Here is a 280,157-nt window from a genome sequence, read left to right as displayed (position 1 = left end):
CGGCTGCCAGCATGGTGGAGCATGAGCAGCCGGCTCCCAGGCCAAATGGCCCAAAGAAATGGTGGCAAGGGGCGGTGCTGAGAACTGCAGAGGAAGGCAAAAAACCGCCGGGGACCAGTGCCACTGTGCCCCGGGGGAAAAAGTGCCTTGCTGAGCCCAGTGCTGGCCATGGGCTGTTCCCTGAGCATGTGAGCCAGACCTGGCTCCTTGTCCCACAGGCTGCTCATGCTTCCCAGGAGCTGCCCAAGCCCTATCCTCCCTTGAGCTGGAGCTATGTCGCGGACTTGCCAGAGTGCCCAAGTGCCTCTGAGCTGATAGACCTTGTGGGCAAGAATCCTTGCTGTCCCTGTGTAGGACACCAGTGGGTGTTCCAAAGCACTGCAAGCCCTTGCAAGCCCTTGCAAGCCCTCAACATCCTATCTCTTACGGCTCCTGAGCGTTGCTCTGTAGGAGATGAGGATGGTGAGCTGTGCAGTGCTCCTCAAGAAGGAATTGCCTTGGTCTTGCCACTGCTATCCAGTTGAAAAGGATTTGTATCCATGAGCCGAGCTTGGAAGGTGGCCCTGCCAGCACATTGTCTTGCAGCGGAGAACCTCCAGCAGCCTCATGCAAGGTTTTCTTCCCTCAGCCCCTGGCCTGTGATTCCAGCAGCTCCTCAAGTGCTTCCTGTCAGATGTGCTGGGGCTGCCCCCGGGCCAGCTCTGGCAGTGGACACGGGAGGCTGCTCCTCTGGATCGTGCGTGGGGCCTGGTGACCAGTGCGTTGCCGGGTGCTGGCATTGTGACATGGGGGTGACACAGCCGCATATGTGCAGCCCTTTGGAGGAAGCCTTTGGGGTGCTGGCTCCAAATCAGTCCCTGTACCTACAAAATAGGGGAGTAAGCAACCTAATAGAGTCCCTTTTTTGCAAAAAGACAGTGTGGATTTGTTGCCAGTGCAGCCTTACTTCCAGTAGCAATACTGCCTGTAGTCTCATGTATGGAGGCCTCAGGGCTCGCTCAGGGCTTGTCACGCAGAACTGCAGGCCTGACAGAGCAGAACTGCTCTCCTCTCCTCTCCTCTCCTCTCCTCTCCTCTCCTCTTCTCTCCTGTCCGCCAGTCCAATATCTAAGAGACTGTTTGCCTGAAAGGACAGAGGGTTTTCAGTTCCAAAATCAATGTCAAGGACACAGAACACAATGAATTTTATTTTATTTTGTTGTTAATTTATTAATTTTCTTGATTTTATGTTAATTCATGTTATGTTTCTTCGTGTCATTTTTTTTCCCTTTGTGACTCTGTTTCAGAACCCAGGCTCACAAGCATTAGCTCAAGCCCAAGTGTAGCCAGGAGTAGGCTGAGGCATTCTTCAGTTTAGCCTGAGAAAAGATCCCTTGCAGGCTGGCAAAGGCAAGTCCCAGAGCTGCAGAGAGCAGCAGCAGGAATAGAGGCCAAGCTGTGCGCGGTTCCTGCAGAGGGCGAACCTTGACAAGGACTTGTGGGACTGACCATGCACAAAAGAGGAGGAAGAAGAAGAAGAAGAAGAAGAAGAAGAAGAAGAAGAAGAGGTAGAAGAGGAAGAAGAGGAAGAAGGGGTGAGTGGTACCGTGGCATCTCTTCCAAAGCGTGACATGTAGAGATGACGAGCAGACTTTTTGCCTTCCACAACTTGTTTGGCTGCTGTACTTCTTGGGCAGGGATGCATGAGAAGCGCTCTGGTCCCTGCCAGGCGCTTGTGTTACCTGCAGGGAGAGCTGAGAAGTGGCAGCTGAGGCTGCCAGCATGGTGGAGCATGAGCAGCCGGCTCCCAGGCCAAATGGCCCAAAGAAATGGTGGCAAGGGGCGGTGCTGAGAACTGCAGAGGAAGGCAAAAAACCGTCGGGGACCAGTGCCAATGTGCCCCGGGGGAAAAAGTGCCTTGCTGAGCCCAGTGCTGGCCATGGGCTGTTCCCTGAGCATGTGAGCCAGACCTGGCTCCTTGTCCCACAGGCTTGCTCATGCTTCCCAGGAGCTGCCCAAGCCCTATCCTCCCTTGAGCTGGAGCTATGTCGCGGACTTGCCAGAGTGCCCAAGTGCCTCTGAGCTGATAGACCTTGTGGGCAAGAATCCTTGCTGTCCCTGTGTAGGACACCAGTGGGTGTTCCAAAGCACTGCAAGCCCTTGCAAGCCCTTGCAAGCCCTCAACATCCTATCTCTTACGGCTCCTGAGCGTTGCTCTGTAGGAGATGAGGATGGTGAGCTGTGCAGTGCTCCTCAAGAAGGAATTGCCTTGGTCTTGCCACTGCTATCCAGTTGAAAAGGATTTGTATCCATGAGCCGAGCTTGGAAGGTGGCCCTGCCAGCACATTGTCTTGCAGCGGAGAACCTCCAGCAGCCTCATGCAAGGTTTTCTTCCCTCAGCCCCTGGCCTGTGATTCCAGCAGCTCCTCAAGTGCTTCCTGTCAGATGTGCTGGGGCTGCCCCCGGGCCAGCTCTGGCAGTGGACACGGGAGGCTGCTCCTCTGGATCCTGCGTGGGGCCTGGTGACCACTGCGTTGCCGGGTGCTGGCATTGTGACATGGGGGTGACACAGCCGCATATGTGCAGCCCTTTGGAGGAAGCCTTTGGGGTGCTGGCTCCAAATCAGTCCCTGTACCTACAAAATAGGGGAGTAAGCAACCTAATAGAGTCCCTTTTTTGCAAAAAGACAGTGTGGATTTGTTGCCAGTGCAGCCTTACTTCCAGTAGCAATACTGCCTGTAGTCTCATGTATGGAGGCCTCAGGGCTCGCTCAGGGCTTGTCACGCAGAACTGCAGGCCTGACAGAGCAGAACTGCTCTCCTCTCCTCTCCTCTCCTCTCCTCTTCTCTCTTCTCCTCTCCTCTCCTCTTCTCTCCTGTCCGCCAGTCCAATATCTAAGAGACTGTTTGCCTGAAAGGACAGAGGGTTTTCAGTTCCAAAATCAATGTCAAGGACACAGAACACAATGAATTTTATTTTATTTTGTTGTTAATTTAGTAATTTTCTTGATTTTATGTTAATTCATGTTATGTTTCTTCGTGTCATTTTTTTTCCCTTTGTGACTCTGTTTCAGAACCCAGGCTCACAAGCATTAGCTCAAGCCCAAGTGTAGCCAGGAGTAGGCTGAGGCATTCTTCAGTTTAGCCTGAGAAAAGATCCCTTGCAGGCTGGCAAAGGCAAGTCCCAGAGCTGCAGAGAGCAGCAGCAGGAATAGAGGCCAAGCTGTGCGCGGTTCCTGCAGAGGGAGAACCTTGACAAGGACTTGTGGGACTGACCATGCACAAAAGAGGAGGGAGAAGAAGAAGAAGAAGAAGAAGAAGAAGAAGAAGAAGAAGAGGTAGAAGAGGAAGAAGAGGAAGAAGGGGTGAGTGGTACCGTGGCATCTCTTCCAAAGCGTGACATGTAGCGATGACGAGCAGACTTTTTGCCTTCCACAACTTGTTTGGCTGCTGTGCTTCTTGGGCAGGGATGCATGAGAAGCGCTCTGGTCCCTGCCAGGCGCTTGTGTTAGCTGCAGGGAGAGCTGAGAAGTGGCAGCTGAGGCTGCCAGCATGGTGGAGCATGAGCAGCCGGCTCCCAGGCCAAATGGCCCAAAGAAATGGTGGCAAGGGGCGGTGCTGAGAACTGCAGAGGAAGGCAAAAAACCGTCGGGGACCAGTGCCAATGTGCCCCGGGGGAAAAAGTGCCTTGCTGAGCCCAGTGCTGGCCATGGGCTGTTCCCTGAGCATGTGAGCCAGACCTGGCTCCTTGTCCCACAGGCTGCTCATGCTTCCCAGGAGCTGCCCAAGCCCTATCCTCCCTTGAGCTGGAGCTATGTCGCGGACTTGCCAGAGTGCCCAAGTGCCTCTGAGCTGATAGACCTTGTGGGCAAGAATCCTTGCTGTCCCTGTGTAGGACACCAGTGGGTGTTCCAAAGCACTGCAAGGCCTTGCAAGCCCTTGCAAGCCCTCGACATCCTATCTCTTACGGCTCCTGAGCGTTGCTCTGTAGGAGATGAGGATGGTGAGCTGTGCAGTGCTCCTCAAGAAGGAATTGCCTTGGTCTTGCCACTGCTATCCAGTTGAAAAGGATTTGTATCCATGAGCCGAGCTTGGAAGGTGGCCCTGCCAGCACATTGTCTTGCAGCGGAGAACCTCCAGCAGCCTCATGCAAGGTTTTCTTCCCTCAGCCCCTGGCCTGTGATTCCAGCAGCTCCTCAAGTGCTTCCTGTCAGATGTGCTGGGGCTGCCCCCGGGCCAGCTCTGGCAGTGGACACGGGAGGCTGCTCCTCTGGATCCTGCGTGGGGCCTGGTGACCACTGCGTTGCCGGGTGCTGGCATTGTGACATGGGGGTGACACAGTCGCATATGTGCAGCCCTTTGGAGGAAGCCTTTGGGGTGCTGGCTCCAAATCAGTCCCTGTACCTACAAAATAGGGGAGTAAGCAACCTAATAGAGTCCCTTTTTTGCAAAAAGACAGTGTGGATTTGTTGCCAGTGCAGCCTTACTTCCAGTAGCAATACTGCCTGTAGTCTCATGTATGGAGGCCTCAGGGCTCGCTCAGGGCTTGTCACGCAGAACTGCAGGCCTGACAGAGCAGAACTGCTCTCCTCTCCTCTCCTCTCCTCTCCTCTCCTCTTCTCTCTTCTCCTCTCCTCTCCTCTTCTCTCCTGTCCGCCAGTCCAATATCTAAGAGACTGTTTGCCTGAAAGGACAGAGGGTTTTCAGTTCCAAAATCAATGTCAAGGACACAGAACACAATGAATTTTATTTTATTTTGTTGTTAATTTAGTAATTTTCTTGATTTTATGTTAATTCATGTTATGTTTCTTCGTGTCATTTTTTTTCCCTTTGTGACTCTGTTTCAGAACCCAGGCTCACAAGCATTAGCTCAAGCCCAAGTGTAGCCAGGAGTAGGCTGAGGCATTCTTCAGTTTAGCCTGAGAAAAGATCCCTTGCAGGCTGGCAAAGGCAAGTCCCAGAGCTGCAGAGAGCAGCAGCAGGAATAGAGGCCAAGCTGTGCGCGGTTCCTGCAGAGGGAGAACCTTGACAAGGACTTGTGGGACTGACCATGCACAAAAGAGGAGGAAGAAGAAGAAGAAGAAGAAGAAGAAGAAGAAGAAGAGGTAGAAGAGGAAGAAGAGGAAGAAGGGGTGAGTGGTACCGTGGCATCTCTTCCAAAGCGTGACATGTAGAGATGACGAGCAGACTTTTTGCCTTCCACAACTTGTTTGGCTGCTGTGCTTCTTGGGCAGGGATGCATGAGAAGCGCTCTGGTCCCTGCCAGGCGCTTGTGTTACCTGCAGGGAGAGCTGAGAAGTGGCAGCTGAGGCTGCCAGCATGGTGGAGCATGAGCAGCCGGCTCCCAGGCCAAATGGCCCAAAGAAATGGTGGCAAGGGGCGGTGCTGAGAACTGCAGAGGAAGGCAAAAAACCGTCGGGGACCAGTGCCAATGTGCCCCGGGGGAAAAAGTGCCTTGCTGAGCCCAGTGCTGGCCATGGGCTGTTCCCTGAGCATGTGAGCCAGACCTGGCTCCTTGTCCCACAGGCTGCTCATGCTTCCCAGGAGCTGCCCAAGCCCTATCCTCCCTTGAGCTGGAGCTATGTCGCGGACTTGCCAGAGTGCCCAAGTGCCTCTGAGCTGATAGACCTTGTGGGCAAGAATCCTTGCTGTCCCTGTGTAGGACACCAGGGGGTGTTCCAAAGCACTGCAAGCCCTTGCAAGCCCTTGCAAGCCCTCGACATCCTATCTCTTACGGCTCCTGAGCGTTGCTCTGTAGGAGATGAGGATGGTGAGCTGTGCAGTGCTCCTCAAGAAGGAATTGCCTTGGTCTTGCCACTGCTATCCAGTTGAAAAGGATTTGTATCCATGAGCCGAGCTTGGAAGGTGGCCCTGCCAGCACATTGTCTTGCAGCGGAGAACCTCCAGCAGCCTCATGCAAGGTTTTCTTCCCTCAGCCCCTGGCCTGTGATTCCAGCAGCTCCTCAAGTGCTTCCTGTCAGATGTGCTGGGGCTGCCCCCGGGCCAGCTCTGGCAGTGGACACGGGAGGCTGCTCCTCTGGATCCTGCGTGGGGCCTGGTGACCACTGCGTTGCCGGGTGCTGGCATTGTGACATGGGGGTGACACAGCCGCATATGTGCAGCCCTTTGGAGGAAGCCTTTGGGGTGCTGGCTCCAAATCAGTCCCTGTACCTACAAAATAGGGGAGTAAGCAACCTAATAGAGTCCCTTTTTTGCAAAAAGACAGTGTGGATTTGTTGCCAGTGCAGCCTTACTTCCAGTAGCAATACTGCCTGTAGTCTCATGTATGGAGGCCTCAGGGCTCGCTCAGGGCTTGTCACGCAGAACTGCAGGCCTGACAGAGCAGAACTGCTCTCCTCTCCTCTCCTCTCCTCTCCTCTTCTCTCCTGTCCGCCAGTCCAATATCTAAGAGACTGTTTGCCTGAAAGGACAGAGGGTTTTCAGTTCCAAAATCAATGTCAAGGACACAGAACACAATGAATTTTATTTTATTTTGTTGTTAATTTATTAATTTTCTTGATTTTATGTTAATTCATGTTATGTTTCTTCGTGTCATTTTTTTTCCCTTTGTGACTCTGTTTCAGAACCCAGGCTCACAAGCATTAGCTCAAGCCCAAGTGTAGCCAGGAGTAGGCTGAGGCATTCTTCAGTTTAGCCTGAGAAAAGATCCCTTGCAGGCTGGCAAAGGCAAGTCCCAGAGCTGCAGAGAGCAGCAGCAGGAATAGAGGCCAAGCTGTGCGCGGTTCCTGCAGAGGGAGAACCTTGACAAGGACTTGTGGGACTGACCATGCACAAAAGAGGAGGAAGAAGAAGAAGAAGAAGAAGAAGAAGAAGAGGTAGAAGAGGAAGAAGAGGAAGAAGGGGTGAGTGGTACCGTGGCATCTCTTCCAAAGCGTGACATGTAGAGATGACGAGCAGACTTTTTGCCTTCCACAACTTGTTTGGCTGCTGTGCTTCTTGGGCAGGGATGCATGAGAAGCGCTCTGGTCCCTGCCAGGCGCTTGTGTTACCTGCAGGGAGAGCTGAGAAGTGGCAGCTGAGGCTGCCAGCATGGTGGAGCATGAGCAGCCGGCTCCCAGGCCAAATGGCCCAAAGAAATGGTGGCAAGGGGCAGTGCTGAGAACTGCAGAGGAAGGCAAAAAACCGTCGGGGACCAGTGCCAATGTGCCCCGGGGGAAAAAGTGCCTTGCTGAGCCCAGTGCTGGCCATGGGCTGTTCCCTGAGCATGTGAGCCAGACCTGGCTCCTTGTCCCACAGGCTTGCTCATGCTTCCCAGGAGCTGCCCAAGCCCTATCCTCCCTTGAGCTGGAGCTATGTCGCGGACTTGCCAGAGTGCCCAAGTGCCTCTGAGCTGATAGACCTTGTGGGCAAGAATCCTTGCTGTCCCTGTGTAGGACACCAGTGGGTGTTCCAAAGCACTGCAAGCCCTTGCAAGCCCTTGCAAGCCCTCGACATCCTATCTCTTACGGCTCCTGAGCGTTGCTCTGTAGGAGATGAGGATGGTGAGCTGTGCAGTGCTCCTCAAGAAGGAATTGCCTTGGTCTTGCCACTGCTATCCAGTTGAAAAGGATTTGTATCCATGAGCCGAGCTTGGAAGGTGGCCCTGCCAGCACATTGTCTTGCAGCGGAGAACCTCCAGCAGCCTCATGCAAGGTTTTCTTCCCTCAGCCCCTGGCCTGTGATTCCAGCAGCTCCTCAAGTGCTTCCTGTCAGATGTGCTGGGGCTGCCCCCGGGCCAGCTCTGGCAGTGGACACGGGAGGCTGCTCCTCTGGATCCTGCGTGGGGCCTGGTGACCACTGCGTTGCCGGGTGCTGGCATTGTGACATGGGGGTGACACAGCCGCATATGTGCAGCCCTTTGGAGGAAGCCTTTGGGGTGCTGGCTCCAAATCAGTCCCTGTACCTACAAAATAGGGGAGTAAGCAACCTAATAGAGTCCCTTTTTTGCAAAAAGACAGTGTGGATTTGTTGCCAGTGCAGCCTTACTTCCAGTAGCAATACTGCCTGTAGTCTCATGTATGGAGGCCTCAGGGCTCGCTCAGGGCTTGTCACGCAGAACTGCAGGCCTGACAGAGCAGAACTGCTCTCCTCTCCTCTCCTCTCCTCTCCTCTCCTCTTCTCTCTTCTCCTCTCCTCTCCTCTTCTCTCCTGTCCGCCAGTCCAATATCTAAGAGACTGTTTGCCTGAAAGGACAGAGGGTTTTCAGTTCCAAAATCAATGTCAAGGACACAGAACACAATGAATTTTATTTTATTTTGTTGTTAATTTATTAATTTTCTTGATTTTATGTTAATTCATGTTATGTTTCTTCGTGTCATTTTTTTTCCCTTTGTGACTCTGTTTCAGAACCCAGGCTCACAAGCATTAGCTCAAGCCCAAGTGTAGCCAGGAGTAGGCTGAGGCATTCTTCAGTTTAGCCTGAGAAAAGATCCCTTGCAGGCTGGCAAAGGCAAGTCCCAGAGCTGCAGAGAGCAGCAGCAGGAATAGAGGCCAAGCTGTGCGCGGTTCCTGCAGAGGGAGAACCTTGACAAGGACTTGTGGGACTGACCATGCACAAAAGAGGAGGAAGAAGAAGAAGAAGAAGAAGAAGAAGAAGAAGAAGAGGTAGAAGAGGAAGAAGAGGAAGAAGGGGTGAGTGGTACCGTGGCATCTCTTCCAAAGCGTGACATGTAGAGATGACGAGCAGACTTTTTGCCTTCCACAACTTGTTTGGCTGCTGTGCTTCTTGGGCAGGGATGCATGAGAAGCGCTCTGGTCCCTGCCAGGCGCTTGTGTTACCTGCAGGGAGAGCTGAGAAGTGGCAGCTGAGGCTGCCAGCATGGTGGAGCATGAGCAGCCGGCTCCCAGGCCAAATGGCCCAAAGAAATGGTGGCAAGGGGCGGTGCTGAGAACTGCAGAGGAAGGCAAAAAACCGTCGGGGACCAGTGCCAATGTGCCCCGGGGGAAAAAGTGCCTTGCTGAGCCCAGTGCTGGCCATGGGCTGTTCCCTGAGCATGTGAGCCAGACCTGGCTCCTTGTCCCACAGGCTTGCTCATGCTTCCCAGGAGCTGCCCAAGCCCTATCCTCCCTTGAGCTGGAGCTATGTCGCGGACTTGCCAGAGTGCCCAAGTGCCTCTGAGCTGATAGACCTTGTGGGCAAGAATCCTTGCTGTCCCTGTGTAGGACACCAGTGGGTGTTCCAAAGCACTGCAAGCCCTTGCAAGCCCTTGCAAGCCCTCGACATCCTATCTCTTACGGCTCCTGAGCGTTGCTCTGTAGGAGATGAGGATGGTGAGCTGTGCAGTGCTCCTCAAGAAGGAATTGCCTTGGTCTTGCCACTGCTATCCAGTTGAAAAGGATTTGTATCCATGAGCCGAGCTTGGAAGGTGGCCCTGCCAGCACATTGTCTTGCAGCGGAGAACCTCCAGCAGCCTCATGCAAGGTTTTCTTCCCTCAGCCCCTGGCCTGTGATTCCAGCAGCTCCTCAAGTGCTTCCTGTCAGATGTGCTGGGGCTGCCCCCGGGCCAGCTCTGGCAGTGGACACGGGAGGCTGCTCCTCTGGATCCTGCGTGGGGCCTGGTGACCACTGCGTTGCCGGGTGCTGGCATTGTGACATGGGGGTGACACAGCCGCATATGTGCAGCCCTTTGGAGGAAGCCTTTGGGGTGCTGGCTCCAAATCAGTCCCTGTACCTACAAAATAGGGGAGTAAGCAACCTAATAGAGTCCCTTTTTTGCAAAAAGACAGTGTGGATTTGTTGCCAGTGCAGCCTTACTTCCAGTAGCAATACTGCCTGTAGTCTCATGTATGGAGGCCTCAGGGCTCGCTCAGGGCTTGTCACGCAGAACTGCAGGCCTGACAGAGCAGAACTGCTCTCCTCTCCTCTCCTCTCCTCTCCTCTCCTCTTCTCTCTTCTCCTCTCCTCTCCTCTTCTCTCCTGTCCGCCAGTCCAATATCTAAGAGACTGTTTGCCTGAAAGGACAGAGGGTTTTCAGTTCCAAAATCAATGTCAAGGACACAGAACACAATGAATTTTATTTTATTTTGTTGTTAATTTATTAATTTTCTTGATTTTATGTTAATTCATGTTATGTTTCTTCGTGTCATTTTTTTTCCCTTTGTGACTCTGTTTCAGAACCCAGGCTCACAAGCATTAGCTCAAGCCCAAGTGTAGCCAGGAGTAGGCTGAGGCATTCTTCAGTTTAGCCTGAGAAAAGATCCCTTGCAGGCTGGCAAAGGCAAGTCCCAGAGCTGCAGAGAGCAGCAGCAGGAATAGAGGCCAAGCTGTGCGCGGTTCCTGCAGAGGGAGAACCTTGACAAGGACTTGTGGGACTGACCATGCACAAAAGAGGAGGAAGAAGAAGAAGAAGAAGAAGAAGAAGAAGAAGAAGAGGTAGAAGAGGAAGAAGAGGAAGAAGGGGTGAGTGGTACCGTGGCATCTCTTCCAAAGCGTGACATGTAGAGATGACGAGCAGACTTTTTGCCTTCCACAACTTGTTTGGCTGCTGTGCTTCTTGGGCAGGGATGCATGAGAAGCGCTCTGGTCCCTGCCAGGCGCTTGTGTTACCTGCAGGGAGAGCTGAGAAGTGGCAGCTGAGGCTGCCAGCATGGTGGAGCATGAGCAGCCGGCTCCCAGGCCAAATGGCCCAAAGAAATGGTGGCAAGGGGCGGTGCTGAGAACTGCAGAGGAAGGCAAAAAACCGTCGGGGACCAGTGCCAATGTGCCCCGGGGGAAAAAGTGCCTTGCTGAGCCCAGTGCTGGCCATGGGCTGTTCCCTGAGCATGTGAGCCAGACCTGGCTCCTTGTCCCACAGGCTTGCTCATGCTTCCCAGGAGCTGCCCAAGCCCTATCCTCCCTTGAGCTGGAGCTATGTCGCGGACTTGCCAGAGTGCCCAAGTGCCTCTGAGCTGATAGACCTTGTGGGCAAGAATCCTTGCTGTCCCTGTGTAGGACACCAGTGGGTGTTCCAAAGCACTGCAAGCCCTTGCAAGCCCTTGCAAGCCCTCGACATCCTATCTCTTACGGCTCCTGAGCGTTGCTCTGTAGGAGATGAGGATGGTGAGCTGTGCAGTGCTCCTCAAGAAGGAATTGCCTTGGTCTTGCCACTGCTATCCAGTTGAAAAGGATTTGTATCCATGAGCCGAGCTTGGAAGGTGGCCCTGCCAGCACATTGTCTTGCAGCGGAGAACCTCCAGCAGCCTCATGCAAGGTTTTCTTCCCTCAGCCCCTGGCCTGTGATTCCAGCAGCTCCTCAAGTGCTTCCTGTCAGATGTGCTGGGGCTGCCCCCGGGCCAGCTCTGGCAGTGGACACGGGAGGCTGCTCCTCTGGATCCTGCGTGGGGCCTGGTGACCACTGCGTTGCCGGGTGCTGGCATTGTGACATGGGGGTGACACAGCCGCATATGTGCAGCCCTTTGGAGGAAGCCTTTGGGGTGCTGGCTCCAAATCAGTCCCTGTACCTACAAAATAGGGGAGTAAGCAACCTAATAGAGTCCCTTTTTTGCAAAAAGACAGTGTGGATTTGTTGCCAGTGCAGCCTTACTTCCAGTAGCAATACTGCCTGTAGTCTCATGTATGGAGGCCTCAGGGCTCGCTCAGGGCTTGTCACGCAGAACTGCAGGCCTGACAGAGCAGAACTGCTCTCCTCTCCTCTCCTCTCCTCTCCTCTCCTCTTCTCTCTTCTCCTCTCCTCTCCTCTTCTCTCCTGTCCGCCAGTCCAATATCTAAGAGACTGTTTGCCTGAAAGGACAGAGGGTTTTCAGTTCCAAAATCAATGTCAAGGACACAGAACACAATGAATTTTATTTTATTTTGTTGTTAATTTATTAATTTTCTTGATTTTATGTTAATTCATGTTATGTTTCTTCGTGTCATTTTTTTTCCCTTTGTGACTCTGTTTCAGAACCCAGGCTCACAAGCATTAGCTCAAGCCCAAGTGTAGCCAGGAGTAGGCTGAGGCATTCTTCAGTTTAGCCTGAGAAAAGATCCCTTGCAGGCTGGCAAAGGCAAGTCCCAGAGCTGCAGAGAGCAGCAGCAGGAATAGAGGCCAAGCTGTGCGCGGTTCCTGCAGAGGGAGAACCTTGACAAGGACTTGTGGGACTGACCATGCACAAAAGAGGAGGAAGAAGAAGAAGAAGAAGAAGAAGAAGAAGAAGAAGAGGTAGAAGAGGAAGAAGAGGAAGAAGGGGTGAGTGGTACCGTGGCATCTCTTCCAAAGCGTGACATGTAGAGATGACGAGCAGACTTTTTGCCTTCCACAACTTGTTTGGCTGCTGTGCTTCTTGGGCAGGGATGCATGAGAAGCGCTCTGGTCCCTGCCAGGCGCTTGTGTTACCTGCAGGGAGAGCTGAGAAGTGGCAGCTGAGGCTGCCAGCATGGTGGAGCATGAGCAGCCGGCTCCCAGGCCAAATGGCCCAAAGAAATGGTGGCAAGGGGCGGTGCTGAGAACTGCAGAGGAAGGCAAAAAACCGTCGGGGACCAGTGCCAATGTGCCCCGGGGGAAAAAGTGCCTTGCTGAGCCCAGTGCTGGCCATGGGCTGTTCCCTGAGCATGTGAGCCAGACCTGGCTCCTTGTCCCACAGGCTTGCTCATGCTTCCCAGGAGCTGCCCAAGCCCTATCCTCCCTTGAGCTGGAGCTATGTCGCGGACTTGCCAGAGTGCCCAAGTGCCTCTGAGCTGATAGACCTTGTGGGCAAGAATCCTTGCTGTCCCTGTGTAGGACACCAGTGGGTGTTCCAAAGCACTGCAAGCCCTTGCAAGCCCTTGCAAGCCCTCGACATCCTATCTCTTACGGCTCCTGAGCGTTGCTCTGTAGGAGATGAGGATGGTGAGCTGTGCAGTGCTCCTCAAGAAGGAATTGCCTTGGTCTTGCCACTGCTATCCAGTTGAAAAGGATTTGTATCCATGAGCCGAGCTTGGAAGGTGGCCCTGCCAGCACATTGTCTTGCAGCGGAGAACCTCCAGCAGCCTCATGCAAGGTTTTCTTCCCTCAGCCCCTGGCCTGTGATTCCAGCAGCTCCTCAAGTGCTTCCTGTCAGATGTGCTGGGGCTGCCCCCGGGCCAGCTCTGGCAGTGGACACGGGAGGCTGCTCCTCTGGATCCTGCGTGGGGCCTGGTGACCACTGCGTTGCCGGGTGCTGGCATTGTGACATGGGGGTGACACAGCCGCATATGTGCAGCCCTTTGGAGGAAGCCTTTGGGGTGCTGGCTCCAAATCAGTCCCTGTACCTACAAAATAGGGGAGTAAGCAACCTAATAGAGTCCCTTTTTTGCAAAAAGACAGTGTGGATTTGTTGCCAGTGCAGCCTTACTTCCAGTAGCAATACTGCCTGTAGTCTCATGTATGGAGGCCTCAGGGCTCGCTCAGGGCTTGTCACGCAGAACTGCAGGCCTGACAGAGCAGAACTGCTCTCCTCTCCTCTCCTCTCCTCTCCTCTCCTCTCCTCTTCTCTCCTGTCCGCCAGTCCAATATCTAAGAGACTGTTTGCCTGAAAGGACAGAGGGTTTTCAGTTCCAAAATCAATGTCAAGGACACAGAACACAATGAATTGTATTTTATTTTGTTGTTAATTTATTAATTTTCTTGATTTTATGTTAATTCATGTTATGTTTCTTCGTGTCATTTTTTTTCCCTTTGTGACTCTGTTTCAGAACCCAGGCTCACAAGCATTAGCTCAAGCCCAAGTGTAGCCAGGAGTAGGCTGAGGCATTCTTCAGTTTAGCCTGAGAAAAGATCCCTTGCAGGCTGGCAAAGGCAAGTCCCAGAGCTGCAGAGAGCAGCAGCAGGAATAGAGGCCAAGCTGTGCGCGGTTCCTGCAGAGGGAGAACCTTGACAAGGACTTGTGGGACTGACCATGCACAAAAGAGGAGGAAGAAGAAGAAGAAGAAGAAGAAGAAGAAGAAGAAGAGGTAGAAGAGGAAGAAGAGGAAGAAGGGGTGAGTGGTACCGTGGCATCTCTTCCAAAGCGTGACATGTAGAGATGACGAGCAGACTTTTTGCCTTCCACAACTTGTTTGGCTGCTGTGCTTCTTGGGCAGGGATGCATGAGAAGCGCTCTGGTCCCTGCCAGGCGCTTGTGTTACCTGCAGGGAGAGCTGAGAAGTGGCAGCTGAGGCTGCCAGCATGGTGGAGCATGAGCAGCCGGCTCCCAGGCCAAATGGCCCAAAGAAATGGTGGCAAGGGGCGGTGCTGAGAACTGCAGAGGAAGGCAAAAAACCGTCGGGGACCAGTGCCAATGTGCCCCGGGGGAAAAAGTGCCTTGCTGAGCCCAGTGCTGGCCATGGGCTGTTCCCTGAGCATGTGAGCCAGACCTGGCTCCTTGTCCCACAGGCTGCTCATGCTTCCCAGGAGCTGCCCAAGCCCTATCCTCCCTTGAGCTGGAGCTATGTCGCGGACTTGCCAGAGTGCCCAAGTGCCTCTGAGCTGATAGACCTTGTGGGCAAGAATCCTTGCTGTCCCTGTGTAGGACACCAGTGGGTGTTCCAAAGCACTGCAAGCCCTTGCAAGCCCTTGCAAGCCCTCGACATCCTATCTCTTATGGCTCCTGAGCGTTGCTCTGTAGGAGATGAGGATGGTGAGCTGTGCAGTGCTCCTCAAGAAGGAATTGCCTTGGTCTTGCCACTGCTATCCAGTTGAAAAGGATGTGTATCCATGAGCCGAGCTTGGAAGGTGGCCCTGCCAGCACATTGTCTTGCAGCGGAGAACCTCCAGCAGCCTCATGCAAGGTTTTCTTCCCTCAGCCCCTGGCCTGTGATTCCAGCAGCTCCTCAAGTGCTTCCTGTCAGATGTGCTGGGGCTGCCCCCGGGCCAGCTCTGGCAGTGGACACGGGAGGCTGCTCCTCTGGATCCTGCGTGGGGCCTGGTGACCACTGCGTTGCCGGGTGCTGGCATTGTGACATGGGGGTGACACAGCCGCATATGTGCAGCCCTTTGGAGGAAGCCTTTGGGGTGCTGGCTCCAAATCAGTCCCTGTACCTACAAAATAGGGGAGTAAGCAACCTAATAGAGTCCCTTTTTTGCAAAAAGACAGTGTGGATTTGTTGCCAGTGCAGCCTTACTTCCAGTAGCAATACTGACTGTAGTCTCATGTATGGAGGCCTCAGGGCTCGCTCAGGGCTTGTCACGCAGAACTGCAGGCCTGACAGAGCAGAACTGCTCTCCTCTCCTCTCCTCTCCTCTCCTCTCCTCTCCTCTCCTCTCCTCTTCTCTCCTGTCCGCCAGTCCAATATCTAAGAGACTGTTTGCCTGAAAGGACAGAGGGTTTTCAGTTCCAAAATCAATGTCAAGGACACAGAACACAATGAATTTTATTTTATTTTGTTGTTAATTTATTAATTTTCTTGATTTTATGTTAATTCATGTTATGTTTCTTCGTGTCATTTTTTTTCCCTTTGTGACTCTGTTTCAGAACCCAGGCTCACAAGCATTAGCTCAAGCCCAAGTGTAGCCAGGAGTAGGCTGAGGCATTCTTCAGTTTAGCCTGAGAAAAGATCCCTTGCAGGCTGGCAAAGGCAAGTCCCAGAGCTGCAGAGAGCAGCAGCAGGAATAGAGGCCAAGCTGTGCGCGGTTCCTGCAGAGGGAGAACCTTGACAAGGACTTGTGGGACTGACCATGCACAAAAGAGGAGGAAGAAGAAGAAGAAGAAGAAGAAGAAGAAGAAGAAGAGGTAGAAGAGGAAGAAGAGGAATAAGGGGTGAGTGGTACCGTGGCATCTCTTCCAAAGCGTGACATGTAGAGATGACGAGCAGACTTTTTGCCTTCCACAACTTGTTTGGCTGCTGTGCTTCTTGGGCAGGGATGCATGAGAAGCGCTCTGGTCCCTGCCAGGCGCTTGTGTTACCTGCAGGGAGAGCTGAGAAGTGGCAGCTGAGGCTGCCAGCATGGTGGAGCATGAGCAGCCGGCTCCCAGGCCAAATGGCCCAAAGAAATGGTGGCAAGGGGCGGTGCTGAGAACTGCAGAGGAAGGCAAAAAACCGTCGGGGACCAGTGCCAATGTGCCCCAGGGGAAAAAGTGCCTTGCTGAGCCCAGTGCTGGCCATGGGCTGTTCCCTGAGCATGTGAGCCAGACCTGGCTCCTTGTCCCACAGGCTTGCTCATGCTTCCCAGGAGCTGCCCAAGCCCTATCCTCCCTTGAGCTGGAGCTATGTCGCGGACTTGCCAGCGTGCCCAAGTGCCTCTGAGCTGATAGACCTTGTGGGCAAGAATCCTTGCTGTCCCTGTGTAGGACACCAGTGGGTGTTCCAAAGCACTGCAAGCCCTTGCAAGCCCTTGCAAGCCCTCGACATCCTATCTCTTACGGCTCCTGAGCGTTGCTCTGTAGGAGATGAGGATGGTGAGCTGTGCAGTGCTCCTCAAGAAGGAATTGCCTTGGTCTTGCCACTGCTATCCAGTTGAAAAGGATTTGTATCCATGAGCCGAGCTTGGAAGGTGGCCCTGCCAGCACATTGTCTTGCAGCGGAGAACCTCCAGCAGCCTCATGCAAGGTTTTCTTCCCTCAGCCCCTGGCCTGTGATTCCAGCAGCTCCTCAAGTGCTTCCTGTCAGATGTGCTGGGGCTGCCCCCGGGCCAGCTCTGGCAGTGGACACGGGAGGCTGCTCCTCTGGATCCTGCGTGGGGCCTGGTGACCACTGCGTTGCCGGGTGCTGGCATTGTGACATGGGGGTGACACAGCCGCATATGTGCAGCCCTTTGGAGGAAGCCTTTGGGGTGCTGGCTCCAAATCAGTCCCTGTAGCTACAAAATAGGGGAGTAAGCAACCTAATAGAGTCCCTTTTTTGCAAAAAGACAGTGTGGATTTGTTGCCAGTGCAGCCTTACTTCCAGTAGCAATACTGCCTGTAGTCTCATGTATGGAGGCCTCAGGGCTCGCTCAGGGCTTGTCACGCAGAACTGCAGGCCTGACAGAGCAGAACTGCTCTCCTCTCCTCTCCTCTCCTCTCCTCTCCTCTTCTCTCCTGTCCGCCAGTCCAATATCTAAGAGACTGTTTGCCTGAAAGGACAGAGGGTTTTCAGTTCCAAAATCAATGTCAAGGACACAGAACACAATGAATTGTATTTTATTTTGTTGTTAATTTATTAATTTTCTTGATTTTATGTTAATTCATGTTATGTTTCTTCGTGTCATTTTTTTTCCCTTTGTGACTCTGTTTCAGAACCCAGGCTCACAAGCATTAGCTCAAGCCCAAGTGTAGCCAGGAGTAGGCTGAGGCATTCTTCAGTTTAGCCTGAGAAAAGATCCCTTGCAGGCTGGCAAAGGCAAGTCCCAGAGCTGCAGAGAGCAGCAGCAGGAATAGAGGCCAAGCTGTGCGCGGTTCCTGCAGAGGGAGAACCTTGACAAGGACTTGTGGGACTGACCATGCACAAAAGAGGAGGAAGAAGAAGAAGAAGAAGAAGAAGAAGAAGAAGAAGAAGAGGTAGAAGAGGAAGAAGAGGAAGAAGGGGTGAGTGGTACCGTGGCATCTCTTCCAAAGCGTGACATGTAGCGATGACGAGCAGACTTTTTGCCTTCCACAACTTGTTTGGCTGCTGTGCTTCTTGGGCAGGGATGCATGAGAAGCGCTCTGGTCCCTGCCAGGCGCTTGTGTTAGCTGCAGGGAGAGCTGAGAAGTGGCAGCTGAGGCTGCCAGCATGGTGGAGCATGAGCAGCCGGCTCCCAGGCCAAATGGCCCAAAGAAATGGTGGCAAGGGGCGGTGCTGAGAACTGCAGAGGAAGGCAAAAAACCGTTGGGGACCAGTGCCAATGTGCCCCGGGGGAAAAAGTGCCTTGCTGAGCCCAGTGCTGGCCATGGGCTGTTCCCTGAGCATGTGAGCCAGACCTGGCTCCTTGTCCCACAGGCTGCTCATGCTTCCCAGGAGCTGCCCAAGCCCTATCCTCCCTTGAGCTGGAGCTATGTCGCGGACTTGCCAGAGTGCCCAAGTGCCTCTGAGCTGATAGACCTTGTGGGCAAGAATCCTTGCTGTCCCTGTGTAGGACACCAGTGGGTGTTCCAAAGCACTGCAAGCCCTTGCAAGCCCTTGCAAGCCCTCGACATCCTATCTCTTACGGCTCCTGAGCGTTGCTCTGTAGGAGATGAGGATGGTGAGCTGTGCAGTGCTCCTCAAGAAGGAATTGCCTTGGTCTTGCCACTGCTATCCAGTTGAAAAGGATTTGTATCCATGAGCCGAGCTTGGAAGGTGGCCCTGCCAGCACATTGTCTTGCAGCGGAGAACCTCCAGCAGCCTCATGCAAGGTTTTCTTCCCTCAGCCCCTGGCCTGTGATTCCAGCAGCTCCTCAAGTGCTTCCTGTCAGATGTGCTGGGGCTGCCCCCGGGCCAGCTCTGGCAGTGGACACGGGAGGCTGCTCCTCTGGATCCTGCGTGGGGCCTGGTGACCACTGCGTTGCCGGGTGCTGGCATTGTGACATGGGGGTGACACAGCCGCATATGTGCAGCCCTTTGGAGGAAGCCTTTGGGGTGCTGGCTCCAAATCAGTCCCTGTACCTACAAAATAGGGGAGTAAGCAACCTAATAGAGTCCCTTTTTTGCAAAAAGACAGTGTGGATTTGTTGCCAGTGCAGCCTTACTTCCAGTAGCAATACTGCCTGTAGTCTCATGTATGGAGGCCTCAGGGCTCGCTCAGGGCTTGTCACGCAGAACTGCAGGCCTGACAGAGCAGAACTGCTCTCCTCTCCTCTCCTCTCCTCTCCTCTCCTCTCCTCTCCTCTCCTCTCCTCTCCTCTTCTCTCCTGTCCGCCAGTCCAATATCTAAGAGACTGTTTGCCTGAAAGGACAGAGGGTTTTCAGTTCCAAAATCAATGTCAAGGACACAGAACACAATGAATTGTATTTTATTTTGTTGTTAATTTATTAATTTTCTTGATTTTATGTTAATTCATGTTATGTTTCTTCGTGTCATTTTTTTTCCCTTTGTGACTCTGTTTCAGAACCCAGGCTCACAAGCATTAGCTCAAGCCCAAGTGTAGCCAGGAGTAGGCTGAGGCATTCTTCAGTTTAGCCTGAGAAAAGATCCCTTGCAGGCTGGCAAAGGCAAGTCCCAGAGCTGCAGAGAGCAGCAGCAGGAATAGAGGCCAAGCTGTGCGCGGTTCCTGCAGAGGGAGAACCTTGACAAGGACTTGTGGGACTGACCATGCACAAAAGAGGAGGAAGAAGAAGAAGAAGAAGAAGAAGAAGAAGAAGAAGAAGAAGAAGAGGAAGAAGAGGAAGAAGAGGTGACTGGTACCGTGGCATCTCTTCCACTCTTCCAAAACGTGACATGTAGCACTGACGAGCAGACTTTTTGCCTTCCACAACTTGTTTGGCTGCTGTGCTTCTTGGGCAGGGATGCATGAGAAGTGCTCTGGTCCCTGCCAGGCGCTTGTGTTACCTGCAGGGAGAGCTGAGAAGTGGCAGCTGCGGCTGCCAGCATGGTGGAGCATGAGCAGCCGGCTCCCAGGCCAAATGGCCCAAAGAAATGGTGGCAAGGGGCGGTGCTGAGAACTGCAGAGGAAGGCAAAAAAACCGTCGGGGACCAGTGCCAATGTGGCCCGGGGGAAAAAGTGCCTTGCTGAGCCCAGTGCTGGCCATGGGCTGTTCCCTGAGCATGTGAGCCAGACCTGGCTCCTTGTCCCACAGGCTGCTCATGCTTCCCAGGAGCTGCCCAAGCCCTATCCTCCCTTGAGCTGGAGCTATGTCGTGGACTTGCCAGAGTGCCCAAGTGCCTCTGAGCTGATAGACCTTGTGGGCAAGAATCCTTGCTGTCCCTGTGTAGGACACCAGTGGGTGTTCCAAAGCACTGCAAGCCCTTGCAAGCCCTTGCAAGCCCTCGACATCCTATCTCTTACGGCTCCTGAGCGTTGCTCTGTAGGAGATGAGGATGGTGAGCTGTGCAGTGCTCCTCAAGAAGGAATTGCCTTGGTCTTGCCACTGCTATCCAGTTGAAAAGGATTTGCATCCATGAGCCGAGCTTGGAAGGTGGCCCTGCCTGCAGATTGTCTTGCAGCGGAGAACCTCCAGCAGCCTCATGCAATGTTTTCTTCCCTCAGCCCCTGGCCTGTGATTCCAGCAGCTCCTCAAGTGCTTCCTGTCAGATGTGCTGGGGCTGCCCCCAGGCCAGCTCTGGCAGTGGACACGGGAGGCTGCTCCTCTGGATCCTGCGTGGGGCCTGGTGACCACTGCGTTGCCGGGTGCTGGCATTGTGACATGGGGGTGACACAGCCGCATATGTGCAGCCCTTTGGAGGAAGCCTTTGGGGTGCTGGCTCCAAATCAGTCCCTGTACCTACAAAATAGGGGAGTAAGCAACCTAATAGAGTCCCTTTTTTGCAAAAAGACAGTGTGGATTTGTTGCCAGTGCAGCCTTACTTCCAGTAGCAATACTGCCTGTAGTCTCATGTATGGAGGCCTCAGGGCTCGCTCAGGGCTTGTCACGCAGAACTGCAGGCCTGACAGAGCAGAACTGCTCTCCTCTCCTCTCCTCTCCTCTCCTCTCCTCTCCTCTCCTCTCCTCTCCTCTCCTCTCCTCTCCTCTTCTCTCCTGTCCGCCAGTCCAATATCTAAGAGACTGTTTGCCTGAAAGGACAGAGGGTTTTCAGTTCCAAAATCAATGTCAAGGACACAGAACACAATGAATTGTATTTTATTTTGTTGTTAATTTATTAATTTTCTTGATTTTATGTTAATTCATGTTATGTTTCTTCGTGTCATTTTTTTTCCCTTTGTGACTCTGTTTCAGAACCCAGGCTCACAAGCATTAGCTCAAGCCCAAGTGTAGCCAGGAGTAGGCTGAGGCATTCTTCAGTTTAGCCTGAGAAAAGATCCCTTGCAGGCTGGCAAAGGCAAGTCCCAGAGCTGCAGAGAGCAGCAGCAGGAATAGAGGCCAAGCTGTGCGCGGTTCCTGCAGAGGGAGAACCTTGACAAGGACTTGTGGGACTGACCATGCACAAAAGAGGAGGAAGAAGAAGAAGAAGAAGAAGAAGAAGAAGAAGAAGAAGAAGAAGAGGAAGAAGAGGAAGAAGAGGTGACTGGTACCGTGGCATCTCTTCCACTCTTCCAAAACGTGACATGTAGCACTGACGAGCAGACTTTTTGCCTTCCACAACTTGTTTGGCTGCTGTGCTTCTTGGGCAGGGATGCATGAGAAGTGCTCTGGTCCCTGCCAGGCGCTTGTGTTACCTGCAGGGAGAGCTGAGAAGTGGCAGCTGCGGCTGCCAGCATGGTGGAGCATGAGCAGCCGGCTCCCAGGCCAAATGGCCCAAAGAAATGGTGGCAAGGGGCGGTGCTGAGAACTGCAGAGGAAGGCAAAAAAACCGTCGGGGACCAGTGCCAATGTGGCCCGGGGGAAAAAGTGCCTTGCTGAGCCCAGTGCTGGCCATGGGCTGTTCCCTGAGCATGTGAGCCAGACCTGGCTCCTTGTCCCACAGGCTGCTCATGCTTCCCAGGAGCTGCCCAAGCCCTATCCTCCCTTGAGCTGGAGCTATGTCGTGGACTTGCCAGAGTGCCCAAGTGCCTCTGAGCTGATAGACCTTGTGGGCAAGAATCCTTGCTGTCCCTGTGTAGGACACCAGTGGGTGTTCCAAAGCACTGCAAGCCCTTGCAAGCCCTTGCAAGCCCTCGACATCCTATCTCTTACGGCTCCTGAGCGTTGCTCTGTAGGAGATGAGGATGGTGAGCTGTGCAGTGCTCCTCAAGAAGGAATTGCCTTGGTCTTGCCACTGCTATCCAGTTGAAAAGGATTTGCATCCATGAGCCGAGCTTGGAAGGTGGCCCTGCCTGCAGATTGTCTTGCAGCGGAGAACCTCCAGCAGCCTCATGCAATGTTTTCTTCCCTCAGCCCCTGGCCTGTGATTCCAGCAGCTCCTCAAGTGCTTCCTGTCAGATGTGCTGGGGCTGCCCCCAGGCCAGCTCTGGCAGTGGACACGGGAGGCTGCTCCTCTGGATCCTGCGTGGGGCCTCGTGACCACTGCGTTGCCGGGTGCTGGCATTGTGACATGGGGGTGACACAGCCGCATATGTGCAGCCCTTTGGAGGAAGCCTTTGGGGTGCTGGCTCCAAATCAGTCCCTGTACCTACAAAATAGGGGAGTAAGCAACCTAATAGAGTCACTTTTTTGCAAAAAGACAGTGTGGATTTGTTGCCAGTGCAGCCTTACTTCCAGTAGCAATACTGCCTGTAGTATCATGTATGGAGGCCTCAGGGCTCGCTCAGGGCTTGTCACGCAGAACTGCAGGCCTGACAGAGCAGAACTGCTCTCCTCTCCTCTCCTCTCCTCTCCTCTCCTCTCCTCTCCTCTCCTCTCCTGTCCGCCAGTCCAATACCTAAGAGACTGTTTGCCTGAAAGGACAGAGGGTTTTCAGTTCCAAAATCAATGTCAAGGACACAGAACACAATGAATTTTATTTTATTTTGTTGTTAATTTATTAATTTTCTTGATTTGATGTTAATTCATGTTATGTTATTTCATGTCATTTTTTTTCCCTTTGTGACTCTGTTTCAGAACCCAGGCTCACAAGCATTAGCTCAAGCCCAAGTGTAGCCAGGAGTACGCTGAGGCATTCTTCAGTTTAGCCTGAGAAAAGATCCCTTGCAGGCTGGCAAAGGCAAGTCCCAGAGCTGCAGAGAGCAGCAGCAGGAATAGAGGCCAAGCTGTGCGCGGTTCCTGCAGAGGGAGAATCTTGACAAGGACTTGTGGGACTGACCATGCACAAAAGAGGAGGAAGAAGAAGAAGAAGAAGAAGAAGAAGAAGAAGAAGAGGTAGAAGAGGAAGAAGAGGAAGAAGGGGTGAGTGGTACCGTGGCATCTCTTCCAAAGCGTGACATGTAGAGATGACGAGCAGACTTTTTGCCTTCCACAACTTGTTTGGCTGCTGTGCTTCTTGGGCAGGGATGCATGAGAAGCGCTCTGGTCCCTGCCAGGCGCTTGTGTTACCTGCAGGGAGAGCTGAGAAGTGGCAGCTGAGGCTGCCAGCATGGTGGAGCATGAGCAGCCGGCTCCCAGGCCAAATGGCCCAAAGAAATGGTGGCAAGGGGCGGTGCTGAGAACTGCAGAGGAAGGCAAAAAACCGTCGGGGACCAGTGCCAATGTGCCCCGGGGGAAAAAGTGCCTTGCTGAGCCCAGTGCTGGCCATGGGCTGTTCCCTGAGCATGTGAGCCAGACCTGGCTCCTTGTCCCACAGGCTGCTCATGCTTCCCAGGAGCTGCCCAAGCCCTATCCTCCCTTGAGCTGGAGCTATGTCGCGGACTTGCCAGAGTGCCCAAGTGCCTCTGAGCTGATAGACCTTGTGGGCAAGAATCCTTGCTGTCCCTGTGTAGGACACCAGTGGGTGTTCCAAAGCACTGCAAGCCCTTGCAAGCCCTTGCAAGCCCTCGACATCCTATCTCTTACGGCTCCTGAGCGTTGCTCTGTAGGAGATGAGGATGGTGAGCTGTGCAGTGCTCCTCAAGAAGGAATTGCCTTGGTCTTGCCACTGCTATCCAGTTGAAAAGGATTTGCATCCATGAGCCGAGCTTGGAAGGTGGCCCTGCCAGCACATTGTCTTGCAGCGGAGAACCTCTAGCAGCCTCATGCAAGGTTTTCTTCCCTCAGCCCCTGGCCTGTGATTCCAGCAGCTCCTCAAGTGCTTCCTGTCAGATGTGCTGGGGCTGCCCCCGGGCCAGCTCTGGCAGTGGACACGGGAGGCTGCTCCTCTGGATCCTGCGTGGGGCCTGGTGACCACTGCGTTGCCGGGTGCTGGCATTGTGACATGGGGGTGACACAGCCGCATATGTGCAGCCCTTTGGAGGAAGCCTTTGGGGTGCTGGCTCCAAATCAGTCCCTGTACCTACAAAATAGGGGAGTAAGCAACCTAATAGAGTCCCTTTTTTGCAAAAAGACAGTGTGGATTTGTTGCCAGTGCAGCCTTACTTCCAGTAGCAATACTGCCTGTAGTATCATGTATGGAGGCCTCAGGGCTCGCTCAGGGCTTGTCACGCAGAACTGCAGGCCTGACAGAGCAGAACTGCTCTCCTCTCCTCTCCTCTCCTCTCCTCTCCTCTCCTCTCCTCTCCTCTCCTCTCCTCTCCTCTTCTCTCCTGTCCGCCAGTCCAATATCTAAGAGACTGTTTGGCTGAAAGGACAGAGGGTTTTCAGTTCCAAAATCAATGTCAAGGACACAGAACACAATGAATTTTATTTTATTTTGTTGTTAATTTATTAATTTTCTTGATTTTATGTTAATTCATGTTATGTTTCTTCGTGTCATTTTTTTTCCCTTTGTGACTCTGTTTCAGAACCCAGGCTCACAAGCATTAGCTCAAGCCCAAGTGTAGCCAGGAGTAGGCTGAGGCATTCTTCAGTTTAGCCTGAGAAAAGATCCCTTGCAGGCTGGCAAAGGCAAGTCCCAGAGCTGCAGAGAGCAGCAGCAGGAATAGAGGCCAAGCTGTGCGCGGTTCCTGCAGAGGGAGAACCTTGACAAGGACTTGTGGGACTGACCATGCACAAAAGAGGAGGAAGAAGAAGAAGAAGAAGAAGAAGAAGAAGAGGTAGAAGAGGAAGAAGAGGATTAAGGGGTGAGTGGTACCGTGGCATCTCTTCCAAAGCGTGACATGTAGAGATGACGAGCAGACTTTTTGCCTTCCACAACTTGTTTGGCTGCTGTGCTTCTTGGGCAGGGATGCATGAGAAGCGCTCTGGTCCCTGCCAGGCGCTTGTGTTACCTGCAGGGAGAGCTGAGAAGTGGCAGCTGAGGCTGCCAGCATGGTGGAGCATGAGCAGCCGGCTCCCAGGCCAAATGGCCCAAAGAAATGGTGGCAAGGGGCGGTGCTGAGAACTGCAGAGGAAGGCAAAAAACCGTCGGGGACCAGTGCCAATGTGCCCCGGGGGAAAAAGTGCCTTGCTGAGCCCAGTGCTGGCCATGGGCTGTTCCCTGAGCATGTGAGCCAGACCTGGCTCCTTGTCCCACAGGCTGCTCATGCTTCCCAGGAGCTGCCCAAGCCCTATCCTCCCTTGAGCTGGAGCTATGTCGCAGACTTGCCAGAGTGCCCAAGTGCCTCTGAGCTGATAGACCTTGTGGGCAAGAATCCTTGCTGTCCCTGTGTAGGACACCAGTGGGTGTTCCAAAGCACTGCAAGGCCTTGCAAGGCCTTGCAAGCCCTCGACATCCTATCTCTTACGGCTCCTGAGCGTTGCTCTGTAGGAGATGAGGATGGTGAGCTGTGCAGTGCTCCTCAAGAAGGAATTGCCTTGGTCTTGCCACTGCTATCCAGTTGAAAAGGATGTGTATCCATGAGCCGAGCTTGGAAGGTGGCCCTGCCAGCACATTGTCTTGCAGCGGAGAACCTCCAGCAGCCTCATGCAAGGTTTTCTTCCCTCAGCCCCTGGCCTGTGATTCCAGCAGCTCCTCAAGTGCTTCCTGTCAGATGTGCTGGGGCTGCCCCCGGGCCAGCTCTGGCAGTGGACACGGGAGGCTGCTCCTCTGGATCCTGCGTGGGGCCTGGTGACCACTGCGTTGCCGGGTGCTGGCATTGTGACATGGGGGTGACACAGCCGCATATGTGCAGCCCTTTGGAGGAAGCCTTTGGGGTGCTGGCTCCAAATCAGTCCCTGTACCTACAAAATAGGGGAGTAAGCAACCTAATAGAGTCCCTTTTTTGCAAAAAGACAGTGTGGATTTGTTGCCAGTGCAGCCTTATTTCCAGTAGCAATACTGCCTGTAGTATCATGTATGGAGGCCTCAGGGCTCGCTCAGGGCTTGTCACGCAGAACTGCAGGCCTGACAGAGCAGAACTGCTCTCCTCTCCTCTCCTCTCCTCTCCTCTCCTCTCCTCTCCTCTTCTCTCCTGTCCGCCAGTCCAATATCTAAGAGACTGTTTGCCTGAAAGGACAGAGGGTTTTCAGTTCCAAAATCAATGTCAAGGACACAGAACACAATGAATTGTATTTTATTTTGTTGTTAATTTATTGATTTTCTTGATTTTATGTTAATTCATGTTATGTTTCTTCGTGTCATTTTTTTTCCCTTTGTGACTCTGTTTCAGAACCCAGGCTCACAAGCATTAGCTCAAGCCCAAGTGTAGCCAGGAGTAGGCTGAGGCATTCTTCAGTTTAGCCTGAGAAAAGATCCCTTGCAGGCTGGCAAAGGCAAGTCCCAGAGCTGCAGAGAGCAGCAGCAGGAATAGAGGCCAAGCTGTGCGCGGTTCCTGCAGAGGGCGAACCTTGACAAGGACTTGTGGGACTGACCATGCACAAAAGAGGAGGAAGAAGAAGAAGAAGAAGAAGAAGAAGAAGAAGAAGAAGAGGTAGAAGAGGAAGAAGAGGAAGAAGGGGTGAGTGGTACCGTGGCATCTCTTCCAAAGCGTGACATGTAGAGATGACGAGCAGACTTTTTGCCTTCCACAACTTGTTTGGCTGCTGTGCTTCTTGGGCAGGGATGCATGAGAAGCACTCTGGTCCCTGCCAGGCGCTTGTGTTAGCTGCAGGGAGAGCTGAGAAGTGGCAGCTGAGGCTGCCAGCATGGTGGAGCATGAGCAGCCGGCTCCCAGGCCAAATGGCCCAAAGAAATGGTGGCAAGGGACGGTGCTGAGAACTGCAGAGGAAGGCAAAAAACCGTCGGGGACCAGTGCCAATGTGCCCCGGGGGAAAAAGTGCCTTGCTGAGCCCAGTGCTGGCCATGGGCTGTTCCCTGAGCATGAGAGCCAGACCTGGCTCCTTGTCCCACAGGCTGCTCATGCTTCCCAGGAGCTGCCCAAGCCCTATCCTCCCTTGAGCTGGAGCTATGTCACAGACTTGCCAGAGTGCCCAAGTGCCTCTGAGCTGATAGACCTTGTGGGCAAGAATCCTTGCTGTCCCTGTGTAGGACACCAGGGGGTGTTCCAAAGCACTGCAAGGCCTTGCAAGCCCTTGCAAGCCCTCGACATCCTATCTCTTACGGCTCCTGAGCGTTGCTCTGTAGGAGATGAGGATGGTGAGCTGTGCAGTGCTCCTCAAGAGGGAATTGCCTTGGTCTTGCCACTGCTATCCAGTTGAAAAGGATTTGTATCCATGAGCCGAGCTTGGAAGGTGGCCCTGCCAGCACATTGTCTTGCAGCGGAGAACCTCCAGCAGCCTCATGCAAGGTTTTCTTCCCTCAGCCCCTGGCCTGTGATTCCAGCAGCTCCTCAAGTGCTTCCTGTCAGATGTGCTGGGGCTGCCCCCGGGCCAGCTCTGGCAGTGGACACGGGAGGCTGCTCCTCTGGATCCTGCGTGGGGCCTGGTGACCACTGCGTTGCCGGGTGCTGGCATTGTGACGTGGGGGTGACACAGCCGCATATGTGCAGCCCTTTGGAGGAAGCCTTTGGGGTGCTGGCTCCAAATCAGTCCCTGTACCTACAAAATAGGGGAGTAAGCAACCTAATAGAGTCCCTTTTTTGCAAAAAGACAGTGTGGATTTGTTGCCAGTGCAGCCTTACTTCCAGTAGCAATACTGCCTGTAGTATCATGTATGGAGGCCTCAGGGCTCGCTCAGGGCTTGTCACGCAGAACTGCAGGCCTGACAGAGCAGAACTGCTCTCCTCTCCTCTCCTCTCCTCTCCTCTCCTCTCCTCTCCTCTTCTCTCCTGTCCGCCAGTCCAATATCTAAGAGACTGTTTGCCTGAAAGGACAGAGGGTTTTCAGTTCCAAAATCAATGTCAAGGACACAGAACACAATGAATTTTATTTTATTTTGTTGTTAATTTATTAATTTTCTTGATTTTATGTTAATTCATGTTATGTTTCTTCGTGTCATTTTTTTTCCCTTTGTGACTCTGTTTCAGAACCCAGGCTCACAAGCATTAGCTCAAGCCCAAGTGTAGCCAGGAGTAGGCTGAGGCATTCTTCAGTTTAGCCTGAGAAAAGATCCCTTGCAGGCTGGCAAAGGCAAGTCCCAGAGCTGCAGAGAGCAGCAGCAGGAATAGAGGCCAAGCTGTGCGCGGTTCCTGCAGAGGGAGAACCTTGACAAGGACTTGTGGGACTGACCATGCACAAAAGAGGAGGAAGAAGAAGAAGAAGAAGAAGAAGAAGAAGAGGTAGAAGAGGAAGAAGAGGATTAAGGGGTGAGTGGTACCGTGGCATCTCTTCCAAAGCGTGACATGTAGAGATGACGAGCAGACTTTTTGCCTTCCACAACTTGTTTGGCTGCTGTGCTTCTTGGGCAGGGATGCATGAGAAGCGCTCTGGTCCCTGCCAGGCGCTTGTGTTACCTGCAGGGAGAGCTGAGAAGTGGCAGCTGAGGCTGCCAGCATGGTGGAGCATGAGCAGCCGGCTCCCAGGCCAAATGGCCCAAAGAAATGGTGGCAAGGGGCGGTGCTGAGAACTGCAGAGGAAGGCAAAAAACCGTCGGGGACCAGTGCCAATGTGCCCCGGGGGAAAAAGTGCCTTGCTGAGCCCAGTGCTGGCCATGGGCTGTTCCCTGAGCATGTGAGCCAGACCTGGCTCCTTGTCCCACAGGCTGCTCATGCTTCCCAGGAGCTGCCCAAGCCCTATCCTCCCTTGAGCTGGAGCTATGTCGCAGACTTGCCAGAGTGCCCAAGTGCCTCTGAGCTGATAGACCTTGTGGGCAAGAATCCTTGCTGTCCCTGTGTAGGACACCAGTGGGTGTTCCAAAGCACTGCAAGGCCTTGCAAGGCCTTGCAAGCCCTCGACATCCTATCTCTTACGGCTCCTGAGCGTTGCTCTGTAGGAGATGAGGATGGTGAGCTGTGCAGTGCTCCTCAAGAAGGAATTGCCTTGGTCTTGCCACTGCTATCCAGTTGAAAAGGATGTGTATCCATGAGCCGAGCTTGGAAGGTGGCCCTGCCAGCACATTGTCTTGCAGCGGAGAACCTCCAGCAGCCTCATGCAAGGTTTTCTTCCCTCAGCCCCTGGCCTGTGATTCCAGCAGCTCCTCAAGTGCTTCCTGTCAGATGTGCTGGGGCTGCCCCCGGGCCAGCTCTGGCAGTGGACACGGGAGGCTGCTCCTCTGGATCCTGCGTGGGGCCTGGTGACCACTGCGTTGCCGGGTGCTGGCATTGTGACATGGGGGTGACACAGCCGCATATGTGCAGCCCTTTGGAGGAAGCCTTTGGGGTGCTGGCTCCAAATCAGTCCCTGTACCTACAAAATAGGGGAGTAAGCAACCTAATAGAGTCCCTTTTTTGCAAAAAGACAGTGTGGATTTGTTGCCAGTGCAGCCTTATTTCCAGTAGCAATACTGCCTGTAGTATCATGTATGGAGGCCTCAGGGCTCGCTCAGGGCTTGTCACGCAGAACTGCAGGCCTGACAGAGCAGAACTGCTCTCCTCTCCTCTCCTCTCCTCTCCTCTCCTCTCCTCTCCTCTTCTCTCCTGTCCGCCAGTCCAATATCTAAGAGACTGTTTGCCTGAAAGGACAGAGGGTTTTCAGTTCCAAAATCAATGTCAAGGACACAGAACACAATGAATTGTATTTTATTTTGTTGTTAATTTATTAATTTTCTTGATTTTATGTTAATTCATGTTATGTTTCTTCGTGTCATTTTTTTTCCCTTTGTGACTCTGTTTCAGAACCCAGGCTCACAAGCATTAGCTCAAGCCCAAGTGTAGCCAGGAGTAGGCTGAGGCATTCTTCAGTTTAGCCTGAGAAAAGATCCCTTGCAGGCTGGCAAAGGCAAGTCCCAGAGCTGCAGAGAGCAGCAGCAGGAATAGAGGCCAAGCTGTGCGCGGTTCCTGCAGAGGGCGAACCTTGACAAGGACTTGTGGGACTGACCATGCACAAAAGAGGAGGAAGAAGAAGAAGAAGAAGAAGAAGAAGAAGAAGAAGAAGAGGTAGAAGAGGAAGAAGAGGAAGAAGGGGTGAGTGGTACCGTGGCATCTCTTCCAAAGCGTGACATGTAGAGATGACGAGCAGACTTTTTGCCTTCCACAACTTGTTTGGCTGCTGTGCTTCTTGGGCAGGGATGCATGAGAAGCACTCTGGTCCCTGCCAGGCGCTTGTGTTAGCTGCAGGGAGAGCTGAGAAGTGGCAGCTGAGGCTGCCAGCATGGTGGAGCATGAGCAGCCGGCTCCCAGGCCAAATGGCCCAAAGAAATGGTGGCAAGGGACGGTGCTGAGAACTGCAGAGGAAGGCAAAAAACCGTCGGGGACCAGTGCCAATGTGCCCCGGGGGAAAAAGTGCCTTGCTGAGCCCAGTGCTGGCCATGGGCTGTTCCCTGAGCATGAGAGCCAGACCTGGCTCCTTGTCCCACAGGCTGCTCATGCTTCCCAGGAGCTGCCCAAGCCCTATCCTCCCTTGAGCTGGAGCTATGTCACAGACTTGCCAGAGTGCCCAAGTGCCTCTGAGCTGATAGACCTTGTGGGCAAGAATCCTTGCTGTCCCTGTGTAGGACACCAGGGGGTGTTCCAAAGCACTGCAAGGCCTTGCAAGCCCTTGCAAGCCCTCGACATCCTATCTCTTACGGCTCCTGAGCGTTGCTCTGTAGGAGATGAGGATGGTGAGCTGTGCAGTGCTCCTCAAGAGGGAATTGCCTTGGTCTTGCCACTGCTATCCAGTTGAAAAGGATGTGTATCCATGAGCCGAGCTTGGAAGGTGGCCCTGCCAGCACATTGTCTTGCAGCGGAGAACCTCCAGCAGCCTCATGCAAGGTTTTCTTCCCTCAGCCCCTGGCCTGTGATTCCAGCAGCTCCTCAAGTGCTTCCTGTCAGATGTGCTGGGGCTGCCCCCGGGCCAGCTCTGGCAGTGGACACGGGAGGCTGCTCCTCTGGATCCTGCGTGGGGCCTGGTGACCACTGCGTTGCCGGGTGCTGGCATTGTGACGTGGGGGTGACACAGCCGCATATGTGCAGCCCTTTGGAGGAAGCCTTTGGGGTGCTGGCTCCAAATCAGTCCCTGTACCTACAAAATAGGGGAGTAAGCAACCTAATAGAGTCCCTTTTTTGCAAAAAGACAGTGTGGATTTGTTGCCAGTGCAGCCTTACTTCCAGTAGCAATACTGCCTGTAGTATCATGTATGGAGGCCTCAGGGCTCGCTCAGGGCTTGTCACGCAGAACTGCAGGCCTGACAGAGCAGAACTGCTCTCCTCTCCTCTCCTCTCCTCTCCTCTCCTCTCCTCTCCTCTCCTCTTCTCTCCTGTCCGCCAGTCCAATATCTAAGAGACTGTTTGCCTGAAAGGACAGAGGGTTTTCAGTTCCAAAATCAATGTCAAGGACACAGAACACAATGAATTTTATTTTATTTTGTTGTTAATTTATTAATTTTCTTGATTTTATGTTAATTCATGTGATGTTTCTTCGTGTCATTTTTTTTCCCTTTGTGACTCTGTTTCAGAACCCAGGCTCACAAGCATTAGCTCAAGCCCAAGTGTAGCCAGGAGTAGGCTGAGGCATTCTTCAGTTTAGCCTGAGAAAAGATCCCTTGCAGGCTGGCAAAGGCAAGACCCAGAGCTGCAGAGAGCAGCAGCAGGAATAGAGGCCAAGCTGTGCGCGGTTCCTGCAGAGGGAGAACCTTGACAAGGACTTGTGGGACTGACCATGCACAAAAGAGGAGGAAGAAGAAGAAGAAGAAGAAGAAGAAGAAGAAGAAGAGGTAGAAGAGGAAGAAGAGGAAGAAGGGGTGAGTGGTACCGTGGCATCTCTTCCAAAGCGTGACATGTAGAGATGACGAGCAGACTTTTTGCCTTCCACAACTTGTTTGGCTGCTGTGCTTCTTGGGCAGGGATGCATGAGAAGCGCTCTGGTCCCTGCCAGGCGCTTGTGTTAGCTGCAGGGAGAGCTGAGAAGTGGCAGCTGAGGCTGCCAGCATGGTGGAGCATGAGCAGCCGGCTCCCAGGCCAAATGGCCCAAAGAAATGGTGGCAAGGGGCGGTGCTGAGAACTGCAGAGGAAGGCAAAAAACCGTCGGGGACCAGTGCCAATGTGCCCCGGGGGAAAAAGTGCCTTGCTGAGCCCAGTGCTGGCCATGGGCTGTTCCCTGAGCATGAGAGCCAGACCTGGCTCCTTGTCCCACAGGCTGCTCATGCTTCCCAGGAGCTGCCCAAGCCCTATCCTCCCTTGAGCTGGAGCTATGTCGCAGACTTGCCAGAGTGCCCAAGTGCCTCTGAGCTGATAGACCTTGTGGGCAAGAATCCTTGCTGTCCCTGTGTAGGACACCAGTGGGTGTTCCAAAGCACTGCAAGCCCTTGCAAGCCCTTGCAAGCCCTCGACATCCTATCTCTTACGGCTCCTGAGCGTTGCTCTGTAGGAGATGAGGATGGTGAGCTGTGCAGTGCTCCTCAAGAAGGAATTGTCTTGGTCTTGCCACTGCTATCCAGTTGAAAAGGATGTGTATCCATGAGCCGAGCTTGGAAGGTGGCCCTGCCAGCACATTGTCTTGCAGCGGAGAACCTCCAGCAGCCTCATGCAAGGTTTTCTTCCCTCAGCCCCTGGCCTGTGATTCCAGCAGCTCCTCAAGTGCTTCCTGTCAGATGTGCTGGGGCTGCCCCCGGGCCAGCTCTGGCAGTGGACACGGGAGGCTGCTCCTCTGGATCCTGCGTGGGGCCTGGTGACCACTGCGTTGCCGGGTGCTGGCATTGTGACATGGGGGTGACACAGCCGCATATGTGCAGCCCTTTGGAGGAAGCCTTTGGGGTGCTGGCTCCAAATCAGTCCCTGTACCTACAAAATAGGGGAGGAAGCAACCTAATAGAGTCCCTTTTTTGCAAAAAGACAGTGTGGATTTGTTGCCAGTGCAGCCTTATTTCCAGTAGCAATACTGCCTGTAGTATCATGTATGGAGGCCTCAGGGCTCGCTCAGGGCTTGTCACGCAGAACTGCAGGCCTGACAGAGCAGAACTGCTCTCCTCTCCTCTCCTCTCCTCTCCTCTCCTCTCCTCTCCTCTTCTCTCCTGTCCGCCAGTCCAATATCTAAGAGACTGTTTGCCTGAAAGGACAGAGGGTTTTCAGTTCCAAAATCAATGTCAAGGACACAGAACACAATGAATTGTATTTTATTTTGTTGTTAATTTATTAATTTTCTTGATTTTATGTTAATTCATGTTATGTTTCTTCGTGTCATTTTTTTTCCCTTTGTGACTCTGTTTCAGAACCCAGGCTCACAAGCATTAGCTCAAGCCCAAGTGTAGCCAGGAGTAGGCTGAGGCATTCTTCAGTTTAGCCTGAGAAAAGATCCCTTGCAGGCTGGCAAAGGCAAGTCCCAGAGCTGCAGAGAGCAGCAGCAGGAATAGAGGCCAAGCTGTGCGCGGTTCCTGCAGAGGGCGAACCTTGACAAGGACTTGTGGGACTGACCATGCACAAAAGAGGAGGAAGAAGAAGAAGAAGAAGAAGAAGAAGAAGAAGAAGAGGTAGAAGAGGAAGAAGAGGAAGAAGGGGTGAGTGGTACCGTGGCATCTCTTCCAAAGCGTGACATGTAGAGATGACGAGCAGACTTTTTGCCTTCCACAACTTGTTTGGCTGCTGTGCTTCTTGGGCAGGGATGCATGAGAAGCACTCTGGTCCCTGCCAGGCGCTTGTGTTAGCTGCAGGGAGAGCTGAGAAGTGGCAGCTGAGGCTGCCAGCATGGTGGAGCATGAGCAGCCGGCTCCCAGGCCAAATGGCCCAAAGAAATGGTGGCAAGGGACGGTGCTGAGAACTGCAGAGGAAGGCAAAAAACCGTCGGGGACCAGTGCCAATGTGCCCCGGGGGAAAAAGTGCCTTGCTGAGCCCAGTGCTGGCCATGGGCTGTTCCCTGAGCATGAGAGCCAGACCTGGCTCCTTGTCCCACAGGCTGCTCATGCTTCCCAGGAGCTGCCCAAGCCCTATCCTCCCTTGAGCTGGAGCTATGTCGCAGACTTGCCAGAGTGCCCAAGTGCCTCTGAGCTGATAGACCTTGTGGGCAAGAATCCTTGCTGTCCCTGTGTAGGACACCAGGGGGTGTTCCAAAGCACTGCAAGGCCTTGCAAGCCCTTGCAAGCCCTCGACATCCTATCTCTTACGGCTCCTGAGCGTTGCTCTGTAGGAGATGAGGATGGTGAGCTGTGCAGTGCTCCTCAAGAAGGAATTGCCTTGGTCTTGCCACTGCTATCCAGTTGAAAAGGATTTGTATCCATGAGCCGAGCTTGGAAGGTGGCCCTGCCAGCACATTGTCTTGCAGCGGAGAACCTCCAGCAGCCTCATGCAAGGTTTTCTTCCCTCAGCCCCTGGCCTGTGATTCCAGCAGCTCCTCAAGTGCTTCCTGTCAGATGTGCTGGGGCTGCCCCCGGGCCAGCTCTGGCAGTGGACACGGGAGGCTGCTCCTCTGGATCCTGCGTGGGGCCTGGTGACCACTGCGTTGCCGGGTGCTGGCATTGTGACGTGGGGGTGACACAGCCGCATATGTGCAGCCCTTTGGAGGAAGCCTTTGGGGTGCTGGCTCCAAATCAGTCCCTGTACCTACAAAATAGGGGAGTAAGCAACCGAATAGAGTCCCTTTTTTGCAAAAAGACAGTGTGGATTTGTTGCCAGTGCAGCCTTACTTCCAGTAGCAATACTGCCTGTAGTATCATGTATGGAGGCCTCAGGGCTCGCTCAGGGCTTGTCACGCAGAACTGCAGGCCTGACAGAGCAGAACTGCTCTCCTCTCCTCTCCTCTCCTCTCCTCTCCTCTTCTCTCCTGTCCGCCAGTCCAATATCTAAGAGACTGTTTGCCTGAAAGGACAGAGGGTTTTCAGTTCCAAAATCAATGTCAAGGACACAGAACACAATGAATTGTATTTTATTTTGTTGTTAATTTATTAATTTTCTTGATTTTATGTTAATTCATGTTATGTTTCTTCGTGTCATTTTTTTTCCCTTTGTGACTCTGTTTCAGAACCCAGGCTCACAAGCATTAGCTCAAGCCCAAGTGTAGCCAGGAGTAGGCTGAGGCATTCTTCAGTTTAGCCTGAGAAAAGATCCCTTGCAGGCTGGCAAAGGCAAGTCCCAGAGCTGCAGAGAGCAGCAGCAGGAATAGAGGCCAAGCTGTGCGCGGTTCCTGCAGAGGGCGAACCTTGACAAGGACTTGTGGGACTGACCATGCACAAAAGAGGAGGAAGAAGAAGAAGAAGAAGAAGAAGAAGAAGAAGAAGAGGTAGAAGAGGAAGAAGAGGAAGAAGGGGTGAGTGGTACCGTGGCATCTCTTCCAAAGCGTGACATGTAGAGATGACGAGCAGACTTTTTGCCTTCCACAACTTGTTTGGCTGCTGTGCTTCTTGGGCAGGGATGCATGAGAAGCACTCTGGTCCCTGCCAGGCGCTTGTGTTAGCTGCAGGGAGAGCTGAGAAGTGGCAGCTGAGGCTGCCAGCATGGTGGAGCATGAGCAGCCGGCTCCCAGGCCAAATGGCCCAAAGAAATGGTGGCAAGGGACGGTGCTGAGAACTGCAGAGGAAGGCAAAAAACCGTCGGGGACCAGTGCCAATGTGCCCCGGGGGAAAAAGTGCCTTGCTGAGCCCAGTGCTGGCCATGGGCTGTTCCCTGAGCATGAGAGCCAGACCTGGCTCCTTGTCCCACAGGCTGCTCATGCTTCCCAGGAGCTGCCCAAGCCCTATCCTCCCTTGAGCTGGAGCTATGTCACAGACTTGCCAGAGTGCCCAAGTGCCTCTGAGCTGATAGACCTTGTGGGCAAGAATCCTTGCTGTCCCTGTGTAGGACACCAGGGGGTGTTCCAAAGCACTGCAAGGCCTTGCAAGCCCTTGCAAGCCCTCGACATCCTATCTCTTACGGCTCCTGAGCGTTGCTCTGTAGGAGATGAGGATGGTGAGCTGTGCAGTGCTCCTCAAGAGGGAATTGCCTTGGTCTTGCCACTGCTATCCAGTTGAAAAGGATGTGTATCCATGAGCCGAGCTTGGAAGGTGGCCCTGCCAGCACATTGTCTTGCAGCGGAGAACCTCCAGCAGCCTCATGCAAGGTTTTCTTCCCTCAGCCCCTGGCCTGTGATTCCAGCAGCTCCTCAAGTGCTTCCTGTCAGATGTGCTGGGGCTGCCCCCGGGCCAGCTCTGGCAGTGGACACGGGAGGCTGCTCCTCTGGATCCTGCGTGGGGCCTGGTGACCACTGCGTTGCCGGGTGCTGGCATTGTGACGTGGGGGTGACACAGCCGCATATGTGCAGCCCTTTGGAGGAAGCCTTTGGGGTGCTGGCTCCAAATCAGTCCCTGTACCTACAAAATAGGGGAGTAAGCAACCTAATAGAGTCCCTTTTTTGCAAAAAGACAGTGTGGATTTGTTGCCAGTGCAGCCTTACTTCCAGTAGCAATACTGCCTGTAGTATCATGTATGGAGGCCTCAGGGCTCGCTCAGGGCTTGTCACGCAGAACTGCAGGCCTGACAGAGCAGAACTGCTCTCCTCTCCTCTCCTCTCCTCTCCTCTCCTCTCCTCTCCTCTTCTCTCCTGTCCGCCAGTCCAATATCTAAGAGACTGTTTGCCTGAAAGGACAGAGGGTTTTCAGTTCCAAAATCAATGTCAAGGACACAGAACACAATGAATTGTATTTTATTTTGTTGTTAATTTATTAATTTTCTTGATTTTATGTTAATTCATGTTATGTTTCTTCGTGTCATTTTTTTTCCCTTTGTGACTCTGTTTCAGAACCCAGGCTCACAAGCATTAGCTCAAGCCCAAGTGTAGCCAGGAGTAGGCTGAGGCATTCTTCAGTTTAGCCTGAGAAAAGATCCCTTGCAGGCTGGCAAAGGCAAGACCCAGAGCTGCAGAGAGCAGCAGCAGGAATAGAGGCCAAGCTGTGCGCGGTTCCTGCAGAGGGAGAACCTTGACAAGGACTTGTGGGACTGACCATGCACAAAAGAGGAGGAAGAAGAAGAAGAAGAAGAAGAAGAAGAAGAAGAAGAGGTAGAAGAGGAAGAAGAGGAAGAAGGGGTGAGTGGTACCGTGGCATCTCTTCCAAAGCGTGACATGTAGAGATGACGAGCAGACTTTTTGCCTTCCACAACTTGTTTGGCTGCTGTGCTTCTTGGGCAGGGATGCATGAGAAGCGCTCTGGTCCCTGCCAGGCGCTTGTGTTAGCTGCAGGGAGAGCTGAGAAGTGGCAGCTGAGGCTGCCAGCATGGTGGAGCATGAGCAGCCGGCTCCCAGGCCAAATGGCCCAAAGAAATGGTGGCAAGGGGTGGTGCTGAGAACTGCAGAGGAAGGCAAAAAACCGTCGGGGACCAGTGCCAATGTGCCCCGGGGGAAAAAGTGCCTTGCTGAGCCCAGTGCTGGCCATGGGCTGTTCCCTGAGCATGAGAGCCAGACCTGGCTCCTTGTCCCACAGGCTGCTCATGCTTCCCAGGAGCTGCCCAAGCCCTATCCTCCCTTGAGCTGGAGCTATGTCGCAGACTTGCCAGAGTGCCCAAGTGCCTCTGAGCTGATAGACCTTGTGGGCAAGAATCCTTGCTGTCCCTGTGTAGGACACCAGTGGGTGTTCCAAAGCACTGCAAGCCCTTGCAAGCCCTTGCAAGCCCTCGACATCCTATCTCTTACGGCTCCTGAGCGTTGCTCTGTAGGAGATGAGGATGGTGAGCTGTGCAGTGCTCCTCAAGAAGGAATTGTCTTGGTCTTGCCACTGCTATCCAGTTGAAAAGGATGTGTATCCATGAGCCGAGCTTGGAAGGTGGCCCTGCCAGCAGATTGTCTTGCAGCGGAGAACCTCCAGCAGCCTCATGCAAGGTTTTCTTCCCTCAGCCCCTGGCCTGTGATTCCAGCAGCTCCTCAAGTGCTTCCTGTCAGATGTGCTGGGGCTGCCCCCGGGCCAGCTCTGGCAGTGGACACGGGAGGCTGCTCCTCTGGATGCTGCGTGGGGCCTGGTGACCACTGCGTTGCCGGGTGCTGGCATTGTGACATGGGGGTGACACAGCCGCATATGTGCAGCCCTTTGGAGGAAGCCTTTGGGGTGCTGGCTCCAAATCAGTCCCTGTACCTACAAAATAGGGGAGGAAGCAACCTAATAGAGTCCCTTTTTTGCAAAAAGACAGTGTGGATTTGTTGCCAGTGCAGCCTTATTTCCAGTAGCAATACTGCCTGTAGTATCATGTATGGAGGCCTCAGGGCTCGCTCAGGGCTTGTCACGCAGAACTGCAGGCCTGACAGAGCAGAACTGCTCTCCTCTCCTCTCCTCTCCTCTCCTCTCCTCTTCTCTCCTGTCCGCCAGTCCAATATCTAAGAGACTGTTTGCCTGAAAGGACAGAGGGTTTTCAGTTCCAAAATCAATGTCAAGGACACAGAACACAATGAATTGTATTTTATTTTGTTGTTAATTTATTAATTTTCTTGATTTTATGTTAATTCATGTTATGTTTCTTCGTGTCATTTTTTTTCCCTTTGTGACTCTGTTTCAGAACCCAGGCTCACAAGCATTAGCTCAAGCCCAAGTGTAGCCAGGAGTAGGCTGAGGCATTCTTCAGTTTAGCCTGAGAAAAGATCCCTTGCAGGCTGGCAAAGGCAAGTCCCAGAGCTGCAGAGAGCAGCAGCAGGAATAGAGGCCAAGCTGTGCGCGGTTCCTGCAGAGGGAGAACCTTGACAAGGACTTGTGGGACTGACCATGCACAAAAGAGGAGGAAGAAGAAGAAGAAGAAGAAGAAGAAGAAGAAGAAGAGGTAGAAGAGGAAGAAGAGGAAGAAGGGGTGAGTGGTACCGTGGCATCTCTTCCAAAGCGTGACATGTAGAGATGACGAGCAGACTTTTTGCCTTCCACAACTTGTTTGGCTGCTGTGCTTCTTGGGCAGGGATGCATGAGAAGCGCTCTGGTCCCTGCCAGGCGCTTGCGTTACCTGCAGGAAGAGCTGAGAAGTGGCAGCTGAGGCTGCCAGCATGGTGGAGCATGAGCAGCCGGCTCCCAGGCCAAATGGCCCAAAGAAATGGTGGCAAGGGGCGGTGCTGAGAACTGCAGAGGAAGGCAAAAAACCGTCGGGGACCAGTGCCAATGTGCCCCGGGGGAAAAAGTGCCTTGCTGAGCCCAGTGCTGGCCATGGGCTGTTCCCTGAGCATGTGAGCCAGACCTGGCTCCTTGTCCCACAGGCTGCTCATGCTTCCCAGGAGCTGCCCAAGCCCTATCCTCCCTTGAGCTGGAGCTATGTCGCGGACTTGCCAGAGTGCCCAAGTGCCTCTGAGCTGATAGACCTTGTGGGCAAGAATCCTTGCTGTCCCTGTGTAGGACACCAGTGGGTGTTCCAAAGCACTGCAAGCCCTTGCAAGCCCTTGCAAGCCCTCGACATCCTATCTCTTACGGCTCCTGAGCGTTGCTCTGTAGGAGATGAGGATGGTGAGCTGTGCAGTGCTCCTCAAGAGGGAATTGCCTTGGTCTTGCCACTGCTATCCAGTTGAAAAGGATGTGTATCCATGAGCCGAGCTTGGAAGGTGGCCCTGCCAGCACATTGTCTTGCAGCGGAGAACCTCCAGCAGCCTCATGCAAGGTTTTCTTCCCTCAGCCCCTGGCCTGTGATTCCAGCAGCTCCTCAAGTGCTTCCTGTCAGATGTGCTGGGGCTGCCCCCGGGCCAGCTCTGGCAGTGGACACGGGAGGCTGCTCCTCTGGATCCTGCGTGGGGCCTGGTGACCACTGCGTTGCCGGGTGCTGGCATTGTGACATGGGGGTGACACAGCCGCATATGTGCAGCCCTTTGGAGGAAGCCTTTGGGGTGCTGGCTCCAAATCAGTCCCTGTACCTACAAAATAGGGGAGGAAGCAACCTAATAGAGTCCCTTTTTTGCAAAAAGACAGTGTGGATTTGTTGCCAGTGCAGCCTTCCTTCCAGTAGCAATACTGCCTGTAGTCTCATGTATGGAGGCCTCAGGGCTCGCTCAGGGCTTGTCACGCAGAACTGCAGGCCTGACAGAGCAGAACTGCTCTCCTCTCCTCTCCTCTCCTCTCCTCTCCTCTCCTCTCCTCTCCTCTCCTCTCCTCTCCTCTTCTCTCCTGTCCGCCAGTCCAATATCTAAGAGACTGTTTGCCTGAAAGGACAGAGGGTTTTCAGTTCCAAAATCAATGTCAAGGACACAGAACACAATGAATTGTATTTTATTTTGTTGTTAATTTATTAATTTTCTTGATTTTATGTTAATTCATGTTATGTTTCTTCGTGTCATTTTTTTTCCCTTTGTGACTCTGTTTCAGAACCCAGGCTCACAAGCATTAGCTCAAGCCCAAGTGTAGCCAGGAGTAGGCTGAGGCATTCTTCAGTTTAGCCTGAGAAAAGATCCCTTGCAGGCTGGCAAAGGCAAGTCCCAGAGCTGCAGAGAGCAGCAGCAGGAATAGAGGCCAAGCTGTGCGCGGTTCCTGCAGAGGGAGAACCTTGACAAGGACTTGTGGGACTGACCATGCACAAAAGAGGAGGAAGAAGAAGAAGAAGAAGAAGAAGAAGAAGAAGAAGAGGTAGAAGAGGAAGAAGAGGAAGAAGGGGTGAGTGGTACCGTGGCATCTCTTCCAAAGCGTGACATGTAGAGATGACGAGCAGACTTTTTGCCTTCCACAACTTGTTTGGCTGCTGTGCTTCTTGGGCAGGGATGCATGAGAAGCGCTCTGGTCCCTGCCAGGCACTTGTGTTACCTGCAGGGAGAGCTGAGAAGTGGCAGCTGAGGCTGCCAGCATGGTGGAGCATGAGCAGCCGGCTCCCAGGCCAAATGGCCCAAAGAAATGGTGGCAAGGGGCGGTGCTGAGAACTGCAGAGGAAGGCAAAAAACCGTCGGGGACCAGTGCCAATGTGCCCCGGGGGAAAAAGTGCCTTGCTGAGCCCAGTGCTGGCCATGGGCTGTTCCCTGAGCATGTGAGCCAGACCTGGCTCCTTGTCCCACAGGCTGCTCATGCTTCCCAGGAGCTGCCCAAGCCCTATCCTCCCTTGAGCTGGAGCTATGTCGCGGACTTGCCAGAGTGCCCAAGTGCCTCTGAGCTGATAGACCTTGTGGGCAAGAATCCTTGCTGTCCCTGTGGAGGACACCAGGGGGTGTTCCAAAGCACTGCAAGGCCTTGCAAGCCCTTGCAAGCCCTCGACATCCTATCTCTTACGGCTCCTGAGCGTTGCTCTGTAGGAGATGAGGATGGTGAGCTGTGCAGTGCTCCTCAAGAAGGAATTGTCTTGGTCTTGCCACTGCTATCCAGTTGAAAAGGATTTGTATCCATGAGCCGAGCTTGGAAGGTGGCCCTGCCAGCAGATTGTCTTGCAGCGGAGAACCTCCAGCAGCCTCATGCAAGGTTTTCTTCCCTCAGCCCCTGGCCTGTGATTCCAGCAGCTCCTCAAGTGCTTCCTGTCAGATGTGCTGGGGCTGCCCCCGGGCCAGCTCTGGCAGTGGACATGGGAGGCTGCTCCTCTGGATCCTGCGTGGGGCCTGGTGACCACTGCGTTGCCGGGTGCTGGCATTGTGACATGGGGGTGACACAGCCGCATATGTGCAGCCCTTTGGAGGAAGCCTTTGGGGTGCTGGCTCCAAATCAGTCCCTGTACCTACAAAATAGGGGAGGAAGCAACCTAATAGAGTCCCTTTTTTGCAAAAAGACAGTGTGGATTTGTTGCCAGTGCAGCCTTATTTCCAGTAGCAATACTGCCTGTAGTATCATGTATGGAGGCCTCAGGGCTCGCTCAGGGCTTGTCACGCAGAACTGCAGGCCTGACAGAGCAGAACTGCTCTCCTCTCCTCTCCTCTCCTCTCCTCTTCTCTCCTCTCCTCTCCTCTCCTCTCCTCTTCTCTCCTGTCCGCCAGTGCAATATCTAAGAGACTGTTTGCCTGAAAGGACAGAGGGTTTTCAGTTCCAAAATCAATGTCAAGGACACAGAACACAATGAATTTTATTTTATTTTGTTGTTAATTTATTAATTTTCTTGATTTTATGTTAATTCATGTTATGTTTCTTCGTGTCATTTTTTTTCCCTTTGTGACTCTGTTTCAGAACCCAGGCTCACAAGCATTAGCTCAAGCCCAAGTGTAGCCAGGAGTAGGCTGAGGCATTCTTCAGTTTAGCCTGAGAAAAGATCCCTTGCAGGCTGGCAAAGGCAAGTCCCAGAGCTGCAGAGAGCAGCAGCAGGAATAGAGGCCAAGCTGTGCGCGGTTCCTGCAGAGGGAGAACCTTGACAAGGACTTGTGGGACTGACCATGCACAAAAGAGGAGGAAGAAGAAGAAGAAGAAGAAGAAGAAGAAGAAGAAGAAGAGGTAGAAGAGGAAGAAGAGGAAGAAGGGGTGAGTGGTACCGTGGCATCTCTTCCAAAGCGTGACATGTAGCGATGACGAGCAGACTTTTTGCCTTCCACAACTTGTTTGGCTGCTGTGCTTCTTGGGCAGGGATGCATGAGAAGCGCTCTGGTCCCTGCCAGGCGCTTGTGTTACCTGCAGGGAGAGCTGAGAAGTGGCAGCTGAGGCTGCCAGCATGGTGGAGCATGAGCAGCCGGCTCCCAGGCCAAATGGCCCAAAGAAATGGTGGCAAGGGGCGGTGCTGAGAACTGCAGAGGAAGGCAAAAAACCGTCGGGGACCAGTGCCAATGTGCCCCGGGGGAAAAAGTGCCTTGCTGAGCCCAGTGCTGGCCATGGGCTGTTCCCTGAGCATGTGAGCCAGACCTGGCTCCTTGTCCCACAGGCTGCTCATGCTTCCCAGGAGCTGCCCAAGCCCTATCCTCCCTTGAGCTGGAGCTATGTCGCGGACTTGCCAGAGTGCCCAAGTGCCTCTGAGCTGATAGACCTTGTGGGCAAGTATCCTTGCTGTCCCTGTGTAGGACACCAGTGGGTGTTCCAAAGCACTGCAAGCCCTTGCAAGCCCTTGCAAGCCCTCGACATCCTATCTCTTACGGCTCCTGAGCGTTGCTCTGTAGGAGATGAGGATGGTGAGCTGTGCAGTGCTCCTCAAGAAGGAATTGCCTTGGTCTTGCCACTGCTATCCAGTTGAAAAGGATTTGTATCCATGAGCCGAGCTTGGAAGGTGGCCCTGCCAGCACATTGTCTTGCAGCGGAGAACCTCCAGCAGCCTCATGCAAGGTTTTCTTCCCTCAGCCCCTGGCCTGTGATTCCAGCAGCTCCTCAAGTGCTTCCTGTCAGATGTGCTGGGGCTGCCCCCGGGCCAGCTCTGGCAGTGGACACGGGAGGCTGCTCCTCTGGATCCTGCGTGGGGCCTGGTGCCCACTGCGTTGCCGGGTGCTGGCATTGTGACACGGGGGTGACACAGCCGCATATGTGCAGCCCTTTGGAGGAAGCCTTTGGGGTGCTGGCTCCAAATCAGTCCCTGTACCTACAAAATAGGGGAGTAAGCAACCTAATAGAGTCCCTTTTTTGCAAAAAGACAGTGTGGATTTGTTGCCAGTGCAGCCTTACTTCCAGTAGCAATACTGCCTGTAGTATCATGTATGGAGGCCTCAGGGCTCGCTCAGGGCTTGTCACGCAGAACTGCAGGCCTGACAGAGCAGAACTGCTCTCCTCTCCTCTCCTCTCCTCTCCTCTCCTCTCCTCTCCTCTTCTCTCCTGTCCGCCAGTCCAATATCTAAGAGACTGTTTGCCTGAAAGGACAGAGGGTTTTCAGTTCCAAAATCAATGTCAAGGACACAGAACACAATGAATTGTATTTTATTTTGTTGTTAATTTATTAATTTTCTTGATTTTATGTTAATTCATGTGATGTTTCTTCGTGTCATTTTTTTTCCCTTTGTGACTCTGTTTCAGAACCCAGGCTCACAAGCATTAGCTCAAGCCCAAGTGTAGCCAGGAGTAGGCTGAGGCATTCTTCAGTTTAGCCTGAGAAAAGATCCCTTGCAGGCTGGCAAAGGCAAGTCCCAGAGCTGCAGAGAGCAGCAGCAGGAATAGAGGCCAAGCTGTGCGCGGTTCCTGCAGAGGGAGAACCTTGACAAGGACTTGTGGGACTGACCATGCACAAAAGAGGAGGAAGAAGAAGAAGAAGAAGAAGAAGAAGAAGAAGAAGAGGTAGAAGAGGAAGAAGAGGAAGAAGGGGTGAGTGGTACCGTGGCATCTCTTCCAAAGCGTGACATGTAGAGATGACGAGCAGACTTTTTGCCTTCCACAACTTGTTTGGCTGCTGTGCTTCTTGGGCAGGGATGCATGAGAAGCGCTCTGGTCCCTGCCAGGCGCTTGTGTTAGCTGCAGGGAGAGCTGAGAAGTGGCAGCTGAGGCTGCCAGCATGGTGGAGCATGAGCAGCCGGCTCCCAGGCCAAATGGCCCAAAGAAATGGTGGCAAGGGGCGGTGCTGAGAACTGCAGAGGAAGGCAAAAAACCGTCGGGGACCAGTGCCAATGTGCCCCGGGGGAAAAAGTGCCTTGCTGAGCCCAGTGCTGGCCATGGGCTGTTCCCTGAGCATGAGAGCCAGACCTGGCTCCTTGTCCCACAGGCTGCTCATGCTTCCCAGGAGCTGCCCAAGCCCTATCCTCCCTTGAGCTGGAGCTATGTCGCAGACTTGCCAGAGTGCCCAAGTGCCTCTGAGCTGATAGACCTTGTGGGCAAGAATCCTTGCTGTCCCTGTGTAGGACACCAGTGGGTGTTCCAAAGCACTGCAAGCCCTTGCAAGCCCTTGCAAGCCCTCGACATCCTATCTCTTACGGCTCCTGAGCGTTGCTGTGTAGGAGATGAGGATGGTGAGCTGTGCAGTGCTCCTCAAGAAGGAATTGTCTTGGTCTTGCCACTGCTATCCAGTTGAAAAGGATGTGTATCCATGAGCCGAGCTTGGAAGGTGGCCCTGCCAGCACATTGTCTTGCAGCGGAGAACCTCCAGCAGCCTCATGCAAGGTTTTCTTCCCTCAGCCCCTGGCCTGTGATTCCAGCAGCTCCTCAAGTGCTTCCTGTCAGATGTGCTGGGGCTGCCCCCGGGCCAGCTCTGGCAGTGGACACGGGAGGCTGCTCCTCTGGATCCTGCGTGGGGCCTGGTGACCACTGCGTTGCCGGGTGCTGGCATTGTGACATGGGGGTGACACAGCCGCATATGTGCAGCCCTTTGGAGGAAGCCTTTGGGGTGCTGGCTCCAAATCAGTCCCTGTACCTACAAAATAGGGGAGTAAGCAACCTAATAGAGTCCCTTTTTTGCAAAAAGACAGTGTGGATTTGTTGCCAGTGCAGCCTTATTTCCAGTAGCAATACTGCCTGTAGTATCATGTATGGAGGCCTCAGGGCTCGCTCAGGGCTTGTCACGCAGAACTGCAGGCCTGACAGAGCAGAACTGCTCTCCTCTCCTCTCCTCTCCTCTCCTCTCCTCTCCTCTTCTCTCCTGTCCGCCAGTCCAATATCTAAGAGACTGTTTGCCTGAAAGGACAGAGGGTTTTCAGTTCCAAAATCAATGTCAAGGACACAGAACACAATGAATTTTATTTTATTTTGTTGTTAATTTATTAATTTTCTTGATTTTATGTTAATTCATGTGATGTTTCTTCGTGTCATTTTTTTTCCCTTTGTGACTCTGTTTCAGAACCCAGGCTCACAAGCATTAGCTCAAGCCCAAGTGTAGCCAGGAGTAGGCTGAGGCATTCTTCAGTTTAGCCTGAGAAAAGATCCCTTGCAGGCTGGCAAAGGCAAGACCCAGAGCTGCAGAGAGCAGCAGCAGGAATAGAGGCCAAGCTGTGCGCGGTTCCTGCAGAGGGAGAACCTTGACAAGGACTTGTGGGACTGACCATGCACAAAAGAGGAGGAAGAAGAAGAAGAAGAAGAAGAAGAAGAAGAAGAAGAGGTAGAAGAGGAAGAAGAGGAAGAAGGGGTGAGTGGTACCGTGGCATCTCTTCCAAAGCGTGACATGTAGAGATGACGAGCAGACTTTTTGCCTTCCACAACTTGTTTGGCTGCTGTGCTTCTTGGGCAGGGATGCATGAGAAGCGCTCTGGTCCCTGCCAGGCGCTTGTGTTAGCTGCAGGGAGAGCTGAGAAGTGGCAGCTGAGGCTGCCAGCATGGTGGAGCATGAGCAGCCGGCTCCCAGGCCAAATGGCCCAAAGAAATGGTGGCAAGGGGCGGTGCTGAGAACTGCAGAGGAAGGCAAAAAACCGTCGGGGACCAGTGCCAATGTGCCCCGGGGGAAAAAGTGCCTTGCTGAGCCCAGTGCTGGCCATGGGCTGTTCCCTGAGCATGAGAGCCAGACCTGGCTCCTTGTCCCACAGGCTGCTCATGCTTCCCAGGAGCTGCCCAAGCCCTATCCTCCCTTGAGCTGGAGCTATGTCGCAGACTTGCCAGAGTGCCCAAGTGCCTCTGAGCTGATAGACCTTGTGGGCAAGAATCCTTGCTGTCCCTGTGTAGGACACCAGTGGGTGTTCCAAAGCACTGCAAGCCCTTGCAAGCCCTTGCAAGCCCTCGACATCCTATCTCTTACGGCTCCTGAGCGTTGCTCTGTAGGAGATGAGGATGGTGAGCTGTGCAGTGCTCCTCAAGAAGGAATTGTCTTGGTCTTGCCACTGCTATCCAGTTGAAAAGGATGTGTATCCATGAGCCGAGCTTGGAAGGTGGCCCTGCCAGCACATTGTCTTGCAGCGGAGAACCTCCAGCAGCCTCATGCAAGGTTTTCTTCCCTCAGCCCCTGGCCTGTGATTCCAGCAGCTCCTCAAGTGCTTCCTGTCAGATGTGCTGGGGCTGCCCCCGGGCCAGCTCTGGCAGTGGACACGGGAGGCTGCTCCTCTGGATCCTGCGTGGGGCCTGGTGACCACTGCGTTGCCGGGTGCTGGCATTGTGACATGGGGGTGACACAGCCGCATATGTGCAGCCCTTAGGAGGAAGCCTTTGGGGTGCTGGCTCCAAATCAGTCCCTGTACCTACAAAATAGGGGAGGAAGCAACCTAATAGAGTCCCTTTTTTGCAAAAAGACAGTGTGGATTTGTTGCCAGTGCAGCCTTATTTCCAGTAGCAATACTGCCTGTAGTATCATGTATGGAGGCCTCAGGGCTCGCTCAGGGCTTGTCACGCAGAACTGCAGGCCTGACAGAGCAGAACTGCTCTCCTCTCCTCTCCTCTCCTCTCCTCTCCTCTCCTCTCCTCTCCTCTTCTCTCCTGTCCGCCAGTCCAATATCTAAGAGACTGTTTGCCTGAAAGGACAGAGGGTTTTCAGTTCCAAAATCAATGTCAAGGACACAGAACACAATGAATTGTATTTTATTTTGTTGTTAATTTATTAATTTTCTTGATTTTATGTTAATTCATGTTATGTTTCTTCGTGTCATTTTTTTTCCCTTTGTGACTCTGTTTCAGAACCCAGGCTCACAAGCATTAGCTCAAGCCCAAGTGTAGCCAGGAGTAGGCTGAGGCATTCTTCAGTTTAGCCTGAGAAAAGATCCCTTGCAGGCTGGCAAAGGCAAGTCCCAGAGCTGCAGAGAGCAGCAGCAGGAATAGAGGCCAAGCTGTGCGCGGTTCCTGCAGAGGGAGAACCTTGACAAGGACTTGTGGGACTGACCATGCACAAAAGAGGAGGAAGAAGAAGAAGAAGAAGAAGAAGAAGAAGAAGAAGAGGTAGAAGAGGAAGAAGAGGAAGAAGGGGTGAGTGGTACCGTGGCATCTCTTCCAAAGCGTGACATGTAGAGATGACGAGCAGACTTTTTGCCTTCCACAACTTGTTTGGCTGCTGTGCTTCTTGGGCAGGGATGCATGAGAAGCGCTCTGGTCCCTGCCAGGCGCTTGTGTTACCTGCAGGGAGAGCTGAGAAGTGGCAGCTGAGGCTGCCAGCATGGTGGAGCATGAGCAGCCGGCTCCCAGGCCAAATGGCCCAAAGAAATGGTGGCAAGGGGCGGTGCTGAGAACTGCAGAGGAAGGCAAAAACCGTCGGGGACCAGTGCCAATGTGCCCCGGGGGAAAAAGTGCCTTGCTGAGCCCAGTGCTGGCCATGGGCTGTTCCCTGAGCATGTGAGCCAGACCTGGCTCCTTGTCCCACAGGCTGCTCATGCTTCCCAGGAGCTGCCCAAGCCCTATCCTCCCTTGAGCTGGAGCTATGTCGCGGACTTGCCAGAGTGCCCAAGTGCCTCTGAGCTGATAGACCTTGTGGGCAAGAATCCTTGCTGTCCCTGTGTAGGACACCAGTGGGTGTTCCAAAGCACTGCAAGCCCTTGCAAGCCCTTGCAAGCCCTCGACATCCTATCTCTTACGGCTCCTGAGCGTTGCTCTGTAGGAGATGAGGATGGTGAGCTGTGCAGTGCTCCTCAAGAAGGAATTGCCTTGGTCTTGCCACTGCTATCCAGTTGAAAAGGATTTGTATCCATGAGCCGAGCTTGGAAGGTGGCCCTGCCAGCACATTGTCTTGCAGCGGAGAACCTCCAGCAGCCTCATGCAAGGTTTTCTTCCCTCAGCCCCTGGCCTGTGATTCCAGCAGCTCCTCAAGTGCTTCCTGTCAGATGTGCTGGGGCTGCCCCCGGGCCAGCTCTGGCAGTGGACACGGGAGGCTGCTCCTCTGGATCCTGCGTGGGGCCTGGTGCCCACTGCGTTGCCGGGTGCTGGCATTGTGACACGGGGGTGACACAGCCGCATATGTGCAGCCCTTTGGAGGAAGCCTTTGGGGTGCTGGCTCCAAATCAGTCCCTGTACCTACAAAATAGGGGAGTAAGCAACCTAATAGAGTCCCTTTTTTGCAAAAAGACAGTGTGGATTTGTTGCCAGTGCAGCCTTACTTCCAGTAGCAATACTGCCTGTAGTATCATGTATGGAGGCCTCAGGGCTCGCTCAGGGCTTGTCACGCAGAACTGCAGGCCTGACAGAGCAGAACTGCTCTCCTCTCCTCTCCTCTCCTCTCCTCTCCTCTTCTCTCCTCTTCTCTCCTGTCCGCCAGTCCAATATCTAAGAGACTGTTTGCCTGAAAGGACAGAGGGTTTTCAGTTCCAAAATCAATGTCAAGGACACAGAACACAATGAATTGTATTTTATTTTGTTGTTAATTTATTAATTTTCTTGATTTTATGTTAATTCATGTGATGTTTCTTCGTGTCATTTTTTTTCCCTTTGTGACTCTGTTTCAGAACCCAGGCTCACAAGCATTAGCTCAAGCCCAAGTGTAGCCAGGAGTAGGCTGAGGCATTCTTCAGTTTAGCCTGAGAAAAGATCCCTTGCAGGCTGGCAAAGGCAAGTCCCAGAGCTGCAGAGAGCAGCAGCAGGAATAGAGGCCAAGCTGTGCGCGGTTCCTGCAGAGGGCGAACCTTGACAAGGACTTGTGGGACTGACCATGCACAAAAGAGGAGGAAGAAGAAGAAGAAGAAGAAGAAGAAGAAGAAGAAGAAGAGGTAGAAGAGGAAGAAGAGGAAGAAGGGGTGAGTGGTACCGTGGCATCTCTTCCAAAGCGTGACATGTAGAGATGACGAGCAGACTTTTTGCCTTCCACAACTTGTTTGGCTGCTGTGCTTCTTGGGCAGGGATGCATGAGAAGCACTCTGGTCCCTGCCAGGCGCTTGTGTTAGCTGCAGGGAGAGCTGAGAAGTGGCAGCTGAGGCTGCCAGCATGGTGGAGCATGAGCAGCCGGCTCCCAGGCCAAATGGCCCAAAGAAATGGTGGCAAGGGACGGTGCTGAGAACTGCAGAGGAAGGCAAAAAACCGTCGGGGACCAGTGCCAATGTGCCCCGGGGGAAAAAGTGCCTTGCTGAGCCCAGTGCTGGCCATGGGCTGTTCCCTGAGCATGAGAGCCAGACCTGGCTCCTTGTCCCACAGGCTGCTCATGCTTCCCAGGAGCTGCCCAAGCCCTATCCTCCCTTGAGCTGGAGCTATGTCACAGACTTGCCAGAGTGCCCAAGTGCCTCTGAGCTGATAGACCTTGTGGGCAAGAATCCTTGCTGTCCCTGTGTAGGACACCAGGGGGTGTTCCAAAGCACTGCAAGGCCTTGCAAGCCCTTGCAAGCCCTCGACATCCTATCTCTTACGGCTCCTGAGCGTTGCTCTGTAGGAGATGAGGATGGTGAGCTGTGCAGTGCTCCTCAAGAAGGAATTGCCTTGGTCTTGCCACTGCTATCCAGTTGAAAAGGATGTGTATCCATGAGCCGAGCTTGGAAGGTGGCCCTGCCAGCACATTGTCTTGCAGCGGAGAACCTCCAGCAGCCTCATGCAAGGTTTTCTTCCCTCAGCCCCTGGCCTGTGATTCCAGCAGCTCCTCAAGTGCTTCCTGTCAGATGTGCTGGGGCTGCCCCCGGGCCAGCTCTGGCAGTGGACACGGGAGGCTGCTCCTCTGGATCCTGCGTGGGGCCTGGTGACCACTGCGTTGCCGGGTGCTGGCATTGTGACGTGGGGGTGACACAGCCGCATATGTGCAGCCCTTTGGAGGAAGCCTTTGGGGTGCTGGCTCCAAATCAGTCCCTGTACCTACAAAATAGGGGAGTAAGCAACCTAATAGAGTCCCTTTTTTGCAAAAAGACAGTGTGGATTTGTTGCCAGTGCAGCCTTATTTCCAGTAGCAATACTGCCTGTAGTATCATGTATGGAGGCCTCAGGGCTCGCTCAGGGCTTGTCACGCAGAACTGCAGGCCTGACAGAGCAGAACTGCTCTCCTCTCCTCTCCTCTCCTCTCCTCTCCTCTCCTCTCCTCTCCTCTCCTCTCCTCTCCTCTCCTCTTCTCTCCTGTCCGCCAGTCCAATATCTAAGAGACTGTTTGCCTGAAAGGACAGAGGGTTTTCAGTTCCAAAATCAATGTCAAGGACACAGAACACAATGAATTGTATTTTATTTTGTTGTTAATTTATTAATTTTCTTGATTTTATGTTAATTCATGTTATGTTTCTTCGTGTCATTTTTTTTCCCTTTGTGACTCTGTTTCAGAACCCAGGCTCACAAGCATTAGCTCAAGCCCAAGTGTAGCCAGGAGTAGGCTGAGGCATTCTTCAGTTTAGCCTGAGAAAAGATCCCTTGCAGGCTGGCAAAGGCAAGTCCCAGAGCTGCAGAGAGCAGCAGCAGGAATAGAGGCCAAGCTGTGCGCGGTTCCTGCAGAGGGCGAACCTTGACAAGGACTTGTGGGACTGACCATGCACAAAAGAGGAGGAAGAAGAAGAAGAAGAAGAAGAAGAAGAAGAAGAAGAGGTAGAAGAGGAAGAAGAGGAAGAAGGGGTGAGTGGTACCGTGGCATCTCTTCCAAAGCGTGACATGTAGAGATGACGAGCAGACTTTTTGCCTTCCACAACTTGTTTGGCTGCTGTGCTTCTTGGGCAGGGATGCATGAGAAGCACTCTGGTCCCTGCCAGGCGCTTGTGTTAGCTGCAGGGAGAGCTGAGAAGTGGCAGCTGAGGCTGCCAGCATGGTGGAGCATGAGCAGCCGGCTCCCAGGCCAAATGGCCCAAAGAAATGGTGGCAAGGGACGGTGCTGAGAACTGCAGAGGAAGGCAAAAAACCGTCGGGGACCAGTGCCAATGTGCCCCGGGGGAAAAAGTGCCTTGCTGAGCCCAGTGCTGGCCATGGGCTGTTCCCTGAGCATGAGAGCCAGACCTGGCTCCTTGTCCCACAGGCTGCTCATGCTTCCCAGGAGCTGCCCAAGCCCTATCCTCCCTTGAGCTGGAGCTATGTCGCAGACTTGCCAGAGTGCCCAAGTGCCTCTGAGCTGATAGACCTTGTGGGCAAGAATCCTTGCTGTCCCTGTGTAGGACACCAGGGGGTGTTCCAAAGCACTGCAAGGCCTTGCAAGCCCTTGCAAGCCCTCGACATCCTATCTCTTACGGCTCCTGAGCGTTGCTCTGTAGGAGATGAGGATGGTGAGCTGTGCAGTGCTCCTCAAGAAGGAATTGCCTTGGTCTTGCCACTGCTATCCAGTTGAAAAGGATGTGTATCCATGAGCCGAGCTTGGAAGGTGGCCCTGCCAGCACATTGTCTTGCAGCGGAGAACCTCCAGCAGCCTCATGCAAGGTTTTCTTCCCTCAGCCCCTGGCCTGTGATTCCAGCAGCTCCTCAAGTGCTTCCTGTCAGATGTGCTGGGGCTGCCCCCGGGCCAGCTCTGGCAGTGGACACGGGAGGCTGCTCCTCTGGATCCTGCGTGGGGCCTGGTGACCACTGCGTTGCCGGGTGCTGGCATTGTGACGTGGGGGTGACACAGCCGCATATGTGCAGCCCTTTGGAGGAAGCCTTTGGGGTGCTGGCTCCAAATCAGTCCCTGTACCTACAAAATAGGGGAGTAAGCAACCGAATAGAGTCCCTTTTTTGCAAAAAGACAGTGTGGATTTGTTGCCAGTGCAGCCTTACTTCCAGTAGGAATACTGCCTGTAGTCTCATGTATGGAGGCCTCAGGGCTCGCTCAGGGCTTGTCACGCAGAACTGCAGGCCTGACAGAGCAGAACTGCTCTCCTCTCCTCTCCTCTCCTCTCCTCTCCTCTCCTCTTCTCTCCTGTCCGCCAGTCCAATATCTAAGAGACTGTTTGCCTGAAAGGACAGAGGGTTTTCAGTTCCAAAATCAATGTCAAGGACACAGAACACAATGAATTGTATTTTATTTTGTTGTTAATTTATTAATTTTCTTGATTTTATGTTAATTCATGTTATGTTTCTTCGTGTCATTTTTTTTCCCTTTGTGACTCTGTTTCAGAACCCAGGCTCACAAGCATTAGCTCAAGCCCAAGTGTAGCCAGGAGTAGGCTGAGGCATTCTTCAGTTTAGCCTGAGAAAAGATCCCTTGCAGGCTGGCAAAGGCAAGTCCCAGAGCTGCAGAGAGCAGCAGCAGGAATAGAGGCCAAGCTGTGCGCGGTTCCTGCAGAGGGCGAACCTTGACAAGGACTTGTGGGACTGACCATGCACAAAAGAGGAGGAAGAAGAAGAAGAAGAAGAAGAAGAAGAAGAAGAAGAGGTAGAAGAGGAAGAAGAGGAAGAAGGGGTGAGTGGTACCGTGGCATCTCTTCCAAAGCGTGACATGTAGAGATGACGAGCAGACTTTTTGCCTTCCACAACTTGTTTGGCTGCTGTGCTTCTTGGGCAGGGATGCATGAGAAGCACTCTGGTCCCTGCCAGGTGCTTGTGTTAGCTGCAGGGAGAGCTGAGAAGTGGCAGCTGAGGCTGCCAGCATGGTGGAGCATGAGCAGCCGGCTCCCAGGCCAAATGGCCCAAAGAAATGGTGGCAAGGGGCGGTGCTGAGAACTGCAGAGGAAGGCAAAAAACCGTCGGGGACCAGTGCCAATGTGCCCCGGGGGAAAAAGTGCCTTGCTGAGCCCAGTGCTGGCCATGGGCTGTTCCCTGAGCATGAGAGCCAGACCTGGCTCCTTGTCCCACAGGCTGCTCATGCTTCCCAGGAGCTGCCCAAGCCCTATCCTCCCTTGAGCTGGAGCTATGTCACAGACTTGCCAGAGTGCCCAAGTGCCTCTGAGCTGATAGACCTTGTGGGCAAGAATCCTTGCTGTCCCTGTGTAGGACACCAGGGGGTGTTCCAAAGCACTGCAAGGCCTTGCAAGCCCTTGCAAGCCCTCGACATCCTATCTCTTACGGCTCCTGAGCGTTGCTCTGTAGGAGATGAGGATGGTGAGCTGTGCAGTGCTCCTCAAGAAGGAATTGCCTTGGTCTTGCCACTGCTATCCAGTTGAAAAGGATGTGTATCCATGAGCCGAGCTTGGAAGGTGGCCCTGCCAGCACATTGTCTTGCAGCGGAGAACCTCCAGCAGCCTCATGCAAGGTTTTCTTCCCTCAGCCCCTGGCCTGTGATTCCAGCAGCTCCTCAAGTGCTTCCTGTCAGATGTGCTGGGGCTGCCCCCGGGCCAGCTCTGGCAGTGGACACGGGAGGCTGCTCCTCTGGATCCTGCGTGGGGCCTGGTGACCACTGCGTTGCCGGGTGCTGGCATTGTGACGTGGGGGTGACACAGCCGCATATGTGCAGCCCTTTGGAGGAAGCCTTTGGGGTGCTGGCTCCAAATCAGTCCCTGTACCTACAAAATAGGGGAGTAAGCAACCTAATAGAGTCCCTTTTTTGCAAAAAGACAGTGTGGATTTGTTGCCAGTGCAGCCTTACTTCCAGTAGCAATACTGCCTGTAGTATCATGTATGGAGGCCTCAGGGCTCGCTCAGGGCTTGTCACGCAGAACTGCAGGCCTGACAGAGCAGAACTGCTCTCCTCTCCTCTCCTCTCCTCTCCTCTCCTCTCCTCTCCTCTCCTCTTCTCTCCTGTCCGCCAGTCCAATATCTAAGAGACTGTTTGCCTGAAAGGACAGAGGGTTTTCAGTTCCAAAATCAATGTCAAGGACACAGAACACAATGAATTGTATTTTATTTTGTTGTTAATTTATTAATTTTCTTGATTTTATGTTAATTCATGTGATGTTTCTTCGTGTCATTTTTTTTCCCTTTGTGACTCTGTTTCAGAACCCAGGCTCACAAGCATTAGCTCAAGCCCAAGTGTAGCCAGGAGTAGGCTGAGGCATTCTTCAGTTTAGCCTGAGAAAAGATCCCTTGCAGGCTGGCAAAGGCAAGTCCCAGAGCTGCAGAGAGCAGCAGCAGGAATAGAGGCCAAGCTGTGCGCGGTTCCTGCAGAGGGAGAACCTTGACAAGGACTTGTGGGACTGACCATGCACAAAAGAGGAGGAAGAAGAAGAAGAAGAAGAAGAAGAAGAAGAAGAAGAGGTAGAAGAGGAAGAAGAGGAAGAAGGGGTGAGTGGTACCGTGGCATCTCTTCCAAAGCGTGACATGTAGAGATGACGAGCAGACTTTTTGCCTTCCACAACTTGTTTGGCTGCTGTGCTTCTTGGGCAGGGATGCATGAGAAGCGCTCTGGTCCCTGCCAGGCGCTTGTGTTAGCTGCAGGGAGAGCTGAGAAGTGGCAGCTGAGGCTGCCAGCATGGTGGAGCATGAGCAGCCGGCTCCCAGGCCAAATGGCCCAAAGAAATGGTGGCAAGGGGCGGTGCTGAGAACTGCAGAGGAAGGCAAAAAACCGTCGGGGACCAGTGCCAATGTGCCCCGGGGGAAAAAGTGCCTTGCTGAGCCCAGTGCTGGCCATGGGCTGTTCCCTGAGCATGAGAGCCAGACCTGGCTCCTTGTCCCACAGGCTGCTCATGCTTCCCAGGAGCTGCCCAAGCCCTATCCTCCCTTGAGCTGGAGCTATGTCGCAGACTTGCCAGAGTGCCCAAGTGCCTCTGAGCTGATAGACCTTGTGGGCAAGAATCCTTGCTGTCCCTGTGTAGGACACCAGTGGGTGTTCCAAAGCACTGCAAGCCCTTGCAAGCCCTTGCAAGCCCTCGACATCCTATCTCTTACGGCTCCTGAGCGTTGCTCTGTAGGAGATGAGGATGGTGAGCTGTGCAGTGCTCCTCAAGAAGGAATTGTCTTGGTCTTGCCACTGCTATCCAGTTGAAAAGGATGTGTATCCATGAGCCGAGCTTGGAAGGTGGCCCTGCCAGCACATTGTCTTGCAGCGGAGAACCTCCAGCAGCCTCATGCAAGGTTTTCTTCCCTCAGCCCCTGGCCTGTGATTCCAGCAGCTCCTCAAGTGCTTCCTGTCAGATGTGCTGGGGCTGCCCCCGGGCCAGCTCTGGCAGTGGACACGGGAGGCTGCTCCTCTGGATCCTGCGTGGGGCCTGGTGACCACTGCGTTGCCGGGTGCTGGCATTGTGACATGGGGGTGACACAGCCGCATATGTGCAGCCCTTTGGAGGAAGCCTTTGGGGTGCTGGCTCCAAATCAGTCCCTGTACCTACAAAATAGGGGAGTAAGCAACCTAATAGAGTCCCTTTTTTGCAAAAAGACAGTGTGGATTTGTTGCCAGTGCAGCCTTATTTCCAGTAGCAATACTGCCTGTAGTATCATGTATGGAGGCCTCAGGGCTCGCTCAGGGCTTGTCACGCAGAACTGCAGGCCTGACAGAGCAGAACTGCTCTCCTCTCCTCTCCTCTCCTCTCCTCTCCTCTTCTCTCCTGTCCGCCAGTCCAATATCTAAGAGACTGTTTGCCTGAAAGGACAGAGGGTTTTCAGTTCCAAAATCAATGTCAAGGACACAGAACACAATGAATTGTATTTTATTTTGTTGTTAATTTATTAATTTTCTTGATTTTATGTTAATTCATGTTATGTTTCTTCGTGTCATTTTTTTTCCCTTTGTGACTCTGTTTCAGAACCCAGGCTCACAAGCATTAGCTCAAGCCCAAGTGTAGCCAGGAGTAGGCTGAGGCATTCTTCAGTTTAGCCTGAGAAAAGATCCCTTGCAGGCTGGCAAAGGCAAGTCCCAGAGCTGCAGAGAGCAGCAGCAGGAATAGAGGCCAAGCTGTGCGCGGTTCCTGCAGAGGGAGAACCTTGACAAGGACTTGTGGGACTGACCATGCACAAAAGAGGAGGAAGAAGAAGAAGAAGAAGAAGAAGAAGAAGAAGAAGAGGTAGAAGAGGAAGAAGAGGAAGAAGGGGTGAGTGGTACCGTGGCATCTCTTCCAAAGCGTGACATGTAGAGATGACGAGCAGACTTTTTGCCTTCCACAACTTGTTTGGCTGCTGTGCTTCTTGGGCAGGGATGCATGAGAAGCGCTCTGGTCCCTGCCAGGCGCTTGTGTTACCTGCAGGGAGAGCTGAGAAGTGGCAGCTGAGGCTGCCAGCATGGTGGAGCATGAGCAGCCGGATCCCAGGCCAAATGGCCCAAAGAAATGGTGGCAAGGGGCGGTGCTGAGAACTGCAGAGGAAGGCAAAAAACCGTCGGGGACCAGTGCCAATGTGCCCCGGGGGAAAAAGTGCCTTGCTGAGCCCAGTGCTGGCCATGGGCTGTTCCCTGAGCATGTGAGCCAGACCTGGCTCCTTGTCCCACAGGCTGCTCATGCTTCCCAGGAGCTGCCCAAGCCCTATCCTCCCTTGAGCTGGAGCTATGTCGCGGACTTGCCAGAGTGCCCAAGTGCCTCTGAGCTGATAGACCTTGTGGGCAAGAATCCTTGCTGTCCCTGTGTAGGACACCAGTGGGTGTTCCAAAGCACTGCAAGCCCTTGCAAGCCCTTGCAAGCCCTCGACATCCTATCTCTTACGGCTCCTGAGCGTTGCTCTGTAGGAGATGAGGATGGTGAGCTGTGCAGTGCTCCTCAAGAAGGAATTGCCTTGGTCTTGCCACTGCTATCCAGTTGAAAAGGATGTGTATCCATGAGCCGAGCTTGGAAGGTGGCCCTGCCAGCACATTGTCTTGCAGCGGAGAACCTCCAGCAGCCTCATGCAAGGTTTTCTTCCCTCAGCCCCTGGCCTGTGATTCCAGCAGCTCCTCAAGTGCTTCCTGTCAGATGTGCTGGGGCTGCCCCCGGGCCAGCTCTGGCAGTGGACACGGGAGGCTGCTCCTCTGGATCCTGCGTGGGGCCTGGTGACCACTGCGTTGCCGGGTGCTGGCATTGTGACATGGGGGTGACACAGCCGCATATGTGCAGCCCTTTGGAGGAAGCCTTTGGGGTGCTGGCTCCAAATCAGTCCCTGTACCTACAAAATAGGGGAGGAAGCAACCTAATAGAGTCCCTTTTTTGCAAAAAGACAGTGTGGATTTGTTGCCAGTGCAGCCTTCCTTCCAGTAGCAATACTGCCTGTAGTCTCATGTATGGAGGCCTCAGGGCTCGCTCAGGGCTTGTCACGCAGAACTGCAGGCCTGACAGAGCAGAACTGCTCTCCTCTCCTCTCCTCTCCTCTCCTCTCCTCTCCTCTCCTCTCCTCTTCTCTCCTGTCCGCCAGTCCAATATCTAAGAGACTGTTTGCCTGAAAGGACAGAGGGTTTTCAGTTCCAAAATCAATGTCAAGGACACAGAACACAATGAATTGTATTTTATTTTGTTGTTAATTTATTAATTTTCTTGATTTTATGTTAATTCATGTTATGTTTCTTCGTGTCATTTTTTTTCCCTTTGTGACTCTGTTTCAGAACCCAGGCTCACAAGCATTAGCTCAAGCCCAAGTGTAGCCAGGAGTAGGCTGAGGCATTCTTCAGTTTAGCCTGAGAAAAGATCCCTTGCAGGCTGGCAAAGGCAAGTCCCAGAGCTGCAGAGAGCAGCAGCAGGAATAGAGGCCAAGCTGTGCGCGGTTCCTGCAGAGGGAGAACCTTGACAAGGACTTGTGGGACTGACCATGCACAAAAGAGGAGGAAGAAGAAGAAGAAGAAGAAGAAGAAGAAGAAGAAGAGGTAGAAGAGGAAGAAGAGGAAGAAGGGGTGAGTGGTACCGTGGCATCTCTTCCAAAGCGTGACATGTAGAGATGACGAGCAGACTTTTTGCCTTCCACAACTTGTTTGGCTGCTGTGCTTCTTGGGCAGGGATGCATGAGAAGCGCTCTGGTCCCTGCCAGGCACTTGTGTTACCTGCAGGGAGAGCTGAGAAGTGGCAGCTGAGGCTGCCAGCATGGTGGAGCATGAGCAGCCGGCTCCCAGGCCAAATGGCCCAAAGAAATGGTGGCAAGGGGCGGTGCTGAGAACTGCAGAGGAAGGCAAAAAACCGTCGGGGACCAGTGCCAATGTGCCCCGGGGGAAAAAGTGCCTTGCTGAGCCCAGTGCTGGCCATGGGCTGTTCCCTGAGCATGTGAGCCAGACCTGGCTCCTTGTCCCACAGGCTGCTCATGCTTCCCAGGAGCTGCCCAAGCCCTATCCTCCCTTGAGCTGGAGCTATGTCGCGGACTTGCCAGAGTGCCCAAGTGCCTCTGAGCTGATAGACCTTGTGGGCAAGAATCCTTGCTGTCCCTGTGTAGGACACCAGTGGGTGTTCCAAAGCACTGCAAGGCCTTGCAAGCCCTTGCAAGCCCTCGACATCCTATCTCTTACGGCTCCTGAGCGTTGCTCTGTAGGAGATGAGGATGGTGAGCTGTGCAGTGCTCCTCAAGAAGGAATTGTCTTGGTCTTGCCACTGCTATCCAGTTGAAAAGGATGTGTATCCATGAGCCGAGCTTGGAAAGTGGCCCTGCCAGCACATTGTCTTGCAGCGGAGAACCTCCAGCAGCCTCATGCAAGGTTTTCTTCCCTCAGCCCCTGGCCTGTGATTCCAGCAGCTCCTCAAGTGCTTCCTGTCAGATGTGCTGGGGCTGCCCCCGGGCCAGCTCTGGCAGTGGACATGGGAGGCTGCTCCTCTGGATCCTGCGTGGGGCCTGGTGACCACTGCGTTGCCGGGTGCTGGCATTGTGACATGGGGGTGACACAGCCGCATATGTGCAGCCCTTTGGAGGAAGCCTTTGGGGTGCTGGCTCCAAATCAGTCCCTGTACCTACAAAATAGGGGAGGAAGCAACCTAATAGAGTCCCTTTTTTGCAAAAAGACAGTGTGGATTTGTTGCCAGTGCAGCCTTACTTCCAGTAGCAATACTGCCTGTAGTATCATGTATGGAGGCCTCAGGGCTCGCTCAGGGCTTGTCACGCAGAACTGCAGGCCTGACAGAGCAGAACTGCTCTCCTCTCCTCTCCTCTCCTCTCCTCTTCTCTCCTCTTCTCTCCTGTCCGCCAGTCCAATATCTAAGAGACTGTTTGCCTGAAAGGACAGAGGGTTTTCAGTTCCAAAATCAATGTCAAGGACACAGAACACAATGAATTTTATTTTATTTTGTTGTTAATTTATTAGTTTTCTTGATTTTATGTTAATTCATGTGATGTTTCTTCGTGTCATTTTTTTTCCCTTTGTGACTCTGTTTCAGAACCCAGGCTCACAAGCATTAGCTCAAGCCCAAGTGTAGCCAGGAGTAGGCTGAGGCATTCTTCAGTTTAGCCTGAGAAAAGATCCCTTGCAGGCTGGCAAAGGCAAGTCCCAGAGCTGCAGAGAGCAGCAGCAGGAATAGAGGCCAAGCTGTGCGCGGTTCCTGCAGAGGGAGAACCTTGACAAGGACTTGTGGGACTGACCATGCACAAAAGAGGAGGAAGAAGAAGAAGAAGAAGAAGAAGAAGAAGAAGAAGAGGTAGAAGAGGAAGAAGAGGAAGAAGGGGTGAGTGGTACCGTGGCATCTCTTCCAAAGCGTGACATGTAGAGATGACGAGCAGACTTTTTGCCTTCCACAACTTGTTTGGCTGCTGTGCTTCTTGGGCAGGGATGCATGAGAAGCGCTCTGGTCCCTGCCAGGCGCTTGTGTTACCTGCAGGGAGAGCTGAGAAGTGGCAGCTGAGGCTGCCAGCATGGTGGAGCATGAGCAGCCGGCTCCCAGGCCAAATGGCCCAAAGAAATGGTGGCAAGGGGCGGTGCTGAGAACTGCAGAGGAAGGCAAAAAACCGTCGGGGACCAGTGCCAATGTGCCCCGGGGGAAAAAGTGCCTTGCTGAGCCCAGTGCTGGCCATGGGCTGTTCCCTGAGCATGTGAGCCAGACCTGGCTCCTTGTCCCACAGGCTGCTCATGCTTCCCAGGAGCTGCCCAAGCCCTATCCTCCCTTGAGCTGGAGCTATGTCGCGGACTTGCCAGAGTGCCCAAGTGCCTCTGAGCTGATAGACCTTGTGGGCAAGAATCCTTGCTGTCCCTGTGTAGGACACCAGTGGGTGTTCCAAAGCACTGCAAGGCCTTGCAAGCCCTTGCAAGCCCTCGACATCCTATCTCTTACGGCTCCTGAGCGTTGCTCTGTAGGAGATGAGGATGGTGAGCTGTGCAGTGCTCCTCAAGAAGGAATTGCCTTGGTCTTGCCACTGCTATCCAGTTGAAAAGGATTTGTATCCATGAGCCGAGCTTGGAAGGTGGCCCTGCCAGCACATTGTCTTGCAGCGGAGAACCTCCAGCAGCCTCATGCAAGGTTTTCTTCCCTCAGCCCCTGGCCTGTGATTCCAGCAGCTCCTCAAGTGCTTCCTGTCAGATGTGCTGGGGCTGCCCCCAGGCCAGCTCTGGCAGTGGACACGGGAGGCTGCTCCTCTGGATCCTGCGTGGGGCCTGGTGACCACTGCGTTGCCGGGTGCTGGCATTGTGACATGGGGGTGACACAGCCGCATATGTGCAGCCCTTTGGAGGAAGCCTTTGGGGTGCTGGCTCCAAATCAGTCCCTGTACCTACAAAATAGGGGAGGAAGCAACCTAATAGAGTCCCTTTTTTGCAAAAAGACAGTGTGGATTTGTTGCCAGTGCAGCCTTACTTCCAGTAGCAATACTGCCTGTAGTCTCATGTATGGAGGCCTCAGGGCTCGCTCAGGGCTTGTCACGCAGAACTGCAGGCCTGACAGAGCAGAACTGCTCTCCTCTCCTCTCCTCTCCTCTCCTCTTCTCTCCTCTCCTCTCCTCTCCTCTCCTCTTCTCTCCTGTCCGCCAGTGCAATATCTAAGAGACTGTTTGCCTGAAAGGACAGAGGGTTTTCAGTTCCAAAATCAATGTCAAGGACACATAACACAATGAATTTTATTTTATTTTGTTGTTAATTTATTAATTTTCTTGATTTTATGTTAATTCATGTGATGTTTCTTCGTGTCATTTTTTTTCCCTTTGTGACTCTGTTTCAGAACCCAGGCTCACAAGCATTAGCTCAAGCCCAAGTGTAGCCAGGAGTAGGCTGAGGCATTCTTCAGTTTAGCCTGAGAAAAGATCCCTTGCAGGCTGGCAAAGGCAAGTCCCAGAGCTGCAGAGAGCAGCAGCAGGAATAGAGGCCAAGCTGTGCGCGGTTCCTGCAGAGGGAGAACCTTGACAAGGACTTGTGGGACTGACCATGCACAAAAGAGGAGGAAGAAGAAGAAGAAGAAGAAGAAGAAGAAGAAGAGGTAGAAGAGGAAGAAGAGGAAGAAGGGGTGAGTGGTACCGTGGCATCTCTTCCAAAGCGTGACATGTAGCGATGACGAGCAGACTTTTTGCCTTCCACAACTTGTTTGGCTGCTGTGCTTCTTGGGCAGGGATGCATGAGAAGCGCTCTGGTCCCTGCCAGGCGCTTGTGTTACCTGCAGGGAGAGCTGAGAAGTGGCAGCTGAGGCTGCCAGCATGGTGGAGCATGAGCAGCCGGCTCCCAGGCCAAATGGCCCAAAGAAATGGTGGCAAGGGGCGGTGCTGAGAACTGCAGAGGAAGGCAAAAAACCGTCGGGGACCAGTGCCAATGTGCCCCGGGGGAAAAAGTGCCTTGCTGAGCCCAGTGCTGGCCATGGGCTGTTCCCTGAGCATGTGAGCCAGACCTGGCTCCTTGTCCCACAGGCTGCTCATGCTTCCCAGGAGCTGCCCAAGCCCTATCCTCCCTTGAGCTGGAGCTATGTCGCGGACTTGCCAGAGTGCCCAAGTGCCTCTGAGCTGATAGACCTTGTGGGCAAGAATCCTTGCTGTCCCTGTGTAGGACACCAGTGGGTGTTCCAAAGCACTGCAAGCCCTTGCAAGCCCTTGCAAGCCCTCGACATCCTATCTCTTACGGCTCCTGAGCGTTGCTCTGTAGGAGATGAGGATGGTGAGCTGTGCAGTGCTCCTCAAGAAGGAATTGCCTTGGTCTTGCCACTGCTATCCAGTTGAAAAGGATTTGTATCCATGAGCCGAGCTTGGAAGGTGGCCCTGCCAGCACATTGTCTTGCAGCGGAGAACCTCCAGCAGCCTCATGCAAGGTTTTCTTCCCTCAGCCCCTGGCCTGTGATTCCAGCAGCTCCTCAAGTGCTTCCTGTCAGATGTGCTGGGGCTGCCCCCGGGCCAGCTCTGGCAGTGGACACGGGAGGCTGCTCCTCTGGATCCTGCGTGGGGCCTGGTGACCACTGCGTTGCCGGGTGCTGGCATTGTGACACGGGGGTGACACAGCCGCATATGTGCAGCCCTTTGGAGGAAGCCTTTGGGGTGCTGGCTCCAAATCAGTCCCTGTACCTACAAAATAGGGGAGTAAGCAACCTAATAGAGTCCCTTTTTTGCAAAAAGACAGTGTGGATTTGTTGCCAGTGCAGCCTTACTTCCAGTAGCAATACTGCCTGTAGTCTCATGTATGGAGGCCTCAGGGCTCGCTCAGGGCTTGTCACGCAGAACTGCAGGCCTGACAGAGCAGAACTGCTCTCCTCTCCTCTCCTCTCCTCTCCTCTCCTCTCCTCTCCTCTTCTCTCCTCTTCTCTCCTGTCCGCCAGTCCAATATCTAAGAGACTGTTTGCCTGAAAGGACAGAGGGTTTTCAGTTCCAAAATCAATGTCAAGGACACAGAACACAATGAATTTTATTTTATTTTGTTGTTAATTTATTAATTTTCTTGATTTTATGTTAATTCATGTGATGTTTCTTCGTGTCATTTTTTTTCCCTTTGTGACTCTGTTTCAGAACCCAGGCTCACAAGCATTAGCTCAAGCCCAAGTGTAGCCAGGAGTAGGCTGAGGCATTCTTCAGTTTAGCCTGAGAAAAGATCCCTTGCAGGCTGGCAAAGGCAAGTCCCAGAGCTGCAGAGAGCAGCAGCAGGAATAGAGGCCAAGCTGTGCGCGGTTCCTGCAGAGGGAGAACCTTGACAAGGACTTGTGGGACTGACCATGCACAAAAGAGGAGGAAGAAGAAGAAGAAGAAGAAGAAGAAGAAGAAGAAGAGGTAGAAGAGGAAGAAGAGGAAGAAGGGGTGAGTGGTACCGTGGCATCTCTTCCAAAGCGTGACATGTAGAGATGACGAGCAGACTTTTTGCCTTCCACAACTTGTTTGGCTGCTGTGCTTCTTGGGCAGGGATGCATGAGAAGCGCTCTGGTCCCTGCCAGGCGCTTGTGTTACCTGCAGGGAGAGCTGAGAAGTGGCAGCTGAGGCTGCCAGCATGGTGGAGCATGAGCAGCCGGCTCCCAGGCCAAATGGCCCAAAGAAATGGTGGCAAGGGGCGGTGCTGAGAACTGCAGAGGAAGGCAAAAAACCGTCGGGGACCAGTGCCAATGTGCCCCGGGGGAAAAAGTGCCTTGCTGAGCCCAGTGCTGGCCATGGGCTGTTCCCTGAGCATGTGAGCCAGACCTGGCTCCTTGTCCCACAGGCTGCTCATGCTTCCCAGGAGCTGCCCAAGCCCTATCCTCCCTTGAGCTGGAGCTATGTCGCGGACTTGCCAGAGTGCCCAAGTGCCTCTGAGCTGATAGACCTTGTGGGCAAGAATCCTTGCTGTCCCTGTGTAGGACACCAGTGGGTGTTCCAAAGCACTGCAAGCCCTTGCAAGCCCTTGCAAGCCCTCGACATCCTATCTCTTACGGCTCCTGAGCGTTGCTCTGTAGGAGATGAGGATGGTGAGCTGTGCAGTGCTCCTCAAGAAGGAATTGCCTTGGTCTTGCCACTGCTATCCAGTTGAAAAGGATGTGTATCCATGAGCCGAGCTTGGAAGGTGGCCCTGCCAGCACATTGTCTTGCAGCGGAGAACCTCCAGCAGCCTCATGCAAGGTTTTCTTCCCTCAGCCCCTGGCCTGTGATTCCAGCAGCTCCTCAAGTGCTTCCTGTCAGATGTGCTGGGGCTGCCCCCGGGCCAGCTCTGGCAGTGGACACGGGAGGCTGCTCCTCTGGATCCTGCGTGGGGCCTGGTGACCACTGCGTTGCCGGGTGCTGGCATTGTGACATGGGGGTGACACAGCCGCATATGTGCAGCCCTTTGGAGGAAGCCTTTGGGGTGCTGGCTCCAAATCAGTCCCTGTACCTACAAAATAGGGGAGGAAGCAACCTAATAGAGTCCCTTTTTTGCAAAAAGACAGTGTGGATTTTTTGCCAGTGCAGCCTTCCTTCCAGTAGCAATACTGCCTGTAGTCTCATGTATGGAGGCCTCAGGGCTCGCTCAGGGCTTGTCACGCAGAACTGCAGGCCTGACAGAGCAGAACTGCTCTCCTCTCCTCTCCTCTCCTCTCCTCTCCTCTCCTCTCCTCTCCTCTTCTCTCCTGTCCGCCAGTCCAATATCTAAGAGACTGTTTGCCTGAAAGGACAGAGGGTTTTCAGTTCCAAAATCAATGTCAAGGACACAGAACACAATGAATTGTATTTTATTTTGTTGTTAATTTATTAATTTTCTTGATTTTATGTTAATTCATGTTATGTTTCTTCGTGTCATTTTTTTTCCCTTTGTGACTCTGTTTCAGAACCCAGGCTCACAAGCATTAGCTCAAGCCCAAGTGTAGCCAGGAGTAGGCTGAGGCATTCTTCAGTTTAGCCTGAGAAAAGATCCCTTGCAGGCTGGCAAAGGCAAGTCCCAGAGCTGCAGAGAGCAGCAGCAGGAATAGAGGCCAAGCTGTGCGCGGTTCCTGCAGAGGGAGAACCTTGACAAGGACTTGTGGGACTGACCATGCACAAAAGAGGAGGAAGAAGAAGAAGAAGAAGAAGAAGAAGAAGAAGAAGAGGTAGAAGAGGAAGAAGAGGAAGAAGGGGTGAGTGGTACCGTGGCATCTCTTCCAAAGCGTGACATGTAGAGATGACGAGCAGACTTTTTGCCTTCCACAACTTGTTTGGCTGCTGTGCTTCTTGGGCAGGGATGCATGAGAAGCGCTCTGGTCCCTGCCAGGCACTTGTGTTAGCTGCAGGGAGAGCTGAGAAGTGGCAGCTGAGGCTGCCAGCATGGTGGAGCATGAGCAGCCGGCTCCCAGGCCAAATGGCCCAAAGAAATGGTGGCAAGGGGCGGTGCTGAGAACTGCAGAGGAAGGCAAAAAACCGTCGGGGACCAGTGCCAATGTGGCCCGGGGGAAAAAGTGCCTTGCTGAGCCCAGTGCTGGCCATGGGCTGTTCCCTGAGCATGTGAGCCAGACCTGGCTCCTTGTCCCACAGGCTGCTCATGCTTCCCAGGAGCTGCCCAAGCCCTATCCTCCCTTGAGCTGGAGCTATGTCGCGGACTTGCCAGAGTGCCCAAGTGCCTCTGAGCTGATAGACCTTGTGGGCAAGAATCCTTGCTGTCCCTGTGTAGGACACCAGTGGGTGTTCCAAAGCACTGCAAGGCCTTGCAAGCCCTTGCAAGCCCTCGACATCCTATCTCTTACGGCTCCTGAGCGTTGCTCTGTAGGAGATGAGGATGGTGAGCTGTGCAGTGCTCCTCAAGAAGGAATTGTCTTGGTCTTGCCACTGCTATCCAGTTGAAAAGGATGTGTATCCATGAGCCGAGCTTGGAAGGTGGCCCTGCCAGCACATTGTCTTGCAGCGGAGAACCTCCAGCAGCCTCATGCAAGGTTTTCTTCCCTCAGCCCCTGGCCTGTGATTCCAGCAGCTCCTCAAGTGCTTCCTGTCAGATGTGCTGGGGCTGCCCCCGGGCCAGCTCTGGCAGTGGACATGGGAGGCTGCTCCTCTGGATCCTGCGTGGGGCCTGGTGACCACTGCGTTGCCGGGTGCTGGCATTGTGACATGGGGGTGACACAGCCGCATATGTGCAGCCCTTTGGAGGAAGCCTTTGGGGTGCTGGCTCCAAATCAGTCCCTGTACCTACAAAATAGGGGAGGAAGCAACCTAATAGAGTCCCTTTTTTGCAAAAAGACAGTGTGGATTTGTTGCCAGTGCAGCCTTACTTCCAGTAGCAATACTGCCTGTAGTATCATGTATGGAGGCCTCAGGGCTCGCTCAGGGCTTGTCACGCAGAACTGCAGGCCTGACAGAGCAGAACTGCTCTCCTCTCCTCTCCTCTCCTCTCCTCTTCTCTCCTCTTCTCTCCTGTCCGCCAGTCCAATATCTAAGAGACTGTTTGCCTGAAAGGACAGAGGGTTTTCAGTTCCAAAATCAATGTCAAGGACACAGAACACAATGAATTTTATTTTATTTTGTTGTTAATTTATTAGTTTTCTTGATTTTATGTTAATTCATGTGATGTTTCTTCGTGTCATTTTTTTTCCCTTTGTGACTCTGTTTCAGAACCCAGGCTCACAAGCATTAGCTCAAGCCCAAGTGTAGCCAGGAGTAGGCTGAGGCATTCTTCAGTTTAGCCTGAGAAAAGATCCCTTGCAGGCTGGCAAAGGCAAGTCCCAGAGCTGCAGAGAGCAGCAGCAGGAATAGAGGCCAAGCTGTGCGCGGTTCCTGCAGAGGGAGAACCTTGACAAGGACTTGTGGGACTGACCATGCACAAAAGAGGAGGAAGAAGAAGAAGAAGAAGAAGAAGAAGAAGAAGAAGAGGTAGAAGAGGAAGAAGAGGAAGAAGGGGTGAGTGGTACCGTGGCATCTCTTCCAAAGCGTGACATGTAGAGATGACGAGCAGACTTTTTGCCTTCCACAACTTGTTTGGCTGCTGTGCTTCTTGGGCAGGGATGCATGAGAAGCGCTCTGGTCCCTGCCAGGCGCTTGTGTTACCTGCAGGGAAAGCTGAGAAGTGGCAGCTGAGGCTGCCAGCATGGTGGAGCATGAGCAGCCGGCTCCCAGGCCAAATGGCCCAAAGAAATGGTGGCAAGGGGCGGTGCTGAGAACTGCAGAGGAAGGCAAAAAACCGTCGGGGACCAGTGCCAATGTGCCCCGGGGGAAAAAGTGCCTTGCTGAGCCCAGTGCTGGCCATGGGCTGTTCCCTGAGCATGTGAGCCAGACCTGGCTCCTTGTCCCACAGGCTGCTCATGCTTCCCAGGATCTGCCCAAGCCCTATCCTCCCTTGAGCTGGAGCTATGTCGCGGACTTGCCAGAGTGCCCAAGTGCCTCTGAGCTGATAGACCTTGTGGGCAAGAATCCTTGCTGTCCCTGTGTAGGACACCAGTGGGTGTTCCAAAGCACTGCAAGGCCTTGCAAGCCCTTGCAAGCCCTCGACATCCTATCTCTTACGGCTCCTGAGCGTTGCTCTGTAGGAGATGAGGATGGTGAGCTGTGCAGTGCTCCTCAAGAAGGAATTGCCTTGGTCTTGCCACTGCTCTCCAGTTGAAAAGGATTTGTATCCATGAGCCGAGCTTGGAAGGTGGCCCTGCCAGCACATTGTCTTGCAGCGGAGAACCTCCAGCAGCCTCATGCAAGGTTTTCTTCCCTCAGCCCCTGGCCTGTGATTCCAGCAGCTCCTCAAGTGCTTCCTGTCAGATGTGCTGGGGCTGCCCCCAGGCCAGCTCTGGCAGTGGACACGGGAGGCTGCTCCTCTGGATCCTGCGTGGGGCCTGGTGACCACTGCGTTGCCGGGTGCTGGCATTGTGACATGGGGGTGACACAGCCGCATATGTGCAGCCCTTTGGAGGAAGCCTTTGGGGTGCTGGCTCCAAATCAGTCCCTGTACCTACAAAATAGGGGAGGAAGCAACCTAATAGAGTCCCTTTTTTGCAAAAAGACAGTGTGGATTTGTTGCCAGTGCAGCCTTACTTCCAGTAGCAATACTGCCTGTAGTCTCATGTATGGAGGCCTCAGGGCTCGCTCAGGGCTTGTCACGCAGAACTGCAGGCCTGACAGAGCAGAACTGCTCTCCTCTCCTCTCCTCTCCTCTCCTCTCCTCTTCTCTCCTCTTCTCTCCTGTCCGCCAGTCCAATATCTAAGAGACTGTTTGCCTGAAAGGACAGAGGGTTTTCAGTTCCAAAATCAATGTCAAGGACACAGAACACAATGAATTTTATTTTATTTTGTTGTTAATTTATTAATTTTCTTGATTTTATGTTAATTCATGTGATGTTTCTTCGTGTCATTTTTTTTCCCTTTGTGACTCTGTTTCAGAACCCAGGCTCACAAGCATTAGCTCAAGCCCAAGTGTAGCCAGGAGTAGGCTGAGGCATTCTTCAGTTTAGCCTGAGAAAAGATCCCTTGCAGGCTGGCAAAGGCAAGTCCCAGAGCTGCAGAGAGCAGCAGCAGGAATAGAGGCCAAGCTGTGCGCGGTTCCTGCAGAGGGAGAACCTTGACAAGGACTTGTGGGACTGACCATGCACAAAAGAGGAGGAAGAAGAAGAAGAAGAAGAAGAAGAAGAAGAAGAAGAGGTAGAAGAGGAAGAAGAGGAAGAAGGGGTGAGTGGTACCGTGGCATCTCTTCCAAAGCGTGACATGTAGAGATGACGAGCAGACTTTTTGCCTTCCACAACTTGTTTGGCTGCTGTGCTTCTTGGGCAGGGATGCATGAGAAGCGCTCTGGTCCCTGCCAGGCGCTTGTGTTACCTGCAGGGAGAGCTGAGAAGTGGCAGCTGAGGCTGCCAGCATGGTGGAGCATGAGCAGCCGGCTCCCAGGCCAAATGGCCCAAAGAAATGGTGGCAAGGGGCGGTGCTGAGAACTGCAGAGGAAGGCAAAAAACCGTCGGGGACCAGTGCCAATGTGCCCCGGGGGAAAAAGTGCCTTGCTGAGCCCACTGCTGGCCATGGGCTGTTCCCTGAGCATGTGAGCCAGACCTGGCTCCTTGTCCCACAGGCTGCTCATGCTTCCCAGGAGCTGCCCAAGCCCTATCCTCCCTTGAGCTGGAGCTATGTCGCGGACTTGCCAGAGTGCCCAAGTGCCTCTGAGCTGATAGACCTTGTGGGCAAGAATCCTTGCTGTCCCTGTGTAGGACACCAGTGGGTGTTCCAAAGCACTGCAAGGCCTTGCAAGCCCTTGCAAGCCCTCGACATCCTATCTCTTACGGCTCCTGAGCGTTGCTCTGTAGGAGATGATGATGGTGAGCTGTGCAGTGCTCCTCAAGAAGGAATTGCCTTGGTCTTGCCACTGCTATCCAGTTGAAAAGGATGTGTATCCATGAGCCGAGCTTGGAAGGTGGCCCTGCCAGCACATTGTCTTGCAGCGGAGAACCTCCAGCAGCCTCATGCAAGGTTTTCTTCCCTCAGCCCCTGGCCTGTGATTCCAGCAGCTCCTCAAGTGCTTCCTGTCAGATGTGCTGGGGCTGCCCCCGGGCCAGCTCTGGCAGTGGACACGGGAGGCTGCTCCTCTGGATCCTGCGTGGGGCCTGGTGACCACTGCGTTGCCGGGTGCTGGCATTGTGACATGGGGGTGACACAGCCGCATATGTGCAGCCCTTTGGAGGAAGCCTTTGGGGTGCTGGCTCCAAATCAGTCCCTGTAGCTACAAAATAGGGGAGTAAGCAACCTAATAGAGTCCCTTTTTTGCAAAAAGACAGTGTGGATTTGTTGCCAGTGCAGCCTTACTTCCAGTAGCAATACTGCCTGTAGTCTCATGTATGGAGGCCTCAGGGCTCGCTCAGGGCTTGTCACGCAGAACTGCAGGCCTGACAGAGCAGAACTGCTCTCCTCTCCTCTCCTCTCCTCTCCTCTTCTCTCCTGTCCGCCAGTCCAATATCTAAGAGACTGTTTGCCTGAAAGGACAGAGGGTTTTCAGTTCCAAAATCAATGTCAAGGACACAGAACACAATGAATTTTATTTTATTTTGTTGTTAATTTATTAATTTTCTTGATTTTATGTTAATTCATGTGATGTTTCTTCGTGTCATTTTTTTTCCCTTTGTGACTCTGTTTCAGAACCCAGGCTCACAAGCATTAGCTCAAGCCCAAGTGTAGCCAGGAGTAGGCTGAGGCATTCTTCAGTTTAGCCTGAGAAAAGATCCCTTGCAGGCTGGCAAAGGCAAGTCCCAGAGCTGCAGAGAGCAGCAGCAGGAATAGAGGCCAAGCTGTGCGCGGTTCCTGCAGAGGGAGAACCTTGACAAGGACTTGTGGGACTGACCATGCACAAAAGAGGAGGAAGAAGAAGAAGAAGAAGAAGAAGAAGAAGAAGAAGAAGAGGTAGAAGAGGAAGAAGAGGAAGAAGGGGTGAGTGGTACCGTGGCATCTCTTCCAAAGCGTGACATGTAGAGATGACGAGCAGACTTTTTGCCTTCCACAACTTGTTTGGCTGCTGTGCTTCTTGGGCAGGGATGCATGAGAAGCGCTCTGGTCCCTGCCAGGCGCTTGTGTTAGCTGCAGGGAGAGCTGAGAAGTGGCAGCTGAGGCTGCCAGCATGGTGGAGCATGAGCAGCCGGCTCCCAGGCCAAATGGCCCAAAGAAATGGTGGCAAGGGGCGGTGCTGAGAACTGCAGAGGAAGGCAAAAAACCGTCGGGGACCAGTGCCAATGTGCCCCGGGGGAAAAAGTGCCTTGCTGAGCCCAGTGCTGGCCATGGGCTGTTCCCTGAGCATGTGAGCCAGACCTGGCTCCTTGTCCCACAGGCTGCTCATGCTTCCCAGGAGCTGCCCAAGCCCTATCCTCCCTTGAGCTGGAGCTATGTCGCGGACTTGCCAGAGTGCCCAAGTGCCTCTGAGCTGATAGACCTTGTGGGCAAGAATCCTTGCTGTCCCTGTGTAGGACACCAGTGGGTGTTCCAAAGCACTGCAAGCCCTTGCAAGCCCTTGCAAGCCCTCGACATCCTATCTCTTACGGCTCCTGAGCGTTGCTCTGTAGGAGATGAGGATGGTGAGCTGTGCAGTGCTCCTCAAGAAGGAATTGCCTTGGTCTTGCCACTGCTATCCAGTTGAAAAGGATGTGTATCCATGAGCCGAGCTTGGAAGGTGGCCCTGCCAGCAGATTGTCTTGCAGCGGAGAACCTCCAGCAGCCTCATGCAAGGTTTTCTTCCCTCAGCCCCTGGCCTGTGATTCCAGCAGCTCCTCAAGTGCTTCCTGTCAGATGTGCTGGGGCTGCCCCCGGGCCAGCTCTGGCAGTGGACACGGGAGGCTGCTCCTCTGGATCCTGCGTGGGGCCTGGTGACCACTGCGTTGCCGGGTGCTGGCATTGTGACATGGGGGTGACACAGCCGCATATGTGCAGCCCTTTGGAGGAAGCCTTTGGGGTGCTGGCTCCAAATCAGTCCCTGTAGCTACAAAATAGGGGAGTAAGCAACCTAATAGAGTCCCTTTTTTGCAAAAAGACCGTGTGGATTTGTTGCCAGTGCAGCCTTACTTCCAGTAGCAATACTGCCTGTAGTCTCATGTATGGAGGCCTCAGGGCTCGCTCAGGGCTTGTCACGCAGAACTGCAGGCCTGACAGAGCAGAACTGCTCTCCTCTCCTCTCCTCTCCTCTACTCTTCTCTCCTGTCCGCCAGTCCAATATCTAAGAGACTGTTTGCCTGAAAGGACAGAGGGTTTTCAGTTCCAAAATCAATGTCAAGGACACAGAACACAATGAATTTTATTTTATTTTGTTGTTAATTTATTAATTTTCTTGATTTTATGTTAATTCATGTTATGTTTCTTCGTGTCATTTTTTTTCCCTTTGTGACTCTGTTTCAGAACCCAGGCTCACAAGCATTAGCTCAAGCCCAAGTGTAGCCAGGAGTAGGCTGAGGCATTCTTCAGTTTAGCCTGAGAAAAGATCCCTTGCAGGCTGGCAAAGGCAAGTCCCAGAGCTGCAGAGAGCAGCAGCAGGAATAGAGGCCAAGCTGTGCGCGGTTCCTGCAGAGGGAGAACCTTGACAAGGACTTGTGGGACTGACCATGCACAAAAGAGGAGGAAGAAGAAGAAGAAGAAGAAGAAGAAGAAGAAGAAGAAGAGGTAGAAGAGGAAGAAGAGGAAGAAGGGGTGAGTGGTACCGTGGCATCTCTTCCAAAGCGTGACATGTAGAGATGACGAGCAGACTTTTTGCCTTCCACAACTTGTTTGGCTGCTGTGCTTCTTGGGCAGGGATGCATGAGAAGCGCTCTGGTCCCTGCCAGGCGCTTGTGTTACCTGCAGGGAGAGCTGAGAAGTGGCAGCTGAGGCTGCCAGCATGGTGGAGCATGAGCAGCCGGCTCCCAGGCCAAATGGCCCAAAGAAATGGTGGCAAGGGGCGGTGCTGAGAACTGCAGAGGAAGGCAAAAAACCGTCGGGGACCAGTGCCAATGTGCCCCGGGGGAAAAAGTGCCTTGCTGAGCCCAGTGCTGGCCATGGGCTGTTCCCTGAGCATGTGAGCCAGACCTGGCTCCTTGTCCCACAGGCTGCTCATGCTTCCCAGGAGCTGCCCAAGCCCTATCCTCCCTTGAGCTGGAGCTATGTCGCGGACTTGCCAGAGTGCCCAAGTGCCTCTGAGCTGATAGACCTTGTGGGCAAGAATCCTTGCTGTCCCTGTGTAGGACACCAGTGGGTGTTCCAAAGCACTGCAAGGCCTTGCAAGCCCTTGCAAGCCCTCGACATCCTATCTCTTACGGCTCCTGAGCGTTGCTCTGTAGGAGATGAGGATGGTGAGCTGTGCAGTGCTCCTCAAGAAGGAATTGCCTTGGTCTTGCCACTGCTATCCAGTTGAAAAGGATGTGTATCCATGAGCCGAGCTTGGAAGGTGGCCCTGCCAGCACATTGTCTTGCAGCGGAGAACCTCCAGCAGCCTCATGCAAGGTTTTCTTCCCTCAGCCCCTGGCCTGTGATTCCAGCAGCTCCTCAAGTGCTTCCTGTCAGATGTGCTGGGGCTGCCCCCGGGCCAGCTCTGGCAGTGGACACGGGAGGCTGCTCCTCTGGATCCTGCGTGGGGCCTGGTGACCACTGCGTTGCCGGGTGCTGGCATTGTGACATGGGGGTGACACAGCCGCATATGTGCAGCCCTTTGGAGGAAGCCTTTGGGGTGCTGGCTCCAAATCAGTCCCTGTAGCTACAAAATAGGGGAGTAAGCAACCTAATAGAGTCCCTTTTTTGCAAAAAGACCGTGTGGATTTGTTGCCAGTGCAGCCTTACTTCCAGTAGCAATACTGCCTGTAGTCTCATGTATGGAGGCCTCAGGGCTCGCTCAGGGCTTGTCACGCAGAACTGCAGGCCTGACAGAGCAGAACTGCTCTCCTCTCCTCTCCTCTCCTCTCCTCTCCTCTTCTCTCCTGTCCGCCAGTCCAATATCTAAGAGACTGTTTGCCTGAAAGGACAGAGGGTTTTCAGTTCCAAAATCAATGTCAAGGACACAGAACACAATGAATTTTATTTTATTTTGTTGTTAATTTATTAATTTTCTTGATTTTATGTTAATTCATGTTATGTTTCTTCGTGTCATTTTTTTTCCCTTTGTGACTCTGTTTCAGAACCCAAGCTCACAAGCATTAGCTCAAGCCCAAGTGTAGCCAGGAGTAGGCTGAGGCATTCTTCAGTTTAGCCTGAGAAAAGATCCCTTGCAGGCTGGCAAAGGCAAGTCCCAGAGCTGCAGAGAGCAGCAGCAGGAATAGAGGCCAAGCTGTGCGCGGTTCCTGCAGAGGGAGAACCTTGACAAGGACTTGTGGGACTGACCATGCACAAAAGAGGAGGAAGAAGAAGAAGAAGAAGAAGAAGAAGAAGAAGAAGAGGTAGAAGAGGAAGAAGAGGAAGAAGGGGTGAGTGGTACCGTGGCATCTCTTCCAAAGCGTGACATGTAGAGATGACGAGCAGACTTTTTGCCTTCCACAACTTGTTTGGCTGCTGTGCTTCTTGGGCAGGGATGCATGAGAAGCGCTCTGGTCCCTGCCAGGCGCTTGTGTTACCTGCAGGGAGAGCTGAGAAGTGGCAGCTGAGGCTGCCAGCATGGTGGAGCATGAGCAGACGGCTCCCAGGCCAAATGGCCCAAAGAAATGGTGGCAAGGGGAGGTGCTGGGAACTGCAGAGGAAGGCAAAAAACCGCCGGGGACCAGTGCCAATGTGCCCCGGGGGAAAAAGTGCCTTGCTGAGCCCAGTGCTGGCCATGGGCTGTTCCCTGAGCATGTGAGCCAGACCTGGCTCCTTGTCCCACAGGCTGCTCATGCTTCCCAGGAGCTGCCCAAGCCCTATCCTCCCTTGAGCTGGAGCTATGTCGCGGACTTGCCAGAGTGCCCAAGTGCCTCTGAGCTGATAGACCTTGTGGGCAAGAATCCTTGCTGTCCCTGTGTAGGACACCAGGGGGTGTTCCAAAGCACTGCAAGCCCTTGCAAGCCCTTGCAAGCCCTCGACATCCTATCTCTTACGGCTCCTGAGCGTTGCTCTGTAGGAGATGAGGATGGTGAGCTGTGCAGTGCTCCTCAAGAAGGAATTGCCTTGGTCTTGCCACTGCTATCCAGTTGAAAAGGATGTGTATCCATGAGCCGAGCTTGGAAGGTGGCCCTGCCAGCACATTGTCTTGCAGCGGAGAACCTCCAGCAGCCTCATGCAAGGTTTTCTTCCCTCAGCCCCTGGCCTGTGATTCCAGCAGCTCCTCAAGTGCTTCCTGTCAGATGTGCTGGGGCTGCCCCCGGGCCAGCTCTGGCAGTGGACACGGGAGGCTGCTCCTCTGGATCCTGCGTGGGGCCTGGTGCCCACTGCGTTGCCGGGTGCTGGCATTGTGACATGGGGGTGACACAGCCGCATATGTGCAGCCCTTTGGAGGAAGCCTTTGGGGTGCTGGCTGCAAATCAGTCCCTGTAGCTACAAAATAGGGGAGTAAGCAACCTAATAGAGTCCCTTTTTTGCAAAAAGACAGTGTGGATTTGTTGCCAGTGCAGCCTTACTTCCAGTAGCAATACTGCCTGTAGTCTCATGTATGGAGGCCTCAGGGCTCGCTCAGGGCTTGTCACGCAGAACTGCAGGCCTGACAGAGCAGAACTGCTCTCCTCTCCTCTCCTCTCCTCTCCTCTTCTCTCCTCTCCTCTTCTCTCCTGTCCGCCAGTCCAATATCTAAGAGACTGTTTGCCTGAAAGGACAGAGGGTTTTCAGTTCCAAAATCAATGTCAAGGACACAGAACACAATGAATTTTATTTTATTTTGTTGTTAATTTATTAATTTTCTTGATTTTATGTTAATTCATGTTATGTTTCTTCGTGTCATTTTTTTTCCCTTTGTGACTCTGTTTCAGAACCCAGGCTCAGAAGCATTAGCTCAAGCCCAAGTGTAGCCAGGAGTAGGCTGAGGCATTCTTCAGTTTAGCCTGAGAAAAGATCCCTTGCAGGCTGGCAAAGGCAAGTCCCAGAGCTGCAGAGAGCAGCAGCAGGAATAGAGGCCAAGCTGTGCGCGGTTCCTGCAGAGGGAGAACCTTGACAAGGACTTGTGGGACTGACCATGCACAAAAGAGGAGGAAGAAGAAGAAGAAGAAGAAGAAGAAGAAGAAGAAGAAGAGGTAGAAGAGGAAGAAGAGGAAGAAGGGGTGAGTGGTACCGTGGCATCTCTTCCAAAGCGTGACATGTAGAGATGACGAGCAGACTTTTTGCCTTCCACAACTTGTTTGGCTGCTGTGCTTCTTGGGCAGGGATGCATGAGAAGCGCTCTGGTCCCTGCCAGGCGCTTGTGTTACCTGCAGGGAGAGCTGAGAAGTGGCAGCTGAGGCTGCCAGCATGGTGGAGCATGAGCAGCCGGCTCCCAGGCCAAATGGCCCAAAGAAATGGTGGCAAGGGGCGGTGCTGAGAACTGCAGAGGAAGGCAAAAAACCGTCGGGGACCAGTGCCAATGTGCCCCGGGGGAAAAAGTGCCTTGCTGAGCCCAGTGCTGGCCATGGGCTGTTCCCTGAGCATGTGAGCCAGACCTGGCTCCTTGTCCCACAGGCTGCTCATGCTTCCCAGGAGCTGCCCAAGCCCTATCCTCCCTTGAGCTGGAGCTATGTCGCGGACTTGCCAGAGTGCCCAAGTGCCTCTGAGCTGATAGACCTTGTGGGCAAGAATCCTTGCTGTCCCTGTGTAGGACACCAGTGGGTGTTCCAAAGCACTGCAAGGCCTTGCAAGCCCTTGCAAGCCCTCGACATCCTATCTCTTACGGCTCCTGAGCGTTGCTCTGTAGGAGATGAGGATGGTGAGCTGTGCAGTGCTCCTCAAGAAGGAATTGCCTTGGTCTTGCCACTGCTATCCAGTTGAAAAGGATGTGTATCCATGAGCCGAGCTTGGAAGGTGGCCCTGCCAGCACATTGTCTTGCAGCGGAGAACCTCCAGCAGCCTCATGCAAGGTTTTCTTCCCTCAGCCCCTGGCCTGTGATTCCAGCAGCTCCTCAAGTGCTTCCTGTCAGATGTGCTGGGGCTGCCCCCGGGCCAGCTCTGGCAGTGGACACGGGAGGCTGCTCCTCTGGATCCTGCGTGGGGCCTGGTGACCACTGCGTTGCCGGGTGCTGGCATTGTGACATGGGGGTGACACAGCCGCATATGTGCAGCCCTTTGGAGGAAGCCTTTGGGGTGCTGGCTCCAAATCAGTCCCTGTAGCTACAAAATAGGGGAGTAAGCAACCTAATAGAGTCCCTTTTTTGCAAAAAGACCGTGTGGATTTGTTGCCAGTGCAGCCTTACTTCCAGTAGCAATACTGCCTGTAGTCTCATGTATGGAGGCCTCAGGGCTCGCTCAGGGCTTGTCACGCAGAACTGCAGGCCTGACAGAGCAGAACTGCTCTCCTCTCCTCTCCTCTCCTCTCCTCTCCTCTTCTCTCCTGTCCGCCAGTCCAATATCTAAGAGACTGTTTGCCTGAAAGGACAGAGGGTTTTCAGTTCCAAAATCAATGTCAAGGACACAGAACACAATGAATTTTATTTTATTTTGTTGTTAATTTATTAATTTTCTTGATTTTATGTTAATTCATGTTATGTTTCTTCGTGTCATTTTTTTTCCCTTTGTGACTCTGTTTCAGAACCCAAGCTCACAAGCATTAGCTCAAGCCCAAGTGTAGCCAGGAGTAGGCTGAGGCATTCTTCAGTTTAGCCTGAGAAAAGATCCCTTGCAGGCTGGCAAAGGCAAGTCCCAGAGCTGCAGAGAGCAGCAGCAGGAATAGAGGCCAAGCTGTGCGCGGTTCCTGCAGAGGGAGAACCTTGACAAGGACTTGTGGGACTGACCATGCACAAAAGAGGAGGAAGAAGAAGAAGAAGAAGAAGAAGAAGAAGAAGAAGAGGTAGAAGAGGAAGAAGAGGAAGAAGGGGTGAGTGGTACCGTGGCATCTCTTCCAAAGCGTGACATGTAGAGATGACGAGCAGACTTTTTGCCTTCCACAACTTGTTTGGCTGCTGTGCTTCTTGGGCAGGGATGCATGAGAAGCGCTCTGGTCCCTGCCAGGCGCTTGTGTTACCTGCAGGGAGAGCTGAGAAGTGGCAGCTGAGGCTGCCAGCATGGTGGAGCATGAGCAGACGGCTCCCAGGCCAAATGGCCCAAAGAAATGGTGGCAAGGGGAGGTGCTGGGAACTGCAGAGGAAGGCAAAAAACCGCCGGGGACCAGTGCCAATGTGCCCCGGGGGAAAAAGTGCCTTGCTGAGCCCAGTGCTGGCCATGGGCTGTTCCCTGAGCATGTGAGCCAGACCTGGCTCCTTGTCCCACAGGCTGCTCATGCTTCCCAGGAGCTGCCCAAGCCCTATCCTCCCTTGAGCTGGAGCTATGTCGCGGACTTGCCAGAGTGCCCAAGTGCCTCTGAGCTGATAGACCTTGTGGGCAAGAATCCTTGCTGTCCCTGTGTAGGACACCAGGGGGTGTTCCAAAGCACTGCAAGCCCTTGCAAGCCCTTGCAAGCCCTCGACATCCTATCTCTTACGGCTCCTGAGCGTTGCTCTGTAGGAGATGAGGATGGTGAGCTGTGCAGTGCTCCTCAAGAAGGAATTGCCTTGGTCTTGCCACTGCTATCCAGTTGAAAAGGATGTGTATCCATGAGCCGAGCTTGGAAGGTGGCCCTGCCAGCACATTGTCTTGCAGCGGAGAACCTCCAGCAGCCTCATGCAAGGTTTTCTTCCCTCAGCCCCTGGCCTGTGATTCCAGCAGCTCCTCAAGTGCTTCCTGTCAGATGTGCTGGGGCTGCCCCCGGGCCAGCTCTGGCAGTGGACACGGGAGGCTGCTCCTCTGGATCCTGCGTGGGGCCTGGTGCCCACTGCGTTGCCGGGTGCTGGCATTGTGACATGGGGGTGACACAGCCGCATATGTGCAGCCCTTTGGAGGAAGCCTTTGGGGTGCTGGCTGCAAATCAGTCCCTGTAGCTACAAAATAGGGGAGTAAGCAACCTAATAGAGTCCCTTTTTTGCAAAAAGACAGTGTGGATTTGTTGCCAGTGCAGCCTTACTTCCAGTAGCAATACTGCCTGTAGTCTCATGTATGGAGGCCTCAGGGCTCGCTCAGGGCTTGTCACGCAGAACTGCAGGCCTGACAGAGCAGAACTGCTCTCCTCTCCTCTCCTCTCCTCTCCTCTTCTCTCCTCTCCTCTTCTCTCCTGTCCGCCAGTCCAATATCTAAGAGACTGTTTGCCTGAAAGGACAGAGGGTTTTCAGTTCCAAAATCAATGTCAAGGACACAGAACACAATGAATTTTATTTTATTTTGTTGTTAATTTATTAATTTTCTTGATTTTATGTTAATTCATGTTATGTTTCTTCGTGTCATTTTTTTTCCCTTTGTGACTCTGTTTCAGAACCCAGGCTCAGAAGCATTAGCTCAAGCCCAAGTGTAGCCAGGAGTAGGCTGAGGCATTCTTCAGTTTAGCCTGAGAAAAGATCCCTTGCAGGCTGGCAAAGGCAAGTCCCAGAGCTGCAGAGAGCAGCAGCAGGAATAGAGGCCAAGCTGTGCGCGGTTCCTGCAGAGGGAGAACCTTGACAAGGACTTGTGGGACTGACCATGCACAAAAGAGGAGGAAGAAGAAGAAGAAGAAGAAGAAGAAGAAGAAGAAGAGGTAGAAGAGGAAGAAGAGGAAGAAGGGGTGAGTGGTACCGTGGCATCTCTTCCAAAGCGTGACATGTAGCGATGACGAGCAGACTTTTTGCCTTGCACAACTTGTTTGGCTGCTGTGCTTCTTGGGCAGGGATGCATGAGAAGCGCTCTGGTCCCTGCCAGGCGCTTGTGTTAGCTGCAGGGAGAGCTGAGAAGTGGCAGCTGAGGCTGCCAGCATGGTGGAGCATGAGCAGCCGGCTCCCAGGCCAAATGGCCCAAAGAAATGGTGGCAAGGGGCGGTGCTGAGAACTGCAGAGGAAGGCAAAAAACCGTCGGGGACCAGTGCCAATGTGCCCCGGGGGAAAAAGTGCCTTGCTGAGCCCAGTGCTGGCCATGGGTTGTTCCCTGAGCATGTGAGCCAGACCTGGCTCCTTGTCCCACAGGCTGCTCATGCTTCCCAGGAGCTGCCCAAGCCCTATCCTCCCTTGAGCTGGAGCTATGTCGCGGACTTGCCAGAGTGCCCAAGTGCCTCTGAGCTGATAGACCTTGTGGGCAAGAATCCTTGCTGTCCCTGTGTAGGACACCAGTGGGTGTTCCAAAGCACTGCAAGCCCTTGCAAGCCCTTGCAAGCCCTCGACATCCTATCTCTTACGGCTCCTGAGCGTTGCTCTGTAGGAGATGAGGATGGTGAGCTGTGCAGTGCTCCTCAAGAAGGAATTGCCTTGGTCTTGCCACTGCTATCCAGTTGAAAAGGATTTGTATCCATGAGCCGAGCTTGGAAGGTGGCCCTGCCAGCACATTGTCTTGCAGCGGAGAACCTCCAGCAGCCTCATGCAAGGTTTTCTTCCCTCAGCCCCTGGCCTGTGATTCCAGCAGCTCCTCAAGTGCTTCCTGTCAGATGTGCTGGGGCTGCCCCCGGGCCAGCTCTGGCAGTGGACACGGGAGGCTGCTCCTCTGGATCCTGCGTGGGGCCTGGTGACCACTGCGTTGCCGGGTGCTGGCATTGTGACATGGGGGTGACACAGCCGCATATGTGCAGCCCTTTGGAGGAAGCCTTTGGGGTGCTGGCTCCAAATCAGTCCCTGTACCTACAAAATAGGGGAGGAAGCAACCTAATAGAGTCCCTTTTTTGCAAAAAGACAGTGTGGATTTGTTGCCAGTGCAGCCTTACTTCCAGTAGCAATACTGCCTGTAGTTTCATGTATGGAGGCCTCAGGGCTCACTCAGGGCTTGTCACGCAGAACTGCAGGCCTGAAAGAGCAGAACTGCTCTCCTCTCCTCTCCTCTCCTCTCCTCTCCTCTCCTCTCCTCTCCTCTCCTCTCCTCTCCTCTCCTCTCCTCTCCTCTCCTCTCCTCTCCTCTCCTCTTCTCTCCTGTCCGCCAGTCCAATATCTAAGAGACTGTTTGCCTGAAAGGACAGAGGGTTTTCAGTTCCAAAATCAATGTCAAGGACACAGAACACAATGAATTTTATTTTATTTTGTTGTTAATTTATTAATTTTCTTGATTTTATGTTAATTCATGTTATGTTTCTTCGTGTCATTTTTTTTCCCTTTGTGACTCTGTTTCAGAACCCAGGCTCACAAGCATTAGCTCAAGCCCAAGTGTAGCCAGGAGTAGGCTGAGGCATTCTTCAGTTTAGCATGAGAAAAGATCCCTTGCAGGCTGGCAAAGGCAAGTCCCAGAGCTGCAGAGAGCAGCAGCAGGAATAGAGGCCAAGCTGTGCGCGGTTCCTGCAGAGGGAGAACCTTGACAAGGACTTGTGGGACTGACCATGCACAAAAGAGGAGGAAGAAGAAGAAGAAGAAGAAGAAGAAGAAGAAGAAGAAGAAGAAGAAGAGGTAGAAGAGGAAGAAGAGGAAGAAGGGGTGAGTGGTACCGTGGCATCTCTTCCAAAGCGTGACATGTAGCGATGACGAGCAGACTTTTTGCCTTGCACAACTTGTTTGGCTGCTGTGCTTCTTGGGCAGGGATGCATGAGAAGCGCTCTGGTCCCTGCCAGGCGCTTGTGTTAGCTGCAGGGAGAGCTGAGAAGTGGCAGCTGAGGCTGCCAGCATGGTGGAGCATGAGCAGCCGGCTCCCAGGCCAAATGGCCCAAAGAAATGGTGGCAAGGGGCGGTGCTGAGAACTGCAGAGGAAGGCAAAAAACCGTCGGGGACCAGTGCCAATGTGCCCCGGGGGAAAAAGTGCCTTGCTGAGCCCAGTGCTGGCCATGGGCTGTTCCCTGAGCATGTGAGCCAGACCTGGCTCCTTGTCCCACAGGCTGCTCATGCTTCCCAGGAGCTGCCCAAGCCCTATCCTCCCTTGAGCTGGAGCTATGTCGCGGACTTGCCAGAGTGTCCAAGTGCCTCTGAGCTGATAGACCTTGTGGGCAAGAATCCTTGCTGTCCCTGTGTAGGACACCAGTGGGTGTTCCAAAGCACTGCAAGCCCTTGCAAGCCCTTGCAAGCCCTCGACATCCTATCTCTTACGGCTCCTGAGCGTTGCTCTGTAGGAGATGAGGATGGTGAGCTGTGCAGTGCTCCTCAAGAAGGAATTGCCTTGGTCTTGCCACTGCTATCCAGTTGAAAAGGATTTGTATCCATGAGCCGAGCTTGGAAGGTGGCCCTGCCAGCAGATTGTCTTGCAGCGGAGAACCTCCAGCAGCCTCATGCAAGGTTTTCTTCCCTCAGCCCCTGGCCTGTGATTCCAGCAGCTCCTCAAGTGCTTCCTGTCAGATGTGCTGGGGCTGCCCCCGGGCCAGCTCTGGCAGTGGACACGGGAGGCTGCTCCTCTGGATCCTGCGTGGGGCCTGGTGACCACTGCGTTGCCGGGTGCTGGCATTGTGACATGGGGGTGACACAGCCGCATATGTGCAGCCCTTTGGAGGAAGCCTTTGGGGTGCTGGCTCCAAATCAGTCCCTGTACCTACAAAATAGGGGAGGAAGCAACCTAATAGAGTCCCTTTTTTGCAAAAAGACAGTGTGGATTTGTTGCCAGTGCAGCCTTACTTCCAGTAGCAATACTGCCTGTAGTCTCATGTATGGAGGCCTCAGGGCTCGCTCAGGGCTTGTCACGCAGAACTGCAGGCCTGACAGAGCAGAACTGCTCTCCTCTCCTCTCCTCTCCTCTCCTCTCCTCTCCTCTCCTCTCCTCTCCTCTCCTCTTCTCTCCTGTCCGCCAGTCCAATATCTAAGAGACTGTTTGCCTGAAAGGACAGAGGGTTTTCAGTTCCAAAATCAATGTCAAGGACACAGAACACAATGAATTTTATTTTATTTTGTTGTTAATTTATTAATTTTCTTGATTTTATGTTAATTCATGTGATGTTTCTTCGTGTCATTTTTTTTCCCTTTGTGACTCTGTTTCAGAACCCAGGCTCACAAGCATTAGCTCAAGCCCAAGTGTAGCCAGGAGTAGGCTGAGGCATTCTTCAGTTTAGCCTGAGAAAAGATCCCTTGCAGGCTGGCAAAGGCAAGTCCCAGAGCTGCAGAGAGCAGCAGCAGGAATAGAGGCCAAGCTGTGCGCGGTTCCTGCAGAGGGAGAACCTTGACAAGGACTTGTGGGACTGACCATGCACAAAAGAGGAGGAAGAAGAAGAAGAAGAAGAAGAAGAAGAAGAAGAAGAGGTAGAAGAGGAAGAAGAGGAAGAAGGGGTGAGTGGTACCGTGGCATCTCTTCCAAAGCGTGACATGTAGAGATGACGAGCAGACTTTTTGCCTTCCACAACTTGTTTGGCTGCTGTGCTTCTTGGGCAGGGATGCATGAGAAGCGCTCTGGTCCCTGCCAGGCGCTTGTGTTAGCTGCAGGGAGAGCTGAGAAGTGGCAGCTGAGGCTGCCAGCATGGTGGAGCATGAGCAGCCGGCTCCCAGGCCAAATGGCCCAAAGAAATGGTGGCAAGGGGCCGTGCTGAGAACTGCAGAGGAAGGCAAAAAACCGTCGGGGACCAGTGCCAATGTGCCCCGGGGGAAAAAGTGCCTTGCTGAGCCCAGTGCTGGCCATGGGCTGTTCCCTGAGCATGAGAGCCAGACCTGGCTCCTTGTCCCACAGGCTGCTCATGCTTCCCAGGAGCTGCCCAAGCCCTATCCTCCCTTGAGCTGGAGCTATGTCGCGGACTTGCCAGAGTGCCCAAGTGCCTCTGAGCTGATAGACCTTGTGGGCAAGAATCCTTGCTGTCCCTGTGTAGGACACCAGTGGGTGTTCCAAAGCACTGCAAGGCCTTGCAAGCCCTTGCAAGCCCTCGACATCCTATCTCTTACGGCTCCTGAGCGTTGCTCTGTAGGAGATGAGGATGGTGAGCTGTGCAGTGCTCCTCAAGAAGGAATTGCCTTGGTCTTGCCACTGCTATCCAGTTGAAAAGGATTTGTATCCATGAGCCGAGCTTGGAAGGTGGCCCTGCCAGCACATTGTCTTGCAGCGGAGAACCTCCAGCAGCCTCATGCAAGGTTTTCTTCCCTCAGCCCCTGGCCTGTGATTCCAGCAGCTCCTCAAGTGCTTCCTGTCAGATGTGCTGGGGCTGCCCCCGGGCCAGCTCTGGCAGTGGACACGGGAGGCTGCTCCTCTGGATCGTGCGTGGGGCCTGGTGACCACTGCGTTGCCGGGTGCTGGCATTGTGACATGGGGGTGACACAGCCGCATATGTGCAGCCCTTTGGAGGAAGCCTTTGGGGTGCTGGCTCCAAATCAGTCCCTGTAGCTACAAAATAGGGGAGGAAGCAACCTAATAGAGTCCCTTTTTTGCAAAAAGACAGTGTGGATTTGTTGCCAGTGCAGCCTTACTTCCAGTAGCAATACTGCCTGTAGTATCATGTATGGAGGCCTCAGGGCTCGCTCAGGGCTTGTCACGCAGAACTGCAGGCCTGACAGAGCAGAACTGCTCTCCTCTCCTCTCCTCTCCTCTCCTCTCCTCTCCTCTCCTCTCCTCTCCTCTCCTGTCCTCTCCTCTCCTCTCCTCTCCTCTCCTCTCCTCTTCTCTCCTGTCCGCCAGTCCAATATCTAAGAGACTGTTTGCCTGAAAGGACAGAGGGTTTTCAGTTCCAAAATCAATGTCAAGGACACAGAACACAATGAATTTTATTTTATTTTGTTGTTAATTTATTAATTTTCTTGATTTTATGTTAATTCATGTTATGTTTCTTCGTGTCATTTTTTTTCCCTTTGTGACTCTGTTTCAGAACCCAGGCTCACAAGCATTAGCTCAAGCCCAAGTGTAGCCAGGAGTAGGCTGAGGCATTCTTCAGTTTAGCATGAGAAAAGATCCCTTGCAGGCTGGCAAAGGCAAGTCCCAGAGCTGCAGAGAGCAGCAGCAGGAATAGAGGCCAAGCTGTGCGCGGTTCCTGCAGAGGGAGAACCTTGACAAGGACTTGTGGGACTGACCATGCACAAAAGAGGAGGAAGAAGAAGAAGAAGAAGAAGAAGAAGAAGAAGAAGAAGAAGAAGAAGAGGTAGAAGAGGAAGAAGAGGAAGAAGGGGTGAGTGGTACCGTGGCATCTCTTCCAAAGCGTGACATGTAGAGATGACGAGCAGACTTTTTGCCTTCCACAACTTGTTTGGCTGCTGTGCTTCTTGGGCAGGGATGCATGAGAAGCGCTCTGGTCCCTGCCAGGCGCTTGTGTTAGCTGCAGGGAGAGCTGAGAAGTGGCAGCTGAGGCTGCCAGCATGGTGGAGCATGAGCAGCCGGCTCCCAGGCCAAATGGCCCAAAGAAATGGTGGCAAGGGGCGGTGCTGAGAACTGCAGAGGAAGGCAAAAAACCGTCGGGGACCAGTGCCAATGTGCCCCGGGGGAAAAAGTGCCTTGCTGAGCCCAGTGCTGGCCATGGGCTGTTCCCTGAGCATGTGAGCCAGACCTGGCTCCTTGTCCCACAGGCTGCTCATGCTTCCCAGGAGCTGCCCAAGCCCTATCCTCCCTTGAGCTGGAGCTATGTCGCGGACTTGCCAGAGTGCCCAAGTGCCTCTGAGCTGATAGACCTTGTGGGCAAGAATCCTTGCTGTCCCTGTGTAGGACACCAGTGGGTGTTCCAAAGCACTGCAAGCCCTTGCAAGCCCTTGCAAGCCCTCGACATCCTATCTCGTACGGCTCCTGAGCGTTGCTCTGTAGGAGATGAGGATGGTGAGCTGTGCAGTGCTCCTCAAGAAGGAATTGCCTTGGTCTTGCCACTGCTATCCAGTTGAAAAGGATTTGTATCCATGAGCCGAGCTTGGAAGGTGGCCCTGCCAGCACATTGTCTTGCAGCGGAGAACCTCCAGCAGCCTCATGCAAGGTTTTCTTCCCTCAGCCCCTGGCCTGTGATTCCAGCAGCTCCTCAAGTGCTTCCTGTCAGATGTGCTGGGGCTGCCCCCGGGCCAGCTCTGGCAGTGGACACGGGAGGCTGCTCCTCTGGATCCTGCGTGGGGCCTGGTGACCACTGCGTTGCCGGGTGCTGGCATTGTGACATGGGGGTGACACAGCCGCATATGTGCAGCCCTTTGGAGGAAGCCTTTGGGGTGCTGGCTCCAAATCAGTCCCTGTACCTACAAAATAGGGGAGGAAGCAACCTAATAGAGTCCCTTTTTTGCAAAAAGACAGTGTGGATTTGTTGCCAGTGCAGCCTTACTTCCAGTAGCAATACTGCCTGTAGTATCATGTATGGAGGCCTCAGGGCTCGCTCAGGGCTTGTCACGCAGAACTGCAGGCCTGACAGAGCAGAACTGCTCTCCTCTCCTCTCCTCTCCTGTCCTCTTCTCTCCTGTCCGCCAGTCCAATATCTAAGAGACTGTTTGCCTGAAAGGACAGAGGGTTTTCAGTTCCAAAATCAATGTCAAGGACACAGAACACAATGAATTTTATTTTATTTTGTTGTTAATTTATTAATTTTCTTGATTTTATGTTAATTCATGTTATGTTTCTTCGTGTCATTTTTTTTCCCTTTGTGACTCTGTTTCAGAACCCAGGCTCACAAGCATTAGCTCAAGCCCAAGTGTAGCCAGGAGTAGGCTGAGGCATTCTTCAGTTTAGCCTGAGAAAAGATCCCTTGCAGGCTGGCAAAGGCAAGTCCCAGAGCTGCAGAGAGCAGCAGCAGGAATAGAGGCCAAGCTGTGCGCGGTTCCTGCAGAGGGCGAACCTTGACAAGGACTTGTGGGACTGACCATGCACAAAAGAGGAGGAAGAAGAAGAAGAAGAAGAAGAAGAAGAAGAAGAAGAGGTAGAAGAGGAAGAAGAGGAAGAAGGGGTGAGTGGTACCGTGGCATCTCTTCCAAAGCGTGACATGTAGAGATGACGAGCAGACTTTTTGCCTTCCACAACTTGTTTGGCTGCTGTGCTTCTTGGGCAGGGATGCATGAGAAGCGCTCTGGTCCCTGCCAGGCGCTTGTGTTACCTGCAGGGAGAGCTGAGAAGTGGCAGCTGAGGCTGCCAGCATGGTGGAGCATGAGCAGCCGGCTCCCAGGCCAAATGGCCCAAAGAAATGGTGGCAAGGGGTGGTGCTGAGAACTGCAGAGGAAGGCAAAAAACCGTCGGGGACCAGTGCCAATGTGCCCCGGGGGAAAAAGTGCCTTGCTGAGCCCAGTGCTGGCCATGGGCTGTTCCCTGAGCATGAGAGCCAGACCTGGCTCCTTGTCCCACAGGCTGCTCATGCTTCCCAGGATCTGCCCAAGCCCTATCCTCCCTTGAGCTGGAGCTATGTCGCGGACTTGCCAGAGTGCCCAAGTGCCTCTGAGCTGATAGACCTTGTGGGCAAGAATCCTTGCTGTCCCTGTGTAGGACACCAGTGGGTGTTCCAAAGCACTGCAAGCCCTTGCAAGCCCTTGCAAGCCCTCGACATCCTATCTCTTACGGCTCCTGAGCGTTGCTGTGTAGGAGATGAGGATGGTGAGCTGTGCAGTGCTCCTCAAGAAGGAATTGCCTTGGTCTTGCCACTGCTATCCAGTTGAAAAGGATTTGTATCCATGAGCCGAGCTTGGAAGGTGGCCCTGCCAGCACATTGTCTTGCAGCGGAGAACCTCCAGCAGCCTCATGCAAGGTTTTCTTCCCTCAGCCCCTGGCCTGTGATTCCAGCAGCTCCTCAAGTGCTTCCTGTCAGATGTGCTGGGGCTGCCCCCGGGCCAGCTCTGGCAGTGGACACGGGAGGCTGCTCCTCTGGATCCTGCGTGGGGCCTGGTGACCACTGCGTTGCCGGGTGCTGGCATTGTGACATGGGGGTGACACAGCCGCATATGTGCAGCCCTTTGGAGGAAGCCTTTGGGGTGCTGGCTCCAAATCAGTCCCTGTAGCTACAAAATAGGGGAGGAAGCAACCTAATAGAGTCCCTTTTTTGCAAAAAGACAGTGTGGATTTGTTGCCAGTGCAGCCTTCCTTCCAGTAGCAATACTGCCTGTAGTCTCATGTATGGAGGCCTCAGGGCTCGCTCAGGGCTTGTCACGCAGAACTGCAGGCCTGACAGAGCAGAACTGCTCTCCTCTCCTCTCCTCTCCTCTTCTCTCCTGTCCGCCCGTCCAATATCTAAGAGACTGTTTGCCTGAAAGGACAGAGGGTTTTCAGTTCCAAAATCAATGTCAAGGACACAGAACACAATGAATTGTATTTTATTTTGTTGTTAATTTATTAATTTTCTTGATTTTATGTTAATTCATGTTATGTTTCTTCGTGTCATTTTTTTTCCCTTTGTGACTCTGTTTCAGAACCCAGGCTCACAAGCATTAGCTCAAGCCCAAGTGTAGCCAGGAGTAGGCTGAGGCATTCTTCAGTTTAGCCTGAGAAAAGATCCCTTGCAGGCTGGCAAAGGCAAGTCCCAGAGCTGCAGAGAGCAGCAGCAGGAATAGAGGCCAAGCTGTGCGCGGTTCCTGCAGAGGGAGAACCTTGACAAGGACTTGCGGGACTGACCATGCACAAAAGAGGAGGAAGAAGAAGAAGAAGAAGAAGAAGAAGAAGAAGAAGAGGTAGAAGAGGAAGAAGAGGAAGAAGGGGTGAGTGGTACCGTGGCATCTCTTCCAAAGCGTGACATGTAGCGATGACGAGCAGACTTTTTGCCTTCCACAACTTGTTTGGCTGCTGTGCTTCTTGGGCAGGGATGCATGAGAAGCGCTCTGGTCCCTGCCAGGCGCTTGTGTTACCTGCAGGGAGAGCTGAGAAGTGGCAGCTGCGGCTGCCAGCATGGTGGAGCATGAGCAGCCGGCTCCCAGGCCAAATGGCCCAAAGAAATGGTGGCAAGGGGCGGTGCTGAGAACTGCAGAGGAAGGCAAAAAACCGTCGGGGACCAGTGCCAATGTGCCCCGGTGGAAAAAGTGCCTTGCTGAGCCCAGTGCTGGCCATGGGCTGTTCCCTGAGCATGTGAGCCAGACCTGGCTCCTTGTCCCACAGGCTGCTCATGCTTCCCAGGAGCTGCCCAAGCCCTATCCTCCCTTGAGCTGGAGCTATGTCGCGGACTTGCCAGAGTGCCCAAGTGCCTCTGAGCTGATAGACCTTGTGGGCAAGAATCCTTGCTGTCCCTGTGTAGGACACCAGTGGGTGTTCCAAAGCACTGCAAGCCCTTGCAAGCCCTTGCAAGCCCTCGACATCCTATCTCTTACGGCTCCTGAGCGTTGCTCTGTAGGAGATGAGGATGGTGAGCTGTGCAGTGCTCCTCAAGAAGGAATTGCCTTGGTCTTGCCACTGCTATCCAGTTGAAAAGGATTTGTATCCATGAGCCGAGCTTGGAAGGTGGCCCTGCCAGCACATTGTCTTGCAGCGGAGAACCTCCAGCAGCCTCATGCAAGGTTTTCTTCCCTCAGCCCCTGGCCTGTGATTCCAGCAGCTCCTCAAGTGCTTCCTGTCAGATGTGCTGGGGCTGCCCCCGGGCCAGCTCTGGCAGTGGACACGGGAGGCTGCTCCTCTGGATCCTGCGTGGGGCCTGGTGACCACTGCGTTGCCGGGTGCTGGCATTGTGACATGGGGGTGACACAGCCGCATATGTGCAGCCCTTTGGAGGAAGCCTTTGGGGTGCTGGCTCCAAATCAGTCCCTGTAGCTACAAAATAGGGGAGGAAGCAACCTAATAGAGTCCCTTTTTTGCAAAAAGACAGTGTGGATTTGTTGCCAGTGCAGCCTTACTTCCAGTAGCAATACTGCCTGTAGTCTCATGTATGGAGGCCTCAGGGCTCGCTCAGGGCTTGTCACGCAGAACTGCAGGCCTGACAGAGCAGAACTGCTCTCCTCTCCTCTCCACTCCTCTCCTCTCCTCTCCTCTCCTCTTCTCTCCTGTCCGCCCGTCCAATATCTAAGAGACTGTTTGCCTGAAAGGACAGAGGGTTTTCAGTTCCAAAATCAATGTCAAGGACACAGAACACAATGAATTTTATTTTATTTTGTTGTTAATTTATTAATTTTCTTGATTTTATGTTAATTCATGTTATGTTTCTTCGTGTCATTTTTTTTCCCTTTGTGACTCTGTTTCAGAACCCAGGCTCACAAGCATTAGCTCAAGCCCAAGTGTAGCCAGGAGTAGGCTGAGGCATTCTTCAGTTTAGCCTGAGAAAAGATCCCTTGCAGGCTGGCAAAGGCAAGTCCCAGAGCTGCAGAGAGCAGCAGCAGGAATAGAGGCCAAGCTGTGCGCGGTTCCTGCAGAGGGAGAACCTTGACAAGGACTTGTGGGACTGACCATGCACAAAAGAGGAGGAAGAAGAAGAAGAAGAAGAAGAAGAAGAAGAAGAAGAGGTAGAAGAGGAAGAAGAGGAAGAAGGGGTGAGTGGTACCGTGGCATCTCTTCCAAAGCGTGACATGTAGCGATGACGAGCAGACTTTTTGCCTTCCACAACTTGTTTGGCTGCTGTGCTTCTTGGGCAGGGATGCATGAGAAGCGCTCTGGTCCCTGCCAGGCGCTTGTGTTACCTGCAGGGAGAGCTGAGAAGTGGCAGCTGCGGCTGCCGGCATGGTGCAGCATGAGCAGCCGGCTCCCAGGCCAAATGGCCCAAAGAAATGGTGGCAAGGGGCCGTGCTGAGAACTGCAGAGGAAGGCAAAAAACTGCCGGGGACCAGTGCCAATGTGCCCCGGGGGAAAAAGTGCCTTGCTGAGCCCAGTGCTGGCCATGGGCTGTTCCCTGAGCATGTGAGCCAGACCTGGCTCCTTGTCCCACAGGCTGCTCATGCTTCCCAGGAGCTGCCCAAGCCCTATCCTCCCTTGAGCTGGAGCTATGTCGCGGACTTGCCAGAGTGCCCAAGTGCCTCTGAGCTGATAGACCTTGTGGGCAAGAATCCTTGCTGTCCCTGTGTAGGACACCAGTGGGTGTTCCAAAGCACTGCAAGCCCTTGCAAGCCCTTGCAAGCCCTCGACATCCTATCTCTTACGGCTCCTGAGCGTTGCTCTGTAGGAGATGAGGATGGTGAGCTGTGCAGTGCTCCTCAAGAAGGAATTGCCTTGGTCTTGCCACTGCTATCCAGTTGAAAAGGATTTGTATCCATGAGCCGAGCTTGGAAGGTGGCCCTGCCAGCACATTGTCTTGCAGCGGAGAACCTCCAGCAGCCTCATGCAAGGTTTTCTTCCCTCAGCCCCTGGCCTGTGATTCCAGCAGCTCCTCAAGTGCTTCCTGTCAGATGTGCTGGGGCTGCCCCCGGGCCAGCTCTGGCAGTGGACACGGGAGGCTGCTCCTCTGGATCCTGCGTGGGGCCTGGTGACCACTGCGTTGCCGGGTGCTGGCATTGTGACATGGGGGTGACACAGCCGCATATGTGCAGCCCTTTGGAGGAAGCCTTTGGGGTGCTGGCTCCAAATCAGTCCCTGTACCTACAAAATAGGGGAGGAAGCAACCGAATAGAGTCCCTTTTTTGCAAAAAGACAGTGTGGATTTGTTGCCAGTGCAGCCTTCCTTCCAGTAGCAATACTGCCTGTAGTATCATGTATGGAGGCCTCAGGGCTCGCTCAGGGCTTGTCACGCAGAACTGCAGGCCTGACAGAGCAGAACTGCTCTCCTCTCCTCTCCTCTCCTCTCCTCTTCTCTCCTGTCCGCCAGTCCAATATCTAAGAGACTGTTTGCCTGAAAGGACAGAGGGTTTTCAGTTCCAAAATCAATGTCAAGGACACATAACACAATGAATTTTATTTTATTTTGTTGTTAATTTATTAATTTTCTTGATTTTATGTTAATTCATGTTATGTTTCTTCGTGTCATTTTTTTTCCCTTTGTGACTCTGTTTCAGAACCCAGGCTCACAAGCATTAGCTCAAGCCCAAGTGTAGCCAGGAGTAGGCTGAGGCATTCTTCAGTTTAGCCTGAGAAAAGATCCCTTGCAGGCTGGCAAAGGCAAGTCCCAGAGCTGCAGAGAGCAGCAGCAGGAATAGAAGCCAAGCTGTGCGCGGTTCCTGCAGAGGGCGAACCTTGACAAGGACTTGTGGGACTGACCATGCACAAAAGAGGAGGAAGAAGAAGAAGAAGAAGAAGAAGAAGAAGAAGAAGAGGTAGAAGAGGAAGAAGAGGAAGAAGGGGTGAGTGGTACCGTGGCATCTCTTCCAAAGCGTGACATGTAGAGATGACGAGCAGACTTTTTGCCTTCCACAACTTGTTTGGCTGCTGTGCTTCTTGGGCAGGGATGCATGAGAAGCGCTCTGGTCCCTGCCAGGCGCTTGTGTTACCTGCAGGGAGAGCTGAGAAGTGGCAGCTGAGGCTGCCAGCATGGTGGAGCATGAGCAGCCGGCTCCCAGGCCAAATGGCCCAAAGAAATGGTGGCAAGGGGTGGTGCTGAGAACTGCAGAGGAAGGCAAAAAACCGTCGGGGACCAGTGCCAATGTGCCCCGGGGGAAAAAGTGCCTTGCTGAGCCCAGTGCTGGCCATGGGCTGTTCCCTGAGCATGAGAGCCAGACCTGGCTCCTTGTCCCACAGGCTGCTCATGCTTCCCAGGATCTGCCCAAGCGCTATCCTCCCTTGAGCTGGAGCTATGTCGCGGACTTGCCAGAGTGCCCAAGTGCCTCTGAGCTGATAGACCTTGTGGGCAAGAATCCTTGCTGTCCCTGTGTAGGACACCAGTGGGTGTTCCAAAGCACTGCAAGCCCTTGCAAGCCCTTGCAAGCCCTCGACATCCTATCTCTTACGGCTCCTGAGCGTTGCTCTGTAGGAGATGAGGATGGTGAGCTGTGCAGTGCTCCTCAAGAAGGAATTGCCTTGGTCTTGCCACTGCTATCCAGTTGAAAAGGATTTGTATCCATGAGCCGAGCTTGGAAGGTGGCCCTGCCAGCACATTGTCTTGCAGCGGAGAACCTCCAGCAGCCTCATGCAAGGTTTTCTTCCCTCAGCCCCTGGCCTGTGATTCCAGCAGCTCCTCAAGTGCTTCCTGTCAGATGTGCTGGGGCTGCCCCCGGGCCAGCTCTGGCAGTGGACATGGGAGGCTGCTCCTCTGGATCCTGCGTGGGGCCTGGTGACCACTGCGTTGCCGGGTGCTGGCATTGTGACATGGGGGTGACACAGCCGCATATGTGCAGCCCTTTGGAGGAAGCCTTTGGGGTGCTGGCTCCAAATCAGTCCCTGTAGCTACAAAATAGGGGAGGAAGCAACCTAATAGAGTCCCTTTTTTGCAAAAAGACAGTGTGGATTTGTTGCCAGTGCAGCCTTACTTCCAGTAGCAATACTGCCTGTAGTCTCATGTATGGAGGCCTCAGGGCTCGCTCAGGGCTTGTCACGCAGAACTGCAGGCCTGACAGAGCACAACTGCTCTCCTCTCCTCTCCTCTCCTCTCCTCTTCTCTCCTGTCCGCCAGTCCAATATCTAAGAGACTGTTTGCCTGAAAGGACAGAGGGTTTTCAGTTCCAAAATCAATGTCAAGGACACAGAACACAATGAATTTTATTTTATTTTGTTGTTAATTTATTAATTTTCTTGATTTTATGTTAATTCATGTGATGTTTCTTCGTGTCATTTTTTTTCCCTTTGTGACTCTGTTTCAGAACCCAGGCTCACAAGCATTAGCTCAAGCCCAAGTGTAGCCAGGAGTAGGCTGAGGCATTCTTCAGTTTAGCCTGAGAAAAGATCCCTTGCAGGCTGGCAAAGGCAAGTCCCAGAGCTGCAGAGAGCAGCAGCAGGAATAGAGGCCAAGCTGTGCGCGGTTCCTGCAGAGGGAGAACCTTGACAAGGACTTGTGGGACTGACCATGCACAAAAGAGGAGGAAGAAGAAGAAGAAGAAGAAGAAGAAGAAGAAGAAGAAGAGGTAGAAGAGGAAGAAGAGGAAGAAGGGGTGAGTGGTACCGTGGCATCTCTTCCAAAGCGTGACATGTAGCGATGACGAGCAGACTTTTTGCCTTCCACAACTTGTTTGGCTGCTGTGCTTCTTGGGCAGGGATGCATGAGAAGCGCTCTGGTCCCTGCCAGGCGCTTGTGTTACCTGCAGGGAGAGCTGAGAAGTGGCAGCTGCGGCTGCCAGCATGGTGGAGCATGAGCAGCCGGCTCCCAGGCCAAATGGCCCAAAGAAATGGTGGCAAGGGGCCGTGCTGAGAACTGCAGAGGAAGGCAAAAAACCGTCGGGGACCAGTGCCAATGTGCCCCGGGGGAAAAAGTGCCTTGCTGAGCCCAGTGCTGGCCATGGGCTGTTCCCTGAGCATGTGAGCCAGACCTGGCTCCTTGTCCCACAGGCTGCTCATGCTTCCCAGGATCTGCCCAAGCCCTATCCTCCCTTGAGCTGGAGCTATGTCGCGGACTTGCCAGAGTGCCCAAGTGCCTCTGAGCTGATAGACCTTGTGGGCAAGAATCCTTGCTGTCCCTGTGTAGGACACCAGTGGGTGTTCCAAAGCACTGCAAGCCCTTGCAAGCCCTTGCAAGCCCTCGACATCCTATCTCTTACGGCTCCTGAGCGTTGCTGTGTAGGAGATGAGGATGGTGAGCTGTGCAGTGCTCCTCAAGAAGGAATTGCCTTGGTCTTGCCACTGCTATCCAGTTGAAAAGGATTTGTATCCATGAGCCGAGCTTGGAAGGTGGCCCTGCCAGCACATTGTCTTGCAGCGGAGAACCTCCAGCAGCCTCATGCAAGGTTTTCTTCCCTCAGCCCCTGGCCTGTGATTCCAGCAGCTCCTCAAGTGCTTCCTGTCAGATGTGCTGGGGCTGCCCCCGGGCCAGCTCTGGCAGTGGACACGGGAGGCTGCTCCTCTGGATCCTGCGTGGGGCCTGGTGACCACTGCGTTGCCGGGTGCTGGCATTGTGACATGGGGGTGACACAGCCGCATATGTGCAGCCCTTTGGAGGAAGCCTTTGGGGTGCTGGCTCCAAATCAGTCCCTGTAGCTACAAAATAGGGGAGGAAGCAACCTAATAGAGTCCCTTTTTTGCAAAAAGACAGTGTGGATTTGTTGCCAGTGCAGCCTTACTTCCAGTAGCAATACTGCCTGTAGTCTCATGTATGGAGGCCTCAGGGCTCGCTCAGGGCTTGTCACGCAGAACTGCAGGCCTGACAGAGCAGAACTGCTCTCCTCTCCTCTCCTCTCCTCTCCTCTCCTCTCCTCTCCTCTCCTCTTCTCTCCTGTCCGCCAGTCCAATATCTAAGAGACTGTTTGCCTGAAAGGACAGAGGGTTTTCAGTTCCAAAATCAATGTCAAGGACACAGAACACAATGAATTTTATTTTATTTTGTTGTTAATTTATTAATTTTCTTGATTTTATGTTAATTCATGTGATGTTTCTTCGTGTCATTTTTTTTCCCTTTGTGACTCTGTTTCAGAACCCAGGCTCACAAGCATTAGCTCAAGCCCAAGTGTAGCCAGGAGTAGGCTGAGGCATTCTTCAGTTTAGCCTGAGAAAAGATCCCTTGCAGGCTGGCAAAGGCAAGTCCCAGAGCTGCAGAGAGCAGCAGCAGGAATAGAGGCCAAGCTGTGCGCGGTTCCTGCAGAGGGAGAACCTTGACAAGGACTTGTGGGACTGACCATGCACAAAAGAGGAGGAAGAAGAAGAAGAAGAAGAAGAAGAAGAAGAGGTAGAAGAGGAAGAAGAGGAAGAAGGGGTGAGTGGTACCGTGGCATCTCTTCCAAAGCGTGACATGTAGCGATGACGAGCAGACTTTTTGCCTTCCACAACTTGTTTGGCTGCTGTGCTTCTTGGGCAGGGATGCATGAGAAGCGCTCTGGTCCCTGCCAGGCGCTTGTGTTACCTGCAGGGAGAGCTGAGAAGTGGCAGCTGCGGCTACCGGCATGGTGCAGCATGAGCAGCCGGCTCCCAGGCCAAATGGCCCAAAGAAATGGTGGCAAGGGGCCGTGCTGAGAACTGCAGAGGAAGGCAAAAAACCGCCGGGGACCAGTGCCAATGTGCCCCGGGGGAAAAAGTGCCTTGCTGAGCCCAGTGCTGGCCATGGGCTGTTCCCTGAGCATGTGAGCCAGACCTGGCTCCTTGTCCCACAGGCTGCTCATGCTTCCCAGGAGCTGCCCAAGCCCTATCCTCCCTTGAGCTGGAGCTATGTCGCGGACTTGCCAGAGTGCCCAAGTGCCTCTGAGCTGATAGACCTTGTGGGCAAGAATCCTTGCTGTCCCTGTGTAGGACACCAGTGGGTGTTCCAAAGCACTGCAAGCCCTTGCAAGCCCTTGCAAGCCCTCGACATCCTATCTCTTACGGCTCCTGAGCGTTGCTCTGTAGGAGATGAGGATGGTGAGCTGTGCAGTGCTCCTCAAGAAGGAATTGCCTTGGTCTTGCCACTGCTATCCAGTTGAAAAGGATTTGTATCCATGAGCCGAGCTTGGAAGGTGGCCCTGCCAGCACATTGTCTTGCAGCGGAGAACCTCCAGCAGCCTCATGCAAGGTTTTCTTCCCTCAGCCCCTGGCCTGTGATTCCAGCAGCTCCTCAAGTGCTTCCTGTCAGATGTGCTGGGGCTGCCCCCGGGCCAGCTCTGGCAGTGGACACGGGAGGCTGCTCCTCTGGATCCTGCGTGGGGCCTGGTGACCACTGCGTTGCCGGGTGCTGGCATTGTGACATGGGGGCGACACAGCCGCATATGTGCAGCCCTTTGGAGGAAGCCTTTGGGGTGCTGGCTCCAAATCAGTCCCTGTACCTACAAAATAGGGGAGTAAGCAACCTAACAGAGTCCCTTTTTTGCAAAAAGACAGTGTGGATTTGTTGCCAGTGCAGCCTTCCTTCCAGTAGCAATACTGCCTGTAGTATCATGTATGGAGGCCTCAGGGCTCGCTCAGGGCTTGTCACGCAGAACTGCAGGCCTGACAGAGCAGAACTGCTCTCCTCTCCTCTCCTCTCCTCTCCTCTCCTCTCCTGTCCTCTCCTCTCCTCTCCTGTCCTCTCCTCTCCTCTCCTCTCCTCTTCTCTCCTGTCCGCCAGTCCAATATCTAAGAGACTGTTTGCCTGAAAGGACAGAGGGTTTTCAGTTCCAAAATCAATGTCAAGGACACAGAACACAATGAATTTTATTTTATTTTGTTGTTAATTTATTAATTTTCTTGATTTTATGTTAATTCATGTTATGTTATTTCATGTCATTTTTTTTCCCTTTGTGACTCTGTTTCAGAACCCAGGCTCACAAGCATTAGCTCAAGCCCAAGTGTAGCCAGGAGTAGGCTGAGGCATTCTTCAGTTTAGCATGAGAAAAGATCCCTTGCAGGCTGGCAAAGGCAAGTCCCAGAGCTGCAGAGAGCAGCAGCAGGAACAGAGGCCAAGCTGTGCGCGGTTCCTGCAGAGGGAGAACCTTGACAAGGAGTTGTGGGACTGACCATGCACAAAAGAGGAAGAAGAAGAAGAAGAAGAAGAAGAAGAAGAGGAAGAAGAGGAAGAAGAGGAAGAAGAGGTGAGTGGTACCGTGGCATCTCTTCCAAAGCGTGACATGTAGCGATGACGAGCAGACTTTTTGCCTTCCACAACTTGTTTGGCTGCTGTGCTTCTTGGCCAGGGATGCATGAGAAGCGCTCTGGTCCCTGCCAGGCGCTTGTGTTAGCTGCAGGGAGAGCTGAGAAGTGGCAGCTGCGGCTGCCAGCATGGTGGAGCATGAGCAGCCGGCTCCCAGGCCAAATGGCCCAAAGAAATGGTGGCAAGGGGCCATGCTGAGAACTGCAGAGGAAGGCAAAAAACCGCCGGGGACCAGTGCCAATGTGCCCCAGGGGAAAAAGTTCCTTGCTGAGCCCAGTGCTGGCCATGGGCTGTTCCCTGAGCATGTGAGCCAGACCTGGCTCCTTGTCCCGCAGGCTGCTCATGCTTCCCAGGAGCTGCCCAAGCCCTATCCTCCCTTGAGCTGGAGCTATCTGGCGGACTTGCCAGAGTGCCCAACTGCCTCTGAGCTGATAGACCTTGTGGGCAAGAATCCATGCTGTCCCTGTGTAGGACACCAGTGGGTGTTCCAAAGCACTGCAAGCCCTTGCAAGCCCTTGCAAGCCCTCGACATCCTATCTCTTACGGCTCCTGAGCGTTGCTCTGTAGGAGATGAGGATGGTGAGCTGTGCAGTGCTCCTCAAGAAGGAATTGCCTTGGTCTTGCCACTGCTATCCAGTTGAAAAGGATTTGCATCCATGAGCCGAGCTTGGAAGGTGTCCCTGCCAGCAGATTGTCTTGCAGCGGAGAACCTCCAGCAGCCTCATGCAAGGTTTTCTTCCCTCAGCCCCTGGCCTGTGATTCCAGCAGCTCCTCAAGTGCTTCCTGTCAGATGTGCTGGGGCTGCCCCCGGGCCAGCTCTGGCAGTGGACACGGGAGGCTGCTCCTCTGGATCCTGCGTGGGGCCTGGTGACCACTGCATTGCCGGGTGCTGGCATTGTTACATGGGGGCGACACAGCCGCATATGTGCAGCCCTTTGGAGGAAGCCTTTGGGGTGCTGGCTCCAAATCAGTCCCTGTACCTACAAAATAGGGGAGTAAGCAACCTAACAGAGTCCCTTTTTTGCAAAAAGACAGTGTGGATTTGTTGCCAGTGCAGCCTTCCTTCCAGTAGCAATACTGCCTGTAGTATCATGTATGGAGGCCTCAGGGCTCGCTCAGGGCTTGTCACGCAGAACTGCAGGCCTGACAGAGCAGAACTGCTCTCCTCTCCTCTCCTCTCCTCTCCTCTCCTCTCCTGTCCTCTCCTCTCCTCTCCTCTCCTGTCCTCTCCTCTCCTCTCCTCTCCTCTCCTCTCCTCTCCTCTGCTGTCCTCTCCTGTCCTCTCCTCTCCTCTCCTCTTCTCTCCTGTCCGCCAGTCCAATATCTAAGAGACTGTTTGCCTGAAAGGACAGAGGGTTTTCAGTTCCAAAATCAATGTCAAGGACACAGAACACAATGAATTTTATTTTGTTTTGTTGTTAATTTATTAATTTTCTTGATTTTATGTTAATTCATGTTATGTTATTTCATGTCATTTTTTTTCCCTTTTTGACTCTGTTTCAGAACGCAGGCTCACAAGCATTAGCTCAAGCCCAAGTGTAGCCAGGAGTAGGCTGAGGCATTCTTCAGTTTAGCATGAGAAAAGATCCCTTGCAGGCTGGCAAAGGCAAGTCCCAGAGCTGCAGAGAGCAGCAGCAGGAATAGAGGCCAAGCTGTCCGCGGTTCCTGCAGAGGGAGAACCTTGACAAGGAGTTGTGGGACTGACCATGCACAAAAGAGGAAGAAGAAGAAGAAGAAGAAGAAGAAGAAGAGGAAGAAGAGGAAGAAGAGGAAGAAGAGGTGAGTGGTACCGTGGCATCTCTTCCAAAGCGTGACATGTAGCGATGACGAGCAGACTTTTTGCCTTCCACAACTTGTTTGGCTGCTGTGCTTCTTGGGCAGGGATGCATGAGAAGCGCTCTGGTCCCTGCCAGGCGCTTGTGTTAGCTGCAGGGAGAGCTGAGAAGTGGCAGCTGCGGCTGCCAGCATGGTGGAGCATGAGCAGCCGGCTCCCAGGCCAAATGGCCCAAAGAAATGGTGGCAAGGGGCCGTGCTGAGAACTGCAGAGGAAGGCAAAAAACCGCCGGGGACCAGTGCCAATGTGCCCCAGGGGAAAAAGTTCCTTGCTGAGCCCAGTGCTGGCCATGGGCTGTTCCCTGAGCATGTGAGCCAGACCTGGCTCCTTGTCCCACAGGCTGCTCATGCTTCCCAGGAGCTGCCCAAGCCCTATCCTCCCTTGAGCTGGAGCTATCTGGCAGACTTGCCAGAGTGCCCAACTGCCTCTGAGCTGATAGACCTTGTGGGCAAGAATCCTTGCTGTCCCTGTGTAGGACACCAGTGGGTGTTCCAAAGCACTGCAAGCCCTTGCAAGCCCTTGCAAGCCCTCGACATCCTATCTCTTACGGCTCCTGAGCGTTGCTGTGTAGGAGATGAGGATGGTGAGCTGTGCAGTGCTCCTCAAGAAGGAATTGCCTTGGTCTTGCCACTGCTATCCAGTTGAAAAGGATTTGCATCCATGAGCCGAGCTTGGAAGGTGGCCCTGCCAGCAGATTGTCTTGCAGCGGAGAACCTCCAGCAGCCTCATGCAAGGTTTTCTTCCCTCAGCCCCTGGCCTGTGATTCCAGCAGCTCCTCAAGTGCTTCCTGTCAGATGTGCTGGGGCTGCCCCCGGGCCAGCTCTGGCAGTGGACACGGGAGGCTGCTCCTCTGGATCCTGCGTGGGGCCTGGTGACCACTGCGTTGCCGGGTGCTGGCATTGTGACATGGGGGCGACACAGCCGCATATGTGCAGCCCTTTGGAGGAAGCCTTTGGGGTGCTGGCTCCAAATCAGTCCCTGTACCTACAAAATAGGGGAGTAAGCAACCTAACAGAGTCCCTTTTTTGCAAAAAGACAGTGTGGATTTGTTGCCAGTGCAGCCTTCCTTCCAGTAGCAATACTGCCTGTAGTATCATGTATGGAGGCCTCAGGGCTCGCTCAGGGCTTGTCACGCAGAACTGCAGGCCTGACAGAGCAGAACTGCTCTCCTCTACCCTCCTCTCCTCTCCTCTCCTCTCCTCTCCTCTCCTCTCCTCTCCTCTCCTCTCCTCTCCTCTCCTCTCCTCTCCTCTCCTGTCCTCTCCTCTCCTGTCCTCTCCTCTCCTCTCCTCTTCTCTCCTGTCCGCCAGTCCAATATCTAAGAGACTGTTTGCCTGAAAGGACAGAGGGTTTTCAGTTCCAAAATCAATGTCAAGGACACAGAACACAATGAATTTTATTTTATTTTGTTGTTAATTTATTAATTTTCTTGATTTTATGTTAATTCATGTTATGTTATTTCATGTCATTTTTTTTCCCTTTGTGACTCTGTTTCAGAACGCAGGCTCACAAGCATTAGCTCAAGCCCAAGTGTAGCCAGGAGTAGGCTGAGGCATTCTTCAGTTTAGCATGAGAAAAGATCCCTTGCAGGCTGGCAAAGGCAAGTCCGAGAGCTGCAGAGAGCAGCAGCAGGAACAGAGGCCAAGCTGTCCGTGGTTCCTGCAGAGGGAGAACCTTGACAAGGAGTTGTGGGACTGACCATGCACAAAAGAGGAAGAAGAAGAAGAAGAAGAAGAAGAAGAAGAAGAAGAAGAAGAAGAAGAGGTAGAAGAGGAAGAAGAGGTGAGTGGTACCGTGGCATCTCTTCCAAAGCGTGACATGTAACGATGACGAGCAGACTTTTTGCCTTCCACAACTTGTTTGGCTGCTGTGCTTCTTGGCCAGGGATGCATGAGAAGCGCTCTGGTCCCTGCCAGGCGCTTGTGTTAGCTGCAGGGAGAGCTGAGAAGTGGCAGCTGCGGCTGCCAGCATGGTGGAGCATGAGCAGCCGGCTCCCAGGCCAAATGGCCCAAAGAAATGGTGGCAAGGGGCCGTGCTGAGAAGTGCAGAGGAAGGCAAAAAACCGCCGGGGACCAGTGCCAATGTGCCCCAGGGGAAAAAGTTCCTTGCTGAGCCCAGTGATGGCCATGGGCTGTTCCCTGAGCATGTGAGCCAGACCTGGCTCCTTGTCCCACAGGCTGCTCATGCTTCCCAGGAGCTGCCCAAGCCCTATCCTCCCTTGAGCTGGTGCTATGTCGCAAACTTGCCAGAGTGCCCAAGTGCCTCTGAGCTGATAGACCTTGTGGGCAAGAATCCTTGCTGTCCCTGTGTGGGACACCAGTGGGTGTTCCAATGCTCTGGAAGCCCTTGCAAGCCCTTGCAAGCCCTCGACATCCTATCTCTTACGGCTCCTGAGCATTGCTCTGTAGGAGATGAGGATGGTGAGCTGTGCAGTGCTCCTCAAGAAGGAATTGCCTTGGTCTTGCCACTGCTATCCAGTTGAAAAGGATTTGCCTCCATGAGCCGAGCTTGGAAGGTGGCCCAGCCAGCAGATTGTCTTGCAGCGGAGAACCTCCAGCAGCCTCATGCAAGGTTTTCTTCCCTCAGCCCCTGGCCTGTGATTCCAGCAGCTCCTCAAGTGCTTCCTGTCAGATGTGCTGGGGCTGCCCCCGGGCCAGCTCTGGCAGTGGACACGGGAGGCTGCTCCTCTGGATCCTGCGTGGGGCCTGGTGACCACTGCGTTGCCGGGTGCTGGCATTGTGACATGGGGGCGACACAGCCACATATGTGCAGCCCTTTGGAGGAAGCCTTTGGGGTGCTGGCTCCAAATCAGTCCCTGTACCTACAAAATAGGGGAGTAAGCAACCTAACAGAGTCCCTTTTTTGCAAAAAGACAGTGTGGATTTGTTGCCAGTGCAGCCTTCCTTCCAGTAGCAATACTGCCTGTAGTATCATGTATGGAGGCCTCAGGGCTCGCTCAGGGCTTGTCACGCAGAACTGCAGGCCTGACAGAGCACAACTGCTCTCCTCTCCTCTCCTCTGCTCTCCTGTCCTCTCCTCTCCTCTCCTGTCCTCTCCTCTCCTCTCCTCTTCTCTCCTGTCCGCCAGTCCAATATCTAAGAGACTGTTTGCCTGAAAGGTCAGAGGGTTTTCAGTTCCAAAATCAATGTCAAGGACACATAACACAATGAATTTTATTTTATTTTGTTGTTAATTTATTAATTTTCTTGATTTTATGTTAATTCATGTTATGTTATTTCATGTCATTTTTTTTCCCTTTGTGACTCTGTTTCAGAACGCAGGCTCACAAGCATTAGCTCAAGCCCAAGTGTAGCCAGGAGTAGGCTGAGGCATTCTTCAGTTTAGCATGAGAAAAGATCCCTTGCAGGCTGGCAAAGGCAAGTCCCAGAGCTGCAGAGAGCAGCAGCAGGAACAGAGGCCAAGCTGTCCGCGGTTCCTGCAGAGGGAGAACCTTGACAAGGAGTTGTGGGACTGACCATGCACAAAAGAGGAAGAAGAAGAAGAAGAAGAAGAAGAAGAAGAGGAAGAAGAGGAAGAAGAGGAAGAAGAGGTGAGTGGTACCGTGGCATCTCTTCCAAAACGTGACATGTAGCGATGATGAGCAGACTTTTTGCCTTCCACAACTTGTTTGGCTGCTGTGCTTCTTGGCCAGGGATGCATGAGAAGCGCTCTGGTCCCTGCCAGGCGCTTGTGTTAGCTGCAGGGAGAGCTGAGAAGTGGCAGCTGCGGCTGCCAGCATGGTGGAGCATGAGCAGCCGGCTCCCAGGCCAAATGGCCCAAAGAAATGATGGCAAGGGGCCGTGCTGAGAAGTGCAGAGGAAGGGAAAAAACCGCCAGGGACCAGTGCCAATGTGCCCCAGGGGAAAAAGTTCCTTGCTGAGCCCAGTGCTGGCCATGGGCTGTTCCCTGAGCATGTGAGCCAGACCTGGCTCCTTGTCCCGCAGGCTGCTCATGCTTCCCAGGAGCTGCCCAAGCCCTATCCTCCCTTGAGCTGGAGCTATCTGGCGGACTTGCCAGAGTGCCCAAGTGCCTCTGAGCTGATAGACCTTGTGGGCAAGAATCCTTGCTGTCCCTGTGGAGGACACCAGTGGGTGTTCCAAAGCACTGCAAGCACTTGCAAGCCCTTGCAAGCCCTCGACATCCTATCTCTTACGGCTCCTGAGCGTTGCTCTGTAGGAGATGAGGATGGTGAGCTGTGCAGTGCTCCTCAAGAAGGAATTGCCTTGGTCTTGCCACTGCTATCCAGTTGAAAAGGATTTGCATCCATGAGCCGAGCTTGGAAGGTGGCCCTGCCAGCAGATTGTCTTGCAGCGGAGAACCTCCAGCAGCCTCATGCAAGGTTTTCTTCCCTCAGCCCCTGGCCTGTGATTCCAGCAGCTCCTCAAGTGCTTCCTGTCAGATGTGCTGGGGCTGCCCCCGGGCCAGCTCTGGCAGTGGACACGGGAGGCTGCTCCTCTGGATCCTGCGTGGGGCCTGGTGACCACTGCGTTGCCGGGTGCTGGCATTGTGACATGGGGGCGACACAGCCGCATATGTGCAGCCCTTTGGAGGAAGCCTTTGGGGTGCTGGCTCCAAATCAGTCCCTGTACCTACAAAATAGGGGAGTAAGCAACCTAACAGAGTCCCTTTTTTGCAAAAAGACAGTGTGGATTTGTTGCCAGTGCAGCCTTCCTTCCAGTAGCAATACTGCCTGTAGTATCATGGATGGAGGCCTCAGGGCTCGCTCAGGGCTTGTCACGCAGAACTGCAGGCCTGACAGAGCAGAACTGCTCTCCTCTACCCTCCTCTCCTCTCCTCTCCTCTCCTCTCCTCTCCTCTCCTCTCCTCTCCTCTCCTCTCCTCTCCTCTCCTGTCCTCTCCTCTCCTCTCCTCTTCTCTCCTGTCCGCCAGTCCAATATCTAAGAGACTGTTTGCCTGAAAGGACAGAGGGTTTTCAGTTCCAAAATCAATGTCAAGGACACAGAACACAATGAATTTTATTTTATTTTTTTGTTAATTTATTAATTTTCTTGATTTTATGTTAATTCATGTTATGTTATTTCATGTCATTTTTTTTCCCTTTGTGACTCTGTTTCAGAACGCAGGCTCACAAGCATTAGCTCAAGCCCAAGTGTAGCCAGGAGTAGGCTGAGGCATTCTTCAGTTTAGCATGAGAAAAGATCCCTTGCAGGCTGGCAAAGGCAAGTCCCAGAGCTGCAGAGAGCAGCAGCAGGAACAGAGGCCAAGCTGTCCGTGGTTCCTGCAGAGGGAGAACCTTGACAAGGAGTTGTGGGACTGACCATGCACAAAAGAGGAAGAAGAAGAAGAAGAAGAAGAAGAAGAAGAAGAAGAAGAAGAAGAAGAGGTAGAAGAGGAAGAAGAGGTGAGTGGTACCGTGGCATCTCTTCCAAAGCGTGACATGTAACGATGACGAGCAGACTTTTTGCCTTCCACAACTTGTTTGGCTGCTGTGCTTCTTGGCCAGGGATGCATGAGAAGCGCTCTGGTCCCTGCCAGGCGCTTGTGTTAGCTGCAGGGAGAGCTGAGAAGTGGCAGCTGCGGCTGCCAGCATGGTGGAGCATGAGCAGCCGGCTCCCAGGCCAAATGGCCCAAAGAAATGGTGGCAAGGCGCCGTGCTGAGAACTGCAGAGGAAGGCAAAAAACCGCCGGGGACCAGTGCCAATGTGCCCCAGGGGAAAAAGTTCCTTGCTGAGCCCAGTGCTGGCCATGGGCTGTTCCCTGAGCATGTGAGCCAGACCTGGCTCCTTGTCCCGCAGGCTGCTCATGCTTCCCAGGAGCTGCCCAAGCCCTATCCTCCCTTGAGCTGGAGCTATCTGGTGGACTTGGCAGAGTGCCCAAGTGCCTCTGAGCTGATAGACCTTGTGGGCAAGAATCCTTGCTGTCCCTGTGGAGGACACCAGTGGGTGTTCCAAAGCACTGCAAGCCCTTGCAAGCCCTTGCAAGCCCTCGACATCCTATCTCTTACGGCTCCTGAGCGTTGCTCTGTAGGAGATGAGGATGGTGAGCTGTGCAGTGCTCCTCAAGAAGGAATTGCCTTGGTCTTGCCACTGCTATCCAGTTGAAAAGGATTTGCATCCATGAGCCGAGCTTGGAAGGTGGCCCTGCCAGCAGACTGCCTTGCAGCGGAGAACCTCCAGCAGACTCATGCAAGGTTTTCTTCCCTCAGCCCCTGGCCTGTGATTCCAGCAGCTCCTCAAGTGCTTCCTGTCAGATGTGCTGGGGCTGCCCCCGGGCCAGCTCTGGCAGTGGACACGGGAGGCTGCTCCTCTGGATCCTGCGTGGGGCCTGGTGACCACTGCGTTGCCGGGTGCTGGCATTGTGACATGGGGCTGACACAGCCGCATATGTGCAGCCCTTTGGAGGAAGCCTTTGGGGTGCTGGCTCCAAATCAGTCCCTGTACCTACAAAATAGGGGAGTAAGCAACCTAATAGAGTCCCTTTTTTGCAAAAAGACAGTGTGGATTTGTTGCCAGTGCAGCCTTACTTCCAGAAGCAATACTGCCTGTAGTATCATGTATGGAGGCCTCAGGGCTCGCTCAGGGCTTGTCACGCAGAACTGCAGGCCTGACAGAGCAGAACTGCTCTCCTCTCCTCTCCTCTCCTGTCCTCTCCTCTCCTCTCCTCTCCTCTTCTCTTCTCTCCTGTCCGCCAGTCCAATATCTAAGAGACTGTTTGCCTGAAAGGACAGAGGGTTTTCAGTTCCAAAATCAATGTCAAGGACACATAACACAATGAATTTTATTTTATTTTGTTGTGTAATTTATTAATTTTCTTGATTTTATGTTAATTCATGTTATGTTATTTCATGTCATTTTTTTTCCCTTTGTGACTCTGTTTCAGAACGCAGGCTCACAAGCATTAGCTCAAGCCCAAGTGTAGCCAGGAGTAGGCTGAGGCATTCTTCAGTTTAGCATGAGAAAAGATCCCTTGCAGGCTGGCAAAGGCAAGTCCCAGAGCTGCAGAGAGCAGCAGCAGGAACAGAGGCCAAGCTGTGCGCGGTTCCTGCAGAGGGAGAACCTTGACAAGGAGTTGTGGGACTGAGCATGCACAAAAGAGGAGGAAGAAGAAGAAGAAGAAGAAGAAGAAGAAGAAGAGGAAGAAGAGGAAGAAGAGGAAGAAGAGGTGAGTGGTACCGTGGCATCTCTTCCAAAGCGTGACATGTAGCGATGACGAGCAGACTTTTTGCCTTCCACAACTTGTTTGGCTGCTGTGCTTCTTGGCCAGGGATGCATGAGAAGCGCTCTGGTCCCTGCCAGGCGCTTGTGTTAGCTGCAGGGAGAGCTGAGAAGTGGCAGCTGCGGCTGCCAGCATGGTGGAGCATGAGCAGCCGGCTCCCAGGCCAAATGGCCCAAAGAAATGGTGGCAAGGGGCCGTGCTGAGAAGTGCAGAGGAAGGCAAAAAACCGCCGGGGACCAGTGCCAATGTGCCCCAGGGGAAAAAGTTCCTTGCTGAGCCCAGTGCTGGCCATGGGCTGTTCCCTGAGCATGTGAGCCAGACCTGGCTCCTTGTCCCGCAGGCTGCTCATGCTTCCCAGGAGCTGCCCAAGCCCTATCCTCCCTTGAGCTGGAGCTATCTGGCGGACTTGGCAGAGTGCCCAAGTGCCTCTGAGCTGATAGACCTTGTGGGCAAGAATCCATGCTGTCCCTGTGTAGGACACCAGTGGGTGTTCCAAAGCACTGCAAGCCCTTGCAAGCCCTTGCAAGCCCTCGACATCCTATCTCTTACGGCTCCTGAGCGTTGCTGTGTAGGAGATGAGGATGGTGAGCTGTGCAGTGCTCCTCAAGAAGGAATTGCCTTGGTCTTGCCACTGCTATCCAGTTGAAAAGGATTTGCATCCATGAGCCGAGCTTGGAAGGTGGCCCTGCCAGCAGATTGTCTTGCAGCGGAGAACCTCCAGCAGCCTCATGCAAGGTTTTCTTCCCTCAGCCCCTGGCCTGTGATTCCAGCAGCTCCTCAAGTGCTTCCTGTCAGATGTGCTGGGGCTGCCCCCGGGCCAGCTCTGGCAGTGGACACGGGAGGCTGCTCCTCTGGATCCTGCGTGGGGCCTGGTGACCACTGCGTTGCCGGGTGCTGGCATTGTGACATGGGGGTGACACAGCCGCATATGTGCAGCCCTTTGGAGGAAGCCTTTGGGGTGCTGGCTCCAAATCAGTCCCTGTACCTACAAAATAGGGGAGTAAGCAACCTAACAGAGTCCCTTTTTTGCAAAAAGACAGTGTGGATTTGTTGCCAGTGCAGCCTTCCTTCCAGTAGCAATACTGCCTGTAGTATCATGTATGGAGGCCTCAGGGCTCGCTCAGGGCTTGTCACGCAGAACTGCAGGCCTGACAGAGCAGAACTGCTCTCCTCTCCTCTCCTCTCCTCTCCTCTCCTCTCCTCTCCTCTCCTCTCCTCTCCTGTCCTCTCCTCTCCTGTCCTCTCCTCTCCTCTCCTCTCCTCTCCTCTCCTCTTCTCTCCTGTCCGCCAGTCCAATATCTAAGAGACTGTTTGCCTGAAAGGACAGAGGGTTTTCAGTTCCAAAATCAATGTCAAGGACACATAACACAATGAATTTTATTTTATTTTGTTGTTAATTTATTAATTTTCTTGATTTTATGTTAATTCATGTTATGTTATTTCATGTCATTTTTTTTCCCTTTGTGACTCTGTTTCAGAACCCAGGCTCACAAGCATTAGCTCAAGCCCAAGTGTAGCCAGGAGTAGGCTGAGGCATTCTTCAGTTTAGCATGAGAAAAGATCCCTTGCAGGCTGGCAAAGGCAAGTCCCAGAGCTGCAGAGAGCAGCAGCAGGAACAGAGGCCAAGCTGTGCGCGGTTCCTGCAGAGGGAGCACCTTGACAAGGAGTTGTGGGACTGACCATGCACAAAAGAGGAAGAAGAAGAAGAAGAAGAAGAAGAAGAAGAGGAAGAAGAGGAAGAAGAGGTGAGTGGTACCGTGGCATCTCTTCCAAAGCGTGACATGTAGCGATGACGAGCAGACTTTTTGCCTTCCACAACTTGTTTGGCTGCTGTGCTTCTTGGCCAGGGATGCATGAGAAGCGCTCTGGTCCCTGCCAGGCGCTTGTGTTAGCTGCAGGGAGAGCTGAGAAGTGGCAGCTGCGGCTGCCAGCATGGTGGAGCATGAGCAGCCGGCTCCCAGGCCAAATGGCCCAAAGAAATGGTGGCAAGGCGCCGTGCTGAGAAGTGCAGAGGAAGGCAAAAAACCGCCGGGGACCAGTGCCAATGTGCCCCAGGGGAAAAAGTTCCTTGCTGAGCCCAGTGCTGGCCATGGGCTGTTCCCTGAGCATGTGAGCCAGACCTGGCTCCTTGTCCCGCAGGCTGCTCATGCTTCCCAGGAGCTGCCCAAGCCCTATCCTCCCTTGAGCTGGAGCTATCTGGCGGACTTGCCAGAGTGCCCAACTGCCTCTGAGCTGATAGACCTTGTGGGCAAGAATCCATGCTGTCCCTGTGTAGGACACCAGTGGGTGTTCCAAAGCACTGCAAGGCCTTGCAAGCCCTTGCAAGCCCTCGACATCCTATCTCTTACGGCTCCTGAGCGTTGCTCTGTAGGAGATGAGGATGGTGAGCTGTGCAGTGCTCCTCAAGAAGGAATTGCCTTGGTCTTGCCACTGCTATCCAGTTGAAAAGGATTTGCATCCATGAGCCGAGCTTGGAAGGTGGCCCTGCCAGCAGATTGTCTTGCAGCGGAGAACCTCCAGCAGCCTCATGCAAGGTTTTCTTCCCTCAGCCCCTGGCCTGTGATTCCAGCAGCTCCTCAAGTGCTTCCTGTCAGATGTGCTGGGGCTGCCCCCGGGCCAGCTCTGGCAGTGGACACGGGAGGCTGCTCCTCTGGATCCTGCGTGGGGCCTGGTGACCACTGCGTTGCCGGGTGCTGGCATTGTGACATGGGGGCGACACAGCCGCATATGTGCAGCCCTTTGGAGGAAGCCTTTGGGGTGCTGGCTCCAAATCAGTCCCTGTACCTACAAAATAGGGGAGTAAGCAACCTAACAGAGTCCCTTTTTTGCAAAAAGACAGTGTGGATTTGTTGCCAGTGCAGCCTTCCTTCCAGTAGCAATACTGCCTGTAGTATCATGTATGGAGGCCTCAGGGCTCGCTCAGGGCTTGTCACGCAGAACTGCAGGCCTGACAGAGCAGAACTGCTCTCCTCTCCTCTCCTCTCCTCTCCTCTCCTCTCCTCTCCTGTCCTCTCCTCTCCTCTCCTGTCCTCTCCTCTCCTCTCCTCTCCTCTTCTCTCCTGTCCGCCAGTCCAATATCTAAGAGACTGTTTGCCTGAAAGGACAGAGGGTTTTCAGTTCCAAAATCAATGTCAAGGACACATAACACAATGAATTTTATTTTATTTTGTTGTTAATTTATTAATTTTCTTGATTTTATGTTAATTCATGTTATGTTATTTCATGTCATTTTTTTTCCCTTTGTGACTCTGTTTCAGAACCCAGGCTCACAAGCATTAGCTCAAGCCCAAGTGTAGCCAGGAGTAGGCTGAGGCATTCTTCAGTTTAGCATGAGAAAAGATCCCTTGCAGGCTGGCAAAGGCAAGTCCCAGAGCTGCAGAGAGCAGCAGCAGGAACAGAGGCCAAGCTGTCCGCGGTTCCTGCAGAGGGAGAACCTTGACAAGGAGTTGTGGGACTGACCATGCACAAAAGAGGAAGAAGAAGAAGAAGAAGAAGAGGAAGAAGAGGAAGAAGAGGAAGAAGAGGAAGAAGAGGTGAGTGGTACCGTGGCATCTCTTCCAAAGCGTGACATGTAGCGATGACGAGCAGACTTTTTGCCTTCCACAACTTGTTTGGCTGCTGTGCTTCTTGGCCAGGGATGCATGAGAAGCGCTCTGGTCCCTGCCAGGCGCTTGTGTTAGCTGCAGGGAGAGCTGAGAAGTGGCAGCTGCGGCTGCCAGCATGGTGGAGCATGAGCAGCCGGCTCCCAGGCCAAATGGCCCAAAGAAATGATGGCAAGGCGCCGTGCTGAGAAGTGCAAAGGAAGGCAAAAAACCGCCGGGGACCAGTGGCAATGTGCCCCAGGGGAAAAAGTTCCTTGCTGAGCCCAGTGCTGGCCATGGGCTGTTCCCTGAGCATGTGAGCCAGACCTGGCTCCTTGTCCCACAGGCTGCTCATGCTTCCCAGGAGCTGCCCAAGCCCTATCCTCCCTTGAGCTGGAGCTATCTGGTGGACTTGGCAGAGTGCCCAAGTGCCTCTGAGCTGATAGACCTTGTGGGCAAGAATCCTTGCTGTCCCTGTGGAGGACACCAGTGGGTGTTCCAAAGCACTGCAAGCCCTTGCAAGCCCTTGCAAGCCCTCGACATCCTATCTCTTACGGCTCCTGAGCGTTGCTCTGTAGGAGATGAGGATGGTGAGCTGTGCAGTGCTCCTCAAGAAGGAATTGCCTTGGTCTTGCCACTGCTATCCAGTTGAAAAGGATTTGCATCCATGAGCCGAGCTTGGAAGGTGGCCCTGCCAGCAGACTGTCTTGCAGCGGAGAACCTCCAGCAGCCTCATGCAAGGTTTTCTTCCCTCAGCCCCTGGCCTGTGATTCCAGCAGCTCCTCAAGTGCTTCCTGTCAGATGTGCTGGGGCTGCCCCCGGGCCAGCTCTGGCAGTGGACACGGGAGGCTGCTCCTCTGGATCCTGCGTGGGGCCTGGTGACCACTGCGTTGCCGGGTGCTGGCATTGTGACATGGGGCTGACACAGCCGCATATGTGCAGCCCTTTGGAGGAAGCCTTTGGGGTGCTGGCTCCAAATCAGTCCCTGTACCTACAAAATAGGGGAGTAAGCAACCTAACAGAGTCCCTTTTTTGCAAAAAGACAGTGTGGATTTGTTGCCAGTGCAGCCTTCCTTCCAGTAGCAATACTGCCTGTAGTATCATGTATGGAGGCCTCAGGGCTCGCTCAGGGCTTGTCACGCAGAACTGCAGGCCTGACAGAGCAGAACTGCTCTCCTCTCCTCTCCTCTCCTCTCCTCTCCTCTCCTGTCCTCTCCTCTCCTCTCCTGTCCTCTCCTCTCCTCTCCTCTCCTCTTCTCTCCTGTCCGCCAGTCCAATATCTAAGAGACTGTTTGCCTGAAAGGACAGAGGGTTTTCAGTTCCAAAATCAATGTCAAGGACACATAACACAATGAATTTTATTTTATTTTGTTGTTAATTTATTAATTTTCTTGATTTTATGTTAATTCATGTTATGTTATTTCATGTCATTTTTTTTCCCTTTGTGACTCTGTTTCAGAACCCAGGCTCACAAGCATTAGCTCAAGCCCAAGTGTAGCCAGGAGTAGGCTGAGGCATTCTTCAGTTTAGCATGAGAAAAGATCCCTTGCAGGCTGGCAAAGGCAAGTCCCAGAGCTGCAGAGAGCAGCAGCAGGAACAGAGGCCAAGCTGTCCGCGGTTCCTGCAGAGGGAGAACCTTGACAAGGAGTTGTGGGACTGACCATGCACAAAAGAGGAAGAAGAAGAAGAAGAAGAAGAGGAAGAAGAGGAAGAAGAGGAAGAAGAGGAAGAAGAGGTGAGTGGTACCGTGGCATCTCTTCCAAAGCGTGACATGTAGCGATGACGAGCAGACTTTTTGCCTTCCACAACTTGTTTGGCTGCTGTGCTTCTTGGGCAGGGATGCATGAGAAGCGCTCTGGTCCCTGCCAGGCGCTTGTGTTAGCTGCAGGGAGAGCTGAGAAGTGGCAGCTGCGGCTGCCAGCATGGTGGAGCATGAGCAGCCGGCTCCCAGGCCAAATGGCCCAAAGAAATGATGGCAAGGCGCCGTGCTGAGAAGTGCAAAGGAAGGCAAAAAACCGCCGGGGACCAGTGCCAATGTGCCCCAGGGGAAAAAGTTCCTTGCTGAGCCCAGTGCTGGCCATGGGCTGTTCCCTGAGCATGTGAGCCAGACCTGGCTCCTTGTCCCACAGGCTGCTCATGCTTCCCAGGAGCTGCCCAAGCCCTATCCTCCCTTGAGCTGGAGCTATCTGGTGGACTTGGCAGAGTGCCCAAGTGCCTCTGAGCTGATAGACCTTGTGGGCAAGAATCCTTGCTGTCCCTGTGGAGGACACCAGTGGGTGTTCCAAAGCACTGCAAGCCCTTGCAAGCCCTTGCAAGCCCTCGACATCCTATCTCTTAGGGCTCCTGAGCGTTGCTCTGTAGGAGATGAGGATGGTGAGCTGTGCAGTGCTCCTCAAGAAGGAATTGCCTTGGTCTTGCCACTGCTATCCAGTTGAAAAGGATTTGCATCCATGAGCCGAGCTTGGAAGGTGGCCCTGCCAGCAGACTGTCTTGCAGCGGAGAACCTCCAGCAGCCTCATGCAAGGTTTTCTTCCCTCAGCCCCTGGCCTGTGATTCCAGCAGCTCCTCAAGTGCTTCCTGTCAGATGTGCTGGGGCTGCCCCCGGGCCAGCTCTGGCAGTGGACACGGGAGGCTGCTCCTCTGGATCCTGCGTGGGGCCTGGTGACCACTGCGTTGCCGGGTGCTGGCATTGTGACATGGGGCTGACACAGCCGCATATGTGCAGCCCTTTGGAGGAAGCCTTTGGGGTGCTGGCTCCAAATCAGTCCCTGTACCTACAAAATAGGGGAGTAAGCAACCTAACAGAGTCCCTTTTTTGCAAAAAGACAGTGTGGATTTGTTGCCAGTGCAGCCTTCCTTCCAGTAGCAATACTGCCTGTAGTATCATGTATGGAGGCCTCAGGGCTCGCTCAGGGCTTGTCACGCAGAACTGCAGGCCTGACAGAGCAGAACTGCTCTCCTCTCCTCTCCTCTCCTCTCCTCTCCTCTCCTCTCCTGTCCTCTCCTCTCCTGTCCTCTCCTCTCCTCTCCTCTCCTGTCCTCTCCTCTCCTCTCCTCTCCTCTTCTCTCCTGTCCGCCAGTCCAATATCTAAGAGACTGTTTGCCTGAAAGGACAGAGGGTTTTCAGTTCCAAAATCAATGTCAAGGACACATAACACAATGAATTTTATTTTATTTTGTTGTTAATTTATTAATTTTCTTGATTTTATGTTAATTCATGTTATGTTATTTCATGTCATTTTTTTTCCCTTTGTGACTCTGTTTCAGAACCCAGGCTCACAAGCATTAGCTCAAGCCCAAGTGTAGCCAGGAGTAGGCTGAGGCATTCTTCAGTTTAGCATGAGAAAAGATCCCTTGCAGGCTGGCAAAGGCAAGTCCCAGAGCTGCAGAGAGCAGCAGCAGGAACAGAGGCCAAGCTGTCCGCGGTTCCTGCAGAGGGAGAACCTTGACAAGGAGTTGTGGGACTGACCATGCACAAAAGAGGAAGAAGAAGAAGAAGAAGAAGAAGAAGAAGAGGAAGAAGAGGAAGAAGAGGAAGAAGAGGTGAGTGGTACCGTGGCATCTCTTCCAAAGCGTGACATGTAGCGACGACGAGCAGACTTTTTGCCTTCCACAACTTGTTTGGCTGCTGTGCTTCTTGGCCAGGGATGCATGAGAAGCGCTCTGGTCCCTGCCAGGCGCTTGTGTTAGCTGCAGGGAGAGCTGAGAAGTGGCAGCTGCGGCTGCCAGCATGGTGGAGCATGAGCAGCCGGCTCCCAGGCCAAATGGCCCAAAGAAATGGTGGCAAGGGGCCATGCTGAGAACTGCAGAGGAAGGCAAAAAACCGCCGGGGACCAGTGGCAATGTGCCCCAGGGGAAAAAGTTCCTTGCTGAGCCCAGTGCTGGCCATGGGCTGTTCCCTGAGCATGTGAGCCAGACCTGGCTCCTTGTCCCGCAGGCTGCTCATGCTTCCCAGGAGCTGCCCAAGCCCTATCCTCCCTTGAGCTGGAGCTATCTGGCGGACTTGCCAGAATGCCCAACTGCCTCTGAGCTGATAGACCTTGTGGGCAAGAATCCATGCTGTCCCTGTGTAGGACACCAGTGGGTGTTCCAAAGCACTGCAAGCCCTTGCAAGCCCTTGCAAGCCCTCGACATCCTATCTCTTACGGCTCCTGAGCGTTGCTCTGTAGGAGATGAGGATGGTGAGCTGTGCAGTGCTCCTCAAGAAGGAATTGCCTTGGTCTTGCCACTGCTATCCAGTTGAAAAGGATTTGCATCCATGAGCCGAGCTTGGAAGGTGGCCCTGCCAGCAGATTGTCTTGCAGCGGAGAACCTCCAGCAGCCTCATGCAAGGTTTTCTTCCCTCAGCCCCTGGCCTGTGATTCCAGCAGCTGCTCAAGTGCTTCCTGTCAGATGTGCTGGGGCTGCCCCCGGGCCAGCTCTGGCAGTGGACACGGGAGGCTGCTCCTCTGGATCCTGCGTGGGGTCTGGTGACTACTGCATTGCCGGGTGCTGGCATTGTTACATGGGGGCGACACAGCCGCATATGTGCAGCCCTTTGGAGGAAGCCTTTGGGGTGCTGGCTCCAAATCAGTCCCTGTACCTACAAAATAGGGGAGTAAGCAACCTAACAGAGTCCCTTTTTTGCAAAAAGACAGTGTGGATTTGTTGCCAGTGCAGCCTTCCTTCCAGTAGCAATACTGCCTGTAGTATCATGTATGGAGGCCTCAGGGCTCGCTCAGGGCTTGTCACGCAGAACTGCAGGCCTGACAGAGCAGAACTGCTCTCCTCTCCTCTCCTCTCTTCTCCTGTCCTCTCCTCTCCTCTCCTCTCCTCTCCTCTCCTGTCCTCTCCTCTCCTCTCCTCTCCTCTTCTCTCCTGTCCGCCAGTCCAATATCTAAGAGACTGTTTGCCTGAAAGGACAGAGGGTTTTCAGTTCCAAAATCAATGTCAAGGACACATAACACAATGAATTTTATTTTATTTTGTTGTTAATTTATTAATTTTCTTGATTTTATGTTAATTCATGTTATGTTATTTCATGTCATTTTTTTTCCCTTTGTGACTCTGTTTCAGAACGCAGGCTCACAAGCATTAGCTCAAGCCCAAGTGTAGCCAGGAGTAGGCTGAGGCATTCTTCAGTTTAGCCTGAGAAAAGATCCCTTGCAGGCTGGCAAAGGCAAGTCCCAGAGCTGCAGAGAGCAGCAGCAGGAACAGAGGCCAAGCTGTCCGCGGTTCCTGCAGAGGGAGAACCTTGACAAGGAGTTGTGGGACTGACCATGCACAAAAGAGGAAGAAGAAGAAGAAGAAGAAATAGAAGAAGAGGAAGAAGAGGAAGAAGAGGAAGAAGAGGTGAGTGGTACCGTGGCATCTCTTCCAAAGCGTGACATGTAGCGATGACGAGCAGACTTTTTGCCTTCCACAACTTGTTTGGCTGCTGTGCTTCTTGGCCAGGGATGCATGAGAAGCGCTCTGGTCCCTGCCAGGCGCTTGTGTTAGCTGCAGGGAGAGCTGAGAAGTGGCAGCTGCGGCTGCCAGCATGGTGGAGCATGAGCAGCCGGCTCCCAGGCCAAATGGCCCAAAGAAATGGTGGCAAGGGGCCATGCTGAGAACTGCAGAGGAAGGCAAAAAACCGCCGGGGACCAGTGCCAATGTGCCCCAGGGGAAAAAGTTCCTTGCTGAGCCCAGTGCTGGCCATGGGCTGTTCCCTGAGCATGTGAGCCAGACCTGGCTCCTTGTCCTGCAGGCTGCTCATGCTTCCCAGGAGCTGCCCAAGCCCTATCCTCCCTTGAGCTGGAGCTATCTGGCGGACTTGGCAGAGTGCCCAAGTGCCTCTGAGCTGATAGACCTTGTGGGCAAGAATCCTTGCTGTCCCTGTGGAGGACACCAGTGGGTGTTCCAAAGCACTGCAAGCCCTTGCAAGCCCTTGCAAGCCCTCGACATCCTATCTCTTACGGCTCCTGAGCGTTGCTGTGTAGGAGATGAGGATGGTGAGCTGTGCAGTGCTCCTCAAGAAGGAATTGCCTTGGTCTTGCCACTGCTATCCAGTTGAAAAGGATTTGCATCCATGAGCCGAGCTTGGAAGGTGGCCCTGCCAGCAGATTGTCTTGCAGCGGAGAACCTCCAGCAGCCTCATGCAAGGTTTTCTTCCCTCAGCCCCTGGCCTGTGATTCCAGCAGCTCCTCAAGTGCTTCCTGTCAGATGTGCTGGGGCTGCCCCCGGGCCAGCTCTGGCAGTGGACACGGGAGGCTGCTCCTCTGGATCCTGCGTGGGGCCTGGTGACCACTGCGTTGCCGGGTGCTGGCATTGTGACATGGGGGCGACACAGCCGCATATGTGCAGCCCTTTGGAGGAAGCCTTTGGGGTGCTGGCTCCAAATCAGTCCCTGTACCTACAAAACAGGGGAGTAAGCAACCTAACAGAGTCCCTTTTTTGCAAAAAGACAGTGTGGATTTGTTGCCAGTGCAGCCTTCCTTCCAGTAGCAATACTGCCTGTAGTATCATGTATGGAGGCCTCAGGGCTCGCTCAGGGCTTGTCACGCAGAACTGCAGGCCTGACAGAGCACAACTGCTCTCCTCTCCTCTCCTGTCCTCTCCTCTCCTCTCCTGTCCTCTCCTCTCCTCTCCTCTCCTCTTCTCTCCTGTCCGCCAGTCCAATATCTAAGAGACTGTTTGCCTGAAAGGACAGAGGGTTTTCAGTTCCAAAATCAATGTCAAGGACACAGAACACAATGAATTTTATTTTATTTTGTTGTTAATTTATTAATTTTCTTGATTTTATGTTAATTCATGTTATGTTATTTCATGTCATTTTTTTTCCCTTTGTGACTCTGTTTCAGAACCCAGGCTCACAAGCATTAGCTCAAGCCCAAGTGTAGCCAGGAGTAGGCTGAGGCATTCTTCAGTTTAGCATGAGAAAAGATCCCTTGCAGGCTGGCAAAGGCAAGTCCCAGAGCTGCAGAGAGCAGCAGCAGGAACAGAGGCCAAGCTGTCCGCGGTTCCTGCAGAGGGAGAACCTTGACAAGGAGTTGTGGGACTGACCATGCACAAAAGAGGAAGAAGAAGAAGAAGAAGAAGAGGAAGAAGAGGAAGAAGAGGAAGAAGAGGTGAGTGGTACCGTGGCATCTCTTCCAAAGCGTGACATGTAGCGATGACGAGCAGACTTTTTGCCTTCCACAACTTGTTTGGCTGCTGTGCTTCTTGGCCAGGGATGCATGAGAAGCGCTCTGGTCCCTGCCAGGCGCTTGTGTTAGCTGCAGGGAGAGCTGAGAAGTGGCAGCTGCGGCTGCCAGCATGGTGGAGCACGAGCAGCCGGCTCCCAGGCCAAATGGCCCAAAGAAATGGTGGCAAGGGGCCATGCTGAGAACTGCAGAGGAAGGCAAAAAACCGCCGGGGACCAGTGCCAATGTGCCCCAGGGGAAAAAGTTCCTTGCTGAGCCCAGTGCTGGCCATGGGCTGTTCCCTGAGCATGTGAGCCAGACCTGGCTCCTTGTCCCGCAGGCTGCTCATGCTTCCCAGGAGCTGCCCAAGCCCTATCCTCCCTTGAGCTGGAGCTATCTGGCGGACTTGGCAGAGTGCCCAAGTGCCTCTGAGCTGATAGACCTTGTGGGCAAGAATCCTTGCTGTCCCTGTGGAGGACACCAGTGGGTGTTCCAAAGCACTGCAAGCCCTTGCAAGCCCTTGCAAGCCCTCGACATCCTATCTCTTACGGCTCCTGAGCGTTGCTGTGTAGGAGATGAGGATGGTGAGCTCTGCAGTGCTCCTCAAGAAGGAATTGCCTTGGTCTTGCCACTGCTATCCAGTTGAAAAGGATTTGCATCCATGAGCCGAGCTTGGAAGGTGGCCCTGCCAGCAGATTGTCTTGCAGCGGAGAACCTCCAGCAGCCTCATGCAAGGTTTTCTTCCCTCAGCCCCTGGCCTGTGATTCCAGCAGCTCCTCAAGTGCTTCCTGTCAGATGTGCTGGGGCTGCCCCCGGGCCAGCTCTGGCAGTGGACACGGGAGGCTGCTCCTCTGGATCCTGCGTGGGGCCTGGTGACCACTGCGTTGCCGGGTGCTGGCATTGTGACATGGGGGTGACACAGCCGCATATGTGCAGCCCTTTGGAGTAAGCCTTTGGGGTGCTGGCTCCAAATCAGTCCCTGTAGCTACAAAATAGGGGAGTAAGCAACCTAATAGAGTCCCTTTTTTGCAAAAAGACAGTGTGGATTTGTTGCCAGTGCAGCCTTCCTTCCAGTAGCAATACTGCCTGTAGTATCATGTATGGAGGCCTCAGGGCTCGCTCAGGGCTTGTCACGCAGAACTGCAGGCCTGACAGAGCACAACTGCTTTCCTCTCCTGTCCTCTCCTCTCCTCTCCTGTCCTCTCCTCTCCTCTCCTGTCCTCTCCTCTCCTCTCCTGTCCTCTCCTCTCCTCTCCTCTCCTCTCCTCTTCTCTCCTGTCCGCCAGTCCAATATCTAAGAGACTGTTTGCCTGAAAGGACAGAGGGTTTTCAGTTCCAAAATCAATGTCAAGGACACATAACACAATGAATTTTATTTTATTTTGTTGTTAATTTATTAATTTTCTTGATTTTATGTTAATTCATGTTATGTTATTTCATGTCATTTTTTTTCCCTTTGTGACTCTGTTTCAGAACCCAGGCTCACAAGCATTAGCTCAAGCCCAAGTGTAGCCAGGAGTAGGCTGAGGCATTCTTCAGTTTAGCATGAGAAAAGATCCCTTGCAGGCTGGCAAAGGCAAGTCCCAGAGCTGCAGAGAGCAGCAGCAGGAACAGAGGCCAAGCTGTCCGCGGTTCCTGCAGAGGGAGAACCTTGACAAGGAGTTGTGGGACTGACCATGCACAAAAGAGGAAGAAGAAGAAGAAGAAGAAGAGGAAGAAGAGGAAGAAGAGGAAGAAGAGGTGAGTGGTACCGTGGCATCTCTTCCAAAGCGTGACATGTAGTGATGACGAGCAGACTTTTTGCCTTCCACAACTTGTTTGGCTGCTGTGCTTCTTGGCCAGGGATGCATGAGAAGCGCTCTGGTCCCTGCCAGGCGCTTGTGTTAGCTGCAGGGAGAGCTGAGAAGTGGCAGCTGCGGCTGCCAGCATGGTGGAGCATGAGCAGCCGGCTCCCAGGCCAAATGGCCCAAAGAAATGGTGGCAAGGGGCCATGCTGAGAACTGCAGAGGAAGGCAAAAAACCGCCGGGGACCAGTGCCAATGTGCCCCAGGGGAAAAAGTTCCTTGCTGAGCCCAGTGCTGGCCATGGGCTGTTCCCTGAGCATGTGAGCCAGACCTGGCTCCTTGTCCCGCAGGCTGCTCATGCTTCCCAGGAGCTGCCCAAGCCCTATCCTCCCTTGAGCTGGAGCTATCTGGCGGACTTGCCAGAGTGCCCAACTGCCTCTGAGCTGATAGACCTTGTGGGCAAGAATCCATGCTGTCCCTGTGTAGGACACCAGTGGGTGTTCCAAAGCACTGCAAGCCCTTGCAAGCCCTTGCAAGCCCTCGACATCCTATCTCTTACGGCTCCTGAGCGTTGCTCTGTAGGAGATGAGGATGGTGAGCTGTGCAGTGCTCCTCAAGAAGGAATTGCCTTGGTCTTGCCACTGCTATCCAGTTGAAAAAGATTTGCATCCATGAGCCGAGCTTGGAAGGTGGCCCTGCCAGCAGATTGTCTTGCAGCGGAGAACCTCCAGCAGCCTCATGCAAGGTTTTCTTCCCTCAGCCCCTGGCCTGTGATTCCAGCAGCTCCTCAAGTGCTTCCTGTCAGATGTGCTGGGGCTGCCCCCGGGCCAGCTCTGGCAGTGGACACGGGAGGCTGCTCCTCTGGATCCTGCGTGGGGCCTGGTGACCACTGCGTTGCCGGGTGCTGGCATTGTGACATGGGGGCGACACAGCCGCATATGTGCAGCCCTTTGGAGGAAGCCTTTGGGGTGCTGGCTCCAAATCAGTCCCTGTACCTACAAAATAGGGGAGTAAGCAACCTAACAGAGTCCCTTTTTTGCAAAAAGACAGTGTGGATTTGTTGCCAGTGCAGCCTTCCTTCCAGTAGCAATACTGCCTGTAGTATCATGTATGGAGGCCTCAGGGCTCGCTCAGGGCTTGTCACGCAGAACTGCAGGCCTGACAGAGCACAACTGCTCTCCTCTCCTCTCCTCTCCTCTCCTCTCCTCTCCTCTCCTCTCCTCTCCTCTCCTCTCCTCTCCTCTCCTGTCCTCTCCTCTCCTCTCCTCTCCTCTTCTCTCCTGTCCGCCAGTCCAATATCTAAGAGACTGTTTGCCTGAAAGGACAGAGGGTTTTCAGTTCCAAAATCAATGTCAAGGACACATAACACAATGAATTTTATTTTATTTTGTTTTTAATTTATTAATTTTCTTGATTTTATGTTAATTCATGTTATGTTATTTCATGTCATTTTTTTTCCCTTTGTGACTCTGTTTCAGAACCCAGGCTCACAAGCATTAGCTCAAGCCCAAGTGTAGCCAGGAGTAGGCTGAGGCATTCTTCAGTTTAGCATGAGAAAAGATCCCTTGCAGGCTGGCAAAGGCAAGTCCCAGAGCTGCAGAGAGCAGCAGCAGGAACAGAGGCCAAGCTGTCCGCGGTTCCTGCAGAGGGAGAACCTTGACAAGGAGTTGTGGGACTGACCATGCACAAAAGAGGAAGAAGAAGAAGAAGAAGAAGAGGAAGAAGAGGAAGAAGAGGTGAGTGGTACCGTGGCATCTCTTCCAAAGCGTGACATGTAGCGATGACGAGCAGACTTTTTGCCTTCCACAACTTGTTTGGCTGCTGTGCTTCTTGGCCAGGGATGCATGAGAAGCGCTCTGGTCCCTGCCAGGCGCTTGTGTTAGCTGCAGGGAGAGCTGAGAAGTGGCAGCTGCGGCTGCCAGCATGGTGGAGCATGAGCAGCCGGCTCCCAGGCCAAATGGCCCAAAGAAATGGTGGCAAGGGGCCATGCTGAGAACTGCAGAGGAAGGCAAAAAACCGCCGGGGACCAGTGCCAATGTGCCCCAGGGGAAAAAGTTCCTTGCTGAGCCCAGTGCTGGCCATGGGCTGTTCCCTGAGCATGTGAGCCAGACCTGGCTCCTTGTCCCGCAGGCTGCTCATGCTTCCCAGGAGCTGCCCAAGCCCTATCCTCCCTTGAGCTGGAGCTATCTGGCGGACTTGCCAGAGTGCCCAACTGCCTCTGAGCTGATAGACCTTGTGGGCAAGAATCCATGCTGTCCCTGTGTAGGACACCAGTGGGTGTTCCAAAGCACTGCAAGCCCTTGCAAGCCCTTGCAAGCCCTCGACATCCTATCTCTTACGGCTCCTGAGCGTTGCTCTGTAGGAGATGAGGATGGTGAGCTGTGCAGTGCTCCTCAAGAAGGAATTGCCTTGGTCTTGCCACTGCTATCCAGTTGAAAAGGATTTGCATCCATGAGCCGAGCTTGGAAGGTGGCCCTGCCAGCAGATTGTCTTGCAGCGGAGAACCTCCAGCAGCCTCATGCAAGGTTTTCTTCCCTCAGCCCCTGGCCTGTGATTCCAGCAGCTCCTCAAGTGCTTCCTGTCAGATGTGCTGGGGCTGCCCCCGGGCCAGCTCTGGCAGTGGACACGGGAGGCTGCTCCTCTGGATCCTGCGTGGGGCCTGGTGACCACTGCGTTGCCGGGTGCTGGCATTGTGACATGGGGGCGACACAGCCGCATATGTGCAGCCCTTTGGAGGAAGCCTTTGGGGTGCTGGCTCCAAATCAGTCCCTGTAGCTACAAAATAGGGGAGTAAGCAACCTAACAGAGTCCCTTTTTTGCAAAAAGACAGTGTGGATTTGTTGCCAGTGCAGCCTTCCTTCCAGTAGCAATACTGCCTGTAGTATCATGTATGGAGGCCTCAGGGCTCGCTCAGGGCTTGTCACGCAGAACTGCAGGCCTGACAGAGCACAACTGCTCTCCTCTCCTCTCCTCTCCTCTCCTCTCCTCTCCTCTCCTCTCCTCTCCTCTCCTGTCCTCTCCTCTCCTCTCCTCTCCTCTTCTCTCCTGTCCGCCAGTCCAATATCTAAGAGACTGTTTGCCTGAAAGGACAGAGGGTTTTCAGTTCCAAAATCAATGTCAAGGACACATAACACAATGAATTTTATTTTATTTTGTTTTTAATTTATTAATTTTCTTGATTTTATGTTAATTCATGTTATGTTATTTCATGTCATTTTTTTTCCCTTTGTGACTCTGTTTCAGAACCCAGGCTCACAAGCATTAGCTCAAGCCCAAGTGTAGCCAGGAGTAGGCTGAGGCATTCTTCAGTTTAGCATGAGAAAAGATCCCTTGCAGGCTGGCAAAGGCAAGTCCCAGAGCTGCAGAGAGCAGCAGCAGGAACAGAGGCCAAGCTGTCCGCGGTTCCTGCAGAGGGAGAACCTTGACAAGGAGTTGTGGGACTGACCATGCACAAAAGAGGAAGAAGAAGAAGAAGAAGAAGAGGAAGAAGAGGAAGAAGAGGAAGAAGAGGTGAGTGGTACCGTGGCATCTCTTCCAAAGCGTGACATGTAGCGATGACGAGCAGACTTTTTGCCTTCCACAACTTGTTTGGCTGCAGTGCTTCTTGGGCAGGGATGCATGAGAAGCGCTCTGGTCCCTGCCAGGCACTTGTGTTAGCTGCAGGGAGAGCTGAGAAGTGGCAGCTGCGGCTGCCAGCATGGTGGAGCATGAGCAGCCGGCTCCCAGGCCAAATGGCCCAAAGAAATGGTGGCAAGGGGCCGTGCTGAGAACTGCAGAGGAAGGCAAAAAACCGCCGGGGACCAGTGCCAATGTGCCCCAGGGGAAAAAGTTCCTTGCTGAGCCCAGTGCTGGCCATGGGCTGTTCCCTGAGCATGTGAGCCAGACCTGGCTCCTTGTCCCGCAGGCTGCTCATGCTTCCCAGGAGCTGCCCAAGCCCTATCCTCGCTTGAGCTGGAGCTATCTGGCGGACTTGCCAGAGTGCCCAACTGCCTCTGAGCTGATAGACCTTGTGGGCAAGAATCCTTGCTGTCCCTGTGGAGGACACCAGTGGGTGTTCCAAAGCACTGCAAGCCCTTGCAAGCCCTTGCAAGCCCTCGACATCCTATCTCTTACGGCTCCTGAGCGTTGCTGTGTAGGAGATGAGGATGGTGAGCTGTGCAGTGCTCCTCAAGAAGGAATTGCCTTGGTCTTGCCACTGCTATCCAGTTGAAAAGGATTTGCATCCATGAGCCGAGCTTGGAAGGTGGCCCTGCCAGCAGATTGTCTTGCAGCGGAGAACCTCCAGCAGCCTCATGCAAGGTTTTCTTCCCTCAGCCCCTGGCCTGTGATTCCAGCAGCTCCTCAAGTGCTTCCTGTCAGATGTGCTGGGGCTGCCCCCGGGCCAGCTCTGGCAGTGGACACGGGAGGCTGCTCCTCTGGATCCTGCGTGGGGCCTGGTGACCACTGCGTTGCCGGGTGCTGGCATTGTGACATGGGGGCGACACAGCCGCATATGTGCAGCCCTTTGGAGGAAGCCTTTGGGGTGCTGGCTCCAAATCAGTCCCTGTACCTACAAAACAGGGGAGTAAGCAACCTAACAGAGTCCCTTTTTTGCAAAAAGACAGTGTGGATTTGTTGCCAGTGCAGCCTTCCTTCCAGTAGCAATACTGCCTGTAGTATCATGTATGGAGGCCTCAGGGCTCGCTCAGGGCTTGTCACGCAGAACTGCAGGCCTGACAGAGCACAACTGCTCTCCTCTCCTCTCCTCTCCTCTCCTCTCCTCTCCTCTCCTCTCCTGTCCTCTTCTCTCCTGTCCGCCAGTCCAATATCTAAGAGACTGTTTGCCTGAAAGGACAGAGGGTTTTCAGTTCCAAAATCAATGTCAAGGACACAGAACACAATGAATTTTATTTTATTTTGTTGTTAATTTATTAATTTTCTTGATTTTATGTTAATTCATGTTATGTTATTTCATGTCATTTTTTTTCCCTTTGTGACTCTGTTTCAGAACGCAGGCTCACAAGCATTAGCTCAAGACCAAGTGTAGCCAGGAGTAGGCTGAGGCATTCTTCAGTTTAGCATGAGAAAAGATCCCTTGCAGGCTGGCAAAGGCAAGTCCCAGAGCTGCAGAGAGCAGCAGCAGGAACAGAGGCCAAGCTGTGCGCGGTTCCTGCAGAGGGAGAACCTTGACAAGGAGTTGTGGGACTGACCATGCACAAAAGAGGAAGAAGAAGAAGAAGAAGAAGAGGAAGAAGAGGAAGAAGAGGAAGAAGAGGTGAGTGGTACCGTGGCATCTCTTCCAAAGCGTGACATGTAGCGATGACGAGCAGACTTTTTGCCTTCCACAACTTGTTTGGCTGCTGTGCTTCTTGGGCAGGGATGCATGAGAAGCGCTCTGGTCCCTGCCAGGCGCTTGTGTTAGCTGCAGGGAGAGCTGAGAAGTGGCAGCTGCGGCTGCCAGCATGGTGGAGCATGAGCAGCCGGCTCCCAGGCCAAATGGCCCAAAGAAATGGTGGCAAGGGGCCGTGCTGAGAACTGCAGAGGAAGGCAAAAAACCGCCGGGGACCAGTGCCAATGTGCCCCAGGGGAAAAAGTTCCTTGCTGAGCCCAGTGCTGGCCATGGGCTGTTCCCTGAGCATGTGAGCCAGACCTGGCTCCTTGTCCCACAGGCTGCTCATGCTTGCCAGGAGCTGCCCAAGCCCTATCCTCCCTTGAGCTGGAGCTATCTGGCGGACTTGCCAGAGTGCCCAAGTGCCTCTGAGCTGATAGACCTTGTGGGCAAGAATCCATGCTGTCCCTGTGTAGGACACCAGTGGGTGTTCCAAAGCACTGCAAGCCCTTGCAAGCCCTTGCAAGCCCTCGACATCCTATCTCTTACGGCTCCTGAGCGTTGCTGTGTAGGAGATGAGGATGGTGAGCTGTGCAGTGCTCCTCAAGAAGGAATTGCCTTGGTCTTGCCACTGCTATCCAGTTGAAAAGGATTTGCATCCATGAGCCGAGCTTGGAAGGTGGCCCTGCCAGCAGATTGTCTTGCAGCGGAGAACCTCCAGCAGCCTCATGCAAGGTTTTCTTCCCTCAGCCCCTGGCCTGTGATTCCAGCAGCTCCTCAAGTGCTTCCTGTCAGATGTGCTGGGGCTGCCCCCGGGCCAGCTCTGGCAGTGGACACGGGAGGCTGCTCCTCTGGATCCTGCGTGGGGCCTGGTGACCACTGCGTTGCCGGGTGCTGGCATTCTGACATGGGGGCGACACAGCCGCATATGTGCAGCCCTTTGGAGGAAGCCTTTGGGGTGCTGGCTCCAAATCAGTCCCTGTACCTACAAAATAGGGGAGTAAGCAACCTAATAGAGTCCCTTTTTTGCAAAAAGACAGTGTGGATTTGTTGCCAGTGCAGCCTTCCTTCCAGTAGCAATACTGCCTGTAGTATCATGTATGGAGGCCTCAGGGCTCGCTCAGGGCTTGTCACGCAGAACTGCAGGCCTGACAGAGCACAACTGCTCTCCTCTCCTCTCCTCTCCTCTCCTCTCCTCTCCTCTCCTCTCCTCTCCTGTCCTCTCCTCTCCTCTCCTCTTCTCTCCTGTCCGCCAGTCCAATATCTAAGAGACTGTTTGCCTGAAAGGACAGAGGGTTTTCAGTTCCAAAATCAATGTCAAGGACACATAACACAATGAATTTTATTTTATTTTGTTGTTAATTTATTAATTTTCTTGATTTTATGTTAATTCATGTTATGTTATTTCATGTCATTTTTTTTCCCTTTGTGACTCTGTTTCAGAACCCAGGCTCACAAGCATTAGCTCAAGCCCAAGTGTAGCCAGGAGTAGGCTGAGGCATTCTTCAGTTTAGCATGAGAAAAGATCCCTTGCAGGCTGGCAAAGGCAAGTCCCAGTGCTGCAGAGAGCAGCAGCAGGAAGAGAGACCAAGCTGTCCGCGGTTCCTGCAGAGGGAGAACCTTGACAAGGAGTTGTGGGACTGACCATGCCCAAAAGAGGAAGAAGAAGAAGAAGAAGAAGAGGAAGAAGAGGAAGAAGAGGAAGAAGAGGTGAGTGGTACCGTGGCATCTCTTCCAAAGCGTGACATGTAGCGATGACGAGCAGACTTTTTGCCTTCCACAACTTGTTTGGCTGCTGTGCTTCTTGGGCAGGGATGCATGAGAAGCGCTCTGGTCCCTGCCACGCGCTTGTGTTAGCTGCAGGGAGAGCTGAGAAGTGGCAGCTGTGGCTGCCAGCATGGTGGAGCATGAGCAGCCGGCTCCCAGGCCAAATGGCCCAAAGAAATGGTGGCAAGGGGCCATGCTGAGAACTGCAGAGGAAGGCAAAAAACCGCCGGGGACCAGTGCCAATGTGCCCCAGGGGAAAAAGTTCCTTGCTGAGCCCAGTGCTGGCCATGGGCTGTTCCCTGAGCATGTGAGCCAGACCTGGCTCCTTGTCCCGCAGGCTGCTCATGCTTCCCAGGAGCTGCCCAAGCCCTATCCTCCCTTGAGCTGGAGCTATCTGGCGGACTTGCCAGAGTGCCCAAGTGCCTCTGAGCTGATAGACCTTGTGGGCAAGAATCCATGCTGTCCCTGTGTAGGACACCAGTGGGTGTTCCAAAGCACTGCAAGCCCTTGCAAGCCCTTGCAAGCCCTCGACATCCTATCTCTTACGTCTCCTGAGCGTTGCTCTGTAGGAGATGAGGATGGTGAGCTGTGCAGTGCTCCTCAAGAAGGAATTGCCTTGGTCTTGCCACTGCTATCCAGTTGAAAAGGATTTGCATCCATGAGCCGAGCTTGGAAGGTGGCCCTGCCAGCAGATTGTCTTGCAGCGGAGAACCTCCAGCAGCCTCATGCAAGGTTTTCTTCCCTCAGCCCCTGGCCTGTGATTCCAGCAGCTCCTCAAGTGCTTCCTGTCAGATGTGCTGGGGCTGCCCCCGGGCCAGCTCTGGCAGTGGACACGGGAGGCTGCTCCTCTGGATCCTGCGTGGGGCCTGGTGACCACTGCGTTGCCGGGTGCTGGCATTGTGACATGGGGGCGACACAGCCGCATATGTGCAGCCCTTTGGAGGAAGCCTTTGGGGTGCTGGCTCCAAATCAGTCCCTGTACCTACAAAACAGGGGAGTAAGCAACCTAACAGAGTCCCTTTTTTGCAAAAAGACAGTGTGGATTTGTTGCCAGTGCAGCCTTCCTTCCAGTAGCAATACTGCCTGTAGTATCATGTATGGAGGCCTCAGGGCTCGCTCAGGGCTTGTCACGCAGAACTGCAGGCCTGACAGAGCACAACTGCTCTCCTCTCCTCTCCTCTCCTCTCCTCTCCTCTCCTCTCCTCTCCTCTCCTCTCCTCTCCTCTCCTGTCCTCTCCTCTCCTCTCCTCTCCTCTCCTCTTCTCTCCTGTCCGCCAGTCCAATATCTAAGAGACTGTTTGCCTGAAAGGACAGAGGGTTTTCAGTTCCAAAATCAATGTCAAGGACACATAACACAATGAATTTTATTTTATTTTGTTGTTAATTTATTAATTTTCTTGATTTTATGTTAATTCATGTTATGTTATTTCATGTCATTTTTTTTCCCTTTGTGACTCTGTTTCAGAACCCAGGCTCACAAGCATTAGCTCAAGCCCAAGTGTAGCCAGGAGTAGGCTGAGGCATTCTTCAGTTTAGCATGAGAAAAGATCCCTTGCAGGCTGGCAAAGGCAAGTCCCAGAGCTGCAGAGAGCAGCAGCAGGAACAGAGGCCAAGCTGTCCGCGGTTCCTGCAGAGGGAGAACCTTGACAAGGAGTTGTGGGACTGACCATGCACAAAAGAGGAAGAAGAAGAAGAAGAAGAAGAGGAAGAAGAGGAAGAAGAGGAAGAAGAGGTGAGTGGTACCGTGGCATCTCTTCCAAAGCGTGACATGTAGCGATGACGAGCAGACTTTTTGCCTTCCACAACTTGTTTGGCTGCAGTGCTTCTTGGGCAGGGATGCATGAGAAGCGCTCTGGTCCCTGCCAGGCGCTTGTGTTAGCTGCAGGGAGAGCTGAGAAGTGGCAGCTGCGGCTGCCAGCATGGTGGAGCATGAGCAGCCGGCTCCCAGGCCAAATGGCCCAAAGAAATGGTGGCAAGGGGCCATGCTGAGAACTGCAGAGGAAGGCAAAAAACCGCCGGGGACCAGTGCCAATGTGCCCCAGGGGAAAAAGTTCCTTGCTGAGCCCAGTGCTGGCCATGGGCTGTTCCCTGAGCATGTGAGCCAGACCTGGCTCCTTGTCCCGCAGGCTGCTCATGCTTCCCAGGAGCTGCCCAAGCCCTATCCTCCCTTGAGCTGGAGCTATCTGGCGGACTTGCCAGAGTGCCCAAGTGCCTCTGAGCTGATAGACCTTGTGGGCAAGAATCCATGCTGTCCCTGTGTAGGACACCAGTGGGTGTTCCAAAGCACTGCAAGCCCTTGCAAGCCCTTGCAAGCCCTCGACATCCTATCTCTTACGTCTCCTGAGCGTTGCTCTGTAGGAGATGAGGATGGTGAGCTGTGCAGTGCTCCTCAAGAAGGAATTGCCTTGGTCTTGCCACTGCTATCCAGTTGAAAAGGATTTGCATCCATGAGCCGAGCTTGGAAGGTGGCCCTGCCAGCAGATTGTCTTGCAGCGGAGAACCTCCAGCAGCCTCATGCAAGGTTTTCTTCCCTCAGCCCCTGGCCTGTGATTCCAGCAGCTCCTCAAGTGCTTCCTGTCAGATGTGCTGGGGCTGCCCCCGGGCCAGCTCTGGCAGTGGACACGGGAGGCTGCTCCTCTGGATCCTGCGTGGGGCCTGGTGACCACTGCGTTGCCGGGTGCTGGCATTGTGACATGGGGGCGACACAGCCGCATATGTGCAGCCCTTTGGAGGAAGCCTTTGGGGTGCTGGCTCCAAATCAGTCCCTGTACCTACAAAATAGGGGAGTAAGCAACCTAACAGAGTCCCTTTTTTGCAAAAAGACAGTGTGGATTTGTTGCCAGTGCAGCCTTCCTTCCAGTAGCAATACTGCCTGTAGTATCATGTATGGAGGCCTCAGGGCTCGCTCAGGGCTTGTCACGCAGAACTGCAGGCCTGACAGAGCACAACTGCTCTCCTCTCCTCTCCTCTCCTCTCCTCTCCTCTCCTCTCCTCTCCTCTCCTCTCCTCTCCTGTCCTCTCCTCTCCTCTCCTCTCCTCTTCTCTCCTGTCCGCCAGTCCAATATCTAAGAGACTGTTTGCCTGAAAGGACAGAGGGTTTTCAGTTCCAAAATCAATGTCAAGGACACATAACACAATGAATTTTATTTTATTTTGTTGTTAATTTATTAATTTTCTTGATTTTATGTTAATTCATGTTATGTTATTTCATGTCATTTTTTTTCCCTTTGTGACTCTGTTTCAGAACGCAGGCTCACAAGCATTAGCTCAAGACCAAGTGTAGCCAGGAGTAGGCTGAGGCATTCTTCAGTTTAGCATGAGAAAAGATCCCTTGCAGGCTGGCAAAGGCAAGTCCCAGAGCTGCAGAGAGCAGCAGCAGGAACAGAGGCCAAGCTGTGCGCGGTTCCTGCAGAGGGAGAACCTTGACAAGGAGTTGTGGGACTGACCATGCACAAAAGAGGAAGAAGAAGAAGAAGAAGAAGAGGAAGAAGAGGAAGAAGAGGAAGAAGAGGTGAGTGGTACCGTGGCATCTCTTCCAAAGCGTGACATGTAGCGATGACGAGCAGACTTTTTGCCTTCCACAACTTGTTTGGCTGCTGTGCTTCTTGGGCAGGGATGCATGAGAAGCGCTCTGGTCCCTGCCAGGCGCTTGTGTTAGCTGCAGGGAGAGCTGAGAAGTGGCAGCTGCGGCTGCCAGCATGGTGGAGCATGAGCAGCCGGCTCCCAGGCCAAATGGCCCAAAGAAATGGTGGCAAGGGGCCGTGCTGAGAACTGCAGAGGAAGGCAAAAAACCGCCGGGGACCAGTGCCAATGTGCCCCAGGGGAAAAAGTTCCTTGCTGAGCCCAGTGCTGGCCATGGGCTGTTCCCTGAGCATGTGAGCCAGACCTGGCTCCTTGTCCCACAGGCTGCTCATGCTTGCCAGGAGCTGCCCAAGCCCTATCCTCCCTTGAGCTGGAGCTATCTGGCGGACTTGCCAGAGTGCCCAAGTGCCTCTGAGCTGATAGACCTTGTGGGCAAGAATCCATGCTGTCCCTGTGTAGGACACCAGTGGGTGTTCCAAAGCACTGCAAGCCCTTGCAAGCCCTTGCAAGCCCTCGACATCCTATCTCTTACGGCTCCTGAGCGTTGCTGTGTAGGAGATGAGGATGGTGAGCTGTGCAGTGCTCCTCAAGAAGGAATTGCCTTGGTCTTGCCACTGCTATCCAGTTGAAAAGGATTTGCATCCATGAGCCGAGCTTGGAAGGTGGCCCTGCCAGCAGATTGTCTTGCAGCGGAGAACCTCCAGCAGCCTCATGCAAGGTTTTCTTCCCTCAGCCCCTGGCCTGTGATTCCAGCAGCTCCTCAAGTGCTTCCTGTCAGATGTGCTGGGGCTGCCCCCGGGCCAGCTCTGGCAGTGGACACGGGAGGCTGCTCCTCTGGATCCTGCGTGGGGCCTGGTGACCACTGCGTTGCCGGGTGCTGGCATTCTGACATGGGGGCGACACAGCCGCATATGTGCAGCCCTTTGGAGGAAGCCTTTGGGGTGCTGGCTCCAAATCAGTCCCTGTACCTACAAAATAGGGGAGTAAGCAACCTAATAGAGTCCCTTTTTTGCAAAAAGACAGTGTGGATTTGTTGCCAGTGCAGCCTTCCTTCCAGTAGCAATACTGCCTGTAGTATCATGTATGGAGGCCTCAGGGCTCGCTCAGGGCTTGTCACGCAGAACTGCAGGCCTGACAGAGCACAACTGCTCTCCTCTCCTCTCCTCTCCTCTCCTCTCCTCTCCTCTCCTCTCCTCTCCTCTCCTGTCCTCTCCTCTCCTCTCCTCTTCTCTCCTGTCCGCCAGTCCAATATCTAAGAGACTGTTTGCCTGAAAGGACAGAGGGTTTTCAGTTCCAAAATCAATGTCAAGGACACATAACACAATGAATTTTATTTTATTTTGTTGTTAATTTATTAATTTTCTTGATTTTATGTTAATTCATGTTATGTTATTTCATGTCATTTTTTTTCCCTTTGTGACTCTGTTTCAGAACCCAGGCTCACAAGCATTAGCTCAAGCCCAAGTGTAGCCAGGAGTAGGCTGAGGCATTCTTCAGTTTAGCATGAGAAAAGATCCCTTGCAGGCTGGCAAAGGCAAGTCCCAGTGCTGCAGAGAGCAGCAGCAGGAAGAGAGACCAAGCTGTCCGCGGTTCCTGCAGAGGGAGAACCTTGACAAGGAGTTGTGGGACTGACCATGCCCAAAAGAGGAAGAAGAAGAAGAAGAAGAAGAGGAAGAAGAGGAAGAAGAGGAAGAAGAGGTGAGTGGTACCGTGGCATCTCTTCCAAAGCGTGACATGTAGCGATGACGAGCAGACTTTTTGCCTTCCACAACTTGTTTGGCTGCTGTGCTTCTTGGGCAGGGATGCATGAGAAGCGCTCTGGTCCCTGCCACGCGCTTGTGTTAGCTGCAGGGAGAGCTGAGAAGTGGCAGCTGCGGCTGCCAGCATGGTGGAGCATGAGCAGCCGGCTCCCAGGCCAAATGGCCCAAAGAAATGGTGGCAAGGGGCCGTGCTGAGAACTGCAGAGGAAGGCAAAAAACCGCCGGGGACCAGTGCCAATGTGCCCCGGGGGAAAAAGTTCCTTGCTGAGCCCAGTGCTGGCCATGGGCTGTTCCCTGAGCATGTGAGCCAGACCTGGCTCCTTGTCCCACAGGCTGCTCATGCTTCCCAGGAGCTGCCCAAGCCCTATCCTCCCTTGAGCTGGAGCTATCTGGCGGACTTGCCAGAGTGCCCAAGTGCCTCTGAGCTGATAGACCTTGTGGGCAAGAATCCTTGCTGTCCCTGTGTAGGACACCAGTGGGTGTTCCAAAGCACTGCAAGCCCTTGCAAGCCCTTGCAAGCCCTCGACATCCTATCTCTTACGGCTCCTGAGCGTTGCTGTGTAGGAGATGAGGATGGTGAGCTGTGCAGTGCTCCTCAAGAAGGAATTGCCTTGGTCTTGCCACTGCTATCCAGTTGAAAAGGATTTGCATCCATGAGCCGAGCTTGGAAGGTGGCCCTGCCAGCAGATTGTCTTGCAGCGGAGAACCTCCAGCAGCCTCATGCAAGGTTTTCTTCCCTCAGCCCCTGGCCTGTGATTCCAGCAGCTCCTCAAGTGCTTCCTGTCAGATGTGCTGGGGCTGCCCCCGGGCCAGCTCTGGCAGTGGACACGGGAGGCTGCTCCTCTGGATCCTGCGTGGGGCCTGGTGACCACTGCGTTGCCGGGTGCTGGCATTGTGACATGGGGCTGACACAGCCGCATACGTGCAGCCCTTTGGAGGAAGCCTTTGGGGTGCTGGCTCCAAATCAGTCCCTGTACCTACAAAATAGGGGAGTAAGCAACCTAATAGAGTCCCTTTTTTGCAAAAAGACAGTGCGGATTTGTTGCCAGTGCAGCCTTCCTTCCAGTAGCAATACTGCCTGTAGTATCATGTATGGAGGCCTCAGGGCTCGCTCAGGGCTTGTCACGCAGAACTGCAGGCCTGACAGAGCAGAACTGCTCTCCTCTCCTCTCCTCTCCTCTCCTCTCCTCTCATCTCCTCTCCTCTTCTCTTCTCTCCTGTCCGCCAGTCCAATATCTAAGAGACAGTTTGCCTGAAAGGACAGAGGGTTTTCAGTGCCAAAATCAATTTCAAGGACACATAACACAATGAATTTTATTTTATTTTGTTGTTAATTTATTAATTTTCTTGATTTTATGTTAATTCATGTTATGTTATTTCATGTCATTTTTTTTCCCTTTGTGACTCTGTTTCAGAACCCAGGCTTACAAGCATTAGCTCAAGCCCAAGTGTAGCCAGGAGTAGGCTGAGGCATTCTTCAGTTTAGCATGAGAAAAGATCCCTTGCAGGCTGGCAAAGGCAAGTCCCAGAGCTGCAGAGAGCAGCAGCAGGAATAGAGGCCAAGCTGTCCGCGGTTCCTGCAGAGGGAGAACCTTGACAAGGAGTTGTGGGACTGACCATGCACAAAAGAGGAAGAAGAAGAAGAAGAAGAAGAAGAAGAAGAAGAGGAAGAAGAGGAAGAAGAGGTGAGTGGTACCGTGGCATCTCTTCCAAAGCGTGACATGTAGCGATGACGAGCAGACTTTTTCCTTCCACAACTTGTTTGGCTGCTGTGCTTCTTGGCCAGGGATGCATGAGAAGCGCTCTGGTCCCTGCCAGGCGCTTGTGTTAGCTGCAGGGAGAGCTGAGAAGTGGCAGCTGCGGCTGCCAGCATGGCGGAGCATGAGCAGCCGGCTCCCAGGCCAAATGGCCCAAAGAAATGGTGGCAAGGGGCTGTGCTGAGAAGTGCAGAGGAAGGCAAAAAACCGCCGGGGACCAGTGGCAATGTGCCCCAGGGGAAAAAGTTCCTTGCTGAGCGCAGTGCTGGCCATGGGCTGTTCCCTGAGCATGTGAGCCAGACCTGGCTCCTTGTCCCACAGGCTGCTCATGCTTCCCAGGAGCTGCCCAAGCCCTATCCTCCCTTGAGCTGGAGCTATCTGGCGGACTTGCCAGAGTGCCCAAGTGCCTCTGAGCTGATAGACCTTGTGGGCAAGAATCCTTGCTGTCCCTGTGTAGGACACCAGTGGGTGTTCCAAAGCACTGCAAGCCCTTGCAAGCCCTTGCAAGCCCTCGACATCCTATCTCTTACGTCTCCTGAGCGTTGCTCTGTAGGAGATGAGGATGGTGAGCTGTGCAGTGCTCCTCAAGAAGGAATTGCCTTGGTCTTGCCACTGCTATCCAGTTGAAAAGGATTTGCATCCATGAGCCGAGCTTGGAAGGTGGCCCTGCCAGCAGATTGTCTTGCAGCGGAGAACCTCCAGCAGCCTCATGCAAGGTTTTCTTCCCTCAGCCCCTGGCCTGTGATTCCAGCAGCTCCTCAAGTGCTTCCTGTCAGATGTGCTGGGGCTGCCCCCGGGCCAGCTCTGGCAGTGGACACGGGAGGCTGCTCCTCTGGATCCTGCGTGGGGCCTGGTGACCACTGCGTTGCCGGGTGCTGGCATTGTGACATGGGGCTGACACAGCCGCATACGTGCAGCCCTTTGGAGGAAGCCTTTGGGGTGCTGGCTCCAAATCAGTCCCTGTACCTACAAAATAGGGGAGTAAGCAACCTAATAGAGTCCCTTTTTTGCAAAAAGACAGTGTGGATTTGTTGCCAGTGCAGCCTTCCTTCCAGTAGCAATACTGCCTGTAATATCATGTATGGAGGCCTCAGGGCTCGCTCAGGGCTTGTCACGCAGAACTGCAGGCCTGACAGAGCAGAACTGCTCTCCTCTCCTCTCCTCTCCTCTCCTCTCCTGTCCTCTCCTCTCCTCTCCTCTCCTGTCCGCCAGTCCAATATCTAAGAGACTGTTTGCCTGAAAGGACAGAGGGTTTTCAGTTCCAAAATCAATGTCAAGGACACAGAACACAATGAATTTTATTTTATTTTGTTGTTAATTTATTAATTTTCTTGATTTTATGTTAATTCATGTTATGTTATTTCATGTCATTATTTTTTCCCTTTGTGACTCTGTTTCAGAACCCAGGCTCACAAGCATTAGCTCAAGCCCAAGTGTAGCCAGGAGTAGGCTGAGGCATTCTTCAGTTTAGCATGAGAAAAGATCCCTTGCAGGCTGGCAAAGGCAAGTCCCAGAGCTGCAGAGAGCAGCAGCAGGAATAGAGGCCAAGCTGTCCGCGGTTCCTGCAGAGGGAGAACCTTGACAAGGAGTTGTGGGACTGACCATGCACAAAAGAGGAAGAAGAAGAAGAAGAAGAGGAAGAAGAGGAAGAAGAGGTGAGTGGTACCGTGGCATCTCTTCCAACGCGTGACATGTAGCGATGACGAGCAGACTTTTTGCCTTCCACAACTTGTTTGGCTGCTGTGCTTCTTGGGCAGGGATGCATGAGAAGCGCTCTGGTCCCTGCCAGGCGCTTGTGTTACCTGCAGGGAGAACTGAGAAGTGGCAGCTGCGGCTGCCAGCATGGTGGAGCATGAGCAGCCGGCTCCCAGGCCAAATGGCCCAAAGAAATGGTGGCAAGGGGCCGTTCTGAGAAGTGCAGAGGAAGGCAAAAAACCGCCGGGGACCAGTGCCAACGTGCCCCAGGGGAAAAAGTTCCTTGCTGAGCCCAGTGCTGGCCATGGGCTGTTCCCTGAGCATGTGAGCCAGACCTGGCTCCTTGTCCCACAGGCTGCTCATGCTTCCCAGGAGCTGCCCAAGCCCTATCCTCCCTTGAGCTGGAGCTATGTCGCGGACTTGCCAGAGTGCCCAAGTGCCTCTGAGCTGATAGACCTTGTGGGCAAGAATCCTTGCTGTCCCTGTGTAGGACACCAGTGGGTGTTCCAAAGCACTGCAAGCCCTTGCAAGCCCTTGCAAGCCCTCGATATCCTATCTCTTAGGGCTCCTGAGCATTGCTCTATAGGAGATGAGGATGGTGAGCTGTGCAGTGGTCCTCAAGAAGGAATTGCCTTGGTCTTGCCACTGCTATCCAGTTGAAAAGGATTTGCATCCATGAGCCGAGCTTGGAAGGTGGCCCTGCCAGCAGATTGTCTTGCAGCGGAGAACCTCCAGCAGCCTCATGCAAGGTTTTCTTCCCTCAGCCCCTGGCCTGTGATTCCAGCAGCTCCTCAAGTGCTTCCTGTCAGATGTGCTGGGGCTGCCCCCAGGCCAGCTCTGGCAGTGGACACGGGAGGCTGCTCCTCTGGATCCTGCGTGGGGCCTGGTGACCACTGCGTTGCCGGGTGCTGGCATTGTGACATGGGGGTGACACAACCGCATATGTGCAGCCCTTTGGAGGAAGCCTTTGGGGTGCTGGCTCCAAATCAGTCCCTGTAGCTACAAAATAGGGGAGTAAGCAACCTAATAGAGTCCCTTTTTTGCAAAAAGACAGTGTGGATTTGTTGCCAGTGCAGCCTTCCTTCCAGTAGCAATACTGCCTGTAGTATCATGTATGGAGGCCTCAGGGCTCGCTCAGGGCTTGTCACGCAGAACTGCAGGCCTGACAGAGCAGAACTGCTCTCCTCTCCTCTCCTCTCCTCTCCTCCCCTCTCCTCTCCTCTCCTCTCCTTTCCTCTCCTCTCCTCTCCTCTCCTCTCCTCTGCTCTCCTCTCCTCTCCTCTGCTCTCCTCTCCTGTCCGCCAGTCCAATATCTAAGAGACTGTTTGCCTGAAAGGACAGAGGGTTTTCAGTTCCAAAATCAATTTAAAGGACACACAACACAATGAATTGTATTTTATTTTGTTGTTAATTTATTAATTTTCTTGATTTTATGTTAATTCATGTGATGTTTCTTCGTGTCATTTTTTTTCCCCTTGTGACTCTGTTTCAGAACCCAGGCTCACAAGCATTAGCTCAAGCCCAAGTGTAGCCAGGAGTAGGCTGAGGCATTCTTCAGTTTAGCCTGAGAAAAGATCCCATGCAGGCTGGTAAAGGCAAGTCCCAGAGCTGCAGAGAGCAGCAGCAGGAATAGAGGCCAAGCTGTCCGCGGTTCCTGCAGAGGGAGAAACTTGACAAGGAGTTGTGGGACTGACCATGCACAAAAGAGGAGGAAGAAGAAGAAGAAGAAGAAGAAGAAGAAGAAGAAGAAGAAGAAGGAGAAGAGGAAGAAGAGGAAGAAGAGGAAGAAGAGGTGAGTGGTACCGTGGCATCTCTTCCAAAGCGTGACATGTAGCGATGACGAGCAGACTTTTTGCCTTCCACAACTTGTTTGGCTGCTGTGCTTCTTGGGCAGGGATGCATGAGAAGCGCTCTGGTCCCTGCCAGGCGCTTGTGTTAGCTGCAGGGAGAGCTGAGAAGTGGCAGCTGCGGCTGCCAGCATGGTGGAGCATGAGCAGCAGGCTCCCAGGCCAAATGGCCCAAAGAAATGGTGGCAAGGGGCGGTGCTGAGAACTGCAGAGGAAGGCAAAAAACCGCCGGGGACCAGTGCCAATGTGCCCCGGGGGAAAAAGTTCCTTGCTGAGCCCAGTGCTGGCCATGGGCTGTTCCCTGAGCATGTGAGCCAGACCTGGCTCCTTGTCCCACAGGCTGCTCATGCTTCCCAGGAGCTGCCCAAACCCTATCCTCCCTTGAGCTGGAGCTATCTGGCGGACTTGCCAGAGTGCCCAAGTGCCTCTGAGCTGATAGACCTTGTGGGCAAGAATCCTTGCTGTCCCTGTGTAGGACACCAGCGGGTGTTCCAAAGCACTGCAAGCCCTTGCAAGCCCTCGACATCCTATCTCTTACGGCTCCTGAGCGTTGCTCTGTAGGAGATGAGGATGGTGAGCTGTGCAGTGCTCCTCAAGAAGGAATTGCCTTGGTCTTGCCACTGCTATCCAGTTGAAAAGGATTTGCATCCATGAGCCGAGCTTGGAAGGTGGCCCTGCCAGCAGATTGTCTTGCAGCGGAGAACCTCCAGCAGCCTCATGCAAGGTTTTCTTCCCTCAGCCCCTGGCCTGTGATTCCAGCAGCTCCTCAAGTGCTTCCTGTCAGATGTGCTGAGGCTGCCCCCGGGCCAGCTCTGGCAGTGGACACGGGAGGCTGCTCCTCTGGATCCTGCGTGGGGCCTCGTGACCACTGCGTTGCCGGGTGCTGGCATTGTGACATGGGGGTGACACAGCCGCATATGTGCAGCCCTTTGGAGGAAGCCTTTGGGGTGCTGGCTCCAAATCAGTCCCTGTAGCTACAAAATAGGGGAGTAAGCAACCTAATAGAGTCCCTTTTTTGCAAAAAGACAGTGTGGATTTGTTGCCAGTGCAGCCTTCCTTCCAGTAGCAATACTGCCTGTAGTATCATGTATGGAGGCCTCAGGGCTCGCTCAGGGCTTGTCACGCAGAACTGCAGGCCTGACAGAGCAGAACTGCTCTCCTCTCCTCTCCTCTCCTCTCCTCTTCTCTTCTGTCCTGTCTGCCAGTCCAATATCTAAGAGACTGTTTGCCTGAAAGGACAGAGGGGTTTCAGTTCCAAAATCAATTTCAAGGACACATAACACAATGAATTTTATTTTATTTTGTTGTTAATTTATTAATTTTCTTGATTTTATGTTAATTCATGTGATGTTTCTTCGTGTCATTTTTTTTCCCCTTGTGACTCTGTTTCAGAACCCAGGCTCACAAGCATTAGCTCAAGCCCAAGTGTAGCCAGGAGTAGGCTGAGGCATTCTTCAGTTTAGCCTGAGAAAAGATCCCATGCAGGCTGGCAAAGGCAAGTCCCAGAGCTGCAGAGAGCAGCAGCAGGAATAGAGGCCAAGCTGTCCGCGGTTCCTGCAGAGGGAGAAACTTGACAAGGAGTTGTGGGACTGACCATGCACAAAAGAGGAGGAAGAAGAAGAAGAAGAAGAAGAAGAAGAAGAAGAAGAAGAAGAAGGAGAAGAGGAAGAAGAGGAAGAACAGGTGAGTGGTACCGTGGCATCTCTTCCAAAGCGTGACATGTAGCGATGACGAGCAGACTTTTTCCTTCCACAACTTGTTTGGCTGCTGTCCTTCTTGGGCAGGGATGCATGAGAAGCGCTCTGGTCCCTGCCAGGCGCTTGTGTTACCTGCAAGGAGAGCTGAGAAGTGGCAGCTGCGGCTGCCAGCATGGTGGAGCATGAGCAGCCGGCTCACAGGCCAAATGGCCCAAAGAAATGGTGGCAAGGGGCCGTGCTGAGAAGTGCAGAGGAAGGCAAAAAACCGCCGGGGACCAGTGCCAATGTGCCCCGGGGGAAGAAGTTCCTTGCTGAGCCCAGTGCTGGCCATGGGCTGTTCCCTGAGCATGTGAGCCAGACCTGGCTCCTTGTCCCACAGGCTGCTCATGCTTCCCAGGAGCTGCCCAAGCCCTATCCTCCGCTGAGCTGGAGCTATGTCACGGACTTGCCAGAGTGCCCAGCTGCCTCTGAGCTGATAGACCTTGTGGGCAAGAATCCTTGCTGTCCCTGTGTAGGACACCAGTGGGTGTTCCAAAGCACTGCAAGCCCTTGCAAGCCCTTGCAAGCCCTTGACATCCTATCTCTTACGGCTCCTGAGCGTTGCTGTGTAGGAGATGAGGATGGTGAGCTGTGCAGTGCTCCTCAAGAAGGAATTGCCTTGGTCTTGCCACTGCTATCCAGTTGAAAAGGATTTGCATCCATGAGCCAAGCTTGGAAGGTGGCCCTGCCAGCAGATTGTCTTGCAGCGGAGAACCTCCAGCAGCCTGATGCAAGGTTTTCTTCCCTCAGCCCCTGGCCTGTGATTCCAGCAGCTCCTCAAGTGCTTCCTGTCAGATGTGCTGGGGCTGCCCCCGGGCCAGCTCTGGCAGTGGACACGGGAGGCTGCTCCTCTGGATCCTGCGTGGGGCCTGGTGACCACTGCGTTGCCGGGTGCTGGCATTGTGACATGGGGCTGACACAGCCGCATATGTGCAGCCCTTTGGAGGAAGCCTTTGGGGTGCTGGCTCCAAATCAGTCCCTGTACCTACAAAATAGGGGAGTAAGCAACCTAATAGAGTCCCTTTTTTGCAAAAAGACAGTGTGGATTTGTTGCCAGTGCAGCCTTCCTTCCAGTAGCAATACTGCCTGTAGTATCATGTATGGAGGCCTCAGGGCTCGCTCAGGGCTTGTCACGCAGAACTGCAGGCCTGACAGAGCAGAACTGCTCTCCTCTCCTCTCCTCTGCTCTCCTGTCCTCTCCTCTCCTCTCCTCTCCTTTCCTCTCCTCTCCTCTCCTCTCCTCTCCTCTCCTCTCCTCTCTTCTCCTCTCCTCTGCTCTCCTCTCCTGTCCGCCAGTCCAATATCTAAGAGACTGTTTGCCTGAAAGGACAGAGGGTTTTCAGTTCCAAAATCAATTTCAAGGACACATAACACAATGAATTGTATTTTATTTTGTTGTTAATTTATTAATTTTCTTGATTTTATGTTAATTCATGTGATGTTTCTTCGTGTCATTTTTTTCCCCTTTGTGACTCTGTTTCAGAACCCAGGCTGACAAGCATTAGCTCAAGCCCAAGTGTAGCCAGGAGTAGGCTGAGGCATTCTTCAGTTTAGCCTAAGAAAAGATCCCTTGCAGGCTGGCAAAGGCAAGTCCCAGAGCTGCAGAGAGCAGCAGCAGGAATAGAGGCCAAGCTGTCCGCGGTTCCTGCAGAGGGAGAACCTTGACAAGGAGTTGTGGGACTGACCATGCACAAAAGAGGAAGAAGAAGAAGAAGAAGAAGAAGAAGAAGAAGAGGAAGAAGAGGAAGAAGAGGTGAGTGGTACCGTGGCATCTCTTCCAAAGCATGACAGGTAGCGATGACGAGCAGACTTTTTGCCTTCCACAACTTGTTTGGCTGCTGTGCTTCTTGGGCAGGGATGCATGAGAAGCGCTCTGGTCCCTGCCAGGCGCTTGTGTTAGCTGCAGGGAGAGCTGAGAAGTGGCAGCTGTGGCTGCCAGCATGGTGGAGCATGAGCAGCAGGCTCCCAGGCCAAATGGCCCAAAGAAATGGTGGCAAGGGGCGGTGCTGAGAACTGCAGAGGAAGGCAAAAAACCGCCGGGGACCAGTGCCAATGTGCCCCGGGGGAAAAAGTTCCTTGCTGAGCCCAGTGCTGGCCATGGGCTGTTCCCTGAGCATGTGAGCCAGACCTGGCTCCTTGTCCCACAGGCTGCTCATGCTTCCCAGGAGCTGCCCAAGCCCTATCCTCCCTTGAGCTGGAGCTATGTCACGGACTTGCCAGAGTGCCCAGCTGCCTCTGAGCTGATAGACCTTGTGGGCAAGAATCCTTGCTGTCCCTGTGTAGGACACCAGTGGGTGTTCCAAAGCACTGCAAGCCCTTGCAAGCCCTTGCAAGCCCTTGACATCCTATCTCTTACGGCTCCTGAGCGTTGCTCTGTAGGAGATGAGGATGGTGAGCTGTGCAGTGCTCCTCAAGAAGGAATTGCCTTGGTCTTGCCACTGCTATCCAGTTGAAAAGGATTTGCATCCATGAGCCGAGCTTGGAAGGTGGCCCTGCCAGCAGATTGTCTTGCAGCGGAGAACCTCCAGCAGCCTCATGCAAGGTTTTCTTCCCTCAGCCCCTGGCCTGTGATTCCAGCAGCTCCTCAAGTGCTTCCTGTCAGATGTGCTGGGGCTGCCCCCGGGCCAGCTCTGGCAGTGGACACGGGAGGCTGCTCCTCTGGATCCTGCGTGGGGCCTCGTGACCACTGCGTTGCCGGGTGCTGGCATTGTGACATGGGGGTGACACAGCTGCATATGTGCAGCCCTTTGGAGGAAGCCTTTGGGGTGCTGGCTCCAAATCAGTCCCTGTACCTACAAAATAGGGGAGTAAGCAACCTAATAGAGTCCCTTTTTTGCAAAAAGACAGTGTGGATTTGTTGCCAGTGCAGCCTTCCTTCCAGTAGCAATACTGCCTGTAGTATCATGTATGGAGGCCTCAGGGCTCGCTCAGGGCTTGTCACGCAGAACTGCAGGCCTGACAGAGCAGAACTGCTCTCCTCGCCTCTCCTCTCCTCTCCTCTCCTCTCCTCTCCTCTCCTCTCCTCTCCTCTCCTCTCCTCTCCTCTCCTCTCCTCTCCTCTCCTCTCCTCTCCTCTCCTCTCCTCTCCTCTCCTCTCCTCTCCTCTCCTGTCCGCCAGTCCAATATCTAAGAGACTGTTTGCCTGAAAGGACAGAGGGTTTTCAGTTCCAAAATCAATGTCAAGGACACATAACACAATGAATTTTATTTTATTTTGTTGTTAATTTATTAATTTTCTTGATTTGATGTTAATTCATGTGATGTTTCTTCGTGTCATTTTTTTTCCCTTTGTGACTCTGTTTCAGAACCCAGGCTCACAAGCATTAGCTCAAGCCCAAGTGTAGCCAGGAGTAGGCTGAGGCATTCTTCAGTTTAGCCTGAGAAAAGATCCCTTGCAGGCTGGCAAAGGCAAGTCCCAGAGCTGCAGAGAGCAGCAGCAGGAATAGAGGCCAAGCTGTCCGCGGTTCCTGCAGAGGGAGAACCTTGACAAGGAGTTGTGGGACTGACCATGCACAAAAGAGGAGGAAGAAGAAGAAGAAGGAGAAGAAGAAGAAGAGGAAGAAGAGGAAGAAGAGGAAGAAGAGGAAGAAGAGGTGAGTGGTACCGTGGCATCTCTTCCAAAGCATGACAGGTAGCGATGACGAGCAGACTTTTTGCCTTCCACAACTTGTTTGGCTGCTGTGCTTCTTGGGCAGGGATGCATGAGAAGCGCTCTGGTCCCTGCCAGGCGCTTGTGTTAGCTGCAGGGAGAGCTGAGAAGTGGCAGCTGTGGCTGCCAGCATGGTGGAGCATGAGCAGCAGGCTCCCAGGCCAAATGGCCCAAAGAAATGGTGGCAAGGGGCGGTGCTGAGAACTGCAGAGGAAGGCAAAAAACCGCCGGGGACCAGTGCCAATGTGCCCCGGGGGAAAAAGTTCCTTGCAGAGCCCAGTGCTGGCCATGGGCTGTTCCCTGAGCATGTGAGCCAGACCTGGCTCCTTGTCCCACAGGCTGCTCATGCTTCCCAGGAGCTGCCCAAGCCCTATCCTCCCTTGAGCTGGAGCTATGTCACGGACTTGCCAGAGTGCCCAGCTGCCTCTGAGCTGATAGACCTTGTGGGCAAGAATCCTTGCTGTCCCTGTGTAGGACACCAGTGGGTGTTCCAAAGCACTGCAAGCCCTTGCAAGCCCTTGCAAGCCCTTGACATCCTATCTCTTACGGCTCCTGAGCGTTGCTCTGTAGGAGATGAGGATGGTGAGCTGTGCAGTGCTCCTCAAGAAGGAATTGCCTTGGTCTTGCCACTGCTATCCAGTTGAAAAGGATTTGCATCCATGAGCCGAGCTTGGAAGGTGGCCCTGCCAGCAGATTGTCTTGCAGCGGAGAACCTCCAGCAGCCTCATGCAAGGTTTTCTTCCCTCAGCCCCTGGCCTGTGATTCCAGCAGCTCCTCAAGTGCTTCCTGTCAGATGTGCTGGGGCTGCCCCCGGGCCAGCTCTGGCAGTGGACACGGGAGGCTGCTCCTCTGGATCCTGCGTGGGGCCTGGTGACCACTGCGTTGCCGGGTGCTGGCATTGTGACATGGGGCTGACACAGCCGCATATGTGCAGCCCTTTGGAGGAAGCCTTTGGGGTGCTGGCTCCAAATCAGTCCCTGTAGCTACAAAATAGGGGAGTAAGCAACCTAATAGAGTCCCTTTTTTGCAAAAAGACAGTGTGGATTTGTTGCCAGTGCAGCCTTACTTCCAGTAGCAATACTGCCTGTAGTATCATGTATGGAGTCCTCAGGGCTCGCTCAGGGCTTGTCACGCAGAACTGCAGGCCTGACAGAGCAGAACTGCTCTCCTCGCCTCTCCTCTCCTCTCCTCTCCTCTCCTCTCCTCTCCTCTCCTCTCCTCTCCTCTCCTCTCCTCTCCTCTCCTCTCCTCTCCTCTCCTGTCCGCCAGTCCAATATCTAAGAGACTGTTTGCCTGAAAGGACAGAGGGTTTTCAGTTCCAAAATCAATTTCAAGGACACATAACACAATGAATTGTATTTTATTTTGTTGTTAATTTATTAATTTTCTTGATTTTATGTTAATTCATGTGATGTTTCTTCGTGTCATTTTTTTTCCCTTTGTGACTCTGTTTGAGAACCCAGGCTCACAAGCATTAGCTCAAGCCCAAGTGTAGCCAGGAGTAGGCTGAGGCATTCTTCAGTTTAGCCTGAGAAAAGATCCCTTGCAGGCTGGCAAAGGCAAGTCCCAGAGCTGCAGAGAGCAGCAGCAGGAATAGAGGCCAAGCTGTGCGCGGTTCCTGCAGAGGGAGAACCTTGACAAGGACTTGTGGGACTGACCATGCACAAAAGAGGAGGAAGAAGAAGAAGAAGAAGAAGAAGAAGAAGAAGAGGAAGAAGAGGAAGAAGAGGTGAGTGGTACCGTGGCATCTCATCCAAAGCGTGACAGGTAGCGATGACGAGCAGACTTTTTGCCTTCCACAACTTGTTTGGCTGCTGTGCTTCTTGGGCAGGGATGCATGAGAAGCGCTCTGGTCCCTGCCAGGTGCTTGTGTTACCTGCAGGGAGAGCTGAGAAGTGGCAGCTGTGGCTGCCAGCATGGTGGAGCATGAGCAGCCGGCTCCCAGGCCAAATGGCCCAAAGAAATGGTGGCAAGGGGCCGTGCTGAGAACGGCACAGGAAGGCAAAAAACCGCCGGGGACAAGTGCCAATGTGCCCCGGGGGAAAAAGTTCCTTGCTGAGCCCAGTGCTGGCCATGGGCTGTTCCCTGAGCATGTGAGCCAGACCTGGCTCCTTGTCCCACAGGCTGCTCATGCTTCCCAGGAGCTGACCAAGCCCTATCCTCCCTTGAGCTGGAGCTATGTCGCGGACTTGCCAGAGTGCCCAGCTGCCTCTGAGCTGATAGACCTTGTGGGCAAGAATCCTTGCTGTCCCTGTGTAGGACACCAGTGGGTGTTCCAAAGCACTGCAAGCCCTTGCAAGCCCTTGCAAGCCCTTGACATCCTATCTCTTACGGCTCCTGAGCGTTGCTGTGTAGGAGATGAGGATGGTGAGCTGTGCAGTGCTCCTCAAGAAGGAATTGCCTTGGTCTTGCCACTGCTATCCAGTTGAAAAGGATTTGCATCCATGAGCCAAGCTTGGAAGGTGGCCCTGCCAGCAGATTGTCTTGCAGCGGAGAACCTCCAGCAGCCTGATGCAAGGTTTTCTTCCCTCAGCCCCTGGCCTGTGATTCCAGCAGCTCCTCAAGTGCTTCCTGTCAGATGTGCTGGGGCTGCCCCCGGGCCAGCTCTGGCAGTGGACACGGGAGGCTGCTCCTCTGGATCCTGCGTGGGGCCTGGTGACCACTGCGTTGCCGGGTGCTGGCATTGTGACATGGGGCTGACACAGCCGCATATGTGCAGCCCTTTGGAGGAAGCCTTTGGGGTGCTGGCTCCAAATCAGTCCCTGTACCTACAAAATAGGGGAGTAAGCAACCTAATAGAGTCCCTTTTTTGCAAAAAGACAGTGTGGATTTGTTGCCAGTGCAGCCTTCCTTCCAGTAGCAATACTGCCTGTAGTATCATGTATGGAGGCCTCAGGGCTCGCTCAGGGCTTGTCACGCAGAACTGCAGGCCTGACAGAGCAGAACTGCTCTCCTCTCCTCTCCTCTGCTCTCCTGTCCTCTCCTCTCCTCTCCTCTCCTTTCCTCTCCTCTCCTCTCCTCTCCTCTCCTCTCCTCTCCTCTCTTCTCCTCTCCTCTGCTCTCCTCTCCTGTCCGCCAGTCCAATATCTAAGAGACTGTTTGCCTGAAAGGACAGAGGGTTTTCAGTTCCAAAATCAATTTCAAGGACACATAACACAATGAATTGTATTTTATTTTGTTGTTAATTTATTAATTTTCTTGATTTTATGTTAATTCATGTGATGTTTCTTCGTGTCATTTTTTTCCCCTTTGTGACTCTGTTTCAGAACCCAGGCTGACAAGCATTAGCTCAAGCCCAAGTGTAGCCAGGAGTAGGCTGAGGCATTCTTCAGTTTAGCCTAAGAAAAGATCCCTTGCAGGCTGGCAAAGGCAAGTCCCAGAGCTGCAGAGAGCAGCAGCAGGAATAGAGGCCAAGCTGTCCGCGGTTCCTGCAGAGGGAGAACCTTGACAAGGAGTTGTGGGACTGACCATGCACAAAAGAGGAAGAAGAAGAAGAAGAAGAAGAAGAAGAAGAAGAGGAAGAAGAGGAAGAAGAGGTGAGTGGTACCGTGGCATCTCTTCCAAAGCATGACAGGTAGCGATGACGAGCAGACTTTTTGCCTTCCACAACTTGTTTGGCTGCTGTGCTTCTTGGGCAGGGATGCATGAGAAGCGCTCTGGTCCCTGCCAGGCGCTTGTGTTAGCTGCAGGGAGAGCTGAGAAGTGGCAGCTGTGGCTGCCAGCATGGTGGAGCATGAGCAGCAGGCTCCCAGGCCAAATGGCCCAAAGAAATGGTGGCAAGGGGCGGTGCTGAGAACTGCAGAGGAAGGCAAAAAACCGCCGGGGACCAGTGCCAATGTGCCCCGGGGGAAAAAGTTCCTTGCTGAGCCCAGTGCTGGCCATGGGCTGTTCCCTGAGCATGTGAGCCAGACCTGGCTCCTTGTCCCACAGGCTGCTCATGCTTCCCAGGAGCTGCCCAAGCCCTATCCTCCCTTGAGCTGGAGCTATGTCACGGACTTGCCAGAGTGCCCAGCTGCCTCTGAGCTGATAGACCTTGTGGGCAAGAATCCTTGCTGTCCCTGTGTAGGACACCAGTGGGTGTTCCAAAGCACTGCAAGCCCTTGCAAGCCCTTGCAAGCCCTTGACATCCTATCTCTTACGGCTCCTGAGCGTTGCTCTGTAGGAGATGAGGATGGTGAGCTGTGCAGTGCTCCTCAAGAAGGAATTGCCTTGGTCTTGCCACTGCTATCCAGTTGAAAAGGATTTGCATCCATGAGCCGAGCTTGGAAGGTGGCCCTGCCAGCAGATTGTCTTGCAGCGGAGAACCTCCAGCAGCCTCATGCAAGGTTTTCTTCCCTCAGCCCCTGGCCTGTGATTCCAGCAGCTCCTCAAGTGCTTCCTGTCAGATGTGCTGGGGCTGCCCCCGGGCCAGCTCTGGCAGTGGACACGGGAGGCTGCTCCTCTGGATCCTGCGTGGGGCCTCGTGACCACTGCGTTGCCGGGTGCTGGCATTGTGACATGGGGGTGACACAGCTGCATATGTGCAGCCCTTTGGAGGAAGCCTTTGGGGTGCTGGCTCCAAATCAGTCCCTGTACCTACAAAATAGGGGAGTAAGCAACCTAATAGAGTCCCTTTTTTGCAAAAAGACAGTGTGGATTTGTTGCCAGTGCAGCCTTCCTTCCAGTAGCAATACTGCCTGTAGTATCATGTATGGAGGCCTCAGGGCTCGCTCAGGGCTTGTCACGCAGAACTGCAGGCCTGACAGAGCAGAACTGCTCTCCTCGCCTCTCCTCTCCTCTCCTCTCCTCTCCTCTCCTCTCCTCTCCTCTCCTCTCCTCTCCTCTCCTCTCCTCTCCTCTCCTCTCCTCTCCTCTCCTCTCCTCTCCTCTCCTCTCCTCTCCTCTCCTCTCCTCTCCTCTCCTGTCCGCCAGTCCAATATCTAAGAGACTGTTTGCCTGAAAGGACAGAGGGTTTTCAGTTCCAAAATCAATGTCAAGGACACATAACACAATGAATTTTATTTTATTTTGTTGTTAATTTATTAATTTTCTTGATTTGATGTTAATTCATGTGATGTTTCTTCGTGTCATTTTTTTTCCCTTTGTGACTCTGTTTCAGAACCCAGGCTCACAAGCATTAGCTCAAGCCCAAGTGTAGCCAGGAGTAGGCTGAGGCATTCTTCAGTTTAGCCTGAGAAAAGATCCCTTGCAGGCTGGCAAAGGCAAGTCCCAGAGCTGCAGAGAGCAGCAGCAGGAATAGAGGCCAAGCTGTCCGCGGTTCCTGCAGAGGGAGAACCTTGACAAGGAGTTGTGGGACTGACCATGCACAAAAGAGGAGGAAGAAGAAGAAGAAGGAGAAGAAGAAGAAGAGGAAGAAGAGGAAGAAGAGGAAGAAGAGGAAGAAGAGGTGAGTGGTACCGTGGCATCTCTTCCAAAGCATGACAGGTAGCGATGACGAGCAGACTTTTTGCCTTCCACAACTTGTTTGGCTGCTGTGCTTCTTGGGCAGGGATGCATGAGAAGCGCTCTGGTCCCTGCCAGGCGCTTGTGTTAGCTGCAGGGAGAGCTGAGAAGTGGCAGCTGTGGCTGCCAGCATGGTGGAGCATGAGCAGCAGGCTCCCAGGCCAAATGGCCCAAAGAAATGGTGGCAAGGGGCGGTGCTGAGAACTGCAGAGGAAGGCAAAAAACCGCCGGGGACCAGTGCCAATGTGCCCCGGGGGAAAAAGTTCCTTGCAGAGCCCAGTGCTGGCCATGGGCTGTTCCCTGAGCATGTGAGCCAGACCTGGCTCCTTGTCCCACAGGCTGCTCATGCTTCCCAGGAGCTGCCCAAGCCCTATCCTCCCTTGAGCTGGAGCTATGTCACGGACTTGCCAGAGTGCCCAGCTGCCTCTGAGCTGATAGACCTTGTGGGCAAGAATCCTTGCTGTCCCTGTGTAGGACACCAGTGGGTGTTCCAAAGCACTGCAAGCCCTTGCAAGCCCTTGCAAGCCCTTGACATCCTATCTCTTACGGCTCCTGAGCGTTGCTCTGTAGGAGATGAGGATGGTGAGCTGTGCAGTGCTCCTCAAGAAGGAATTGCCTTGGTCTTGCCACTGCTATCCAGTTGAAAAGGATTTGCATCCATGAGCCGAGCTTGGAAGGTGGCCCTGCCAGCAGATTGTCTTGCAGCGGAGAACCTCCAGCAGCCTCATGCAAGGTTTTCTTCCCTCAGCCCCTGGCCTGTGATTCCAGCAGCTCCTCAAGTGCTTCCTGTCAGATGTGCTGGGGCTGCCCCCGGGCCAGCTCTGGCAGTGGACACGGGAGGCTGCTCCTCTGGATCCTGCGTGGGGCCTGGTGACCACTGCGTTGCCGGGTGCTGGCATTGTGACATGGGGCTGACACAGCCGCATATGTGCAGCCCTTTGGAGGAAGCCTTTGGGGTGCTGGCTCCAAATCAGTCCCTGTAGCTACAAAATAGGGGAGTAAGCAACCTAATAGAGTCCCTTTTTTGCAAAAAGACAGTGTGGATTTGTTGCCAGTGCAGCCTTACTTCCAGTAGCAATACTGCCTGTAGTATCATGTATGGAGTCCTCAGGGCTCGCTCAGGGCTTGTCACGCAGAACTGCAGGCCTGACAGAGCAGAACTGCTCTCCTCGCCTCTCCTCTCCTCTCCTCTCCTCTCCTCTCCTCTCCTCTCCTCTCCTCTCCTCTCCTCTCCTCTCCTCTCCTCTCCTCTCCTCTCCTGTCCGCCAGTCCAATATCTAAGAGACTGTTTGCCTGAAAGGACAGAGGGTTTTCAGTTCCAAAATCAATTTCAAGGACACATAACACAATGAATTGTATTTTATTTTGTTGTTAATTTATTAATTTTCTTGATTTTATGTTAATTCATGTGATGTTTCTTCGTGTCATTTTTTTTCCCTTTGTGACTCTGTTTGAGAACCCAGGCTCACAAGCATTAGCTCAAGCCCAAGTGTAGCCAGGAGTAGGCTGAGGCATTCTTCAGTTTAGCCTGAGAAAAGATCCCTTGCAGGCTGGCAAAGGCAAGTCCCAGAGCTGCAGAGAGCAGCAGCAGGAATAGAGGCCAAGCTGTGCGCGGTTCCTGCAGAGGGAGAACCTTGACAAGGACTTGTGGGACTGACCATGCACAAAAGAGGAGGAAGAAGAAGAAGAAGAAGAAGAAGAAGAAGAAGAGGAAGAAGAGGAAGAAGAGGTGAGTGGTACCGTGGCATCTCATCCAAAGCGTGACAGGTAGCGATGACGAGCAGACTTTTTGCCTTCCACAACTTGTTTGGCTGCTGTGCTTCTTGGGCAGGGATGCATGAGAAGCGCTCTGGTCCCTGCCAGGTGCTTGTGTTACCTGCAGGGAGAGCTGAGAAGTGGCAGCTGTGGCTGCCAGCATGGTGGAGCATGAGCAGCCGGCTCCCAGGCCAAATGGCCCAAAGAAATGGTGGCAAGGGGCCGTGCTGAGAACGGCACAGGAAGGCAAAAAACCGCCGGGGACAAGTGCCAATGTGCCCCGGGGGAAAAAGTTCCTTGCTGAGCCCAGTGCTGGCCATGGGCTGTTCCCTGAGCATGTGAGCCAGACCTGGCTCCTTGTCCCACAGGCTGCTCATGCTTCCCAGGAGCTGACCAAGCCCTATCCTCCCTTGAGCTGGAGCTATGTCGCGGACTTGCCAGAGTGCCCAGCTGCCTCTGAGCTGATAGACCTTGTGGGCAAGAATCCTTGCTGTCCCTGTGTAGGACACCAGTGGGTGTTCCAAAGCACTGCAAGCCCTTGCAAGCCCTTGCAAGCCCTTGACATCCTATCTCTTACGGCTCCTGAGCGTTGCTCTGTAGGAGATGAGGATGGTGAGCTCTGCAGTGCTCCTCAAGAAGGAATTGCCTTGGTCTTGCCACTGCTATCCAGTTGAAAAGGATTTGCATCCATGAGCCGAGCTTGGAAGGTGGCCCTGCCAGCAGATTGTCTTGCAGCGGAGAACCTCCAGCAGCCTCATGCAAGGTTTTCTTCCCTCAGCCCCTGGCCTGTGATTCCAGCAGCTCCTCAAGTGCTTCCTGTCAGATGTGCTGGGGCTGCCCCCGGGCCAGCTCTGGCAGTGGACACGGGAGGCTGCTCCTCTGGATCCTGCGTGGGGCCTGGTGACCACTGCGTTGCCGGGTGCTGGCATTGTGACATGGGGGTGACACAGCCGCATATGTGCAGCCCTTTGGAGGAAGCCTTTGGGGTGCTGGCTCCAAATCAGTCCCTGTACCTACAAAATAGGGGAGTAAGCAACCTAATAGAGTCCCTTTTTTGCAAAAAGACAGTGTGGATTTGTTGCCAGAGCAGCCTTACTTCCAGTAGCAATAATGCCTGTAGTATCATGTATGGAGGCCTCAGGGCTCGCTCAGGGCTTGTCACGCAGAACTGCAGGCCTGACAGAGCAGAACTGCTCTCCTCTCCTCTCCTCTCCTCTCCTCCCCTCTCCTCTCCTCTCCTCTCCTCTCCTCTCCTCTCCTCTCCTCTCCTGTCCGCCAGTCCAATATCTAAGAGACTGTTTGCCTGAAAGGACAGAGGGTTTTCAGTTCCAAAATCAATTTCAAGGACACAGAACACAATGAATTTTATTTTATTATGTTGTTAATTTATTAATTTTCTTGATTTTATGTTAATTCATGTGATGTTTCTTCGTGTCATTTTTTTTCCCTATGTGACTCTGTTTCAGAACCCAGGCTCACAAGCATTAGCTCAAGCCCAAGTGTAGCCAGGAGTAGGCTGAGGCATTCTTCAGTTTAGCCTGAGAAAAGATCCCTTGCAGGCTGGCAAAGGCAAGTCCCAGAGCTGCAGAGAGCAGCAGCAGGAATAGAGGCCAAGCTGTCCGTGGTTCCTGCAGAGGGAGAACCTTGACAAGGACTTGTGGGACTGACCATGCACAAAAGAGGAGGAAGAAGAAGAAGAAGAAGAAGAAGAAGAAGAAGAAGAAGAAGAAGAAGAAGAAGAGGAAGAAGAGGAAGAAGAGGAAGAAGAGGTGAGTGGTACCGTGGCATCTCTTCCAAAGCGTGACATGTAGCGATGACGAGCAGTCTTTCAGCCTTCCACAACTTGTTTGGCTGCTGTGCTTCTTGGCCAGGGATGCATGAGAAGCGCTCTGGTCCCTGCCAGGCGCTTGTGTTACCTGCAAGGAGAGCTGAGAAGTAGCAGCTGCGGCTGCCAGCATGGTGGAGCATGAGCAGCCGGCTCCCAGGCCAAATGGCCCAAAGAAATGGTGGCAAGGGGCGGTGCTGAGAACTGCAGAGGAAGGCAAAAAACCGCCGGGGACCAGTGCCACTGTGCCCCGGGAGAAAAAGTTCCTTGCTGAGCCCAGTGCTGGCCATGGGCTGTTCCCTGAGCATGTGAGCCAGACCTGGCTCCTTGTCCCACAGGCTGCTCATGCTTCCCAGGAGCTGCCCAAGCCCTATCCTCCCTTGAGCTGGAGCTATGTCGCGGACTTGCCAGAGTGCCCAAGTGCCTCTGAGCTGATAGACCTTTTGGGCAAGAATCCTTGCTGTCCCTGTGTAGGACACCAGTGGGTGTTCCAAAGCACTGCAAGCCCTTGCAAGCCCTTGCAAGCCCTCGACATCCTCTCTCTTACGGCTCCTGAGCGTTGCTCTGTAGGAGATGAGGATGGTGAGCTGTGCAGTGCTCCTCAAGAAGGAATTGCCTTGGTCTTGCCACTGCTATCCAGTTGAAAAGGATTTGCATCCATGAGCCGAGCTTGGAAGGTGGCCCTGCCAGCAGATTGTCTTGCAGCGGAGAACCTCCAGCAGCCTCATGCAAGGTTTTCTTCCCTCAGCCCCTGGCCTGTGATTCCAGCAGCTCCTCAAGTGCTTCCTGTGAGATGTGCTGGGGCTGCCCCCGGGCCAGCTCTGGCAGTGGACACGGGAGGCTGCTCCTCTGGATCCTGTGTGGGGCCTCGTGAACACTGCGTTGCCGGGTGCTGGCATTGTGACATGGGGCTGACACAGCCGCATATGTGCAGCCCTTTGGAGGAAGCCTTTGGGGTGCTGGCTCCAAATCAGTCCCTGTACCTACAAAATAGGGGAGTAAGCAACCTAACAGAGTCCCTTTTTTGCAAAATACAGTGTGGATTTGTTGCCAGTGCAGCCTTACTTCCAGTAGCAATACTGCCTGTAGTATCATATATGGAGGCCTCAGGGCTCGCTCAGGGCTTGTCACGCAGAACTGCAGGCCTGACAGAGCAGAACTGCTCTCCTCTCCTCTCCTCTCCTCTCCTCCCCTCTCCTCTCCTCTCCTCTCCTCTCCTCTCCTCTCCTCTCCTCTCCTCTCCTGTCCGCCAGTCCAATATCTAAGAGACTGTTTGCCTGAAAGGACAGAGGGTTTTCAGTTCCAAAATCAATTTCAAGGACACATAACACAATGAATTGTATTTGATTTTGTTGTTAATTTATTAATTTTCTTGATTTTATGTTAATTCATGTGATGTTTCTTCGTGTCATTTTTTTTCCCTATGTGACTCTGTTTCAGAACCCAGGCTCACAAGCATTAGCTCAAGCCCAAGTGTAGCCAGGAGTAGGCTGAGGCATTCTTCAGTTTAGCCTGAGAAAAGATCCCTTGCAGGCTGGCAAAGGCAAGTCCCAGAGCTGCAGAGAGCAGCAGCAGGAACAGAGGCCAAGCTGTCCGTGGTTCCTGCAGAGGGAGAACCTTGACAAGGACTTGTGGGACTGACCATGCACAAAAGAGGAGGAAGAAGAAGAAGAAGAAGAAGAAGAAGAAGAAGAAGAAGAAGAAGAAGAAGAAGAAGAAGAGGAAGAAGAGGAAGAAGAGGTGAGTGGTACCGTGGCATCTCTTCCAAAGCGTGACATGTAGCGATGACGAGCAGTCTTTCAGCCTTCCACAACTTGTTTGGCTGCTGTGCTTCTTGGCCAGGGATGCATGAGAAGCGCTCTGGTCCCTGCCAGGCGCTTGTGTTACCTGCAAGGAGAGCTGAGAAGTAGCAGCTGCGGCTGCCAGCATGGTGGAGCATGAGCAGCCGGCTCCCAGGCCAAATGGCCCAAAGAAATGGTGGCAAGGGGCCGTGCTGAGAACTGCAGAGGAAGGCAAAAAACCGCCGGGGACCAGTGCCACTGTGCCCCGGGAGAAAAAGTTCCTTGCTGAGCCCAGTGCTGGCCATGGGCTGTTCCCTGAGCATGTGAGCCAGACCTGGCTCCTTGTCCCACAGGCTGCTCATGCTTCCCAGGAGCTGCCCAAGCCCTATCCTCCCTTGAGCTGGAGCTATGTCGCGGACTTGCCAGAGTGCCCAAGTGCCTCTGAGCTGATAGACCTGATAGCCCTGAGGCCTCCATACATGATACTACAGGCAGTATTGCTACTGGAAGGAAGGCTGCACTGGCAACAAATCCACACTGTCTTTTTGCAAAAAAGGGACTCTATTAGGTTGCTTACTCCCCTATTTTGTAGGTACAGGGACTGATTTGGAGCCAGCACCCCAAAGGCTTCCTCCAAAGGGCTGCACATATGCGGCTGTGTCAGCCCCATGTCACAATGCCAGCACCCGGCAACGCAGTGGTCACCAGGCCCCACGCAGGATCCAGAGGAGCAGCCTCCCGTGTCCACTGCCAGAGCTGGCCCGGGGGCAGCCCCAGCACATCTGACAGGAAGCACTTGAGGAGCTGCTGGAATCACAGGCCAGGGGCTGAGGGAAGAAAACCTTGCATGAGGCTGCTGGAGGTTCTCTGCTGCAAGACAATCTGCTGGCAGGGCCACCTTGCAAGCTCGGCTCATGGATGCAAATCCTTTTCAACTGGATAGCAGTGGCAAGACCAAGGCAATTCCTTCTTGAGGAGCACTGCAGAGCTCACCATCCTCATCTCCTACACAGCAATGCTCAGGAGCCGTAAGAGATAGGATGTCGAGGGCTTGCAAGGGCTTGCAAGGGCTTGCAAGGGCTTGCAGTGCTTTGGAACACCCGCTGGTGTCCTACACAGGGACAGCAAGGATTCTTGCCCACAAGGTCTATCAGCTCAGAGGCACTTGGGCACTCTGGCAAGTCCGCCAGATAGCTCCAGCTCAAGGGAGGATAGGCCTTGGGCAGCTCCTGGGAAGCATGAGCAGCCCGTGGGACAAGGAGCCAGGTCTGGCTCACATGCTCAGGGAACAGCCCATGGCCAGCACGAGGCTCAGCAAGGAACTTTTTCCCCCGGGGCACATTGGCACTGGTCCCCGGCGGTTTTTTGCCTTCCTCTGCAGTTCTCAGCACCGCCCCTTGCCACCATTTCTTTGGGCCATTTGGCCTGGGAGCCGGCTGCTCATGCTCCACCATGCTGGCAGCCGCAGCTGCCACTTCTCAGCTCTCCCTGCAGCTAACACAAGCGCCTGGCAGGGACCAGAGCGCTTCTCATGCATCCCTGGCCAAGAAGCACAGCAGCCAAACAAGTTGTGGAAGGCAAAAAGTCTGCTCGTCATCGCTACATGTCACGCTTTGGAAGAGATGCCACGGTACCACTCACCTCTTCTTCATCTTCTTCCTCTTCTTCTTCTTCTTCTTCTTCTTCTTCTTCTTCTTCTTCTTCCTCCTCTTTTGTGCATGGTCAGTCCCACAACTCCTTGTCAAGGTTCTCCCTCTGCAGGAACCACAGACAGCTTGGCCTCTATTCCTGCTGCTGCTCTCTGCAGCTCTGGGACTTGCCTTTGCCAGCCTGCAAGGGATCTTTTCTCAGGCTAAACTGAAGAATGCCTCAGCCTACTCCTGGCTACACTTGGGCTTGAGCTAATGCTTGTGAGCCTGGGTTCTGAAACAGAGTCACAAAGGGAAAAAAAATGACATGAAATAACATCACATGAATTAACATAAAATCAAGAAAATTAATAAATTAACAACAAAATAAAATAAAATTCATTGTGTTATGTGTCCTTGAAATTGATTTTGGAACTGAAAACCCTCTGTCCTTCCAGGCAAACAGTCTCTTTGACATTGGAATGGCGGACAGGAGAGAAGAGGAGAGGACAGGAGAGGAGAGGAGAGGAGAGGAGAGGAGAGGAGAGGAGAGGAGAGGAGAGGAGAGGAGAGGAGAGGAGAGCAGTTCTGCTCTGTCAGGCCTGCAGTTCTGCGTGACAAGCCCTGAGCGAGCCCTGAGGCCTCCATACATGATACTACAGGCAGTATTGCTACTGGAAGGAAGGCTGCACTGGCAACAAATCCACACTGTCTTTTTGCAAAAAAGGGACTCTATTAGGTTGCTTACTCCCCTATTTTGTAGCTACAGGGACTGATTTGGAGCCAGCACCCCAAAGGCTTCCTCCAAAGGGCTGCACATATGCGGCTGTGTCAGCCCCATGTCACAATGCCAGCACCCGGCAACGCAGTGGTCACGAGGCCCCACGCAGGATCCAGAGGAGCAGCCTCCCGTGTCCACTGCCAGAGCTGGCCCGGGGGCAGCCCCAGCACATCTGACAGGAAGCACTTGAGGAGCTGCTGGAATCACAGGCCAGGGGCTGAGGGAAGAAAACCTTGCATGAGGCTGCTGGAGGTTCTCTGCTGCAAGACAATCTGCTGGCAGGGCCACCTTGCAAGCTCGGCTCATGGATGCAAATCCTTTTCAACTGGATAGCAGTGGCAAGACCAAGGCAATTCCTTCTTGAGGAGCACTGCAGAGCTCACCATCCTCATCTCCTACACAGCAATGCTCAGGAGCCGTAAGAGATAGGATGTCGAGGGCTTGCAAGGGCTTGCAAGGGCTTGCAAGGGCTTGCAGTGCTTTGGAACACCCGCTGGTGTCCTACACAGGGACAGCAAGGATTCTTGCCCACAAGGTCTATCAGCTCAGAGGCACTTGGGCACTCTGGCAAGTCCGCCAGATAGCTCCAGCTCAAGGGAGGATAGGCCTTGGGCAGCTCCTGGGAAGCATGAGCAGCCCGTGGGACAAGGAGCCAGGTCTGGCTCACATGCTCAGGGAACAGCCCATGGCCAGCACGAGGCTCAGCAAGGAACTTTTTCCCCCGGGGCACATTGGCACTGGTCCCCGGCGGTTTTTTGCCTTCCTCTGCAGTTCTCAGCACCGCCCCTTGCCACCATTTCTTTGGGCCATTTGGCCTGGGAGCCGGCTGCTCATGCTCCACCATGCTGGCAGCCGCAGCTGCCACTTCTCAGCTCTCCCTGCAGGTAACACAAGCGCCTGGCAGGGACCAGAGCGCTTCTCATGCATCCCTGGCCAAGAAGCACAGCAGCCAAACAAGTTGTGGAAGGCAAAAAGTCTGCTCGTCATCGCTACATGTCACGCTTTGGAAGAGATGCCACGGTACCACTCACCTCTTCTTCATCTTCTTCCTCTTCTTCTTCTTCCTCTTCTTCTTCTTCTTCTTCTTCTTCTTCCTCCTCTTTTGTGCATGGTCAGTCCCACAACTCCTTGTCAAGGTTCTCCCTCTGCAGGAACCACAGACAGCTTGGCCTCTATTCCTGCTGCTGCTCTCTGCAGCTCTGGGACTTGCCTTTGCCAGCCTGCAAGGGATCTTTTCTCAGGCTAAACTGAAGAATGCCTCAGCCTACTCCTGGCTACACTTGGGCTTGAGCTAATGCTTGTGAGCCTGGGTTCTGAAACAGAGTCACAAAGGGAAAAAAAATGACATGAAATAACATCACATGAATTAACATAAAATCAAGAAAATTAATAAATTAACAACAAAATAAAATAAAATTCATTGTGTTATGTGTCCTTGAAATTGATTTTGGAACTGAAAACCCTCTGTCCTTCCAGGCAAACAGTCTCTTTGACATTGGAATGGCGGACAGGAGAGAAGAGGAGAGGAGAGGAGAGGAGAGGAGAGGAGAGGAGAGGAGAGGAGAGGAGAGGAGAGGAGAGGAGAGGAGAGGAGAGCAGTTCTGCTCTGTCAGGCCTGCAGTTCTGCGTGACAAGCCCTGAGCGAGCCCTGAGGCCTCCATACATGATACTACAGGCAGTATTGCTACTGGAAGGAAGGCTGCACTGGCAACAAATCCACACTGTCTTTTTGCAAAAAAGGGACTCTATTAGGTTGCTTACTCCCCTATTTTGTAGCTACAGGGACTGATTTGGAGCCAGCACCCCAAAGGCTTCCTCCAAAGGGCTGCACATATGCGGCTGTGTCAGCCCCATGTCACAATGCCAGCACCCGGCAACGCAGTGGTCACCAGGCCACTGCGCAGGATCCAGAGGAGCAGCCTCCCGTGTCCACTGCCAGAGCTGGCCCGGGGGCAGCCCCAGCACATCTGACAGGAAGCACTTGAGGAGCTGCTGGAATCACAGGCCAGGGGCTGAGGGAAGAAAACCTTGCATGAGGCTGCTGGAGGTTCTCCGCTGCAAGACAATCTGCTGGCAGGGCCACCTTCCAAGCTCGGCTCATGGATGCAAATCCTTTTCAACTGGATAGCAGTGGCAAGACCAAGGCAATTCCTTCTTGAGGAGCACTGCACAGCTCACCATCCTCATCTCCTACAGAGCAACGCTCAGGAGCCGTAAGAGATAGGATGTCGAGGGCTTGCAAGGGCTTGCAAGGGCTTGCAGTGCTTTGGAACACCCGCTGGTGTCCTACACAGGGACAGCAAGGATTCTTGCCCACAAGGTCTATCAGCTCAGAGGCACTTGGGCACTCTGGCAAGTCCGCCAGATAGCTCCAGCTCAAGGGAGGATAGGGCTTGGGCAGCTCCTGAGAAGCATGAGCAGCCTGTGGGACAAGGAGCCAGGTCTGGCTCACATGCTCAGGGAACAGCCCATGGCCAGCACGAGGCTCAGCAAGGAACTTTTTCCCCCGGGGCACATTGGCACTGGTCCCCGGCGGTTTTTTGCCTTCCTCTGCAGTTCTCAGCACCGCCCCTTGCCACCATTTCTTTGGGCCATTTGGCCTGGGAGCCGGCTGCTCATGCTCCACCATGCTGGCAGCCGCAGCTGCCACTTCTCAGCTCTCCCTGCAGCTAACACAAGCGCCTGGCAGGGACCAGAGCGCTTCTCATGCATCCCTGCCCAAGAAGCACAGCAGCCAAACAAGTTGTGGAAGGCAAAAAGTCTGCTCGTCATCGCTACATGTCACGCTTTGGAAGAGATGTCACGGTACCACTCACCTCTTCTTCCTCTTCTTCCTCTTCTTCTTCTTCTTCTTCTTCTTCTTCTTCTTCCTCCTCTTTTGTGCATGGTCAGTCCCACAACTCCTTGTCAAGGTTCTCCCTCTGCAGGAACCGCGGACAGCTTGGCCTCTATTCCTGCTGCTGCTCTCTGCAGCTCTGGGACTTGCCTTTGCCAGCCTGCAAGGGATCTTTTCTCAGGCTAAACTGAAGAATGCCTCAGCCTACTCCTGGCTACACTTGGGCTTGAGCTAATGCTTGTGAGCCTGGGTTCTGAAACAGAGTCACAAAGGGAAAAAAAATGACATGAAATAACATCACATGAATTAACATAAAATCAAGAAAATTAATAAATTAACAACAAAATAAAATAAAATTCATTGTGTTATGTGTCCTTGAAATTGATTTTGGAACTGAAAACCCTCTGTCCTTCCAGGCAAACAGTCTCTTTGACATTGGAATGGCGGACAGGAGAGAAGAGGAGAGGAGAGGAGAGGAGAGGAGAGGAGAGGAGAGGAGAGGAGAGGAGAGGAGAGGAGAGGAGAGGAGAGGAGAGGAGAGGAGAGCAGTTCTGCTCTGTCAGGCCTGCAGTTCTGCGTGACAAGCCCTGAGCGAGCCCTGAGGCCTCCATACATGATACTACAGGCAGTATTGCTACTGGAAGGAAGGCTGCACTGGCAACAAATCCACACTGTCTTTTTGCAAAAAAGGGACTCTATTAGGTTGCTTACTCCCCTATTTTGTAGCTACAGGGACTGATTTGGAGCCAGCACCCCAAAGGCTTCCTCCAAAGGGCTGCACATATGCGGCTGTGTCAGCCCCATGTCACAATGCCAGCACCCGGCAACGCAGTGGTCACCAGGCCACTGCGCAGGATCCAGAGGAGCAGCCTCCCGTGTCCACTGCCAGAGCTGGCCCGGGGGCAGCCCCAGCACATCTGACAGGAAGCACTTGAGGAGCTGCTGGAATCACAGGCCAGGGGCTGAGGGAAGAAAACCTTGCATGAGGCTGCTGGAGGTTCTCCGCTGCAAGACAATCTGCTGGCAGGGCCACCTTCCAAGCTCGGCTCATGGATGCAAATCCTTTTCAACTGGATAGCAGTGGCAAGACCAAGGCAATTCCTTCTTGAGGAGCACTGCACAGCTCACCATCCTCATCTCCTACAGAGCAACGCTCAGGAGCCGTAAGAGATAGGATGTCGAGGGCTTGCAAGGGCTTGCAAGGGCTTGCAGTGCTTTGGAACACCCGCTGGTGTCCTACACAGGGACAGCAAGGATTCTTGCCCACAAGGTCTATCAGCTCAGAGGCACTTGGGCACTCTGGCAAGTCCGCCAGATAGCTCCAGCTCAAGGGAGGATAGGGCTTGGGCAGCTCCTGAGAAGCATGAGCAGCCTGTGGGACAAGGAGCCAGGTCTGGCTCACATGCTCAGGGAACAGCCCATGGCCAGCACGAGGCTCAGCAAGGAACTTTTTCCCCCGGGGCACATTGGCACTGGTCCCCGGCGGTTTTTTGCCTTCCTCTGCAGTTCTCAGCACCGCCCCTTGCCACCATTTCTTTGGGCCATTTGGCCTGGGAGCCGGCTGCTCATGCTCCACCATGCTGGCAGCCGCAGCTGCCACTTCTCAGCTCTCCCTGCAGCTAACACAAGCGCCTGGCAGGGACCAGAGCGCTTCTCATGCATCCCTGCCCAAGAAGCACAGCAGCCAAACAAGTTGTGGAAGGCAAAAAGTCTGCTCGTCATCGCTACATGTCACGCTTTGGAAGAGATGTCACGGTACCACTCACCTCTTCTTCCTCTTCTTCCTCTTCTTCTTCTTCTTCTTCTTCTTCTTCTTCTTCCTCCTCTTTTGTGCATGGTCAGTCCCACAACTCCTTGTCAAGGTTCTCCCTCTGCAGGAACCGCGGACAGCTTGGCCTCTATTCCTGCTGCTGCTCTCTGCAGCTCTGGGACTTGCCTTTGCCAGCCTGCAAGGGATCTTTTCTCAGGCTAAACTGAAGAATGCCTCAGCCTACTCCTGGCTACACTTGGGCTTGAGCTAATGCTTGTGAGCCTGGGTTCTGAAACAGAGTCACAAAGGGAAAAAAAATGACATGAAATAACATCACATGAATTAACATAAAATCAAGAAAATTAATAAATTAACAACAAAATCAAATACAATTCATTGTGTTATGTGTCCTTGAAATTGAGTTTGGAACTGAAAACCCTCTGTCCTTCCAGGCAAACAGTCTCTTTGACATTGGAATGGCGGACAGGAGAGAAGAGGAGAGGAGAGGAGAGGAGAGGAGAGGAGAGGAGAGGAGAGGAGAGGAGAGCAGTTCTGCTCTGTCAGGCCTGCAGTTCTGCGTGACAAGCCCTGAGCGAGCCCTGAGGCCTCCATACATGATACTACAGGCAGTATTGCTACTGGAGGGAAGGCTGCACTGGCAACAAATCCACACTGTCTTTTTGCAAAAAAGGGACTCTATTAGGTTGCTTACTCCCCTATTTTGTAGCTACAGGGACTGATTTGGAGCCAGCACCCCAAAGGCTTCCTCCAAAGGGCTGCACATATGCGGCTGTGTCAGCCCCATGTCACAATGCCAGCACCCGGCAACGCAGTGGTCACGAGGCCCCACGCAGGATCCAGAGGAGCAGCCTCCCGTGTCCACTGCCAGAGCTGGCCCGGGGGCAGCCCCAGCACATCTGACAGGAAGCACTTGAGGAGCTGCTGGAATCACAGGCCAGGGGCTGAGGGAAGAAAACCTTGCATGAGGCTGCTGGAGGTTCTCTGCTGCAAGACAATCTGCTGGCAGGGCCACCTTCCAAGCTCGGCTCATGGATGCAAATCCTTTTCAACTGGATAGCAGTGGCAAGACCAAGGCAATTCCTTCTTGAGGAGCACTGCAGAGCTCACCATCCTCATCTCCTACACAGCAATGCTCAGGAGCCGTAAGAGATAGGATGTCGAGGGCTTGCAAGGGCTTGCAAGGGCTTGCAAGGGCTTGCAGTGCTTTGGAACACCCGCTGGTGTCCTACACAGGGACAGCAAGGATTCTTGCCCACAAGGTCTATCAGCTCAGAGGCACTTGGGCACTCTGGCAAGTCCGCCAGATAGCTCCAGCTCAAGGGAGGATAGGCCTTGGGCAGCTCCTGGGAAGCATGAGCAGCCCGTGGGACAAGGAGCCAGGTCTGGCTCACATGCTCAGGGAACAGCCCATGGCCAGCACGAGGCTCAGCAAGGAACTTTTTCCCCCGGGGCACATTGGCACTGGTCCCCGGCGGTTTTTTGCCTTCCTCTGCAGTTCTCAGCACCGCCCCTTGCCACCATTTCTTTGGGCCATTTGGCCTGGGAGCCGGCTGCTCATGCTCCACCATGCTGGCAGCCGCAGCTGCCACTTCTCAGCTCTCCCTGCAGCTAACACAAGCGCCTGGCAGGGACCAGAGCGCTTCTCATGCATCCCTGCCCAAGAAGCACAGCAGCCAAACAAGTTGTGGAAGGCAAAAAGTCTGCTCGTCATCGCTACATGTCACGCTTTGGAAGAGATGCCACGGTACCACTCACCTCTTCTTCATCTTCTTCCTCTTCTTCTTCTTCCTCTTCTTCTTCTTCTTCTTCTTCTTCTTCCTCCTCTTTTGTGCATGGTCAGTCCCACAACTCCTTGTCAAGGTTCTCCCTCTGCAGGAACCACAGACAGCTTGGCCTCTATTCCTGCTGCTGCTCTCTGCAGCTCTGGGACTTGCCTTTGCCAGCCTGCAAGGGATCTTTTCTCAGGCTAAACTGAAGAATGCCTCAGCCTACTCCTGGCTACACTTGGGCTTGAGCTAATGCTTGTGAGCCTGGGTTCTGAAACAGAGTCACAAAGGGAAAAAAAATGACACGAAGAAACATCACATGAATTAACATAAAATCAAGAAAATTAATAAATTAACAACAAAATAAAATAAAATTCATTGTGTTATGTGTCCTTGAAATTGATTTTGGAACTGAAAACCCTCTGTCCTTCCAGGCAAACAGTCTCTTTGACATTGGAATGGCGGACAGGAGAGAAGAGGAGAGGAGAGGAGAGGAGAGGAGAGGAGAGGAGAGGAGAGGAGAGGAGAGGAGAGGAGAGGAGAGGAGAGGAGAGGAGAGGAGAGCAGTTCTGCTCTGTCAGGCCTGCAGTTCTGCGTGACAAGCCCTGAGCGAGCCCTGAGGCCTCCATACATGATACTACAGGCAGTATTGCTACTGGAAGGAAGGCTGCACTGGCAACAAATCCACACTGTCTTTTTGCAAAAAAGGGACTCTATTAGGTTGCTTACTCCCCTATTTTGTAGCTACAGGGACTGATTTGGAGCCAGCACCCCAAAGGCTTCCTCCAAAGGGCTGCACATATGCGGCTGTGTCACCCCCATGTCACAATGCCAGCACCCGGCAACGCAGTGGTCACCAGGCCACTGCGCAGGATCCAGAGGAGCAGCCTCCCGTGTCCACTGCCAGAGCTGGCCCGGGGGCAGCCCCAGCACATCTGACAGGAAGCACTTGAGGAGCTGCTGGAATCACAGGCCAGGGGCTGAGGGAAGAAAACCTTGCATGAGGCTGCTGGAGGTTCTCCGCTGCAAGACAATCTGCTGGCAGGGCCACCTTCCAAGCTCGGCTCATGGATGCAAATCCTTTTCAACTGGATAGCAGTGGCAAGACCAAGGCAATTCCTTCTTGAGGAGCACTGCACAGCTCACCATCCTCATCTCCTACAGAGCAACGCTCAGGAGCCGTAAGAGATAGGATGTCGAGGGCTTGCAAGGGCTTGCAAGGGCTTGCAGTGCTTTGGAACACCCGCTGGTGTCCTACACAGGGACAGCAAGGATTCTTGCCCACAAGGTCTATCAGCTCAGAGGCACTTGGGCACTCTGGCAAGTCCGCCAGATAGCTCCAGCTCAAGGGAGGATAGGGCTTGGGCAGCTCCTGAGAAGCATGAGCAGCCTGTGGGACAAGGAGCCAGGTCTGGCTCACATGCTCAGGGAACAGCCCATGGCCAGCACGAGGCTCAGCAAGGAACTTTTTCCCCCGGGGCACATTGGCACTGGTCCCCGGCGGTTTTTTGCCTTCCTCTGCAGTTCTCAGCACCGCCCCTTGCCACCATTTCTTTGGGCCATTTGGCCTGGGAGCCGGCTGCTCATGCTCCACCATGCTGGCAGCCGCAGCTGCCACTTCTCAGCTCTCCCTGCAGCTAACACAAGCGCCTGGCAGGGACCAGAGCGCTTCTCATGCATCCCTGCCCAAGAAGCACAGCAGCCAAACAAGTTGTGGAAGGCAAAAAGTCTGCTCGTCATCGCTACATGTCACGCTTTGGAAGAGATGTCACGGTACCACTCACCTCTTCTTCCTCTTCTTCCTCTTCTTCTTCTTCTTCTTCTTCTTCTTCTTCTTCCTCCTCTTTTGTGCATGGTCAGTCCCACAACTCCTTGTCAAGGTTCTCCCTCTGCAGGAACCGCGGACAGCTTGGCCTCTATTCCTGCTGCTGCTCTCTGCAGCTCTGGGACTTGCCTTTGCCAGCCTGCAAGGGATCTTTTCTCAGGCTAAACTGAAGAATGCCTCAGCCTACTCCTGGCTACACTTGGGCTTGAGCTAATGCTTGTGAGCCTGGGTTCTGAAACAGAGTCACAAAGGGAAAAAAAATGACATGAAATAACATCACATGAATTAACATAAAATCAAGAAAATTAATAAATTAACAACAAAATAAAATAAAATTCATTGTGTTATGTGTCCTTGAAATTGATTTTGGAACTGAAAACCCTCTGTCCTTCCAGGCAAACAGTCTCTTTGACATTGGAATGGCGGACAGGAGAGAAGAGGAGAGGAGAGGAGAGGAGAGGAGAGGAGAGGAGAGGAGAGGAGAGGAGAGGAGAGGAGAGGAGAGGAGAGGAGAGGAGAGCAGTTCTGCTCTGTCAGGCCTGCAGTTCTGCGTGACAAGCCCTGAGCGAGCCCTGAGGCCTCCATACATGATACTACAGGCAGTATTGCTACTGGAAGGAAGGCTGCACTGGCAACAAATCCACACTGTCTTTTTGCAAAAAAGGGACTCTATTAGGTTGCTTACTCCCCTATTTTGTAGCTACAGGGACTGATTTGGAGCCAGCACCCCAAAGGCTTCCTCCAAAGGGCTGCACATATGCGGCTGTGTCAGCCCCATGTCACAATGCCAGCACCCGGCAACGCAGTGGTCACCAGGCCACTGCGCAGGATCCAGAGGAGCAGCCTCCCGTGTCCACTGCCAGAGCTGGCCCGGGGGCAGCCCCAGCACATCTGACAGGAAGCACTTGAGGAGCTGCTGGAATCACAGGCCAGGGGCTGAGGGAAGAAAACCTTGCATGAGGCTGCTGGAGGTTCTCCGCTGCAAGACAATCTGCTGGCAGGGCCACCTTCCAAGCTCGGCTCATGGATGCAAATCCTTTTCAACTGGATAGCAGTGGCAAGACCAAGGCAATTCCTTCTTGAGGAGCACTGCACAGCTCACCATCCTCATCTCCTACAGAGCAACGCTCAGGAGCCGTAAGAGATAGGATGTCGAGGGCTTGCAAGGGCTTGCAAGGGCTTGCAGTGCTTTGGAACACCCACTGGTGTCCTACACAGGGACAGCAAGGATTCTTGCCCACAAGGTCTATCAGCTCAGAGGCACTTGGGCACTCTGGCAAGTCCGCCAGATAGCTCCAGCTCAAGGGAGGATAGGGCTTGGGCAGCTCCTGAGAAGCATGAGCAGCCTGTGGGACAAGGAGCCAGGTCTGGCTCACATGCTCAGGGAACAGCCCATGGCCAGCACGAGGCTCAGCAAGGAACTTTTTCCCCCGGGGCACATTGGCACTGGTCCCCGGCGGTTTTTTGCCTTCCTCTGCAGTTCTCAGCACCGCCCCTTGCCACCATTTCTTTGGGCCATTTGGCCTGGGAGCCGGCTGCTCATGCTCCACCATGCTGGCAGCCGCAGCTGCCACTTCTCAGCTCTCCCTGCAGCTAACACAAGCGCCTGGCAGGGACCAGAGCGCTTCTCATGCATCCCTGCCCAAGAAGCACAGCAGCCAAACAAGTTGTGGAAGGCAAAAAGTCTGCTCGTCATCGCTACATGTCACGCTTTGGAAGAGATGTCACGGTACCACTCACCTCTTCTTCCTCTTCTTCCTCTTCTTCTTCTTCTTCTTCTTCTTCTTCTTCTTCCTCCTCTTTTGTGCATGGTCAGTCCCACAACTCCTTGTCAAGGTTCTCCCTCTGCAGGAACCGCGGACAGCTTGGCCTCTATTCCTGCTGCTGCTCTCTGCAGCTCTGGGACTTGCCTTTGCCAGCCTGCAAGGGATCTTTTCTCAGGCTAAACTGAAGAATGCCTCAGCCTACTCCTGGCTACACTTGGGCTTGAGCTAATGCTTGTGAGCCTGGGTTCTGAAACAGAGTCACAAAGGGAAAAAAAATGACATGAAATAACATCACATGAATTAACATAAAATCAAGAAAATTAATAAATTAACAACAAAATCAAATACAATTCATTGTGTTATGTGTCCTTGAAATTGAGTTTGGAACTGAAAACCCTCTGTCCTTCCAGGCAAACAGTCTCTTTGACATTGGAATGGCGGACAGGAGAGGAGAGGAGAGGAGAGGAGAGGAGAGGAGAGGAGAGGAGAGGAGAGGAGAGGAGAGGAGAGGAGAGGAGAGGAGAGCAGTTCTGCTCTGTCAGGCCTGCAGTTCTGCGTGACAAGCCCTGAGCGAGCCCTGAGGCCTCCATACATGATACTACAGGCAGTATTGCTACTGGAAGGAAGGCTGCACTGGCAACAAATCCACACTGTCTTTTTGCAAAAAAGGGACTCTATTAGGTTGCTTACTCCCCTATTTTGTAGCTACAGGGACTGATTTGGAGCCAGCACCCCAAAGGCTTCCTCCAAAGGGCTGCACATATGCGGCTGTGTCAGCCCCATGTCACAATGCCAGCACCCGGCAACGCAGTGGTCACCAGGCCACTGCGCAGGATCCAGAGGAGCAGCCTCCCGTGTCCACTGCCAGAGCTGGCCCGGGGGCAGCCCCAGCACATCTGACAGGAAGCACTTGAGGAGCTGCTGGAATCACAGGCCAGGGGCTGAGGGAAGAAAACCTTGCATGAGGCTGCTGGAGGTTCTCCGCTGCAAGACAATCTGCTGGCAGGGCCACCTTCCAAGCCCGGCTCATGGATGCAAATCCTTTTCAACTGGATAGCAGTGGCAAGACCAAGGCAATTCCTTCTTGAGGAGCACTGCACAGCTCACCATCCTCATCTCCTACAGAGCAACGCTCAGGAGCCGTAAGAGATAGGATGTCGAGGGCTTGCAAGGGCTTGCAAGGGCTTGCAGTGCTTTGGAACACCCGCTGGTGTCCTACACAGGGACAGCAAGGATTCTTGCCCACAAGGTCTATCAGCTCAGAGGCACTTGGGCACTCTGGCAAGTCCGCCAGATAGCTCCAGCTCAAGGGAGGATAGGGCTTGGGCAGCTCCTGAGAAGCATGAGCAGCCTGTGGGACAAGGAGCCAGGTCTGGCTCACATGCTCAGGGAACAGCCCATGGCCAGCACGAGGCTCAGCAAGGAACTTTTTCCCCCGGGGCACATTGGCACTGGTCCCCGGCGGTTTTTTGCCTTCCTCTGCAGTTCTCAGCACCGCCCCTTGCCACCATTTCTTTGGGCCATTTGGCCTGGGAGCCGGCTGCTCATGCTCCACCATGCTGGCAGCCGCAGCTGCCACTTCTCAGCTCTCCCTGCAGCTAACACAAGCGCCTGGCAGGGACCAGAGCGCTTCTCATGCATCCCTGCCCAAGAAGCACAGCAGCCAAACAAGTTGTGGAAGGCAAAAAGTCTGCTCGTCATCGCTACATGTCACGCTTTGGAAGAGATGTCACGGTACCACTCACCTCTTCTTCCTCTTCTTCCTCTTCTTCTTCTTCTTCTTCTTCTTCTTCTTCTTCCTCCTCTTTTGTGCATGGTCAGTCCCACAACTCCTTGTCAAGGTTCTCCCTCTGCAGGAACCGCGGACAGCTTGGCCTCTATTCCTGCTGCTGCTCTCTGCAGCTCTGGGACTTGCCTTTGCCAGCCTGCAAGGGATCTTTTCTCAGGCTAAACTGAAGAATGCCTCAGCCTACTCCTGGCTGCACTTGGGCTTGAGCTAATGCTTGTGAGCCTGGGTTCTGAAACAGAGTCACAAAGGGAAAAAAAATGACATGAAATAACATCACATGAATTAACATAAAATCAAGAAAATTAATAAATTAACAACAAAATCAAATACAATTCATTGTGTTATGTGTCCTTGAAATTGAGTTTGGAACTGAAAACCCTCTGTCCTTCCAGGCAAACAGTCTCTTTGACATTGGAATGGCGGACAGGAGAGAAGAGGAGAGGAGAGGAGAGGAGAGGAGAGGAGAGGAGAGGAGAGGAGAGGAGAGGAGAGGAGAGGAGAGGAGAGGAGAGGAGAGGAGAGGAGAGCAGTTCTGCTCTGTCAGGCCTGCAGTTCTGCGTGACAAGCCCTGAGCGAGCCCTGAGGCCTCCATACATGATACTACAGGCAGTATTGCTACTGGAAGGAAGGCTGCACTGGCAACAAATCCACACTGTCTTTTTGCAAAAAAGGGACTCTATTAGGTTGCTTACTCCCCTATTTTGTAGCTACAGGGACTGATTTGGAGCCAGCACCCCAAAGGCTTCCTCCAAAGGGCTGCACATATGCGGCTGTGTCAGCCCCATGTCACAATGCCAGCACCCGGCAACGCAGTGGTCACGAGGCCCCACGCAGGATCCAGAGGAGCAGCCTCCCGTGTCCACTGCCAGAGCTGGCCCGGGGGCAGCCCCAGCACATCTGACAGGAAGCACTTGAGGAGCTGCTGGAATCACAGGCCAGGGGCTGAGGGAAGAAAACCTTGCATGAGGCTGCTGGAGGTTCTCTGCTGCAAGACAATCTGCTGGCAGGGCCACCTTGCAAGCTCGGCTCATGGATGCAAATCCTTTTCAACTGGATAGCAGTGGCAAGACCAAGGCAATTCCTTCTTGAGGAGCACTGCACAGCTCACCATCCTCATCTCCTACAGAGCAACGCTCAGGAGCCGTAAGAGATAGGATGTCGAGGGCTTGCAAGGGCTTGCAAGGGCTTGCAGTGCTTTGGAACACCCACTGGTGTCCTACACAGGGACAGCAAGGATTCTTGCCCACAAGGTCTATCAGCTCAGAGGCACTTGGGCACTCTGGCAAGTCCGCCAGATAGCTCCAGCTCAAGGGAGGATAGGGCTTGGGCAGCTCCTGGGAAGCATGAGCAGCCTGTGGGACAAGGAGCCAGGTCTGGCTCACATGCTCAGGGAACAGCCCATGGCCAGCACGGGGCTCAGCAAGGAACTTTTTCCCCCGGGGCACATTGGCACTGGTCCCCGGCGGTTTTTTGCCTTCCTCTGCAGTTCTCAGCACCGCCCCTTGCCACCATTTCTTTGGGCCATTTGGCCTGGGAGCCGGCTGCTCATGCTCCACCATGCTGGCAGCCGCAGCTGCCACTTCTCAGCTCTCCCTGCAGGTAACACAAGCGCCTGGCAGGGACCAGAGCGCTTCTCATGCATCCCTGGCCAAGGAGCACAGCAGCCAAACAAGTTGTGGAAGGCAAAAAGTCTGCTCGTCATCGCTACATGTCACGCTTTGGAAGAGATGCCACGGTACCACTCACCTCTTCTTCCTCTTCTTCTTCTTCTTCTTCTTCTTCTTCTTCCTCCTCTTTTGTGCATGGTCAGTCCCACAACTCCTTGTCAAGGTTCTCCCTCTGCAGGAACCGCGGACAGCTTGGCCTCTATTCCTGCTGCTGCTCTCTGCAGCTCTGGGACTTGCCTTTGCCAGCCTGCAAGGGATCTTTTCTCATGCTAAACTGAAGAATGCCTCAGCCTACTCCTGGCTACACTTGGGCTTGAGCTAATGCTTGTGAGCCTGGGTTCTGAAACAGAGTCACAAAGGGAAAAAAAATGACATGAAATAACATCACATGAATTAACATAAAATCAAGAAAATTAATAAATTAACAACAAAATCAAATACAATTCATTGTGTTATGTGTCCTTGAAATTGAGTTTGGAACTGAAAACCCTCTGTCCTTCCAGGCAAACAGTCTCTTTGACATTGGAATGGCGGACAGGAGAGAAGAGGAGAGGAGAGGAGAGGAGAGGAGAGGAGAGGAGAGGAGAGGAGAGGAGAGGAGAGGAGAGGAGAGCAGTTCTGCTCTGTCAGGCCTGCAGTTCTGCGTGACAAGCCCTGAGCGAGCCCTGAGGCCTCCATACATGATACTACAGGCAGTATTGCTACTGGAAGGAAGGCTGCACTGGCAACAAATCCACACTGTCTTTTTGCAAAAAAGGGACTCTATTAGGTTGCTTACTCCCCTATTTTGTAGCTACAGGGACTGATTTGGAGCCAGCACCCCAAAGGCTTCCTCCAAAGGGCTGCACATATGCGGCTGTGTCAGCCCCATGTCACAATGCCAGCACCCGGCAACGCAGTGGTCACGAGGCCCCACGCAGGATCCAGAGGAGCAGCCTCCCGTGTCCACTGCCAGAGCTGGCCCGGGGGCAGCCCCAGCACATCTGACAGGAAGCACTTGAGGAGCTGCTGGAATCACAGGCCAGGGGCTGAGGGAAGAAAACCTTGCATGAGGCTGCTGGAGGTTCTCTGCTGCAAGACAATCTGCTGGCAGGGCCACCTTGCAAGCTCGGCTCATGGATGCAAATCCTTTTCAACTGGATAGCAGTGGCAAGACCAAGGCAATTCCTTCTTGAGGAGCACTGCACAGCTCACCATCCTCATCTCCTACAGAGCAACGCTCAGGAGCCGTAAGAGATAGGATGTCGAGGGCTTGCAAGGGCTTGCAAGGGCTTGCAGTGCTTTGGAACACCCACTGGTGTCCTACACAGGGACAGCAAGGATTCTTGCCCACAAGGTCTATCAGCTCAGAGGCACTTGGGCACTCTGGCAAGTCCGCCAGATAGCTCCAGCTCAAGGGAGGATAGGGCTTGGGCAGCTCCTGGGAAGCATGAGCAGCCTGTGGGACAAGGAGCCAGGTCTGGCTCACATGCTCAGGGAACAGCCCATGGCCAGCACGGGGCTCAGCAAGGAACTTTTTCCCCCGGGGCACATTGGCACTGGTCCCCGGCGGTTTTTTGCCTTCCTCTGCAGTTCTCAGCACGGCCCCTTGCCACCATTTCTTTGGGCCATTTGGCCTGGGAGCCGGCTGCTCATGCTCCACCATGCTGGCAGCCGCAGCTGCCACTTCTCAGCTCTCCCTGCAGGTAACACAAGCGCCTGGCAGGGACCAGAGCGCTTCTCATGCATCCCTGGCCAAGGAGCACAGCAGCCAAACAAGTTGTGGAAGGCAAAAAGTCTGCTCGTCATCGCTACATGTCACGCTTTGGAAGAGATGCCACGGTACCACTCACCTCTTCTTCCTCTTCTTCTTCTTCTTCTTCTTCTTCTTCTTCTTCCTCCTCTTTTGTGCATGGTCAGTCCCACAACTCCTTGTCAAGGTTCTCCCTCTGCAGGAACCGCGGACAGCTTGGCATCTATTCCTGCTGCTGCTCTCTGCAGCTCTGGGACTTGCCTTTGCCAGCCTGCAAGGGATCTTTTCTCAGGCTAAACTGAAGAATGCCTCAGCCTACTCCTGGCTACACTTGGGCTTGAGCTAATGCTTGTGAGCCTGGGTTCTGAAACAGAGTCACAAAGGGAAAAAAAATGACACGAAGAAACATAACATGAATTAACATAAAATCAAGAAAATTAATAAATTAACAACAAAATAAAATAAAATTCATTGTGTTATGTGTCCTTGAAATTGATTTTGGAACTGAAAACCCTCTGTCCTTCCAGGCAAACAGTCTCTTTGACATTGGACTGGCGGACAGGAGAGAAGAGGAGAGGAGAGGAGAGGAGAGGAGAGGAGAGGAGAGGAGAGGAGAGGAGAGGAGAGCAGTTCTGCTCTGTCAGGCCTGCAGTTCTGCGTGACAAGCCCTGAGCGAGCCCTGAGGCCTCCATACATGATACTACAGGCAGTATTGCTACTGGAAGGAAGGCTGCACTGGCAACAAATCCACACTGTCTTTTTGCAAAAAAGGGACTCTATTAGGTTGCTTACTCCCCTATTTTGTAGGTACAGGGACTGATTTGGAGCCAGCACCCCAAAGGCTTCCTCCAAAGGGCTGCACATATGCGGCTGTGTCATCCCCATGTCACAATGCCAGCACCCGGCAACGCAGTGGTCACCAGGCCCCACGCAGGATCCAGAGGAGCAGCCTCCCGTGTCCACTGCCAGAGCTGGCCCGGAGGCAGCCCCAGCACATCTGACAGGAAGCACTTGAGGAGCTGCTGGAATCACAGGCCAGGGGCTGAGGGAAGAAAACCTTGCATGAGGCTGCTGGAGGTTCTCCGCTGCAAGACAATCTGCTGGCAGGGCCACCTTGCAAGCTCGGCTCATGGATGCAAATCCTTTTCAACTGGATAGCAGTGGCAAGACCAAGGCAATTCCTTCTTGAGGAGCACTGCACAGCTCACCATCCTCATCTCCTACAGAGCAACGCTCAGGAGCCGTAAGAGATAGGATGTCAAGGGCTTGCAAGGGCTTGCAAGGGCTTGCAGTGCTTTGGAACACCCACTGGTGTCCTACACAGGGACAGCAAGGATTCTTGCCCACAAGGTCTATCAGCTCAGAGGCACTTGGGCACTCTGGCAAGTCCGCCAGATAGCTCCAGCTCAAGGGAGGATAGGGCTTGGGCAGCTCCTGAGAAGCATGAGCAGCCTGTGGGACAAGGAGCCAGGTCTGGCTCACATGCTCAGGGAACAGCCCATGGCCAGCACGGGGCTCAGCAAGGAACTTTTTCCCCCGGGGCACATTGGCACTGGTCCCCGGCGGTTTTTTGCCTTCCTCTGCAGTTCTCAGCACCGCCCCTTGCCACCATTTCTTTGGGCCATTTGGCCTGGGAGCCGGCTGCTCATGCTCCAACATGCTGGCAGCCGCAGCTGCCACTTCTCAGTTCTCCCTGCAGGTAACACAAGCGCCTGGCAGGGACCAGTGTGCTTCTCATGCATCCCTGGCCAAGAAGCACAGCAGCCAAACAAGTTGTGGAAGGCAAAAAGTCTGCTCGTCATCGCTACATGTCACGCTTTGGAAGAGACGTCACGGTACCACTCACCTCTTCATCCTCTTCTTCCTCTTCTTCTTCTTCTTCTTCTTCTTCTTCTTCTTCTTCTTCCTCCTCTTTTGTGCATGGTCAGTCCCACAACTCCTTGTCAAGGTTCTCCCTCTGCAGGAACCGCGCACAGCTTGGCCTCTATTCCTGCTGCTGCTCTCTGCAGCTCTGGGACTTGCCTTTGCCAGCCTGCAAGGGATCTTTTCTCATGCTAAACTGAAGAATGCCTCAGCCTACTCCTGGCTACACTTGGGCTTGAGCTAATGCTTGTGAGCCTGGGTTCTGAAACAGAGTCACAAAGGGAAAAAAAATGACACGAAGAAACATAACATGAATTAACATCAAATCAAGAAAATTAATAAATTAACAACAAAATAAAATAAAATTCATTGTGTTCTGTGTCCTTGACATTGATTTTGGAACTGAAAACCCTCTGTCCTTCCAGGCAAACAGTCTGTTTGACATTGGACTGGCGGACAGGAGAGAACAGGGCAGGAGAGGAGAGGAGAGGAGAGGAGAGGAGAGGAGAGCAGTTCTGCTCTGTCAGGCCTGCAGTTCTGCGTGACAAGCCCTGAGCGAGCCCTGAGGCCTCCATACATGATACTACAGGCAGTATTGCTACTGGAAGGAAGGCTGCACTGGCAACAAATCCACACTGTCTTTTTGCAAAAAAGGGACTCTATTAGGTTGCTTACTCCCCTATTTTGTAGCTACAGGGACTGATTTGGAGCCAGCACCCCAAAGGCTTCCTCCAAAGGGCTGCACATATGCGGCTGTGTCAGCCCCATGTCACAATGCCAGCACCCGGCAACGCAGTGGTCACCAGGCCACTGCGCAGGATCCAGAGGAGCAGCCTCCCGTGTCCACTGCCAGAGCTGGCCCGGGGGCAGCCCCAGCACATCTGACAGGAAGCACTTGAGGAGCTGCTGGAATCACAGGCCAGGGGCTGAGGGAAGAAAACCTTGCATGAGGCTGCTGGAGGTTCTCCGCTGCAAGACAATCTGCTGGCAGGGCCACCTTCCAAGCTCGGCTCATGGATGCAAATCCTTTTCAACTGGATAGCAGTGGCAAGACCAAGGCAATTCCTTCTTGAGGAGCACTGCACAGCTCACCATCCTCATCTCCTACAGAGCAACGCTCAGGAGCCGTAAGAGATAGGATGTCGAGGGCTTGCAAGGGCTTGCAAGGGCTTGCAGTGCTTTGGAACACCCACTGGTGTCCTACACAGGGACAGCAAGGATTCTTGCCCACAAAGTCTATCAGCTCAGAGGCACTTGGGCACTCTGGCAAGTCCGCCAGATAGCTCCAGCTCAAGGGAGGATAGGGCTTGGGCAGCTCCTGAGAAGCATGAGCAGCCTGTGGGACAAGGAGCCAGGTCTGGCTCACATGCTCAGGGAACAGCCCATGGCCAGCACGAGGCTCAGCAAGGAACTTTTTCCCCCGGGGCACATTGGCACTGGTCCCCGGCGGTTTTTTGCCTTCCTCTGCAGTTCTCAGCACCGCCCCTTGCCACCATTTCTTTGGGCCATTTGGCCTGGGAGCCGGCTGCTCATGCTCCACCATGCTGGCAGCCGCAGCTGCCACTTCTCAGCTCTCCCTGCAGCTAACACAAGCGCCTGGCAGGGACCAGAGCGCTTCTCATGCATCCCTGCCCAAGAAGCACAGCAGCCAAACAAGTTGTGGAAGGCAAAAAGTCTGCTCGTCATCGCTACATGTCACGCTTTGGAAGAGATGCCACGGTACCACTCACCTCTTCTTCCTCTTCTTCCTCTTCTTCTTCTTCTTCTTCTTCTTCTTCTTCTTCCTCCTCTTTTGTGCATGGTCAGTCCCACAAGTCCTTGTCAAGGTTCTCCCTCTGCAGGAACCGCGGACAGCTTGGCCTCTATTCCTGCTGCTGCTCTCTGCAGCTCTGGGACTTGCCTTTGCCAGCCTGCAAGGGATCTTTTCTCAGGCTAAACTGAAGAATGCCTCAGCCTACTCCTGGCTACACTTGGGCTTGAGCTAATGCTTGTGAGCCTGGGTTCTGAAACAGAGTCACAAAGGGAAAAAAAATGACATGAAATAACATCACATGAATTAACATAAAATCAAGAAAATTAATAAATTAACAACAAAATCAAATACAATTCATTGTGTTATGTGTCCTTGAAATTGATTTTGGAACTGAAAACCCTCTGTCCTTCCAGGCAAACAGTCTCTTTGACATTGGACTGGCGGACAGGAGAGAAGAGGAGAGGAGAGGAGAGGAGAGGAGAGGAGAGGAGAGGAGAGGAGAGGAGAGGAGAGGAGAGGAGAGGAGAGGAGAGGAGAGGAGAGCAGTTCTGCTCTGTCAGGCCTGCAGTTCTGCGTGACAAGCCCTGAGCGAGCCCTGAGGCCTCCATACATGATACTACAGGCAGTATTGCTACTGGAAGGAAGGCTGCACTGGCAACAAATCCACACTGTCTTTTTGCAAAAAAGGGACTCTATTAGGTTGCTTACTCCCCTATTTTGTAGCTACAGGGACTGATTTGGAGCCAGCACCCCAAAGGCTTCCTCCAAAGGGCTGCACATATGCGGCTGTGTCAGCCCCATGTCACAATGCCAGCACCCGGCAACGCAGTGGTCACCAGGCCCCACGCAGGATCCAGAGGAGCAGCCTCCCGTGTCCACTGCCAGAGCTGGCCCGGGGGCAGCCCCAGCACATCTGACAGGAAGCACTTGAGGAGCTGCTGGAATCACAGGCCAGGGGCTGAGGGAAGAAAACCTTGCATGAGGCTGCTGGATGTTCTACACTGCAAGACAATCTGCTGGCAGGGCCACCTTCCAAGCTCTGCTCATGGATGCAAATCCTTTTCAACTGGATAGCAGTGGCAAGACCAAGGCAATTCCTTCTTGAGGAGCACTGCACAGCTCACCATCCTCATCTCCTACAGAGCAACGCTCAGGAGCCGTAAGAGATAGGATGTCGAGGGCTTGCAAGGGCTTGCAAGGGCTTGCAGTGCTTTGGAACACCCACTGGTGTCCTACACAGGGACAGCAAGGATTCTTGCCCACAAGGTCTAGCAGCTCAGAGGCACTTGGGCACTCTGGCAAGTCCGCGATATAGCTCCAGCTCAAGGGAGGATAGGGCTTGGGCAGCTCCTGGGAAGCATGAGCAGCCTGTGGGACAAGGAGCCAGGTCTGGCTCACATGCTCAGGGAACAGCCCATGGCCAGCACTGGGCTCAGCAAGGAACTTTTTCCCCCGGGGCACATTGGCACTGGTCCCCGGCGGTTTTTTGCCTTCCTCTGCAGTTCTCAGCACCGCCTCTTGCCACCATTTCTTTGGGCCATTTGGCCTGGGAGCCGGCTGCTCATGCTCCACCATGCTGGCAGCCGCAGCTGCCACTTCTCAGCTCTCCCTGCAGCTAACACAAGCGCCTGGCAGGGACCAGAGCGCTTCTCATGCATCCCTGGCCAAGGAGCACAGCAGCCAAACAAGTTGTGGAAGGCAAAAAGTCTGCTCGTCATCGCTACATGTCACGCTTTGGAAGAGATGTCACGGTACCACTCACCTCTTCTTCCTCTTCTTCCTCTTCTTCTTCTTCTTCTTCTTCTTCTTCTTCCTCCTCTTTTGTGCATGGTCAGTCCCACAACTCCTTGTCAAGGTTCTCCCTCTGCAGGAACCGCGCACAGCTTGGCCTCTATTCCTGCTGCTGCTCTCTGCAGCTCTGGGACTTGCCTTTGCCAGCCTGCAAGGGATCTTTTCTCAGGCTAAACTGAAGAATGCCTCAGCCTACTCCTGGCTACACTTGGGCTTGAGCTAATGCTTGTGAGCCTGGGTTCTGAAACAGAGTCACAAAGGGAAAAAAAATGACACGAAGAAACATCACATGAATTAACATAAAATCAAGAAAATTAATAAATTAACAACAAAATCAAATACAATTCATTGTGTTCTGTGTCCTTGAAATTGATTTCGGAACTGAAACCCCTCTGTCCTTTCAGGCAAACATTCTCTTTGACATTGGACTGGCGGACAGGAGAGGAGAGGAGAGGAGAGGAGAGGAGAGGAGAGGAGAGGAGAGGAGAGGAGAGGAGAGGAGAGCAGTTCTGCTCTGTCAGGCCTGCAGTTCTGCGTGACAAGCCCTGAGCGAGCCCTGAGGCCTCCATACATGATACTACAGGCAGTATTGCTACTGGAAGGAAGGCTGCACTGGCAACAAATCCACACTATCTTTTTGCAAAAAAGGGACTCTATTAGGTTGCTTACTCCCCTATTTTGTAGGTACAGGGACTGATTTGGAGCCAGCACCCCAAAGGCTTCCTCCAAAGGGCTGCACATATGCGGCTGTGTCACCCCCATGTCACAATGCCAGCACCCGGCAACACAGTGGTCACGAGGCCCCACGCAGGATCCAGAGGAGCAGCCTCCCGTGTCCACTGCCAGAGCTGGCCCGGGGGCAGCCCCAGCACATCTGACAGGAAGCACTTGAGGAGCTGCTGGAATCACAGGCCAGGGGCTGAGGGAAGAAAACCTTGCATGAGGCTGCTGGAGGTTCTCCGCTGCAAGACAATCTGCTGGCAGGGCCACCTTCCAAGCTCGGCTCATGGATGCAAATCCTTTTCAACTGGATAGCAGTGGCAAGACCAAGGCAATTCCTTCTTGAGGAGCACTGCACAGCTCACCATCCTCATCTCCTACACAGCAACGCTCAGGAGCCGTAAGAGATAGGATGTCGAGGGCTTGCAAGGGCTTGCAAGGGCTTGCAGTGCTTTGGAACACCCACTGGTGTCCTACACAGGGACAGCAAGGATTCTTGCCCACAAGGTCTATCAGCTCAGAGGCACTTGGGCACTCTGGCAAGTCCGCCAGATAGCTCCAGCTCAAGGGAGGATAGGGCTTGGGCAGCTCCTGGGAAGCATGAGCAGCCTGTGGGACAAGGAGCCAGGTCTGGCTCACATGCTCAGGGAACAGGCCATGGCCAGCACGGGGCTCAGCAAGGAACTTTTTCCCCCGGGGCACATTGGCACTGGTCCCCAGCGGTTTTTTGCCTTCCTCTGCAGTTCTCAGCACCGCCCCTTGCCACCATTTCTTTGGGCCATTTGGCCTGGGAGCCGGCTGCTCATGCTCCACCATGCTGGCGGCCGCAGCTGCCACTTCTCAGCTCTCCCTGCAGGTAACACAAGCGCCTGGCAGGGACCAGAGCGCTTCTCATGCATCCCTGCCCAAGAAGCACAGCAGCCAAACAAGTTGTGCAAGGCAAAAAGTCTGCTCGTCATCGCTACATGTCACGCTTTGGAAGAGATGCCACGGTACCAATCACCTCTTCTTCCTGTTCTTCCTCTTCTTCCTCTTCTTCCTCCTCTTTTGTGCATGGTCAGTCCCACAACTCCTTGTCAAGGTTCTCCCTCTGCAGGAACCGCGGACAGCTTGGCCTCTATTCCTGCTGCTGCTCTCTGCAGCTCTGGGACTTGCCTTTGCCAGCCTGCAAGGGATCTTTTCTCAGGCTAAACTGAAGAATGCCTCAGCCTACTCCTGGCTACACTTGGGCTTGAGCTAATGCTTGTGAGCCTGGGTTCTGAAACAGAGTCACAAAGGGAAAAAAAATGACACGAAGAAACATCACATGAATTAACATCAAATCAAGAAAATTAATAAATTAACAACAAAATAAAATAAAATTCATTGTGTTATGTGTCCTTGAAATTGATTTTGGAACTGAAAACCCACTGTCCTTTCAGGCAAACAGTCTCTTAGATATTGGACTGGCGGACAGGAGAGAAGAGAAGAGGAGAGGAGAGGAGAGGAGAGGAGAGGAGAGGAGAGGAGAGGAGAGGAGAGGAGAGGAGAGGAGAGGAGAGGAGAGGAGAGGAGAGCAGTTCTGCTCTGTCAGGCCTGCAGTTCTGCGTGACAAGCCCTGAGCGAGCCCTGAGGCCTCCATACATGATACTACAGGCAGTATTGCTACTGGAAGGAAGGCTGCACCGGCAACAAATCCACACTGTCTTTTTGCAAAAAAGGGGCTCTATTAGGTTGCTTACTCCCCTATTTTGTAGGTACAGGGACTGATTTGGAGCCAGCACCCCAAAGGCTTCCTCCAAAGGGCTGCACATATGCGGCTGTGTCACCCCCATGTCACAATGCTAGCACCCAGCAACGCAGTGGTCACCAGGCCCCATGCAGGATCCAGAGGAGCAGCCTCCCGTGTCCACTGCCAGAGCTGGCCCGGGGGCAGCCCCAGCACATCTGACAGGAAGCACTTGAGGAGCTGCTGGAATCACAGGCCAGGGGCTGAGGGAAGAAAACCTTGCATGAGGCTGCTGGAGGTTCTCCACTGCAAGACAATCTGCTGGCAGGGCCACCTTCCAAGCTCGGCTCATGGATGCAAATCCACAGTGTGGCAACAATCCACACAAGGTCTTGCAAGGGCTTGCAGTGCTTTGGAACACCCACTGGTGTCCTCCACAGGGACAGCAAGGATTCTTGCCCACAAGGTCTATCAGCTCAGAGGCACTTGGGCACTCTGGCAAGTCCGCCAGATAGCTCCAGCTCAAGGGAGGATAGGGCTTGGGCAGCTCCTGGGAAGCATGAGCAGCCTGTGGGACAAGGAGCCAGGTCTGGCTCACATGCTCATGGAACAGCCCATGGCCACCACGGGGCTCAGCAAGGAACTTTTTCCCCCGGGGCACATTGGCACTGGTCCCCAGCGGTTTTTTGCCTTCCTCTGCAGTTCTCAGCACCGCCCCTTGCCACCATTTCTTTGGGCCATTTGGCCTGGGAGCCGGCTGCTCATGCTCCACCATGCTGGCAGCCGCAGCTGCCACTTCTCAGCTCTCCCTGCAGCTAACACAAGCGCCTGGCAGGGACCAGAGCGCTTCTCATGCATCCCTGGACAAGGAGCACAGCAGCCAAACAAGTTGTGGAAGGCAAAAAGTCTGCTCGTCATCGCTACATGTCACGCTTTGGAAGAGATGTCACGGTACCACTCACCTCTTCTTCCTCTTCTTCCTCTTCTTCTTCTTCTTCTTCTTCTTCTTCTTCCTCCTCTTTTGTGCATGGTCAGTCCCACAACTCCTTGTCAAGGTTCTCCCTCTGCAGGAACCGCGCACAGCTTGGCCTCTATTCCTGCTGCTGCTCTCTGCAGCTCTGGGACTTGCCTTTGCCAGCCTGCAAGGGATCTTTTCTCAGGCTAAACTGAAGAATGCCTCAGCCTACTCCTGGCTACACTTGGGCTTGAGCTAATGCTTGTGAGCCTGGGTTCTGAAACAGAGTCACAAAGGGAAAAAAAATGACACGAAGAAACATCACATGAATTAACATAAAATCAAGAAAATTAATAAATTAACAACAAAATCAAATACAATTCATTGTGTTATGTGTCCTTGAAATTGATTTTGGAACTGAAACCCCTCTGTCCTTTCAGGCAAACATTCTCTTTGACATTGGACTGGCGGACAGGAGAGGAGAGGAGAGGAGAGGAGAGGAGAGGAGAGGAGAGGAGAGGAGAGCAGTTCTGCTCTGTCAGGCCTGCAGTTCTGCGTGACAAGCCCTGAGCGAGCCCTGAGGCCTCCATACATGATACTACAGGCAGTATTGCTACTGGAAGGAAGGCTGCACTGGCAACAAATCCACACTGTCTTTTTGCAAAAAAGGGACTCTATTAGGTTGCTTACTCCCCTATTTTGTAGCTACAGGGACTGATTTGGAGCCAGCACCCCAAAGGCTTCCTCCAAAGGGCTGCACATATGCGGCTGTGTCAGCCCCATGTCACAATGCCAGCACCCGGCAACGCAGTGGTCACGAGGCCCCACGCAGGATCCAGAGGAGCAGCCTCCCATGTCCACTGCCAGAGCTGGCCCGGGGGCAGCCCCAGCACATCTGACAGGAAGCACTTGAGGAGCTGCTGGAATCACAGGCCAGGGGCTGAGGGAAGAAAACCTTGCATGAGGCTGCTGGAGGTTCTCCGCTGCAAGACAATCTGCTGGCAGGGCCACCTTCCAAGCTCGGCTCATGGATGCAAATCCTTTTCAACTGGATAGCAGTGGCAAGACCAAGGCAATTCCTTCTTGAGGAGCACTGCACAGCTCACCATCCTCATCTCCTACAGAGCAACGCTCAGGAGCCGTAAGAGATAGGATGTCGAGGGCTTGCAAGGGCTTGCAAGGGCTTGCAGTGCTTTGGAACACCCACTGGTGTCCTCCACAGGGACAGCAAGGATTCTTGCCCACAAGGTCTATCAGCTCAGAGGCACTTGGGCACTCTGGCAAGTCCGCCAGATAGCTCCAGCTCAAGGGAGGATAGGGCTTGGGCAGCTCCTGGGAAGCATGAGCAGCCTGTGGGACAAGGAGCCAGGTCTGGCTCACATGCTCAGGGAACAGCCCATGGCCAGCACGGGGCTCAGCAAGGAACTTTTTCCTCCGGGGCACATTGGCACTGGTCCCCGGCGGTTTTTTGCCTTCCTCTGCAGTTCTCAGCACCGCCCCTTGCCACCATTTCTTTGGGCCATTTGGCCTGGGAGCCGGCTGCTCATGCTCCACCATGCTGGCGGCCGCAGCTGCCACTTCTCAGCTCTCCCTGCAGCTAACACAAGCGCCTGGCAGGGATCAGAGCGCTTCTCATGCATCCCTGCCCAAGAAGCACAACAGCCAAACAAGTTGTGGAAGGCAAAAAGTCTGCTCGTCATCGCTACATGTCACGCTTTGGAAGAGATGCCACGGTACCAATCACCTCTTCTTCCTGTTCTTCCTCTTCTTCCTCTTCTTCCTCCTCTTTTGTGCATGGTCAGTCCCACAACTCCTTGTCAAGGTTCTCCCTCTGCAGGAACCGCGCACAGCTTGGCCTCTATTCCTGCTGCTGCTCTCTGCAGCTCTGGGACTTGCCTTTGCCAGCCTGCAAGGGATCTTTTCTCAGGCTAAACTGAAGAATGCCTCAGCCTACTCCTGGCTACACTTGGGCTTGAGCTAATGCTTGTGAGCCTGGGTTCTGAAACAGAGTCACAAAGGGAAAAAAAATGACACGAAGAAACATCACATGAATTAACATAAAATCAAGAAAATTAATAAATTAACAACAAAATCAAATACAATTCATTGTGTTATGTGTCCTTGACATTGATTTTGGAACTGAAACCCCTCTGTCCTTTCAGGCAAACATTCTCTTTGACATTGGACTGGCGGACAGGAGAGGAGAGGAGAGGAGAGGAGAGGAGAGGAGAGGAGAGCAGTTCTGCTCTGTCAGGCCTGCAGTTCTGCGTGACAAGCCCTGAGCGAGCCCTGAGGCCTCCATACATGATACTACAGGCAGTATTGCTACTGGAAGGAAGGCTGCACTGGCAACAAATCCACACTGTCTTTTTGCAAAAAAGGGACTCTATTAGGTTGCTTACTCCCCTATTTTGTAGCTACAGGGACTGATTTGGAGCCAGCACCCCAAAGGCTTCCTCCAAAGGGCTGCACATATGCGGCTGTGTCAGCCCCATGTCACAATGCCAGCACCCGGCAACGCAGTGGTCACGAGGCCCCACGCAGGATCCAGAGGAGCAGCCTCCCATGTCCACTGCCAGAGCTGGCCCGGGGGCAGCCCCAGCACATCTGACAGGAAGCACTTGAGGAGCTGCTGGAATCACAGGCCAGGGGCTGAGGGAAGAAAACCTTGCATGAGGCTGCTGGAGGTTCTCCGCTGCAAGACAATCTGCTGGCAGGGCCACCTTCCAAGCTCGGCTCATGGATGCAAATCCTTTTCAACTGGATAGCAGTGGCAAGACCAAGGCAATTCCTTCTTGAGGAGCACTGCACAGCTCACCATCCTCATCTCCTACAGAGCAACGCTCAGGAGCCGTAAGAGATAGGATGTCGAGGGCTTGCAAGGGCTTGCAAGGGCTTGCAGTGCTTTGGAACACCCACTGGTGTCCTCCACAGGGACAGCAAGGATTCTTGCCCACAAGGTCTATCAGCTCAGAGGCACTTGGGCACTCTGGCAAGTCCGCCAGATAGCTCCAGCTCAAGGGAGGATAGGGCTTGGGCAGCTCCTGGGAAGCATGAGCAGCCTGTGGGACAAGGAGCCAGGTCTGGCTCACATGCTCAGGGAACAGCCCATGGCCAGCACGGGGCTCAGCAAGGAACTTTTTCCTCCGGGGCACATTGGCACTGGTCCCCGGCGGTTTTTTGCCTTCCTCTGCAGTTCTCAGCACCGCCCCTTGCCACCATTTCTTTGGGCCATTTGGCCTGGGAGCCGGCTGCTCATGCTCCACCATGCTGGCGGCCGCAGCTGCCACTTCTCAGCTCTCCCTGCAGCTAACACAAGCGCCTGGCAGGGATCAGAGCGCTTCTCATGCATCCCTGCCCAAGAAGCACAACAGCCAAACAAGTTGTGGAAGGCAAAAAGTCTGCTCGTCATCGCTACATGTCACGCTTTGGAAGAGATGCCACGGTACCAATCACCTCTTCTTCCTGTTCTTCCTCTTCTTCCTCTTCTTCCTCCTCTTTTGTGCATGGTCAGTCCCACAACTCCTTGTCAAGGTTCTCCCTCTGCAGGAACCGCGCACAGCTTGGCCTCTATTCCTGCTGCTGCTCTCTGCAGCTCTGGGACTTGCCTTTGCCAGCCTGCAAGGGATCTTTTCTCAGGCTAAACTGAAGAATGCCTCAGCCTACTCCTGGCTACACTTGGGCTTGAGCTAATGCTTGTGAGCCTGGGTTCTGAAACAGAGTCACAAAGGGAAAAAAAATGACACGAAGAAACATCACATGAATTAACATCAAATCAAGAAAATTAATAAATTAACAACAAAATAAAATAAAATTCATTGTGTTCTGTGTCCTTGAAATTGATTTTGGAACTGAAAACCCTCTGTCCTTTCAGGCAAACAGTCTCTTAGATATTGGACTGGCAGACAGGAGAGGAGAGGAGAGGAGAGGAGAGGAGAGGAGAGGAGAGGAGAGGAGAGGAGAGGAGAGGAGAGGAGAGGAGAGGAGAGGAGAGGAGAGGAGAGGAGAGCAGTTCTGCTCTGTTCAGGCCTGCAGTTCTGCGTGACAAGCCCTGAGCGAGCCCTGAGGCCTCCATACATGATACTACAGGCAGTATTGCTACTGGAAGTAAGGCTGCACCGGCAACAAATCCACACTGTCTTTTTGCAAAAAAGGGACTCTATTAGGTTGCTTACTCCCCTATTTTGTAGCTACAGGGACTGATTTGGAGCCAGCACCCCAAAGGCTTCCTCCAAAGGGCTGCACATATGCGGCTGTGTCACCCCCATGTCACAATGCTAGCACCCAGCAACGCAGTGGTCACCAGGCCCCATGCAGGATCCAGAGGAGCAGCCTCCCGTGTCCACTGCCAGAGCTGGCCCGGGGGCAGCCCCAGCACATCTGACAGGAAGCACTTGAGGAGCTGCTGGAATCACAGGCCAGGGGCTGAGGGAAGAAAACCTTGCATGAGGCTGCTGGAGGTTCTCCACTGCAAGACAATCTGCTGGCAGGGACACCTTCCAAGCTCGGCTCATGGATGCAAATCCTTTTCAACTGGATAGCAGTGGCAAGACCAAGGCAATTCCTTCTTGAGGAGCACTGCACAGCTCACCATCCTCATCTCCTACAGAGCAACGCTCAGGAGCCATAAGAGATAGGATGTCGAGGGCTTGCAAGGTCTTGCAAGGGCTTGCAGTGCTTTGGAACACCCACTGGTGTCCTACACAGGGACAGCAAGGATTCTTGCCCACAAGCTCCATCAGCTCAGAGGCAGTTGGGCACTCTGGCAAGTCCGCGACATAGCTCCAGCTCAAGGGAGGATAGGGCTTGGGCAGCTCCTGGGAAGCATGAGCAGCCTGTGGGACAAGGAGCCAGGTCTGGCTCACATGCTCAGGGAACAGCCCATGGCCAGCACTGGGCTCAGCAAGGAACTTTTTCCCCCGAGGCACATTGGCACTGGTCCCCGGCGGTTTTTTGCCTTCCTCTGCAGTTCTCAGCACCGCCCCTTGCCACCATTTCTTTGGGCCATTTGGCCTGGGAGCCGGCTGCTCATGCTCCACCATGCTGGCAGCCGCAGCTGCCACTTCTCAGCTCTCGCTGCAGGTAACACAAGCGCCTGGCAGGGACCAGAGCGCTTCTCATGCATCCCTGCCCAAGAAGCACAGCAGCCAAACAAGTTGTGCAAGGCAAAAAGTCTGCTCGTCATCGCTACATGTCACGCTTTGGAAGAGATGCCACGGTACCACTCACCTCTTCTTCCTCTTCTTCCTCTTCTTCTTCTTCTTCCTCCTCTTTTGTGCATGGTCAGTCCCACAACTCCTTGTCAAGGTTCTCCCTCTGCAGGAACCGCGCACAGCTTGGCCTCTATTCCTGCTGCTGCTCTCTGCAGCTCTGGGACTTGCCTTTGCCAGCCTGCAAGGGATCTTTTCTCAGGCTAAACTGAAGAATGCCTCAGCCTACTCCTGGCTACACTTGGGCTTGAGCTAATGCTTGTGAGCCTGGCTTCTGAAACAGAGTCACAAAGGGGAAAAGAAAATGACACGAAGAAACATCACATGAATTAACATAAAATCAAGAAAATTAATAAATTAACAAGAAAATAAAATAAAATTCATTGTGTTCTGTGTCCTTGAAATTGATTTTGGAACTGAAAACCCTCTGTCCTTTCAGGCAAACAGTCTCTTAGATACTAGACTGGCGGACAGGAGATAAGAGAAGAGGAGAGGAGAGGAGAGGAGAGGAGAGGAGAGGAGAGGAGAGGAGAGGAGAGGAGAGGAGAGCAGTTCTGCTCTGTCAGGCCTGCAGTTCTGCGTGACAAGCCCTGAGCGAGCCCTGAGGCCTCCATACATGATACTACAGGCAGTATTGCTACTGGAAGGAAGGCTGCACTGGCAACAAATCCACACTGTCTTTTTGCAAAAAAGGGACTCTATTAGGTTGCTTACTCCCCTATTTTGTAGCTACAGGGACTGATTTGGAGCCAGCACCCCAAAGGCTTCCTCCAAAGGGCTGCACATATGCGGCTGTGTCACCCCCATGTCACAATGCCAGCACCCGGCAACACAGTGGTCACGAGGCCCCACGCAGGATCCAGAGGAGCAGCCTCCCGTGTCCACTGCCAGAGCTGGCCCGGGGGCAGCCCCAGCACATCTGACAGGAAGCACTTGAGGAGCTGCTGGAATCACAGGCCAGGGGCTGAGGGAAGAAAACCTTGCATGAGGCTGCTGGAGGTTCTCCGCTGCAAGACAATCTGCTGGCAGGGCCACCTTCCAAGCTCGGCTCATGGATGCAAATCCTTTTCAACTGGATAGCAGTGGCAAGACCAAGGCAATTCCTTCTTGAGGAGCACTGCACAGCTCACCATCCTCATCTCCTACACAGCAACGCTCAGGAGCCGTAAGAGATAGGATGTCGAGGGCTTGCAAGGGCTTGCAAGGGCTTGCAGTGCTTTGGAACACCCACTGGTGTCCTCCACAGGGACAGCAAGGATTCTTGCCCACAAGGTCTATCAGCTCAGAGGCACTTGGGCACTCTGGCAAGTCCGCCAGATAGCTCCAGCTCAAGGGAGGATAGGGCTTGGGCAGCTCCTGGGAAGCATGAGCAGCCTGTGGGACAAGGAGCCAGGTCTGGCTCACATGCTCAGGGAACAGCCCATGGCCACCACGGGGCTCAGCAAGGAACTTTTTCCCCCGGGGCACATTGGCACTGGTCCCCAGCGGTTTTTTGCCTTCCTCTGCAGTTCTCAGCACCGCCCCTTGCCACCATTTCTTTGGGCCATTTGGCCTGGGAGCCGGCTGCTCATGCTCCACCATGCTGGCGGCCGCAGCTGCCACTTCTCAGCTCTCCCTGCAGCTAACACAAGCGCCTGGCAGGGACCAGAGCGCTTCTCATGCATCCCTGCCCAAGAAGCACAGCAGCCAAACAAGTTGTGGAAGGCAAAAAGTCTGCTCGTCATCGCTACATGTCACACTTTGGAAGAGATGCCACGGTACCAATCACCTCTTCTTCCTGTTCTTCCTCTTCTTCCTCTTCTTCCTCCTCTTTTGTGCATGGTCAGTCCCACAACTCCTTGTCAAGGTTCTCCCTCTGCAGGAACCGCGGACAGCTTGGCCTCTATTCCTGCTGCTGCTCTCTGCAGCTCTGGGACTTGCCTTTGCCAGCCTGCAAGGGATCTTTTCTCAGGCTAAACTGAAGAATGCCTCAGCCTACTCCTGGCTACACTTGGGCTTGAGCTAATGCTTGTGAGCCTGGGTTCTGAAACAGAGTCACAAAGGGAAAAAAAATGACACGAAGAAACATCACATGAATTAACATCAAATCAAGAAAATTAATAAATTAACAACAAAATAAAATAAAATTCATTGTGTTATGTGTCCTTGAAATTGATTTTGGAACTGAAAACCCACTGTCCTTTCAGGCAAACAGTCTCTTAGATATTGGACTGGGGGACAGGAGAGAAGAGAAGAGGAGAGGAGAGGAGAGGAGAGGAGAGGAGAGCAGTTCTGCTCTGTCAGGCCTGCAGTTCTGCGTGACAAGCCCTGAGCGAGCCCTGAGGCCTCCATACATGATACTACAGGCAGTATTGCTACTGGAAGGAAGGCTGCACTGGCAACAAATCCACACTGTCTTTTTGCAAAAAAGGGACTCTATTAGGTTGCTTACTCCCCTATTTTGTAGCTACAGGGACTGATTTGGAGCCAGCACCCCAAAGGCTTCCTCCAAAGGGCTGCACATATGCGGCTGTGTCACCCCCATGTCACAATGCCAGCACCCGGCAACGCAGTGGTCACCAGGCCCCACGCAGGATCCAGAGGAGCAGCCTCCCGTGTCCACTGCCAGAGCTGGCCCGGGGGCAGCCCCAGCACATCTGACAGGAAGCACTTGAGGAGCTGCTGGAATCACAGGCCAGGGGCTGAGGGAAGAAAACCTTGCATGAGGCTGCTGGAGGTTCTCCGCTGCAAGACAATCTGCTGGCAGGGCCACCTTCCAAGCTCGGCTCATGGATGCAAATCCTTTTCAACTGGATAGCAGTGGCAAGACCAAGGCAATTCCTTCTTGAGGAGCACTGCACAGCTCACCATCCTCATCTCCTACAGAGCAACGCTCAGGAGCCGTAAGAGATAGGATGTTGAGGGCTTGCAAGGGCTTGCAAGGACTTGCAGTGCTTTGGAACACCCACTGGTGTCCTCCACAGGGACAGCAAGGATTCTTGCCCACAAGCTCCATCAGCTCAGAGGCAGTTGGGCACTCTGGCAAGTCCGCGACATAGCTCCAGCTCAAGGGAGGATAGGGCTTGGGCAGCTCCTGGGAAGCATGAGCAGCCTGTGGGACAAGGAGCCAGGTCTGGCTCACATGCTCAGGGAACAGCCCATGGCCAGCACTGGGCTCAGCAAGGAACTTTTTGCCCCGGGGCACATTGGCACTGATCCCCGGTGGTTCTTTGCCTTCCTCTGCAGTTCTCAGCACCGCCCCTTGCCACCATTTCTTTGGGCCATTTGGCCCGGGAGCCGGCTGCTCATGCTCCACCATGCTGGCAGCCGCAGCTGCCACTTCTCAGCTCTCCCTGCAGGTAACACAAGCGCCTGGCAGGGACCAGAGCGCTTCTCATGCATCCCTGCCCAAGAAGCACAGCAGCCAAACAAGTTGTGGAAGGCAAAAAGTCTGCTTGTCATCGCTACATGTCACGTATTGGAAGAGATGCCACGGTACCACTCACCTCTTCTTCCTCTTCTTCCTCTTCTTCCTCTTCTTCCTCTTCTTCTTCTTCTTCTTCTTCTTCTTCTTCTTCTTCTTCTTCCTCCTCTTTTGTGCATGGTCAGTCCCACAACTCCTTGTCAAGGTTCTCCCTCTGCAGGAACCGTGGACAGCTTGGCCTCTATTCCTGCTGCTGCTCTCTGCAGCTCTGGGACTTGCCTTTGCCAGCCTGCAAGGGATCTTTTCTCCTGCTAAACTGAAGAATGCCTCAGCCTACTCCTGGCTACACTTGGGCTTGAGCTAATGCTTGTGAGCCTGGCGTCTGAAACAGAGTCACAAAGGGGAAAAAAATGACACGAAGAAACATAACATGAATTAACATAAAATCAAGAAAATTAATAAATTAACAACAAAATAAAATAAAATTCATTGTGTTATGTGTCCTTGAAATTGATTTTGGAACTGAAAACCCTCTGTCCTTTCAGGCAAACAGTCTCTTAGATATTGGACTGGCAGACAGGAGAGAAGAGAAGAGGAGATGCGAGGAGAGGAGAGGAGAGGAGAGGAGTGGAGAGGAGAGGAGAGCAGTTCTGCTCTGTCAGGCCTGCAGTTCTGCGTGACAAGCCCTGAGCGAGCCCTGAGGCCTCCATACATGATACTACAGGCAGTATTGCTACTGGAAGGAAGGCTGCACTGGCAACAAATCCACACTGTCTTTTTGCAAAAAAGGGACTCTATTAGGTTGCTTGCTCCCCTATTTTGTAGCTACAGGGACTGATTTGGAGCCAGCACCCCAAAGGCTTCCTCCAAAGGGCTGCACATATGCGGCTGTGTCAGCCCCATGTCACAATGCCAGCACCCGGCAACGCAGTGGTCACCAGGCCCCACGCAGGATCCAGAGGAGCAGCCTCCCGTGTCCACTGCCAGAGCTGGCTCGGGGGCAGCCCCAGCACATCTGACAGGAAGCACTTGAGGAGCTGCTGGAATCACAGGCCAGGGGCTGAGGGAAGAAAACCTTGCATGAGGCTGCTGGAGGTTCTCCGCTGCAAGACAATCTGCTGGCAGGGACACCTTCCAAGCTCGGCTCATGGATGCAAATCCTTTTCAACTGGATAGCAGTGGCAAGACCAAGGCAATTCCTTCTTGAGGAGCACTGCACAGCTCACCATCCTCATCTCCTACAGAGCAACGCTCAAGAGCCCTAAGAGATAGGATGTTGAGGGCTTGCAAGGGCTTGCAAGGACTTGCAGTGCTTTGGAACACCCACTGGTGTCCTACACAGGGACAGCAAGGATTCTTGCCCACAAGCTCCATCAGCTCAGAGGCAGTTGGGCACTCTGGCAAGTCCGCGACATAGCTCCAGCTCAAGGGAGGATAGGGCTTGGGCAGCTCCTGGGAAGCATGAGCAGCCTGTGGGACAAGGAGCCAGGTCTGGCTCACATGCTCAGGGAACAGCCCATGGCCAGCACTGGGCTCAGCAAGGAACTTTTTCCCCTGGGGCACGTTGGCACTGGTCCCCGGCGGTTTTTTACCTTCCTCTGCAGTTCTCAGCACGGCCCCTTGCCACCATTTCTTTGGGCCATTTGGCCTGGGAGCCGGCTGCTCATGCTCCACCATGCTGGCAGCCGCAGCTGCCACTTCTCAGCTCTCCCTGCAGCTAACACAAGCGCCTGGCAGGGACCAGAGCGCTTCTCATGCATCCCTGCCCAAGAAGCACAGCAGCCAAACAAGTTGTGGAAGGCAAAAAGTCTGCTTGTCATCGCTACATGTCACGCTTTGGAAGAGATGCCACGGTACCACTCACCTCTTCTTCCTCTTCTTCCTCTTCTTCTTCTTCTTCTTCTTCTTCTTCTTCTTCTTCTTCCTCCTCTTTTGTGCATGGTCAGTCCCACAAGTCCTTGTCAAGGTTCTCCCTCTGCAGGAACCGCGGACAGCTTGGCCTCTCTTCCTGCTGCTGCTCTCTGCAGCTCTGGGACTTGCCTTTGCCAGCCTGCAAGGGATCTTTTCTCAGGCTAAACTGAAGAATGCCTCAGCCTACTCCTGGCTACACTTGGGCTTGAGCTAATGCTTGTGAGCCTGGGTTCTGAAACAGAGTCACAAAGGGGAAAAAAATGACACGAAGAAACATAACATGAATTAACATAAAATCAAGAAAATTAATAAATTAACAACAAAATAAAATAAAATTCATTGTGTTATGTGTCCTTGAAATTGATTTTGGAACTGAAAACCCTCTGTCCTTTCAGGCAAACAGTCTCTTAGATATTGGACTGGCAGACAGGAGAGAAGAGAAGAGGAGAGGTGAGGAGAGGAGAGGAGAGGAGAGGAGAGCAGTTCTGCTCTGTCAGGCCTGCAGTTCTGCGTGACAAGCCCTGAGCGAGCCCTGAGGCCTCCATACATGATACTACAGGCAGTATTGCTACTGGAAGGAAGGCTGCACTGGCAACAAATCCACACTGTCTTTTTGCAAAAAAGGGACTCTATTAGGTTGCTTACTCCCCTATTTTGTAGCTACAGGGACTGATTTGGAGCCAGCACCCCAAAGGCTTCCTCCAAAGGGCTGCACATATGCGGCTGTGTCAGCCCCATGTCACAATGCCAGCACCCGGCAACGCAGTGGTCACCAGGCCCCACGCAGGATCCAGAGGAGCAGCCTCCCGTGTCCACTGCCAGAGCTGGCTCGGGGGCAGCCCCAGCACATCTGACAGGAAGCACTTGAGGAGCTGCTGGAATCACAGGCCAGGGGCTGAGGGAAGAAAACCTTGCATGAGGCTGCTGGAGGTTCTCCGCTGCAAGACAATCTGCTGGCAGGGCCACCTTCCAAGCTCGGCTCATGGATGCAAATCCTTTTCAACTGGGTAGCAGTGGCAAGACCAAGGCAATTCCTTCTTGAGGAGCACTGCACAGCTCACCATCCTCATCTCCTACAGAGCAACGCTCAGGAGCCGTAAGAGATAGGATGTCGAAGGCTTGCAAGGGCTTGCAAGGGCTTGCAGTGCTTTGGAACACCCACTGGTGTCCTCCACAGGGACAGCAAGGATTCTTGCCCACAAGCTCCATCAGCTCAGAGGCACTTGGGCACTCTGGCAAGTCCGCCAGATAGCTCCAGCTCAAGGGAGGATAGGGCTTGGGCAGCTCCTGGGAAGCATGAGCAGCCTGTGGGACAAGGAGCCAGGTCTGGCTCACATGCTCAGGGAACAGCCCATGGCCAGCACTGGGCTCAGCAAGGAACTTTTTCCCCCGGGGCACATTGGCACTGGTCCCCGGCGGTTTTTTGCCTTCCTCTGCAGTTCTCAGCACCGTCCCTTGCCACCATTTCTTTGGGCCATTTGTCCTGGGAGCCAGCTGCTCATGCTCCACCATGCTGGCAGCCGCAGCTGCCACTTCTCAGCTCTCCCTGCAGCTAACACAAGCGCCTGGCAGGGACCAGAGCGCTTCTCATGCATCCCTGCCCAAGAAGCACAGCAGCCAAACAAGTTGTGGAAGGCAAAAAGTCTGCTTGTCATCGCTACATGTCACGTATTGGAAGAGATGCCACGGTACCACTCACCTCTTCTTCCTCTTCTTCCTCTTCTTCCTCTTCTTCCTCTTCTTCCTCTTCTTCCTCTTCTTCTTCTTCTTCTTCTTCTTCCTCCTCTTTTGTGCATGGTCAGTCCCACAAGTCCTTGTCAAGGTTCTCCCTCTGCAGGAACCGCGCACAGCTTGGCCTCTATTCCTGCTGCTGCTCTCTGCAGCTCTGGGACTTGCCTTTGCCAGCCTGCAAGGGATCTTTTCTCCTGCTAAACTGAAGAATGCCTCAGCCTACTCCTGGCTACACTTGGGCTTGAGCTAATGCTTGTGAGCCTGGGTTCTGAAACAGAGTCACAAAGGGGAAAAAAATGACACGAAGAAACATAACATGAATTAACATAAAATCAAGAAAATTAATAAATTAACAACAAAATAAAATAAAATTCATTGTGTTATGTGTCCTTGAAATTGATTTTGGAACTGAAAACCCTCTGTCCTTTCAGGCAAACAGTCTCTTAGATATTGGACTGGCAGACAGGAGAGAAGAGAAGAGGAGAGGCGAGGAGAGGAGAGGAGAGGAGAGGAGAGGAGAGGAGAGGAGAGGAGAGCAGTTCTGCTCTGTCAGGCCTGCAGTTCTGCGTGACAAGCCCTGAGCGAGCCCTGAGGCCTCCATACATGATACTACAGGCAGTATTGCTACTGGAAGGAAGGCTGCACTGGCAACAAATCCACACTGTCTTTTTGCAAAAAAGGGACTCTATTAGGTTGCTTACTCCCCTATTTTGTAGCTACAGGGACTGATTTGGAGCCAGCACCCCAAAGGCTTCCTCCAAAGGGCTGCACATATGCGGCTGTGTCACCCCCATGTCACAATGCCAGCACCCGGCAACGCAGTGGTCACCAGGCCCCACGCAGGATCCAGAGGAGCAGCCTCCCGTGTCCACTGCCAGAGCTGGCCCGGGGGCAGCCCCAGCACATCTGACAGGAAGCACTTGAGGAGCTGCTGGAATCACAGGCCAGGGGCTGAGGGAAGAAAACCTTGCATGAGGCTGCTGGAGGTTCTCCGCTGCAAGACAATCTGCTGGCAGGGCCACCTTCCAAGCTCGGCTCATGGATGCAAATCCTTTTCAACTGGATAGCAGTGGCAAGACCAAGGCAATTCCTTCTTGAGGAGCACTGCACAGCTCACCATCCTCATCTCCTACAGAGCAACGCTCAAGAGCCCTAAGAGATAGGATGTTGAGGGCTTGCAAGGGCTTGCAAGGACTTGCAGTGCTTTGGAACACCCACTGGTGTCCTACACAGGGACAGCAAGGATTCTTGCCCACAAGCTCCATCAGCTCAGAGGCAGTTGGGCACTCTGGCAAGTCCGCGACATAGCTCCAGCTCAAGGGAGGATAGGGCTTGGGCAGCTCCTGGGAAGCATGAGCAGCCTGTGGGACAAGGAGCCAGGTCTGGCTCACATGCTCAGGGAACAGCCCATGGCCAGCACTGGGCTCAGCAAGGAACTTTTTGCCCCGGGGCACATTGGCACTGGTCCCCGGTGGTTCTTTGCCTTCCTCTGCAGTTCTCAGCACCGCCCCTTGCCACCATTTCTTTGGGCCATTTGGCCCGGGAGCCGGCTGCTCATGCTCCACCATGCTGGCAGCCGCAGCTGCCACTTCTCAGCTCTCCCTGCAGGTAACACAAGCGCCTGGCAGGGACCAGAGCGCTTCTCATGCATCCCTGCCCAAGAAGCACAGCAGCCAAACAAGTTGTGGAAGGCAAAAAGTCTGCTTGTCATCGCTACATGTCACGTATTGGAAGAGATGCCACGGTACCACTCACCTCTTCTTCCTCTTCTTCCTCTTCTTCCTCTTCTTCCTCTTCTTCTTCTTCTTCTTCTTCTTCTTCTTCTTCTTCTTCTTCCTCCTCTTTTATGCATGGTCAGTCCCACAACTCCTTGTCAAGGTTCTCCCTCTGCAGGAACCGTGGACAGCTTGGCCTCTATTCCTGCTGCTGCTCTCTGCAGCTCTGGGACTTGCCTTTGCCAGCCTGCAAGGGATCTTTTCTCAGGCTAAACTGAAGAATGCCTCAGCCTACTCCTGGCTACACTTGGGCTTGAGCTAATGCTTGTGAGCCTGGCGTCTGAAACAGAGTCACAAAGGGGAAAAAAATGACACGAAGAAACATAACATGAATTAACATAAAATCAAGAAAATTAATAAATTAACAACAAAATAAAATAAAATTCATTGTGTTATGTGTCCTTGAAATTGATTTTGGAACTGAAAACCCTCTGTCCTTTCAGGCAAACAGTCTCTTAGATATTGGACTGGCGGACAGGAGAGAAGAGGAGAGGAGAGGAGAGGAGAGGAGAGGAGAGGAGAGGAGAGGAGAGGAGAGGAGAGGAGAGCAGTTCTGCTCTGTCAGGCCTGCAGTTCTGCGTGACAAGCCCTGAGCGAGCCCTGAGGCCTCCATACATGATACTACAGGCAGTATTGCTACTGGAAGGAAGGCTGCACTGGCAACAAATCCACACTGTCTTTTTGCAAAAAAGGGACTCTATTAGGTTGCTTACTCCCCTATTTTGTAGCTACAGGGACTGATTTGGAGCCAGCACCCCAAAGGCTTCCTCCAAAGGGCTGCACATATGCGGCTGTGTCACCCCCATGTCACAATGCCAGCACCCGGCAACGCAGTGGTCACCAGGCCCCACGCAGGATCCAGAGGAGCAGCCTCCCGTGTCCACTGCCAGAGCTGGCCCGGGGGCAGCCCCAGCACATCTGACAGGAAGCACTTGAGGAGCTGCTGGAATCACAGGCCAGGGGCTGAGGGAAGAAAACCTTGCATGAGGCTGCTGGAGGTTCTCCGCTGCAAGACAATCTGCTGGCAGGGCCACCTTCCAAGCTCGGCTCATGGATGCAAATCCTTTTCAACTGGATAGCAGTGGCAAGACCAAGGCAATTCCTTCTTGAGGAGCACTGCACAGCTCACCATCCTCATCTCCTACAGAGCAACGCTCAAGAGCCCTAAGAGATAGGATGTTGAGGGCTTGCAAGGGCTTGCAAGGACTTGCAGTGCTTTGGAACACCCACTGGTGTCCTCCACAGGGACAGCAAGGATTCTTGCCCACAAGCTCCATCAGCTCAGAGGCAGTTGGGCACTCTGGCAAGTCCGCGACATAGCTCCAGCTCAAGGGAGGATAGGGCTTGGGCAGCTCCTGGGAAGCATGAGCAGCCTGTGGGACAAGGAGCCAGGTCTGGCTCACATGCTCAGGGAACAGGCCATGGCCAGCACTGGGCTCAGCAAGGAACTTTTTCCCCTGGGGCACGTTGGCACTGGTCCCCGGCGGTTTTTTACCTTCCTCTGCAGTTCTCAGCACGGCCCCTTGCCACCATTTCTTTGGGCCATTTGGCCTGGGAGCCGGCTGCTCATGCTCCACCATGCTGGCAGCCGCAGCTGCCACTTCTCAGCTCTCCCTGCAGCTAACACAAGCGCCTGGCAGGGACCAGAGCGCTTCTCATGCATCCCTGCCCAAGAAGCACAGCAGCCAAACAAGTTGTGGAAGGCAAAAAGTCTGCTTGTCATCGCTACATGTCACGCTTTGGAAGAGATGCCACGGTACCACTCACCTCTTCTTCCTCTTCTTCCTCTTCTTCTTCTTCTTCTTCTTCTTCTTCTTCTTCTTCTTCCTCCTCTTTTGTGCATGGTCAGTCCCACAAGTCCTTGTCAAGGTTCTCCCTCTGCAGGAACCGCGGACAGCTTGGCCTCTATTCCTGCTGCTGCTCTCTGCAGCTCTGGGACTTGCCTTTGCCAGCCTGCAAGGGATCTTTTCTCAGGCTAAACTGAAGAATGCCTCAGCCTACTCCTGGCTACACTTGGGCTTGAGCTAATGCTTGTGAGCCTGGGTTCTGAAACAGAGTCACAAAGGGGAAAAAAATGACACGAAGAAACATAACATGAATTAACATAAAATCAAGAAAATTAATAAATTAACAACAAAATAAAATAAAATTCATTGTGTTATGTGTCCTTGAAATTGATTTTGGAACTGAAAACCCTCTGTCCTTTCAGGCAAACAGTCTCTTAGATATTGGACTGGCAGACAGGAGAGAAGAGAAGAGGAGAGGTGAGGAGAGGAGAGGAGAGGAGAGGAGAGCAGTTCTGCTCTGTCAGGCCTGCAGTTCTGCGTGACAAGCCCTGAGCGAGCCCTGAGGCCTCCATACATGATACTACAGGCAGTATTGCTACTGGAAGGAAGGCTGCACTGGCAACAAATCCACACTGTCTTTTTGCAAAAAAGGGACTCTATTAGGTTGCTTACTCCCCTATTTTGTAGCTACAGGGACTGATTTGGAGCCAGCACCCCAAAGGCTTCCTCCAAAGGGCTGCACATATGCGGCTGTGTCGCCCCCATGTCACAATGCCAGCACCCGACAACGCAGTGGTCACCAGGCCCCACGCAGGATCCAGAGGAGCAGCCTCCCGTGTCCACTGCCAGAGCTGGCCCGGGGGCAGCCCCAGCACATCTGACAGGAAGCACTTGAGGAGCTGCTGGAATCACAGGCCAGGGGCTGAGGGAAGAAAACCTTGCATGAGGCTGCTGGAGGTTCTCTGCTGCAAGACAATCTGCTGGCAGGGCCACCTTCCAAGCTCGGCTCATGGATGCAAATCCTTTTCAACTGGATAGCAGTGGCAAGACCAAGGCAATTCCTTCTTGAGGAGCACTGCACAGCTCACCATCCTCATCTCCTACAGAGCAACGCTCAGGAGCCGTAAGAGATAGGATGTTGAGGGCTTGCAAGGGCTTGCAAGGACTTGCAGTGCTTTGGAACACCCACTGGTGTCCTACACAGGGACAGCAAGGATTCTTGCCCACAAGCTCCATCAGCTCAGAGGCACTTGGGCACTCTGGCAAGTCCGCGACATAGCTCCAGCTCAAGGGAGGATAGGGCTTGGGCAGCTCCTGGGAAGCATGAGCAGCCTGTGGGACAAGGAGCCAGGTCTGGCTCACATGCTCAGGGAACAGGCCATGGCCAGCACTGGGCTCAGCAAGGAACTTTTTCCCCTGGGGCACGTTGGCACTGGTCCCCGGCGGTTTTTTGCCTTCCTCTGCAGTTCTCAGCACCGCCCCTTGCCACCATTTCTTTGGGCCATTTGGCCTGGGAGCCGGCTGCTCATGCTCCACCATGCTGGCAGCCGCAGCTGCCACTTCTCAGTTCTCCCTGCAGGTAACACAAGCGCCTGGCAGGGACCAGAGCGCTTCTCATGCATCCCTGCCCAAGAAGCACAGCAGCCAAACAAGTTGTGGAAGGCAAAAAGTCTGCTCGTCATCGCTACATGTCACGCTTTGGAAGAGATGCCACGGTACCACTCACCTCTTCTTCCTCTTCTTCCTCTTCTTCCTCTTCTTCCTCTTCTTCTTCTTCTTCTTCTTCTTCTTCTTCTTCTTCTTCTTCCTCCTCTTTTATGCATGGTCAGTCCCACAACTCCTTGTCAAGGTTCTCCCTCTGCAGGAACCGTGGACAGCTTGGCCTCTATTCCTGCTGCTGCTCTCTGCAGCTCTGGGACTTGCCTTTGCCAGCCTGCAAGGGATCTTTTCTCAGGCTAAACTGAAGAATGCCTCAGCCTACTCCTGGCTACACTTGGGCTTGAGCTAATGCTTGTGAGCCTGGCGTCTGAAACAGAGTCACAAAGGGGAAAAAAATGACACGAAGAAACATAACATGAATTAACATAAAATCAAGAAAATTAATAAATTAACAACAAAATAAAATAAAATTCATTGTGTTATGTGTCCTTGAAATTGATTTTGGAACTGAAAACCCTCTGTCCTTTCAGGCAAACAGTCTCTTAGATATTGGACTGGCGGACAGGAGAGAAGAGGAGAGGAGAGGAGAGGAGAGGAGAGGAGAGGAGAGGAGAGGAGAGGAGAGGAGAGCAGTTCTGCTCTGTCAGGCCTGCAGTTCTGCGTGACAAGCCCTGAGCGAGCCCTGAGGCCTCCATACATGATACTACAGGCAGTATTGCTACTGGAAGGAAGGCTGCACTGGCAACAAATCCACACTGTCTTTTTGCAAAAAAGGGACTCTATTAGGTTGCTTCCTCCCCTATTTTGTAGCTACAGGGACTGATTTGGAGCCAGCACCCCAAAGGCTTCCTCCAAAGGGCTGCACATATGCGGCTGTGTCACCCCCATGTCACAATGCCAGCACCCGGCAACGCAGTGGTCACCAGGCCCCACGCAGGATCCAGAGGAGCAGCCTCCCGTGTCCACTGCCAGAGCTGGCCCGGGGGCAGCCCCAGCACATCTGACAGGAAGCACTTGAGGAGCTGCTGGAATCACAGGCCAGGGGCTGAGGGAAGAAAACCTTGCATGAGGCTGCTGGAGGTTCTCCGCTGCAAGACAATCTGCTGGCAGGGCCACCTTCCAAGCTCGGCTCATGGATGCAAATCCTTTTCAACTGGATAGCAGTGGCAAGACCAAGGCAATTCCTTCTTGAGGAGCACTGCACAGCTCACCATCCTCATCTCCTACAGAGCAACGCTCAAGAGCCCTAAGAGATAGGATGTTGAGGGCTTGCAAGGGCTTGCAAGGACTTGCAGTGCTTTGGAACACCCACTGGTGTCCTACACAGGGACAGCAAGGATTCTTGCCCACAAGCTCCATCAGCTCAGAGGCAGTTGGGCACTCTGGCAAGTCCGCGACATAGCTCCAGCTCAAGGGAGGATAGGGCTTGGGCAGCTCCTGGGAAGCATGAGCAGCCTGTGGGACAAGGAGCCAGGTCTGGCTCACATGCTCAGGGAACAGCCCATGGCCAGCACTGGGCTCAGCAAGGAACTTTTTCCCCTGGGGCACGTTGGCACTGGTCCCCGGCGGTTTTTTACCTTCCTCTGCAGTTCTCAGCACGGCCCCTTGCCACCATTTCTTTGGGCCATTTGGCCTGGGAGCCGGCTGCTCATGCTCCACCATGCTGGCAGCCGCAGCTGCCACTTCTCAGCTCTCCCTGCAGCTAACACAAGCGCCTGGCAGGGACCAGAGCGCTTCTCATGCATCCCTGCCCAAGAAGCACAGCAGCCAAACAAGTTGTGGAAGGCAAAAAGTCTGCTTGTCATCGCTACATGTCACGCTTTGGAAGAGATGCCACGGTACCACTCACCTCTTCTTCCTCTTCTTCCTCTTCTTCTTCTTCTTCTTCTTCTTCTTCTTCTTCTTCTTCCTCCTCTTTTGTGCATGGTCAGTCCCACAAGTCCTTGTCAAGGTTCTCCCTCTGCAGGAACCGCGGACAGCTTGGCCTCTATTCCTGCTGCTGCTCTCTGCAGCTCTGGGACTTGCCTTTGCCAGCCTGCAAGGGATCTTTTCTCAGGCTAAACTGAAGAATGCCTCAGCCTACTCCTGGCTACACTTGGGCTTGAGCTAATGCTTGTGAGCCTGGGTTCTGAAACAGAGTCACAAAGGGGAAAAAAATGACACGAAGAAACATAACATGAATTAACATAAAATCAAGAAAATTAATAAATTAACAACAAAATAAAATAAAATTCATTGTGTTATGTGTCCTTGAAATTGATTTTGGAACTGAAAACCCTCTGTCCTTTCAGGCAAACAGTCTCTTAGATATTGGACTGGCAGACAGGAGAGAAGAGAAGAGGAGAGGTGAGGAGAGGAGAGGAGAGGAGAGGAGAGCAGTTCTGCTCTGTCAGGCCTGCAGTTCTGCGTGACAAGCCCTGAGCGAGCCCTGAGGCCTCCATACATGATACTACAGGCAGTATTGCTACTGGAAGGAAGGCTGCACTGGCAACAAATCCACACTGTCTTTTTGCAAAAAAGGGACTCTATTAGGTTGCTTACTCCCCTATTTTGTAGCTACAGGGACTGATTTGGAGCCAGCACCCCAAAGGCTTCCTCCAAAGGGCTGCACATATGCGGCTGTGTCAGCCCCATGTCACAATGCCAGCACCCGGCAACGCAGTGGTCACCAGGCCCCACGCAGGATCCAGAGGAGCAGCCTCCCGTGTCCACTGCCAGAGCTGGCCCGGGGGCAGCCCCAGCACATCTGACAGGAAGCACTTGAGGAGCTGCTGGAATCACAGGCCAGGGGCTGAGGGAAGAAAACCTTGCATGAGGCTGCTGGAGGTTCTCCGCTGCAAGACAATCTGCTGGCAGGGCCACCTTCCAAGCTCGGCTCATGGATGCAAATCCTTTTCAACTGGATAGCAGTGGCAAGACCAAGGCAATTCCTTCTTGAGGAGCACTGCACAGCTCACCATCCTCATCTCCTACAGAGCAACGCTCAAGAGCCCTAAGAGATAGGATGTTGAGGGCTTGCAAGGGCTTGCAAGGACTTGCAGTGCTTTGGAACACCCACTGGTGTCCTACACAGGGACAGCAAGGATTCTTGCCCACAAGCTCCATCAGCTCAGAGGCAGTTGGGCACTCTGGCAAGTCCGCGACATAGCTCCAGCTCAAGGGAGGATAGGGCTTGGGCAGCTCCTGGGAAGCATGAGCAGCCTGTGGGACAAGGAGCCAGGTCTGGCTCACATGCTCAGGGAACAGCCCATGGCCAGCACTGGGCTCAGCAAGGAACTTTTTGCCCCGGGGCACATTGGCACTGGTCCCCGGTGGTTCTTTGCCTTCCTCTGCAGTTCTCAGCACCGCCCCTTGCCACCATTTCTTTGGGCCATTTGGCCCGGGAGCCGGCTGCTCATGCTCCACCATGCTGGCAGCCGCAGCTGCCACTTCTCAGCTCTCCCTGCAGCTAACACAAGCGCCTGGCAGGGACCAGAGCGCTTCTCATGCATCCCTGCCCAAGAAGCACAGCAGCCAAACAAGTTGTGGAAGGCAAAAAGTCTGCTTGTCATCGCTACATGTCACGTATTGGAAGAGATGCCACGGTACCACTCACCTCTTCTTCCTCTTCTTCCTCTTCTTCTTCTTCTTCTTCTTCTTCTTCTTCTTCTTCTTCTTCCTCCTCTTTTGTGCATGGTCAGTCCCACAAGTCCTTGTCAAGGTTCTCCCTCTGCAGGAACCGCGCACAGCTTGGCCTCTATTCCTGCTGCTGCTCTCTGCAGCTCTGGGACTTGCCTTTGCCAGCCTGCAAGGGATCTTTTCTCAGGCTAAACTGAAGAATGCCTCAGCCTACTCCTGGCTACACTTGGGCTTGAGCTAATGCTTGTGAGCCTGGGTTCTGAAACAGAGTCACAAAGGGGAAAAAAATGACACGAAGAAACATAACATGAATTAACATAAAATCAAGAAAATTAATAAATTAACAACAAAATAAAATAAAATTCACTGTGTTATGTGTCCTTGAAATTGATTTTGGAACTGAAAACCCTCTGTCCTTTCAGGCAAACAGTCTCTTAGATATTGGACTGGCGGACAGGAGAGAAGAGAAGAGGAGAGGCGAGGAGAGGAGAGGAGAGGAGAGGAGAGGACAGGAGAGGAGAGGAGAGGAGAGGACAGGAGAGGAGAGGAGAGGAGAGGAGAGGAGAGGAGAGCAGTTCTGCTCTGTCAGGCCTGCAGTTCTGCGTGACAAGCCCTGAGCGAGCCCTGAGGCCTCCATACATGATACTACAGGCAGTATTGCTACTGGAAGGAAGGCTGCACTGGCAACAAATCCACACTGTCTTTTTGCAAAAAAGGGACTCTATTAGGTTGCTTACTCCCCTATTTTGTAGCTACAGGGACTGATTTGGAGCCAGCACCCCAAAGGCTTCCTCCAAAGGGCTGCACATATGCGGCTGTGTCGCCCCCATGTCACAATGCCAGCACCCGACAACGCAGTGGTCACCAGGCCCCACGCAGGATCCAGAGGAGCAGCCTCCCGTGTCCACTGCCAGAGCTGGCCCGGGGGCAGCCCCAGCACATCTGACAGGAAGCACTTGAGGAGCTGCTGGAATCACAGGCCAGGGGCTGAGGGAAGAAAACCTTGCATGAGGCTGCTGGAGGTTCTCTGCTGCAAGACAATCTGCTGGCAGGGCCACCTTCCAAGCTCGGCTCATGGATGCAAATCCTTTTCAACTGGATAGCAGTGGCAAGACCAAGGCAATTCCTTCTTGAGGAGCACTGCACAGCTCACCATCCTCATCTCCTACAGAGCAACGCTCAGGAGCCGTAAGAGATAGGATGTTGAGGGCTTGCAAGGGCTTGCAAGGACTTGCAGTGCTTTGGAACACCCACTGGTGTCCTACACAGGGACAGCAAGGATTCTTGCCCACAAGCTCCATCAGCTCAGAGGCACTTGGGCACTCTGGCAAGTCCGCGACATAGCTCCAGCTCAAGGGAGGATAGGGCTTGGGCAGCTCCTGGGAAGCATGAGCAGCCTGTGGGACAAGGAGCCAGGTCTGGCTCACATGCTCAGGGAACAGGCCATGGCCAGCACTGGGCTCAGCAAGGAACTTTTTCCCCTGGGGCACGTTGGCACTGGTCCCCGGCGGTTTTTTGCCTTCCTCTGCAGTTCTCAGCACCGCCCCTTGCCACCATTTCTTTGGGCCATTTGGCCTGGGAGCCGGCTGCTCATGCTCCACCATGCTGGCAGCCGCAGCTGCCACTTCTCAGTTCTCCCTGCAGGTAACACAAGCGCCTGGCAGGGACCAGAGCGCTTCTCATGCATCCCTGCCCAAGAAGCACAGCAGCCAAACAAGTTGTGGAAGGCAAAAAGTCTGCTCGTCATCGCTACATGTCACGCTTTGGAAGAGATGCCACGGTACCACTCACCTCTTCTTCCTCTTCTTCCTCTTCTTCTTCTTCTTCTTCTTCTTCTTCTTCTTCTTCTTCCTCCTCTTTTGTGCATGGTCAGTCCCACAAGTCCTTGTCAAGGTTCTCCCTCTGCAGGAACCGCGCACAGCTTGGCTTCTATTCCTGCTGCTGCTCTCTGCAGCTCTGGGACTTGCCTTTGCCAGCCTGCAAGGGATCTTTTCTCAGGCTAAACTGAAGAATGCCTCAGCCTACTCCTGGCTACACTTGGGCTTGAGCTAATGCTTGTGAGCCTGGCTTCTGAAACAGAGTCACAAAGGGGAAAAAAATGACACGAAGAAACATAACATGAATTAACATAAAATCAAGAAAATTAATAAATTAACAACAAAATAAAATAAAATTCACTGTGTTATGTGTCCTTGAAATTGATTTTGGAACTGAAAACCCTCTGTCCTTTCAGGCAAACAGTCTCTTAGATATTGGACTGGCGGACAGGAGAGAAGAGAAGAGGAGAGGCGAGGAGAGGAGAGGAGAGGAGAGGACAGGAGAGGAGAGGAGAGGAGAGGAGAGGAGAGGAGAGGAGAGGAGAGGAGAGGAGAGGAGAGCAGTTCTGCTCTGTCAGGCCTGCAGTTCTGCGTGACAAGCCCTGAGCGAGCCCTGAGGCCTCCATACATGATACTACAGGCAGTATTGCTACTGGAAGGAAGGCTGCACTGGCAACAAATCCACACTGTCTTTTTGCAAAAAAGGGACTCTATTAGGTTGCTTACTCCCCTATTTTGTAGCTACAGGGACTGATTTGGAGCCAGCACCCCAAAGGCTTCCTCCAAAGGGCTGCACATATGCGGCTGTGTCAGCCCCATGTCACAATGCCAGCACCCGGCAACGCAGTGGTCACCAGGCCCCACGCAGGATCCAGAGGAGCAGCCTCCCGTGTCCACTGCCAGAGCTGGCCCGGGGGCAGCCCCAGCACATCTGACAGGAAGCACTTGAGGAGCTGCTGGAATCACAGGCCAGGGGCTGAGGGAAGAAAACCTTGCATGAGGCTGCTGGAGGTTCTCTGCTGCAAGACAATCTGCTGGCAGGGCCACCTTCCAAGCTCGGCTCATGGATGCAAATCCTTTTCAACTGGATAGCAGTGGCAAGACCAAGGCAATTCCTTCTTGAGGAGCACTGCACAGCTCACCATCCTCATCTCCTACAGAGCAACGCTCAGGAGCCGTAAGAGATAGGATGTTGAGGGCTTGCAAGGGCTTGCAAGGACTTGCAGTGCTTTGGAACACCCACTGGTGTCCTACACAGGGACAGCAAGGATTCTTGCCCACAAGCTCCATCAGCTCAGAGGCACTTGGGCACTCTGGCAAGTCCGCGACATAGCTCCAGCTCAAGGGAGGATAGGGCTTGGGCAGCTCCTGGGAAGCATGAGCAGCCTGTGGGACAAGGAGCCAGGTCTGGCTCACATGCTCAGGGAACAGGCCATGGCCAGCACTGGGCTCAGCAAGGAACTTTTTCCCCTGGGGCACGTTGGCACTGGTCCCCGGCGGTTTTTTGCCTTCCTCTGCAGTTCTCAGCACCGCCCCTTGCCACCATTTCTTTGGGCCATTTGGCCTGGGAGCCGGCTGCTCATGCTCCACCATGCTGGCAGCCGCAGCTGCCACTTCTCAGTTCTCCCTGCAGGTAACACAAGCGCCTGGCAGGGACCAGAGCGCTTCTCATGCATCCCTGCCCAAGAAGCACAGCAGCCAAACAAGTTGTGGAAGGCAAAAAGTCTGCTCGTCATCGCTACATGTCACGCTTTGGAAGAGATGCCACGGTACCACTCACCTCTTCTTCCTCTTCTTCCTCTTCTTCTTCTTCTTCTTCTTCTTCTTCTTCTTCTTCTTCCTCCTCTTTTGTGCATGGTCAGTCCCACAAGTCCTTGTCAAGGTTCTCCCTCTGCAGGAACCGCGCACAGCTTGGCTTCTATTCCTGCTGCTGCTCTCTGCAGCTCTGGGACTTGCCTTTGCCAGCCTGCAAGGGATCTTTTCTCAGGCTAAACTGAAGAATGCCTCAGCCTACTCCTGGCTACACTTGGGCTTGAGCTAATGCTTGTGAGCCTGGCTTCTGAAACAGAGTCACAAAGGGGAAAAAAATGACACGAAGAAACATAACATGAATTAACATAAAATCAAGAAAATTAATAAATTAACAACAAAATAAAATAAAATTCACTGTGTTATGTGTCCTTGAAATTGATTTTGGAACTGAAAACCCTCTGTCCTTTCAGGCAAACAGTCTCTTAGATATTGGACTGGCGGACAGGAGAGAAGAGAAGAGGAGAGGCGAGGAGAGGAGAGGAGAGGAGAGGACAGGAGAGGAGAGGAGAGGAGAGGAGAGGAGAGGAGAGGAGAGGAGAGGAGAGGAGAGGAGAGGAGAGCAGTTCTGCTCTGTCAGGCCTGCAGTTCTGCGTGACAAGCCCTGAGCGAGCCCTGAGGCCTCCATACATGATACTACAGGCAGTATTGCTACTGGAAGGAAGGCTGCACTGGCAACAAATCCACACTGTCTTTTTGCAAAAAAGGGACTCTATTAGGTTGCTTACTCCCCTATTTTGTAGCTACAGGGACTGATTTGGAGCCAGCACCCCAAAGGCTTCCTCCAAAGGGCTGCACATATGCGGCTGTGTCAGCCCCATGTCACAATGCCAGCACCCGGCAACGCAGTGGTCACCAGGCCCCACGCAGGATCCAGAGGAGCAGCCTCCCGTGTCCACTGCCAGAGCTGGCCCGGGGGCAGCCCCAGCACATCTGACAGGAAGCACTTGAGGAGCTGCTGGAATCACAGGCCAGGGGCTGAGGGAAGAAAACCTTGCATGAGGCTGCTGGAGGTTCTCCGCTGCAAGACAATCTGCTGGCAGGGCCACCTTCCAAGCTCGGCTCATGGATGCAAATCCTTTTCAACTGGATAGCAGTGGCAAGACCAAGGCAATTCCTTCTTGAGGAGCACTGCACAGCTCACCATCCTCATCTCCTACAGAGCAACGCTCAGGAGCCGTAAGAGATAGGATGTTGAGGGCTTGCAAGGGCTTGCAAGGACTTGCAGTGCTTTGGAACACCCACTGGTGTCCTACACAGGGACAGCAAGGATTCTTGCCCACAAGGTCTATCAGCTCAGAGGCACTTGGGCACTCTGGCAAGTCCGCGACATAGCTCCAGCTCAAGGGAGGATAGGGCTTGGGCAGCTCCTGGGAAGCATGAGCAGCCTGTGGGACAAGGAGCCAGGTCTGGCTCACATGCTCAGGGAACAGGCCATGGCCAGCACTGGGCTCAGCAAGGAACTTTTTCCCCTGGGGCACGTTGGCACTGGTCCCCGGCGGTTTTTTGCCTTCCTCTGCAGTTCTCAGCATCGCCCCTTGCCACCATTTCTTTGGGCCATTTGGCCTGGGAGCCGGCTGCTCATGCTCCACCATGCTGGCAGCCGCAGCTGCCACTTCTCAGCTCTCCCTGCAGGTAACACAAGCGCCTGGCAGGGACCAGAGCGCTTCTCATGCATCCCTGCCCAAGAAGCACAGCAGCCAAACAAGTTGTGGAAGGCAAAAAGTCTGCTCGTCATCGCTACATGTCACGCTTTGGAAGAGATGCCACGGTACCACTCACCTCTTCTTCCTCTTCTTCCTCTTCTTCTTCTTCTTCTTCTTCTTCTTCTTCTTCTTCTTCCTCCTCTTTTGTGCATGGTCAGTCCCACAAGTCCTTGTCAAGGTTCTCCCTCTGCAGGAACCGCGCACAGCTTGGCTTCTATTCCTGCTGCTGCTCTCTGCAGCTCTGGGACTTGCCTTTGCCAGCCTGCAAGGGATCTTTTCTCAGGCTAAACTGAAGAATGCCTCAGCCTACTCCTGGCTACACTTGGGCTTGAGCTAATGCTTGTGAGCCTGGCTTCTGAAACAGAGTCACAAAGGGGAAAAAAATGACACGAAGAAACATAACATGAATTAACATAAAATCAAGAAAATTAATAAATTAACAACAAAATAAAATAAAATTCACTGTGTTATGTGTCCTTGAAATTGATTTTGGAACTGAAAACCCTCTGTCCTTTCAGGCAAACAGTCTCTTAGATATTGGACTGGCGGACAGGAGAGAAGAGAAGAGGAGAGGCGAGGAGAGGAGAGGAGAGGAGAGGACAGGAGAGGAGAGGAGAGGAGAGGAGAGGAGAGGAGAGGAGAGGAGAGGAGAGGAGAGGAGAGGAGAGCAGTTCTGCTCTGTCAGGCCTGCAGTTCTGCGTGACAAGCCCTGAGCGAGCCCTGAGGCCTCCATACATGATACTACAGGCAGTATTGCTACTGGAAGGAAGGCTGCACTGGCAACAAATCCACACTGTCTTTTTGCAAAAAAGGGACTCTATTAGGTTGCTTACTCCCCTATTTTGTAGCTACAGGTACTGATTTGGAGCCAGCACCCCAAAGGCTTCCTCCAAAGGGCTGCACATATGCGGCTGTGTCAGCCCCATGTCACAATGCCAGCACCCGGCAACGCAGTGGTCACCAGGCCCCACGCAGGATCCAGAGGAGCAGCCTCCCGTGTCCACTGCCAGAGCTGGCCCGGGGGCAGCCCCAGCACATCTGACAGGAAGCACTTGAGGAGCTGCTGGAATCACAGGCCAGGGGCTGAGGGAAGAAAACCTTGCATGAGGCTGCTGGAGGTTCTCTGCTGCAAGACAATCTGCTGGCAGGGCCACCTTCCAAGCTCGGCTCATGGATGCAAATCCTTTTCAACTGGATAGCAGTGGCAAGACCAAGGCAATTCCTTCTTGAGGAGCACTGCACAGCTCACCATCCTCATCTCCTACAGAGCAACGCTCAGGAGCCGTAAGAGATAGGATGTTGAGGGCTTGCAAGGGCTTGCAAGGACTTGCAGTGCTTTGGAACACCCACTGGTGTCCTACACAGGGACAGCAAGGATTCTTGCCCACAAGGTCTATCAGCTCAGAGGCACTTGGGCACTCTGGCAAGTCCGCGACATAGCTCCAGCTCAAGGGAGGATAGGGCTTGGGCAGCTCCTGGGAAGCATGAGCAGCCTGTGGGACAAGGAGCCAGGTCTGGCTCACATGCTCAGGGAACAGGCCATGGCCAGCACTGGGCTCAGCAAGGAACTTTTTCCCCTGGGGCACGTTGGCACTGGTCCCCGGCGGTTTTTTGCCTTCCTCTGCAGTTCTCAGCATCGCCCCTTGCCACCATTTCTTTGGGCCATTTGGCCTGGGAGCCGGCTGCTCATGCTCCACCATGCTGGCAGCCGCAGCTGCCACTTCTCAGCTCTCCCTGCAGGTAACACAAGCGCCTGGCAGGGACCAGAGCGCTTCTCATGCATCCCTGCCCAAGAAGCACAGCAGCCAAACAAGTTGTGGAAGGCAAAAAGTCTGCTCGTCATCGCTACATGTCACGCTTTGGAAGAGATGCCACGGTACCACTCACCTCTTCTTCCTCTTCTTCCTCTTCTTCTTCTTCTTCTTCTTCTTCTTCTTCTTCTTCTTCCTCCTCTTTTGTGCATGGTCAGTCCCACAAGTCCTTGTCAAGGTTCTCCCTCTGCAGGAACCGCGCACAGCTTGGCCTCTATTCCTGCTGCTGCTCTCTGCAGCTCTGGGACTTGCCTTTGCCAGCCTGCAAGGGATCTTTTCTCAGGCTAAACTGAAGAATGCCTCAGCCTACTCCTGGCTACACTTGGGCTTGAGCTAATGCTTGTGAGCCTGGGTTCTGAAACAGAGTCACAAAGGGGAAAAAAATGACACGAAGAAACATAACATGAATTAACATAAAATCAAGAAAATTAATAAATTAACAACAAAATCAAATACAATTCATTGTGTTATGTGTCCTTGAAATTGATTTTGGAACTGAAAACCCTCTGTCCTTTCAGGCAAACAGTCTCTTAGATATTGGACTGGCGGATAGGAGAGAAGAGAAGAGGAGAGGCGAGGAGAGGAGAGGAGAGGAGAGGAGAGCAGTTCTGCTCTGTCAGGCCTGCAGTTCTGCGTGACAAGCCCTGAGCGAGCCCTGAGGCCTCCATACATGATACTACAGGCAGTGTTGCTACTGGAAGGAAGGCTGCACTGGCAACAAATCCACACTGTCTTTTTGCAAAAAAGGGGCTCTATTAGGTTGCTTACTCCCCTATTTTGTAGGTACAGGGACTGATTTGGAGCCAGCACCCCAAAGGCTTCCTCCAAAGGGCTGCACATATGCGGCTGTGTCACCCCCATGTCACAATGCCAGCACCCGGCAACGCAGTGGTCACGAGGCCCCACGCAGGATCCAGAGGAGCAGCCTCCCGTGTCCACTGCCAGAGCTGGCCCGGGGGCAGCCCCAGCACATCTGACAGGAAGCACTTGAGGAGCTGCTGGAATCACAGGCCAGGGGCTGAGGGAAGAAAACCTTGCATGAGGCTGCTGGAGGTTCTCCGCTGCAAGACAATCTGCTGGCAGGGCCACCTTCCAAGCTCGGCTCATGGATGCAAATCCTTTTCAACTGGATAGCAGTGGCAAGACCAAGGCAATTCCTTCTTGAGGAGCACTGCACAGCTCACCATCCTCATCTCCTACAGAGCAACGCTCAGGAGCCGTAAGAGATAGGATGTTGAGGGCTTGCAAGGGCTTGCAAGGACTTGCAGTGCTTTGGAACACCCACTGGTGTCCTCCACAGGGACAGCAAGGATTCTTGCCCACAAGCTCCATCAGCTCAGAGGCACTTGGGCACTCTGGCAAGTCCGCGACATAGCTCCAGCTCAAGGGAGGATAGGGCTTGGGCAGCTCCTGGGAAGCATGAGCAGCCTGTGGGACAAGGAGCCAGGTCTGGCTCACATGCTCAGGGAACAGCCCATGGCCAGCACTGGGCTCAGCAAGGAACTTTTTGCCCCGGGGCACATTGGCACTGGTCCCTGGTGGTTTTTTACCTTCCTCTGCAGTTCTCAGCACCGCCCCTTGCCACCATTTCTTTGGGCCATTTGGCCCGGGAGCCGGCTGCTCATGCTCCACCATGCTGGCAGCCGCAGCTGCCACTTCTCAGCTCTCCCTGCAGCTAACACAAGCGCCTGGCAGGGACCAGAGCGCTTCTCATGCATCCCTGCCCAAGAAGCACAGCAGCCAAACAAGTTGTGGAAGGCAAAAAGTCTGCTCGTCATCGCTACATGTCACGCTTTGGAAGAGATGCCACGGTACCACTCACCTCTTCTTCCTCTTCTTCCTCTTCTTCTTCTTCTTCTTCTTCTTCTTCTTCTTCTTCTTCCTCCTCTTTTGTGCATGGTCAGTCCCACAACTCCTTGTCAAGGTTCTCCCTCTGCAGGAACCGTGGACAGCTTGGCCTCTATTCCTGCTGCTGCTCTCTGCAGCTCTGGGACTTGCCTTTGCCAGCCTGCAAGGGATCTTTTCTCAGGCTAAACTGAAGAATGCCTCAGCCTACTCCTGGCTACACTTGGGCTTGAGCTAATGCTTGTGAGCCTGGCGTCTGAAACAGAGTCACAAAGGGGAAAAAAATGACACGAAGAAACATAACATGAATTAACATAAAATCAAGAAAATTAATAAATTAACAACAAAATAAAATAAAATTCATTGTGTTATGTGTCCTTGAAATTGATTTTGGAACTGAAAACCCTCTGTCCTTTCAGGCAAACAGTCTCTTAGATATTGGACTGGCGGACAGGAGAGAAGAGGAGAGGAGAGGAGAGGAGAGGAGAGGAGAGGAGAGGAGAGGAGAGGAGAGGAGAGCAGTTCTGCTCTGTCAGGCCTGCAGTTCTGCGTGACAAGCCCTGAGCGAGCCCTGAGGCCTCCATACATGATACTACAGGCAGTATTGCTACTGGAAGGAAGGCTGCACTGGCAACAAATCCACACTGTCTTTTTGCAAAAAAGGGACTCTATTAGGTTGCTTACTCCCCTATTTTGTAGCTACAGGGACTGATTTGGAGCCAGCACCCCAAAGGCTTCCTCCAAAGGGCTGCACATATGCGGCTGTGTCAGCCCCATGTCACAATGCCAGCACCCGGCAACGCAGTGGTCACCAGGCCCCACGCAGGATCCAGAGGAGCAGCCTCCCGTGTCCACTGCCAGAGCTGGCCCGGGGGCAGCCCCAGCACATCTGACAGGAAGCACTTGAGGAGCTGCTGGAATCACAGGCCAGGGGCTGAGGGAAGAAAACCTTGCATGAGGCTGCTGGAGGTTCTCCGCTGCAAGACAATCTGCTGGCAGGGCCACCTTCCAAGCTCGGCTCATGGATGCAAATCCTTTTCAACTGGATAGCAGTGGCAAGACCAAGGCAATTCCTTCTTGAGGAGCACTGCACAGCTCACCATCCTCATCTCCTACAGAGCAACGCTCAAGAGCCCTAAGAGATAGGATGTTGAGGGCTTGCAAGGGCTTGCAAGGACTTGCAGTGCTTTGGAACACCCACTGGTGTCCTACACAGGGACAGCAAGGATTCTTGCCCACAAGCTCCATCAGCTCAGAGGCAGTTGGGCACTCTGGCAAGTCCGCGACATAGCTCCAGCTCAAGGGAGGATAGGGCTTGGGCAGCTCCTGGGAAGCATGAGCAGCCTGTGGGACAAGGAGCCAGGTCTGGCTCACATGCTCAGGGAACAGCCCATGGCCAGCACTGGGCTCAGCAAGGAACTTTTTCCCCTGGGGCACGTTGGCACTGGTCCCCGGCGGTTTTTTACCTTCCTCTGCAGTTCTCAGCACGGCCCCTTGCCACCATTTCTTTGGGCCATTTGGCCTGGGAGCCGGCTGCTCATGCTCCACCATGCTGGCAGCCGCAGCTGCCACTTCTCAGCTCTCCCTGCAGCTAACACAAGCGCCTGGCAGGGACCAGAGCGCTTCTCATGCATCCCTGCCCAAGAAGCACAGCAGCCAAACAAGTTGTGGAAGGCAAAAAGTCTGCTTGTCATCGCTACATGTCACGCTTTGGAAGAGATGCCACGGTACCACTCACCTCTTCTTCCTCTTCTTCCTCTTCTTCTTCTTCTTCTTCTTCTTCTTCTTCTTCTTCTTCCTCCTCTTTTGTGCATGGTCAGTCCCACAAGTCCTTGTCAAGGTTCTCCCTCTGCAGGAACCGCGGACAGCTTGGCCTCTATTCCTGCTGCTGCTCTCTGCAGCTCTGGGACTTGCCTTTGCCAGCCTGCAAGGGATCTTTTCTCAGGCTAAACTGAAGAATGCCTCAGCCTACTCCTGGCTACACTTGGGCTTGAGCTAATGCTTGTGAGCCTGGGTTCTGAAACAGAGTCACAAAGGGGAAAAAAATGACACGAAGAAACATAACATGAATTAACATAAAATCAAGAAAATTAATAAATTAACAACAAAATAAAATAAAATTCATTGTGTTATGTGTCCTTGAAATTGATTTTGGAACTGAAAACCCTCTGTCCTTTCAGGCAAACAGTCTCTTAGATATTGGACTGGCAGACAGGAGAGAAGAGAAGAGGAGAGGTGAGGAGAGGAGAGGAGAGGAGAGGAGAGCAGTTCTGCTCTGTCAGGCCTGCAGTTCTGCGTGACAAGCCCTGAGCGAGCCCTGAGGCCTCCATACATGATACTACAGGCAGTATTGCTACTGGAAGGAAGGCTGCACTGGCAACAAATCCACACTGTCTTTTTGCAAAAAAGGGACTCTATTAGGTTGCTTCCTCCCCTATTTTGTAGCTACAGGGACTGATTTGGAGCCAGCACCCCAAAGGCTTCCTCCAAAGGGCTGCACATATGCGGCTGTGTCACCCCCATGTCACAATGCCAGCACCCGGCAACGCAGTGGTCACGAGGCCCCACGCAGGATCCAGAGGAGCAGCCTCCCGTGTCCACTGCCAGAGCTGGCCCGGGGGCAGCCCCAGCACATCTGACAGGAAGCACTTGAGGAGCTGCTGGAATCACAGGCCAGGGGCTGAGGGAAGAAAACCTTGCATGAGGCTGCTGGAGGTTCTCCGCTGCAAGACAATCTGCTGGCAGGGCCACCTTCCAAGCTCGGCTCATGGATGCAAATCCTTTTCAACTGGATAGCAGTGGCAAGACCAAGGCAATTCCTTCTTGAGGAGCACTGCACAGCTCACCATCCTCATCTCCTACAGAGCAACGCTCAGGAGCCGTAAGAGATAGGATGTTGAGGGCTTGCAAGGGCTTGCAAGGACTTGCAGTGCTTTGGAACACCCACTGGTGTCCTCCACAGGGACAGCAAGGATTCTTGCCCACAAGCTCCATCAGCTCAGAGGCACTTGGGCACTCTGGCAAGTCCGCGACATAGCTCCAGCTCAAGGGAGGATAGGGCTTGGGCAGCTCCTGGGAAGCATGAGCAGCCTGTGGGACAAGGAGCCAGGTCTGGCTCACATGCTCAGGGAACAGCCCATGGCCAGCACTGGGCTCAGCAAGGAACTTTTTGCCCCGGGGCACATTGGCACTGGTCCCTGGTGGTTTTTTACCTTCCTCTGCAGTTCTCAGCACCGCCCCTTGCCACCATTTCTTTGGGCCATTTGGCCCGGGAGCCGGCTGCTCATGCTCCACCATGCTGGCAGCCGCAGCTGCCACTTCTCAGCTCTCCCTGCAGCTAACACAAGCGCCTGGCAGGGACCAGAGCGCTTCTCATGCATCCCTGCCCAAGAAGCACAGCAGCCAAACAAGTTGTGGAAGGCAAAAAGTCTGCTCGTCATCGCTACATGTCACGCTTTGGAAGAGATGCCACGGTACCACTCACCTCTTCTTCCTCTTCTTCCTCTTCTTCTTCTTCTTCTTCTTCTTCTTCTTCTTCTTCTTCCTCCTCTTTTGTGCATGGTCAGTCCCACAACTCCTTGTCAAGGTTCTCCCTCTGCAGGAACCGTGGACAGCTTGGCCTCTATTCCTGCTGCTGCTCTCTGCAGCTCTGGGACTTGCCTTTGCCAGCCTGCAAGGGATCTTTTCTCAGGCTAAACTGAAGAATGCCTCAGCCTACTCCTGGCTACACTTGGGCTTGAGCTAATGCTTGTGAGCCTGGCGTCTGAAACAGAGTCACAAAGGGGAAAAAAATGACACGAAGAAACATAACATGAATTAACATAAAATCAAGAAAATTAATAAATTAACAACAAAATAAAATAAAATTCATTGTGTTATGTGTCCTTGAAATTGATTTTGGAACTGAAAACCCTCTGTCCTTTCAGGCAAACAGTCTCTTAGATATTGGACTGGCGGACAGGAGAGAAGAGGAGAGGAGAGGAGAGGAGAGGAGAGGAGAGGAGAGGAGAGGAGAGGAGAGGAGAGCAGTTCTGCTCTGTCAGGCCTGCAGTTCTGCGTGACAAGCCCTGAGCGAGCCCTGAGGCCTCCATACATGATACTACAGGCAGTATTGCTACTGGAAGGAAGGCTGCACTGGCAACAAATCCACACTGTCTTTTTGCAAAAAAGGGACTCTATTAGGTTGCTTACTCCCCTATTTTGTAGCTACAGGGACTGATTTGGAGCCAGCACCCCAAAGGCTTCCTCCAAAGGGCTGCACATATGCGGCTGTGTCAGCCCCATGTCACAATGCCAGCACCCGGCAACGCAGTGGTCACCAGGCCCCACGCAGGATCCAGAGGAGCAGCCTCCCGTGTCCACTGCCAGAGCTGGCCCGGGGGCAGCCCCAGCACATCTGACAGGAAGCACTTGAGGAGCTGCTGGAATCACAGGCCAGGGGCTGAGGGAAGAAAACCTTGCATGAGGCTGCTGGAGGTTCTCCGCTGCAAGACAATCTGCTGGCAGGGCCACCTTCCAAGCTCGGCTCATGGATGCAAATCCTTTTCAACTGGATAGCAGTGGCAAGACCAAGGCAATTCCTTCTTGAGGAGCACTGCACAGCTCACCATCCTCATCTCCTACAGAGCAACGCTCAAGAGCCCTAAGAGATAGGATGTTGAGGGCTTGCAAGGGCTTGCAAGGACTTGCAGTGCTTTGGAACACCCACTGGTGTCCTACACAGGGACAGCAAGGATTCTTGCCCACAAGCTCCATCAGCTCAGAGGCAGTTGGGCACTCTGGCAAGTCCGCGACATAGCTCCAGCTCAAGGGAGGATAGGGCTTGGGCAGCTCCTGGGAAGCATGAGCAGCCTGTGGGACAAGGAGCCAGGTCTGGCTCACATGCTCAGGGAACAGCCCATGGCCAGCACTGGGCTCAGCAAGGAACTTTTTCCCCTGGGGCACGTTGGCACTGGTCCCCGGCGGTTTTTTACCTTCCTCTGCAGTTCTCAGCACGGCCCCTTGCCACCATTTCTTTGGGCCATTTGGCCTGGGAGCCGGCTGCTCATGCTCCACCATGCTGGCAGCCGCAGCTGCCACTTCTCAGCTCTCCCTGCAGCTAACACAAGCGCCTGGCAGGGACCAGAGCGCTTCTCATGCATCCCTGCCCAAGAAGCACAGCAGCCAAACAAGTTGTGGAAGGCAAAAAGTCTGCTTGTCATCGCTACATGTCACGCTTTGGAAGAGATGCCACGGTACCACTCACCTCTTCTTCCTCTTCTTCCTCTTCTTCTTCTTCTTCTTCTTCTTCTTCTTCTTCTTCTTCCTCCTCTTTTGTGCATGGTCAGTCCCACAAGTCCTTGTCAAGGTTCTCCCTCTGCAGGAACCGCGGACAGCTTGGCCTCTATTCCTGCTGCTGCTCTCTGCAGCTCTGGGACTTGCCTTTGCCAGCCTGCAAGGGATCTTTTCTCAGGCTAAACTGAAGAATGCCTCAGCCTACTCCTGGCTACACTTGGGCTTGAGCTAATGCTTGTGAGCCTGGGTTCTGAAACAGAGTCACAAAGGGGAAAAAAATGACACGAAGAAACATAACATGAATTAACATAAAATCAAGAAAATTAATAAATTAACAACAAAATAAAATAAAATTCATTGTGTTATGTGTCCTTGAAATTGATTTTGGAACTGAAAACCCTCTGTCCTTTCAGGCAAACAGTCTCTTAGATATTGGACTGGCAGACAGGAGAGAAGAGAAGAGGAGAGGTGAGGAGAGGAGAGGAGAGGAGAGGAGAGGAGAGGAGAGGAGAGCAGTTCTGCTCTGTCAGGCCTGCAGTTCTGCGTGACAAGCCCTGAGCGAGCCCTGAGGCCTCCATACATGATACTACAGGCAGTATTGCTACTGGAAGGAAGGCTGCACTGGCAACAAATCCACACTGTCTTTTTGCAAAAAAGGGACTCTATTAGGTTGCTTACTCCCCTATTTTGTAGCTACAGGGACTGATTTGGAGCCAGCACCCCAAAGGCTTCCTCCAAAGGGCTGCACATATGCGGCTGTGTCAGCCCCATGTCACAATGCCAGCACCCGGCAACGCAGTGGTCACCAGGCCCCACGCAGGATCCAGAGGAGCAGCCTCCCGTGTCCACTGCCAGAGCTGGCCCGGGGGCAGCCCCAGCACATCTGACAGGAAGCACTTGAGGAGCTGCTGGAATCACAGGCCAGGGGCTGAGGGAAGAAAACCTTGCATGAGGCTGCTGGAGGTTCTCCGCTGCAAGACAATCTGCTGGCAGGGCCACCTTCCAAGCTCGGCTCATGGATGCAAATCCTTTTCAACTGGATAGCAGTGGCAAGACCAAGGCAATTCCTTCTTGAGGAGCACTGCACAGCTCACCATCCTCATCTCCTACAGAGCAACGCTCAAGAGCCCTAAGAGATAGGATGTTGAGGGCTTGCAAGGGCTTGCAAGGACTTGCAGTGCTTTGGAACACCCACTGGTGTCCTACACAGGGACAGCAAGGATTCTTGCCCACAAGCTCCATCAGCTCAGAGGCACTTGGGCACTCTGGCAAGTCCGCGACATAGCTCCAGCTCAAGGGAGGATAGGGCTTGGGCAGCTCCTGGGAAGCATGAGCAGCCTGTGGGACAAGGAGCCAGGTCTGGCTCACATGCTCAGGGAACAGCCCATGGCCAGCACTGGGCTCAGCAAGGAACTTTTTGCCCCGGGGCACATTGGCACTGGTCCCCGGTGGTTCTTTGCCTTCCTCTGCAGTTCTCAGCACCGCCCCTTGCCACCATTTCTTTGGGCCATTTGGCCCGGGAGCCGGCTGCTCATGCTCCACCATGCTGGCAGCCGCAGCTGCCACTTCTCAGCTCTCCCTGCAGGTAACACAAGCGCCTGGCAGGGACCAGAGCGCTTCTCATGCATCCCTGCCCAAGAAGCACAGCAGCCAAACAAGTTGTGGAAGGCAAAAAGTCTGCTTGTCATCGCTACATGTCACGTATTGGAAGAGATGCCACGGTACCACTCACCTCTTCTTCCTCTTCTTCCTCTTCTTCTTCTTCTTCTTCTTCTTCTTCTTCTTCTTCTTCTTCCTCCTCTTTTGTGCATGGTCAGTCCCACAACTCCTTGTCAAGGTTCTCCCTCTGCAGGAACCGCGCACAGCTTGGCCTCTATTCCTGCTGCTGCTCTCTGCAGCTCTGGGACTTGCCTTTGCCAGCCTGCAAGGGATCTTTTCTCAGGCTAAACTGAAGAATGCCTCAGCCTACTCCTGGCTACACTTGGGCTTGAGCTAATGCTTGTGAGCCTGGGTTCTGAAACAGAGTCACAAAGGGTAAAAAAATGACACGAAGAAACATAACATGAATTAACATAAAATCAAGAAAATTAATAAATTAACAACAAAATAAAATAAAATTCACTGTGTTATGTGTCCTTGAAATTGATTTTGGAACTGAAAACCCTCTGTCCTTTCAGGCAAACAGTCTCTTAGATATTGGACTGGCGGACAGGAGAGAAGAGAAGAGGAGAGGCGAGGAGAGGAGAGGAGAGGAGAGGAGAGGACAGGAGAGGAGAGGAGAGGAGAGGACAGGAGAGGAGAGGAGAGGAGAGGAGAGGAGAGGAGAGGAGAGCAGTTCTGCTCTGTCAGGCCTGCAGTTCTGCGTGACAAGCCCTGAGCGAGCCCTGAGGCCTCCATACATGATACTACAGGCAGTATTGCTACTGGAAGGAAGGCTGCACTGGCAACAAATCCACACTGTCTTTTTGCAAAAAAGGGACTCTATTAGGTTGCTTACTCCCCTATTTTGTAGCTACAGGGACTGATTTGGAGCCAGCACCCCAAAGGCTTCCTCCAAAGGGCTGCACATATGCGGCTGTGTCAGCCCCATGTCACAATGCCAGCACCCGGCAACGCAGTGGTCACCAGGCCCCACGCAGGATCCAGAGGAGCAGCCTCCCGTGTCCACTGCCAGAGCTGGCCCGGGGGCAGCCCCAGCACATCTGACAGGAAGCACTTGAGGAGCTGCTGGAATCACAGGCCAGGGGCTGAGGGAAGAAAACCTTGCATGAGGCTGCTGGAGGTTCTCTGCTGCAAGACAATCTGCTGGCAGGGCCACCTTCCAAGCTCGGCTCATGGATGCAAATCCTTTTCAACTGGATAGCAGTGGCAAGACCAAGGCAATTCCTTCTTGAGGAGCACTGCACAGCTCACCATCCTCATCTCCTACACAGCAACGCTCAGGAGCCGTAAGAGATAGGATGTCGAGGGCTTGCAAGGGCTTGCAAGGGCTTGCAAGGGCTTGCAGTGCTTTGGAAAACCCACTGGTGTCCTCCACAGGGACAGCAAGGATTCTTGCCCACAAGCTCCATCAGCTCAGAGGCACTTGGGCACTCTGGCAAGTCCGCGACATAGCTCCAGCTCAAGGGAGGATAGGGCTTGGGCAGCTCCTGGGAAGCATGAGCAGCCTGTGGGACAAGGAGCCAGGTCTGGCTCACATGCTCAGGGAACAGCCCATGGCCAGCACTGGGCTCAGCAAGGAACTTTTTCCCCTGGGGCACGTTGGCACTGGTCCCCGGCGGTTTTTTGCCTTCCTCTGCAGTTCTCAGCACCGCCCCTTGCCACCATTTCTTTGGGCCATTTGGCCTGGGAGCCGGCTGCTCATGCTCCACCATGCTGGCAGCCGCAGCTGCCACTTCTCAGCTCTCCCTGCAGCTAACACAAGCGCCTGGCAGGGACCAGAGCGCTTCTCATGCATCCCTGCCCAAGAAGCACAGCAGCCAAACAAGTTGTGGAAGGCAAAAAGTCTGCTCGTCATCGCTACATGTCACGCTTTGGAAGAGATGCCACGGTACCACTCACCTCTTCTTCCTCTTCTTCCTCTTCTTCTTCTTCTTCTTCTTCTTCTTCTTCTTCTTCTTCCTCCTCTTTTGTGCATGGTCAGTCCCACAAGTCCTTGTCAAGGTTCTCCCTCTGCAGGTACCGCGCACAGCTTGGCTTCTATTCCTGCTGCTGCTCTCTGCAGCTCTGGGACTTGCCTTTGCCAGCCTGCAAGGGATCTTTTCTCAGGCTAAACTGAAGAATGCCTCAGCCTACTCCTGGCTACACTTGGGCTTGAGCTAATGCTTGTGAGCCTGGCTTCTGAAACAGAGTCACAAAGGGGAAAAAAATGACACGAAGAAACATAACATGAATTAACATAAAATCAAGAAAATTAATAAATTAACAACAAAATAAAATAAAATTCACTGTGTTATGTGTCCTTGAAATTGATTTTGGAACTGAAAACCCTCTGTCCTTTCAGGCAAACAGTCTCTTAGATATTGGACTGGCGGACAGGAGAGAAGAGAAGAGGAGAGGCGAGGAGAGGAGAGGAGAGGAGAGGACAGGAGAGGAGAGGAGAGGAGAGGAGAGGAGAGGAGAGGAGAGGAGAGCAGTTCTGCTCTGTCAGGCCTGCAGTTCTGCGTGACAAGCCCTGAGCGAGCCCTGAGGCCTCCATCCATGATACTACAGGCAGTATTGCTACTGGAAGGAAGGCTGCACTGGCAACAAATCCACACTGTCTTTTTGCAAAAAAGGGACTCTATTAGGTTGCTTACTCCCCTATTTTGTAGCTACAGGGACTGATTTGGAGCCAGCACCCCAAAGGCTTCCTCCAAAGGGCTGCACATATGCGGCTGTGTCAGCCCCATGTCACAATGCCAGCACCCGGCAACGCAGTGGTCACCAGGCCCCACGCAGGATCCAGAGGAGCAGCCTCCCGTGTCCACTGCCAGAGCTGGCCCGGGGGCAGCCCCAGCACATCTGACAGGAAGCACTTGAGGAGCTGCTGGAATCACAGGCCAGGGGCTGAGGGAAGAAAACCTTGCATCAGGCTGCTGGAGGTTCTCTGCTGCAAGACAATCTGCTGGCAGGGCCACCTTCCAAGCTCGGCTCATGGATGCAAATCCTTTTCAACTGGATAGCAGTGGCAAGACCAAGGCAATTCCTTCTTGAGGAGCACTGCACAGCTCACCATCCTCATCTCCTACAGAGCAACGCTCAGGAGCCGTAAGAGATAGGATGTTGAGGGCTTGCAAGGGCTTGCAAGGACTTGCAGTGCTTTGGAACACCCACTGGTGTCCTCCACAGGGACAGCAAGAATTCTTGCCCACAAGCTCCATCAGGTCAGAGGCACTTGGGCACTCTGGCAAGTCCGCGACATAGCTCCAGCTCAAGGGAGGATAGGGCTTGGGCAGCTCCTGGGAAGCATGAGCAGCCTGTGGGACAAGGAGCCAGGTCTGGCTCACATGCTCAGGGAACAGCCCATGGCCAGCACTGGGCTCAGCAAGGAACTTTTTGCCCCGGGGCACATTGGCACTGGTCCCCGGTGGTTTTTTACCTTCCTCTGCAGTTCTCAGCACCGCCCCTTGCCACCATTTCTTTGGGCCATTTGGCCCGGGAGCCGGCTGCTCATGCTCCACCATGCTGGCAGCCGCAGCTGCCACTTCTCAGCTCTCCCTGCAGCTAACACAAGCGCCTGGCAGGGACCAGAGCGCTTCTCATGCATCCCTGCCCAAGAAGCACAGCAGCCAAACAAGTTGTGGAAGGCAAAAAGTCTGCTCGTCATCGCTACATGTCACGCTTTGGAAGAGATGCCACGGTACCACTCACCTCTTCTTCCTCTTCTTCCTCTTCTTCTTCTTCTTCTTCTTCTTCTTCTTCTTCTTCTTCCTCCTCTTTTGTGCATGGTCAGTCCCACAACTCCTTGTCAAGGTTCTCCCTCTGCAGGAACCGCGCACAGCTTGGCCTCTATTCCTGCTGCTGCTCTCTGCAGCTCTGGGACTTGCCTTTGCCAGCCTGCAAGGGATCTTTTCTCAGGCTAAACTGAAGAATGCCTCAGCCTACTCCTGGCTACACTTGGGCTTGAGCTAATGCTTGTGAGCCTGGGTTCTGAAACAGAGTCACAAAGGGGAAAAAAATGACACGAAGAAACATAACATGAATTAACATAAAATCAAGAAAATTAATAAATTAACAACAAAATCAAATACAATTCATTGTGTTATGTGTCCTTGAAATTGATTTTGGAACTGAAAACCCTCTGTCCTTTCAGGCAAACAGTCTCTTAGATATTGGACTGGCGGACAGGAGAGAAGAGAAGAGGAGAGGCGAGGAGAGGAGAGGAGAGGAGAGGAGAGGAGAGGACAGGAGAGGAGAGGAGAGGAGAGGACAGGAGAGGAGAGGAGAGGAGAGGAGAGGAGAGCAGTTCTGCTCTGTCAGGCCTGCAGTTCTGCGTCACAAGCCCTGAGCGAGCCCTGAGGCCTCCATACATGATACTACAGGCAGTATTGCTACTGGAGGGAAGGCTGCAGTGGCAACAAATCCACACTGTCTTTTTGCAAAAAAGGGACTCTATTAGGTTGCTTACTCCCCTATTTTGTAGCTACAGGGACTGATTTGGAGCCAGCACCCCAAAGGCTTCCTCCAAAGGGCTGCACATATGCGGCTGTGTCACCCCCATGTCACAATGCCAGCACCCGGCAACGCAGTGGTCACCAGGCCCCACGCAGGATCCAGAGGAGCAGCCTCCCGTGTCCACTGCCAGAGCTGGCCCGGGGGCAGCCCCAGCACATCTGACAGGAAGCACTTGAGGAGCTGCTGGAATCACAGGCCAGGGGCTGAGGGAAGAAAACCTTGCATGAGGCTGCTGGAGGTTCTCTGCTGCAAGACAATCTGCTGGCAGGGCCACCTTCCAAGCTCGGCTCATGGATGCAAATCCTTTTCAACTGGATAGCAGTGGCAAGACCAAGGCAATTCCTTCTTGAGGAGCACTGCACAGCTCACCATCCTCATCTCCTACAGAGCAACGCTCAGGAGCCGTAAGAGATAGGATGTGGAGGGCTTGCAAGGGCTTGCAAGGACTTGCAGTGCTTTGGAACACCCACTGGTGTCCTCCACAGGGACAGCAAGGATTCTTGCCCACAAGCTCCATCAGCTCAGAGGCAGTTGGGCACTCTGGCAAGTCCGCGACATAGCTCCAGCTCAAGGGAGGATAGGGCTTGGGCAGCTCCTGGGAAGCATGAGCAGCCTGTGGGACAAGGAGCCAGGTCTGGCTCACATGCTCAGGGAACAGCCCATGGCCAGCACTGGGCTCAGCAAGGAACTTTTTGCCCCGGGGCACATTGGCACTGGTCCCCGGTGGTTTTTTGCCTTCCTCTGCAGTTCTCAGCACCGCCCCTTGCCACCATTTCTTTGGGCCATTTGGCCCGGGAGCCGGCTGCTCATGCTCCACCATGCTGGCAGCCGCAGCTGCCACTTCTCAGTTCTCCCTGCAGGTAACACAAGCGCCTGGCAGGGACCAGAGCGCTTCTCATGCATCCCTGCCCAAGAAGCACAGCAGCCAAACAAGTTGTGGAAGGCAAAAAGTCTGCTCGTCATCGCTACATGTCACGCTTTGGAAGAGATGCCACGGTACCACTCACCTCTTCTTCCTCTTCTTCCTCTTCTTCTTCTTCTTCTTCTTCTTCTTCTTCTTCTTCTTCTTCCTCCTCTTTTGTGCATGGTCAGTTCCACAAGTCCTTGTCAAGGTTCTCCCTCTGCAGGAACCGCGGACAGCTTGGCCTCTATTCCTGCTGCTGCTCTCTGCAGCTCTGGGACTTGCCTTTGCCAGCCTGCAAGGGATCTTTTCTCAGGCTAAACTGAAGAATGCCTCAGCCTACTCCTGGCTACACTTGGGCTTGAGCTAATGCTTGTGAGCCTGGGTTCTGAAACAGAGTCACAAAGGGAAAAAAAATGACACGAAGAAACATCACATGAATTAACATAAAATCAAGAAAATTAATAAATTAACAACAAAATCAAATACAATTCATTGTGTTATGTGTCCTTGACATTGATTTTGGAACTGAAAACCCTCTGTCCTTTCAGGCAAACAGTCTCTTAGATATTGGACTGGCGGATAGGAGAGAAGAGAAGAGGAGAGGCGAGGAGAGGAGAGGAGAGGAGAGCAGTTCTGCTCTGTCAGGCCTGCAGTTCTGCGTGACAAGCCCTGAGCGAGCCCTGAGGCCTCCATACATGATACTACAGGCAGTATTGCTACTGGAGGGAAGGCTGCAGTGGCAACAAATCCACACTGTCTTTTTGCAAAAAAGGGACTCTATTAGGTTGCTTACTCCCCTATTTTGTAGCTACAGGGACTGATTTGGAGCCAGCACCCCAAAGGCTTCCTCCAAAGGGCTGCACATATGCGGCTGTGTCACCCCCATGTCACAATGCCAGCACCCGGCAACGCAGTGGTCACGAGGCCCCACGCAGGATCCAGAGGAGCAGCCTCCCGTGTCCTCTGCCAGAGCTGGCCCGGGGGCAGCCCCAGCACATCTGACAGGAAGCACTTGAGGAGCTGCTGGAATCACAGGCCAGGGGCTGAGGGAAGAAAACCTTGCATGAGGCTGCTGGAGGTTCTCCGCTGCAAGACAATCTGCTGGCAGGGCCACCTTCCAAGCTCGGCTCATGGATGCAAATCCTTTTGAACTGGATAGCAGTGGCAAGACCAAGGCAATTCCTTCTTGAGGAGCACTGCACAGCTCACCATCCTCATCTCCTACAGAGCAACGCTCAGGAGCCGTAAGAGATAGGATGTTGAGGGCTTGCAAGGGCTTGCAAGGACTTGCAGTGCTTTGGAACACCCACTGGTGTCCTCCACAGGGACAGCAAGGATTCTTGCCCACAAGCTCCATCAGCTCAGAGGCACTTGGGCACTCTGGCAAGTCCGCGACATAGCTCCAGCTCAAGGGAGGATAGGGCTTGGGCAGCTCCTGGGAAGCATGAGCAGCCTGTGGGACAAGGAGCCAGGTCTGGCTCACATGCTCAGGGAACAGCCCATGGCCAGCACTGGGCTCAGCAAGGAACTTTTTGCCCCGGGGCACATTGGCACTGGTCCCCGGTGGTTTTTTGCCTTCCTCTGCAGTTCTCAGCACCGCCCCTTGCCACCATTTCTTTGGGCCATTTGGCCCGGGAGCCGGCTGCTCATGCTCCACCATGCTGGCAGCCGCAGCTGCCACTTCTCAGTTCTCCCTGCAGGTAACACAAGCGCCTGGCAGGGACCAGAGCGCTTCTCATGCATCCCTGCCCAAGAAGCACAGCAGCCAAACAAGTTGTGGAAGGCAAAAAGTCTGCTCGTCATCGCTACATGTCACGCTTTGGAAGAGATGCCACGGTACCACTCACCTCTTCTTCCTCTTCTTCCTCTTCTTCTTCTTCTTCTTCTTCTTCTTCTTCTTCTTCTTCTTCCTCCTCTTTTGTGCATGGTCAGTCCCACAAGTCCTTGTCAAGGTTCTCCCTCTGCAGGAACCGCGGACAGCTTGGCCTCTATTCCTGCTGCTGCTCTCTGCAGCTCTGGGACTTGCCTTTGCCAGCCTGCAAGGGATCTTTTCTCAGGCTAAACTGAAGAATGCCTCAGCCTACTCCTGGCTACACTTGGGCTTGAGCTAATGCTTGTGAGCCTGGGTTCTGAAACAGAGTCACAAAGGGGAAAAAAATGACACGAAGAAACATAACATGAATTAACATAAAATCAAGAAAATTAATAAATTAACAACAAAATCAAATACAATTCATTGTGTTATGTGTCCTTGACATTGATTTTGGAACTGAAAACCCTCTGTCCTTTCAGGCAAACAGTCTCTTAGATATTGGACTGGCGGACAGGAGAGGAGAGAAGAGGAGAGGCGAGGAGAGGAGAGGAGAGGAGAGGAGAGCAGTTCTGCTCTGTCAGGCCTGCAGTTCTGCGTCACAAGCCCTGAGCGAGCCCTGAGGCCTCCATACATGATACTACAGGCAGTATTGCTACTGGAGGGAAGGCTGCACTGGCAACAAATCCACACTGTCTTTTTGCAAAAAAGGGACTCTAGTAGGTTGCTTACTCCCCTATTTTGTAGCTACAGGGACTGATTTGGAGCCAGCACCCCAAAGGCTTCCTCCAAAGGGCTGCACATATGCGGCTGTGTCACCCCCATGTCACAATGCCAGCACCCGGCAACGCAGTGGTCACCAGGCCCCACGCAGGATCCAGAGGAGCAGCCTCCCGTGTCCACTGCCAGAGCTGGCCCGGGGGCAGCCCCAGCACATCTGACAGGAAGCACTTGAGGAGCTGCTGGAATCACAGGCCAGGGGCTGAGGGAAGAAAACCTTGCATGAGGCTGCTGGAGGTTCTCTGCTGCAAGACAATCTGCTGGCAGGGCCACCTTCCAAGCTCGGCTCATGGATGCAAATCCTTTTCAACTGGATAGCAGTGGCAAGACCAAGGCAATTCCTTCTTGAGGAGCACTGCACAGCTCACCATCCTCATCTCCTACAGAGCAACGCTCAGGAGCCGTAAGAGATAGGATGTGGAGGGCTTGCAAGGGCTTGCAAGGACTTGCAGTGCTTTGGAACACCCACTGGTGTCCTCCACAGGGACAGCAAGGATTCTTGCCCACAAGCTCCATCAGCTCAGAGGCAGTTGGGCACTCTGGCAAGTCCGCGACATAGCTCCAGCTCAAGGGAGGATAGGGCTTGGGCAGCTCCTGGGAAGCATGAGCAGCCTGTGGGACAAGGAGCCAGGTCTGGCTCACATGCTCAGGGAACAGCCCATGCCCAGCACTGGGCTCAGCAAGGAACTTTTTGCCCCGGGGCACATTGGCACTGGTCCCCGGTGGTTTTTTGCCTTCCTCTGCAGTTCTCAGCACCGCCCCTTGCCACCATTTCTTTGGGCCATTTGGCCCGGGAGCCGGCTGCTCATGCTCCACCATGCTGGCAGCCGCAGCTGCCACTTCTCAGTTCTCCCTGCAGGTAACACAAGCGCCTGGCAGGGACCAGAGCGCTTCTCATGCATCCCTGCCCAAGAAGCACAGCAGCCAAACAAGTTGTGGAAGGCAAAAAGTCTGCTCGTCATCGCTACATGTCACGCTTTGGAAGAGATGCCACGGTACCACTCACCTCTTCTTCCTCTTCTTCCTCTTCTTCTTCTTCTTCTTCTTCTTCTTCTTCTTCTTCTTCTTCCTCCTCTTTTGTGCATGGTCAGTTCCACAAGTCCTTGTCAAGGTTCTCCCTCTGCAGGAACCGCGGACAGCTTGGCCTCTATTCCTGCTGCTGCTCTCTGCAGCTCTGGGACTTGCCTTTGCCAGCCTGCAAGGGATCTTTTCTCAGGCTAAACTGAAGAATGCCTCAGCCTACTCCTGGCTACACTTGGGCTTGAGCTAATGCTTGTGAGCCTGGGTTCTGAAACAGAGTCACAAAGGGAAAAAAAATGACACGAAGAAACATCACATGAATTAACATAAAATCAAGAAAATTAATAAATTAACAACAAAATCAAATACAATTCATTGTGTTATGTGTCCTTGAAATTGATTTTGGAACTGAAAACCCTCTGTCCTTTCAGGCAAACAGTCTCTTAGATATTGGACTGGCGGATAGGAGAGAAGAGAAGAGGAGAGGCGAGGAGAGGAGAGGAGAGGAGAGCAGTTCTGCTCTGTCAGGCCTGCAGTTCTGCGTGACAAGCCCTGAGCGAGCCCTGAGGCCTCCATACATGATACTACAGGCAGTATTGCTACTGGAGGGAAGGCTGCAGTGGCAACAAATCCACACTGTCTTTTTGCAAAAAAGGGACTCTATTAGGTTGCTTACTCCCCTATTTTGTAGCTACAGGGACTGATTTGGAGCCAGCACCCCAAAGGCTTCCTCCAAAGGGCTGCACATATGCGGCTGTGTCACCCCCATGTCACAATGCCAGCACCCGGCAACGCAGTGGTCACGAGGCCCCACGCAGGATCCAGAGGAGCAGCCTCCCGTGTCCTCTGCCAGAGCTGGCCCGGGGGCAGCCCCAGCACATCTGACAGGAAGCACTTGAGGAGCTGCTGGAATCACAGGCCAGGGGCTGAGGGAAGAAAACCTTGCATGAGGCTGCTGGAGGTTCTCCGCTGCAAGACAATCTAATGGCAGGGCCACCTTCCAAGCTCGGCTCATGGATGCAAATCCTTTTCAACTGGATAGCAGTGGCAAGACCAAGGCAATTCCTTCTTGAGGAGCACTGCACAGCTCACCATCCTCATCTCCTACAGAGCAACGCTCAGGAGCCGTAAGAGATATGATGTTGAGGGCTTGCAAGGGCTTGCAAGGACTTGCAGTGCTTTGGAACACCCACTGGTGTCCTCCACAGGGACAGCAAGGATTCTTGCCCACAAGCTCCATCAGCTCAGAGGCACTTGGGCACTCTGGCAAGTCCGCGACATAGCTCCAGCTCAAGGGAGGATAGGGCTTGGGCAGCTCCTGGGAAGCATGAGCAGCCTGTGGGACAAGGAGCCAGGTCTGGCTCACATGCTCAGGGAACAGCCCATGGCCAGCACTGGGCTCAGCAAGGAACTTTTTGCCCCGGGGCACATTGGCACTGGTCCCCGGTGGTTTTTTGCCTTCCTCTGCAGTTCTCAGCACCGCCCCTTGCCACCATTTCTTTGGGCCATTTGGCCCGGGAGCCGGCTGCTCATGCTCCACCATGCTGGCAGCCGCAGCTGCCACTTCTCAGTTCTCCCTGCAGGTAACACAAGCGCCTGGCAGGGACCAGAGCGCTTCTCATGCATCCCTGCCCAAGAAGCACAGCAGCCAAACAAGTTGTGGAAGGCAAAAAGTCTGCTCGTCATCGCTACATGTCACGCTTTGGAAGAGATGCCACGGTACCACTCACCTCTTCTTCCTCTTCTTCCTCTTCTTCTTCTTCTTCTTCTTCTTCTTCTTCTTCTTCTTCTTCCTCCTCTTTTGTGCATGGTCAGTCCCACAAGTCCTTGTCAAGGTTCTCCCTCTGCAGGAACCGCGGACAGCTTGGCCTCTATTCCTGCTGCTGCTCTCTGCAGCTCTGGGACTTGCCTTTGCCAGCCTGCAAGGGATCTTTTCTCAGGCTAAACTGAAGAATGCCTCAGCCTACTCCTGGCTACACTTGGGCTTGAGCTAATGCTTGTGAGCCTGGGTTCTGAAACAGAGTCACAAAGGGGAAAAAAATGACACGAAGAAACATAACATGAATTAACATAAAATCAAGAAAATTAATAAATTAACAACAAAATCAAATACAATTCATTGTGTTATGTGTCCTTGACATTGATTTTGGAACTGAAAACCCTCTGTCCTTTCAGGCAAACAGTCTCTTAGATATTGGACTGGCGGACAGGAGAGGAGAGAAGAGGAGAGGCGAGGAGAGGAGAGGAGAGGAGAGGAGAGCAGTTCTGCTCTGTCAGGCCTGCAGTTCTGCGTGACCAGCCCTGAGCGAGCCCTGAGGCCTCCATACATGATACTACAGGCAGTATTGCTACTGGAGGGAAGGCTGCACTGGCAACAAATCCACACTGTCTTTTTGCAAAAAAGGGACTCTAGTAGGTTGCTTACTCCCCTATTTTGTAGCTACAGGGACTGATTTGGAGCCAGCACCCCAAAGGCTTCCTCCAAAGGGCTGCACATATGCGGCTGTGTCACCCCCATGTCACAATGCCAGCACCCGGCAACGCAGTGGTCACGAGGCCCCACACAGGATCCAGAGGAGCAGCCTCCCGTGTCCTCTGCCAGAGCTGGCCCGGGGGCAGCCCCAGCACATCTGACAGGAAGCACTTGAGGAGCTGCTGGAATCACAGGCCAGGGGCTGAGGGAAGAAAACCTTGCATGAGGCTGCTGGAGGTTCTCCGCTGCAAGACAATCTGCTGGCAGGGCCACCTTCCAAGCTCGGCTCATGGATGCAAATCCTTTTCAACTGGATAGCAGTGGCAAGACCAAGGCAATTCCTTCTTGAGGAGCACTGCACAGCTCACCATCCTCATCTCCTACAGAGCAACGCTCAGGAGCCGTAAGAGATAGGATGTTGAGGGCTTGCAAGGGCTTGCAAGGACTTGCAGTGCTTTGGAACACCCACTGGTGTCCTCCACAGGGACAGCAAGGATTCTTGCCCACAAGCTCCATCAGCTCAGAGGCACTTGGGCACTCTGGCAAGTCCGCGACATAGCTCCAGCTCAAGGGAGGATAGGGCTTGGGCAGCTCCTGGGAAGCATGAGCAGCCTGTGGGACAAGGAGCCAGGTCTGGCTCACATGCTCAGGGAACAGCCCATGGCCAGCACTGGGCTCAGCAAGGAACTTTTTGCCCCGGTGCACATTGGCACTGGTCCCCGGTGGTTTTTTACCTTCCTCTGCAGTTCTCAGCACCGCCCCTTGCCACCATTTCTTTGGGCCATTTGGCCCGGGAGCCGGCTGCTCATGCTCCACCATGCTGGCAGCCTCAGCTGCCACTTCTCAGCTCTCCCTGCAGGTAACACAAGCGCCTGGCAGGGACCAGAGCGCTTCTCATGCATCCCTGCCCAAGAAGCACAGCAGCCAAACAAGTTGTGGAAGGCAAAAAGTCTGCTCGTCATCGCTACATGTCACGCTTTGGAAGAGATGCCACGGTACCACTCACCTCTTCTTCCTCTTCTTCCTCTTCTTCTTCTTCTTCTTCTTCTTCTTCTTCTTCTTCTTCTTCTTCCTCCTCTTTTGTGCATGGTCAGTCCCACAACTCCTTGTCAAGGTTCTCCCTCTGCAGGAACCGCGGACAGCTTGGCCTCTATTCCTGCTGCTGCTCTCTGCAGCTCTGGGACTTGCCTTTGCCAGCCTGCAAGGGATCTTTTCTCAGGCTAAACTGAAGAATGCCTCAGCCTACTCCTGGCTACACTTGGGCTTGAGCTAATGCTTGTGAGCCTGGGTTCTGAAACAGAGTCACAAAGGGGAAAAAAATGACACGAAGAAACATAACATGAATTAACATAAAATCAAGAAAATTAATAAATTAACAACAAAATCAAATACAATTCATTGTGTTATGTGTCCTTGAAATTGATTTTGGAACTGAAAACCCTCTGTCCTTTCAGGCAAACAGTCTCTTAGATATTGGACTGGCGGACAGGAGAGGAGAGAAGAGGAGAGGCGAGGAGAGGAGAGGAGAGGAGAGGAGAGCAGTTCTGCTCTGTCAGGCCTGCAGTTCTGCGTGACAAGCCCTGAGCGAGCCCTGAGGCCTCCATACATGATACTACAGGCAGTATTGCTACTGGAGGGAAGGCTGCACTGGCAACAAATCCACACTGTCTTTTTGCAAAAAAGGGACTCTAGTAGGTTGCTTACTCCCCTATTTTGTAGCTACAGGGACTGATTTGGAGCCAGCACCCCAAAGGCTTCCTCCAAAGGGCTGCACATATGCGGCTGTGTCACCCCCATGTCACAATGCCAGCACCCGGCAACGCAGTGGTCACCAGGCCCCACGCAGGATCCAGAGGAGCAGCCTCCCGTGTCCACTGCCAGAGCTGGCCCGGGGGCAGCCCCAGCACATCTGACAGGAAGCACTTGAGGAGCTGCTGGAATCACAGGCCAGGGGCTGAGGGAAGAAAACCTTGCATGAGGCTGCTGGAGGTTCTCTGCTGCAAGACAATCTGCTGGCAGGGCCACCTTCCAAGCTCGGCTCATGGATGCAAATCCTTTTCAACTGGATAGCAGTGGCAAGACCAAGGCAATTCCTTCTTGAGGAGCACTGCACAGCTCACCATCCTCATCTCCTACAGAGCAACGCTCAGGAGCCGTAAGAGATAGGATGTGGAGGGCTTGCAAGGGCTTGCAAGGACTTGCAGTGCTTTGGAACACCCACTGGTGTCCTCCACAGGGACAGCAAGGATTCTTGCCCACAAGCTCCATCAGCTCAGAGGCACTTGGGCACTCTGGCAAGTCCGCGACATAGCTCCAGCTCAAGGGAGGATAGGGCTTGGGCAGCTCCTGGGAAGCATGAGCAGCCTGTGGGACAAGGAGCCAGGTCTGGCTCACATGCTCAGGGAACAGCCCATGGCCAGCACTGGGCTCAGCAAGGAACTTTTTGCCCCGGGGCACATTGGCACTGGTCCCCGGTGGTTTTTTGCCTTCCTCTGCAGTTCTCAGCACCGCCCCTTGCCACCATTTCTTTGGGCCATTTGGCCCGGGAGCCGGCTGCTCATGCTCCACCATGCTGGCAGCCGCAGCTGCCACTTCTCAGTTCTCCCTGCAGCTAACACAAGCGCCTGGCAGGGACCAGAGCGCTTCTCATGCATCCCTGCCCAAGAAGCACAGCAGCCAAACAAGTTGTGGAAGGCAAAAAGTCTGCTCGTCATCGCTACATGTCACGCTTTGGAAGAGATGCCACGGTACCACTCACCTCTTCTTCCTCTTCTTCCTCTTCTTCTTCTTCTTCTTCTTCTTCTTCTTCTTCTTCTTCTTCCTCCTCTTTTGTGCATGGTCAGTCCCACAAGTCCTTGTCAAGGTTCTCCCTCTGCAGGAACCGCGGACAGCTTGGCCTCTATTCCTGCTGCTGCTCTCTGCAGCTCTGGGACTTGCCTTTGCCAGCCTGCAAGGGATCTTTTCTCAGGCTAAACTGAAGAATGCCTCAGCCTACTCCTGGCTACACTTGGGCTTGAGCTAATGCTTGTGAGCCTGGGTTCTGAAACAGAGTCACAAAGGGGAAAAAAATGACACGAAGAAACATAACATGAATTAACATAAAATCAAGAAAATTAATAAATTAACAACAAAATCAAATACAATTCATTGTGTTATGTGTCCTTGACATTGATTTTGGAACTGAAAACCCTCTGTCCTTTCAGGCAAACAGTCTCTTAGATATTGGACTGGCGGACAGGAGAGGAGAGAAGAGGAGAGGCGAGGAGAGGAGAGGAGAGGAGAGGAGAGCAGTTCTGCTCTGTCAGGCCTGCAGTTCTGCGTCACAAGCCCTGAGCGAGCCCTGAGGCCTCCATACATGATACTACAGGCAGTATTGCTACTGGAGGGAAGGCTGCACTGGCAACAAATCCACACTGTCTTTTTGCAAAAAAGGGACTCTAGTAGGTTGCTTACTCCCCTATTTTGTAGCTACAGGGACTGATTTGGAGCCAGCACCCCAAAGGCTTCCTCCAAAGGGCTGCACATATGCGGCTGTGTCACCCCCATGTCACAATGCCAGCACCCGGCAACGCAGTGGTCACCAGGCCCCACGCAGGATCCAGAGGAGCAGCCTCCTGTGTCCACTGCCAGAGCTGGCCCGGGGGCAGCCCCAGCACATCTGACAGGAAGCACTTGAGGAGCTGCTGGAATCACAGGCCAGGGGCTGAGGGAAGAAAACCTTGCATGAGGCTGCTGGAGGTTCTCTGCTGCAAGACAATCTGCTGGCAGGGCCACCTTCCAAGCTCGGCTCATGGATGCAAATCCTTTTCAACTGGATAGCAGTGGCAAGACCAAGGCAATTCCTTCTTGAGGAGCACTGCACAGCTCACCATCCTCATCTCCTACAGAGCAACGCTCAGGAGCCGTAAGAGATAGGATGTGGAGGGCTTGCAAGGGCTTGCAAGGACTTGCAGTGCTTTGGAACACCCACTGGTGTCCTCCACAGGGACAGCAAGGATTCTTGCCCACAAGCTCCATCAGCTCAGAGGCAGTTGGGCACTCTGGCAAGTCCGCGACATAGCTCCAGCTCAAGGGAGGATAGGGCTTGGGCAGCTCCTGGGAAGCATGAGCAGCCTGTGGGACAAGGAGCCAGGTCTGGCTCACATGCTCAGGGAACAGCCCATGGCCAGCACTGGGCTCAGCAAGGAACTTTTTGCCCCGGGGCACATTGGCACTGGTCCCCGGTCGTTTTTTGCCTTCCTCTGCAGTTCTCAGCACCGCCCCTTGCCACCATTTCTTTGGGCCATTTGGCCCGGGAGCCGGCTGCTCATGCTCCACCATGCTGGCAGCCGCAGCTGCCACTTCTCAGTTCTCCCTGCAGGTAACACAAGCGCCTGGCAGGGACCAGAGCGCTTCTCATGCATCCCTGCCCAAGAAGCACAGCAGCCAAACAAGTTGTGGAAGGCAAAAAGTCTGCTCGTCATCGCTACATGTCACGCTTTGGAAGAGATGCCACGGTACCACTCACCTCTTCTTCCTCTTCTTCCTCTTCTTCTTCTTCTTCTTCTTCTTCTTCTTCTTCTTCTTCTTCCTCCTCTTTTGTGCATGGTCAGTTCCACAAGTCCTTGTCAAGGTTCTCCCTCTGCAGGAACCGCGGACAGCTTGGCCTCTATTCCTGCTGCTGCTCTCTGCAGCTCTGGGACTTGCCTTTGCCAGCCTGCAAGGGATCTTTTCTCAGGCTAAACTGAAGAATGCCTCAGCCTACTCCTGGCTACACTTGGGCTTGAGCTAATGCTTGTGAGCCTGGGTTCTGAAACAGAGTCACAAAGGGAAAAAAAATGACACGAAGAAACATCACATGAATTAACATAAAATCAAGAAAATTAATAAATTAACAACAAAATCAAATACAATTCATTGTGTTATGTGTCCTTGAAATTGATTTTGGAACTGAAAACCCTCTGTCCTTTCAGGCAAACAGTCTCTTAGATATTGGACTGGCGGATAGGAGAGAAGAGAAGAGGAGAGGCGAGGAGAGGAGAGGAGAGGAGAGCAGTTCTGCTCTGTCAGGCCTGCAGTTCTGCGTGACAAGCCCTGAGCGAGCCCTGAGGCCTCCATACATGATACTACAGGCAGTATTGCTACTGGAGGGAAGGCTGCAGTGGCAACAAATCCACACTGTCTTTTTGCAAAAAAGGGACTCTATTAGGTTGCTTACTCCCCTATTTTGTAGCTACAGGGACTGATTTGGAGCCAGCACCCCAAAGGCTTCCTCCAAAGGGCTGCACATATGCGGCTGTGTCACCCCCATGTCACAATGCCAGCACCCGGCAACGCAGTGGTCACGAGGCCCCACGCAGGATCCAGAGGAGCAGCCTCCCGTGTCCTCTGCCAGAGCTGGCCCGGGGGCAGCCCCAGCACATCTGACAGGAAGCACTTGAGGAGCTGCTGGAATCACAGGCCAGGGGCTGAGGGAAGAAAACCTTGCATGAGGCTGCTGGAGGTTCTCCGCTGCAAGACAATCTAATGGCAGGGCCACCTTCCAAGCTCGGCTCATGGATGCAAATCCTTTTCAACTGGATAGCAGTGGCAAGACCAAGGCAATTCCTTCTTGAGGAGCACTGCACAGCTCACCATCCTCATCTCCTACAGAGCAACGCTCAGGAGCCGTAAGAGATAGGATGTTGAGGGCTTGCAAGGGCTTGCAAGGACTTGCAGTGCTTTGGAACACCCACTGGTGTCCTCCACAGGGACAGCAAGGATTCTTGCCCACAAGCTCCATCAGCTCAGAGGCACTTGGGCACTCTGGCAAGTCCGCGACATAGCTCCAGCTCAAGGGAGGATAGGGCTTGGGCAGCTCCTGGGAAGCATGAGCAGCCTGTGGGACAAGGAGCCAGGTCTGGCTCACATGCTCAGGGAACAGCCCATGGCCAGCACTGGGCTCAGCAAGGAACTTTTTGCCCCGGGGCACATTGGCACTGGTCCCCGGTGGTTTTTTGCCTTCCTCTGCAGTTCTCAGCACCGCCCCTTGCCACCATTTCTTTGGGCCATTTGGCCCGGGAGCCGGCTGCTCATGCTCCACCATGCTGGCAGCCGCAGCTGCCACTTCTCAGTTCTCCCTGCAGGTAACACAAGCGCCTGGCAGGGACCAGAGCGCTTCTCATGCATCCCTGCCCAAGAAGCACAGCAGCCAAACAAGTTGTGGAAGGCAAAAAGTCTGCTCGTCATCGCTACATGTCACGCTTTGGAAGAGATGCCACGGTACCACTCACCTCTTCTTCCTCTTCTTCCTCTTCTTCTTCTTCTTCTTCTTCTTCTTCTTCTTCTTCTTCTTCCTCCTCTTTTGTGCATGGTCAGTCCCACAAGTCCTTGTCAAGGTTCTCCCTCTGCAGGAACCGCGGACAGCTTGGCCTCTATTCCTGCTGCTGCTCTCTGCAGCTCTGGGACTTGCCTTTGCCAGCCTGCAAGGGATCTTTTCTCAGGCTAAACTGAAGAATGCCTCAGCCAACTCCTGGCTACACTTGGGCTTGAGCTAATGCTTGTGAGCCTGGGTTCTGAAACAGAGTCACAAAGGGGAAAAAAATGACACGAAGAAACATAACATGAATTAACATAAAATCAAGAAAATTAATAAATTAACAACAAAATCAAATACAATTCATTGTGTTATGTGTCCTTGACATTGATTTTGGAACTGAAAACCCTCTGTCCTTTCAGGCAAACAGTCTCTTAGATATTGGACTGGCGGACAGGAGAGGAGAGAAGAGGAGAGGCGAGGAGAGGAGAGGAGAGGAGAGGAGAGCAGTTCTGCTCTGTCAGGCCTGCAGTTCTGCGTGACCAGCCCTGAGCGAGCCCTGAGGCCTCCATACATGATACTACAGGCAGTATTGCTACTGGAGGGAAGGCTGCACTGGCAACAAATCCACACTGTCTTTTTGCAAAAAAGGGACTCTAGTAGGTTGCTTACTCCCCTATTTTGTAGCTACAGGGACTGATTTGGAGCCAGCACCCCAAAGGCTTCCTCCAAAGGGCTGCACATATGCGGCTGTGTCACCCCCATGTCACAATGCCAGCACCCGGCAACGCAGTGGTCACGAGGCCCCACACAGGATCCAGAGGAGCAGCCGGCCGTGTCCACTGCCAGAGCTGGCCCGGGGGCAGCCCCAGCACATCTGACAGGAAGCACTTGAGGAGCTGCTGGAATCACAGGCCAGGGGCTGAGGGAAGAAAACCTTGCATGAGGCTGCTGGAGGTTCTCCGCTGCAAGACAATCTGCTGGCAGGGCCACCTTCCAAGCTCGGCTCATGGATGCAAATCCTTTTCAACTGGATAGCAGTGGCAAGACCAAGGCAATTCCTTCTTGAGGAGCACTGCACAGCTCACCATCCTCATCTCCTACAGAGCAACGCTCAGGAGCCGTAAGAGATAGGATGTTGAGGGCTTGCAAGGGCTTGCAAGGACTTGCAGTGCTTTGGAACACCCACTGGTGTCCTCCACAGGGACAGCAAGGATTCTTGCCCACAAGCTCCATCAGCTCAGAGGCACTTGGGCACTCTGGCAAGTCCGCGACATAGCTCCAGCTCAAGGGAGGATAGGGCTTGGGCAGCTCCTGGGAAGCATGAGCAGCCTGAGGGACAAGGAGCCAGGTCTGGCTCACATGCTCAGGGAACAGCCCATGGCCAGCACTGGGCTCAGCAAGGAACTTTTTGCCCCGGTGCACATTGGCACTGGTCCCCGGTGGTTTTTTACCTTCCTCTGCAGTTCTCAGCACCGCCCCTTGCCACCATTTCTTTGGGCCATTTGGCCCGGGAGCCGGCTGCTCATGCTCCACCATGCTGGCAGCCTCAGCTGCCACTTCTCAGCTCTCCCTGCAGGTAACACAAGCGCCTGGCAGGGACCAGAGCGCTTCTCATGCATCCCTGCCCAAGAAGCACAGCAGCCAAACAAGTTGTGGAAGGCAAAAAGTCTGCTCGTCATCGCTACATGTCACGCTTTGGAAGAGATGCCACGGTACCACTCACCTCTTCTTCCTCTTCTTCCTCTTCTTCTTCTTCTTCTTCTTCTTCTTCTTCTTCTTCTTCTTCCTCCTCTTTTGTGCATGGTCAGTCCCACAACTCCTTGTCAAGGTTCTCCCTCTGCAGGAACCGCGGACAGCTTGGCCTCTATTCCTGCTGCTGCTCTCTGCAGCTCTGGGACTTGCCTTTGCCAGCCTGCAAGGGATCTTTTCTCAGGCTAAACTGAAGAATGCCTCAGCCTACTCCTGGCTACACTTGGGCTTGAGCTAATGCTTGTGAGCCTGGGTTCTGAAACAGAGTCACAAAGGGGAAAAAAATGACACGAAGAAACATAACATGAATTAACATAAAATCAAGAAAATTAATAAATTAACAACAAAATCAAATACAATTCATTGTGTTATGTGTCCTTGACATTGATTTTGGAACTGAAAACCCTCTGTCCTTTCAGGCAAACAGTCTCTTAGATATTGGACTGGCGGACAGGAGAGGAGAGAAGAGGAGAGGCGAGGAGAGGAGAGGAGAGGAGAGGAGAGCAGCTCTGCTCTGTCAGGCCTGCAGTTCTGCGTGACAAGCCCTGAGCGAGCCCTGAGGCCTCCATACATGATACTACAGGCAGTATTGCTACTGGAGGGAAGGCTGCACTGGCAACAAATCCACACTGTCTTTTTGCAAAAAAGGGACTCTAGTAGGTTGCTTACTCCCCTATTTTGTAGCTACAGGGACTGATTTGGAGCCAGCACCCCAAAGGCTTCCTCCAAAGGGCTGCACATATGCGGCTGTGTCACCCCCATGTCACAATGCCAGCACCCGGCAACGCAGTGGTCACCAGGCCCCACGCAGGATCCAGAGGAGCAGCCTCCCGTGTCCACTGCCAGAGCTGGCCCAGGGGCAGCCCCAGCACATCTGACAGGAAGCACTTGAGGAGCTGCTGGAATCACAGGCCAGGGGCTGAGGGAAGAAAACCTTGCATGAGGCTGCTGGAGGTTCTCCGCTGCAAGACAATCTAATGGCAGGGCCACCTTCCAAGCTCGGCTCATGGATGCAAATCCTTTTCAACTGGATAGCAGTGGCAAGACCAAGGCAATTCCTTCTTGAGGAGCACTGCACAGCTCACCATCCTCATCTCCTACACAGCAACGCTCAGGAGCCGTAAGAGATAGGATGTGGAGGGCTTGCAAGGGCTTGCAAGGGCTTGCAGTGCTTTGGAACACCCACTGGTGTCCTACACAGGGACAGCAAGAATTCTTGCCCACAAGCTCCATCAGCTCAGAGGCACTTGGGCACTCTGGCAAGTCCGCGACATAGCTCCAGCTCAAGGGAGGATAGGGCTTGGGCAGCTCCTGGGAAGCATGAGCAGCCTGTGGGGCAAGGAGCCAGGTCTGGCTCACATGCTCAGGGAACAGCCCATGGCCAGCACTGGGCTCAGCAAGGAACTTTTTCCCCTGGGGCACATTGGCACTGGTCCCCGGTGGTTTTTTACCTTCCTCTGCAGTTCTCAGCACCGCCCCTTGCCACCATTTCTTTGGACCATTTGGCCTGGGAGCCGGCTGCTCATGCTCCACCATGCTGGCAGCCGCAGCTGCCACTTCTCAGCTCTCCCTGCAGCTAACACAAGCGCCTGGCAGGGACCAGAGCGCTTCTCATGCATCCCTGCCCAAGAAGCACAGCAGCCAAACAAGCTGTGGAAGGCAAAAAGTCTGCTCGTCATCGCTACATGTCACGCTTTGGAAGAGATGCCACGGTACCACTCACCTCTTCTTCCTCTTCTTCCTCTTCTTCTTCTTCTTCTTCTTCTTCTTCTTCTTCCTCCTCTTTTGTGCATGGTCAGTCCCACAACTCCTTGTCAAGGTTCTCCCTCTGCAGGAACCGCGGACAGCTTGGCCTCTATTCCTGCTGCTGCTCTCTGCAGCTCTGGGACTTGCCTTTGCCAGCCTGCAAGGGATCTTTTCTCAGGCTAAACTGAAGAATGCCTCAGCCTACTCCTGGCTACACTTGGGCTTGAGCTAATGCTTGTGAGCCTGGCGTCTGAAACAGAGTCACAAAGGGGAAAAAAATGACACGAAGAAACATAACATGAATTAACATAAAATCAAGAAAATTAATAAATTAACAACAAAATCAAATACAATTCATTGTGTTATGTGTCCTTGACATTGATTTTGGAACTGAAAACCCTCTGTCCTTTCAGGCAAACAGTCTCTTAGATATTGGACTGGCGGATAGGAGAGAAGAGAAGAGGAGAGGCGAGGAGAGGAGAGGAGAGGAGAGGAGAGCAGTTCTGCTCTGTCAGGCCTGCAGTTCTGCGTGACAAGCCCTGAGCGAGCCCTGAGGCCTCCATACATGATACTACAGGCAGTATTGCTACTGGAGGGAAGGCTGCAGTGGCAACAAATCCACACTGTTTTTTTGCAAAAAAGGGACTCTATTAGGTTGCTTACTCCCCTATTTTGTAGCTACAGGGACTGATTTGGAGCCAGCACCCCAAAGGCTTCCTCCAAAGGGCTGCACATATGCGGCTGTGTCACCCCCATGTCACAATGCCAGCACCCGGCAACGCAGTGGTCACGAGGCCCCACGCAGGATCCAGAGGAGCAGCCTCCCGTGTCCTCTGCCAGAGCTGGCCCGGGGGCAGCCCCAGCACATCTGACAGGAAGCACTTGAGGAGCTGCTGGAATCACAGGCCAGGGGCTGAGGGAAGAAAACCTTGCATGAGGCTGCTGGAGGTTCTCCGCTGCAAGACAATCTGCTGGCAGGGCCACCTTCCAAGCTCGGCTCATGGATGCAAATCCTTTTGAACTGGATAGCAGTGGCAAGACCAAGGCAATTCCTTCTTGAGGAGCACTGCACAGCTCACCATCCTCATCTCCTACAGAGCAACGCTCAGGAGCCGTAAGAGATAGGATGTTGAGGGCTTGCAAGGGCTTGCAAGGACTTGCAGTGCTTTGGAACACCCACTGGTGTCCTCCACAGGGACAGCAAGGATTCTTGCCCACAAGCTCCATCAGCTCAGAGGCACTTGGGCACTCTGGCAAGTCCGCGACATAGCTCCAGCTCAAGGGAGGATAGGGCTTGGGCAGCTCCTGGGAAGCATGAGCAGCCTGTGGGACAAGGAGCCAGGTCTGGCTCACATGCTCAGGGAACAGCCCATGGCCAGCACTGGGCTCAGCAAGGAACTTTTTGCCCCGGTGCACATTGGCACTGGTCCCCGGTGGTTTTTTACCTTCCTCTGCAGTTCTCAGCACCGCCCCTTGCCACCATTTCTTTGGGCCATTTGGCCCGGGAGCCGGCTGCTCATGCTCCACCATGCTGGCAGCCGCAGCTGCCACTTCTCAGCTCTCCCTGCAGGTAACACAAGCGCCTGGCAGGGACCAGAGCGCTTCTCATGCATCCCTGCCCAAGAAGCACAGCAGCCAAACAAGTTGTGGAAGGCAAAAAGTCTGCTCGTCATCGCTACATGTCACGCTTTGGAAGAGATGCCACGGTACCACTCACCTCTTCTTCCTCTTCTTCCTCTTCTTCTTCTTCTTCTTCTTCTTCTTCTTCTTCTTCTTCCTCCTCTTTTGTGCATGGTCAGTCCCACAACTCCTTGTCAAGGTTCTCCCTCTGCAGGAACCGCGGACAGCTTGGCCTCTATTCCTGCTGCTGCTCTCTGCAGCTCTGGGACTTGCCTTTGCCAGCCTGCAAGGGATCTTTTCTCAGGCTAAACTGAAGAATGCCTCAGCCTACTCCTGGCTACACTTGGGCTTGAGCTAATGCTTGTGAGCCTGGGTTCTGAAACAGAGTCACAAAGGGGAAAAAAATGACACGAAGAAACATAACATGAATTAACATAAAATCAAGAAAATTAATAAATTAACAACAAAATCAAATACAATTCATTGTGTTATGTGTCCTTGAAATTGATTTTGGAACTGAAAACCCTCTGTCCTTTCAGGCAAACAGTCTCTTAGATATTGGACTGGCGGACAGGAGAGGAGAGAAGAGGAGAGGCGAGGAGAGGAGAGGAGAGGAGAGGAGAGCAGTTCTGCTCTGTCAGGCCTGCAGTTCTGCGTGACAAGCCCTGAGCGAGCCCTGAGGCCTCCATACATGATACTACAGGCAGTATTGCTACTGGAGGGAAGGCTGCACTGGCAACAAATCCACACTGTCTTTTTGCAAAAAAGGGACTCTATTAGGTTGCTTACTCCCCTATTTTGTAGCTACAGGGACTGATTTGGAGCCAGCACCCCAAAGGCTTCCTCCAAAGGGCTGCACATATGCGGCTGTGTCACCCCCATGTCACAATGCCAGCACCCGGCAACGCAGTGGTCACCAGGCCCCACGCAGGATCCAGAGGAGCAGCCTCCCGTGTCCACTGCCAGAGCTGGCCCAGGGGCAGCCCCAGCACATCTGACAGGAAGCACTTGAGGAGCTGCTGGAATCACAGGCCAGGGGCTGAGGGAAGAAAACCTTGCATGAGGCTGCTGGAGGTTCTCCGCTGCAAGACAATCTAATGGCAGGGCCACCTTCCAAGCTCGGCTCATGGATGCAAATCCTTTTCAACTGGATAGCAGTGGCAAGACCAAGGCAATTCCTTCTTGAGGAGCACTGCACAGCTCACCATCCTCATCTCCTACACAGCAACGCTCAGGAGCCGTAAGAGATAGGATGTGGAGGGCTTGCAAGGGCTTGCAAGGGCTTGCAGTGCTTTGGAACACCCACTGGTGTCCTACACAGGGACAGCAAGAATTCTTGCCCACAAGCTCCATCAGCTCAGAGGCAGTTGGGCACTCTGGCAAGTCCGCGACATAGCTCCAGCTCAAGGGAGGATAGGGCTTGGGCAGCTCCTGGGAAGCATGAGCAGCCTGTGGGGCAAGGAGCCAGGTCTGGCTCACATGCTCAGGGAACAGCCCATGGCCAGCACTGGGCTCAGTAAGGAACTTTTTCCCCTGGGGCACATTGGCACTGGTCCCCGGTGGTTTTTTACCTTCCTCTGCAGTTCTCAGCACCGCCCCTTGCCACCATTTCTTTGGACCATTTGGCCTGGGAGCCGGCTGCTCATGCTCCACCATGCTGGCAGCCGCAGCTGCCACTTCTCAGCTCTCCCTGCAGCTAACACAAGCGCCTGGCAGGGACCAGAGCGCTTCTCATGCATCCCTGCCCAAGAAGCACAGCAGCCAAACAAGCTGTGGAAGGCAAAAAGTCTGCTCGTCATCGCTACATGTCACGCTTTGGAAGAGATGCCACGGTACCACTCACCTCTTCTTCCTCTTCTTCCTCTTCTTCTTCTTCTTCTTCTTCTTCTTCTTCTTCCTCCTCTTTTGTGCATGGTCAGTCCCACAACTCCTTGTCAAGGTTCTCCCTCTGCAGGAACCGCGGACAGCTTGGCCTCTATTCCTGCTGCTGCTCTCTGCAGCTCTGGGACTTGCCTTTGCCAGCCTGCAAGGGATCTTTTCTCAGGCTAAACTGAAGAATGCCTCAGCCTACTCCTGGCTACACTTGGGCTTGAGCTAATGCTTGTGAGCCTGGCTTCTGAAACAGAGTCACAAAGGGAAAAAAAATGACACGAAGAAACATAACATGAATTAACATAAAATCAAGAAAATTAATAAATTAACAACAAAATCAAATACAATTCATTGTGTTATGTGTCCTTGAAATTGATTTTGGAACTGAAACCCCTCTGTCCTTTCAGGCAAACAGTTTCTTAGATATTTATACTGGCGGACAGGAGAGGAGAGGAGAGGAGAGGAGAGGAGAGGAGAGGAGAGGAAAGGAGAGGAGAGGAGAGGAGAGGAGAGCAGTTCTGCTCTGTCAGGCCTGCAGTTCTGCGTGACAAGCCCTGAGCGAGCCCTGAGGCCTCCATACATGATACTACAGGCAGTATTGCTACTGGAAGGAAGGCTGCACTGGCAACAAATCCACACTGTCTTTTTGCAAAAAAGGGACTCTATTAGGTTGCTTACTCCCCTATTTTGTAGGTACAGGGACTGATTTGGAGCCAGCACCCCAAAGGCTTCCTCCAAAGGGCTGCACATATGCGGCTGTGTCACCCCCATGTCACAATGCCAGCACCCGGCAACACATTGGTCACGAGGCCCCACGCAGGATCCAGAGGAGCAGCCTCCCGTGTCCACTGCCAGAGCTGGCCCGGGGGCAGCCCCAGCACATCTGACAGGAAGCACTTGAGGAGCTGCTGGAATCACAGGCCAGGGGCTAAGGGAAGAAAACCTTGCATGAGGCTGCTGGAGGTTCTCCGCTGCAAGACAATCTGCTGGCAGGGCCACCTTCCAAGCTCGGCTCATGGATGCAAATCCTTTTCAACTGGATAGCAGTGGCAAGACCAAGGCAATTCCTTCTTGAGGAGCACTGCACAGCTCACCATCCTCATCTCCTACACAGCAACGCTCAGGAACCGTAAGAGATAGGATGTCGAGGGCTTGCAAGGGCTTGCAAGGGCTTGCAGTGCTTTGGAACACCCACTGGTGTCCTACACAGGGACAGCAAGAATTCTTGCCCACAAGCTCCATCAGCTCAGAGGCACTTGGGCACTCTGGCAAGTCCGCGACATAGCTCCAGCTCAAGGGAGGATAGGGCTTGGGCAGCTCCTGGGAAGCATGAGCAGCCTGTGGGACAAGGAGCCAGGTCTGGCTCACATGCTCAGGAAACAGCCCATGGCCAGCACTGGGCTCAGCAAGGAACTTTTTCCCCCGGGGCACATTGGCACTTGTCCCCGGCAGTTTTTTGCCTTCCTCTGCAGTTCTCAGCACCACCCCTTGCCACCATTTCTTTGGGCCATTTGGCCTGGGAGCCGGCTGCTCATGCTCCACCATCATGGCAGCCGCAGCTGCCGCTTCTCAGCTCTCCCTGCAGGTAACACAAGCGCCTGGCAGGGACCAGAGCGCTTCTCATGCATCCCTGCCCAAGAAGCACAGCAGCCAAACAAGTTGTGGAAGGCAAAAAGTCTGCTCGTCATCGCTACATGTCACGCTTTGGAAGAGATGCCACGGTACCACTCACCTCTTCTTCCTCTTCTTCCTCTTCTTCTTCTTCTTCTTCTTCTTCTTCTTCTTCTTCTTCTTCTTCCTCCTCTTTTGTGCATGGTCAGTCCCACAACTCCTTGTCAAGGTTCTCCCTCTGCAGGAACCGCGCACAGCTTGGCCTCTATTCCTGCTGCTGCTCTCTGCAGCTCTGGGACTTGCCTTTGCCAGCCTGCAAGGGATCTTTTCTCAGGCTAAACTGAAGAATGCCTCAGCCTACTCCTGGCTACACTTGGGCTTGAGCTAATGCTTGTGAGCCTGGGTTCTGAAACAGAGTCACAAAGGGAAAAAAAATGACATGAAATAACATAACATGAATTAACATAAAATCAAGAAAATTAATAAATTAACAACAAAATAAAATAAAATTCATTGTGTTATGTGTCCTTGACATTGATTTTGGAACTGAAAACCCTCTGTCCTTTCAGGCAAACAGTCTCTTAGATATTGGACTGGCGGACAGGAGAGAAGAGAAGAGGAGAGGAGAGGAGAGGAGAGGAGAGGAGAGGAGAGGAGAGGATAGGAGGGGAGAGGGGGAGAGGAGAGGAGAGGAGAGGAGAGCAGTTCTGCTCTGTCAGGCCTGCAGTTCTGCGTGACAAGCCCTGAGCGAGCCCTGAGGCCTCCATACATGATACTACAGGCAGTATTGCTACTGGAGGGAAGGCTGCACTGGCAACAAATCCACACTGTCTTTTTGCAAAAAAGGGACTCTAGTAGGTTGCTTACTCCCCTATTTTGTAGCTACAGGGACTGATTTGGAGCCAGCACCCCAAAGGCTTCCTCCAAAGGGCTGCACATATGCGGCTGTGTCACCCCCATGTCACAATGCCAGCACCCGGCAACGCAGTGGTCACGAGGCTCCACGCAGGATCCAGAGGAGCAGCCTCCCGTGTCCACTGCCAGAGCTGGCCCGGGGGCAGCCCCAGCACATCTGACAGGAAGCACTTGAGGAGCTGCTGGAATCACAGGCCAGGGGCTGAGGGAAGAAAACCTTGCATGAGGCTGCTGGAGGTTCTCCGCTGCAAGACAATCTGCTGGCAGGGCCACCTTCCAAGCTCGGCTCATGGATGCAAATCCTTTTCAACTGGATAGCAGTGGCAAGACCAAGGCAATTCCTTCTTGAGGAGCACTGCACAGCTCACCATCCTCATCTCCTACAGAGCAACGCTCAGGAGCCGTAAGAGATAGGATGTCGAGGGCTTGCAAGGGCTTGCAAGGGCTTGCAGTGCTTTGGAACACCCACTGGTGTCCTACACAGGGACAGCATGGATTCTTGCCCACAAGGTCTATCAGCTCAGAGGCAGTTGGGCACTCTGGCAAGTCCGCCAGATAGCTCCAGCTCAAGGGAGGATAGGGCTTGGGCAGCTCCTGGCAAGCATGAGCAACCTGTGGGACAAGGAGCCAGGTCTGGCTCACATGCTCAGGGAACAGCCCATGGCCAGCACTGCGCTCAGCAAGGAACTTTTTCCCCCGGGGCACGTTGGCACTGGTCCCTGGCGGTTTTTTGCCTTCCTCTGCAGTTCTCAGCACGGCCCCTTGCCACCATTTCTTTGGGCCATTTGGCCTGGGAGCCGGCTGCTCATGCTCCACCATGCTGGCAGCCGCAGCTGCCACTTCTCAGCTCTCCCTGCAGCTAACACAAGCGCCTGGCAGGGACCAGAGCGCTTCTCATGCATCCCTGCCCAAGAAGCACAGCAGCCAAACAAGTTGTGGAAGGCAAAAAGTCTGCTCGTCATCGCTACATGTCACGCTTTGGAAGAGATGCCACGGTACCACTCACCTCTTCTTCCTCTTCTTCCTCTTCTTCCTCTTCTTCTTCTTCTTCTTCTTCTTCTTCTTCCTCCTCTTTTGTGCATGGTCAGTCCCACAACTCCTTGTCAAGGTTCTCCCTCTGCAGGAACCGCGGACAGCTTGGCCTCTCTTCCTGCTGCTGCTCTCTGCAGCTCTGGGACTTGCCTTTGCCAGCCTGCAAGGGATCTTTTCTCATGCTAAACTGAAGAATGCCTCAGCCTACTCCTGGCTACACTTGGGCTTGAGCTAATGCTTGTGAGCCTGGCTTCTGAAACAGAGTCACAAAGGGAAAAAAAATGACATGAAATAACATAACATGAATTAACATAAAATCAAGAAAATTAATAAATTAACAACAAAATAAAATAAAATTCATTGTGTTATGTGTCCTTGACATTGATTTTGGAACTGAAAACCCTCTGTCCTTTCAGGCAAACAGTCTCTTAGATATTGGACTGGCGGACAGGAGAGAAGAGAAGAGGAGAGGAGAGGAGAGGAGAGGAGAGGAGAGGAGAGGAGAGGAGAGGAGAGGATAGGAGGGGAGAGGGGGAGAGGAGAGGAGAGGAGAGGAGAGCAGTTCTGCTCTGTCAGGCCTGCAGTTCTGCGTGACAAGCCCTGAGCGAGCCCTGAGGCCTCCATACATGATACTACAGGCAGTATTGCTACTGGAAGGAAGGCTGCACTGGCAACAAATCCACACTGTCTTTTTGCAAAAAAGGGACTCTATTAGGTTGCTTACTCCCCTATTTTGTAGCTACAGGGACTGATTTGGAGCCAGCACCCCAAAGGCTTCCTCCAAAGGGCTGCACATATGCGGCTGTGTCACCCCCATGTCACAATGCCAGCACCCGGCAACGCAGTGGTCACCAGGCCCCACGCAGGATCCAGAGGAGCAGCCTCCCGTGTCCACTGCCAGAGCTGGCCCGGGGGCAGCCCCAGCACATCTGACAGGAAGCACTTGAGGAGCTGCTGGAATCACAGGCCAGGGGCTGAGGGAAGAAAACCTTGCATGAGGCTGCTGGAGGTTCTCCGCTGCAAGACAATCTGCTGGCAGGGCCACCTTCCAAGCTCGGCTCATGGATGCAAATCCTTTTCAACTGGATAGCAGTGGCAAGACCAAGGCAATTCCTTCTTGAGGAGCACTGCACAGCTCACCATCCTCATCTCCTACACAGCAACGCTCAGGAGCCGTAAGAGATAGGATGTCGAGGGCTTGCAAGGGCTTGCAAGGGCTTGCAGTGCTTTGGAACACCCACTGGTGTCCTACACAGGGACAGCATGGATTCTTGCCCACAAGGTCTATCAGCTCAGAGGCAGTTGGGCACTCTGGCAAGTCCGCCAGATAGCTCCAGCTCAAGGGAGGATAGGGCTTGGGCAGCTCCTGGCAAGCATGAGCAGCCTGTGGGACAAGGAGCCAGGTCTGGCTCACATGCTCAGGGAACAGCCCATGGCCAGCACTGGGCTCAGCAAGGAACTTTTTCCCCTGGGGCACATTGGCACTGGTCCCCGGCGGTTTTTTGCCTTCCTCTGCAGTTCTCAGCACCGCCCCTTGCCACCATTTCTTTGGGCCATTTGGCCTGGGAGCCGGCTGCTCATGCTCCACCATGCTGGCAGCCGCAGCTGCCACTTCTCAGCTCTCCCTGCAGCTAACACAAGCGCCTGGCAGGGACCAGAGCGCTTCTCATGCATCCCTGCCCAAGAAGCACAGCAGCCAAACAAGTTGTGGAAGGCAAAAAGTCTGCTCGTCATCGCTACATGTCACGCTTTGGAAGAGATGCCACGGTACCACTCACCTCTTCTTCCTCTTCTTCCTCTTCTTCCTCTTCTTCCTCTTCTTTTTCTTCTTCTTCTTCTTCTTCTTCTTCTTCTTCTTCCTCTTTTGTGCATGGTCAGTCCCACAACTCCTTGTCAAGTTTCTCCCTCTGCAGGAACCGCGGACAGCTTGGCCTCTATTCCTGCTGCTGCTCTCTGCAGCTCTGGGACTTGCCTTTGCCAGCCTGCAAGGGATCTTTTCTCAGGCTAAACTGAAGAATGCCTCAGCCTACTCCTGGCTACACTTGGGCTTGAGCTAATGCTTGTGAGCCTGGGTTCTGAAACAGAGTCACAAAGGGAAAAAAAATGACATGAAATAACATAACATGAATTAAAATAAAATCAATACAATTAATAAATTAACAACAAAATAAAATAAAATTCATTGTGTTATGTGTCCTTGACATTGATTTTGGAACTGAAAACCCTCTGTCCTTTCAGGCAAACAGTCTCTTAGATATTGGACTGGCGGACAGGAGAGAAGAGGAGAGGAGAGGAGAGGAGAGGAGAGGAGAGGAGAGGAGAGGAGAGGAGAGGAAAGGAGAGGAGAGGAGAGGAGAGGAGAGGAGAGCAGTTCTGCTCTGTCAGGCCTGCAGTTCTGCGTGACAAGCCCTGAGCGAGCCCTGAGGCCTCCATACATGATACTACAGGCAGTATTGCTACTGGAAGGAAGGCTGCACTGGCAACAAATCCACACTGTCTTTTTGCAAAAAAGGGACTCTATTAGGTTGCTTACTCCCCTATTTTGTAGGTACAGGGACTGATTTGGAGCCAGCACCCCAAAGGCTTCCTCCAAAGGGCTGCACATATGCGGCTGTGTCACCCCCATGTCACAATGCCAGCACCCGGCAACGCAGTGGTCACCAGGCCCCACGCAGGATCCAGAGGAGCAGCCTCCCGTGTCCACTGCCAGAGCTGGCCCGGGGGCAGCCCCAGCACATCTGACAGGAAGCACTTGAGGAGCTGCTGGAATCACAGGCCAGGGGCTGAGGGAAGAAAACCTTGCATGAGGCTGCTGGAGGTTCTCCGCTGCAAGACAATCTGCTGGCAGGGCCACCTTCCAAGCTCGGCTCATGGATGCAAATCCTTTTCAACTGGATAGCAGTGGCAAGACCAAGGCAATTCCTTCTTGAGGAGCACTGCACAGCTCACCATCCTCATCTCCTACAGAGCAACGCTCAGGAGCCGTAAGAGATAGGATGTTGAGGGCTTGCAAGGGCTTGCAAGGGCTTGCAGTGCTTTGGAACACCCACTGGTGTCCTCCACAGGGACAGCAAGAATTCTTGCCCACAAGGTCTATCAGCTCAGAGGCACTTGGGCACTCTGGCAAGTCCGCCAGATAGCTCCAGCTCAAGGGAGGATAGGGCTTGGGCAGCTCCTGGGAAGCATGAGCAGCCTGTGGGACAAGGAGCCAGGTCTGGCTCACATGCTCAGGGAACAGCCCATGGCCAGCACTGCGCTCAGCAAGGAACTTTTTCCCCCGGGGCACGTTGGCACTGGTCCCTGGCGGTTTTTTGCCTTCCTCTGCAGTTCTCAGCACGGCCCCTTGCCACCATTTCTTTGGGCCATTTGGCCTGGGAGCCGGCTGCTCATGCTCCACCATGCTGGCAGCCGCAGCTGCCACTTCTCAGCTCTCCCTGCAGCTAACACAAGCGCCTGGCAGGGACCAGAGCGCTTCTCATGCATCCCTGCCCAAGAAGCACAGCAGCCAAACAAGTTGTGGAAGGCAAAAAGTCTGCTCGTCATCGCTACATGTCACGCTTTGGAAGAGATGCCACGGTACCACTCACCTCTTCTTCCTCTTCTTCCTCTTCTTCCTCTTCTTCCTCTTCTTCTTCTTCTTCTTCTTCTTCTTCTTCCTCCTCTTTTGTGCATGGTCAGTCCCACAACTCCTTGTCAAGGTTCTCCCTCTGCAGGAACCGCGGACAGCTTGGCCTCTCTTCCTGCTGCTGCTCTCTGCAGCTCTGGGACTTGCCTTTGCCAGCCTGCAAGGGATCTTTTCTCATGCTAAACTGAAGAATGCCTCAGCCTACTCCTGGCTACACTTGGGCTTGAGCTAATGCTTGTGAGCCTGGGTTCTGAAACAGAGTCACAAAGGGAAAAAAAATGACATGAAATAACATAACATGAATTAACATAAAATCAAAAAAATTAATAAATTAACAACAAAATAAAATAAAATTCATTGTGTTATGTGTCCTTGACATTGATTTTGGAACTGAAAACCCTCTGTCCTTTCAGGCAAACAGTCTCTTAGATATTGGACTGGCGGACAGGAGAGAAGAGAAGAGGAGAGGAGAGGAGAGGAGAGGAGAGGAGAGGAGTGGAGAGGAGAGGAGAGGAGAGGAGAGGAGAGGAGAGGAGAGGAGAGGAGAGGAGAGGAGGGGAGAGGAGAGGAGAGGAGAGGAGAGCAGTTCTGCTCTGTCAGGCCTGCAGTTCTGCGTGACAAGCCCTGAGCGAGCCCTGAGGCCTCCATACATGATACTACAGGCAGTATTGCTACTGGAAGGAAGGCTGCACTGGCAACAAATCCACACTGTCTTTTTGCAAAAAAGGGACTCTATTAGGTTGCTTACTCCCCTATTTTGTAGGTACAGGGACTGATTTGGAGCCAGCACCCCAAAGGCTTCCTCCAAAGGGCTGCACATATGCGGCTGTGTCAGCCCCATGTCACAATGCCAGCACCCGGCAACGCAGTGGTCACCAGGCCCCACGCAGGATCCAGAGGAGCAGCCTCCCGTGTCCACTGCCAGAGCTGGCCCGGGGGCAGCCCCAGCACATCTGACAGGAAGCACTTGAGGAGCTGCTGGAATCACAGGCCAGGGGCTGAGGGAAGAAAACCTTGCATGAGGCTGCTGGAGGTTCTCCGCTGCAAGACAATCTGCTGGCAGGGCCACCTTCCAAGCTCGGCTCATGGATGCAAATCCTTTTCAACTGGATAGCAGTGGCAAGACCAAGGCAATTCCTTCTTGAGGAGCACTGCACAGCTCACCATCCTCATCTCCTACACAGCAACGCTCAGGAGCCGTAAGAGATAGGATGTCGAGGGCTTGCAAGGGCTTGCAAGGGCTTGCAGTGCTTTGGAACACCCACTGGTGTCCTACACAGGGACAGCATGGATTCTTGCCCACAAGGTCTATCAGCTCAGAGGCAGTTGGGCACTCTGGCAAGTCCGCCAGATAGCTCCAGCTCAAGGGAGGATAGGGCTTGGGCAGCTCCTGGCAAGCATGAGCAGCCTGTGGGACAAGGAGCCAGGTCTGGCTCACATGCTCAGGGAACAGCCCATGGCCAGCACTGGGCTCAGCAAGGAACTTTTTCCCCTGGGGCACATTGGCACTGGTCCCCGGCGGTTTTTTGCCTTCCTCTGCAGTTCTCAGCACCGCCCCTTGCCACCATTTCTTTGGGCCATTTGGCCTGGGAGCCGGCTGCTCATGCTCCACCATGCTGGCAGCCGCAGCTGCCACTTCTCAGCTCTCCCTGCAGCTAACACAAGCGCCTGGCAGGGACCAGAGCGCTTCTCATGCATCCCTGCCCAAGAAGCACAGCAGCCAAACAAGTTGTGGAAGGCAAAAAGTCTGCTCGTCATCGCTACATGTCACGCTTTGGAAGAGATGCCACGGTACCACTCACCTCTTCTTCCTCTTCTTCCTCTTCTTCCTCTTCTTCCTCTTCTTTTTCTTCTTCTTCTTCTTCTTCTTCTTCTTCTTCTTCCTCTTTTGTGCATGGTCAGTCCCACAACTCCTTGTCAAGTTTCTCCCTCTGCAGGAACCGCGGACAGCTTGGCCTCTATTCCTGCTGCTGCTCTCTGCAGCTCTGGGACTTGCCTTTGCCAGCCTGCAAGGGATCTTTTCTCAGGCTAAACTGAAGAATGCCTCAGCCTACTCCTGGCTACACTTGGGCTTGAGCTAATGCTTGTGAGCCTGGGTTCTGAAACAGAGTCACAAAGGGAAAAAAAATGACATGAAATAACATAACATGAATTAAAATAAAATCAATACAATTAATAAATTAACAACAAAATAAAATAAAATTCATTGTGTTATGTGTCCTTGACATTGATTTTGGAACTGAAAACCCTCTGTCCTTTCAGGCAAACAGTCTCTTAGATATTGGACTGGCGGACAGGAGAGAAGAGGAGAGGAGAGGAGAGGAGAGGAGAGGAGAGGAGAGGAGAGGAGAGGAGAGGAAAGGAGAGGAGAGGAGAGGAGAGGAGAGGAGAGCAGTTCTGCTCTGTCAGGCCTGCAGTTCTGCGTGACAAGCCCTGAGCGAGCCCTGAGGCCTCCATACATGATACTACAGGCAGTATTGCTACTGGAAGGAAGGCTGCACTGGCAACAAATCCACACTGTCTTTTTGCAAAAAAGGGACTCTATTAGGTTGCTTACTCCCCTATTTTGTAGGTACAGGGACTGATTTGGAGCCAGCACCCCAAAGGCTTCCTCCAAAGGGCTGCACATATGCGGCTGTGTCACCCCCATGTCACAATGCCAGCACCCGGCAACGCAGTGGTCACCAGGCCCCACGCAGGATCCAGAGGAGCAGCCTCCCGTGTCCACTGCCAGAGCTGGCCCGGGGGCAGCCCCAGCACATCTGACAGGAAGCACTTGAGGAGCTGCTGGAATCACAGGCCAGGGGCTGAGGGAAGAAAACCTTGCATGAGGCTGCTGGAGGTTCTCCGCTGCAAGACAATCTGCTGGCAGGGCCACCTTCCAAGCTCGGCTCATGGATGCAAATCCTTTTCAACTGGATAGCAGTGGCAAGACCAAGGCAATTCCTTCTTGAGGAGCACTGCACAGCTCACCATCCTCATCTCCTACAGAGCAACGCTCAGGAGCCGTAAGAGATAGGATGTTGAGGGCTTGCAAGGGCTTGCAAGGGCTTGCAGTGCTTTGGAACACCCACTGGTGTCCTCCACAGGGACAGCAAGAATTCTTGCCCACAAGGTCTATCAGCTCAGAGGCACTTGGGCACTCTGGCAAGTCCGCCAGATAGCTCCAGCTCAAGGGAGGATAGGGCTTGGGCAGCTCCTGGGAAGCATGAGCAGCCTGTGGGACAAGGAGCCAGGTCTGGCTCACATGCTCAGGGAACAGCCCATGGCCAGCACTGCGCTCAGCAAGGAACTTTTTCCCCCGGGGCACGTTGGCACTGGTCCCTGGCGGTTTTTTGCCTTCCTCTGCAGTTCTCAGCACGGCCCCTTGCCACCATTTCTTTGGGCCATTTGGCCTGGGAGCCGGCTGCTCATGCTCCACCATGCTGGCAGCCGCAGCTGCCACTTCTCAGCTCTCCCTGCAGCTAACACAAGCGCCTGGCAGGGACCAGAGCGCTTCTCATGCATCCCTGCCCAAGAAGCACAGCAGCCAAACAAGTTGTGGAAGGCAAAAAGTCTGCTCGTCATCGCTACATGTCACGCTTTGGAAGAGATGCCACGGTACCACTCACCTCTTCTTCCTCTTCTTCCTCTTCTTCCTCTTCTTCCTCTTCTTCCTCTTCTTCTTCTTCTTCTTCTTCTTCTTCTTCCTCCTCTTTTGTGCATGGTCAGTCCCACAACTCCTTGTCAAGGTTCTCCCTCTGCAGGAACCGCGGACAGCTTGGCCTCTCTTCCTGCTGCTGCTCTCTGCAGCTCTGGGACTTGCCTTTGCCAGCCTGCAAGGGATCTTTTCTCATGCTAAACTGAAGAATGCCTCAGCCTACTCCTGGCTACACTTGGGCTTGAGCTAATGCTTGTGAGCCTGGGTTCTGAAACAGAGTCACAAAGGGAAAAAAAATGACATGAAATAACATAACATGAATTAACATAAAATCAAAAAAATTAATAAATTAACAACAAAATAAAATAAAATTCATTGTGTTATGTGTCCTTGACATTGATTTTGGAACTGAAAACCCTCTGTCCTTTCAGGCAAACAGTCTCTTAGATATTGGACTGGCGGACAGGAGAGAAGAGGAGAGGAGAGGAGAGGAGAGGAGAGGAGAGGAGAGGAGAGGAGAGGAGAGGAGAGGAGAGGAGAGGAGGGGAGAGGAGAGGAGAGGAGAGGAGAGCAGTTCTGCTCTGTCAGGCCTGCAGTTCTGCGTGACAAGCCCTGAGCGAGCCCTGAGGCCTCCATACATGATACTACAGGCAGTATTGCTACTGGAAGGAAGGCTGCACTGGCAACAAATCCACACTGTCTTTTTGCAAAAAAGGGACTCTATTAGGTTGCTTACTCCCCTATTTTGTAGGTACAGGGACTGATTTGGAGCCAGCACCCCAAAGGCTTCCTCCAAAGGGCTGCACATATGCGGCTGTGTCAGCCCCATGTCACAATGCCAGCACCCGGCAACGCAGTGGTCACCAGGCCCCACGCAGGATCCAGAGGAGCAGCCTCCCGTGTCCACTGCCAGAGCTGGCCCGGGGGCAGCCCCAGCACATCTGACAGGAAGCACTTGAGGAGCTGCTGGAATCACAGGCCAGGGGCTGAGGGAAGAAAACCTTGCATGAGGCTGCTGGAGGTTCTCCGCTGCAAGACAATCTGCTGGCAGGGCCACCTTCCAAGCTCGGCTCATGGATGCAAATCCTTTTCAACTGGATAGCAGTGGCAAGACCAAGGCAATTCCTTCTTGAGGAGCACTGCACAGCTCACCATCCTCATCTCCTACAGAGCAACGCTCAGGAGCCGTAAGAGATAGGATGTCGAGGGCTTGCAAGGGCTTGCAAGGGCTTGCAGTGCTTTGGAACACCCACTGGTGTCCTCCACAGGGACAGCAAGGATTCTTGCCCACAAGGTCTATCAGCTCAGAGGCACTTGGGCACTCTGGCAAGTCCGCCAGATAGCTCCAGCTCAAGGGAGGATAGGGCTTGGGCAGCTCCTGGGAAGCATGAGCAGCCTGTGGGACAAGGAGCCAGGTCTGGCTCACATGCTCAGGGAACAGCCCATGGCCAGCACTGGGCTCAGCAAGGAACTTTTTCCCCTGGGGCACATTGGCACTGGTCCCCGGCGGTTTTTTGCCTTCCTCTGCAGTTCTCAGCACGGCCCCTTGCCACCATTTCTTTGGGCCATTTGGCCTGGGAGCCGGCTGCTCATGCTCCACCATGCTGGCAGCCGCAGCTGCCACTTCTCAGCTCTCCCTGCAGCTAACACAAGCGCCTGGCAGGGACCAGAGCGCTTCTCATGCATCCCTGCCCAAGAAGCACAGCAGCCAAACAAGTTGTGGAAGGCAAAAAGTCTGCTCGTCATCGCTACATGTCACGCTTTGGAAGAGATGCCACGGTACCACTCACCTCTTCTTCCTCTTCTTTGTCTTCTTCCTCTTCTTCTTCGTCTTCTTCTTCTTCTTCTTCTTCTTCTTCTTTTGTGCATGGTCAGTCCCACAACTCCTTGTCAAGGTTCTCCCTCTGCAGGAACCGCGGACAGCTTGGCCTCTCTCCCTGCTGCTGCTCTCTGCAGCTCTGGGACTTGCCTTTGCCAGCCTGCAAGGGATCTTTTCTCAGGCTAAACTGAAGAATGCCTCAGCCTACTCCTGGCTACACTTGGGCTTGAGCTAATGCTTGTGAGCCTGGGTTCTGAAACAGAGTCACAAAGGGAAAAAAAATGACATGAAATAACATAACATGAATTAACATAAAATCAAGAAAATTAATAAATTAACAACAAAATAAAATAAAATTCATTGTGTTATGTGTCCTTGACATTGATTTTGGAACTGAAAACCCTCTGTCCTTTCAGGCAAACAGTCTCTTAGATATTGGACTGGTGGACAGGAGAGAAGAGGAGAGGAGAGGAGAGGAGAGGAGAGGAGAGGAGAGGAGAGGAGAGGAGAGGAGAGGAGAGGAGAGGAGAGGAGAGGAGAGCAGTTCTGCTCTGTCAGGCCTGCAGTTCTGCGTGACAAGCCCTGAGCGAGCCCTGAGGCCTCCATACATGATACTACAGGCAGTATTGCTACTGGAAGGAAGGCTGCACTGGCAACAAATCCACACTGTCTTTTTGCAAAAAAGGAACTCTATTAGGTTGCTTACTCCCCTATTTTGTAGGTACAGGGACTGATTTGGAGCCAGCACCCCAAAGGCTTCCTCCAAAGGGCTGCACATATGCGGCTGTGTCACCCCCATGTCACAATGCCAGCACCCGGCAACGCAGTGGTCACCAGGCCCCACGCAGGATCCAGAGGAGCAGCCTCCCGTGTCCACTGCCAGAGCTGGCCCGGGGGCAGCCCCAGCACACCTGACGGGAAGCACTTGAGGAGCTGCTGGAATCACAGGCCAGGGGCTGAGGGAAGAAAACCTTGCATGAGGCTGCTGGAGGTTCTCCGCTGCAAGACAATCTGCTGGCAGGGCCACCTTCCAAGCTCGGCTCATGGATGCAAATCCTTTTCAACTGGATAGCAGTGGCAAGACCAAGGCAATTCCTTCTTGAGGAGCACTGCACAGCTCACCATCCTCATCTCCTACACAGCAACGCTCAGGAGCCGTAAGAGATAGGATGTCGAGGGCTTGCAAGGGCTTGCAAGGGCTTGCAAGGGCTTGCAGTGCTTTGGAACACCCACTGGTGTCCTCCACAGGGACAGCAAGGATTCTTGCCCACAAGGTCTATCAGCTCAGAGGCACTTGGGCACTCTGGCAAGTCCGCCAGATAGCTCCAGCTCAAGGGAGGATAGGGCTTGGGCAGCTCCTGGGAAGCATGAGCAGCCTGTGGGACAAGGAGCCAGGTCTGGCTCACATGCTCAGGGAACAGCCCATGGCCAGCACTGGGCTCAGCAAGGAACTTTTTCCCCTGGGGCACATTGGCACTGGTCCCCGGCGGTTTTTTGCCTTCCTCTGCACTTCTCAGCACGGCCCCTTGCCACCATTTCTTTGGGCCATTTGGCCTGGGAGCCGGCTGCTCATGCTCCACCATGCTGGCAGCCGCAGCTGCCACTTCTCAGCTCTCCCTGCAGCTAACACAAGCGCCTGGCAGGGACCAGAGCGCTTCTCATGCATCCCTGCCCAAGAAGCACAGCAGCCAAACAAGTTGTGGAAGGCAAAAAGTCTGCTCGTCATCGCTACATGTCACGCTTTGGAAGAGATGCCACGGTACCACTCACCTCTTCTTCCTCTTCTTCCTCTTCTTCCTCTTCTTCTTCGTCTTCTTCTTCTTCTTCTTCTTCTTCCTCTTTTGTGCATGGTCAGTCCCACAACTCCTTGTCAAGGTTCTCCCTCTGCAGGAACCGCGGACAGCTTGGCCTCTCTCCCTGCTGCTGCTCTCTGCAGCTCTGGGACTTGCCTTTGCCAGCCTGCAAGGGATCTTTTCTCATGCTAAACTGAAGAATGCCTCAGCCTACTCCTGGCTACACTTGGGCTTGAGCTAATGCTTGTGAGCCTGGGTTCTGAAACAGAGTCACAAAGGGAAAAAAAATGACACGAAATAACATAACATGAATTAACATAAAATCAAGAAAATTAATAAATTAACAACAAAATAAAATAAAATTCATTGTGTTATGTGTCCTTGACATTGATTTTGGAACTGAAAACCCTCTGTCCTTTCAGGCAAACAGTCTCCTAGATATTGGACTGGCGGACAGGAGAGAAGAGAAGAGGAGAGGAGAGGAGAGGAGAGGAGAGGAGAGGAGAGGAGAGGAGAGGAGAGCAGTTCTGCTCTGTCAGGCCTGCAGTTCTGCGTGACAAGCCCTGAGCGAGACCTGAAGCCTCCATACATGATACTACAGGCAGTATTGCTACTGGAAGGAAGGCTGCACTGGCAACAAATCCACACTGTCTTTTTGCAAAAAAGGGACTCTATTAGGTTGCTTACTCCCCTATTTTGTAGGTACAGGGACTGATTTGGAGCCAGCACCCCAAAGGCTTCCTCCAAAGGGCTGCACATATGCGGCTGTGTCACCCCCATGTCACAATGCCAGCACCCGGCAACGCAGTGGTCACCAGGCCCCACGCAGGATCCAGAGGAGCAGCCTCCCGTGTCCACTGCCAGAGCTGGCCCGGGGGCAGCCCCAGCACATCTGACAGGAAGCACTTGAGGAGCTGCTGGAATCACAGGCCAGGGGCTGAGGGAAGAAAACCTTGCATGAGGCTGCTGGAGGTTCTCCGCTGCAAGACAATCTGCTGGCAGGGCCACCTTCCAAGCTCGGCTCATGGATGCAAATCCTTTTCAACTGGATAGCAGTGGCAAGACCAAGGCAATTCCTTCTTGAGGAGCACTGCACAGCTCACCATCCTCATCTCCTACAGAGCAACGCTCAGGAGCCGTAAGAGATAGGATGTCGAGGGCTTGCAAGGGCTTGCAAGGGCTTGTAGTGCTTTGGAACACCCACTGGTGTCCTCCACAGGGACAGCAAGGATTCTTGCCCACAAGGTCTATCAGCTCAGAGGCACTTGGGCACTCTGGCAAGTCCGCCAGATAGCTCCAGCTCAAGGGAGGATAGGGCTTGGGCAGCTCCTGGGAAGGATGAGCAGCCTGTGGGACAAGGAGCCAGGTCTGGCTCACATGCTCAGGGAACAGCCCATGGCCAGCACTGGGCTCAGCAAGGAACTTTTTCCCCTGGGGCACATTGGCACTGGTCCCCGGCGGTTTTTTGCCTTCCTCTGCAGTTCTCAGCACGGCCCCTTGCCACCATTTCTTTGGGCCATTTGGCCTGGGAGCCGGCTGCTCATGCTCCACCATGCTGGCAGCCGCAGCTGCCACTTCTCAGCTCTCCCTGCAGCTAACACAAGCGCCTGGCAGGGACCAGAGCGCTTCTCATGCATCCCTGCCCAAGAAGCACAGCAGCCAAACAAGTTGTGGAAGGCAAAAAGTCTGCTCGTCATCGCTACATGTCACGCTTTGGAAGAGATGCCACGGTACCACTCACCTCTTCTTCCTCTTCTTCCTCTTCTTCCTCTTCTTCTTCGTCTTCTTCTTCTTCTTCTTCTTCTTCCTCTTTTGTGCATGGTCAGTCCCACAACTCCTTGTCAAGGTTCTCCCTCTGCAGGAACCGCGGACAGCTTGGCCTCTCTCCCTGCTGCTGCTCTCTGCAGCTCTGGGACTTGCCTTTGCCAGCCTGCAAGGGATCTTTTCTCATGCTAAACTGAAGAATGCCTCAGCCTACTCCTGGCTACACTTGGGCTTGAGCTAATGCTTGTGAGCCTGGCTTCTGAAACAGAGTCACAAAGGGAAAAAAAATGACATGAAATAACATAACATGAATTAACATAAAATCAAGAAAATTAATAAATTAACAACAAAATAAAATAAAATTCATTGTGTTCTGTGTCCTTGACATTGATTTTGGAACTGAAAACCCTCTGTCCTTTCAGGCAAACAGTCTCTTAGATATTGGACTGGCGGACAGGAGAGAAGCGAAGAGGAGAGGAGAGGAGAGGAGAGGAGAGGACAGGAGAGGAGAGGAGAGGAGAGGACAGGAGAGGAGAGGAGAGGAGAGGAGAGCAGTTCTGCTCTGTCAGGCCTGCAGTTCTGCGTGACAAGCCCTGAGCGAGCCCTGAGGCCTCCATACATGATACTACAGGCAGTATTGCTACTGGAAGGAAGGCTGCACTGGCAACAAATCCACACTGTCTTTTTGCAAAAAAGGGACTCTATTAGGTTGCTTACTCCCCTATTTTGTAGCTACAGGGACTGATTTGGAGCCAGCACCCCAAAGGCTTCCTCCAAAGGGCTGCACATATGCGGCTGTGTCACCCCCATGTCACAATGCCAGCACCCGGCAACGCAGTGGTCACCAGGCCCCACGCAGGATCCAGAGGAGCAGCCTCCCGTGTCCACTGCCAGAGCTGGCCCGGGGGCAGCCCCAGCACATCTGACAGGAAGCACTTGAGGAGCTGCTGGAATCACAGGCCAGGGGCTGAGGGAAGAAAACCTTGCATGAGGCTGCTGGAGGTTCTCCGCTGCAAGACAATCTGCTGGCAGGGCCACCTTCCAAGCTCGGCTCATGGATGCAAATCCTTTTCAACTGGATAGCAGTGGCAAGACCAAGGCAATTCCTTCTTGAGGAGCACTGCACAGCTCACCATCCTCATCTCCTACAGAGCAACGCTCAGGAGCCGTAAGAGATAGGATGTCGAGGGCTTGCAAGGGCTTGCAAGGGCTTGTAGTGCTTTGGAACACCCACTGGTGTCCTCCACAGGGACAGCAAGGATTCTTGCCCACAAGGTCTATCAGCTCAGAGGCACTTGGGCACTCTGGCAAGTCCGCCAGATAGCTCCAGCTCAAGGGAGGATAGGGCTTGGGCAGCTCCTGGGAAGGATGAGCAGCCTGTGGGACAAGGAGCCAGGTCTGGCTCACATGCTCAGGGAACAGCCCATGGCCAGCACTGGGCTCAGCAAGGAACTTTTTCCCCCGGGGCACATTGGCACTGGTCCCCGGCGGTTTTTTGCCTTCCTCTGCACTTCTCAGCACGGCCCCTTGCCACCATTTCTTTGGGCCATTTGGCCTGGGAGCCGGCTGCTCATGCTCCACCATGCTGGCAGCCGCAGCTGCCACTTCTCAGCTCTCCCTGCAGCTAACACAAGCACCTGGCAGGGACCAGAGCGCTTCTCATGCATCCCTGCCCAAGAAGCACAGCAGCCAAACAAGTTGTGGAAGGCAAAAAGTCTGCTCGTCATCGCTACATGTCACGCTTTGGAAGAGATGCCACGGTACCACTCACCTCTTCTTCCTCTTCTTCGTCTTCTTCCTCTTCTTCTTCGTCTTCTTCTTCTTCTTCTTCTTCTTCTTTTGTGCATGGTCAGTCCCACAACTCCTTGTCAAGGTTCTCCCTCTGCAGGAACCGCGGACAGCTTGGCCTCTCTCCCTGCTGCTGCTCTCTGCAGCTCTGGGACTTGCCTTTGCCAGCCTGCAAGGGATCTTTTCTCAGGCTAAACTGAAGAATGCCTCAGCCTACTCCTGGCTACACTTGGGCTTGAGCTAATGCTTGTGAGCCTGGGTTCTGAAACAGAGTCACAAAGGGAAAAAAAATGACATGAAATAACATAACATGAATTAACATAAAATCAAGAAAATTAATAAATTAACAACAAAATAAAATAAAATTCATTGTGTTATGTGTCCTTGACATTGATTTTGGAACTGAAAACCCTCTGTCCTTTCAGGCAAACAGTCTCTTAGATATTGGACTGGCGGACAGGAGAGAAGAGAAGAGGAGAGGAGAGGAGAGGAGAGGAGAGGACAGGAGAGGAGAGGAGAGGAGAGGAGAGGAGAGGAGAGGAGAGGAGAGGAGAGGAGAGGAGAGGAGAGGAGAGGAGAGCAGTTCTGCTCTGTCAGGCCTGCAGTTCTGCGTGACAAGCCCTGAGCGAGCCCTGAGGCCTCCATACATGATACTACAGGCAGTATTGCTACTGGAAGGAAGGCTGCACTGGCAACAAATCCACACTGTCTTTTTGCAAAAAAGGGACTCTATTAGGTTGCTTACTCCCCTATTTTGTAGCTACAGGGACTGATTTGGAGCCAGCACCCCAAAGGCTTCCTCCAAAGGGCTGCACATATGCGGCTGTGTCACCCCCATGTCACAATGCCAGCACCCGGCAACGCAGTGGTCACCAGGCCCCACGCAGGATCCAGAGGAGCAGCCTCCCGTGTCCACTGCCAGAGCTGGCCCGGGGGCAGCCCCAGCACACCTGACGGGAAGCACTTGAGGAGCTGCTGGAATCACAGGCCAGGGGCTGAGGGAAGAAAACCTTGCATGAGGCTGCTGGAGGTTCTCCGCTGCAAGACAATCTGCTGGCAGGGCCACCTTCCAAGCTCGGCTCATGGATGCAAATCCTTTTCAACTGGATAGCAGTGGCAAGACCAAGGCAATTCCTTCTTGAGGAGCACTGCACAGCTCACCATCCTCATCTCCTACAGAGCAACGCTCAGGAGCCGTAAGAGATAGGATGTCGAGGGCTTGCAAGGGCTTGCAAGGGCTTGCAAGGGCTTGCAGTGCTTTGGAACACCCACTGGTGTCCTCCACAGGGACAGCAAGGATTCTTGCCCACAAGGTCTATCAGCTCAGAGGCACTTGGGCACTCTGGCAAGTCCGCCAGATAGCTCCAGCTCAAGGGAGGATAGGGCTTGGGCAGCTCCTGGGAAGCATGAGCAGCCTGTGGGACAAGGAGCCAGGTCTGGCTCACATGCTCAGGGAACAGCCCATGGCCAGCACTGGGCTCAGCAAGGAACTTTTTCCCCTGGGGCACATTGGCACTGGTCCCCGGCGGTTTTTTGCCTTCCTCTGCACTTCTCAGCACGGCCCCTTGCCACCATTTCTTTGGGCCATTTGGCCTGGGAGCCGGCTGCTCATGCTCCACCATGCTGGCAGCCGCAGCTGCCACTTCTCAGCTCTCCCTGCAGCTAACACAAGCGCCTGGCAGGGACCAGAGCGCTTCTCATGCATCCCTGCCCAAGAAGCACAGCAGCCAAACAAGTTGTGGAAGGCAAAAAGTCTGCTCGTCATCGCTACATGTCACGCTTTGGAAGAGATGCCACGGTACCACTCACCTCTTCTTCCTCTTCTTCCTCTTCTTCCTCTTCTTCTTCTTCTTCTTCTTCTTCTTCTTCCTCTTTTGTGCATGGTCAGTCCCACAACTCCTTGTCAAGGTTCTCCCTCTGCAGGAACCGCGGACAGCTTGGCCTCTCTCCCTGCTGCTGCTCTCTGCAGCTCTGGGACTTGCCTTTGCCAGCCTGCAAGGGATCTTTTCTCATGCTAAACTGAAGAATGCCTCAGCCTACTCCTGGCTACACTTGGGCTTGAGCTAATGCTTGTGAGCCTGGGTTCTGAAACAGAGTCACAAAGGGAAAAAAAATGACACGAAATAACATAACATGAATTAACATAAAATCAAGAAAATTAATAAATTAACAACAAAATAAAATAAAATTCATTGTGTTATGTGTCCTTGACATTGATTTTGGAACTGAAAACCCTCTGTCCTTTCAGGCAAACAGTCTCCTAGATATTGGACTGGCGGACAGGAGAGAAGAGAAGAGGAGAGGAGAGGAGAGGAGAGGAGAGGAGAGGAGAGGAGAGCAGTTCTGCTCTGTCAGGCCTGCAGTTCTGCGTGACAAGCCCTGAGCGAGACCTGAAGCCTCCATACATGATACTACAGGCAGTATTGCTACTGGAAGGAAGGCTGCACTGGCAACAAATCCACACTGTCTTTTTGCAAAAAAGGGACTCTATTAGGTTGCTTACTCCCCTATTTTGTAGCTACAGGGACTGATTTGGAGCCAGCACCCCAAAGGCTTCCTCCAAAGGGCTGCACATATGCGGCTGTGTCACCCCCATGTCACAATGCCAGCACCCGGCAACGCAGTGGTCACCAGGCCCCACGCAGGATTCAGAGGAGCAGCCTCCCGTGTCCACTGCCAGAGCTGGCCCGGGGGCAGCCCCAGCACATCTGACAGGAAGCACTTGAGGAGCTGCTGGAATCACAGGCCAGGGGCTGAGGGAAGAAAACCTTGCATGAGGCTGCTGGAGGTTCTCCGCTGCAAGACAATCTGCTGGCAGGGCCACCTTCCAAGCTCGGCTCATGGATGCAAATCCTTTTCAACTGGATAGCAGTGGCAAGACCAAGGCAATTCCTTCTTGAGGAGCACTGCACAGCTCACCATCCTCATCTCCTACAGAGCAACGCTCAGGAGCCGTAAGAGATAGGATGTCGAGGGCTTGCAAGGGCTTGCAAGGGCTTGTAGTGCTTTGGAACACCCACTGGTGTCCTCCACAGGGACAGCAAGGATTCTTGCCCACAAGGTCTATCAGCTCAGAGGCACTTGGGCACTCTGGCAAGTCCGCCAGATAGCTCCAGCTCAAGGGAGGATAGGGCTTGGGCAGCTCCTGGGAAGGATGAGCAGCCTGTGGGACAAGGAGCCAGGTCTGGCTCACATGCTCAGGGAACAGCCCATGGCCAGCACTGGGCTCAGCAAGGAACTTTTTCCCCTGGGGCACATTGGCACTGGTCCCCGGCGGTTTTTTGCCTTCCTCTGCAGTTCTCAGCACGGCCCCTTGCCACCATTTCTTTGGGCCATTTGGCCTGGGAGCCGGCTGCTCATGCTCCACCATGCTGGCAGCCGCAGCTGCCACTTCTCAGCTCTCCCTGCAGCTAACACAAGCGCCTGGCAGGGACCAGAGCGCTTCTCATGCATCCCTGCCCAAGAAGCACAGCAGCCAAACAAGTTGTGGAAGGCAAAAAGTCTGCTCGTCATCGCTACATGTCACGCTTTGGAAGAGATGCCACGGTACCACTCACCTCTTCTTCCTCTTCTTCCTCTTCTTCCTCTTCTTCTTCGTCTTCTTCTTCTTCTTCTTCTTCTTCCTCTTTTGTGCATGGTCAGTCCCACAACTCCTTGTCAAGGTTCTCCCTCTGCAGGAACCGCGGACAGCTTGGCCTCTCTCCCTGCTGCTGCTCTCTGCAGCTCTGGGACTTGCCTTTGCCAGCCTGCAAGGGATCTTTTCTCATGCTAAACTGAAGAATGCCTCAGCCTACTCCTGGCTACACTTGGGCTTGAGCTAATGCTTGTGAGCCTGGGTTCTGAAACAGAGTCACAAAGGGAAAAAAAATGACACGAAATAACATAACATGAATTAACATAAAATCAAGAAAATTAATAAATTAACAACAAAATAAAATAAAATTCATTGTGTTATGTGTCCTTGACATTGATTTTGGAACTGAAAACCCTCTGTCCTTTCAGGCAAACAGTCTCCTAGATATTGGACTGGCGGACAGGAGAGAAGAGAAGAGGAGAGGAGAGGAGAGGAGAGGAGAGGAGAGGAGAGGAGAGCAGTTCTGCTCTGTCAGGCCTGCAGTTCTGCGTGACAAGCCCTGAGCGAGCCCTGAGGCCTCCATACATGATACTACAGGCAGTATTGCTACTGGAAGGAAGGCTGCACTGGCAACAAATCCACACTGTCTTTTTGCAAAAAAGGGACTCTACTAGGTTGCTTACTCCCCTATTTTGTAGCTACAGGGACTGATTTGGAGCCAGCACCCCAAAGGCTTCCTCCAAAGGGCTGCACATATGCGACTGTGTCACCCCCATGTCACAATGCCAGCACCCGGCAACGCAGTGGTCACCAGACCCCATGCAGGATCCAGAGGAGCAGCCTCCCGTGTCCACTGCCAGAGCTGGCCCGGGGGCAGCCCCAGCACATCTGACAGGAAGCACTTGAGGAGCTGCTGGAATCACAGGCCAGGGGCTGAGGGAAGAAAACCTTGCATGAGGCTGCTGGAGGTTCTCCGCTGCAAGACAATCTGCTGGCAGGGCCACCTTCCAAGCTCGGCTCATGGATGCAAATCCTTTTCAACTGGATAGCAGTGGCAAGACCAAGGCAATTCCTTCTTGAGGAGCACTGCACAGCTCACCATCCTCATCTCCTACACAGCAACGCTCAGGAGCCGTAAGAGATAGGATGTCGAGGGCTTGCAAGGGCTTGCAAGGCCTTGCAAGGGCTTGCAGTGCTTTGGAACACCCACTGGTGTCCTACACAGGGACAGCAAGGATTCTTGCCCACAAGGTCTATCAGCTCAGAGGCACTTGGGCACTCTGGCAAGTCCGCCAGATAGCTCCAGCTCAAGGGAGGATAGGGCTTGGGCAGCTCCTGGGAAGCATGAGCAGCCTGTGGGACAAGGAGCCAGGTCTGGCTCACATGCTCAGGGAACAGCCCATGGCCAGCACTGGGCTCAGCAAGGAACTTTTTCCCCTGGGGCACATTGGCACTGGTCCCCGGCGGTTTTTTGCCTTCCTCTGCAGTTCTCAGCACGGCCCCTTGCCACCATTTCTTTGGGTCATTTGGCCTGGGAGCCGGCTGCTCATGCTCCACCATGCTGGCAGCCGCAGCTGCCACTTCTCAACTCTCCTTGCAGCTAACACAAGCGCCCGGCAGGGACCAGAGTGCTTCCCATGCATTCCTGCCCAAGAAGCACAGCAGCCAAACAAGTTGTGGAAGGCAAAAAGTCTGCTCGTCATCGCTACATGTCACGCTTTGGAAGAGATGCCACGGTACCACTCACCTCTTCTTCCTCTTCTTCCTCTTCTTCCTCTTCTTCCTCTTCTTCTTCTTCTTCTTCTTCTTCTTCTTCTTCTTCTTCTTCTTCTTCTTCTTCCTCTTTTGTGCATGGTCAGTCCCACAACTCCTTGTCAAGGTTCTCCCTCTGCAGGAACCGCGGACAGCTTGGCCTCTCTTCCTGCTGCTGCTCTCTGCAGCTCTGGGACTTGCCTTTGCCAGCCTGCAAGGGATCTTTTCTCATGCTAAACTGAAGAATGCCTCAGCCTACTCCTGGCTACACTTGGGCTTGAGCTAATGCTTGTCAGCCTGGGTTCTGAAACAGAGTCACAAAGGGAAAAAAAATGACATGAAATAACATAACATGAATTAACATAAAATCAAGAAAATTAATAAATTAACAACAAAATAAAATAAAATTCATTGTGTTATGTGTCCTTGACATTGATTTTGGAACTGAAAACCCTCTGTCCTTTCAGGCAAACAGTCTCTTAGATATTGGACTGGCGGACAGGAGAGAAGAGAAGAGGAGAGGAGAGGAGAGGAGAGGAGAGGACAGGAGAGGAGAGGAGAGGAGAGGAGAGGAGAGGAGAGGAGAGGAGAGGAGAGGAGAGCAGTTCTGCTCTGTCAGGCCTGCAGTTCTGCGTGACAAGCCCTGAGCGAGCCCTGAGGCCTCCATACATGATACTACAGGCAGTATTGCTACTGGAAGGAAGGCTGCACTGGCAACAAATGCACACTGTCTTTTTGCAAAAAAGGGACTCTATTAGGTTGCTTACTCCCCTATTTTGTAGGTACAGGGACTGATTTGGAGCCAGCACCCCAAAGGCTTCCTCCAAAGGGCTGCACATATGCGGCTGTGTCACCCCCATGTCACAATGCCAGCACCCGGCAACGCAGTGGTCACCAGGCCCCATGCAGGATCCAGAGGAGCAGCCTCCCGTGTCCACTGCCAGAGCTGGCCCGGGGGCAGCCCCAGCACATCTGACAGGAAGCACTTGAGGAGCTGCTGGAATCACAGGCCAGGGGCTGAGGGAAGAAAACCTTGCATGAGGCTGCTGGAGGTTCTCCGCTGCAAGACAATCTGCTGGCAGGGCCACCTTCCAAGCTCGGCTCATGGATGCAAATCCTTTTCAACTGGATAGCAGTGGCAAGACCAAGGCAATTCCTTCTTGAGGAGCACTGCACAGCTCACCATCCTCATCTCCTACACAGCAACGCTCAGGAGCCGTAAGAGATAGGATGTCGAGGGCTTGCAAGGGCTTGCAAGGGCTTGCAAGGGCTTGCAGTGCTTTGGAACACCCACTGGTGTCCTCCACAGGGACAGCAAGGATTCTTGCCCACAAGGTCTATCAGCTCAGAGGCACTTGGGCACTCTGGCAAGTCCGCCAGATAGCTCCAGCTCAAGGGAGGATAGGGCTTGGGCAGCTCCTGGGAAGCATGAGCAGCCTGTGGGACAAGGAGCCAGGTCTGGCTCACATGCTCAGGGAACAGCCCATGGCCAGCACTGGGCTCAGCACGGAACTTTTTCCCCTGGGGCACGTTGGCACTGGTCCCCGGCGGTTTTTTGCCTTCCTCTGCACTTCTCAGCACGGCCCCTTGCCACCATTTCTTTGGGCCATTTGGCCTGGGAGCCGGCTGCTCATGCTCCACCATGCTGGCAGCCGCAGCTGCCACTTCTCAGCTCTCCCTGCAGCTAACACAAGCGCCTGGCAGGGACCAGAGCGCTTCTCATGCATCCCTGCCCAAGAAGCACAGCAGCCAAACAAGTTGTGGAAGGCAAAAAGTCTGCTCGTCATCGCTACATGTCACGCTTTGGAAGAGATGCCACGGTACCACTCACCTCTTCTTCCTCTTCTTCCTCTTCTTCCTCTTCTTCCTCTTCTTCTTCTTCTTCTTCTTCTTCTTCTTCTTCTTCTTCCTCTTTTGTGCATGGTCAGTCCCACAACTCCTTGTCAAGGTTCTCCCTCTGCAGGAACCGCGGACAGCTTGGCCTCTATTCCTGCTGCTGCTCTCTGCAGCTCTGGGACTTGCCTTTGCCAGCCTGCAAGGGATCTTTTCTCATGCTAAACTGAAGAATGCCTCAGCCTACTCCTGGCTACACTTGGGCTTGAGCTAATGCTTGTGAGCCTGGGTTCTGAAACAGAGTCACAAAGGGAAAAAAAATGACATGAAATAACATAACATGAATTAACATAAAATCAAGAAAATCAATAAATTAACAACAAAATAAAATAAAATTCATTGTGTTATGTGTCCTTGACATTGATTTTGGAACTGAAAACCCTCTGTCCTTTCAGGCAAACAGTCTCTTAGATATTGGACTGGCGGACAGGAGAGAAGAGAAGAGGGGAGGAGAGGAGAGGAGAGGAGAGGAGAGGAGAGGAGAGGAGAGGAGAGGAGAGGAGAGCAGTTCTGCTCTGTCAGGCCTGCAGTTCTGCGTGACAAGCCCTGAGCGAGCCCTGAGGCCTCCATCCATGATACTACAGGCAGTATTGCTACTGGAAGGAAGGCTGCACTGGCAACAAATCCACACTGTCTTTTTGCAAAAAAGGGACTCTATTAGGTTGCTTACTCCCCTATTTTGTAGGTACAGGGACTGATTTGGAGCCAGCACCCCAAAGGCTTCCTCCAAAGGGCTGCACATATGCGGCTGTGTCACCCCCATGTCACAATGCCAGCACCCGGCAACGCAGTGGTCACCAGGCCCCACGCAGGATCCAGAGGAGCAGCCTCCCGTGTCCACTGCCAGAGCTGGCCCGGGGGCAGCCCCAGCACATCTGACAGGAAGCACTTGAGGAGCTGCTGGAATCACAGGCCAGGGGCTGAGGGAAGAAAACCTTGCATGAGGCTGCTGGAGGTTCTCCGCTGCAAGACAATCTGCTGGCAGGGCCACCTTCCAAGCTCGGCTCATGGATGCAAATCCTTTTCAACTGGATAGCAGTGGCAAGACCAAGGCAATTCCTTCTTGAGGAGCACTGCACAGCTCACCATCCTCATCTCCTACAGAGCAACGCTCAGGAGCCGTAAGAGATAGGATGTCGAGGGCTTGCAAGGGCTTGCAAGGCCTTCCAAGGGCTTGCAGTGCTGTGGAACACCCACTGGTGTCCTACACAGGGACAGCAAGGATTCTTGCCCACAAGGTCTATCAGCTCAGAGGCACTTGGGCACTCTGGCAAGTCCGCCAGATAGCTCCAGCTCAAGGGAGGATAGGGCTTGGGCAGCTCCTGGGAAGCATGAGCAGCCTGTGGGACAAGGAGCCAGGTCTGGCTCACATGCTCAGGGAACAGCCCATGCCCAGCACTGGGCTCAGCAAGGAACTTTTTCCCCCGGGGCACATTGGCACTGGTCCCCGGCGGTTTTTTGCCTTCCTCTGCACTTCTCAGCACGGCCCCTTGCCACCATTTCTTTGGGCCATTTGGCCTGGGAGCCGGCTGCTCATGCTCCACCATGCTGGCAGCCGCAGCTGCCACTTCTCAACTCTCCTTGCAGCTAACACAAGCGCCCGGCAGGGACCAGAGTGCTTCCCATGCATCCCTGGCCAAGAAGCACAGCAGCCAAACAAGTTGTGGAAGGCAAAAAGTCTGCTCGTCATCGCTACATGTCACGCTTTGGAAGACATGCCACGGTACCACTCACCTCTTCTTCCTCTTCTTCCTCTTCTTCCTCTTCTTCTTCTTCTTCTTCTTCTTCTTCCTCTTTTGTGCATGGTCAGTCCCACAACTCCTTGTCAAGGTTCCCCCTCTGCAGGAACCGCGGACAGCTTGGCCTCTATTCCTGCTGCTGCTCTCTGCAGCTCTGGGACTTGCCTTTGCCAGCCTGCAAGGGATCTTTTCTCCTGCTAAACTGAAGAATGCCTCAGCCTACTCCTGGCTACACTTGGGCTTGAGCTAATGCTTGTGAGCCTGGGTTCTGAAACAGAGTCACAAAGGGAAAAAAAATGACATAAAATAACATAACATGAATTAACATAAAATCAAGAAAATTAATAAATTAACAACAAAATAAAATAAAATTCATTGTGTTATGTGTCCTTGACATTGATTTTGGAACTGAAAACCCTCTGTCCTTTCAGGCAAACAGTCTCTTAGATATTGGACTGGCAGAGAGGAGAGGAGAGGAGAGGAGAGGAGAGGAGAGGAGAGGAGAGGAGAGGAGAGGAGAGCAGTTCTGCTCTGTCAGGCCTGCAGTTCTGCGTGACAAGCCCTGAGCGAGCCCTGAGGCCTCCATACATGATACTACAGGCAGTATTGCTACTGGAAGGAAGGCTGCACTGGCAACAAATCCACACTGTCTTTTTGCAAAAAAGGGACTCTATTAGGTTGCTTACTCCCCTATTTTGTAGGTACAGGGACTGATTTGGAGCCAGCACCCCAAAGGCTTCCTCCAAAGGGCTGCACATATGCGGCTGTGTCACCCCCATGTCACAATGCCAGCACCTGGCAACGCAGTGGTCACCAGGCCCCACACATGATCCAGAGGAGCAGCCTCCCGTGTCCACTGCCAGAGCTGGCCCGGGGGCAGCCCCAGCACATCTGACAGGAAGCACTTGAGGAGCTGCTGGAATCACAGGCCAGGGGCTGAGGGAAGAAAACCTTGCATGAGGCTGCTGGAGGTTCTCCGCTGCAAGACAATCTGCTGGCAGGGCCACCTTCCAAGCTCGGCTCATGGATGCAAATCCTTTTCAACTGGATAGCAGTGGCAAGACCAAGGCAATTCCTTCTTGAGGAGCACTGCACAGCTCACCATCCTCATCTCCTACACAGCAACGCTCAGGAGCCGTAAGAGATAGGATGTCGAGGGCTTGCAAGGGCTTGCAAGGGCTTGCAGTGCTTTGGAACACCCACTGGTGTCCTCCACAGGGACAGCAAGGATTCTTGCCCACAAGGTCTATCAGCTCAGAGGCACTTGGGCACTCTGGCAAGTCCGCCAGATAGCTCCAGCTCAAGGGAGGATAGGGCTTGGGCAGCTCCTGGGAAGCATGAGCAGCCTGTGGGACAAGGAGCCAGGTCTGGCTCACATGCTCAGGGAACAGCCCATGGCCAGCACTGGGCTCAGCACGGAACTTTTTCCCCTGGGGCACGTTGGCACTGGTCCCCGGCGGTGTTTTGCCTTCCTCTGCAGTTCTCAGCACGGCCCCTTGCCACCATTTCTTTGGGCCATTTGGCCTGGGAGCCGGCTGCTCATGCTCCACCATGCTGGCAGCCGCAGCTGCCACTTCTCAGCTCTCCCTGCAGCTAACACAAGCGCCTGGCAGGGACCAGAGCGCTTCTCATGCATCCCTGCCCAAGAAGCACAGCAGCCAAACAAGTTGTGGAAGGCAAAAAGTCTGCTCGTCATCGCTACATGTCACGCTTTGGAAGAGATGCCACGGTACCACTCACCTCTTCTTCCTCTTCTTCCTCTTCTTCCTCTTCTTCCTCTTCTTCTTCTTCTTCTTCTTCTTCTTCTTCTTCCTCTTTTGTGCATGGTCAGTCCCACAACTCCTTGTCAAGGTTCTCCCTCTGCAGGAACCGCGGACAGCTTGGCCTCTCTTCCTGCTGCTGCTCTCTGCAGCTCTGGGACTTGCCTTTGCCAGCCTGCAAGGGATCTTTTCTCATGCTAAACTGAACAATGCCTCAGCCTACTCCTGGCTACACTTGGGCTTGAGCTAATGCTTGTGAGCCTGGGTTCTGAAACAGAGTCACAAAGGGAAAAAAAATGACATGAAATAACATAACATGAATTAACATAAAATCAAGAAAATTAATAAATTAACAACAAAATAAAATAAAATTCATTGTGTTATGTGTCCTTGACATTGATTTTGGAACTGAAAACGCTCTGTCCTTTCAGGCAAACAGTCTCTTAGATATTGGACTGGCGGACAGGAGAGAAGAGAAGAGGAGAGGAGAGGAGAGGAGAGGAGAGGAGAGGAGAGGAGAGGAGAGGAGAGCAGTTCTGCTCTGTCAGGCCTGCAGTTCTGCGTGACAAGCCCTGAGCGAGCCCTGAGGCCTCCATACATGATACTATAGGCAGTATTGCTACTGGAAGGAAGGCTGCACTGGCAACAAATCCACACTGTCTTTTTGCAAAAAAGGGACTCTATTAGGTTGCTTACTCCCCTATTTTGTAGCTACAGGGACTGATTTGGAGCCAGCACCCCAAAGGCTTCCTCCAAAGGGCTGCACATATGCGGCTGTGTCACCCCCATGTCACAATGCCAGCACCCGGCAACGCAGTGGTCACCAGGCCCCACGCAGGATCCAGAGGAGCAGCCTCCCGTGTCCACTGCCAGAGCTGGCCCGGGGGCAGCCCCAGCACATCTGACAGGAAGCACTTGAGGAGCTGCTGGAATCACAGGCCAGGGGCTGAGGGAAGAAAACCTTGCATGAGGCTGCTGGAGGTTCTCCGCTGCAAGACAATCTGCTGGCAGGGCCACCTTCCAAGCTCAGCTCATGGATGCAAATCCTTTTCAACTGGATAGCAGTGGCAAGACCAAGGCAATTCCTTCTTGAGGAGCACTGCACAGCTCACCATCCTCATCTCCTACACAGCAACGCTCAGGAGCCGTAAGAGATAGGATGTCGAGGGCTTGCAAGGGCTTGCAAGGGCTTGCAGTGCTTTGGAACACTCACTGTTGTCTTCCACAGGGACAGCAAGGATTCTTGCCCACAAGGTCTATCAGCTCAGAGGCACTTGGGCACTCTGGCAAGTCCGCCAGATAGCTCCAGCTCAAGGGAGGATAGGGCTTGGGCAGCTCCTGGGAAGCATGAGCAGCCTGTGGGACAAGGAGCCAGGTCTGGCTCACATGCTCAGGGAACAGCCCATGGCCAGCACTGGGCTCAGCAAGGAACTTTTTCCCCTGGGGCACATTGGCACTGGTCCCCGGCGGTGTTTTGCCTTCCTCTGCAGTTCTCAGCACGGCCCCTTGCCACCATTTCTTTGGGCCATTTGGCCTGGGAGCCGGCTGCTCATGCTCCACCATGCTGGCAGCCGCAGCTGCCACTTCTCAGCTCTCCCTGCAGCTAACACAAGCGCCTGGCAGGGACCAGAGCGCTTCTCATGCATCCCTGCCCAAGAAGCACAGCAGCCAAACAAGTTGTGGAAGGCAAAAAGTCTGCTCGTCATCGCTACATGTCACGCTTTGGAAGACATGCCACGGTACCACTCACCTCTTCTTCCTCTTCTTCCTCTTCTTCCTCTTCTTCTTCTTCTTCTTCTTCTTCTTCTTCTTCTTCTTCTTCTTCTTCCTCTTTTGTACATGGTCAGTCCCACAACTCCTTGTCAAGGTTCTCCCTCTGCAGGAACCGCGGACAGCTTGGCCTCTATTCCTGCTGCTGCTCTCTGCAGCTCTGGGACTTGCCTTTGCCAGCCTGCAAGGGATCTTTTCTCATGCTAAACTGAACAATGCCTCAGCCTACTCCTGGCTACACTTGGGCTTGAGCTAACGCTTGTGAGCCTGGGTTCTGAAACAGAGTCACAAAGGGAAAAAAAATGACATGAAATAACATAACATGAATTAACATAAAATCAAGAAAATTAATAAATTAACAACAAAATAAAATAAAATTCATTGTGTTATGTGTCCTTGACATTGATTTTGGAACTGAAAACCCTCTGTCCTTTCAGGCAAACAGTCTCTTAGATATTGGACTGGCGGACAGGAGAGAAGAGGAGAGGAGAGGAGAGGAGAGGAGAGGAGAGCAGTTCTGCTCTGTCAGGCCTGCAGTTCTGCGTGACAAGCCCTGAGCGAGCCCTGAGGCCTCCATACATGATACTACAGGCAGTATTGCTACTGGAAGGAAGGCTGCACTGGCAACAAATCCACACTGTCTTTTTGCAAAAAAGGGACTCTATTAGGTTGCTTACTCCCCTATTTTGTAGCTACAGGGACTGATTTGGAGCCAGCACCCCAAAGGCTTCCTCCAAAGGGCTGCACATATGCGGCTGTGTCACCCCCATGTCACAATGCCAGCACCCGGCAACGCAGTGGTCACCAGGCCCCACGCAGGATCCAGAGGAGCAGCCTCCCGTGTCCACTGCCAGAGCTGGCCCGGGGGCAGCCCCAGCACATCTGACAGGAAGCACTTGAGGAGCTGCTGGAATCACAGGCCAGGGGCTGAGGGAAGAAAACCTTGCATGAGGCTGCTGGAGGTTCTCCGCTGCAAGACAATGTGCTGGCAGGGCCACCTTCCAAGCTCGGCTCATGGATGCAAATCCTTTTCAACTGGATAGCAGTGGCAAGACCAAGGCAATTCCTTCTTGAGGAGCACTGCACAGCTCACCATCCTCATCTCCTACAGAGCAACGCTCAGGAGCCGTAAGAGATAGGATGTCGAGGGCTTGCAAGGGCTTGCAAGGGCTTGCAGTGCTTTGGAACACCCACTGGTGTCCTCCACAGGGACAGCAAGGATTCTTGCCCACAAGGTCTATCAGCTCAGAGGCACTTGGGCACTCTGGCAAGTCCGCCAGATAGCTCCAGCTCAAGGGAGGATAGGGCTTGGGCAGCTCCTGGGAAGCATGAGCAGCCTGTGGGACAAGGAGCCAGGTCTGGCTCACATGCTCAGGGAACAGCCCATGGCCAGCACTGGGCTCAGCACGGAACTTTTTCCCCTGGGGCACGTTGGCACTGGTCCCCGGCGGTGTTTTGCCTTCCTCTGCAGTTCTCAGCACGGCCCCTTGCCACCATTTCTTTGGGCCATTTGGCCTGGGAGCCGGCTGCTCATGCTCCACCATGCTGGCAGCCGCAGCTGCCACTTCTCAGCTCTCCCTGCAGCTAACACAAGCGCCTGGCAGGGACCAGAGCGCTTCTCATGCATCCCTGCCCAAGAAGCACAGCAGCCAAACAAGTTGTGGAAGGCAAAAAGTCTGCTCGTCATCGCTACATGTCACGCTTTGGAAGAGATGCCACGGTACCACTCACCTCTTCTTCCTCTTCTTCCTCTTCTTCCTCTTCTTCCTCTTCTTCTTCTTCTTCTTCTTCTTCTTCTTCTTCTTCTTCTTCCTCTTTTGTGCATGGTCAGTCCCACAACTCCTTGTCAAGGTTCTCCCTCTGCAGGAACCGCGGACAGCTTGGCCTCTCTTCCTGCTGCTGCTCTCTGCAGCTCTGGGACTTGCCTTTGCCAGCCTGCAAGGGATCTTTTCTCATGCTAAACTGAACAATGCCTCAGCCTACTCCTGGCTACACTTGGGCTTGAGCTAATGCTTGTGAGCCTGGGTTCTGAAACAGAGTCACAAAGGGAAAAAAAATGACATGAAATAACATAACATGAATTAACATAAAATCAAGAAAATTAATAAATTAACAACAAAATAAAATAAAATTCATTGTGTTATGTGTCCTTGACATTGATTTTGGAACTGAAAACGCTCTGTCCTTTCAGGCAAACAGTCTCTTAGATATTGGACTGGCGGACAGGAGAGAAGAGAAGAGGAGAGGAGAGGAGAGGAGAGGAGAGGAGAGGAGAGGAGAGGAGAGGAGAGCAGTTCTGCTCTGTCAGGCCTGCAGTTCTGCGTGACAAGCCCTGAGCGAGCCCTGAGGCCTCCATACATGATACTATAGGCAGTATTGCTACTGGAAGGAAGGCTGCACTGGCAACAAATCCACACTGTCTTTTTGCAAAAAAGGGACTCTATTAGGTTGCTTACTCCCCTATTTTGTAGGTACAGGGACTGATTTGGAGCCAGCACCCCAAAGGCTTCCTCCAAAGGGCTGCACATATGCGGCTGTGTCACCCCCATGTCACAATGCCAGCACCCGGCAACGCAGTGGTCACCAGGCCCCACGCAGGATCCAGAGGAGCAGCCTCCCGTGTCCACTGCCAGAGCTGGCCCGGGGGCAGCCCCAGCACATCTGACAGGAAGCACTTGAGGAGCTGCTGGAATCACAGGCCAGGGGCTGAGGGAAGAAAACCTTGCATGAGGCTGCTGGAGGTTCTCCGCTGCAAGACAATCTGCTGGCAGGGCCACCTTCCAAGCTCGGCTCATGGATGCAAATCCTTTTCAACTGGATAGCAGTGGCAAGACCAAGGCAATTCCTTCTTGAGGAGCACTGCACAGCTCACCATCCTCATCTCCTACACAGCAACGCTCAGGAGCCGTAAGAGATAGGATGTCGAGGGCTTGCAAGGGCTTGCAAGGGCTTGCAGTGCTTTGGAACACTCACTGTTGTCTTCCACAGGGACAGCAAGGATTCTTGCCCACAAGGTCTATCAGCTCAGAGGCACTTGGGCACTCTGGCAAGTCCGCCAGATAGCTCCAGCTCAAGGGAGGATAGGGCTTGGGCAGCTCCTGGGAAGCATGAGCAGCCTGTGGGACAAGGAGCCAGGTCTGGCTCACATGCTCAGGGAACAGCCCATGGCCAGCACTGGGCTCAGCAAGGAACTTTTTCCCCTGGGGCACATTGGCACTGGTCCCCGGCGGTGTTTTGCCTTCCTCTGCAGTTCTCAGCACGGCCCCTTGCCACCATTTCTTTGGGCCATTTGGCCTGGGAGCCGGCTGCTCATGCTCCACCATGCTGGCAGCCGCAGCTGCCACTTCTCAGCTCTCCCTGCAGCTAACACAAGCGCCTGGCAGGGACCAGAGCGCTTCTCATGCATCCCTGCCCAAGAAGCACAGCAGCCAAACAAGTTGTGGAAGGCAAAAAGTCTGCTCGTCATCGCTACATGTCACGCTTTGGAAGACATGCCACGGTACCACTCACCTCTTCTTCCTCTTCTTCCTCTTCTTCCTCTTCTTCTTCTTCTTCTTCTTCTTCTTCTTCTTCTTCTTCTTCTTCCTCTTTTGTACATGGTCAGTCCCACAACTCCTTGTCAAGGTTCTCCCTCTGCAGGAACCGCGGACAGCTTGGCCTCTATTCCTGCTGCTGCTCTCTGCAGCTCTGGGACTTGCCTTTGCCAGCCTGCAAGGGATCTTTTCTCATGCTAAACTGAACAATGCCTCAGCCTACTCCTGGCTACACTTGGGCTTGAGCTAACGCTTGTGAGCCTGGGTTCTGAAACAGAGTCACAAAGGGAAAAAAAATGACATGAAATAACATAACATGAATTAACATAAAATCAAGAAAATTAATAAATTAACAACAAAATAAAATAAAATTCATTGTGTTATGTGTCCTTGACATTGATTTTGGAACTGAAAACCCTCTGTCCTTTCAGGCAAACAGTCTCTTAGATATTGGACTGGCGGACAGGAGAGAAGAGGAGAGGAGAGGAGAGGAGAGGAGAGGAGAGCAGTTCTGCTCTGTCAGGCCTGCAGTTCTGCGTGACAAGCCCTGAGCGAGCCCTGAGGCCTCCATACATGATACTACAGGCAGTATTGCTACTGGAAGGAAGGCTGCACTGGCAACAAATCCACACTGTCTTTTTGCAAAAAAGGGACTCTATTAGGTTGCTTACTCCCCTATTTTGTAGCTACAGGGACTGATTTGGAGCCAGCACCCCAAAGGCTTCCTCCAAAGGGCTGCACATATGCGGCTGTGTCACCCCCATGTCACAATGCCAGCACCCGGCAACGCAGTGGTCACCAGGCCCCACGCAGGATCCAGAGGAGCAGCCGGCCGTGTCCACTGCCAGAGCTGGCCCGGGGGCAGCCCCAGCACATCTGACAGGAAGCACTTGAGGAGCTGCTGGAATCACAGGCCAGGGGCTGAGGGAAGAAAACCTTGCATGAGGCTGCTGGAGGTTCTCCGCTGCAAGACAATCTGCTGGCAGGGCCACCTTCCAAGCTCGGCTCATGGATGCAAATCCTTTTCAACTGGATAGCAGTGGCAAGACCAAGGCAATTCCTTCTTGAGGAGCACTGCACAGCTCACCATCCTCATCTCCTACACAGCAACGCTCAGGAGCCGTAAGAGATAGGATGTCGAGGGCTTGCAAGGGCTTGCAAGGGCTTGCAGTGCTTTGGAACACTCACTGTTGTCCTACACAGGGACAGCAAGGATTCTTGCCCACAAGGTCTATCAGCTCAGAGGCACTTGGGCACTCTGGCAAGTCCGCCAGATAGCTCCAGCTCAAGGGAAGATAGGGCTTGGGCAGCTCCTGGGAAGCATGAGCAGCCTGTGGGACAAGGAGCCAGGTCTGGCTCACATGCTCAGGGAACAGCCCATGGCCAGCACTGGGCTCAGCAAGGAACTTTTTCCCCTGGGGCACATTGGCACTGGTCCCCGGCGGTGTTTTGCCTTCTTCTGCAGTTCTCAGCACGGCCACTTGCCACCATTTCTTTGGGCCATTTGGCCTGGGAGCCGGCTGCTCATGCTCCACCATGCTGGCAGCCGCAGCTGCCACTTCTCAGCTCTCCCTGCAGCTAACACAAGCGCCTGGCAGGGACCAGAGCGCTTCTCATGCATCCCTGCCCAAGAAGCACAGCAGCCAAACAAGTTGTGGAAGGCAAAAAGTCTGCTCGTCATCGCTACATGTCACGCTTTGGAAGACATGCCACGGTACCACTCACCTCTTCTTCCTCTTCTTCCTCTTCTTCTTCGTCTTCTTCTTCTTCTTCTTCTTCCTCTTTTGTGCATGGTCAGTCCCACAACTCCTTGTCAAGGTTCTCCCTCTGCAGGAACCGCGGACAGCTTGGCCTCTATTCCTGCTGCTGCTCTCTGCAGCTCTGGGACTTGCCTTTGCCAGCCTGCAAGGGATCTTTTCTCCTGCTAAACTGAAGAATGCCTCAGCCTACTCCTGGCTACACTTGGGCTTGATCTAACGCTTGTGAGCCTGGGTTCTGAAACAGAGTCACAAAGGGAAAAAAAATGACACGAAGAAACATAACATGAATTAACATAAAATCAAGAAAATTAATAAATTAACAACAAAATAAAATAAAATTCATTGTGTTATGTGTCCTTGACATTGATTTTGGAACTGAAAACCCTCTGTCCTTTCAGGCAAACAGTCTCTTTAGATATTGGACTGGCGGACAGGAGAGAAGAGGAGAGGAGAGGAGAGGAGAGGAGAGGAGAGGAGAGGAGAGGAGAGCAGTTCTGCTCTGTCAGGCCTGCAGTTCTGCGTGACAAGCCCTGAGCGAGCCCTGAGGCCTCCATACATGATACTACAGGCAGTATTGCTACTGGAAGTAAGGCTGCACTGGCAACAAATCCACACTGTCTTTTTGCAAAAAAGGGACTCTATTAGGTTGCTTACTCCCCTATTGAGTGTACTATCAGTAAGTTTGCTGATGACACCAAGCTGGGAGGAGTGGCTGACACGCCAGAAGGCTGTGCTGCCATCCAGCGAGATCTGGACAGTCTAGAGAGTTGGGCGGGGAAAAATTTAATGAAATATAACAAGGGGAAATGTAGAGTCTTGCATCTGGGCAGGAACAACCCCAGGTTCCAGTACAGGTTGGGGAATGACCTATTAGAGAGCAGTGTAGGGGAAAGGGACCTGGGGGTCCTGGTGGACAGCAGGATGACCATGAGCCAGCACTGTGCCCTTGTGGCCAAGAAGGCCAATGGCATCCTGGGGTGTATTAGAAGGGGGGTGGTTAGTAGGTCCAGAGAGGTTCTCCTTCCCCTCTACTCCGCCCTGGTGAGACCTCATCTGGAATATTGTGTCCAGTTCTGGGCCCCTCAGTTCAAGAAGGACAGGGAACTGCTGGAGAGAGTCCAGCGCAGGGCCACAAAGATGATGAAGGGAGTGGAGCATCTCCCTTATGAGGAAAGGCTGAGGGAGCTGGGTCTCTTTAGCTTGGAGAAGAGGAGACTGAGGGGTGACCTCATTAATGTTTATAAATATATAAAGGGTGGGTGTCACGAGGATGGAGCCAGGCTCTTCTCGGTGACAACCAACAGTAAGACAAGGGGTAATGGGTTCAAGCTGGAACACAAGAGGTTCCACTTAAATGTGAGAAGAAACTTCTTCTCAGTGAGGGTGACAGAACACTGGAACAGGCTGCCCAGGGGGGTTGTGGATTCTCCTTCTCTGGAGACATTCAAAACCCGCCTGGACGCCTTCCTGTGTAACCTCACCTAGGGGTTCCTGCTCTGGCAGGGGGATTGGACTAGATGATCTTTCGAGGTCCCTTCCAATCCCTAACATTCCGTGATTCTGTGATTCTGTGATTTTGTAGGTACAGGGACTGATTTGGAGCCAGCACCCCAAAGGCTTCCTCCAAAGGGCTGCACATATGCGGCTGTGTCACCCCCATGTCACAATGCCAGCACCCGGCAACGCAGTGGTCACCAGGCCCCACGCAGGATCCAGAGGAGCAGCCTCCCGTGTCCACTGCCAGAGCTGGCCCGGGGGCAGCCCCAGCACATCTGACAGGAAGCACTTGAGGAGCTGCTGGAATCACAGGCCAGGGGCTGAGGGAAGAAAACCTTGCATGAGGCTGCTGGAGGTTCTCCGCTGCAAGACAATCTGCTGGCAGGGCCACCTTCCAAGCTCGGCTCATGGATGCAAATCCTTTTCAACTGGATAGCAGTGGCAAGACCAAGGCAATTCCTTCTTGAGGAGCACTGCACAGCTCACCATCCTCATCTCCTACACAGCAACGCTCAGGAGCCGTAAGAGATAGGATGTCGAGGGCTTGCAAGGGCTTGCAAGGGCTTGCAGTGCTTTGGAACACTCACTGTTGTCCTCCACAGGGACAGCAAGGATTCTTGCCCACAAGGTCTATCAGCTCAGAGGCACTTGGGCACTCTGGCAAGTCCGCCAGATAGCTCCAGCTCAAGGGAGGATAGGGCTTGGGCAGCTCCTGGGAAGCATGAGCAGCCTGTGGGACAAGGAGCCAGGTCTGGCTCACATGCTCAGGGAACAGCCCATGGCCAGCACTGGGCTCAGCAAGGAACTTTTTCCCCTGGGGCACATTGGCACTGGTCCCCGGCGGTGTTTTGCCTTCCTCTGCAGTTCTCAGCACGGCCCCTTGCCACCATTTCTTTGGGCCATTTGGCCTGGGAGCCGGCTGCTCATGCTCCACCATGCTGGCAGCCGCAGCTGCCACTTCTCAGCTCTCCCTGCAGCTAACACAAGCGCCTGGCAGGGACCAGAGCGCTTCTCATGCATCCCTGCCCAAGAAGCACAGCAGCCAAACAAGTTGTGGAAGGCAAAAAGTCTGCTCGTCATCGCTACATGTCACGCTTTGGAAGACATGCCACGGTACCACTCACCTCTTCTTCCTCTTCTTCCTCTTCTTCTTCTTCTTCTTCTTCTTCTTCTTCTTCCTCTTTTGTGCATGGTCAGTCCCACAACTCCTTGTCAAGGTTCTCCCTCTGCAGGAACCGCGGACAGCTTGGCCTCTATTCCTGCTGCTGCTCTCTGCAGCTCTGGGACTTGCCTTTGCCAGCCTGCAAGGGATCTTTTCTCAGGCTAAACTGAAGAATGCCTCAGCCTACTCCTGGCTACACTTGGGCTTGATCTAACGCTTGTGAGCCTGGGTTCTGAAACAGAGTCACAAAGGGAAAAAAAATGACATGAAATAACATAACATGAATTAACATAAAATCAAGAAAATTAATAAATTAACAACAAAATAAAATAAAATTCATTGTGTTATGTGTCCTTGACATTGATTTTGGAACTGAAAACCCTCTGTCCTTTCAGGCAAACAGTCTCTTTAGATATTGGACTGGCGGACAGGAGAGAAGAGGAGAGGAGAGGAGAGGAGAGGAGAGGAGAGCAGTTCTGCTCTGTCAGGCCTGCAGTTCTGCGTGACAAGCCCTGAGCGAGCCCTGAGGCCTCCATACATGATACTACAGGCAGTATTGCTACTGGAAGGAAGGCTGCACTGGCAACAAATCCACACTGTCTTTTTGCAAAAAAGGGACTCTATTAGGTTGCTTACTCCCCTATTGAGTGTACTATCAGTAAGTTTGCTGATGACACCAAGCTGGGAGGAGTGGCTGACACGCCAGAAGGCTGTGCTGCCATCCAGCGAGATCTGGACAGTCTAGAGAGTTGGGCGGGGAAAAATTTAATGAAATATAACAAGGGGAAATGTAGAGTCTTGCATCTGGGCAGGAACAACCCCAGGTTCCAGTACAGGTTGGGGAATGACCTATTAGAGAGCAGTGTAGGGGAAAGGGACCTGGGGGTCCTGGTGGACAGCAGGATGACCATGAGCCAGCACTGTGCCCTTGTGGCCAAGAAGGCCAATGGCATCCTGGGGTGTATTAGAAGGGGGGTGGTTAGTAGGTCCAGAGAGGTTCTCCTTCCCCTCTACTCCGCCCTGGTGAGACCTCATCTGGAATATTGTGTCCAGTTCTGGGCCCCTCAGTTCAAGAAGGACAGGGAACTGCTGGAGAGAGTCCAGCGCAGGGCCACAAAGATGATGAAGGGAGTGGAGCATCTCCCTTATGAGGAAAGGCTGAGGGAGCTGGGTCTCTTTAGCTTGGAGAAGAGGAGACTGAGGGGTGACCTCATTAATGTTTATAAATATATAAAGGGTGAGTGTCACGAGGATGGAGCCAGGCTCTTCTCGGTGACAACCAACAGTAAGACAAGGGGTAATGGGTTCAAGCTGGAACACAAGAGGTTCCACTTAAATGTGAGAAGAAACTTCTTCACAGTGAGGGTGACAGAACACTGGAACAGGCTGCCCAGGGGGGTTGTGGATTCTCCTTCTCTGGAGACATTCAAAACCCGCCTGGACGCCTTCCTGTGTAACCTCACCTAGGGGTTCCTGCTCTGGCAGGGGGATTGGACTAGATGATCTTTCGAGGTCCCTTCCAATCCCTAACATTCCGTGATTCTGTGATTCTGTGATTTTGTAGGTACAGGGACTGATTTGGAGCCAGCACCCCAAAGGCTTCCTCCAAAGGGCTGCACATATGCGGCTGTGTCACCCCCATGTCACAATGCCAGCACCCGGCAACGCAGTGGTCACCAGGCCCCACGCAGGATCCAG

Source organism: Caloenas nicobarica, unplaced genomic scaffold, assembly GCF_036013445.1.
Source record: "Caloenas nicobarica isolate bCalNic1 unplaced genomic scaffold, bCalNic1.hap1 Scaffold_98, whole genome shotgun sequence".
Classification (NCBI taxonomy): Eukaryota; Metazoa; Chordata; class Aves; order Columbiformes; family Columbidae; genus Caloenas; species Caloenas nicobarica.
The sequence above is the reverse complement of the archived record's forward strand: the minus strand, read 5'-3'. Positions refer to the sequence as shown.